A 288358-nucleotide genomic window follows, 5' to 3' on the forward strand; every position below is an offset into this window, starting at 1 on the left:
GGGGTAAGTTCTGTGAACTGTTTATTTTCTTTTTATAGTATAACTGGCAGGGTTGGCTAAATTATGCGAGAAAAGGAAAAATATGCAGGAGATGATGGTATGAGGCAAGTGTGGCAAATGTATAATTATGCGTAATATATAAAAGCAAGTTGCAAAATGTCCTGTGTTGGAGGTTTGTTTTTTCATTCTAGCTAATCAGCTCACAGTAATGCCTTTAAAAAGAATAGTGGTAAGTGGCCATAACAGAGTTCCTTCGTGTTAACAATTTATTTGCAGCTGAGTAAAAATAAAAAAAGTGTAAACCAACTGTCAAACTTTGCTTTTCCGATTTCCCTCGTGACACAACCCCCTTTAGGCTTTCTTAGCTTGCCACCAATTTATGGGGGTCTAGATGAATTTTTTTCACTTCTAGCACTGCTTCTGGAGCACCATAATTATCATGCAGAAAAACTCTAGTCGTGCTTGCCACTTTCGTAAGACAATGAGGCGTGGCACTAAGAACTCTTTCCCTAGTAAGCCTAGTAACCTTACTAAATAAAGACACGGGCTCCAAAACCAGGCGGCGTTTGGTTAGCAGCACCACGTTCTGATCTTGTGCTTCCGTGGCAGGCCCCACGAGATTAAGACACTGGAGGTGTGGTAAAAAGGCAGAGAAGATAGCCGCAGATGTCCTATATCAAGTGACATAACTGCCAGTTGTGCTGTGCACGTTAAAGGCCAAACCGTTGCGCTGGGTGAAATGTACACAACGGATAAGCTAATGCGTCTGATAGTTTCACAATAGCCTCCCCACATACACCCAGAAAAGCCCCAGTTCTTACCTTAACGCACAGAAAATACCAACACCAACAATTACAATCACCGCCTTTCTACTCCCCGGGTTTCCCAGTGTCACTAATTTAAAAAGCCCTCTGTCATTGGTTAGACGGTTCTGAGCGAACTGTTAACGCCGATTGGTTAATGCGTCACATCCAACCCTCCAGTGGATGCGTTTTCTTTGGGCAAGTAATTTGTTTCTACTGGAGTCTCTAGTTTGAAGTTTGCGATTGGACACTGCCGGCCGTATGCGTGCAGGTCACAGTGCACGAGCCACCCGACGGGAAGCAAAATAATCTTCTCGTCAGAGTTCTTCCTTTGATATATGTAGAGTGGGCATTTTGTTCATCTTGAACGTATAGAAGTGAATAGAGCTAAAAAAAAAAAAACAATTATTAGGTCTCGTGGCGTTGCACTTGTGGCTAAGAGCTGCCAGAACTCACAACAGCAATAAAGTCTGTCAGTCTCTGGTCATGTTACACATTATATTGGGGTAAGATGAGGGAGAGGTGTGAGTTACAACTGGTCCACTCCTCCAGCTCAGAATTGATACACTCATGCATACCGTCACTTGATAAAGTTCCACAAAGGCTCTGCCAGGCCATTCGTGGAGAAGTGTGGCTCACTGGTTAGAGGAGGCAGGCCTGAAAGCAGAGGTCAGCCCGGGACCAGGGTTCAATTCCCGGCTCGGCGGGGTCTTGAGTCCTAAAATGTCCATGGACTCGACAATTCTCGCTCTGGTGCCTACTCGATTCATGGGTTCACACTCTGCGACTCTGGGCAATAGCTTGCTTAATCTCCACAACGGCCCCTCGCTGCGGGATGCCTGGCTTTCACCTTGCGGATACCCTGCCGGGGTTATCTCACAGGGGAATACCAGGACGGGTTCCCTAAGCAAGCGCTTAGAAACCGGTTGGTGATTTGCGCTATATAAATTCCTGCACATTTACATTTACATTTACTTAAGGATTGTTTATTTATGTGTTGGTTTTGAAAATAGCGAACTAAATAGCTTTGTCATTTACAATGCCAATACTTTTAACTTGAGCAAATGTGACACCTTTAGCATTTGTAATGCAATATGTGTTGTATTTACGTGACTTAGATGTATTGATATTACAAATAACAATGGCTTTAAATGTTTTTAAATAATTAATACTTAAATAAAAGTTATTGTAAGTTATAATGGCAATAGCTTAAACTTTTGTAAATAACTTTTGTGAAGATAATGTTCAGTGTATTTTATTGTGACAAAAATCCAAGAACAAAAGTGAAATATTAACATCTTTTTGTGACATTTGAGTGGCGTGTAACTATGTGGCACTGAGTGGTATTTGGAGTGTATGTTGCATTGAGTGCAGTGTAATTATGTGGTGTAATTATGTGGTGTGTAATTATGTGGCACTGAGTGGTATTTGGAGTGTATGTTGCATTGAGTGCAGTGTAATTATGTGGTGTGTAATTATGTGGCATTGCGTGATATTTGGAGTGTATGTTGCATTGAGTCCAGTGTAATTATGTGGTGTGTAATTATGTGGCACTGAGTGGTATTTGGAGTGTATGCTGCGTTGAGCGCAGTGTAATTCTGTAGCATATAATTATGTGGCACTGAGTGGTATTGTTTGGAGTGTATGTTGCATTGTAATTATGTAGCATATAAATATGTGGCACTGAGTGGTATTGTGTGGAGTGTGTGTTGCATTCAATAGATTGTAATTATGTGGCGTGTAATTATGTGGCACTGAGTGGTATTTGGAGTGTATGTTGCGTTGAGCGCAGTGTAAATATGTAGCATATAATTATGTGGCACTGAGTGGTATTTGGGGTGTATGTTGTGTTGAGTGCAGTGTAATTTTGTAGCATATAATTGTGGCGTGGAGTGGTATTGTGTGGAGTGTGTGTTGCATTCAGTAGAGCGTAATTGTGTGGCGTGTAATTATGTGGCACTGAGTGGTATTTGGAGTGTATGTTGCGTTGAGTACAGTGTAATTTTGTAGCATATAATTATGCGGCACCGAGTGGTATTGTGTGGAGTGTGTGTTGCATTCAGTAGTGTAATTATGTAAAAAACACAGTTGATGGACAGAATGTAGAACAATGTCATACATTCACCCCAGTACAAGGATCTGGGCCTAAATCCATCATTTTTTTTGCACTCCACACCACCCTGGGTTAGACACTGGCTATATGCAAATCAGCTCTGACCCTGTGCCTCATGGGAACAGTCCAGTCCAAACTACCAAGCCATGTCTTTCCCAGACCGGAATCAAGCATCCAAGGACCGGTTTCTGGCTATCAGCCTTCATCAGCCTAACCCAGGGTGGTTTGGAGTGCAAAAAAACAATGGATTTAGGCCCAGATCCTTGTACTGGGGTGAATGTATGACATTGTTCTACATTCTGTCCATCAACTGTGTTTTTTGTGTAATTATGTGGCACTGAGTGGTATTTGGAGTGTATGTTGCGTTGAGCGCAGTGTAATTAGGTAGCATATAATTAGGTGGCACACTGGCACTGAGTGGTATTGTGTGGAGTGTGTGTTGCATTCAGTAGTGTAATTGTGTGGCATGTAATTATGTGGCACTGAGTGGTATTTGGAGTGTATGTATGTCAACATCCGGTGATTGTAGGCAAATCACTTAACCCCTTCACTGCTGGCCCGTTTTCGCCCCTGTGCTGTAAACAAATGAACAGGGGCGGGCCATGACGAACCCCAGCCGTCATCAGCACACGAGCACCGTAGTGCATGACGGCTGGGGTTCGTCATCAGCATGCAAGGGGTTAATCTCCCGGTGCCTACCAAACAATAAATGTATCCTTGTGTAACGTAACTAATGCTCGTGTAAAGCGCTCCCAAACTTGGGATCGAGTTCAATATATATAAAACTGCAACAAGGACTATACGTTCAAAGTGCGTGTTTATGCACCGATTGCAGGTTTTAAAAACAAATGAATAAAAGGCACTGTCATTTACAATGCCAATAGCTCAAATTTTAATAATGCGAGACCTATTGCATTGTAAATGCTTGTTATTTCGAGTAAATGACCCTAACTACTTTAAAAAGGGTGAAATTTAAGACTGCCAGGGACATAGTTAGGATCTGTGCTAATATACTAGCATTTTGTAAGACCTCCATCTACCACCCGAAACTTCAGCTGTGGGGTAACCTATGTTTTCCGGGAATCTTCAACAATGGTATGGCCCTTAGATGGTCTACTCAGGAAACTAACATTTTGGGAGATTTATATAGCGCACAAGGGTTCTTAGACTTTCATACACTTAAAATGCTATACGACTTGCCAGAAACAATGAGGTTTAAATATTTACAAATACATGATTTTTTGATACGGAAAAATCAAATCCATGAGATTTCAGACTGCGACATTTGGAATTGTTTATACACAACAAAAAATAAGTCAGTTATAAGTGAAGCCTACAGATACCTTTGTGCCTTCAAAACTGACGATTGCGGGGGCGTGGCTACCGGCCAAGTATGGCGGCAGCATAGTGTGAGAGCTCCTGAAGGCACTGCGGCCTAATCACAAATCCGCCACACTTCTCCGCTACATCACCCACCCGAAGAGGCAGCATTCGGGTCCGGACCCAGAGCGGGGCCACCGGGTCGATTTCTGGCGGGTAGCGAGGACCGGAACCCTCCAAATCACACACGGGCGCCTTGGGGCCTGTGATCAGGGCAGAAGAAGCGACCTCGAGTAGGACGCCGGCCCCAGCGGAAGTGAGACCGGACCGGCCTGGCAGAGGAGGCACCTCCCTGTGCACCGTCGGAAACACAATCGCACCCACGTCAGAAACCGGAACGACGGGAACACCCACAGCGACACGGCCAACAGCTGTATTGCCCAAATTCAGCTGCCAGCGCCTGCCGAGCGACAGCGTGAAAAGGCGCAGCAGGCTCAAAGGCGGAGGACGGAAGGAGCGGCCGGCGGAGAGCGGCGCAACGGTGAGCTCCCCCAGGGATTTACCGCTTAGCCCTAAGCATCCATATCTGGCGCCCGGCAACCACAACAAGAGAACCAGCCTCGTATGCCCCCCGGGCCGGGGCGACTGAGGAGACCGAAGCGGGTGCCGCCGGGGGACAAAAGGGAGAACATTCTCAACGTGCCTATTAAGGCCCGGAAAACCGTCAGCGCCTGGAAACACAAGGCGAGGGAGGCGATCCTAACACGCCACTAATATCACAGCCCCCAAAGTCGAAACGAATGACATCCAGGAAGGACCTCAACCGGGCATGAAATGACCCCGCTGTGAGGGTCGCCTAAGGGGTCCTGTGAGCGCCCGACACCTATCCTGCCTCGCAACGCCACGATCACCCTGACCCTACCTGAGAGGCCTACCACAACACGGGACACTAACAGTAGAGGGTCGGATCACCGCGACCAACACGACCGTTACAGGCGACGCAACCTAGAGATCCACACCTACTGGCCAGGAGTGTCCCAAACAAAGAAGGGAGCAGGAGCAGGGAGTGAAGGAGCAGGACCCCCACCTACAAGTGCACAATATCAGAGTACACGCCAGCCTGCTGCCCACTGACCTGCACGCCGGGGGGGAGTCAAACAGTCAGCGCAGGCCACGACACAGAGGGGGACGGCCCCAGGCTCCGCAAGTCTCCGCGCCATGGCGGGCAAAGGAACCAGGAGTGGATCCACACAAGCTAAGCTCGATAAGTTTGCGTACAGCCAACCCGGACACTCACATAACAGTGGGCGCAACTCCACGGGCGCTACCCCGGACACGGAGGGTGACGAAAGGATAACGCTGGAGGACATCATGAGAACCCTCACAGAGGTCAAAACGACGGTGGGTTCCATCTCCTCTGAAGTCACACTGTTGCGTGCGGACTTCCAAAAGATGACTGAAAGGGTATCCCAAGTGGAAGTAGTCACGAAATCTCTAATGGAAGACACGTCGGAACTGCAAATAGCCATGAAACACATGGAGAAAGTCGCAAAAAACCTACAGGATAAGCTGGATGACCAGGAAGGGCGTTCTCGAAGAAACAACATACGCATCCTTGGGCTTCCAGAATCGGAAGGGAAGGGGGCCATGGACCTCTACGTCGAAGATCTCATAACAAATAAACTGCAGCCCAAAGGCCTATCCCACTTCTTCTCGGTAGAAAGAGCACACAGGGTTCCGGGCGGGGCACCTAAGCCAGGAGCAGCGCCGCGACCAGTGCTAGCCAGACTCTTCAATTTTAGAGACAGGGATGCAATCCTACAAGCAGCAAGGACCTCCCCACCTGTCAAAATTCAGAACGCAACCTTGTCATTCTTCCCGGACTATACAGCGGAGGTGGCCAGACGCCGCAAATCCTTCACGGAGGTGAAAAAAGCGCTAAGAGACAGAGAATTGCCGTACTCCTTGCTATTTCCCGCTAAATTACGGATAGTGGCCGATGGAAAGACATGGTTCTTTGACACACCAGAAGCAACACGGGACTGGCTGGAGGGCTGGAGGCAAGTGGGGCAACGTCACCGTCCACACAAAGATCGGACTAATCACCGTAATGGCACGCAAACGGACAGCCAGGCGGCCCACCCGACTCATCAGGATGGCACGACAGCAACAGAATCCGACTCTACACAAGACCCGCCAGACTCTGGACGTCCGGTGCCGGTCTGAGGACAAGCTGTTTGTAGAATGACCTGGGGGTGCCGTGATGGACTTTGGACCTGGTGCGGCTGAGTAAGGTGGGCATAGCTAGTGCCGGAGGGGGACCCACCAACCCCACAAGCAAGTATGATAGTTGGGGAAGGACTAAAGCACTCTGCAATGTTGGGGACACGGGCAGGGGTTTAGTCCGTGGAGCAGGGGACCAGGGAGGGGGGATGGGAGTTTAGTTTTAGTTTTTGTTCATGGTCATCGCTCATTTCACACGTACCACTGCCACTTTAGATATCGGCATACTCCTATGCCTCGTCAAGGAAGACAACAGCTGCATAGCGCCTACCGACGCAGCACTCATGTCACGATCCCGAAGACTCTATGGCCAACCCACCACAAGCTGCACCCACTGAGGGTACCCCGGTCACAGTAAGGGTGCCCCCTTTGCGCGTATTAACATGGAACGTCAGAGGCCTAGGGGACAAGATAAAAAGAGGCCTGGTCTTGCAAGCCATCAAACGCCAGAACCCGGATGTGGTTCTGCTTCAAGAAACACACCTTACAGGGAAGGCATGCAAATCGCTTGACAGGCGCGGGTACACTATGGCGACACATGCAGACTTCACTTCTGGGTCTAGGGGGACAGGGATACTACTAAGAAAGACATCACCCTTTATAATCACACATCACACATCGCGCGACGGATGATCAGGGACGATTCGCGGCAATACATGGCCAGTGGGAAGGCAAGCCGCTTAATGTGGTATCAGTCTACATCCCCCCGGCACTTCACTCTATAGCACTACCGGCGTTGGGTAAATTCCTTATAGACCTCCCTGAAGGTGACACAATCATAGGGGGTGACCTCAATGCAATAATAGACCCTGCACTGGACACCTTTCCCATCAGAACCAACTCACGAAGGAATGCACCGCTCCCTGACTTTTTAGAAGCATTGGGCATTGTAGATGTGTAGCGACATCTACATCCAGCAGCGACTCAGTACACTTTTTACTCAGCGGTACACGACAGCCTGTCTCGCATTGACTATTTTTTGTTCCTGGGGGTGGGAATGGGATCTGTAGACAGTATTGACATCCTGCCCAGAGGTATATCTGACCACTCCCCAATACTTATCACCCTTACCACTAGAGAACGGAAATGCGCAAGGATCTACCCAGTCTACCCCAATTATTTGAAAATCCCTAAAATACGGAAGAAACTGAAACTAGCGACAACACACTATTTTGCTGAAAACACCGGGACGGTGACTTCACCGTCAATCCTCTGGGAAGCCTACAAGACCGCCCTTAGGGGGACTGCAATAGCGGCCATTACAGGACACAAACGAGACTCTCAGAAGGAACTTACTGAAATAGAATTAGCGCTCCACAACGCCAACGCGGCACATATGCTAGACCCCTCCCCAGCTGCAGCGCACGCGCTGCAGCTACGACAACAACAATACCAGGCCCACCTCAAAACGAGGTTACATTGCCAACACAGCACATAGAATTTATGATGTGGGCGACAAAGCAGGGAAAATGCTGGCATGGCTAGATAAGAGAGGGGGAGGAGCAAGAGGTATTCAGAGACTATATACTGCGGACGGCCGAGACTTAACACACCCGGAAGACATTGTGCACACATTGGCAGATCATTTTCAGAACATATACACCCCGGACCGCACCGTCACAGCACAAATGGCGGCTCTCTCACTGGCAGACGTTGCCATTCCCAGCATATTGCCAGAGAATACGCAAGACTTAGAGGCTGATCCGTCAGAGGATGAAATTCAAATAGCGATACAGTCGCTGCAATCGGGCAAGGCACTGGGTCCTAATGGACTGCCAGTGGAATGGTATAAGTCAATGGCATCGGAGCTCAGTAGGCCCCTGCTAAACATGTATCTGGAGAGTAGAGAGAGGGCAGAATTGCCGCTAGATCAACGCACGCCCACAATCGTGGCTATACCGAAGCCGGGTAAACCCCCAACCGACTGCACCTCATATCGCCCGATATCGTTACTAAATGTGGAAGCCAAGGTACTGGCTAAACTACTGGCCAACCGCCTGATGCCACACCTGGGCACCCTGATCCACCCCGACCAATCAGGCTTTATGCCACACCGCAGTACGGCGCTGAATCTCCGGAGGATACACGGGGTAATGGCTCGTTCGCACCTCCTCCCAGAGCAGGCCGTAGTACTCTCCCTCGACGCAAAAATGGCTTTTGACCTGGTTGAATGGGAATACCTCTTCGAGGTGCTGGCACGTATGGGCTTTGGGCCAAACTTTATAGCATGGATAAGACTACTGTACTCAAAACCGGTGGCGCAGGTAGTGGCTAATGGACACATCTCACCGATGTTCCCGTTGGGCAGAGGGACCAGACAGGGATGTCCTTTGTCACCCTTACTCTTTGCGTTAGTACTTGAACCCTTAGCGATCTTGATCAGGACAACGCCCTTATTCAAAGGCATTCAGTGGGAAGAGGGATGGGAAGACAAAATTTCCCTATATGCTGATGACATGCTCATATACATGGTAGACCCTGATGACGGAATCCCAGCCCTGTTGGAAATATGCAACACACATGGGCAAACATCAGGCTACACCCTGAATTGGTCAAAATCGGTGGTATATCCGCTAAAAGGTCCGGCACCGAGATTGCAAGAAGGCTGCCCCCTGGCGGCGCCGACGACCTCCTTCAAATACCTAGGCATTGTCATCGCAAATTCTGAAGCGGATTTCTTCACCAACAACCTCAAACCACCTCTGGATCGCTTACGCGCAGACGTTAAGCACTGGGCGACCTTGCCCCTCACCCTACTGGGGAGGGCGGCCTTATATAAGATGATGGCGCTTCCCAGGCTTCTATACATATTAGAAAATACCCCGTTTCCTGTCCCGCAGCGATACTTCAAACAAATTGCTGCGTTAATTTCCAACTTACTCTGGAACAATGGCCCAGCACGCATAGCATACGACAAGTTGGTGAAAAGTTGGAATGAAGGTGGGATTGCGCTTCCCAATATTCAGCTTTATTATTGGGCTGCACAACTCAAAATAATTAACCAATGGCTTCACACCCCGAGAAACGACCCAGCCTACAGGGCAGACTGGTCACAGCTGGGGACGAACTGCATGCTCTCAACGCTATATAATAAAACGCAAATCAAACATCTGCGCGGCCCGACACAACACACGGTGGCCCTCTGGCATATAGCGCAGGCAAAACTGGGCTGGAAAGGAAGAATCACCAAAATGACACCGTTGTGGGACACAAAATCACTGGGAAACCTAAGAAGGTGTGCAGGATTTACACAGTGGGACTCTGTCGGTATTTCCACGGTAGGGGACCTCTGGGACAAAGACACAGTAATACCGTTCCCACAACTCCAGCAGCAGTATGACCTTAGTCCCACGGAAACATTCAGATACATACAAATTAGGCATGCGCTGCTCCAAGCGATCCCAGCAGGTACAACACTGCCAGAATCCTCACCACTTGAAGACAGGCTATTGACAGACTTCATGCAACAGAGCGTGACTTCCCTCACATACAAAAAATTGATCAACAATTTAGAAGACCCCACGCTGAAACTTAAAGACAGGTGGGAAGAGGACATAGGGGTAACGGATGAATCGGAATGGAACGAAGCTTTGGCCTCCCCGAAAGAAGTAGGCATTTCGGCAAAGTTCAGACTGGTGCAATTAAAAATTTTGCACCGCATTTACTACACCAGGACACTACTCCACAAAATACATAGAGCGCCCCATCCCTTCTGCTTGAGAGGCTGTGGGGAGGAGGGAACACTATTTCATACACTATGGGACTGTCCCCACATACAGGACTTCTGGAGGCAAATCATGCGCACAATCTCCCAAACACTCAGGGTCTCCATTCTACCAGAACCTCGTAAATGCCTTTTGAACATCTGGGACCCAAATGACCTAGATAGATATGGGATAATTTGGACTACACTGGCCATAACAGTGGCCAAGCGTGATATCGCACAGAAATGGGGGGCTCCGGATGTACCCACTGCGAACAGATGGTCCAAGAACATGGATGTCCTGATGGTCACGGAGAGAACTGTCTATGTACTTCGGGCCTCACCCCGCAAATGGAATAAGGTGTGGTCACCATGGAATATTTATAGGGGAGAAATATGTGAGCCCTTACCGGAGGGTGACGAACTGGACTCGGAGGGGGAGGAAGAGTAGCGAGTAAAATTGGGGATGTCCGCTTACTCGTGCTGCGCGCGGCACCGTATTACATTAACTTGCCTGTGGGAAGACAATGGGGCGGGTGGGCCTGATGTTGGGAGGGGGAGTGGGAAACGTACATAGAAGTGATGACCTGAGTTTTGGGAGAGGGAGGGGGGAATGTCTCTTGGAGTTTTACGAGAGACGCCCATGTTGGGAAACACTTAAGGGGAAACACTGTTGTATTTTATTAATTTAAGTAAGGTACTACGATTGAACGAACATAGAACATAATAGAGAGGAAACAAACAAACTATGGGTTAGAAAACGTCGGTTGAGATCCCAGGACAATGTCGTACGTATACGAAAATGCCAACTTGACTGTACTGTACTAACTGAATATTGTGCCTCGATATTAATAAAGTTTAAAAAAAAAAACTGACGATTGCTTAAAATTAGCAGAGAAATGGAACAGCAAAATTGGCTCAAATATAACACCAAAACAGATAACGTGCTCTTTATCTAATATTAACAATTCAGTACGATCATCTAGTTTAAGGCTGCAACAGTTTAGAACAACTTGTATGCTATATTACACACCGGAAAAGATCTCAAAGTGGTCCCTCGATAATACTTATGGCGACTGTACTAAATGTCCCAAATGCTCAGCTTATGCAGTAGATCTGGAACATATGCTGCTCCCTTGCCCTACCCTGAGGGACTTTTGGGGGGGAGTACACAAAGTTTTGGAAATCAAAAAGCTTCATTTACCTTCTCTTACCGCTCTAACAGTATTGCTTGATGTACATCTAGTCTCCCTACCCCAGTCAGCTCTGGTGACGATCCTTTTATCTTGTGCCAAGCTAACAGTTGCTAGAGCCTGGATCTGCCCCAAACCACCTAACATCTGGGAATGGTAGTCTTTAGTAAATAAAATCTACTCCATGGAGCTAGCTCTGGCAAAACTTAGAGGAGCTCGCTCACTAAAAAAATGTGAAAAAATTTGGGGTAACTTTATTTGAAGTTTGTATATGCACTGTAACACTGCCTACCTCCCCCTTTTTTTTTTCTTCTCTTCTCTCTCTCTCTCTTTTCTTTTAGCTACCTGTCTGTAATATTTTAACTGTTTAGCCTTTTGTATGAACAAAATGAACTATGGCTTTATGTGTCCCAAGTAGGAATTGGAGAATTGAAAAATGAATTTGAAACAAGTTCTTGTTTCGGCAACAATCTATATATTTTTTCTATGTATATTGGTATGTTTTCCTCATCAGTTTGTTAAAAAAAAATTATTTAAAAAAAAAAAAAAAGGAAGAGCTGAGGAGCGACGAAGGGACGAGCTGGCTCTATGGCTCCACTGCAGTAAGCCAAAATGAAGTAGAAAGTCGCAGTTGGTCCAAGTGAAGATTTTGAGCCATGAGAGGGCTGGTAAGTTGCGGAGGTGTGATCCGAATAGAGTGAGAACAGTAATGATGCACTGGTCACAATGGTAGCGCCCTCTCAGGACGCTCTGCATTTCCATCACTGGTGCACAGGATTCATAAGGAAGCAGGAGGGAGGCACTTCTCCCTTTCCTTAGACAGAACAGGTGTGCAGAGCCAAGCGTGGGGACAAGCAGCACATCGGGACACGTACAGTGTACCGTGGCAGGCAATCCAGTAGACAGTCACGGGTAAAACCATTAATAAATTTGAGCCACATGGTTACATTTTGCATTAGCAAAACACGCAAAATGGCCGGATTAAGCAAGAGAGTCAATTGATAAGGTTTGCACATGCAAAATGTGATTGTCCTAGAAGTAGGCAATAGCTCCACCTGCTCATGGAGCTCTGCAAATTCTGCAGAGTTTTCAGGTTACTCTGTGGAATTCAGAGGAGTGAAACAAAGTAAGCTCCACCCTTGGTGGTGGTGCCTGGGGATCCTGTGATGGTGAAGTGGGCAATGGCGTGGTCTGACCCAGTAGGCTCAGTAACATGGCTGTTCTTGACTCTGTCACTGGCCGTGAAGATGGGGTTGAGCGTGTGTCCTGCGATGTGTGTAGGATTGGTGGCTAGTTAGGTGAGGCCGATGTTGTTCATGTTTTCGAGGTTGGTTGTGTTTGTGTTGTTGAAACAGTTGAGATGAAAATGTAGGTCTCCGAGGAAGCAGTAGGGTTTTGAGTCAATGGCAAGTGGTGCGATGAGTTTGGGGATGGCATCACAGAAGCTGGGGCAAGATCCTAGGGGTCTGTAGGCAAGGGTGTCTCTGTTGGTGGTTTTACCATTGGTTTGGGTTGGAAGTTGAGGTGTTCCATCATCGGGGTGGTGTCATCTGGGGTAGTAGTGTAGTGGATGGTTTCTTTGTGGAAGATGGCAATTTCACCTCTGTCTTTGTTCATGTGGTCTTGGTGTGCTATTTTGTAGCTGTTGGGCATTGCAGAGGCAATGTCGGGCATGGATGCCGGGTTGAGCCAGGTCTTGGTGAAGAAGATGAATTCGGAGGTGAGGGAGGTGCTGATTTTCCAGATCTCTGTGGTGTTATGTTTCCCAAACTAGGCCTAAGTAGCAAAGTGACCTTTGACCTTTTACCTACATTTGTCCTACCTTGCTCTCAATACGGTTCTAGCGCTGACCTTTTACCAATGATGTGCTGAATAAATGTTGATTGGTTTCCTTGAAACAAGCCTTACTTATTATGCATGAGGATTCTTAGTAAAATCCCCTGCACAACGTGCATAACGGGATTAACATACTCTCTATGAAAGTCATAGCTATCTTCATCCTAGGGCGACAGAGCTGCTTTGCATAATTTCAATTATTAATTTAGGCTCATTTACATAATCATACTCACAACATATCGATTGTGGTAGGAACCCAGAGGCTATGTTTGTGGTATCAAAGAACCGCATTTAAACTAGGTAACTAGAGAAGACAATGACACAAGGCACTGATGTCCCTGCATGCTGAAGCTTTAACTTGCAGCAGTCTGACATCCCTGGAGGGGTGTCCAACTCGTGACCAAGATGGGGTCCTTCATTCTCTCCCATCAGGTGATGGGTTTGGCTCTATCCTAGGGGATTCTTGTCTTTACACCCACAAACATGCTAGGTACACTCAGGTACACTTAGGTAGGGTCCACATCATAGGAGTACACTTGATTACTGTCATGTTTATATGCCTGCATATATTAATTGTTTTAGCACCATGGTAGACTTCTACCTTCTATTTACTCTGTTGGTGCTCGTAATATTTTACATTTTCTTCTGTCTAATGATTGTCGTAGCAAACATATTTTATACTAGAATGATGCTGGTTCAATAAATGCTTATTGGAAATGTCCCGATGTTTATTCTTTGTAGCTCTCTGAGACTAAGTGAGTACAATTGACTGAGCGAAAAGTACTGTACTGTTTCCATGATCCCTGAAGGGTCAAGGGTTGTCATGTTCAATGGTTGCCAGAAACTATTTGCTCCTAGGTAAGGCTAGGAGCTTATGGTGGCAAAGTGAGCTAGCTAGTCTATAGGCTGACATATCCTTTGGGGGTGCCTGAACCAGTCTTGGCACCAAGCCCTTAGTAAACGCGCAGATCCTATGTATTTGTAAGAACTACATGACATGGCACCCAGCGTTGGTTAGGTTATTACTTAACGGTCAAATCTGAGTAGTTCAGTTGTGCTTTCTCAGAGACTCGTACTCACATTTACCCAGAGACGTCTGGAGTGGGAAGGAAAATCCCCCGTAGCTGAAGGTTTTTCAAGCCTGAAGGATTATAGTTCACCACATTGTGCAAAATATTATCTCTTTTCCTAACTACTTCCTCACACAATGTCTGACATTGGAGACGGTGTTGCGAATGCAGGGGAAGAAGAGAATGAAGGCGCTCTTAATATTACAGAAATGCAGTTACTATAAAATTAATGTAATACAGCCTCCCGGCAATGGGTGGTAGCGTTAACTTCGTGATTGAGGCACACAAGGCATTCAGAACGGAGGTATTATATTCCTGGGAAAAATTCCCACCTGCAGATGCATGCACACATTTGTTTCATACATACACTGAAGACGAGACACCTGAAGAATACTCTCCATATATGAACGTAGAAGTCCAGTTAACATACCAAGAGCATATTAATTGGTTTAAAGGCGCCCTTCCACACACCACAACAAATGTAAGACTTGGTCTGCTCAGCAGAGAAGGAGCAACCTGGCCGATCCTAGCTACTTGCACACCACTTCCAGAGATTAGTACATTGCAAGCAGCAGAATTACATACACTTTACAGAGACAATGTAAAATGATATAGAAAACTTACACAGTTCATAATGGGAACACTTACAATTCAACCTGCATGGATTACTCAAGTTCAATAACCTCAAATGACTATGACAAATATTAGCCCACAAACGCTGATTGTGATTATGGGAAGAATTCCCACTAAACGTTAACAAATGCAGTTCTGGATAGCACAGAAAATAGCACAGCTTGAAACAGTATTTCCCCATACGGACCCGCAGAAAAAGCAAAGAATACTAACAATTTGCCAGCCAATGGGAATAGCTATCCTTATAGAGGATTGTACCATTAGGGGTACAGTTTTCGCTGCAGTTTATACCAGAACTCATGGTACCCACTCAATAGCTGTTATACCAGATGTATTGAAACAAATACAGAATGAGTAGGGGACAGAACCTGCCCTGGACTTAGGGATGAAACTGCTAGGTAATTTTGCCCAGGCATCAGCAATTATGTTAGGTAACATAGAAGGGGAAGCAGCAGCGGTAGCTATACGCCAATGCCTGAGGAAAGTCACTCCTGCACAACAGGAGCAAGAGCTACCTCAGATTATAGAAGAAACCGTTGCTTCACTGGGTAGAGAAAACTTGGGAGCTACACCTGGGAAACCACAAATAACAAGTAATTCTGAAAAAGTTAACTCAAAGCAAGCACCCAATTCTTCTAAAAGAAATGGGATAACAAACAATCAAAAAATAATAAGCAGAATACAACATGGGAGCCCTCTGAGAAAAAATACAATCTTAGGAACTGTGATAATATTAAAAAATCTGACAGGTATCAGGATACTGATACGCGTTCCTCTTGTTCCTTTCAGAGTTCATCAAAAAACTTGGAGAGGGAAGGACAGTCAAAAAACAGATCAGAAGAGTGATTCAAGCCTAAAGGCACACTTCACACTTCGGATTACATTATCAAACAAGAAGATAAACCCAAAATTAAACCTCAATTTAAAAAGAAGAAGGTAGCTGCCCTTAAAATAAGAAATGCTCAGGCTACTGAGGACTGCTTCTGAACGGGGAAGGGGCTCCGACGATGCTTGACAGCGCAGCAGAAGTAACAATAGCTCACCAGAACCTGATGGGATTTCTGGTGACAGCAGTGTTGAATGAACATATCACGGAGGAGACATCGGATACAAAGAGTCCCACATAGTTTAGACGAAAGAACGCTCCAAATGGAGGGGGACATACCCAGGAAAGGGAAAAATCTCTTTTGGTAGAACCTAACATATGGATACGACATGCTTTTGGCGGCCTAAATTCGTTATGGAAAGATGTAATTTTGTAAGCTTTCTCCGACCTCGTTCCATAGTCACTTAAACATTTATACGCACAGGAGTGGGCGTTAGCACTAGCTCCCGCACTTTACCACAATCGTGTAGGGTGGGATCATGAGTCATCTCACAATGAGATCCCAATAATATTTACTCCTACACCATAGAGGCAGTACCCAATAAAACATGATGCAAAGAAACAAGTCAGAGAGAGCTTAGAACAACTTGAGTGCCAAGGTGTGATTGAAAACTGCACCTCTTCAATGAATAATCCTTTGTTTCCCATAATGAAACACAACAATTCATACTGTCTAGTTTTAGACTACAGGCATTTGAACACAGGCACATGAACATTTACAGTACATAACGCTTAGTGCATAGTGCCGTGCATAGTGCATAGTGCCGCATTAATGAATAATATAGTGCAAAAAACAACACTAGATATCTCAAATGGTTTCTTCTGCCAAAATATAGCGCCTGGAAGCAGATATTTGACAGCATTCCCGGCCTTTGGTTCTCAATACTAATTCTGTAGACTGCACTAAGGGTATAAGAGTAGCCCCGGGTTGTTCTCAGCAAGAGTAACAGAGTTACTTCAAAATTGTAATGACGAGGCATTGTCCTACGTTGATGATATTTATCTGACGACCAATGAGTTATTGTGGGCTACAAATTTATTTGTCAATGTGGGCTACAAATTTATCTTTTAGAAAATCAAAAATTGCCCACCTTAATGTCCTATTTTTAGGATCTGAGCTATCAGGTGGAGGCAAAAGCCTGTCAGCTAATTTTTTTTGAAAAATATGCGCTGCTCCAATCACTGAAAGCTCTGATTTACAATCCATTTTAGGATTCCTAAATTTTGTCATAACATACATTTTGGATTTCGCAGAAAGGGTTAAACCTTTCTAAGACCTAATCAGACCTGCTTTTTCAGTCCAACATTGGAGACAGGAACACACGGAAATTCTCCATTCCAAACAAGCTGACATGATAGTTTCCAAACACACATATGATCCGTGTACACTTACATCACCTTAAATGAAGGCGAAACCGTACCTATAGCATACAAATTATATTTGTACACAAACGCTGAAATGGGTTTCCCATCCACGGAAAAGATACTGATAGCAGTACAAACTGCTGTAGTGAAAGAAAGAGCACTAGCACAGGGGAAACGCATAATAGTTGTGACTCCAGTACCAACCTTAGAGGTTACCAAAGCAAGTGTTGCAAACGTAAAAGCAGTGCATCTTCGATGAATACAATGGGGTAATTCTCTCACTGCAACAGATGTAGAATACAAATTTGATTAAACATTAAAGACACAGGCATTCCTGTAGTATGAACAAGAATATACTCTCATGAATGAAATAATGCCTCTAGACCAGTATGAATACATCATTTATACTTACAGATGTGCCCATCCTGCCATAGGAAGTAAACAGCAATACAGCGCAGCATGTGCAATTGTAAAGGGATTATGCAGGAAGGAAGTTTCATTCTAGCAATACACAGGCGTAGCCTCTAGGAGATTGCATGGCACAGCTGGCAGAACTGAAAGCCCTGATACTGGAACTAAAAAATATGGATCGGGGATTCCCCACACTCATTGTGTGTAATTTGTTTTATTGTATCAAGTTATACAATTAATATCTTAACTATTAGGGCCATAATGGCTTTAGAGATTCCAAAGGTTGCACAATAAAGCACAAGTTGATTTGGGAGCAGATGGCAGAGCTGGAAAAATGCTTGCCACAGGCTCATGTAATTCACACATTGAGTCATCTGCTGATGAGGGCGACAGTGCGAACTTCTACAGTTGCTGCAATCAATCACTCTGCTAGCATGAGGATAGACGGACAGGTACTGATAGCTGTAAACGCTACACACCACAGCTCAGCATTGCCAAAAGGTTTTCCACTCAAGTACTCCTACAAGTTAGATGCGCAAAACATTCCGTATGCTCAAATTCTAGGATTGGGGGATAGAGGAATACCAGACATGGATCACAGATTAGGATTAATTCTTGCTGCACATGAGGATCTGGGTTCAGCACACGCAGGTATTGCTGTGACTGTTTCACTACTAAGGCAGCGTTATTGGTGGCAAGGTCTTACTAAACAGACCAAGGGTTTTGTCCTCAAATGTGATATCTGTCAGCAGATGAAAGGTTCCATTGTAGCACGTCCACCTCAAACACCACTACTGATATCAGACAGACCTCGCATGTGTCTATTTGGACCACCACGGTCCCTATACAATCTGACGGGCCTCACAAGTACATCTTGTGGTAGTGGATTCATGCTCTAGATTCCTGTGGGTTTGGCCTCCGCGCTCGGCTGGTGCCAGAACTGTTATAAACGATTTGCGTGTCTTCATAGGGACATACGCATTTGCTACATTATATTCTGACTGTGGCCCTGCATTCAGCTCTCTTGTTTACAAAGAAGCCATGGGAATTTTGGGTGTGATCTTGCGGTACTCCTCCTTGTATCATCATGAGGGAAATTTGATTGTGGAGAGGAAAAACCGGATCTTAAAGCAATCCATAACAGAGCTAGTAATAAGCTCAGGTCGGAGTTGGGTAAATCAACTATATGGGGACCAGAGGGCACTAAACAAAATGCCAAGCCAAGAAGTTCCCTGGGGGGGGCGTACTTCATATGAACTCCTGTTTGGGATTAGGATGTGAGTACCTGACCTCGACTGTAGCAGCACAGTGGCAGATGAAAAACCATTTGGCATCAATGATTGTTTGGCTGTTTTACAGGAACTCAGTGAATTCCTGGTATTACAAAGCAACGTCCGAGTAAAACGCACTGCCACTGGAGTAGTGGAAGCTGTACCGGCCATACCTGCCTGGGTCCTGCAGATTGGGGACCTAGTCAGAGAAAAGATTGTGGACAAAAAAGAATTTGGGCCACCTAGTCTGTACCTGTCTTCTTCCACCCCTTGGCAGTTGCAAAGACAAGAGATTTTGAAACTGCGAGCCAGCACAAAACTCACACCTCACATCTTATCCCCAAATTCATCCAATCTCTAGGGTAGAAAGCAGCGTTGCGTGCCCATCCACTGCACTTGCTGTTTCAAAAGGAACGACCCCAAAGGATCAGAAAAGTTCAACATATGCATTGGAAGTGCACCGCCCAATCAGTGTTCCACAAAAGTCAGTCCAATCCTTTTTCATATGATATCCAACGTTATCTTTATTTTTCTTTGTAATGGAACAGAACAGCCAACGCGTTTCATTCACTACATGTGAACTTCATCAGGACATACATTTTGACTGAAGAAGAAAAGCGAGCTGCGGAGCATCAAGGTTGATCAAATTTCCGGTATAAAAATTGTACTTCAATTCAACAGGTCCCCATATGTTTGGGGGCGGTCATATATCACCATCAATGTTGATTAAATTGCGTGCCGTTTTCCTCAATTTGATGAACCTTGATGATCCACAGCTCGCTTTTCTTCTTCAGACAAATATTGTATAACCTTTGACATCATATGAAAGGGTTGGACTGACTTTTATGGAACACTGATTGGGCAGTGCACTTCACATACATATGTTAAAGATGAGATTTGTCTCAATTGATCTGATCAAACCACACTATGTGGTTCATACTCAAGGGTAGGCCGCGTGGGCTCCTGGGGAGCTACCGATCTCCTCTCGCTACCATACAGGAAGTTCAGATGGAAAGATTAATAATGTTTAAAGGCTTCACTTCACGAAGTTAAGGAGTTACCAACAATGGAATGCAATTTGTACCTGGTAAAACTGAACAATATCAAACTACAAATGAAACGCATATCTGAATTCGATCAAACACTGAGGTCTATGTGAATATGTCTCGGACAGAGACATCTGCCAGTTCCACAAAACCCGCAGAGTTAACAAAGATAGATTGGACTGCATCTGTCTACTTAATTGATTTTGACGACGATTTCTCATCAGATCCAAGTGAACCTGAATTACCGCCACCGCCTGTTCCCCATAAACAACAATTCACGATTTCTACCTTTGGCTGAAAAAGACTTACTTTGTTTTATCCTGGCTACAGCTCTGGATTGCAATTGGTCTACTGTTTCTGGTCCTTTGGATTGGTATAGTGACTGTCTTTTTCCTGCTCCTGAATGGACATTACCTCCTAGAACGCTCTGCAGTACAACAAGTGAACTTGGTCCTGAAACCCCATACATGATCCCACTGTGAACAGATGGACCTGTCCTAAGTGAACATTACAGCAGTTCCAATTCCTGAAGGAATAGTTTGGGATAGAGTTTTTTTTATATTGTGTATGGTCCAACTGAACTCTTTAGAATACCACATTTATTCAAAATCTCTCTTAGTGATATCATCACCTCTAGTACTCTCTCTGATGATTGGACATTTAAACTGTACATTTTATCCTATCTGATTTAGAACAATCTGCTGCATTTTCAAATGATGAATTGTATGATAGAACATCTAATATTGACGCCATGTTTTGTTACTATGGTCACGTAACGTAATGTTTTCGCTTACCATCAATGGGAACATTGTCCATCACCACCGAAAGGTAGTTCAACCACCTTTGCACAAAAGTTTGCTTATTTTACTGGATTTAACACTTCAGACCCAGACTCTTATTACAATAGGCTTGCCCCTACTCCTGGAAATATGCTCACTAACACTAAGTTGATATACTCTGCTTCCTTTATTGCCACGCTGTCTGTACATGGTTTCGACTTTTGGAAAGACACTATAGACACAAAATCTGTCTGGGGGATTAAAGATTGACAAATTCAGGGAACTGAGGCATTATTTAGAGCATCTGTAACAAATGAGTGGGACCCCTTAGATAACCAAGGGAATAGAGGTACTACTACCCAAAGGAGAGAAAGTTTCCGTTGATTGTGCGCTAATTGAATACGAAGGCCAAGGAAATGGTGCAAATATAAAGTATAAAATATTGGCCCAGGGCTTTAAAAAACAATGTGCAATTGAATTAGACAAGTTTTAAGTCTTTCATATTTTGTTGTTGTCCAGATTATGCAGTCTTAAAAAACAGGGTTCCTTCTCCTGAGTTCAAAAGATTCTAGGTGGTATTACTGTCCCCAGATAGGGGTGTTTTCCATCAATAAGAGGGATTGGAATGTTACAATGGTTACCAAATTCACAAATTAATATATCTATAAGTGGCCTACATGTATAGTTGAAAGACATGAAAGACATGAAACAATTTTGTAAAAACTTTTTTCATTCATTTATTTAAAAAGAGAAATTTTTTATACAAAAATTTTTGCTAATAGCACATTCTCGTATTTAAAATCATATACATAAACATTTATGATCAGTTTCAGAAATAAAAACATACAGTATTCTTTAAAAGTTGCTGAGCTAGCAAAGTTTCACAAAAACATTACATTAATAATATCATCATTACTCTTTAGAAAAAATTTTAAAATTAAATTTTTGGGGGAACGAAATTGTCGACGCTGCGTTTCGGTGCCTCTTTTGTATCCTGCACCTTCTTCAAGGACTCGTTCACTGGTTTAATATTATCTACAAAACATGTCACAATACATATCATTAGGCCCGAAGGTTTTTTTACATCAATTGCACTTAGATTACTTTGACATTTTAACAACTGTCCTAGTATTTGGTAACCCCGAACATTTCTACAATCCCAACACTGGTTCTTTCTCGTAGTATGTTATTACTTAATTCCCTCTTTTAGGAGGTACTCAAAGCCAAGATATAGTGGGCTGAGTGGTTCATTGTTAATATATAGTATTTTCTTATTATTTGCTAAACGAGATAGGGCTTGTTCTTTCGTAAACATTATCCCAGAAGGTGAACAGTAGGTTATACGTCATTCATTAATACACCATCCTGTTCTTCGATTTTGTTTAACTTACCCAGGTTAAGGTCTTCCCTGGTAATGATATTTTAGTCTTTGAGAGCATGTGTTGAATCCCCTCATCTATTCCCTTAATTCTTCTATTCTGAAAGGGAATATACCTCATTATAGGCTGCTATATTTCCTCTGTATGGTGTAATGCTTTTACTGATCCCTCTCCCAGATCTTTACCTTATGTTTTGGTTTTATTCAAACTTCATTCGGTTTGGGGAGAAAATGGACCAACTTCAATCCTATTGGAAGGATACATACTCATTGTTAAAATAGTATAATTATTTGTTGTTTCCATAGTTTGATCTTACCGGTTCTCTATTATCGTTGGTTTTACAAAAAAAAAGAATTTTTTATATATTAAGCCACCCCTGTTGATGGGTATTAAATAGACCAATGGCCTATTTTTGCATGTTAATAACCGCCCTTTTCTTTATTTGAGTAATTTCTATAGTGTATTATTCTCACTTGTTGCTACCCCTTGTTCCTAGTTATATTTAAAATGAGATCTTGGAAAGGCTTACCAGTCCTATCTTCTTATTTTCTTTGGTGGTTGGCGGCCGTATTGTGAATCGGGCCGGTAACGAGTAGAACAAGGAAGAGGAAGACTCATAGCCAAACGCCTTGAATATGAATAAAAAAACAACACGCTGATAATTATATTCATTCAATATAGCGTTTACACAATTTAGGAATCGTTTTTGAAGCGCCATTTATATTGTGAAAATACACTGTTTATAACCTTTGTGGCCACAATAATAACGTGCATGCAATATAAATTTCGCAAATTATTGAAACAAACGAGCGAAAAGGCCCCTCCGAGGAGGTGAAACAAAAACAGAAACACACTACAAAATGGCGACTTGTTCGCCTATTCCGGCCCCATGTTAGACAGTGAAGGGCTAAAACACAAGCACAGGTGCTAGTGATTAACTAATCAAGCATAGTATATATACTAGGTTAAGAAATGGGGTAATTCATTTCCAAACGAACCGGAAAGGAGGAGGACGCCGTGCAGCTCAGCTACCAGTCACAAGTAAGCAAGAGGGGGGCCCCCTTGACTGAAAATAGTCCCTGTGGTAGATAGGAGGCATGGTGATAGTGGCTAATAGGAGTAAAATATAAAATTCTATCCTTTCCTTTAGAGTGGAGAGCTTAATTATTTAAAAAAAAGCTCTAAGAAGTAACCCTCGTCGGTGTGAAGAAAAATAATACACCAAATGCAAAGACAATTTCTTTTAAGCACAAAGATAAGGTCCCCATGAAAATACTTACGTTTTGTGATTAAACAAATGTAAATTAACTAAACTAAGAGACACAATTGTTCCTTAGAAAAAGTGAAGAAAGAAATAATACAAGGTAGCTCCATGAGGCGTCCCCCCCAACCACCAAAGAAAATAAGAAGATAGGACTGGTAAGCCTTTCCAAGATCTCATTTTAAATATAACTAGGAACAAGGGGTAGCAACAAGTGAGAATAATACACTATAGAAATTACTCAAATAAAGAAAAGGGCGGTTATTAACATGCAAAAATAGGCCATTGGTCTATTTAATACCCATCAACAGGGGTGGCTTAATATATAAAAAATTCTTTTTTTGTAAAACCAACGATAATAGAGAACCGGTAAGATCAAACTATGGAAACAACAAATAATTATACTATTTTAACAATGAGTATGTATCCTTCCAATAGGATTGAAGTTGGTCCATTTTCTCCCCAAACCGAATGAAGTTTGAATAAAACCAAAACATAAGGTAAAGATCTGGGAGAGGGATCAGTAAAAGTATTACACCATGCAGAGGAAATATAGCAGCCTATAATGAGGTATATTCCCTTTCAGAATAGAAGAATTAAGGGAATAGATGAGCGGATTCAACACATGCTCTCAAAGACTAAAATATCATTACCAAGGAAGACCTTAACCTGGGTAAGTTAAACAAAATCGAAGAACAGGATGGTGTATTAATGAATGACGTATAACCTACTGTTCACCTTCTGGGATAATGTTTACGAAAGAACAAGCCCTATCTCGTTTAGCAAATAATAAGAAAATACTATATATTAACAATGAACCACTCAGCCCACTATATCTTGGCTTTGAGTACCTCCTAAAAGAGGGAATTAAGTAATAACATACTACGAGAAAGAACCAGTGTTGGGATTGTAGAAATGTTCGGGGTTACCAAATACTAGGACAGTTGTTAAAATGTCAAAGTAATCTAAGTGCAATTGATGTAAAAAAACCTTCGGGCCTAATGATATGTATTGTAACATGTTTTGTAGATAATATTAAACCAGTGAACGAGTCCTTGAAGAAGGTGCAGGATACAAAAGAGGCACCGAAACGCAGCGTCGACAATTTCGTTCCCCCAAAAATTTAATTTTAAAATTTTTTCTAAAGAGTAATGATGATATTATTAATGTAATGTTTTTGTGAAACTTTGCTAGATCAGCAACTTTTAAAGAATACTGTATGTTTTTATTTCTGAAACTGATCATAAATGTTGATGTATATGATTTTAAATACGAGAATGTGCTATTAGCAAAAAAAATTTTATAAAAAATTTCTCTTTTTAAATAAATGAATGAAAAAGGTTTTTACAAAATTGTTTCATGTCTTTCATGTCTTTCAACTATACATGTGGGCCACTTATAGATATATTAATTTGTGAATTTGGTAACCATTGTAACATTCCAATCCCTCTTATTGATGGAAAACACCCTTATCTGGGGACAGTAATACCACCTAGAATCTTTTGAACCCAGGAGAAGGAACCCTGTTTTTTAAGATTGTTGACTCAATCCTTTTCCTGGTAAAAAGGGCAGCTCCCTCCTTACAATTGTTGGTCCAGATTATGCAGGCCATATATTGTTCATATTGAATATGGAATTATGAATCATTGTGTGTGTTTTTAAATGGAGAATCTGTATTTTTAATATGTTTTTGATACTGTAATATGTAAATGTATTGTTCAGAATTATTTGTACTCTATGTATTGGTTTTTTAAAAAACGAAAAAATCTTTTTTTAAACAAAAAAAGCCCAAGGCTTAGAAATAAAGATATAAAGTTGCAGTAACCAAAATCATTTCTGTGTTAGAATTTTGTATAGAGTGGTGACCAATTTTTGCACAAATTATATTGGATAAGATATAACAATTGATTTAGGTTTAGCACAATCAAGGGAAACTTTCGCTTCTTATTTAGAGCATGACTCATACTGCATCAGATGATCTTCCTGAATGATACAGTGCAACAGACTCCCTGTCTTGGGCTATCCAAGATCAAGGATTTGAACACGCCTAAGATTTCCTCGCTTACACACTTTGAGGGTTGGCACAATTACACACAAAAAGAACAGTTGATGGACAGAATGCAGGAAAATGTCATACATTCACCCCAATACAGAGATGCGGGCCTAAATCCATCCTTTTTTTACTCACCATGCCATTCCAGTTTGAACCTAGCCATATGCGAATCAGTTTTGACACAGCGCCCAATGGGAGCAGTCCAGCCCGAACTGCCAGGTCAGGTCCTCCCTGGACTGGAAACAAGCATCCTAGGACCGGTTTCTGGCTTTCAGCCCCCATCAGCCAGGATAGCTTGACTCAAGTGGCATAACTGCCCCACTCGGGGTGACATACAAAAAGAACAATTGTTGGACAGAATGCAGAACAATGTCATACATTCACCCCAGTACAGAGATCTGGGCCTAAATCCGTCGTTTTTTTGCTCACCGTGCCATTCCAGTTTGAACCCAGCCATTTGAAAACCAGTCTTGACACTGCACCCAATGGGAACAGTCCCGCCGAACAATTGATGGGCGCAGGGTAGGCTCAAACTGCTCTAAAGTCCCATTTTTGCTTTTTTGACCAGTAAGGTATTCTGTTCTGTGTTGCTTAAGAGCTGCTGCATGGGACATTTTTCTGGGAAGGCCAGCCAATCAGAGCACAGTTGATTTGTGAATCCACAATGGACAATTGGAGAAAAAGGTCTCTAATCCAATGACATGCCTTTTATTTTTAATTGGATAGGGAATTCCACATGGATTTGCACACCCATGACGGATATGCAAAATAAAGGTTGGTAACACTCCTTTCTACTTACCCCCCAAAACATCTAACACAACTACACAACTACAACAAATGTACACCAAACCAAGCAAAGGAACGTCCTCAAGTAAATTTCTAATTACATGCCAAGATTGGTGTAACTCTGTTCAGCTGTGTTTTTTCTGTATCAGAGAACAAAGACTCACATGGGAGTTAAAATAGGAAATGCCACTTTTTGCTCCCACCCCCTTCCTTTTTAATTTGGTGCCTGCTGGAAAGATTTGCATGAAACTTGCAATGCCAAGCCCAAATTGAATAAACATTTGTGCAGATTCTTTGAACTGTGCCAAAGTAATTAAGAAAATAAAAATGCATTTTCAATGGAAAGCCAGACCAGCCCATAACTATACAGGTTCTATCGCCACTATTGCCTGTGTAGTACTGTTGTTTAGGATTATATGGTTCAACACTTCATAGTACAAACCTGCCTCCTTTAAGAGCTCTCTTTACAACATACTTGGCAGGATGGGCAAATAAGTCAGTATGTGGCACGTTCTTACGACAAACAAACCTTTCTAAAGGAAGGCCACCACAATAAGCCATCACAATAAGAATAGTGAGAAACATACATCCTAAAAGGAAGCTCTCCCGCCTAGGGAGAGAACCCCCCTTGTGCACAACTTAAGGAGGACCAGGAGGTCTAGTTCACTGAACGGTTAATCAATAATTTGTATTCACAACGGAAAAAGTTCAGATTTCCGGGTTTATTCAAGTTCATTGGTGAAGTATCATTGTTTGCAATGCATGTCAGCAATTGTAATCCAAATCAGGGTACATAAATTCAGGCGTGTTTTCTCATCACACAACCCAATGCATTTCGGGCGAAGCCCGTCGTCAGGGGGATTACTCTACGAACAAAAACAAAAATGCCAGCTGTAATCTCAATATCGAACGTTAACCAAGACACAATGCATAAACAAGTAACATGCGGTGTGGTGCGGAAAGACCCGCAATAATTCGGAGCAGGGATAAACAAGAGAGATGACACATCATATATGTACATGCGTTCAAAGAAAATGAAAAATAAAAAAGTCAGATCATAAATAACACAGGAATTCAATACGGTCGTTGAGCCCCAGGGGGACCATCGTGGATAAATAGCGGATCCAAAAGTTCTCCCTTTTGAGTAAATAGTTCTTATTGTTCACAGTAATAGGTACTTGTTCCAATATTTGGAATTTTAGTTAAGCCACTGAATGTCTATTTTCCAGGAAATGAGTAGCCACAGTAGATTTCAGATTCTCAGTGCGAATGTTGCTCTTATGCTCTAAGATCCTAGTGCGGATCTTCCTCTCCGTATGGCCAACATAACATTTACCACATGGGCATTTTAAGACATATATCACGTTTTTACTGTTACATGTAGCGTTCACTTTCAATTTTATAGGGTTGCCTTTCATAGGGTGATTAATTGAGTTGCCCTGGATACAGTTATTGCAGTTGCTGCAATTGTGGCAGGGTTTAAGTCCACTGTAAGTGATCTTAGTCTTAGGTCCATTGGTTTTATTCAGGATCTCCTTGAGATTCTTTCCCCTGGTGAATGCAAAGATGGGGGGTTGTGTAAACAGCCCTTTGAAGTCTGGTTCCAATGTCAGGATGGACCAATGTTTACGTATGATTTTTTGAAATTGTGTGGATGCTTTAGAGAACTTAGAAACTACCACCATGCGGTCGGAGGGTGTCTTCTGTTTGGGTTGTAGCAAAGAAGCTCTGGTGCATTTTTCACTCCTCTGGATAGCCATGTCTAGTAGAGGGGTAGGGTATCCACGTGCTCGTAAACGTTCCAGTACTGTTTTGATTTGAGTTTTGCTTTCATCAGATTTGGAAACTATTCTTTTTACCCGTAGTATCTGGGCGTACGGTAAGTTGTTCTTGAGTCCCATGCGGTGGAAACTCTGATAGTGTAGAGTTGAGTTCCTGTCAGTGGGTTTTCGAAAAATGGTGGTGGACCAATCACCCAGTTCTCTTGTTATTTTGACGTCCAAATAATGGACGCAGGATGTGCTGTAGTCCCATGTAAATTGAATCCGTTGTGTAACTTGATTCCAAGTGTTGAGGAAAGTTACTAGTGTTTCGGTGGTACCTGCCCATAAAAGAAAAATGTTGTCGATGTAGCGGAGGTATAACCGACCATGTTCTTGCCAGTTATCTTGAGATAAGATGTGAGTTTCTTCAAAAATTCGCATGAAAATATTCGCGTAGCAAGGAGCAGCCGAATTTCCCATGGCCGTGCCGTTGAGTTGTAAAAACCATTTGTCAAAGACGGTGAAGTAGCTGTGGTATAATGTGAATATGGTAAGTTCCATCAGAAATACTTTGAGGTCATGATCAATGTCTGATTGGGCCAAGGTTCTTTCAATGGCGTCAATCCCTCCGTCATGAGGGATTGAGGTGTAAAGGGAACTGACATCGACTGTACACATGATGAGATTGGAGTCTTTGAGTTGGTTCATGACTGGGTCGAGTTTCAGTAAGAAATCCGTGGTGTCTTTTACAAATGAGTCTGATGTAGTAACAAATGGTTGGAGATATTTATCCAGGAATTTTCCCACATTTTCGTGAATGCTGCTTCTTGTCGACACAATGGGCCGAAAAGGAGGATTGGTCGGGTGTTTGTGAAGTTTCGGTAACATATATAATACCGGAGGTTTAGGATTATTAGGTGTGAGGTATCTCTTCGTTCTCTCATTGATGGTGCCGTTTTCAAAGGCCCTGTTGATAATAGTGATCAAGTCATTGGTATATTCCCGGGTGGGATCCCCCGGAAGGACATCATAGGTATTGGAGTCCCCAATGTGAGCTGTGACCTTTTCTTCATAAAAGGTGGTGTCCATGATGACCAGGGCACCTCCTTTGTCAGCATTATGACAAATGATGTTGGGATTGTCCGCGATTTTTTGAAGTATGTTTCTCTCCTTGCGAGTAAGGTTCCCCCGTGTAGCTGGTTGTAGGAAAGGAAGGTTCAATAATTCTTGTTTAACCAAGTTCTCGAAGGCGTCAATAATTTTGTGGCTTTGAGGGGCCAAAAAAGTACTGTGGGGTCGTAATCCTCTAAGCATGTCTTCATCCTGGGTGGTGATAGGATTGATGTTTTGGAAGTAATGTTCCAAACGTATATTACGTATCAATTTGAACGTGCTCACTTCGAGTTCCAATGTATTGGTACTGGTGGTAGGGACAAAAGATTGCCCTTTCTGTAAGATGTGAGAACTATTTACTCAAAAGGGAGAACTTTTGGATCCGCTATTTATCCATGATGGTCCCCCTGGGGCTCAACGACCGTATTGAATTCCTGTGTTATTTATGATCTGACTTTTTTATTTTTCATTTTCTTTGAACGCATGTACATATATGATGTGTCATCTCTCTTGTTTATCCCTGCTCCGAATAATCGCGGGTCTTTCCGCACCTTTCAACATGGCACTCACACTTTCTATCTTTGGACCGTTTAGTCCTTTTCCTCTGTTTAGTCCTTTTTCTCTGTTTAATGTTCAGTATTTCCTTCCTCATTCTCCTCCCCCTGGTGGTTAACCACCTTGGAACTCCGCGGAGTCCTAGCGTAGTCATCACACTTGTGAGTACTCGGGCTTGGGACTTTGTTATTTTCTTCACCATTGGCGGTTACATTTTTCGGCGAGCACGGCGTATCCCGCTCGACTGCTTCTTATCACGCATGTTTCAGGGCTATAACGTTTCACTATCCTCACGTATTACTTTTCCTGGAACCTCTGGGCACTACGTTTATTTTAGGTTCGACAAGAGCACTTGGGACTCTAAATCTTTTCTATTACGTTTCTTTAACGTTATTTTTAAAGACACATCACCTTTATCCTCAGGATGCACACCGCATGTTACTTGTTTATGCATTGTGTCTTGGTTAACGTTCGATATTGAGATTACAGCTGGCATTTTTGTTTTTGTTCGTAGAGTAATCCCCCTGACGACGGGCTTCGCCCGCAATGCATTGGGTTGTGTGATGAGAAAACACGCCTGAATTTATGTACCCTGATTTGGATTACAATTGCTGACATGCATTGCAAACAATGATACTTCACCAATGAACTTGAATAAACCCGGAAATCTGAACTTTTTCCGTTGTGAATACAAATTATTGATTAACCGTTCAGTGAACTAGACCTCCTGGTCCTCCTTAAGTTGTGCGCAAGGGGGGTTCTCTCCCTAGGCGGGAGAGCTTCCTTTTAGTTGTTTACTCCACACTGCCTGGCCAGACAGTGTTTCCCCCAGCAGCACACAATAATTCTTTATTACTCCAACATTTGGTTCACCACAGCTGTACGAGCTCCACAATATTTGTACATTTCCTCATTGTCTGTCCACGGACCTCGGCACGCTTTTATCATGAATTTTGAATCGGTCTCTGGCATGACCGACCAAAAAGCAAGTACTTTCGCCTACACTACAGATGATGCAGATAAGATTTATGGCATGATACAGGATGACATCACCGCCACGGGCAATACCCGTAGTGTAGAGAGCAATCTCCGGCAATTACTCTACCTACTCAAAAAGCAATCGAATCAAAAACTTCACGCCAGTACCCTGATACGGTACCATCGTGTCCAACGGATCCCGCGTGGCCTATGGGTCCCTCTAAAACCACTCCTATGCAAGAACAACACCAAATTTGTTGAACGCTGGTACTCTATTCTTAATAAGTGCTCCCTCGATCTCATCTTATTGATCGTAGAGGAATTAGCCAAGACTTTGGATGAACTCACACAAGAAATCACCAGCGTTAGAAAGGAACTAGACGACGCCCTGACCGAAGAAGAGCTAAAGAAAATGCTTGAGGACATCAACACACAACTAGACAAACATATACGTGAAACCCAAGAGAGAAAATTGAGAAAATTTAAAAGGGACACTATAGACTATAAACTCGGCGAGGTGTACACCTGGGCTGAGGTATACGCCCGCCGACGTCCCAACAAACCGTACAATCCGTTCTCTGCCAATGAAACTTCTTCCTCTGAAGATGATCAAAGAGCAAGACCCACACAGGCAAGATCAGATACTGATGCCCAGATTCCGAGCACCTCAACTGACACTGCGGTTCCTTTTTTAGAGTCAGGTCCCAACCAGCAAAAAGATCCCGGGGGGAAAAACCCGCTGAGGAACCAGAAAAAACTCCGCCTACAAAAAGCAAAAAACCGAAAGGAAGACGCTGAACACTGAGGATAATCTTGTCATTAACATTTCCTCTACCACACTGTCCGATGAAGAAACTCACATCTTACAGAAAGGGCAATCTTTTGTCCCTACCACCAGTACCAATACATTGGAACTCGAAGTGAGCACGTTTAAATTGATACGTAATATACGTTTGAAACATTACTTCCAAAACATCAATCCTATCACCACCCAGGATGAAGACATGCTTAGAGGATTACGACCCCACAGTACTTTTTTGGCCCCTCAAAGCCACAAAATTATTGACGCCTTCGAGAACTTGGTTAAACAAGAATTATTGAACCTTCCTTTCCTACAACCAGCTACACGGGGGAACCTTACTCGCAAGGAGAGAAACATACTTCAAAAAATCGCGGACAATCCCAACATCATTTGTCATAATGCTGACAAAGGAGGTGCCCTGGTCATCATGGACACCACCTTTTATGAAGAAAAGGTCACAGCTCACATTGGGGACTCCAATACCTATGATGTCCTTCCGGGGGATCCCACCCGGGAATATACCAATGACTTGATCACTATTATCAACAGGGCCTTTGAAAACGGCACCATCAATGAGAGAACGAAGAGATACCTCACACCTAATAATCCTAAACCTCCGGTATTATATATGTTACCGAAACTTCACAAACACCCGACCAATCCTCCTTTTCGGCCCATTGTGTCGACAAGAAGCAGCATTCACGAAAATGTGGGAAAATTCCTGGATAAATATCTCCAACCATTTGTTACTACATCAGACTCATTTGTAAAAGACACCACGGATTTCTTACTGAAACTCGACCCAGTCATGAACCAACTCAAAGACTCCAATCTCATCATGTGTACAGTGGATGTCAGTTCCCTTTACACCTCAATCCCTCATGACGGAGGGATTGACGCCATTGAAAGAACCTTGGCCCAATCAGACATTGATCATGACCTCAAAGTATTTCTGATGGAACTTACCATATTCACATTATACCACAGCTACTTCACCGTCTTTGACAAATGGTTTTTACAACTCAACGGCACGGCCATGGGAAATTCGGCTGCTCCTTGCTACGCGAATATTTTCATGCGAATTTTTGAAGAAACTCACATGTTATCTCAAGATAACTGGCAAGAACATGGTCGGTTATACCTCCGCTACATCGACGACATTTTTCTTTTATGGGCAGGTACCACCGAAACACTAGTAACTTTCCTCAACACTTGGAATCAAGTTACACAACGGATTCAATTTACATGGGACTACAGCACATCCTGCGTCCATTATTTGGACGTCACAATAACAAGAGAACTGGGTGATTGATCCACCACCATTTTTCGAAAACCCACTGACAGGAACTCAACTCTACACTATCAGAGTTTCCACCGCATGGGACTCAAGAACAACTTACCGTACGCCCAGATACTACGGGTAAAAAGAATAGTTTCCAAATCTGATGAAAGCAAAACTCAAATCAAAACAGTACTGGAACGTTTACGAGCACGTGGATACCCTACCCCTATACTAGACATGGCTATCCAGAGGAGTGAAAAATGCACCAGAGCTTCTTTGCTACAACCCAAACAGAAGACACCCTCCGACCGCATGGTGGTAGTTTCTAAGTTCTCTAAAGCATCCACACAATTTCAAAAAATCATACGTAAACATTGGTCCATCCTGACATTGGAACCAGACTTCAAAGGGCTGTTTACACAACCCCCCATCTTTGCATTCACCAGGGGAAAGAATCTCAAGGAGATCCTGAATGAAACCAGTGGACCTAAGACTAAGATCACTTACAGTGGACTTAAAGCCTGCCACAATTGCAGCAACTGCAATAACTGTATCCAGGGCAACTCAATTAATCACCCTATGAAAGGCAACCCTATAAAATTGAAAGTGAACGCTACATGTAACAGTAAAAATGTGATATATGTCTTAAAATGCCCATGTGGTAAATGTTACGTTGGCCATACGGAGAGGAAGATCCGCACTAGGATCTTAGAGCATAAGAGCAACATTCGCACTGAGAATCTGAAATCTACTGTGGCTACTCATTTCCTGGAAAATAGACATTCAGTGGCTCAACTAAAATTCCAAATATTGGAACAAGTACCTATTACTGTGAACAATAAGAACTATTTACTCAAAAGGGAGAACTTTTGGATCCGCTATTTATCCACGATGGTCCCCCTGGGGCTCAACGACCGTATTGAATTCCTGTGTTATTTATGATCTGACTTTTTTATTTTTCATTTTCTTTGAACGCATGTACATATATGATGTGTCATCTCTCTTGTTTATCCCTGCTCCGAATAATCGTGGGTCTTTCCGCACCTTTCAACATGGCACTCACACTTTCTATCTTTGGACCGTTTAGTCCTTTTCCTCTGTTTAGTCCCTTTTCTCTGTTTAATGTTCAGTATTTCCTTCCTCATTCTCCTCCCCCTGGTGGTTAACCTCCTTGGAACTCCGCGGAGTCCTAGCGTAGTCATCACACTTGTGAGTTACCGGGCTTGGGACTTTGTTATTTTCTTCACCATTGGCGGTTACATTTTTCGGCGAGCACGGCGTATCCCGCTCGACTGCTTCTTATCACGCATGTTTCAGGGCTATAACGTTTCACTATCCTCACGTATTACTTTTCCTGGAACCTCTGGGCACTACGTTTATTTTCGGTTCGACAAGAGCACTTGGGACTCTAAATCTTTTCTATTACGTTTCTTTAACGTTATTTTTAAAGACACATCACCTTTATCCTCAGGATGCACACCGCATGTTACTTGTTTATGCATTGTGTCTTGGTTAACGTTCGATATTGAGATTACAGCTGGCATTTTTGTTTTTGTTCGTAGAGTAATCCCCCTGACGACGGGCTTCGCCCGAAATGCATTGGGTTGTGTGATGAGAAAACACGCCTGAATTTATGTACCCTGATTTGGATTACAATTGCTGACATGCATTGCAAACAATGATACTTCACCAATGAACTTGAATAAACCCGGAAATCTGAACTTTTTCCGTTGTGAATACAAATTATTGATTAACCGTTCATAGAACTAGACCTCCTGGTCCTCCTTAAGTTGTGCGCAAGGGGGGTTCTCTCCCTAGGCGGGAGAGCTTCCTTTTAGTTGTTTACTCCACACTGCCTGGCCAGACAGTGTTTCCCCCAGCAGCAACCAAGAATTCTTTATTACTCCAACATTTGGTTCACCACAGCTGTGCGAGCTCCACAATATTTAAACATACATCCTAGTCATACATTTTCTGCCTTAGGAATTTAAGTAGATATTTTTAACCATAATGTAAAATTAGAAACATGCAATGCATACATCTTGAATTAATATCAGGAATTATTTGATATTAAAAATGGAAAGAAACATCGTGGATTCGCATAGCTAGAGAATGAGAAGAAAATTCTGTAAGTCACAGAATGAGGCCATTCAAAATCAGAATTACAAAAATTAGTTTATATAATTGACATGCCGCTCTTAATCACAGTACATCGCATGCATGATATTCTCTTTTATTTGGTTATCTCTTCTATTCTTCTGTCTTGGAAGCCAGAGGAAACAGGACCAGAATATAAAGAAGGGAAAAAAGATCAAGGTTGATTGCGAGAAAAAACTGGGAGAGAAAGAAAGGCGAGCTCTAAAGATATGAGGGCAAGAAGAGACTAAAACGTTAGTGAGAGGGAGACACCAAAGATACAGAGAGGTTGATAAATACTTTTTTTTTGGTTTTGTTGTGGAGCTATTGGAGAGATGAAGATCAAATTTGATTTGGGAAAACAGTACTTTGGTAGGCTGGAATAATGACCAAGACAGCAGTTCTGAGGTTCTGGAGTGAACTCCTAATAGAGCACCAATGGAATAAGCTTGTGGATCTTTACAGTAACAGCTACAGTCAGGTAGGGAGACCAAGCAGACCACTGAGTATAAAAACATGTTTCATCATTATTCCTGTAAAAAGCAGAAGAGTGCTTGGGTTTGGATATTTGGCAGAAGTATTCATCAGTTGTTTCTCTACAGCGAAGGAACAGCCATTGCCATGTGTTTTAAGCAGGAAATGTATGCAACTATAGAAACAAAGTATTAGTTGACCTAAGATGATTACTCTAATGTTTTTTGTTTTAAATCATTCATAAAAAAATATAGACCAACAAAGAGTCCTGTAAGGCCTTTTTTTCACCACACTATATGTTTGCTATAAATGCTTAACGTTCTATAACTAGGAACAGCAGATGCAGAATCCCAAGTTCTGAGGTCAGCTCATGTATCTGCCTTGATGTAGCACAAAGACTTATTGGAATTTTATCAATCGTCTCTTCTTGAAGGCTTTGACAAAAATAATTATAGAGATGTATTTTGTTAAAATCTTTCACACTCACTTGCCCGTTTCTTTTTAAAAAGGGTGCATATTCAAGTTGTTGAAGTTATATTATTGAACAATGGCGTTGGCTTAGTTCTCAAGAATCATGCCTACATTCAAAATATTGACAGTAAGACATTTTTATACCACCGAAGGGCCTTTACAGAGACAACTGTAAGGTTCCTCTGCATGGTTCATGAAGTTCATCAGATATAAAGTAACTTTGTTGACTGGGCCAGACCTCGCAGCCCAATCGAACAGCATGCGTAATCATTTACAAGTCGATTTAACTTGTGACCATCTCCTACTTCAGAGCATAGTTATTTTCTTTATTAACAGTTCATCAAACAACAACACTTGTGTTGTGTTGACATAATATAATCATCTTGCGTTGACATGATATAAAACATTTTTCCTGTTTGTCAATTTTCTTTTAAATCTTTTTGGTACTAAGCCAATTTAGTTCCCTTTCATGAAACGTGTTTGGACCTTGCAGTCTCAATGCTTACTGTATTGCTATTTGAGTTGTTGATCCTTCCCGTTGCCCCTTCCCAGCAGCTCCCATAGACTAATTACTGGTTCAGGATACCAATGGTCTACCTGCCTCTAAAAGGTCTGCTTAGCAAGGTATTATTGAACATGTTGCAATAATCTTGTATTGGGCAGTGTTTCCTTATGCCTAGATGGTAGGTTGCTTTAGCCTATGAAGGAGGCTGGAGGAAAGAGTGCTTTGAAAATGACCTGAGGAGGGAGCTAGGAGGACTTTGACAATCACTCGAGAGTGGAATTTATCATTGAGTCCATCTACAATGATGTGAGAGGATGCAGAGCACAGCGTGCTATGAAAAAGAGGTCTTAGGAGAGGCAGATCATTGATTACTAAGATAATGAGGCAGCAGCGAAAGCAGACTGGAATGAAGTGATACATCAATGAGGTGGGAGAGGAAACAGATCATGGAAGTCGAAGAAGAGGCAGAACATAGAGTGTGGGAGAGGTGGGAGAGGAGGCAGAGTGTGGGTTGTTATTCTAATGAGGTGATTGAGGAAGTAGAGCATGGAGCGCTGGGACAGGGAGATGGGTATGGGGCTGACCATGAAATGCTATAAAAATGAGGTAGTAGAGGAGTTAGATAATGGATTGCAAACACAATGAGAAAGGAGAGAAAGCCATGAATAAAGTGATACACGGTGGAGAAAGGAGAAGTGGAACTGTGTGATGTGCTAAGACAATGGGGTGGCAAGGAAGCAAAGCATGGAGTATTATGAATAGGATGTGGAAGAGGAGACATGGCATAAAGTGCTATACCACAGAGATGGGCGAGGAGGCAGAACGTGGAGTGTTTGGACAATAGGGCAGGAGAAGCAGAATGCTATGGCAGGGATGAGTAAGAGAGGATAGATAGTGAGGTGAAATACTCAAGCAGATGGAAGGCACAAATGTGAGTTGTGCATAGGAATAGATAACTCACACCTTTATTACAGCGCACCAGGAGAAAATAGCACAGTAGTGACATAGCAGAGCGGGAACTGCAGATTTGGGGAGATGAATGTGGGATTTGCAGACAAAGCATTCAGTCATCCCAAACCTAGGAAAGAATAAAAACAGACAATCAGATCTATACATCATGTCACTCCCATCATGTGCATCACAGAGTGAAATACTGAGAGCACAGGCATCTGCTGCTTCAGGATGCAAGACAACACTATCAACCACAGCATCATTACACAACTCAGTAGATCCATTACATGGCACGCATTGTCCAAGCCAAGACATTTAACGCATAGTAGAGTTGGTTAAGCATCCCAGACTGATCATGGAGATAATTCAGGTGGAACATATCAAGGAAGGGTTGCACATACACTGCCAGTCTAGATTTAAGTAGATTAGAGATTCATCTAAACAGCATAAGTTGATGAACAACCATCCCAAAGGATGGTTAACTAATCCCAGTGGTGTAACAAAACTTCCGGGAGCCCTGCAAGGTACAGGGAGCCTCCCCCTCCAGACTCAATCAGGAGTTCGCAGACCAGAGTACTGTGTTGAGGGGGCACCCTGCAGCTCAGGGCCCTGGTCTATGTTACACAACTGACTAAGCCTAAGATAGGAGGTTTTACAAGGCATTATATGTATACTGCAAAGCCTTTGACCTTGTCTTTGGATACTGGAAGTGCCCACATCCTTCAATCAAACAGTATTCCCCTAACTGAAGAAAGCAATGCTGAGTGGTAACAATGAAAGATTACAGAGATGGTTGGCACAACAATGTAATTTATCAAAAGTCCAATTTAATGGTGACTATGGATTTTACGTAAATATACAGCATGAGTGGGTTTGAAAAATAAGTTTATCCCTGCCTGAGAGCCTAGGCATTAAATCATTCCATTTGGCCACACTGTCTCTTCCCCAGTGACTTTGAAGAAGCATGAAATACCTTTCTGCGGGAAGGAACAGAGGCATGTGCCTAGCAAAAGGGTTTATGGGAGGAATGCACAGAGTAGTTAATCACTGGTCATCTACTCCACCTATCTTGGAATGCGACAGGAAGGGGTTGAACAGGAACTGCAGAGGGACATCACACGGCTCCGATAGGAAGACCCATGATAATATAATAACACTAGCTAATGATATGTACATTGAAGCTGCCTGCTCTCGGCCTGGCTTTCTCTTTTGACTACAGAGAGATTTGGATTTGCAGCAAAACAATCTGAAGTGAAGCAACATCCTTTTAAGGATTATATTATGCATTGAAACCAATTTCTATCGTGTGACCATAGAAAGGAAAGCTTCTCAGAACACAACTGGACTTGAAGAAGAACAGAGATAAATGATCTGCTCCCCGTGTCTACCTGAGGGGAGGACTGAAGGTGGGCCTGATTGCACCTGTACCCAAGGACTGGAAGTGATTCTCAAATATCAGCGCAACGGGGCGTGGCTAGCAGCCGATCATGGCGGCAGCATAAGGGACGAGCTCCGCAGCTGAAGCGGCCTCTTCGTCAATCCGATATATAATCCGATACATTTTCTAAGCCCTACAGGAGGGTACCAGAGCCCAGGACCGGGTGGAGTAAGCAGCGACAAGCGGTGACAAGATCCGACGTCTGGTGACCGAGATACGTCAAAGCTGCGATTTGGCCTACCCCGACCTCTTAAGCCGGGGCCTCCCCTGGTTGAGTGGCCCAGCAGGAAGTACAGGCGGACCTGGGAATCCAGACTGGAAGTGCCCGCGGGCGCGGGAGACGGCAGAACGAGTGCCTCCCGGACAGTCAGACGCAGCGAAACACACAGACCACGGGGGTGTGGCGGACAACAGCACTGTCCCCGGCGTTCCGACAGTCCCAGTGGTCGACACAAGCGGCTCTGAATGTCATGGAACCGGTGACGAAGGGGACGTCCGCCATTTTCTAGATCGAGGAAGGTGCTGCGCACTTGGCAATTACCGGCGCTTCTCGCTCTACGGCTCACCCTACTAAGGCTTGAATACTGTATAATTGGTCTGGGCAGTGCGTCCACGCCACTCCGCACATCCTGGAGCGTAGGGGCACGAGGAGCACGACAATCAGCGGTATGGCGGGGAAAGGTCCCAAGGGCGGCGCCACACAGACCCGCATCGAACGGTATACCTCCGACAAGCCAACCGCCTCCCCGGCAGGGAAAGATCAGGGAGGCAAGACGACCGAAACCCCAGGGGGTAAGAAGGCGACGCTGGACGATGTCATGCATGCTCTGGCTCAGCTACAAACGACCGTGGGTACGATTTCCACGGATGTCACTTTGCTCAGAGCGGACCTCCACAAAATGTCGGAGAAAGTTAAGAACATGGAGGTGGTCACGAAATCTCTAGTGGAGGACGTCTCCGAACTCCAACGGGAGATGGGGAAGAAGGCGCAGGACAATAAAATGCTCCGGGAGAAACTGGATGAACAGGAAGGATGTTTGAGGCGGAACAACATCCGTATTATTGGAGTACCGGAGTCGGAAGGAATTAAAGCCATGGACCTCTTTGTGGAGAGCCTGATCACGGATGAACTGAAGCCAAAAGGGCTGTCCAACTTTTTCTCAGTTGAAAGGGCCCATCGGGTACCAGGAGGCCAACCAAAGCCGGGGCCGGCTCCGCGGCCCATAGTAGCCCGTTTGTTTAATTTCCGTGACCGGGACGCCATTTTGCAGGCGGCCAGAACCTCTCCTCCTCTTAAGATCCAGAACGCTACCATCGCCATTTTCCCCGACTACACAGCGGAGGTCGCCCGTCGGCGACGAACGTTCTTTGAGGTGAAAAAAGAACTGAGGTCAAGAGAACTACCGTACTCCATGCTCTTTCCTGCGAGATTGAGGGTGGTAGCAGAGAACAAAACGTGGTTCTTCGATAACCCCGAAAACGTGCAAGAATGGTTGGAAGGCTGGAGGCCGGGTCAGAATCAGAGACGGACGAATCGACCCAAGAAGGACCGAAATGGAGGTCACCGCCAGGACTCCCAGCCTTCGGGAGGGGGACCAGAAAACAGCGGCTCTTTGGGAGCAGAAGGCGGCCAAGAAGAGTTCGAGGAACAATGAGCATCAGACTCTATTTTGTTACGGACATTTAATGCTGCGTAAGCGCTTCCCGCCATTGGACACTGGGTGAAGGGCCTCCGAGGGTGTGAATGAGAGACTGCCGGCAGCGGAGAGTCCCTCACCCCAACGCGCAAGTACATTGTTTGGGGGATGGGGTATGCACTCTGCTCAGTTGGGGGGGGCGGGCAGTTTTGAGTCCGTGCAGCAGGGGGGCAGGGAGGGGGGGAGAGGGATTTGGGTGAGTTTGCACTACGGGACCCTTTGGTCCTGCGAGTTTTTGTTCTATGCACACATATGTTTACTGGTATGTTTCATTCTACTGAGAGCATCTGGTCTATTTGGGGCGATGAGGGAATGGAATGTTGGAAAGAGTCACACTTGCCCTACACCTGTCTCCGCATGCCACCTCACATACGGCGAGGGGGCTTCATAATGGTTCACCATCTTTCTCATGGCTGGAACAGATAACCACACCACACCGAACCCATTGCTCGTCATATCATGGAACGTTAGGGGTCTGGGGGATAAGATCAAGAGGGGACTGGTGCTACAGGGAATTAGAAGACAGGGGCCTGCTCTTGTTCTCCTACAGGAAACACACTTGACGGGGGCGGCCACGAAGGCCCTAGACAGGAGAGGCTATCAAATGATAGTGCATGCGGAATTCACTTCAGGGTCCCGTGGTACGGGTATTTTGCAGAAGAAATCCTCCCAATTTATTGTGAAGCCAACAGCAGTCGATGCTCATGGCCGCTTTGCGGCAGTTCATGGCCAGTGGGAGGGGAAATTGTTAAATGTAGTTTCCGTATACATACCGCCAGCGCTACACTCTGTGGCCCTGCCGGACCTTGGCAGATTCTTGTTGGACCTCCCTGATGGGGACCTACTCATAGGTGGGGACTTCAATATGACACTCACGGACACCCTCGACCGGTTTCCCTCCCGCGCACACACAGAAGGACCCAGCAGGCTCCAGACCTTTCTAGACGCACAGGGATTGGTGGACATATGGCGCACACTACACCCTGGCCAGCAGCAATATTCATATTATTCGGCCACTCATAATAGTCTCTCCAGGATAGACTACTTTCTCGTATTGGGCAACGGGCATCTTACTGTGGCCGAGACAAGTATACAGCCGAGGGGCATCTCGGACCACTCTCCGCTCACTCTGACAATCACTACCACAGACACTAAATGACAACGGTTGTTCCCGGTCTTCCCTGGATATCTTAAAGTCCCACAGATAGGTGAAGACCTGAAGAAAGCTACCTGGCTTTACTTTGAGGAGAATCGGTCCTCGGTAGACTCCCCCTCTACGTTATGGGAAGCGTATAAGACCGTGTTTAGGGGCCAAGCCATTGCCATTGTTGCGAACCACAAAAAAGCACACAGGAGGGAGGCATTAGAATTGGAATTGGGCCTCGAGAGGGCCAACACCGCCCATATGGCAAATCCTTCGGACGACACACTCCACGACCTACAGGTCCATCAACGTCGCCTCACCGACCACTTAAGGAGGGTCACGGTGTCGGATATTGCTGCGACACAACACAGGGTCTACGACATCGGGGACAAAGCTAGCAAACTCTTGGCGTGGCTAGACAAGAAGCAGGGGGGAGGGAGAAATATCCTACAGCTCACTGACTCGTGTGGCGTCGTCCACACCCGCCCTGGCGAGATAGTGGAGGTCCTTGCTGATTATTTTAGTGAAGTATACACCCCTACGACAGTGGTGGCGGAGGATGAGGCCCGTGTTGCCCTTGAGCATGTGCCCCTGCCGAAATTGACGGACGAAGCGTCGAAGGACATCGACGCGCCCTTGGCGGTGGATGAGATTCAACTAGCCATTGGCTCCCTTCATTCGGGTAAGGCCCTGGGCCCCAATGGAATTCCCATCGAGTGGTTTAAAGCCATGACAGAGTCCTTGGGTACACCCCTTATTCAAATGTACGAGGAATGTAGGTTGAAGGGGATGTTGCCGCCGGACCAGCGGATGGCGACTATTGTAGCCATTCCGAAACCGGGTAAACCCTCCAGTGAATGCTCGTCGTATAGACCCATCTCCCTTCTGAACCCAGAGGCCAAAATTATCGCTAAAGTGTTGGCGAACAGGCTCTTGCCGTGCTTAACTCAATTGATTCACCCAGACCAATCCGGCTTCATGCCACATCGAAGTACGGCCTTAAACCTCCGCAGGGTGCATGGGGTTGTGGCGAGACTCTCGCTACTGCGAGAGCCAGCTGCGATCCTCTCACTAGACGCCAAGATGGCGTTCGACATGGTGGAGTGGAACTATCTTTTTGCAGTGCTTGCACGTATGGGCTTTGGTCCGGTGTTTATCTCCTGGATCTGCATGCTCTACAAAGACCCCGTAGCCAGAGTGGTAGCTAATGGCCACATTTCTAGAACCATACATCTAGGTCGTGGCACGCGACAGGGGTGTCCGCTTTCACCCCTCCTTTTTGCCTTGGTTCTGGAACCGTTGGCGGTTACTATTCGCACCACGCAGCTCCTGAAAGGGATCCAATGGACCCCGCAATGGGAGGATAGAGTGTCCCTATACGCGGACGACATGTTGATATACCTTACTGACTTAGAGGACAGCCTTCCTAACCTCCTGGCTCTCTGTAATGCACATGGGCGAGTCTCGGGCTACACCATTAACTGGGCGAAATCGATAATTTTCGAGCTACGGGGGCCACTCCCACCACTCCCGGACTCCTGTCCGCTAGAGCTAGCGCTCACTTCTTTTAAATATTTGGGGATCCATATTACCCGAGACGAGGCAGAGTTCGCACGGCTTAATTTGCAGCCTCCCTTGCTCCGCCTCCGTAATGATGTGCAACATTGGAAAGAACTCCCATTGACACTACTGGGAAGGGCAGCGCTCTTTAAAATGATGGCCCTGCCGCGCTTCTTGTATATTCTTGAAAATGCTCCACGTTTGGTACCGGATAGCTTCCTCCAAAAGATAACGGCACAGATCACGGGCCTGCTCTGGGGGAACCGGCCAGCCCGGATCTCGCACATAAAATTGAATAGGGGTTGGTACGACGGAGGCATCGCGTTGCCCAACATACGGCTGTACTACTGGGCGGCCCAGCTTAAGATCCTTAATCAGTGGATACACGCCCCGCAAGAGGATCCAGCGTTTAAAGCAGATAGGGCACAACTGGGTACGAACAGTTTGTTGGCCCCACTGTACCACCGCGGTATTGCGGCAAAACTCATTGGCCCCACGAAACACACTGTTCGTCTATGGTATAAGGCGCAAGCAAAACTGAAATGGGATGGGACCATCACAAAACTTACGCCTCTATGGGACACGAAAGCATTGGGACATTTACGACGCACTAAGGGCTTCACGCAGTGGGATAACATCGGGATCTCAACTGTGGGGGACCTATGGACGAGGGAGGGGGTGATTCCTTTTGCGACTCTACAGGAGCAGTATGAGCTGGGGGATAATGAGCTGTACAGGTACATACAGGTTAGACACGCCCTACAAGCGGCAATTCCACCAGACACATCCCCACCAGAATCCTCCCCTCTAGAGGACCGCCTACTCACAGACTACCTACAGGAAGGGGCGACATCGATGACATACCGTAAGTTGATTAACAATATGCCTGACCCACTAGAGAAGCTGAAAGACAAATGGACGACGGATGTAGGAGATTTAGACGAAACCGACTGGAACGCAGCCATGGCGTCCCCTCGTGAGGCAGGCATATCTTCCAAATTCCGCCTGGTACAGTTAAAGATTCTGCATAGGATTTACTACACTCGCACAACACTACATAGACTGCACAGGGCGGATCATCCCTATTGTCTCAGGGGTTGCGGGGCAGAGGGCACGTTTATACACACGTTATGGGAATGTCCGTTGATTGTTAGCTATTGGCAACGGGTTCTGCGTACCATAGCCCAGGCACTAAACACCTCACTCACTTTGGACCCGCCTGTGAATGTCTGGGAGCCTACTGACCTTACCTTTTATGCAAGAGCGTGGACCACAGTGGGGCTGGTAACGGCCAAACGAGATATAGCACAGAAGTGGGGGTCGGCTGATCTCCCCACACTGGCTCAATGGATCCGAAACATGGACATGCTCATGCTGACTGAAAGAGCGGTATATAAATTACGGGATAATCCGCGTAAATGGAATGGGGTCTGGCAGCCTTGGAACTCCTATAGGGGGGACATATGTGAGCCACTGGATGAGGAAGATCTTGAGGGTTCTGAGAGTGAAGAAGAACACTGATTGGGTATGGGGTTGGTTGATGGGCAACGCATATGGGAGCGGGATGGATTTGCGCTGGGAGTTTGCTGGGGGGGGGATGGAGTGGGGCTCGGGGCATAGGAATGTCTGATTGGTCCCTGTTATGACGACTGTGATGCTAAATGCTGTTGAAGCTACTTCAATGACATGCCGATTTATGTGTGCAGTTTTTCTGGTTTATGTTCGCTGTTATTTAAAAAAACATAAAACGCAAATTGTAATTTTCACGGTGTACCTATACTCCCTTTCATCAGATCACCCTGATTAACGAATTTGTAACGCAACTGTTGGGAACTATCACAATGCTTACCGTCTCACATTTACCTTGTGTTATGAATAGGCCCTACGACTGTACGTTTCTATGTGACTGATGATGATGATACTATTTGTATTTTGCAACAAAAATAAAACATTTAAAAAAAAAATATCAGCGCAACGTGCCTCCTTTAGGCTCATGCACGAAAAAAGCAAGGCATTTTAGAAGGACCAGCTTGCTCAGCAACTGAGATGGAGTGCGTGTTTGACCCTGTCTCCCACTGTTGATGGTTGCTGGTTACCCTAGAAGTCTGGTGGCTTTATGAGTGACCAGGAAGAAGATATTCAGTAACCTAAGAGATCTGGAGCTATTTGGTTGTACCAGTGGGCACAGTAACTGGCCCTACTCTCCATCCTGGGTGAAACAGAACAGTTCTTTTTGTTGCACAAGGATGGCCTCTAGGGCCTGTTTTTGGTAATGCACATAGACTTACATTGACACTTTGCAGTTTCTTGATGGTTTTTAAAATTGAAAGAATTCATATATTTCAGTTCCATTAATCCATATTTGACTGTTTTGCATTATATTCTTATCAGGTTGTTATGCTTTTTGTATAAAACTATTGTAGAAATGTTGCTGTGTTGCTTCCAGTGTTTAATACATGTATCTTGAATAACCCATCCAAAGTGTTTATTATCCCCAAACTTGGAAAACAACCACAGTTGGAGTAGTGAGTTGCTGGAGGAGCTACCAGTGGGTTAAAAATGGTATTTCCTTCTAAAAAGACATCTGGAATGTAGAGTTCAGACCTTACGTAATGTGGAATTACTTTAAGGTCACAATAGTTCTGATGAATGCAGCTCACCTAGATAGGAATTAAATGTAGACTAAGTTTAGTGCTACACCCATACCGGGTTCTAATGGCACAGGGTCATTTTTCGAAGACAAATAATAAAAATAATTGGCCAACCACTACACAGTTTTAGAGATGGACCTAACCCCTTCCAAAACAGGAAAGAACTACCAACGTTCTTCAAATCGTTTCTTCACCTCTAGTTAAACTCTCTTTGCATGAATGAGGCGCCTGCATCCTGTTTGTAGGAATCCTTAGAAAAACAGGTTAGAACACCACTGTAGTGCTGACGACCCAGCAATAGTTAGGACTCAAAGTACACTGAGCTGGATCACATTACCTTTCTGCTTTGTGACCGTACGAACCCATGTTTCTACAGTTTCCCTACCTTATTTACACCAACCCTCATCTTTTTATTAAGCATTATCAAGTGTATTGCCTGGTTTTTGGATTGTATTTCTGTGAGACTATATATATATATATATATATATATATATATATATATATATATATATATATATATATATATATATATATATATATATATATATATATATATATATAGAGAGAGAGAGAGAGAGAGAGAGAGAGAGAGAGAGAGATCTATATGTATGTATATATATATATATATATATATATATATATATATATATATATATATATATATATATATATATATAGAGAGAGAGAGAGAGAGAGAGAGAGAGAAGGAGGTGTACATATTATGTATTGTTTCTATCACACTTGTCTCCTACTAATCTTTATATTATCGTACACCATCCTGTATATAAGCTTCTGCTATATAATACGTTTGCTTCTATTACAGTTTGAAAATTAACTTTCCTTGCTGTCAAGTGCTACATCGCCACGTTGTGGGCCTTAATCACACGGTTTTAAAAACTATTTGGGCAAAAAAGAAGTTTATGCCAACCTCGGATTTATACATTTTGCAAAACTGCCGCAATTCCAAGTAGCTATCACTAAGCTCAATTCACTGAGGAAAACTTGACTAACTTTGATTTCGAGGTATCAGAAAGAGGCAAAGCAACAGGGGATGAGGGGATGAAAACTCTGAAACTGCAATTTATGCCCCACAAAGACCTCCACTACTTTTAATGATGTGGCATTGCCACCTGGAGAACTACTGTACCCTCTGGTATATTTTAATTCCTATGTGGTATTACTGCATCATTTTCACAGCAGACTCCTATTGTGCCCTTTAAACTATGCACAACAGACACATATACAGGCAAGGAAAATTAAGCAATTGGTGAAATCCTCCGGTCACATTTTCTAATCCCGAACAGCTTAATGAACAATTGCTACCCAAGCTACAGATACACACAGTGTCCATAACATCACCATAAGACCACTCAGACTCTGGCATGAATGGAAGCCTCAGCTCTGTATGTAGACGTGTGCCAGAGCAGCTGTTCCAGGTGCAAAGCAGAACGTGTGCTACACAAACACTAGTGACACACCGTGTCATAACCTGTTTACTTGGAATAAAACTTTAAGAAACTGCTGCTCTGTAGAGACAACACATTACATCGTGTCATGGACGGCAGTGTTAGCCAAGTGACATCAGAATGTTTTTTAGGTCAATGTCTGTATTCTAGGCTTTGTATTTCGCCGTTTACCTGTAGTGCAGATGACAAACATAGGCCTCCTTTCCAAGCGCTAGGACCGTCTGTCCACACATCACACAGCTCTTGCCATTCAGGAACAGCTATAAAGGTAAAACACGCTTGGTAAAATGTCATCATAGTGCCCAACTTTAGAGGATGATTTGAGAATAAAGTCCGTAGAGAGATAAAGTTAAGAACAGAAAGAAAGAGGCGCAGATGACATAAGTGTTTGAGTGGGATGGCTTGGGAATAATAAAAGTGAAAGATGTTTAGCATGCCACTTAAGGAGCACGTAATAGGCAAACTGTGAAGTCTAGATGGAGTGAAGGCAGCAATCTAGGAGAAGAGAGTGTATTTAAATAAATGCCAGGAAAGAGAAGAGGTCATTTGAATTCTATAGCCAGAACATTTATGTTGGCTGAGGGTCTTGTAATGCGCTCACCTGTCCAAAGGCTCCTGACCGAACCGCACACATTGAGCAGATGAGGGCAGGCTGCCTCATAAACCCTTGCCTAGTGGGTTGAGTACAGCGAAGATCCTACAACGGAGAACACAATATTATCTGAGCTTGGGACAGCTACTGTCACTTGCAGCAACAACAATTTACCATGGCAGATAGCAGCTCCACCCAGTACCTAAACTTAACCCACTCCATCTGTGCCAGCACCACCTGAACTACACCACTTCATCACATGACAAACATTCTCATACACTTGCTAAACCAAAACTTCCTTAAAACTACACATAATTGACCCAGTCTATACCAGTCAAACTTGCTTCCACCAACACATGACTTATCAAGTATCCTCTCTCAAAATGTCTGTACTTAACGTATCCACACCTACTCCTGAGCCCAGCTGACCTACTCGATATCACCTGTGTTACACTTTATAGGATTGATACAGGAGACAAGTATCCCACGCTTTTATGGATGCAACATGAGCACACAGTGTGCCTCTACAAACTAAAGGAGTTATGATGTGATTATACTCCTGATGTTCCACTACCATCTGATCCACTCCCAACTGACACATCCTAACTTTAACCTTCTACAATGGAATTTCTAGTTGCAGCGGATTACTTCTGTCCAACTAACTCAATCATGACCTCTACAAGACACTTTTTTTAGCTTGTTATTCCACAGGGCACATGAGTTTCAACTATATGCTCTTTATTTTCATTCTAAGCCAATGCAGTTGAATTTTAGATATGTCAAGTGTGCAACAAGGCCCATCTTCTTCATTCTCATCCGTTCTAAATCATGCAAACCAAGCACAACACAACCTATTAGTCAGAGATACTACAATCCACAGAATTGCCGTTTATAGACAATTGGGGCTTGCGAAAAGAAACGCATGAGGGCTTGATCCGAGGTGGGTGTCTCTGCAAGGTGTTGGGAATTCAAATGAGCTGCAGATACCTTTGTCTGTGTTTTGAAACTCAATTACTTCAAAAAGTATTTTATCGTGGAGGACACGAAGCAGACATGATTGTCGTTAGTGCTTACCTTGAGATATTTGTATTTGACATTAGCAGGGAGGAATCTGGATCTCTGGTCTTTTCGCAGGAAGTTCACCAGTCTGGCATTAAAGCATCCTTCTTTTAGTAACCTCGGTACCTCCATGACTACAGTCGCCTCATCAGCACATCGGTACTCAAAATAATCTGCAAGGCTCAGGAGATAATTCTGCTGAACTTCCTTCTCCACCAGTAAGCTTTGTTTCACAGCCTAAAAGTTGAAGGAGACCAGAAAATGTTACCCCTTGCCTAAGAATATGTTAATGCAAGGAGCAGCGTTGAGAAGAACAGTGATTGAAATACAACACTGGTTTTAAGTAAGTTCATACCGTACCATAGAAAGGGGAACCAGATGTTTTTGCTCCAGATAGAACAACAAAGTAAGACAGTGATGACCACAAACAAGCGAATTAAGCGACATTTTAAAATGTTATGAACAGATCCAAAACACTACAGACAAATCCCCTTCACAAACGGGAAAGGCACTTGCAGAGTCATATCAGTGAAAAACAAAAGAAAACTAACTTTAAGCATGAACAAAATGATCCTATTGGGAAATACTTAGGATGTTACCAGATCCAGCTGCACAGAAGTCCGGATTAGAAAAACTAATAAAGTGAATCAAAAATAAAATTTAAAAAACAAGACTATTCCATAAAGGGGAGGGAGTGTCTGTATACTTGCCCGGAGAAAAGAAAAAAAAGGAAAATAAGCTGTGGGGAAAAAATAAACTACTCCCATGCCTATAAAAGTGGCCACCAGCAAAATACTAGCAAAAAAGCATAAGCAAACTCACTGTGCGCCTGAGAGTAGGAAATGGCAGTCAACCCTTGAGACACAACAAAATTAACAGAAACACTAGTATCCTAAACAGTGAGAAGTTAGGAAGGGAGCCTGCTGGTTTCTAGCACAGCAAAATTGATAAACAACAGTTCTCATAATACAAAGAATAGCATACCTATAAGGACAGTATGAGAAAAGAAATATTCGTTGCAGGCGACGCCCAATTCACAAAGCCATTTTCTGCTGTACAACTATGTTTACAACTAAAAATCACTGCATGTACACCTGTGTGGTATCAACAAATGAATACCAAGCAGGCAAACTGTTCACAATTACACAGTAATAAACCGAATACAATGAATGGTGAGGGAGTTTGGCATGTAGATATTGAACCCCAATGATGTTATTAAGTTAGAAGATTTGCCAACATCTGGTGGTGGTTGATGACTGCCTCAGGAAGCCCGCCTTCAAAAATCAGTCTTCGAGGTGGGGGGAGAATGGAACCCCTGAATTGTGAAGATGTGTTGCAACTACCACCATCACTTTCATTAACACCCAAGGAACACTGGAGAGGGCAAAAAGTAGCACTGCAAACTGAAAATGCTCCTGCCCTATTGTGAACCACAGGTAGTGGTTGTGGGCCTGCAGGTTGTCGAAATAAGCATCCTACAGGTTCAATGCTACCCTCCAGTCTCCAGGACAGTTGGCAGACAAGACCCGGGCTACGGTGAACATCTTAAAATTGTCTTTAAATTTGTTCTTTTGTGGTAAGGCTTTTAGAGGGCAAAGGTCTAAAACAGAATGAAGGCCTCCGTCCTTCTTTAGGACCAGGAGGTAGCAGAAGTAATACCAAGCTCCTACTTCCGCGTTGGAAACCTCTCTGTAGCACCTTTGGCCACAAGGGCCAGCACGTTCAACTGCAAACAGGACAGATGTTCTCCAACAGTTGCCCTGAAGGCAGTGGAAAGTGTGGCAGAGTAGAAATAAATGGAAGGCTGTAGCCGCAGTGGACAATTTGCAGCACCCGCTTGTTCAGAGTGATTGTTTGCCACCCTTAGATGCTGGATACTGTCTCCGGCAACGTATATGTGTCTGGAAGGACGCTCTAAAGCAATTTTGAGGCTGTGGCAGGTGGGGGGTGGGGACTGAGCTGCACATTGCCTATTCTGTCCTAGACATTGTCTATGGAATCCACAGCCACAAAATGGCTGGGAGGCATGCTACATTGGTGGAGTCTGCAGCAATGGATCAGTGTGTGTCAACTTCTGTTAGGATGTTGGTTTTTACCTCCATTGTTGGCAAATAGGAATCAAATACTTCAGCTACCTTTCGCATGATAACAGCGAAGAAGACATCATCTTCAGTAGCAGGACTAGGGATGAGACTAGACCAGTGTCTGGGGAAGTGTCCAAACCACTGGCATTTTGTAATTCCTCATGCCAATTGTCCTCGAAATATTGATGGATAAACTCATCCCCTTCATGATAGTTTTCGTCAGAATCTGTGCCGAAACAATTATGATTAACTTGGGCCCTGCCATAGGGAAAGGGTAAAGTGTCCGAGTTTTATGGTTTGTAGGAGAGGTGTGGTCCAGTGGGATCAGGGCTTGGCCTCGGTAAAAGTCAAGACTAGTTTGGCTTGAGGTCACAGAGCACAATAGGCTGTTCATCTTCCTCCGGCATCAATGTTGATGCATGAGGGCCTGATGCAGGTCGTTGAGCTGGGTATGAAGTCGGCACCAAAGCAGGTGCATAACTCCAAACAGATTACATGATTCCAGCTTATGCTGAGGGCAGATCAGTGAGCAGAAGTCCAGGTGCAGATCCTCCTGGCTCCTAGGGCCCAAAGGCGCACAAGAGGAGCTCATAATGTGCCAAAAAGGTGCAGCATGGCCTTGAAGAAGGCATTGCTGATGGACCCCAGATTTCTGGTATCAGGATCAGACTTTGAATTGGCTCTAAAGGAGTTTGAGATTGCAAGTGAGACCAAGAGGCACATTGAAGCCCCTGCACTTTCTCTGAGTTCAAGAGTGGCGGGAAGGGGCCAAGTCCCACTTGGCTTACTTTTGTTTCTTTTTTCACTTACTCAATGACTTTGACTGTGATTATAATCTGCAGTGGGACAACTTCAGGAGTGTCAACAGAGACTTCCTTTCAGCTTCAACCGATCATGTTGTGGAGTCTTTTCGATATTAGGTGACATAGTGTTGTCTCAAGGTCCATTTAACCTTCGTTCATCTGAGCACTGTGGTCTAGGCGTCGTAGTAGTGTTGTGGCCCCAAGCACCAAAGGTACGCCTCTTGGGGTTCCATCACAGACATCTATTTACAATAGTCCTTCCAAGTTTTGAAAAATTTGGTTTTGGGGGGTGAGATCGTTCCTTATGACCACCGGTATAGTTAGTTAATTTTGAGAGAAAGTTGTCTTGTCAGAGACGAATGAGTAGCTCTGGATCACCTCTGATGGCGCTGAAAGAAAGGAACGGACATCAGTGTGCAAGGGTGGTGCTTATATGCATTACTGCACATCACTTCTGGAGTGGAACGATGTTGGCGTGAAGCCCATAACACGGTCTGCCGCCCCACGGGAGCACTACATGATACATTTCCGGATCTTGTCTGACTCCTGGGGAAAATTCAAAAGGTGAGAAAACAGCGGTTAGAAGTATCTATCAGAAAGAATAGATTGAGGCACACAGAGTGACTTCATCCCCAGTCGTTTGGTGAATATAGACTGCAAACATTTTTTGTGCATGTGATATTTATGGGGTATTTGTAGGAGACTAAGCCTTGGGGTCTTATATTTGTATAGTTTTTCCTTTTGTGGCATTATGATCGGATAGAGGAGCTATGACGAGAAAACAGACATTCATTCCATATATTACACAGTAAGGAACCAAATGAATAGAATTCTGCAAAGTGCACAGAACAACGAGTAACTCTCTCAGCATGGGAACATGATGATCAGAATACTTTGACATGAAAATGTTCTTAGGCCAAGATATTTTCAATATTCTAGAGGACCAGATGTCAAACACTGCTGATTTCCTAAACAAGAAAGAGTGAAAACAAGGGGTGAACTCTTCAAATAAGCCCCAAAGAGCTACGCAGAAAAAAATCAGAACACAAGAGAGTGAGTTATCCACACAAACAGCCACTGTGAGCACAACTAAGAAAGAGGAGTGACATATAGGATTCCCTGAGCACAAGAGTACACGTATCTGTGAGTTTTACAGATAAAATCTATTCAAAAAATCATTGTCCATATCTGTGCATCCATATTATGAGATGTCCTTATTTTATTTTCTCAGTCCAAGATGTTCACGAAGACTTGTGGATACAGCAGTACAATCTTGATACAGTATACAACAGCCAAACGCCAACACGTGTTTCGTCAAGGGACATTACCCAATGACTTCTTCAGGGCCTAAAACTCTTCCACTTAGTGTCAAAAACAATCCGGCTCGTATCAAGGACCTTTATTGTATAATTCACATTCAAATGCTTTTTCAACTAGTTCAATAGTTACTGTCTTACTTAGTATAGTATTCTTGGTATGTAAGATCAGGCAATATCAGCCTTAGTTCTGTGGAACCATCGTAAATATCTCGGGTTCCCCCAGCAAACCGACTGTCCGATCCTATTTTCAAAACGCTGTTTTGAAAATAGGATCGGACAGTCGGTTTGCTGGGGGAACCCGAGATATTTACGATGGTTCCAGAGAACTAAGGCTGATATTGCCTGATCTTACATACCAAGAATACTATACTAAGGAAGACAGTAACTATTGAAATAGTTGAAAAACCATTTGAAGGTGAATTATACAATAAAGGTCCTTGATTACGAGCCGGATTGTTTTTGACACTAAGAGTGAGAAGAGTTTTAGGCCCTGAAGAAGTCATTGGGTAATGTCCCTTGACGAAACACGTGTTGGCGCATGGCTGTTGTATACTGTATCAAGATTGTACTGCTGTATCCACAAGTCTTTGTGAACATCTTGGACTGAGAAAATAAAATAAGGACATCTCATAATATGGATGCACAGATATGGACAATGATTTTTTGAATAGATTTTATCTGTAAAACTCACAGATACGTGTACTCTTCTGCTCAGGGAATCCTATATGTCTGTTCTATTGTGACAACAGTTACGTCGTAATTGTTGGTTTTTGACAGCGGTGGGTGGTAGCTGTCCTTGGTTCCATTGAGGCCACTTCAAAATAACCCCTCTCGTACTTATTGCTGCATGGGCTATGCGCTGGTAATACCTCACCACCTGCTTTTCTAGTTTGTAAGAAAGAGGAGTGCACGGCTCAAATGTATTGTGTAAAAGAAAACATGCAAACCTACCCTGGAATGTGTGGCAAATAAGAAACCCATCAAGGAAAACAATCCCAGAACGTGTTCTATCCAACTAAGGAAAACCAACACCGAGTTTAAACTATCGATTTTGTGCTTGTTCTACAATTGTCCCCTGTGTGGGAGTCTCCACATTAACACTCGCCCAGAAGGCCTGGTCACAGGGGGAGGGCAGACATCTGTGGATAAAAGCACAATGGAGCAGGGGCGGTGGGTGACATTTCAACGTCGTGGGGCGCAAATGATTTGCATACCGCACTGTAGCGAGCAAGCGCAGCGAGCGAGCCCGAACCCCAAAAGCAGGGTTTGGGGGGGGTTACACCCCATGAAAATTTTGAAAAAAAAGAAGAAAATCGTGCATTTTCAAGCAAATTTGAGAAAGCAGGAAGGTTAATAAAGCAATTGTGAAAGTGCAGTTATTACATTAATAGATGGCATAACATAGGTAGCTGCTTATTCAGTATAACCACAGAGCTTCATACATTCCATCCTATTACGCTCAGGTGCTGAATTCAGACTATAAGACTTTCATGAAAATCTCAGCTCTAAGAGTAGAAGAAGTTGCACAGCAGTTGGGAAACAGCCTTCACAAAGCATTAGGAAAATGAGAGGCAATTACTTGAAAGCAAACTGAAAGCAATGCATCAAGTAGTAACTAAAAGCAATGCATCCAGCAAAACAGTGCATGCAGTCAACCATACAAAAGTAAACTAAAGCAAGTGTGAACCTGTGAACCTTCACTTTGAAAGCAGGGTGCTAGTCAACAGGCCAGTCACATACATTTAAACTGAAGAAGAGTACACTTCAGCATGCAGGCACCAACATAAAAGCACCAAGCAAGTCAAACAGTTTAATGAAAGAAAAATGAAAGCAATACATCCAGCAAACTAGACAGTGACTCAAAAAGTAAACTGAAGCAAATGCACACTGAAAGGAATGCGCAGTCATAAATCAGACATTCACATAAAAGCAACTTACCAAGACACCCAATCAATTACATGGGAAACACTTGAGCCAATGCACCCAGAAAACCAGACCAGCACACCAAAGCATCCCACCCCTGATTGGATGGCAGCTGTGCTCTTAGGGTCACCCCTCAGTTTTTTGGCAGTGTTGAGCACCCCACAGTTTTATGCCCTCTGCGTCTGAAGGGGAGACAGGCAAAAGGGGTCATAATGGGACATCTGGCACAGCCACTTTGTAATCGAGGTCACCCACCCAGCTCAAGACTGAGTTACAGGCTGATCCTAAATCTTTAAACAACCACAAGGGTCTCCAACTAGTTGGTTCTTGAGCCAAAAGAGTCCTCAGCTCACTGGGAGTCTTTACATCGCGCCTGAGATGACATGACAATGTCCCTTAATCCGGAGCAACTGCGGGGACTGGTCTGGATCTGGATCTGACTTGGTACGAGCAGAATACAAAAAGTAACGGGTAGGTGGTAACCCACTTCAAGTGAAGGAGCTGTAAGGAACCTAAGCGCGCTGGTGTTGATACCACTAACAGGGCATCTCTGGCTTTCTCAGGTTGGGTGTCAGCTGTGTGATGAAACCAGCATGTGAAGCAGTTATCTCAAACAAACTAAAACCAATGCACTCATCAAGACAAGGAGTTACATCAAATCAAATAGAAAACCACCATCAAGCCAGGTAGTCACCTATAGGCAAATTGAAGTGACTGCACACTATGGGAAGCGCACTTCACCAGCCATCCTATTACACTAAAGGAAAATAAAAGCATTGCTCCCAGTAAACAAGACAACATAAATTGAAAATGTTTCCCCGCAGGACCAACAGTCACAACAAGCATTTGCAATGCAATGGTCTCGGCATCATTAAAGGTAGAGCTATTGGCATTGCTCATGACATTTCTTTTTTTTCTTTAAATCATAAATAAATGGCATTGTCATTTACATTGCCAATACACAGCACTCTGCACTCAACAGCACACACCACTCTGCACCTGCACTCACTGCTCTGCACACTCACTCTGCACTCACTACTCTGCACTCACTACTCTGCACTCACTATTCTGCATTCTGCACACTCACTCTGCACTCACTACTCTGCACTCACTACTCTGCACTCACTATTCTGCATTCTACACACTCACGCTGCACTCACTACTCTGCACTCTGCACTCACTACTCTGCACTCACTACTCTGCACTCACTACTCTGCATTCTGCACACTCACTCTGCACTCACAACTCTGCACTTTGCACTCACTACTCTGCACTCACTACTCTGCACTCTGCACTCACTACTCTGCACTCACTACTCTGCACTCTGCACTCACTACTCTGCACTCTGCACTCACTACTCTGCACTCTGCACTCACTACTCTGCACTCACTACTCTGCACTCACTACTCTGCACTCACTACTCTGCACTCTGCACTCACTACTCTGCACTCACTACTCACTACTCTGCACTCACTACTCTGCACTCACTACTCTGCACTCACTACTCTGCACTCACTACTCTGCACTCACTACTCTGCACTCACTACTCACTACTCTGCACTCACTACTCTGCACTCACTACTCTGCACTCACTACTCTGCACTCTGCACTCACTACTCTGCACTTTGCACTCACTACTCTGCACTCTGCACTCACTACTCTGCACTCTGCACTCACTATTCTGCACTTTGCACACTCACTCTGCACTCACTACTCACTACTCTGCACTCACTACTCACTACTCTGCACTCACTACTCTGCACTCACTACTCTGCACTCACTACTCACTACTCTGCACTCACTACTCTGCACTCACTACTCTGCACTCACTACTCTGCACTCACTACTCACTACTCTGCACTCACTACTCTGCACTCACTACTCACTACTCTGCACTCACTACTCTGCACTCACTACTCTGCACTCACTACTCACCACTCTGCACTGACTACTCACTACTCTGCACTCACTACTCTGCACTCACTACTCTGCACTCATTACTCACTACTCTGCACTCACTACTCAGCACTCACTACTCTGCACTCACTACTGCACTCACTACTCTGCACTCACTACTCACTACTCTGCACTCACTACTCTGCACTCACTACCTACCACTCTGCACTCACTACTCACTACTCTGCACTCACTACTCACTACTCTGCACTCACTACTCTGCACTCACTACTCACTACTCTGCACTCTGCACTCACTACTCTGCACTCACTACTCTGCACTCACTACTCACTACTCTGCACTCACTACTCACTACTCTGCACTCACTACTCTGCACTCACTACTCACCACTCTGTACTGACTACTCACTACTCTGCACTCACTACTCTGCACTCACTACTCTGCACTCACTACTCTGCACTCACTACTTACTACTCTGCACTCACTACTCACTACTCTGCACTCACTACTCTGCACTCACTACTTTGCACTCACTACTCACTACTCTGCACTCACTACTCACTACTCTGCACTCACTACTCTGCACTCACTACTCACTACTCTGCACTCACTACTCACTACTCTGCACTCACTACTCTGCACTCACTACTCACCACTCTGCACTGACTACTCACTACTCTGCACTCACTAGTCTGCACTCACTACTCTGCACTCACTACTCTGCACTCAATACTCTGCACTCACTACTCACTACTTTGCACTCACTACTCACTACTCTGCACTCACTACTCTGCACTCACTACTCACCACTCTGCACTGACTACTCACTACTCTGCACTCACTACTCTGCACTCACTACTCTGCACTCATTACTCACTACTCTGCACTCACTACTCACTACTCTGCACTCACTACTCTGCACTCACTACTGCACTCACTACTCTGCACTCACTACTCACTACTCTGCACTCACTACTCTGCACTCACTACCTACCACTCTGCACTCACTACTCACTACTCTGCACTCACTACTCACTACTCTGCACTCACTACTCTGCACTCACTACTCACTACTCTGCACTCTGCACTCACTACTCTGCACTCACTACTCTGCACTCACTACTCACTACTCTGCACTCACTACTCACTACTCTGCACTCACTACTCTGCACTCACTACTCACCACTCTGTACTGACTACTCACTACTCTGCACTCACTACTCTGCACTCACTACTCTGCACTCACTACTCTGCACTCACTACTTACTACTCTGCACTCACTACTCACTACTCTGCACTCACTACTCTGCACTCACTACTTTGCACTCACTACTCACTACTCTGCACTCACTACTCACTACTCTGCACTCACTACTCTGCACTCACTACTCACTACTCTGCACTCACTACTCACTACTCTGCACTCACTACTCTGCACTCACTACTCACCACTCTGCACTGACTACTCACTACTCTGCACTCACTAGTCTGCACTCACTACTCTGCACTCACTACTCTGCACTCAATACTCTGCACTCACTACTCACTACTCTGCACTCACTACTCACTACTCTGCACTCACTACTCTGCACTCACTACTCTGCACTCACTACTTTGCACTCACTACTCACTACTCTGCACTCACTACTCACTACTCTGCACTCACTACTCTGCACTCACTACTCACTACTCTGCACTCTGCACTCACTACTCTGCACTCACTACTCACTACTCTGCACTCACTACTCACTACTCTGCACTCACTACTCTGCACTCACTACTCACCACTCTGCACTGACTACTCACTACTCTGCACTCACTACTCTGCACTCACTACTCTGCACTCACTACTCACTACTCTGCACTCACTACTCACTACTCTGCACTCACTACTCTGAACTCACTACTCACTACTCTGCACTCATTACTCACTACTCTGCACTCACTACTCACTACTCTGCACTCACTACTCTGCACTCACTACTCTGCACTCTCTACTTTGCACTCACTACTCACTACTCTGCACTCACTACTCACTACTCTGCACTCACTACTCTGCACTCACTACTCACTACTCTGCACTCACTACTCACTACTCTGCACTCACTACTCTGAACTCACTACTCACTACTCTGCACTCACTACTCACTACTCTGCACTCACTACTCACTACTCTGCACTCACTACTCTGCACTCACTACTCTGCACTCACTACTCTGCACTCACTACTCACTACTCTGCACTCACTACTCTGCACTCACTACTCACTACTCTGCACTCACTACTCACTACTCTGCACTCACTACTCTGCACTCACTACTCACCACTCTGCACTGACTACTCACTACTCACTACTCTGCACTCACTACTCTGCACTCACTACTCTGCACTCATTACTCACTACTCTGCACTCACTACTCACTACTCTGCACTCACTACTCTGCACTCACTACTGCACTCACTACTCTGCACTCACTACTCACTACTCTGCACTCACTACTCTGCACTCACTACCTACCACTCTGCACTCACTACTCACTACTCTGCACTCACTACTCACTACTCTGCACTCACTACTCTGCACTCACTACTCTGCACTCACTACTCACTACTCTGCACTCTGCACTCACTACTCTGCACTCACTACTCTGCACTCACTACTCACTACTCTGCACTCACTACTCACTACTCTGCACTCACTACTCTGCACTCACTACTCACCACTCTGTACTGACTACTCACTACTCTGCACTCACTACTCTGCACTCACTACTCTGCACTCACTACTCTGCACTCACTACTTACTACTCTGCACTCACTACTCACTACTCTGCACTCACTACTCTGCACTCACTACTTTGCACTCACTACTCACTACTCTGCACTCACTACTCACTACTCTGCACTCACTACTCTGCACTCACTACTCACTACTCTGCACTCACTACTCACTACTCTGCACTCACTACTCTGCACTCACTACTCACCACTCTGCACTGACTACTCACTACTCTGCACTCACTAGTCTGCACTCACTACTCTGCACTCACTACTCTGCACTCAATACTCTGCACTCACTACTCACTACTCTGCACTCACTACTCACTACTCTGCACTCACTACTCTGCACTCACTACTCTGCACTCACTACTTTGCACTCACTACTCACTACTCTGCACTCACTACTCACTACTCTGCACTCACTACTCTGCACTCACTACTCACTACTCTGCACTCTGCACTCACTACTCTGCACTCACTACTCACTACTCTGCACTCACTACTCACTACTCTGCACTCACTACTCTGCACTCACTACTCACCACTCTGCACTGACTACTCACTACTCTGCACTCACTACTCTGCACTCACTACTCTGCACTCACTACTCACTACTCTGCACTCACTACTCACTACTCTGCACTCACTACTCTGAACTCACTACTCACTACTCTGCACTCATTACTCACTACTCTGCACTCACTACTCACTACTCTGCACTCACTACTCTGCACTCACTACTCTGCACTCTCTACTTTGCACTCACTACTCACTACTCTGCACTCACTACTCACTACTCTGCACTCACTACTCTGCACTCACTACTCACTACTCTGCACTCACTACTCACTACTCTGCACTCACTACTCTGCACTCACTACTCTGCATTCTCCCTTCCGTAGTGTAAATGCCCTTCACGGCCGGATGCAGTTTGTAGGTACTCTCATATATTTCTTGGCACCTACGATGTAAGACTGTGTGTTGGATCTAGGAGGACATATATAGCACAGTTTTGTTTCACTCATTGCACTAGCACTGTGCTTTTATCCTCCCTTCTCCGTTTGATTAAACACATAAGCCAGCATGTAAACATTTGTATTAATGCTTCGCACGGACTGCATCCACAGGTAAACACTTGCTTTTCATTTTTTGGCTTTCATGCACATGTTATTTTTCAGTGTTTTTTCGGTACGTTATTATTTCACACATCTGATTTAAGCTTTTCGATTTTTAGTGCTCATTACAGCTTTAGCAATCATGTTTAACTTCTTTTTATTCGTTCTGTCCACATTATTTTTACTTCCTTGAAGCATGGCACTGTATGAGCAAGTGCGTGCATGGGCGCTGGTGTGTGTCTGTGTGAATGCACGACAGCAGCTGCCCACAGCGAGCGCGATCGCGTGCGCGTGCGCGTTTCAAATCGCCCTCCAAGGCGATGCGCGCGGCCAGGAGTGTCTCCTGGGAAGCACACTCGCTAACAATCAGTTCTCGGCGACAACGCGCTTCCGCGCGTTTAGCCGAGACCTAAAAAGTAGAGAAACAGAACGAAGTCAGAGGCACTCCAGGAATCCAGGTAGTCACACAAAATCATAACTGATTGAGCAAACTGTGTACTGAAAACTATTGCAAATAAGACAATTATATCAGAACAAACTAGTCACAGGGAAACAAACGCATGCACCCATCAAGCCGTGCATCACAAGTCAGCAAATGGAATCGAATTAAACCAGCAATACTTGGTGTCACTCAAAAGCAAGTATAAAGTGCACTTCAGCAAGCAGCTCAGCCACATTAACAGGAAACTTTCGAGGATACACCCCAAAAAGTCATAGAATCAGTTGCAAAAAAAACAAATGCACTCCAGCAACATAGGAAGTCGAATGATGAACACCACTGTACATAACAGCACTGTACATAACGCACACATTACACAGAGACTAGCAATCATAGGTGTGTAAAACAGTGTATAGGACATGTTATATAAGACAAACGACAACAAGGGGTGAATTCACATGTCATCCATATTGATAGGCAGTATAGCTAAAGAGTACTTGGTCTGGAGAAGCACAAACTCTGAATTTAAAATGTAACACAATGGATTGATGCTCTCTTTAATAACAAGAACTGATTTGTACCCAAGTGAACCCTTTTCCCAACATTGGAATAATGACAGTCTGGGGGAAAAATCCATACACACTAATCTATACCTTGAAGTCTGCACGCAGTTCTTTGATGATGACAGTTAATGGTTCACTGTAAACTACAACTAACAAAAGGAAGTCTCTGACAAAAGCAGTAACCCACTGACCTGTTTACATTACATTCACTGTTATATGCAAGGTACATGTTCTTCGCAGCAAGCATATTAACCCTCTGCTCTGCACTACCTTACCATGAATTAAAACTTCGATGAGTCAAAACGTCTATTAGACAAAACTCCGATCTCGCCTGGAAGAACATTAATCACCGGAGTTTTTTTGACATTTTAATTGCTGTCTGGACATTGCTAGAGCGCGGCAGCAGGTGCATTTACGCACAATGTAAACAAGCAAACACCAAACAGGTGCCCCCGTTCTAAATCAGCACCCGGTGCGGTGGTACCGGTCGCACCACCCTAGAGCCCTGTGCATTATATAACGCAACATTATAGGGCCCCTTCTCTATCATCACCATCAATGTGATGAGGAGACCCTGAACCCAACAGCTCACAGCTTGAATAATTTAGCATATTCAGATCAATCGCCATTTCCCTGAGTGTCTAAGGGGAGCTGCATGCGGGGGGGGGGGGGGTCTAGCTGGTCTGTGAGCATCCCCGCCCAAGCCTGCAAGTCATAAGCGAGTTTATTGTCTATTCAGCATTCACCCATACAGCTTTCTCAGCCACTGCCTATTCAATCATGTCTCAAACCCACTTACACATATCTGAGGGTTAGGGAACATCCAACGAATAGCCACTCTGCCACCCCAGCAACAGGAACCTCCAACTAAGTCCCTTCTTCTTGCGTGTCGGTACCTGCCGCAACAGGAATTGTCTAGCGTCTCCAGGGACTCCCCACTCTGTGGCACATTTAACCTATCACCTATGGACTGCCACTATGCGACCCGCTCGGGGCAATGCGATAGCATATGCATAAAGTCTGCTCCGTCAACTAAACTACTGAGGGCAGGTAGGCGCCTGCCCTGGGTAGATAGCGTGCAGTGTGGCGGGAGTACTATATACCTGGTGAATAACATTATAACGTATCAATTTGAACCTCCAGTTAGCAAAGACAGTCTCTATGCTTTCCCATTGCTTGTTCAAGATCAGTTCCCTCAGTGTTTCCTGTCATCTGCCCTGAACCACAGAAAGGGATAGCCTCCCATGGTACCCTATATATAAAGGAGATTAATGTATAGCCCCCAGCCAAGGTGAGTAAGTTCACCAATGTTTGTGACTCTTCGGGGGCCTCTGGGAATGTAGGCCATATACAACAAGATGTGGTGGTTATTTTAGCAAATTGTAAGAATTGTCTAAGGCCTAAGTTAAATGTTTCAATCGGTCTGACAGGGTAATACATTTATAATTCAGATACAAATCCCGTAGAGTGTCGCAGCCTCCTGCCGGCCACCGCTATTGTTTGCCCTATTTGTGTGAAGAGGCATGGGGACCACATGGGCAAGTCTGGTGCATACAGTGCACGACGTAACACCTACTGAACCACCCTCTCCCAAACATGACATACCTGACTCACCACTTATGAAAACAAGGAGGGTGCCCCCGCCCCCAACATCAAGAGTTCAGGAAAAGGCATCTCACCACATGTGCCAAGCAGCAACCATTTGTCCAAAGTCTCCCTTCGTCCAACCAATCTACCATGTGCTAGAGCTGTGCAATAAAGATAGTAAAGCAAGCTCTTAACTAGATTGCTCCAGTCTACCATGCCACCAGGTACGTAACGTTTCAAGGCAGTGACGTAGCAACTAGCAAGGTAAGGTGGTGCCCGGTGCAGAAAATGTCTTGTCATCCCCGGCTTGACAAATGGCAAAAATATGTGTTCAAAACACCCGAGATATTTACGATGGTTCAAGAGAACTAAGGCTGATATTGCCTGATCTTACATACCAAGAATACTATACTAAGGAAGACAGTAACTATTGAAATAGTTGAAAAACCATTTGAAGGTGAATTAGACAATAAAGGTCCTTGATACGAGCAGGATTGTTTTTGACACTAAGAGTGAGAAGAGTTTTAGGCCCTGAAGAAGTCATTGGGTAATGTCCCTTGACGAAACACGTGTTGGCGTTTGGCTGTTGTTTACTGTATCAAGATTGTACTGCTGTATCCACAAGTCTTCGTGAACATCTTGGACTGAGAAAATAAAATAAGGACATCTCATAATATGGATGCACAGATATGGACAATGATTTTTTGAATAGATTTTATCTGTAAAACTCACAGATACGTGTACTCTTCTGCTCAGGGAATCCTATATGTCTGTTCTATTGTGACAACAGTTACTTCGTAATTGTTGGTTTTTGACAGCGGTGGGTGGTAGCTGTCCTTGGTTCCATTGAGGCCACTTCAAAATAACCCCTCTCGTACTTATTGCTGCATGGGCTATGCGCTGGTAATACCTCACCACCTGCTTTTCTAGTTTGTAAGAAAGAGGAGTGCACGGCTCAAATTTATTGTGTAAAAGAAAACATGCAAACCTATCACCTATGGACTGCCACTATGCGACCCGCTCGGGGCAATGCTATAGCATACGCATAAAGTCTGCTCCGTCAACGAAACTACTGAGGGCAGGTAGGCGCCTGCCCCGGGTAGATAGCGTGCAGTGTGGCGGGAGTACTATATACCTGGTGAATAACATTATAACGTATCAATTTGAACCTCCAGTTAGCAAAGACAGTCTCTATGCTTTCCCATTGCTTGTTCAAGATCAGTTCCCTCAGTGCTTCCTGTCATCTGCCCTGAACCACAGAAAGGATAGCCTCCCATGGTACCCTGTATATAAAGGAGATTAATGTATAGCCCCCAGCCAAGGTGAGTAAGTTCACCAATGTTTGTGACTCTTCGGGGGCCTCTGGGAATGTAGGCCATATACAACAAGATGTGGTGGTTATTTTAGCAAATTGTAAGAATTGTCTAAGGCCTAAGTTAAATGTTTCAATCGGTCTGACAGGGTAATACATTTATAATTTAGATACAAATCCCGTAGAGTGTCGCAGCCTCCTGCCGGCCACCAACTACCGCTATTGTTTGCCCTATTTGTGTGAAGAGGCATGGGGACCACATGGGCAAGTCTGGTGCATACAGTGCACGACGTAACACCTACTGAACCACCCTCTCCCAAACATGACATACCTGACTCACCACTTATGAAAACAAGGAGGGTGCCCCCGCCCCCAACATCAAGAGTTCGGGAAAAGGCATCTCACCACATGTGCCAAGCAGCAACCATTTGTCCAAAGTCTCCCTTCGTCCAACCAATCTACCATGTACTAGAGCTGTGCAATAAAGATAGTAAAGCAAGCTCTAAACTAGATTGCTTCAGTCTACCATGCCACCAGGTACGTAACGTTTCAAGGCAGTGACGTAGCAACTAGCAAGGTAAGGTGGTCCCCGGTGCAGAAAATGTCTTGTCATCCCCGGCTTGACAAATGGCAAAAATATGTGCTCAAAACACATATTTTTGCCATTTTGTCACCCCCCTCAGTGACCCTCTTCCGATGCCGAAAGCAGATGAACACTTATTTTATCTAACTCAATTAAATATTTTCTGGGGATGTCAAATAAAGCTACCTGAAAATCGTAAAGACAGCGGTGTAAAACATTATTGTTTTCACGAGCGCCACCTTACCCATCAGGGACAAATTGAGAGTGTTCTAAAATTTCTGCGAAGGTTTAACACCCTCCAGAACTCTACGGATTGTTCAGAGGCTCACACATCCCTACCTCTCTCGCTATTCATATCCCAAGCTATCTCATGCTGCTAGTCTCCCAAGAGAGCCCCTGCAAAGGGAGATTAGGTTGTGGAATCTTCCCTAGTGTGTGCCACCCCCACGCGCGGCATCCAATGATGGATGCTGCGTGGTGGACCAGCCAATCCTGGCGCTGCATGCAGCGCCAGGATTGGCTAGGGGGGCACATTTGCTGCTCGCCCTGTCGCCCTTTAAAAACCCGGGCTTTGGCAGGCGAACAAGTACCCCTGGGTCCCGCTGGGGAACTTACAGTGCGCATGCTTGAGATAGTTGCCAACTATCACAAGCATGCGCACAGTGCACTGTAAGTTCCCCAGCGGGACTGCGCACTACGGTCTGCTGCAGCCTGAGTGTCACTCAAGCTGCAGGCCACCCCTCCCCTGCACAATTCCCGGCGGTGGGCTGAGGCTGATTGTTTCAATGTTATAGATAGGATTGCAGCCGGCGGCCGCGATGCGGGTCCATTGTGGCTGGTGGGGCTACGCCCCTACACCCCAATAGACTCACCGCAGCTGCAATGGAGACTGTGGCTACACCAACACCATTGTAGGGAGTTTGAAACCACTGGCAAGCAAGCTCCACCGTTATAGTCTAGCTCACTAGGGTGGGGCCCGCGGCACACCCAGTCTCTCTATCTCATACACATACAGCCAGAGTCATCATACAAGAAAATAATTGCCCACCAGTGAAAGGTGTATCAAAAGGCACATCCACAGAAGAAAAATGTCTCAGCAACTCACGCAGTACAAGAAATGGCCGACTACAGCTGCACCGATAGACCATTCCTGCTCCTGATTTCCAGCCTTGCCAGGTTAGGTATTTCGAGGTATTTAGACTATGCATGAATCTTGTTCTGTTCCTCTTACTTAACATCGTCTTTATGGAGAAATGATTTGATTCTTTTTTCTCCTTGATTTGGACCCCTATTCGGCAGGCCATTATGTTGAATTCAACTACTGATCAGTGGAGTTATTGTTAGGGGTTCTCCTTTGAGTGTTACACAGACTTAAACTTGTTCCGGCTAATAATCATTCCCCAGAGGGATTTATCATCATTTCACTGACATTGCTGTTGGAGATACGTACAGAAGTGCATTATGGATTGGTGAAAATGAATTACCAAGAACATACACTCACATTGTACAAAAATTAAATTTTACTCATCATTCTGCTGGTCTGGTGTCAGCTTTATTGGCTTCACTGCTATCTGTTTTCCTATCCCTTGGGAGGATTTCTAACAGGTTGAGACATCTGAGACCTGTTGTCACTTAAGGCTGTAGAGAGCTGCCTCAGCGCTTGAGGGTACCGCTCTCTCTAGCCAACAGAGCCAGACAGTTGACAGATCTAGCTCTGAAAGGACATAAAATGCACCCAAGAAAATAACTCGTCGTAATTCAGAGAGCTTCCAGATGTAGGCCTGCAAGGAAAATAGCATACAAGAAAAACAGTGCACAGCTCCAATGCACCCTACCCAATGGAGCTAGTTGATCTGTCCACTCTACAAACAAAATTGATTCTGCCTATCCAACACTACTTAAAAATTGCTCGTACGCCTACAGTACATAGTATCAAAAAAGTAACAATGTTAAGCCACAGATTGGATATACTAATCCAACTTTATTCGATTTATACAAAATACTTTTCTTTATGCTATTATAGCCTTTTATCTATCAAATTAATTATTACACATACACATAAAAACCTTAAATTTCTCTACTTCACCAATGACTCACAAACCAACTACCCCACCTTCATCCCCCTCGAGCCCACTAGCAAAAAATTCATTAAAATCTCAATAAACTCTTCAATCTCTCTCATTTATACTACAATCATACTACAATTACTCAATACATCTCACCAAACTAAAAACCTACAATAGAGGATAAAGTTGCTGGGCCTAAAGTTGCTGGGCCTAACAAATGGTGCAATACATATATGCTCTACCTTAAATTGTTCATACATACATTTTCTTCAACATTTACATACTCTACAAATTGTCTTCTTCTCAATACTTTAGAAGACATTTTTTCTATTAATTTCCATTAAAAAAATGACGTTTCGGTGGATTTCCAGTACAGTGCCGATGAGTGTTTCGGTGTGAGATTCCTCTCCCGTCATACACCTTCCTGAGGGCACACTAAGCAAATCCCACATTCTAATAGATACAAACAGGACTTTGCAGAGGGCAGGGACAACGTACAACAATGAATGAATAATTTCTCTAATGAGAATTGAGGGTTTATACAAAAATAGGAATTTAATGAATACAGACAAAACTCTCCGCATTTTATATTGTGTGTGTACTCAATCTAAATAAATCCGAAGGTGCACTAAAAACCACCACCATGAAAACACATAATAACACCCTAGTGCCACCCATCATCAACCTCACTGAATCATAAATAAACTTATTGTTGATAAAATTGCGAAAGAAGTAGGCCAACATTTCTAATTCTTAAAGGTAATTCCATTATTGCCATCATTCAAGCAACCATGACCATAACCAGATATATTAAAGGCCAAACATTGATCCGCAAGGAGACAAACTCCACGAATATAAATATAAAGGTGTAGAATGAACTTCCAGCAAGTTACTAAGAACAAATAACAAATAAACAAAAGTCTGTCCAAAATACTGCCTGATGTATAGATAATATTCTCAGATACCCAAACCTATACCTTAATCACTGTCACATTTTTTTTTCTTGCAAAACAAAGATTCTAAATCCAGACAATATTGCCTTAATGAGAAAGATCTAATGAATTGTTTATCAGTATAGTTTTTTACAGGTCACATGTTCAAAATAGATTGGCCAATACCCTTACAACTGTCGATTCTGTATATAAAAAGACCATGACTATATCAACAAGCATTTGCAATGCAATGGGTCTCGCATTTACGCGAGTTTGAGCTATTGACATTGCAATTAACAATGCCTTTTATTTTTGTTTTTAAAACATAGATAAAAGGCATTGTCATTTACAATGCCACTAGCTTAAACTTGCGTAAATGCGAGACCTATTGCATTGAAAATGCTTGTGATGTGATCAGATGGAATCACGTGATCAAACTAGAGTGCCTGATCTATTCGATTCACTTATGCCCTGATCAAACACCCTGGATGTCATGAGCGCCCAATGTATTGAAGACTCTGAACCTGACGAGAAGATACATGAGGCACAAGAACCGGATAATGTTCAATTATTAAAGCCATTACAGCCATTGCAGCAAAGACAAGAGACTAGAGGAACTAAAGCAAGGGAAGTAAAAAATAAGGATCAAGGACAAGTTAAAGGAAAAGATAGAGAAAAGGACAATGAAAAGGAGAAGGACAGAGGAAACAAAAAGGGTCCAGAAAGAGAGAAAAATAAAGACAAAGACAAGGTCAAAGGTGTCATCCAGAGCTGCAGCCAGCAACAGGGAGATCACGAAAAATCCAAAAAGGAAAAGAAGAGTGATAAGTATGCAGTTAAAATTAATGACATAGAAACAGAGAAAAGGAAAGATAAAGTCAAGGAGAGTTACAAGGAGAAGGAGAGAGAGAAAGACATTGTAGACACGGAAGAGCTGGAACTAATGGCAAAAAAAGCAAAACGGCTACAAACTATCAAGGATTTGAAAGCAAATGCAAAAGCAACTTTGCCGGGGCAATCAACTACTTCACAGCCTAGCATATTAAACATCTTTAACCCACTGCCCAAAGCTGGGGTAAATAAAGGGCCAAGCCAAGAGCTAGTGGTCCAGGACCTAATGATAAAGAACGGGACAACTCAAAAATCTGTTCAGGGGATGAACCCTCATGCAACATCGAATACCCCAACGGACAAATTGCCTTTACCAGAAACGGATTCACATTCAGACGAATCTGAAGCAGATATATACGAAACTGGCATATCAACTTCTAGTGAGGCTAGCGATGTAAATAAAGAAAAAGACCAAGAAGTATCAACCCAGGAAATATCCGGTTGTTCAGCCACAAGAAACATAAGCAATCTTGGGCAAGGGAACACACCAAGGAAAAAACTAGAGAAAAGAAGAATAAGGAATAAAAGATTAAATAAAAGTACCTATGAAGAAACAACCGATCAAGGAAGTAACCCAGAATCCATCAATCTCTGAAAAAACTCAAAATCCAAAAATAAATTAAAGGGGGAAAAGATACTGGCTCAAGAAAGCGAGGAGGATCCAACTAGGGACATCTCTCAATTCGATGAAGAAATAGGAGAAGCGGCTGAGCCGTCACTGAAAGATATATTAAGCTCAATAAAAAAACTCCATAAAGATGTTAAAATGGAAACCCAAAAACATCATTCAGCCATCCAACAACTGCAAGGCGCTGTAAATAAAGTGGGAAGTACATGTATAGAGATCTCCAAAAGAATGGTGTCAGTCGAATCACGAACCGCCCATCTTGAGAACGAGGTTACCTACCTTCATAGGAAGGAAAAAAAAAGAAGGAATCATACAGGATCTATTGATAAAGGTCGAGGAACAAGAGAATAGATCAAGACGAAACAATCTGCGCTTCCTGGGGCTCGCAGAAGGCGTCGAGGAAAACGACCCCAGGGGGTTTGTAATTAGACTTCTGAAATCAGCCCTCCCTGAACTTCAAACCTGGGATTTAGAGAGAGAAGTTCAACGCGCCCATCGGTTCCCCCTCACCCAGTCTAAGAAACCACAGATTCAACCTACATTTCCAAGGGCAATACTGGTGTTTTTTGGAAACTTTCTACTTCGTGATACTATCTACAACTTAGCGCGTCCCACAAGCAAGAGAGAATACAACAGCTCCACATTTTTTGTGAGACCAGATTTTGCCCACGCCACCGTTGAAAGGAGGTGGAGGCTGAGACAGCTATTTTCTCCTTTTGAGCAAATTGGCGCTAAAGTGTTTTTACAGAACCCAGCTCGACTGAAAGTAATTTTTAGGGGAGCAACTCGCAGTTTCATCAGCGAAATACAGGCTGAAAATTACCTTAAAGAGATCTCAGAGACTGCAAAAGACAATACCGGAAAATGATTAAGAACTACATTTTCTCTTAAGATGTGGATTGGATAATAAGTTTCAATTTTTTATATATTTATATCAATTTCGTTTGTCATAGACTTTCTCCCACTTTAATTATTATAATCACGTGGGGCTAAGGGGGGGGGGGTGCACTGAGGCGTACTGCTCAACGGACGCCCACACCTGGATCCGGCTGGACCCAGGATGCCTCAAGGGGGGGAGGGGAAAGGGGCACAGGACAGAATATAGGGAAAAGGACTGGGACATATCAAAACAAGGAAATTACACAAAAGGAACTCAAGTTACATGGAAGGGAAACAAGGGCTGCATTCACGTTTAAAGCATTAATCTTGGTTAGACTAAACAGCTGGATCTGGCAAAAACTAGACAAAAACTTAAAGGCAACGATAATGGTACTAGTAGCAAGGGTGGTAATGAGGGTAGAAAAGACATTTTATCTCTTCAGTCTAAAAGGCTCAGGAATAATAAAGAGTAAGGATGAGCTCAAAAGTTAAGGTGTTAACAATGAATGTATGTGGGCTGAACGATAGGCTGAAAAGACAAAAGGTAGCTTTATTAATCAAAAACACCCAGGTAGAATTTATATGTTTATAAGAGACACACATAGAAGGTAACAAGTCTTTCTTGTTGGAACAATTGGGGCTGCACGTGCTGGCATATTCAAAACATGGGGCAAAGGTCAGGGGAGTGGCCATTCTAACTAAATTACCTAATGTTAACACTAGGAAGAAATTAGAAGATCCCTGGGGCAGGTGGGCCCTGATTGAGTGTCTGATCGGAGAAGTCTGGATTACTTTGGGGTCCGTCTATGGGTCAACGGGTGATGACCCTGAAGTATTCGAGTTCCTGGATATAGAACTGGCTACCTGGGCACCAAGAATGATCCTAGCAGGAGATTTCGACATTGACGGGGCGTCAGGTTTGGGACTGAATAATAGGGGCCTATACCAAGGAAGGAAAAAGAGGGTGTGCAGAGCAATCCGAAGTATGGCCAGTAACAATGCCTTTATGGATGTCTGGGAAGAGCTTAAAGTGGGCGAGGACGGCTTTACTTACTACTCGGCCCCCCATAGGAAGTGCGTTCGTCTGGATTACTTCTTCACCTCCGGATTACCTTCAAACACCCTCACGATAGCGAGGCTACCCTGTATTCTGTCTGATCATAACCCCCTATTATTGACAATAACGGGTAGTGGGCTTAAAAGACAGGCTAAATCATGGACATTTGAAAGGGAACTCTGACGGATATAGACTATATTACACACATGCACGCTTGGATAAAGGGCTTCTGGGATATAAAAAAGAGGGAGTACTAATCCAGGAAATGATTGGGATACCTTTAAAGCAGGGGTGCGAGGTGAAACACTGAGTTTCAGCCTGGCCAAACAGAAAAAGGAGAAAGCCAAGGTAGATCAAGTAAACAGCGATCTGTTGAGAGCAGAGCAGAGACTGGAACAGGCTATTACTGAGGGGTGGGAGCTGGAACAGTATTTAATGGAGACCATGATGGCTAAAGCGGAAGCAGAAGAGAGTATAGCAATAAAATCAGCTAAGATTTACAATGCTAAGAGAGAGCAATGCTATGAATAAAGCGAAAGGGTATGGCGAACACTTGCAACACGCACGAGACAGAGGATGGCAAAAGGTGAAATTAAAGAGATAAGAGACAGCGGGGGCAATATGGTTTCAGATAGGGAAGGCATCCTCGAGGTCTTTATGGAGTTCTATAGCAAGCTTTATGAGGAGGAGCAGGACAGGGATCCTGCCGATATTCAGAGGTACCTACAAGACCTACCAATTAAAACCCTACAGGAGATAGATTGGGACTCTCTTGAGACCTGCTTAGAAGCAGAAGAGATTAAGGAGGCTATGCTCAGCCTACCCTCCGGTAAGGCTGCTGGGCTGGATTTGATACCCGGGGAATTTTACAAAGTGTTTTCTGCATCAATTATCTCAGAGCTAGTCAGGACACTTAGGGAGGCACAGGCGGGGCATTCTATACCAGCCAGCTGGGCAGGGGCAGATATTGTTGTAATCCTTAAAAAAGGGAGCAGAGCCCGATCATACCGCCCAATTACACTGATTAAGGCTGACCTAAAAATCTTCTCTAAAACATTAGCGAACAGACTTGCTAAGGTAATAGAGAAACTAGTAAGTATTAATAAGCATGGCTTTATTCCACACAGAGGAACTACACTCCATGTTAGAAAAATGATCACGCTATTTGATGTAAAAGGGGCAGGAGGAGAAACCTATGGCAGCTATTTTACTAGATGCCGAAAAGGCCTTCGATCGTGTGGCGTGGGAATTCCTGTGGGCAGCGTTAAGGAAAGGGAGAATCGGAGAAGGATTCATAAAATCGATACAATCATTGTATGTAGGACCAACGGCGTGTGTAAGGGTGAATGCAAGCAGCACTACCCCATTTAGAATTACACGGGGCACACGACAGGGGTGCCCGTGCTCACCCCTGCTCTTTGCACTTTACATAGACCCATTAAGAAATTGGAGCTAAATGATGGAATTAGGCCGCTAGACACTAAGATGGGGCTGATTAAGGTACTAGCATACGCAGATGATACTGCGATTATCACACCCTCACCATCAGAGGCCGTCAGTAAAATAGAACAGAAGGCGGAGCAATTTGGGCGGGTCGCGGGGTACGCATTAAATAAAACTAAGACACAAATCATAAAGAACATATATGCAACATGCACGGATTCACGGGTGGTGGCTGAGGGGGTTTATCTAGGAATAACAATCACGGCTGACCTGGGCAATCTAGTGGACTTAAACACTTCTCCTATCATCGCGAAAGCGAAAAAGGATTTGGATAGGGTACATAATCTGCACATGTCTATAGTTGGCAGGGTAAATTATATTAAAATGAATCTCCTCCCGAAATTTCCATATATATTTAGAACTATACCTCTATTTTTTAGCCCACTTTTGTTTGGTAGAATAGAGCTCATAATAAATCGGTTTATTTGGTCACAGGGCAAAACAAGAAGGGCACTAAAATATATGGCATTACCAAGAGAGAGAGGGGGGTGGGCACTACCCGATCTGAGACTCTATTACTGGGCAGCAGTGTTGCAGCAAATAACGGGCCTTATTGGCGGGGCCGAGATGGAAGACCGGCTCGTTAGAGATCTTCGGTTTGATTTTAGGCGAGGAGGCACAGAATGTGTTCCTGAGATATACTGAACCGAGTTACTTCAAGAGAACCAGATTCAAGACCCTGGAGGCAGCCTATAAGGTGTGGAAGGCGTTTAAAAAGAGCTTTGGACTGGGTAAATATCATGCATACACTAGGTTAGGGAATGACCCCACATTACCCCCAGAGATCTTTGCTGATACTGTTTTCAAGGAATGGGGACGGTTAGGAGTGAAAAGAATGGGGGATTTGATAGGCCCGCTAGGAGAGCGCCAATTCTCAGAGATACAGAGAAAGTTTGAGGTCAGTACAAGGACGTTTTTTAATTATTTGCAGACAAGAAGCTTATTGGCTGGAAAGAGAGGAGGACCTCCAGGATTTGGAGACAATACAATATTACAAATAATAGAAGGGGGACACAGCTGCACGATAAAAAGTTTCTATGCCGAACTTATAGCACACAGGGGAGATGACTTGGGTAAATTTGAAGCAAAATGGATGGATGCGCTAGGGATTCGGGAGGGGATCTTTGAGAAGTCATTGAGGATGGGACAGGAGGTTCTCCGCTTTTCTTCATTGCAAACCCAGCACTATAAGACCTTGTACAAGCTATACTACACCCCAGCCAGAATTGCACAGTGGGGGGGGCACACAAGGCATAACATGCCCAAGATGCGACAGCCAGGAGGCAGACATAGCTGACATGTTTGGCAAATGCCCCAACCTAGTTCCTCTGATAAAAGAAATCGAAGGGTTTTTAGATAGATCACTGAATTGTAAGTTAACGATGACACCCAAAGTAATATTAATGGGATTGGACGGGACTGGAGAGCAACCACAGTTGGAGAACTTTCTGTTCGTAGCTATGGCAGTATTTCGTCTATGCATAGCTTCAGCATGGCGAGACAAGCTCCTCCCCACTATGCAGCAATGGTTGGCCAGGCTTTTGTATATATACAACATGGAAAAAGTGCTATACGCCAGAAAACGGAAGAATGGCAGATCCCTAGGTCTGCAGATCTGGAAACCAATAACAGATTGGAAGAATAGGGTGGCAGGAAACATAGAACTTCCATAGAGTCTCAGGGTGGGTGTATAATGCAATCAGGAATATTATTCTAGCAGTATGCATGGGGTTATGTTTGGATGTTCGCCCTTCAAGGGGTTTCTACCAGTTGTTTTTAATAATGCTCTAGCTTACCCAGTATAATTTGCCAGTCTGAATTATTGTAAATTGTAACTTGAGATATAGTAATGTCATGGAAAAAAACGAAACTTGATTGTTTTCTTTTGCTATTTTTCATGTCCTGTGCAGGGGGGAGGAGTTAGGGGAATAAACGTTGTAAAAAAATTTAAAAAAGAAAATGCTTGTTTTTTTATAATCGACGAGGATCCTTTCAAAGATGAGGTTTCTTCCAGAAGTGAACCCTTTCATTATCATCAAAATGACCGACTTTCACTAACCTGTCTCACTCACAGGCTACCACAAGGACTAAGGAAAGAGCAAAGAAAACTCTCGGAACCGTGTGAAACGGGTGCAGTATTTCAGAAACGCTAGCAGGTCCTACAAGTGTCAGGAATGCACTTTACAATTGAGTGTAACATGTCATAACCTAATCAACAAAAATAACACACCCAGTTCACAACAATAATGATGAAACCAATGTTATGTTTTATTATCTTATGTTATTGATTATGTGGAAGAGCTCACTTTAGCGTGTTTAGGTGCCCTCCCTGCATTCTCTCCTTCAACCAATAGGTGGCAGCATAAATTATAGTTCAAGAGTATTAGCTTGTGGGAGTTCATATGTCCTGCCGCCTCTGCTTCCACCATCAAGAGTCACCATACAGTATAGTAAAGTCAAAGCCTCAGGGATTCTGTGCTTCTGCAGCTGTGGCGTTTTCTGCATAATTATGAATTTGAAGCATTTGCAACATAATTCATCATCTGCTGCACAATCTATAGATTTCAACAAAAAAAGTTTTTTAGCTCAAACAGATCAAAATCTACTGAAAAATGAAGCAGCACAATTTGCTGAGGAGTGAAAAGCCCTGCACAAAGGATGGTGCAGTTGCTTATCGCTGTATTTGGGTGTTAAACTGGTACTGATGAGGTTAAACCTTTGCCCACACGATGTTAACATCTGTACAAATGACAAAATAATTAAGTAAAGCTATTAAAAATGTGTTGCATTACGCTGCATAATTAGATTTTCTTACTGCATAGTTTAGTCAATGGTGCCACTACTTTTGAATATCCTATGTGCATGGACCCAGTTCTACCTGAGTAATGCGCACAAGGACTAGCTGTGGTTGCTCCCATGTCCTGCAGTCTCAGCTTCCCTCAGTGGTAGGCATACCATGGTTTGGTGCTTGAATGCAAGGGTTCATGTCTCCAACAGTCTCTGTTTCCAAGCAGCAGGCTCTGTAGGTAATTGTGCCAGTGTCTCTCTATAGAGAATCCACAAGATTTGCAATGACTGCTTCTCACAGTAGAAGGCACTGTAAGTGATTGTGTAGTGAGTGATAGCATGCCCTGTAGCCTTTGCTTTTCTTAATAGCAGTCATCATATGGAATGGTGCACGTGTGCCATGAGTCTGACTCTGTTTTGCTCCTTAGGTAATGGCGCATAACTGCTTTCTGTGGATAGTTCACAAGTTTTGCAGTGTCTGCTTTTCACAGTAGGAGGCCGACTGATGTATGATCAGGCCCACTACAATCGTGATCGCATAATTACTGATTTGCCGCAATTGACACATAATCCATTAGCTGCTGAATATTTTTTTTATTTTTTGTAAAAAAAAAATCTGCTCCAACTGCGAAAAAGTCACTCAAAACGCAGCAACACTTTGTGTCGCACAGTGGAAGGCCCTTTGCTAAGTATGACTCGTAAACATTCTGCTGTTTATAGCTCTTTTGGAGTGTCAACTAGTACTAATGAGTTGAAACCTTTGCCCAGATCGTGTTAAAATGGGCTAAAACGATAAAATAATTAGATAATACTAGCCCAAATTGTGGCGCATTATGGCACACAATTTGACTTTTCTTGCTGAATAGTTTACTCAACAGTGCCATATAATTTGGTCCTTCTTTGACGCATAATTTCAGTTGCCCATGTATGGAGAACAAGCAATAGCATCTCCAGCCACCACTGTTTCCTCCAGCGGAAGGCACCATATGCTGTGGTATTTATGGATTAAATGCCGTGAGAGTGCACATGTCCAGCAATTTTTGCAGTTGCCATTGTGAGCCATGGCAATCCAGTAATCTGCGCATCACTGCTAGCAGCGAAGAGCTTGTGTCCTTCATTCTGGGCTTCTCTGCGTGGGAGGCACCATATGGTGAGGTCACGTGCGGGAAGTTCAAATTCTCCGCTTTTCACAGAGAAAGACAAAATGAACCCAGTTATGATGCATTAGCCCTAGCTGTGGTGAGTACGATTTAAATTAGCTAGCTTTCGTATTTCGCAAAACTGCCACTGGTGTGAAATTTTAGTACCACAACTGTCTGGAGCGGATAGAGGCGTGACTGCATTTTTGGTTGGGTGGTGCAAGGTTGGATGCAGTGTGCCCTCTGTGAGTTGGGTGGGGTGCGTGAGCCCCTGACACTTGAAATCATGACCTAAGGTCTCTACTTCCTCCACTGGGTGGCACCTTCATGTAGTGCATCAGGACCAACTGCAGTGAGTGTGTGAATGTGCCAAACAGCCTATGCTTTACAATTTGGGAGACATAATAATGACAGAGGATTGCTTTGGTCATGGAGCGCTTTACATGATGGGCACCAGTTACGTTGCACAAGGACATATTATTATTACTTTTTTTTGGTAGGCAAGGGGAGATTACATGGTTTTACGAGAATCACAGGATGTGGAGTCAACCCCGAGGCTCGAACCTTGGTTTCCCAGCTCCACTATCAGCCGTCTAGCCGTGAGAAGCCAGTGGGAGACACTGTGCTATACTGTTTCTAAGCGCTAAATGAGGCGAGGTAATGTGCTTAACCCCTTCGAATCTCATGACGAGCTCAGCTCGTCATGAGCCACGGTGCTGGTTTGCTCATGACGAGTTGAGCTCGTCATGACCTTTAGAACGCTCGCACGCTGGGCTAATTTCCATGCTGTGCGAACGTTCTAAAGAAACGGGTGTGGTCATGACGAGCTCAGCTCGTCATGAGCACAAGACCACCGTGGCTCATGACGAGCTGACCTCGTCATGAGCACAGGGGCGCTGTGCGCGCCCCCCCCCACCCCCCAGCACAGCATGGGAATTTGTTAACAGTCTAGGCTTTTCAGTGGGAGACAACGAAGGCCAACAGCATTGGGTGCAGTGTGGTATTCTATGTAGGGTATGTGTACTCGAGGCTCCGCTTCCCCTAGTAGGGGGCGCTGTCAGGGATGATACTTGAGAGCTGGACTGGTGAAAGTCATGCACTGTAGCGGTTGCTTTGTGAGCTGGGAATGGCTCACTGCTCGGTTCTATAATACCCTATAATCGCTGCAGTATTTAATCAGAGAATGTCACGAGAGACGTTATGAAGCAGCCACAAGCAGGTCTGAACGTTACCGCATAATGAGGTATTGTGAATCCTGTTTGCACCCCGCCTCTCCAAGTTTTCATCATAATGCGCCCTTTGAAGGCAGGCAAATAAAATCTTTATGACAGCAAAGGGGAGGACGGAGCTGAGAAAACATTGGTGCTTCAAGTGAGGCGCTGCCGCAGGTTTCCACGTTGGAGGACACTCGCGCATTGTGGCAGGTGAGGCCGTCCCCCTGGGATGAAAGGGCACTGAGGGGACGAAAGGGACTAAAAAAGGCGTCTGTCTCTCTCAGAGGGTGAGGGGCAGACAGGATGCCTCGGTAAACAGGTTTTCCTCACCCGTGGAGTCTCTCAATCGCCATTCACCTAGTGACTTCCTTCGAATATGGCGAACAGCCTCTCTCTCTTCCTAACACAGCCTGCCCCTCTCTATTTGGCTCACTGTAGTTCTCATGGTCACACTTCTTAAACAAGCATTGGCAACGCCAATTGGTCAGAAAAAGGAGACCTGTCATGGCTTTGTCAATATTTTTTTCAGTAATGCTAGCATCGCAACTGAACAAGCATCAATCTCGTAGCTTTATGGAGCCATGTGTTTCTAATAAGAAACACATAGCCCCATAAAGATAAGAAAGTGCTTTGCGACAGCAGCAAAGCAGGCAACCCAGTAGGATCGGAGGAGAAAGGGTGTCAACCAAATACCCTCATTTCCAATGGCAGGCCACCGTTGCCAGCCAATGGAAAAGAGGGGTGGGGCTTCAAGCCCCTGATGGAGCGGACTTTCAGATTTATTTCTGAAAAGTTTGTGACAAATGAAACTCTCGTGATTTTTATTTTTACTAATGTGTGTTGCATGATTTGCACGTTTACTGACTCAACCTAGAGTAATATACACCATCATGAACACGTAGGTATAACCATTTGTGCTCTTGTTATGTTTGTTGTTTTGCTTTGAATAATATATTTACTTTGTTTCTTGTTTGTTATTTATTAACTGCAGCTGTTTTGAAAATAATAGCATGTGCATTCTTTTAAATGTGCTTTTGCTTACGTATTGTCGTCTCATGTGTATGTGTTTGTTTATTTGTTTGTATGCAAAACTAGGTAACATAGCTAATGGGTTAATTTTAGTAGAGGGGGTGGGTAACAGAATAATTATCATTTCTTGAATGAACTATCGTGTTGTGTTTCCTTGCACACTAGACTCACCCTCATGCAATAAGGCTTGTGGCCTACTTCTAAAATGGATGTCTGAAAGCTAAGCCAGAGTGGGCCTTGCACAGCAGCTGCGCTGGAATGTGAAAATGTTTTTCTACAATAATTCTTGGAGAAAGGCTTGCAAACAAAGGCTATGTGGAAGCTTAGGACATTTGGTTCAGATTGCTTCATGGTCAAGGCCGTACTTGTCGTTCGACAACGGAAAAGTGTGAGCGGACGAAGGAAGTTTTGCTTTTTGCTAAATGTTACTTTCTTCGGAAGCTGCCGGTGTCATACTAATAGACAATGGCACTTTGAAAACGTGACTCTGGCTATGTGAGAAACGGATGATGACTGCATCGAAAGACATTCGTCAGCCAATGAAATCCTGTTCTGCTCGAATATTTGTATTCTTTTAGTTAGTTTTAGATAGGAAAATACTATAAGAATTGCCCCCTTGCTAAGAGCACTGTTTGATCGATCCTGTGCTCCAGAGACGCTGCCAGATTTCCCTTTCACGTAAGACTTTGTAATTTTTATTTACTTACAGGTACTTTAGCTAAGTTAGGGAAATAGGTTATGGAGAAATAAAAATAACTGTTTGCGATTTCCTCATGCTGATGTTGGTTCGAATTTGCTAATCTTTTGTGCCTTTAATTAATTATTTTGCTTAAAATAAAAATGCTAATAAAGAGAAATGCTTCAGTTTTGAAATAAAATATATTTTGAAATGACAAGCTGGTCTTGATTGTTTCTTTGCGTTACCATTAGTTAATCCATTGCCTATTATATGTGACTTAATTAAAGTGTTTGCTAGATTTGATTTAATCAGGTCATATGATTCAGTAGGTCAAAATATAAGTCTCAGACAAGAATGGGCCTAGTGATAATTTTATAAATAATGGTGAGTATTTTGGTGTAGAGTTTACATATATGAGACTGAATTTCTTTAGACCCGCTGGATCAAATTCCTGGTAGCAGAGTTCAGTTACTATGGTAACATACATGTTACATGGTAATTACATAGGATACATGTTTAACACATGTTAAGTTTTGTTTAAACGTTATATGTTTGTTGTTAGGTCTTTCCAGCAGTGTGAAAAACCTATGTGCCGGCCGGCAGGTGAAGTTACACAGTTCATTTGTTCCATTTCAAAATAGTGGTATAGAAAATATCACTAAGTGTTGTGGTCGTACAACACAAGTTTAGGGATTTAGGTATGATAGATCGCATGAATAGTGAGGATTGACTATGAAATCGTAACATTGAGTATAGGGACTTGGAGCCCGTTTTAAAACTCGTTGTGAAAAGAGTATTAGGATTTTTCCGAACTTGTGTGAAGGGTAAGATAGTTTTTTCTTACTGGCGTAAGCAGCGATTCTATTGGTTGGTTAAAGTCCGACTGAAGAATTTATGTATGTATGGATAGGTCTCTCTTTGTATGAATGCTGAAAAATTGTTTTTATGAAAATAGCGTCGTCTATTTCATGCGAGTGAAATTTCTGAATGTTTGGCAAAACTATTACTTTCTTAGCGAATTGGACAAATGGTTTGTTTTATGTAGTTATTTACTGAAACTCTTCAAAAAGAATTGTTTAAAATGGAGCTGTGAAAATATTTTGTACGGGAGGGGTGAATTTACAGAGTGACACTGGCACGCGCAGCTTCGCTACAGCGGCAGTGTACTTCACAGAGTTCGCGCTGTGATTGGCTGACATACGTCACAGCAAGTGCACTGATTGGCTCACGTGATCAAATCGAGCTGTTAGCTGATTGGTCGTTTTCTGAAAACTGGTTTCCCATTGGTTGAGCAAGGTGGTGACATAGCTTAACCTGATTGGCTTGTTGGTGAGTTTCGCGCACGGATTGGTCAGAATAGCGGAACAATAGAAGAATTATTTACAATCTTTTCTAAGCTTTACGAATTCATTTTAAAACATGAGTTATTGGTATAAAGAGAAAAAGCCTTCATGGGTTTAGAAAATTAAAAATGTATTTAATCCTGACAAGAAAATTAAAGCGCGCGGTGGAAAATTGCTTCATAAGTATAAAACACCCGCAGCATATATGGAAGGAGAATACGGATATCATACCGTTCTCTGGTTTGAAAATTGGATGCAATATACTAGGGGAGATGGTGTTTTAGCCTGGCTGGAGGATGGGTCATTTAATGTTAAAGTTTTAAGAAATTTGAGAGATAAAATGATGGCTCTTTCACCAAGACCCAGACCCACTCAATTTGAAGCCTTAGTTGAATGGGAAATTGAAATGATGGAGCTTGAGCGAGAAAATTGGGGAACACCAAGGAGTTTATATAAAGAAACTCATCAGGAAAAAGTACGCCGTTGGAGGAAAGGAGATATGCAGGAAGGATTATATCCAGTATTGGAAATGGTTTTAGAATCAGGTCAAAAGAATTCTCAAGAGAAAGGTAAATTAGATCAAGAATTTGATGAAGTTTTAGAGGATATGTTAAACAGTCCTCCGCCGTATCAACAACCAGGTTGTTCACATTTTACTCCAAGAAATTTTTCAGGTGTTTCTCCTTCTGCACCTAGGGAGGAAGTTGAGGAGTCACCCAGATTTATGAGATTACCTGATAGAGAAAGGTCAAGGAGTAAAACAGGATCTCCGAGAGAAAATTCGAATTCTAGAAATAATATTCTGAAAAATGATAAAAAGATCTGCCTGATATTCCAAATATAACAGATTATCTGAAAGCAAAGGGAGAATTAATTCAACAATTGACAAAAGGCATGGAAGCAGTGACAGTACCAGTTACAATTGGTCCTGTTGTACCAGTTTTTGATCAAAATGAGAGCAGGCAATCGCTAATAGCAAATCCCTTGAATGCAGAGTTTCAGAAGGTGGCTGAAAAATTTTATTCTGAGTTAACAGAGATTCATAAAGATAAAACAATGCCAAATTTAACTTTAAATCAAGGTTTGTCAAATGTCACACCATCGGTTGTGGAATCAGATTCTGGCTCTGTAAATAGAACAGAGTTAACACAAATTCCTGAATCAAGACAGCTTGATGTTGCTAAATTAAAAGCAGATTTAGAGGAATTGATTATTGGCACAATTGGTACTGATTGTTTGAAACAATATCAGGATGATGAATTGCTTTTTATATGTAAAAGTATACAATGGAAAACTAAGAATAAATATGAACAGTTTGAAGAGGTGGCTGCTGAATTGGAAATAGATTTAACTCGTCAAAAACAATTACAAAAGCATTACAGAGTGGATTTTTCTGAACGGGACATAGAAAATCTTAATACTACAGGCAGAATAACTCATATAAAAGAATTAATTGTGTTCCTGAAAAGATTAGGTGATTTAAGCAAATGGAGAGTTAAATGGACAAAAAAGAGAGAAGAAGAAAAGAGGGACAGGGGAGAAGTTTTGGGTGAATTTCTAATGAGAGAAATAGCTGGTGGAGGTTATGTTCTTGTTCCATGGACAAGACAGGATATATTATTATTTACGAATGATTTTCCTAGACTCAGAGAAAAGCCAGTGGAATGGTATCGTCAGGTAGACAGGTTTATTAAAGTTTCCAAAGTTCTGTGGATTGATCTAGATGGTTTCTTTGGCATTGTTGTCCCGTCAGATCTTTGGACAGAATGCAAAATTTCTGTGGGTTGGCCGAAGGAGGAACCACAAAGGCATAGAGTAACAGGTGCTCCTTCAGACACTGTCATGGATTTCTATGACAAAGTATTTGTCTGGTTAAAAGACAAAATTCCTTTAAAAGAAGTAGATTGGGTTAAAATTGCAGAACAAATCAGGAACCAAAAGAATCAGTTCATTCTTACTACGAAAGATTGCTTCTGGTATTTAAACAATACAGTGGCTATGAGAAGTTAAGTGAAAGTGACATGAGCCACTTCATTTATAGATGTGTTTATGGCCTGAGACCTGAAATAGGGGACATGATTAGGACAGGAATTGTAGGCTGGCAAGCACTTTCGGTTGATGACATCCTGAGAAAGGCAAAATATTGCAGTGACGAGATAGATGCTAAACAAAAGAAACTCAAGGAAAAGGCAATGTGGGCGCAAGTGAAGGTAGCTGAGCAACAGATAACAGCTTTAGAAAATAAACATTTTCAGCAGAATCAGAATCCTGGCAAGTTTAAAGGAAATTTTACAAATAAGCCAAAATTTAATATAAACATTGAAGAGTTGAAACAAAAGCTACCCTGTTTTAATTGCGGGGAAATTGGACACTGGAAGCGAGAGTGTAAAAATCCGCCCAGAAATTTAAAGAGTTCATCATTAAATCCACAGATGCAGAATGAGATAAATCAGCAGCAACAGCAACAGCTTCAGCGACAGTTAAATGAAATAAGTCAGTAGCAACAGCTACAGTGACAGTTAGTGAATCAGCAGCAGAATCAATTCATTCAGCAAGGCCAAATTCCACAGCCACCTTTGCCAAATTGCAGCAATGCACAGAGATATAATCCAGAAACAGGTTTCTGCGGAGCTGAACAGGTAAAAAGATTACAAAATGTGTCAAATGTTTCTCAACAATTTTGGTTTAAAGAAAATGAGAGCAGTGATTCGGAGGATTACTCATGACGGTGCCTGAGAGGGGAAGAAGAGTGTGTACTTGGAGCCACTCATGAGGTAGATCAGTCAGGTCCATTTGTAAATGGTAAAGTGAATGATAAAGATATCACTTTTCTTGTGGACACTGGTGCTACCCGTTCTACTGTTAGATCAGTGGAAATTGAAAATCTTCCTCTCTCGGGTGATACAATCCAGGTTGTTGGTGTAGCTAACCAGCATATTAAAACTAGTCTGACAAATCCTGTAGATGTAGAAATAGGAAACTACAAAGACAAACATAGATTTATCGTCTGTAACAGCAGTCCTGTTAACCTATTAGGTCGGGATCTGTTGTGTAAGATGAATTGTAACATATACTGTTCACCTGAAGGTATTGAGCTTCAAACCTTAGAAGAAGATGGGTTGTACAAATTAACATTGTTAATGGTTGATGAAGAAAATAAAATGTTTCCTGATTTTGATAAAAATAATTTACCAGAAGAACTGAAAGAAACAGTGAATCCAAAAATTTGGGATTTGACAGGGGATGAAATGGGTTTAATGAAACATGTAGACCCAGTTAAAATTACTGTAAGGCAGGGAATAGATTGTCCAAATGTTCCTCAGTACAAAATGAAACCTGAAACAATTGAAGGTGTAATTCCTGTTATTGAGAAATTCATTAAGCAAGGAGCTTTAAAAGAAATTGAGAGCAGCCCATGTAATTCACCGATTATGGGGATTAAAAAGCCAAATGGAACGCACAGAATAGTTAAGGACCTGAGAAGAATTAATAAAATAGTTGTTCCTTGCTGTCCAGTTGTACCAAATCCAGCAGTAATTCTATATCAGATTCCACATGATGTGGAATGGTACAAGGTCATTGACCTGTGCAATGCCTTCTTTACAGTTACTTTACATCCAGATAGCCAGCAAATTTTTGCATTTCGGTTCCAGGATCGAATATTAGCATGGTGTCGTATCCCTCAAGGGTATACAGAGAGTCCATCTATTTTTAATCAGTTGTTAAAAAAGTCCCTGGAAGATCTAAAATTGCCTGGAGAGTCAACATTAGTTCAGTATATTGATGACCTTCTTGTCGCAGGAAAAACAAGAGAAAATTGTGTGACTGACACCATTACACTTCTGAATAGTTTGGCAGATGAAGGGCATAAAGTGTCGCCTGCAAAACTACAGTTTTGCAAGCAAGAGGTTAAATACCTAGGTCACAGGATTGCAAAGGGAATTAGACAGGTGACGATTGAGAGAATAAAAATGATTCGAGCAATACAGCCACCAACAACACAGAGACAAATAAGAATGTTTCTAGGAATGGTTGGTTATTTTCGCCAATGGATTTGTGGGTTTTCAGTTATTGCAAAACCATTACAAAGATTAACAAAAGCAGATATTAAAGATCCAATTGTTTTGACAAAAACAGAATTAGAGGCTTTTGAAAAGCTAAAGAAAAGTCTTTGTGAAGCACCTGCTCTGTGTATGCCAGATTATGACAAAGAATTTGAACTGTATTGCAGTGAAAGAGAAGGTTGTGCTTTGTCAGTTCTAATTCAGAAACATGGAAACATGAGAAAACCTATAGCTTACTTTTCAGCTGTCCTTGATCCTGTTGCAAAAGCTTTGCCAGGTTACTTGAAAGGCAGTGGCTGCAACAAGTGCGAGTCTTGAGCAAAGTGAAGGAATTATAATGGGGTTTCCTGTAAAAGTATATGTACCTCATTCAGTTGAAACACTTCTTACTAGAAGTAAAACACAACACCTGTCTAGCAATAGATTAACTAAATATGAAAACGTTATTCTGGGATCAGATAATGTATCTATTGCGAGATGTCTGAATCTCAATCCAGCCACACTTTTACCAGATGTGACTCCTGATGATGATGATGATGATGTAGAACATGAGTGTCTGGATGTTCTAGAATACTGCACAAAACCCAGAAAGGACATTAAAGATGTACCTTTACCAGAGTCAGATATTGTTTACTTTGTGGATGGCTCTTGTTTAAGAACAGATGAAGGCATCCTAAGAGCAGCATATGCAATCTGTACAGTTTCTGAAATAGTTGAGGGTTCAACTCTTGAAGGAATTCGTTCAGCACAAATAGCAGAATTGGTTGCTTTAATTCGTGCCTGCGAAAGAGCTAAAGGAAAAAAAGTTACCATAGTGACTGATAGTCAATATGGTTATGGAGTGGTCCATGATTATGGGCAGCTATGGTCTCAAAGAGGTTATTTAACCTCTGCAGGGACTCCAATTAGAAATGCAAAATTGATTAAAAGACTAAATGATGGCATTCAATTACCAGAGAAAATAGCAGTAGCTAAATGTGGTGCACATAAAAAGGGTCAGGATTACATTACGAAAGGAAATGCTTTCGCAGATGAGACTGCACGTTACTGTGCAAAGAACAATCTTTCACTTAATCGGGAAAAGAATAATGAACATGTAATGAATTCTCTCATGCTAATATCTGTGGTAGAAACATGAAAGGGAGTAAAAGATTTACAAGATGAGGATGAAGAGAAAAATACTTGGCTCAAGGAAGATTGCAGACAGCGAGAGGAAGATGGAATTTGGGTTTACAAAGATGGAAGACCTGTTATGCCTAATTGTATGATTGCTGACATGGCACGGATGTACCATGGACCAGGTCACTTAGGAAGAGACACAATCATCAGACAGTTCAGAGAGACTTGGTATAATCCAAAATTTAGGGTCATTGCAGAGTCACTTTGCCAGTGTTGTTTGATCTGTCAGCAGATCAATCCAAACAGAAAAACAGTGGTGAGCATGGGAACCATAGGTCGGGAGGGTGGTCCTTTTACCAGGTTGCAAATGGATTTCATTGACATGCCTTAACACAATAAGCTCAGGTATGTGCTTGTAATTGTCTGTTTGTTTTCAAGATGGGTTGAAGCTTTCCCAACTCGACACAATAATTCAATCACTGTGGCAAAATTGCTTTTGAGGGAGATCATACCTAGATATGGTTTTCCAGTAACTATTGAAAGTGATCGCGGAAGACATTTTGAAAACAGACTAATTGAATTAATTTGTGAAGCATTTGGCATCAAACAAAAACTGCACTGTGCATACAGACCAGAGGCATCAGGTGTTATAGAGCAGATAAATGGAACAATTAAAAACAGAATTTCAAAAATGTGTCTAGCTACAGGGATCAAGTGGACAGATGCTCTTCCACTTGTTTTGATGTCATTGAGAAGTACTCCAGACAAGAAAACAGGTCTTAGCCCTCATGACATACTTATGGGAAGAGTAATGAGACAGGCTTATGTTCCAATTGGAAAGTTGCTAGCAATAAATGACAGTGCAATTTTAGACTACTGTAAGCAACTCTCTGACGTGGTAACTTCTGTATTCCATCAGGTGGGAACAGATGTGATTTCAAAAGAAAAGGAGCAAGCTCATGATCTTTTGCCAGGAGACTGGGTCAGAACAAAAGTTCATCGAAGAAGGAACTGTTTGGCACCCAGGTGGCAGAAAGCAAGGCAAGTAATTTTAGTGACAACCAATGCTGTCAAGTGTAAGGGCTTGAAAAGGTAGGTGCATGCTAGTCATACTCTTCGTGTACCTGCACCAGATAATCCTGAGGAAGACAGTGACGAAACTACATCAGATTCAGATTCTGAAGAAGAAGAGAATCCTGAAAATCCAGATTCTGAAGATCGACAATGAAGTCGCCATCTGGAGAGATCAGAAGCAAGACAAGCATCAAATGAAAAAGAACTAGACATCGTTGTTGTTGATTCAGATAATGATGAAGAGGTTCTAGAAAAAAGAACTGAAAAGGAAACTCTGTCAGAAGAGATTCAAGATCAGGAGAGTATTGAAAAGCAGATTGAAAGCTCTGAAAGCAGGAACGGAAATTCTGAAACTGGGAAGTTAGAAGTAATTCAAGAAGAAGAAGAAGATGAATTGCCAAGTACCAGCTACAGAGATGTTGTTCCTAACGAAGTGAAACTGCAGAGTAAAGAAGTTCCTAGATATAGTATTGAAATCTCTGAAACTGATTCAGAAGACAGTGATGAAGAATCAGAAATAAGAAAATTCAGAAAAAGAGCTAGGAAAGCTGAAAGTAATGAAGTAGAGCCGAAAAAGAAGCTCTTAAGAAAAGGCGATATTTGGTCTAAAGAAGACTTAAAATTCAAATTGGTCAACAAATTGAAAGAACAAGTAAATGAAATAACGAGTCAGAAAGGTGAAACAGACAAAAAGGGTCAAGTTGCAAAGAAAATTGAAGTTATAAGCAGAAAAAGTAAGAGACCATTGAAGCCTAATCAAAAGTATAAATCTCCAGAGTGGGCTTACCTGATTATTCCACCAATAGTTGAAGTGATCAGCAGTAGCCAGGAAGATTTGGAAGAAAATAGTGACAATGATTGAGGTTTAATTACAGTTAGGGTTAGGTTGATTTTCTTTTTGGCATAAGGCTGAAGAAATTGTGTTAGCTGAATACTTTTATGGACGCAAGGTGGAAGAAAAGCTGTTAGAGGGTTACTAAAAAAAAAAAAAATTCAAGGGGAGGGTGTGTGTTTTATTCAGTGTGTGTTATTCAGTTATACATAAAAAAAATTAATTTTTGTTTTTGTTTTATTGAGCAAAATGCCTAACGCTGATAATTCTAGGTGTGCAATTCTTAGAAGATGTTGCAAAATGTCTTCTATTTGTGTTATTATGATTATTTTAGTTTGGTTAATTTTAGCAGTCATTTTCCCTTTTGGAATTGACAAAGAGCATTTAAGAGTAAATATAATAAACAAAGCTGAATCAAAACAAGTTGATCATGTTGTTGCAGGCAAAACTAACAGAATCATTGAGCATAAACCAGATGTCCATCAGGACAGATCAGTTGGAGATTTTTCTACTAATTCATTTTCTAGACTCCTTTCAGAATATGTTAGAGTCATGGATGTTAAAGATTGTTACGTATGTGTCAAGCTTCCTACTTCTGTTTCTGAAGGGGTTAAGTACAATATGCTTCCCCTTACTTATGGAATTACCTGTAGTGTTATATCGAGCTTGTTCTATCAAACTGGTCGTCTGGAATATTATTATTCAGATTATGATGAGATTTTCGCTAATTTGAAGGTTGTGAACAGTCTGAACAAAGTTAAGCCTGCCAAACAAATGAGGGAATTTTTTCTGGTAACTAATGAATTAACATATGAATATGCGTCTAACTTGAAAAATGAGGGATGAAGAAAAATCTTTCCTTGATTAGGTTGAGGAGAGAAGAGCAATTTATAAGAGGAATAAAATGCTGAAACAGACTAAGTCAAAGTTTTGGCAGATAGAGGATGAAAAACTTAATGGTGAAAACAGATTTGCTGCCATCCATATTGATGAACCAGTTAGTGGAAAGCTTTGTATCAGAAGAGATAATACGCTTTATGATAACTATTTTGTTGGTGCTAGTCAATGTGAAGACACTTATCGAATTATTGGGGGTTGGGGATTTAAGGGTGGCAAAGACCCAATTTTCCCAGGGATTTATTTTGTCTGTGGTAATAAAGCATATTTCAGTCTTCCTGACCATTGGTATGGCACATGTTACCTTGGTCTCGTTTTTCCTAAAATTTTCCATGTTGACAGAAACAATGAAGGATCATTTGAAATTGGCAAACACCTGAATAGGATGAAAAGGGAACGTTTTTCAGAAATCATGGGGGATATATTTGGCGCAATAATTCCTATGGTGGGAATCACCCTGAATGCAATAAAGATCAGAAAAGTTTCCACAATTGTTGATAGATTGTCCACTGATACTGCAAGTGGTTTTCAGTTGGTCAATACAGAGCTTATTGCTACCAGACGCATGGTTATGCAAAACCGGCTTGCCCTTGATATCCTTTTAGAAAAAGAGGGAGGAGTCAGTGGGATTTTGCATGTTCAGCACTGCTGCACATATATCCCAGATAAAAGCCAGAATATTGAATCATTAATTAAGAATATTGCAGAATTTCACACTGAAATAGAACCTAGGAAGATGACAGTTTTTCTGAACGTTTGGCAAAAAGATTTGGAGCAATCAAGGAATGGTTTGCTGACATTGGCAGTTCAATCATTGGCAAAGTACTCTATCCTGTTATAGTTATTGTTATAGTGACACTTCTGTTAAAAATCAGTTGCATGATTCACAAAAGAAAGAAGCATGTGAGGGATAAGAAGAGGATTTATAAGCTCAAAAAGGCTCAAGAGAAGGAGATTGAGATGGATGAGTTCCGTAGGACTCAAAATGATAGACCCAGACAAAGACAGACTGATGAGACAGGAGTTTAGAGTTACTAATACTGAGAGAACTCATTATATGACATTTATAAAAGTAAAAATTTTGTATACATTTTTGAGGTTTTGGTTGGTGATTTTAAAATCACCAGAGGAGGGAGTTGATGGAGCGGACTTTCAGATTTATTTCTGAAAAGTTTGTGACAAATGAAACTCTCGTAATTTTTATTTTTACTAATGTGTGTTGCATGATTTGCACGTTTACTGACTCAACCTAGAGTAATATACACCATCATGAACATGTGGGTATAACCATTTGTGCTCTTGTTATGTTTGTTGTTTTGCTTTGAATAATATATTTACTTTGTTTCTTGTTTGTTATTTATTAACTGCAGCTGTTTTGAAAATAATAGCATGTGCATTCTTTTAAATGTGCTTTTGTTTACGTATTGTCGTCTCATGTGTATGCGTTTGTTTATTTGTTTGTATGCAAAACTTGGTAACATAGCTAATGGGTTAATTTTAGTAGAGGGGGTGGGTAACAGAATAATTATCATTTCTTGAATTAATTATTGTCTTGTGTTTCCTTGCATACTAGACTCACCCTCATGCAATAAGGCTTGTGGCCTACTTTTAAAATGGATGTCTGAAAGCTAAGCCAGAGTGGGCCTTGCACAGCAGCTGCGCTGGAATGTGAAAATGTTTTTCTAGATTAACTCTTGGAGAAAGGCTTGCAAACAAAGGCTATGTGGAAGCTTAGGACATTTGGATCAGATTGCTTCATGGTCAAGGCCGTACTTGTCGTTCGACAGCGGAAAAGTGTGAGCGGACGAAGGAAGTTTTGCTTTTTGCTAAATGTTACTTTCTTCGGAAGCTGCCGGTGTCATACTAATAGACAATGGCACTTTGAAAACGTGACTCTGGCTATGTGAGAAACGGAAGATGACTGCATCGAAAGACATTCGTCAGCCAATGAAATCCTGTTCTGCTCGAATATTTGTATTCTTTTAGTTAGTTTTAGATAGGAAAATACTATAAGAATTGCCCCCTTGCTAGGAGCACTGTTCGATCGATCCTGTGCTCCACAGAGGCTGCCAGATTTCCCTTTCACGTAAGACTTTGTAATTTTTCTTTACTTACAGGTACTTTAGCTACGTTAGGGAAATAGGTTATGGAGAAATAAGAATAACTGTTTGAGATTTCCTCATGCTGATGTTGGTTCGAATTTGCTAATCTTTTGTGCCTTTAATTAATTATTTTGCTTGAAATAAAAATGCTAATAAAGAGAAATGCTTCAGTTTTTAAATAAAATTAATAAAATAGATTTCGAAATGACAAGCTGGTCTTGATCGTTTCTTTGCGTTACCATTAGTTAATCCATTGCCTATTATATGTGACTTAATTAAAGTGTTTGCTAGATTTGATTTAATTAGGTCATATGATTCAGTAGGTCAAAATATAAGTCTCAGACAATAATGGGCCTAGTGATAATTTTCATAAATAATGGTGAGTATTTTGGTGTAGAGTTTACATATATGAGACTGAATTTCTTTAGACCCACTGGATCACCCCCTTCTGAAATCCCTCTCTCACAAAATCTCTCGCCAAGGCGAGCAGCGGTTTGCGCTGTAAAGCCACGCGAGACCTAAAAATGGATAGTATTACATCAATCACAAGTCTAGCTATAAGGGATATCACTAGCAAAAAAATCCATGTGAAGTGGCCAAGATCAGAGGCAAAAAGGGAATCAAAACCGATTCTCAAAGAACTATCCTATAGTCAACTCAAACCTCATTTCATACTAACGTAACAATCACAGAATGGCACCCTCGGGGTTGTGAAATCAAATACGAGCACCGCCAAATAAACACCAATACTGGAGCCTTTTACAGATCAAACAAAGCTATTACCTCTCAGTAATTCCTGGGAGTTCCACATGCCACAGTTTCCATGCTGTTTGTGAGAAGGAACAGGAGACACTATTGCTCTCCATTATCCCTCTCGATCACTGGCGGCTCCTCCGCAATGGCAGAGGAGCTTTGCCCCGCTCACTGCAGAGAAAATAAAAGTATCATAAAATTAATTTATTATCGTTTTATCTTTCTCTGACTTCAAATGCTGCCAAGTCAAGGGCAAGGTGGCCCGGGCATCCTGAGTGACAGCCAGCAGGGGGAGGAGGAGTTGCTGGGCACTGGAAGTGCGCATGATGGTTTTGCCGGCTGTCTTAGCACCATCATGAGCACTTTGATTCTCCAACCCAGCTGTATTGTACAGATGGGTGGAGAAACGGTAAATGCTACCAGTCACTTACTGAGCACCTGACCAGGCTGCTTAGACCTAGCACTCCAACCCAGCTGTATTGTACAGCTGGGTGGAAAACTTTTAAGGATGCAAGTCACTTACTGAGTGCCTAGTCAGGCCAGTCAGACCAATACTGGTGCTTCTCTCATGCTGAGAGCAGCATCTGGATTGGGTGGGAGTAGACCATCGATTTCCTCATACATACCAAGGTGGCTGGCAGCAGGAGCAGCAGCATGAGGTAAGTGTTTTATTATTATTATTTGTCTCCCCGCACGCTGCCCAACCAGTTAATTTTGGCAGCAGCCGCCTTGGTCTCGATGCCAGCCACATGATGCTATGGGTCATCGCACATACACTATGCTAGTCTCCTAAATCACCTTTTCTCCCCAATCACCATCCTAGAGTGGCTCCCTAGTGTTAATTCCCCACAGTTGCATACCATAAAATGGGCTTTGATCCATCCAATAGCTCCATAATGTTCAAATGAAGGAACGGGAAGCACCAATGTCTTCCAATATATTTAACTCCAACTATAGACATGGGAAGAGCCGAAGTTCTCAAATATATTTAACTCGATGCTGGTCATGTGATACTCTCCGTCTTAATGCATGCACTACACAGGTATTGCAAACCACCTGTTCATCTAGAACATCATCTTGAAATGGCTTCCTAATATTAATTAATCACAATAATAGAATATGGATTGGGCTGTGCTCTTTTACAATAGCTCTAGATAAACCCCCAAAATGATTTCAACCTACCTGTAGCCTGGAACGCCACAATAAAAAGAATGTCTTCAATATCAATTCACCAAAGTGGCATGCTCCGTGTCCCAATCATATCAAATTGCTCACAAGAATCTCAAAGAGATAAGCTCCCAACTGAACATAATAGCTTCTCACACTATATAGAACAGTAGAGGCATATATTACACTATTAAAGGGCTTCTCTTGCCCCCTACACTGGAACAAATTAACAAACATAATCAATGCAGAGAATAGCAAAATCCTAGCCAGAGGCAAACTACCCCCAATATACCCAAAATACCCTTAAAATACCCGTAAGAACAAAATATTTTTTTTTATTTTCCAGTACTTACGGGTGGCATTTTCCAAAGAAATTACATCATGAAGGCCTTCTTCATAAGTTCCAAGGTAAACATCCAAAACACTTTGCTTTTCCTATGATAGCTGCTATCATCGCTCCCTCTGACTGGATACATTCCACTCCAAGTTCACCCATTTAAGGCTGCTTCCAGAATATCCAAATTCTGTCCAAGGTTGTAATAAGGGAGCCGAAGTTTTATTATTATGACTAGCTGATTTATGCACACTACATCTTACATGAAATTCACGCCCCGTCTAAGCCACATGGACAAACAATCAAGTACATCACATTAGATGTGCAGGAGTTAGTAATTTGCTTATAGATAATCCGTATTCCTTTATAATAAATCTTGAGGTATCCTATGGCTCAGTAACAGACACGGCAGCGACCACATTTATGATTGCCACACACTATATTTTGGCCAGTGATAGACTTTTGACAATAATCACCCCCACTTTCAATTCTCGATTGTACCAGAATACTTCTAAAATTACAATTCCTACAGAAGGTGAATACAGGTTCAGGTAATTTGGTTTCATTCTCATTGATATTCACTAAGTGCCATTGAGAAATTTGTCTAACCTTTTAGTCCAAATTAGAATGCTGTGTAGCACATACAAAATGATCATTCTGTTTTTTAGGTCTTTCTTGGAACATAGCATCTCTATTATAATATTTAACTCTAGTAAATTAATCACGGACCACTCGTTTACGATATCCTCTCCTCATCAACTTTTCCCTTAATACCTCCACATTTCTTACAAAATCCTGCATGTTGGAACAGTTTGATCTAATGCAAAGGGATTGGCTAAAAGGTATTCCTTGTTTTTGGCCCAAAAGATGAAAACTTGAAAGTGCAGTAGAGTGTTGCTAGCCAGGGGCTTCGTATACAATGAAACCACAACCTGCTGTATCCAAATTTTCAAGGAACTCCACCTTATCCCTGCTGGCATTAGGTGAGAATTTCTTATTATCATCACAAAGATTAATCCAAGAACAGAACTCTAGGAGCTGTTCTTCTTCATTGTGCCAGACGTAAAAGATGCCATCAATGAAGCGTTACCAGTGTTCTATATTTTTTAACCATATAGGTGTTGGCTACACTGGGGGCACATGCTTCTCCCATACAGACTCCTTTTACTTGTTTTTACAAATCATTAACAAATTAAAAATTATTATTTCTCAGTACAATTTGAAGACATTGTAGATGTTCCAATATATTACTGACTGCTTCTAAAGCCTCCATTTTGCAGGTACTTCTGTATATAGGGCCAATATTTCTCTGTCCAGATGAAACTCAACCCCTTCAAGTCTACAAATTGTGTGCCCAGTGTCTTTAACATAAGAGGCTAAACAGTAAACAAAGGTCTTTAAAAATGTATCAATACATGTGGATAGCGGTTCTATAGCTGCTTCAATAGTGGATACAATAGGACAAAAAGGGGGAATTTATGATGTTCTTGAGTACGTCATACATAACTGGTATACGAGTATTGGACTGATTCAAATACTCAAACTCTTTTTTACACAAGGTACCAGCTTCGAGAGCCTCTTTACTTATTTTTCTGATTTTACTAATAACTCTCTTTTGCGGATCACCTTTGGTTTTCTGATAATGTTCTGGCACAGTCAACATGGTCTTCATCTTTTATTTGTTTTGGTCAATGTCAAAAAAGGACAATGTTAATGTTATGTGGTATTTATAAAGCTCGAAACTGTTGCTCCGAAAGGAGCATCCTCGCGCTATGGAAAGGTAGAGAAGAACTGTGAGGAGACACTAGATGATGTTCAGCACATAGGTGTCTGTCAGATTGTATAGCCAAGTTTTAAGCCTTTTCCTGAAAGCGGCCTCCGTAGGTTGCATTCTAAGATCATTTGGCATCAAATTCCTGGCCTAGGAGGCCAAAACACCTAGTGTTTTGCCTCCTTTCGTTTTGCGAAGAAATCTCGGGATGTTAGCAAGATTATGCCCTGCTGACCTCAAAGCTCTGGTGGGATTATCGCGGATAAACCTATTTATTAGATACCTTGGTCCGATATCATTTAGAGATCTAAAAATGGTCAGTAGAATCTTAAAAAGAATTCTTTTGTGGATCGGCAACCAATGCAGAGTTCTAAGAGCTGCAGACGCTTAAGATTTTCTAGGAAGTTTAAGCACCAGCCGCGCTGCTGCATGCTGGACGCTCTGTAACTTCTTTAGCGTTTGTTTCTTTACCACTGCCATCAGCCCGTTACAATAATCGAGGCGAGAGAGTATAAGAGAGACTGCAACAGACTTTCTAGCTTCGATAGGAACAAAAACCAAAAAATGTCTTCAAGGATATTATGATATTGAAGCAGCAGCCTGCCATATTTCTTACATGGAGGTCAAAAGAAAGTGAGGAATCATAGAAAATACCCAGATTCCGTGCCGACTCCACCGAGACATTTGCGGGGGCAGAACTCAATGGTTTTTCCAATAGGCAAGATTTCCGTTTTGCTAGAATTAAATTTTAGATGATTATTTTCCATCCACTGGAAAATCTCCATCAAGCAAATTTGGAAATTTTGTTCAGCTTTAGTTGAATTTTTTTCAAGGGAAACAATCACTTGCGTGTCATCTGCATATGAAGTGACACATATACCATGTGATTCAATGAGGGTAATGAGAGGCGACATATATATGTTAAAAAGCAGGGGACTCAAAATAGAGCCCTGAGGGACTCCTGCAGTAATTTGTTTCTCCTTTGAGGAAAAAGATCCTAATGATATAATTTGGGTTCTCTCCAAGAGGAAAGAGCCGATCCAATCAAGAGCTCTGTCGGTTATACCATTTCCTCTCAATCTGTCAATGAGTATGTCGTGGGAGATGGTATCGAACACCGCCGATAAGTCAAGCAGTATCAAGAGGGCGTTCTTTCCCTCATCTTGAATTAATTTTATGGAATCGGTTAATTCCATGAGAGCAGTTTCCGTGGAATGCTTAGGCCGGAAGCCAGATTGTTGATGATGAAGGATGTTATGAGTTTCCATGAAATTTGAAAGTTCTTGATGCACCATGGCTTCAGTTACCTTACCAAGTATTGGCAGGAGGGAGATGGGACGTAAATTGGAGAGCTCTGTCGGGTTTTTATTTGGTTTTTTCATTAAAGGTTTAACTGTAGCTTTTTTCTAATCTCTGGGTACAGTACCTGAACTCAATGAATCGTTAAGTATTCTATTGATGTAAGGATTTACTATGTCCACAATTTGATGGAGAATAAATGGAGGACAGGCGTCTGAAGGTGATCCAGATTTACAGGATATGATGGCATTCCTTGTAAGGGCAAGAGTGGCTGGCCTAAAGATCCTCAGGGGTTCATATGTCATGGCCGGGGTGTCTTTAATTTCATTTAAATTAGACAAGGTTATTTGAGGAAAGTCCTTCTGGATGATACTTATTTTCTCCTCAAAGTAATCCGCGATCTGGTCGCAGAGAACCTGAGAGGGAGGAATTTCTGTTTGAAGCACTTTTGGATGGGTAAAAGATTTCACTATAGCGAATAAGTTTTTTTGTTTTTGTTGGGCCTCAGAAATCATTTTGATGTAGTAATTTTTCTTGGTCGTTTTTATATGTGCAAAATATTCATTCCTTTTTTTTATAAAAAGATCTTTTGCTGTAGGGTCATAGTCCTTTCTCCATTTCCGTTCGCTTTTTCTACACTGGAGACGAATTTCCGAAAGGGCCTGCGAGTACCATGGTGCGCTTATCTTCTTAGGTTTATCATTTTTCCTAAGGCGCTTTGGCGGTACCAGATCGTATGTTGCAGGCTGTATCCAGGTGTGAAAACTTTTGGAGTCTTGCTCAACGCGCTGGTCATATTAGGGGCTTGTGGCTGAGCTGATTGCTTAAGTCTAGTACTTTTGGCAATAGCTGTCCAATTTTGCGAAGTGGTGATAAGTTGTCGGATTGGTTTTTTTCCGACTTTAGGTGGACGGTAGACATTAATGCTAAAAGGAATAAAGCAATGATCCGACCATATTTGGGGTATAGGATGATGATCTACTAGTGCTGGGAAGTTGGAACATATACCATTCAAAGAGTGACCAGCTGAATGCATTGCATTTACTATTCTTTGAGAAAGTCCAACAAGTTCAAGGGTGTGTAGAAAATGTTCAACTTGGGGATCAGTCTTCGATTCCAGATGCAAGTTGAAATCTCCTAGGAGAGAAAATGAGGGTAACAAAGAAGCTGCTGACCTAAGAATTCGCCCAGAGATTCCATAAATCCAGAGGCGCTGCCCGGGGGACGATATATCAATCCTCCTGTGAAAGACAACAAGGCATGGAGGGAGATGGAAAAGCCAATGCTTTCAGCCCCTTTAATATGATCAAGGCAGAATGTGTGACACAATCCCCCCACCATTACCACAATGTTTAACAGTGATCTGCTTATTCTGTTGGAGTTTCTTCAAGGTTAGATTCTCTTCATAGGGAAGGTTTTGTAAACGTTTCCGAATATACGATAGCATATGATTTGCTATATTTTTGATAGAACAGATTTTTCAAAAATATCAACTTCTGGCCCTAAGTGGTCCAGTTTGGGAATAAAGGTAGACAGTAAATTCATACCTGTTGTTCTCCTCAATATTATCTTTACTCTTGAAAGCTTTCTTGGCATTATCCTGTGAAAAAAAGCATGAAGATGCCGGGCCAGTTCAAACTTGTCTGCACATTTGCTTAGTACAAATGCCAGTCCCTTAGAAAGTAAACTCTCAGTAGTTTCATCCTTTTCCATAGTAGAGAGCAGGAATATGGGAATGTTATCATATTCAACCAATACTGTTGGCTCCATGTTTGTAAATAGTGGTGAGACAAGTCTGCCTTCCGGTATCTGTCTCTTGTTCGATTGATGATGATGGATTCAACCCAGATCTGTGACTTGGGGTGAGTGTCTGAAATGTTTCAACGCTCCATCCATTATCTCCTTGTGTTTGCTTTGTTCGCCCTACGTTGGCAGGTTATGCCCAGACGTGGGTCCCTTGCTCATGTTGCCACTGGATTCAAGTTAGCATGGATTATGAGGGGTATTACCCTGAAACCGGTCCCAGGATTCTCTTTTCCAGTTCAGGGAAAACCTGGCTTGGCAGTTCGGGCTGGACTGTTCCCATGAGGCACAGGGTCAAGACTGATTTGCATATAGCTGGGTCTGAACTGAGGTGGCGAAGTGAGTTAAAGAATGATGATGGATTAACCCCAGATCTGTGACGGGGGTGAGTGTCTGAAAAGTTTCAGCACTCTGTCCATTGTCTCCTTGTGTGTGCTTTGTTTGCCCTAAGTTGGCAGGGTATGCACAGACGTGGGTCCCTTTGCTCTCTTTGCCACTGGATTCAAGCTAGCCTGGCTGATGAGGGGTGTTGAAATGAAACCAGTCCCAGGATGCTTGTTTCCGGTTTAGGGCAGACATGGCTTGGTAGTTCGGGCTAGACTGTTCCCATGAGGCACATTGTCAAGACACATTTGCATATAGCTGGGTCTAAACTGAGGTGGCGAAGTGAGCTAAAGAATGATGATGCATTCAACCCAGATCTGTGACTGGGGGTGTGTCTGAAAAGTTTCAGCGCTCCGTCCGCTATCTCCTTGTGTTTGTCCTGTTTGATTTTGAACTTGTCCACTGAAGTTCCACCTTCTGAGTTCTAAAAAAGCGATATTGGGGTTTTGACTATCAAAATGTGCACGTCTATCTCCATATTTATCCAACTGCTTTGAACTATCCTCGTCCTCTCATTCAGATGTATCTGAAAACGTTATTACTTTCCAGTTATTCCAACCTTGATTCCCTGATCAGCTGGTTTGGTCATTGGGAATATTGTAATAGTTATCCAAGAGGTTAGGGTTAACCCGTCCCTGAGAACAATATTTAATACCTTTCTTTCAGTTATCTGTCTTCTTCCTGAAATAATTACCAAAGGAATCTAGGCCTGTATTGATCTCTTCAGGTTTCTTCCTTGCTTCATCTATCATGTTGACTCTATTAAGTTTCCCCTCCAATTCTTCAATCTCCTTATTGAGGATTACCACCACCTCCCTAGCTGTCTTGATAAAGAGAATCATCCAATCGGGTGAACAGCAATTTGAAATCAGCGACCATTTTTCTAAGAACCTCTGCATTATCGCAGATAATCCCGGAACATTTCTCACCCTCAAACCCATCGGAATTATACCCACTTTCAAGTAGTCTAACCTGAAATTATCATGTGATTGAATAATTTGGCCATTAGTATGGGTTTATCTCCTATGGTCACTTGGCCTATCAGCTTGGAAAAATCTTTATCGCTAACTCCAACTGTTTTTAAACTCTCCATGTCAAGATAAATCTTCCTTGTAGTTGTACTTAAACACAATCATCAATGTGTTCAAAGAAAAAAAAAACATTGCTAACCCAAGTGAATACACCTATAATTGGTACTCAAATGAATATCAATACAAAATCGCCCTCACAGCGAAATGCTGTAAAGTACACATTCTAAAAGAAGAAAAAGAGTTGATCCATCTCAAAAACACTATCAAACAACAAGTAAAGGTAACAAAGAGTTTAAATGCATCATGCCTAGGGAGCTGACAGATCTACCTCTGGAAAGGCATTGGCAACAAAGAACACAACTACGAAAAAGCTGCACAGAGCTTTCCAGGAAGCTGGTAGATACGGCTTTGGAAGAACACAGCAAGGCAAAAAACAACTATAGAAATGATGTGCCAGGTTCAAATGCATCACATTTTGGGTAGCTGGCAGATCTAGCTCCAGATTGGCACTAGCAAACAATAATATTTAGGGAAGGCAGTGTAGGGCTCAAATGCACCACACCCCTGGTAGCTGGCAGAGCTAGCTGAGGAAGGACGGTAGTAAGAAGAAAACTACAGAATTTCAGCGGATAGCTCAAATGCTCGTACCCAATGAAGCTGGAAGACATCTAGTGAAGGACACGTGAAATCTTAGGGAAATGGTGATGTCATACATAGCTCAGGAACGATAATGGCAAACAAGTAATGATCACAAACAAATCGTAACCCTGAATGGTAAGCAACCCCGGCCTGCTTGGCATGGCCGGGAAAGAGATGAAAAACTATGCTGTATCTGGTGAATTGTTAGGACTAAGCAGAGGCATTTACAGTGGATGCACTACATAAGGTGCATACATAAAACAACTCTGAAGACTAACGTTCAAGCAAACACTCCTAATTCCATAGTCACTAGGGTAGCATTTGAAAAAATAAGCTGGGAAACAAACTGAGTCATAGTAGCCTAATAGGTTGATGTTTTGAAAGATAGCTTTAGGAGCAAACGCTTTGCTTCCCTGTGAGTGGGGCCTAACTGTGTCAATGCCGAGCAATAAATCGTGGACCATAAACTGATTCAATCTAGTATTAGTAGCTCCTACCATTCCTTGCTTTTGATCGACCCTTTTCACCCCCATTGCATGATAGTCACTCCTGCTGTAGCCTTCCATTCTCTCTCTTGTTCAGTAAACAGAGCCACAAAGAGCAGTTAGATGAGCCAACAAGGTGAAAATGCACAATTCGTCATATTTTTAAGAATATGCATAAAGTGAGATGGTTGGGTAGATGTCTTGTCTTCCTCCACTCCCTATAACAAGTACTGTGAGGTGCGCCTTTTCTATTACCAACCACTCCAAGCCTCTCACCAAATCCTACTATTCTCTATTGAACTTAGCAATTACATTTCTCTCTGTAATTGACGACTTGAATCCCACTGCACTACTGTTCACACACATGAAGTATTCCTCCCCTCTGCATCTTCTTCCATCTGCTCTGCATGTGTCTGCAGTACAGATTTCTCTCAGTTGTTCTCTTGATACTTAGTACACAATATCCCTTCTGCATTATTTGGACTAAAGTGCCTATTTGAACTATGCATGTTGCTTGGTAATTCCCTTTTCCATGGTTCCCTCCATCCATGTTTATTCTTTTCTTTAGCCCCTTTAATTGGTCTGCAATTACTCTGACAGCAGCTTTCATTTGTCTGTTTTTACTGAGTTACACCACCAATTTTGCCAAAGTATCAGGAAAATGTCTTCTAAGGAAAGCATCATTTAATATTAGGGTTAAAAAAATTAATCACACAAATATTACTGATTCATTTTTATTAATAAACGTTTGATTTACTTGGGAGTAGAGTCAGAATTGCTTCAATTAATTAGTTAATATTATTTAAATTAAAATAAATCAATAACATTTTCAAATGTATGGTTAACGTTAGTATTAAAATAATTTAATTATATTAAAGTTAAAGGTATTTAACAAAATACATTAGTTTAAATTAGGGTTAGTGTAAGAATGAATTTACAACAATGAAAGGTAATTTAAACGGATTTAAATTATTTACATGGATTTAATTAGAGTTAGTGTTTTGATTACAATTAAGGTCAAATCAGTTTCATTTACTTTAATTTGAAAAGAGAGTTAGGATTAGAATGACATCTAATGTTTTTAAATATAAAGTCTTTTATATTGCGTTACTTTAGGTTTAGAATGGAAACTTAGCATTAGAATATGAAGTTAGCATTAGAATAGGTTAACATTACTTTAAATAAAAAATGTAATTTAAACCAGTTTAAGGTTAAATTAGAGGTCATTTTTGATAACATTTCATGTAATTAAATCAAGAATAAGATTATGGTCTTAGTTAGCTTTACTGGAAGATTTAACATTAGGAATAGGAATAGAAGTTACTGTAAAAAGAAATAAGCGGGAGAAGCAAATATTATTTCAATCTTAAGGATAGGTGGGAGAAATAAAGGTGGGAGAAATAAAGGTAGGTTGAGGAAAAGACCCAAAAGAAAGGTATGGCGAAGAAAATATTAAGGTAAAGGCAATATCTCCATTGATGTTTGATCACTCTGCCTTCTCCTTGCTCACCTGGGAATTCTTCCCTCAAGACTCTGCATAAATGGCGGATAGCTCTCCTGGTTGATCTCTCCATTTACTGATCTTGTATTCTAATTGCCTATGCTCCTCATGATTTGATAATATTTGTTTTGCCAGCTCCTCACTGGAAATTATCTGATATTTAAACTGACTTTTTTTCCCCAACACTTGAGTTTCAATATTCTTGCTATCTTGCTGAAGAGCCTCTTCACGCCTGTCTGAGACAGGTCCAAGCCAGGATGGAATTACCTCTGTGACGCAGGAATGGAAGAATGCAAGAGTGTCCATCCCTTTGGCATTTCGGCCAAATCGCAGGAGAGATTTTACAGCCCTGCGCACCTCGGCCCAGTGCATCATGGGTAAGTGTTCTGAACCACTCCTTTGGGCCATTACTTGCTGAACGTCCTTCTCAAGAACTCCACTGAAGCAAAAGCAGAGAAGACACAGAAGCTGGAACAAATGAGAGTAAAATGTTACACCTTGACTTACTTTGACATTTACATTTGCAATAACTGGGATAGTTTGTACAAACAAATGATTTTGCAGTGTGGGGGTGTAAAAATAATAATAATAATAATACAGAAACAAGAGACCTATTGGGAGAGTCGGGAAATGACAAAGACAGTGGAAGCACACAAAGGAAGGTCCAGCAATATGAATTGTTATTAAAAAGTGAGGAAAAGGATGACGAAATTCAAATTAGTAAAATTAGGTATTTATGCAAGGTGAAGATTTTGGTTCTGTATATTTTGGAATTTATGTTTATGTAAACTGATCTTTTGGAGTCCAAATTTTCACTAGGAGCCTAGCGCTGGCCTACTGTAAATTGACTCAACATCCATGCATGGATAACAAAAAATGTGAACATGTTCTTTTGGCCACGGTTGACGACGTGGGCTGAACTCTTTATCCCACGCTAAGACCCTCAATTGCCTCCTTCTGCTGCCAGGGGCTTGGGATAGGGCCAAGATAGGAAACTACTGTAAGTTAAACAATGCTACAAGATTACACGTTTGCTTTCTCCCCCAACTTCTGGCTACGTGGCCCATAGGACCATGAGTAGCAAGGACGGTGCCAGAGCCCTGACAGAGCAAGCTAGCCAAGTGCCATCCTTGGCTGTAGTGTAGGTGATGAGTCGTGTGGCTCTACTGCCTGGAAATACGTAAAGAACGTCTACTCTTCTGACTCGGCTATTAAACTGCATCACAATTCTGTTTTACTTTTAACAAAATGGCCTTACCTCTTTCACCAGCGGCGTGTTCTCTCTCACCAGTCTGTTCACGATATTACCCAGCATTCCTTGCAGGCCGTCGGGAAACCCCTCGATGAGCTGAGTCACCCTCTCGAACACTCCAAAGACCCTCAGCTCCTCGCACGCCAGCGTCAGCCACAGGGGATTCTGGGAGGAGCTCTTCAGCATCAAAAACTGCAGCTGGTCGGGACTCAGACGCTGATAGAGGGGGTGGTATAGACAGACAGAAGCCAACTGTCAACTTAAACCCCTTGATGTATGACGCACGGGGCTTCTGCCCTTGCACCTTCTGCTTCACACAACATTGTCTCTCCCTTCATCCTCATGCTCAAACATCACATCACATCACACCGTGCCCTCCTTCATTGCACACTGTGTCTCACAATACACTACCCACAGGTCACAGTAGTCCTGCTATATGCTAAGTTAATTGCAATTGTATGGTGCCAAAATTAATTCTCTTGGCTTCGAAACTCATTCTCTGTCTGGGTAGCGCCAACCACAACTGTTGTGGCACTGTAGCACATTTACTATGTGACCTACATGTCTACATACTCTGTGTATGGGACAGTTGCTCCATTTGTGGCTCACTGGTTAGAGCGGCAGACTCTGAAGCAGAGATAAGGCCCGAGACCAGGGTTCAAGTCCCGACGCGGCAGGGTCTTGGGCTCAATGTCCGCAGACTCGATAATTCTCGCCTCAGCGCCTACTCTAATCATGGGTCCCACGCTGCAACTCTGGGCAATAGCTTGCTTAATCTCCACAACGGCCCCTACAACACTGGGATGCCTGGCTTCACCCGGGGGGTGCCCAGGAGGGGCATCTCACAGGGAGAGCCAGGAAGGGTTCCACAGCGTTATACAGCGACGGGACGCCCTGTTGGGGCAGCTCTGCGCTTTACAAAATACACTACATTTATATTTACTACTAATACCGGACATCAAAATACACTGACTTTGCTCCATCTCATACCAATGGACACCAAATAAATCACAGTACACTATCAACACATCACAAAATAATTCACACATTTTAATGCAATATCTATATACAACATGCAATACATTCTACATCGAGGCACCTTTCGTGGCTTCTCGTGATCTAAATACCTGCGGGGGGTTAAATTAAACCTAACGTCTAACTTTCCATTGGTTGAAAGATATTTTTCATTCCCATAGCCACAAATGTCCATGTTACCCTTGTAATACATTTTTTAGGCCCGAGTCACCAATATTAGCTGTGACCTGCTCTTGTAGTGTCTATTTGTTCAAGCTTATTCTCGAATTCCATGAGTAAGTTATGTGTACTCCACGAATTCAGGAGTAAGATAGGAGTCCATAATAGACACGAAAATGCATTTCACAATTCACACTACAACAGAGCACTAAATGCCTAATTCATGTTATGAATAGTTATAAATGGGGGGCGTGGCTTGGCGCCCGGCGAGGTCGGCAGCGTAAATGTAAGCGCTCCCGGTCGATAAGGAATTTCGCCGCTTTTATAATCATACCTGCACCTGCAAGGCTGGCCTTCCGCGACCGGAGACTGCAGCGGACAAAGGGCTCTTACTTACGGTCCCTTTCGAGCGACGGAATGGCCGCTCTTGCTAATTTCGCAGCGGACGCGGCTGAGTGAAAGTCGCGCCCGCCATCTTGTGTTCTCTTAGCGCGGACTGCGGCGCTCTCGCTCTACAATAATGCGAGTTTTCCACGAAGCCCTGCACAACGCTAAATCTTCATGGTGAGGTGTTTTTTTTGGCATATATGCTTCACTGCTGCCTGTGTGTGCCATATGCTGCCTCTAAACGGATTTTGGCAAGCTTAATTCACGCTTTTTTCTCTCAGGCGGCCATTTTCAGCAAAGGAACTTTTATCTCCTCAGGTACCCTGCAGGTACATTCGGACTGATTTCCTTCCATGCCAAATACGCTGCTTTTTCTCATGTTCATATGGTTGACGCTATTTACAATTTGGGGCAGTTTTGAGCACGGTTTTTTATACGTTCTCCTTTACTTGCTCCCATTGCATTCCTGATGTCTTCTTCTTGACGGACCTCCTTTGCTCCACAAGGTACCATTTCTCTATCTTTCGTCACCAGGATGGCTCTCTACTTTTGTCACCACTGTCTTAACTCCTTCAATTAGAGACTTGGTTGTTGTACCACCTATTTTCCTCACTTCATGGCATATTTGCATCCTGCGCAGTTCTTCAGATAGGAGCTCCAAAGCATACTCTTCCCTGTCTCTGAACTAGTAGTGGATAATACTGTTCTTCCTCTTCATGGAAAAGAAGGCATCCTCGCGCACCTCCAAACCTCCGCGTCGTGTCTTCATTAAAAATTCCAAAGTCTTTTCTGCACTGGCACACCTCGAGGCTTCTCAAGGACTTATCACTCAAATGTCGCAGTCTAACACGGAGCGGCCCATCCAACCTCCAGGGAAGGTCACGACGAAACGCCCCAAAAAAGATCCTCCATCGCCAACGGGGTCCACATCAGCTGTTTCCATGGAGCTGCTGTTGGAAGAAATACGCGCCCTCAGACCCTTTATGGAAGAAACGAACTCTAAATTGCAGGTTCTTACTGACAACTGGTCTCAGATGGATGCCAGAGTGACTACAGTAGAACATTCCCTAACTGCTCTACAGGAGTCATCCTCCAAAGTAACACATATGCAGTCTCAAATTTCTTCTCTTCAAAAGCAGGTTGAAGAGTTGGAGAACCGTAACAGGCGCAACAATCTTCGTCTCTACGGCCTGGCGGAGAATTGTGAGGGGACGGATCCTATTGCCTTCTTCAAATCGTTTCTGCCCAAGCTTCTTCATCTACCTGAGGATACCACGCTTAACATCCAGCGTGCACACCGGTTGGGCCGCCCCCCTTCTACTTCATCTCCTTCCTCACGACCAAGAGGTGTCATCATGTACTTCCTAGAATATACTGACCTCCTCAAAGTGATCTCAGCGGCTCGTGCCTCACCTCATTTGCAATGGTCAGGCTCCAATCTTTTCTTTGCACAGGATTATGCAAAAGCCACAGCTACTCGCCGCAAGGCCTTTTTGGACATGCGACCAGAACTTCGTGCCATTGGAGCCAGATACGGCCTTTTCCACCCTTGCCTATTCAGAGTGACCTACAACAACAAAACTACGACATATGAAGACCCTGTTCGCCTTCGAAGCTTTTTGAATGCAACTCAGACCTCTGATATGGATTTCTCCAGCTCCTCATCAGCTTTCCCGCCATGATTTCTGCGGGATAAAGCATTGAAGTTTGAATTAATCTGCATGCTTGTCGTGCATTGTTGAATGTATTCTTGTTTGTTGTTGCCACGTTTTTCCGGCGGCTTCTGTTCTTCTGTTCTCCTGCTCTTCCCCTCCATCCTCATCGTTTTTTTTTCCTATCCTTGTTCGTCAATTAGTATTGCTTACTGCCGCCTATTTACGTACCTTTCTGACACTCATTATTGTCTTGTTCTCACCTTCTCTCATTCGTCTCATTCATTATTGTTTTTCCTCCCTTTTCCTTGCAGGTTTTACATTATGTATGGCGTCATTCCCCCGACCTGTTGGTTCGTTTGCATTGGACGCTTGCTTCCTTTGCCTGGCGCTCCCCCCTAATCCATCCATCTCCTTGCGTATCCTTTCCCTGGTGATCAACCCTCCCCATCTCTACCCTTCGTAAGTATGTTTTCCCTTTCCTTCCGATTGTTCACTTTCCTCCTTGTATCTTTTTCATTTTTGAGTCCCTCAATTTTCTCTGTTTCACAGGTGTCTCTCTTTCTTGGCTTTCGAATACTCTTTTATTTCTGTCTTCTACCTATCATTCTAACTATTTCCTTTTCCCCATCCTATTTTCTCTTTCCTCTTATTACTCCACTTATTTCTACCTTACTCCTCCCGGATTTTCTACATCTGCCACTTCTATCTTTTTCTTCCTCATGCTTTTCCCACCTTCCTCATCTTCTTGCTCATTATTATCATGTACTGACGTTCATTGACCTTTTCGCTCTCCTTGCTTTTCTTACTCCTCTGGGTCCCTCTCGAATTTTCTCATCTTCTTATGCTTTTCTTTTTTTCCTCTTCTTTGATATGATATGTCTCTTAAAATAATTACTTGGAATGTTAAGGGCATCAACTCACCTATCAAACGACAAAGAATCTTATCTCATCTTTCGCGTTTAAATGTGGACATTGCTTTTTTGCAAGAAACTCATTTGTCTGCTGAAGCATCTGTTAAGTTGAAAAGAAGCTGGGTGGGTGATGTCTATTTTTCCCCTGGGGATGGTAAACGTAATGGAGTTGCTATTCTATGTCACAAAGCTCTTCCTCCTTCTATGATTACTCAAGAGTCAGATACTGAGGGCCGTTGGACTTATGTTAAACTTTCTATTAAGAATGTTCCAATTTCTCTTCTAAATGTTTATGCCCCTACCACTGGGGATCCCACTTTCTGGCATTCATTTTCCCAGCACGTCACCAGATTCATTGATGATAATTTCATTTTAGCGGGTGACTGCAATCAGCCCTTAGATCCCTTTTTAGACAGGAACTCCAAAGCACATTTCATTCCTAACAAACCTCACAAATCCTTCTCCTAAACCATCTCCCAACATAAACTCACTGATGCTTGGCGTCTTTGTAATCCAAATCTCCAAGAATTTACTTTCTACTCCCCATGTCATCATTCCCAATCTCAAATCGATTACATTTTTGTTACCCACAATATTGCCCAAACTCTCTCTTATGCAGAAATAGGTCCAATCTTACTCTCTGACCATGCCCCTACATTAGTTCAATTGGATCTCTTACCCAAATCAATAGGCCCCAAACGTTGGCGTTTCAACAATTCTCTTCTACTAGACCCCAAATTTACTACCGCCTTCGCCTCTTTCTCCCATGAATTCTTTGCCCTAAACGATGACTCCCCTGTTCCTAAACATACTATTTGGGATGCTTTTAAAGCGGCGGCGAGGGACTTTATCATTGGCTTTGTTGCTAAAAAACGTAGAGCTGCTCGAGAAGCTACTAAAAACATCCTTCTAGATATTAAGAAATTGGAGCATTCTTATTTTACCTCCCGCTCACAGCAAACTCTAACCACCCTTATCAGCGCTAAGATGAAATGTAACAAAAAATCTACAGATGATGCATCATTATATTTATTAAAATCTAGTGCCAAGTTCTATGGGGGCAAAAATAAGGCTGGCAAGATCCTGGCTAATTATCTGAAGGTGAAACACAACAAACTAAACATTGAATCTATCTACGACACTGACTTGAACCTTAAACGCACAGACGCAGACATTCTCACTACATTCTCTACTTTCTATAAGACCTTATATTCTTCTGAAACTCAACCATCTTCCCATTCACTGGACACATTTTTCTCCACCATACAAAAACCATCACATTTTCCACTTGACCTTTCTCAATTAGAACACGATATATCCCAACAAGAATTACTCAAAGCACTTCAAACCCTCCAAAAAGATAAAGCCCCTGGGCCCGACGGCTTCACAGTAGAATTCTTTCTCCACTTTTCAAAGCTTCTTATACCCAGACTCCATTCCCTTATTGGCACCTTCCTTTCCTTGGGTTCTTCCTCCGGCTCCTTTTCAGACGCTCATATCTGCCTCATACCCAAGGAGGGGAAGGATCCTCAATATTGCAAAATTACAGGCCGATTTCTCTGGTCAATATTGATTACAAAATTTTCGCAAAATCCCTTGCAGCTCGACTCGACTTTCTCCTTCCAGACTTATTGGGTGAAGAACAGTCCGGCTTTGTCAAAGGCCGATTTATCACTGACAACACCAGACTCCTATTTAACATTCTGTCTAAATCCCGCCCTTTACCTCACCCTCTTGCGGCCATTGCTTTGGACGCTGAAAAAGCATTTGATAGGGTTGAGTGGACTTATTTGTTTCATACCCTCCAATGGTTCGGTTTTGGTCCTGTCTTTATGTCTTTAATTTCACTGCTTTATTCTAACCCTCGCGCAGCGGTTTGTGCCAATGGTCAAATTTCTTCATTTTTTGATCTAAAAAGAGGTGTTCGTCAAGGATGTCCTCTATCCCCCTTTCTTTTTAACTTGGCTTTAGAACCCTTCCTCTCCAAGCTTCGTCAAAACCCATCCATCCATGGTTACCAACTATCAGATTCCCACATCAAACTAGCTGCTTATGCGGATGACATTCTGTTATTTGTCTCCAACCCCTCTCTCTCCATTCCTGCTTTTCTTACCGAAGTCCATGCTTACTCCCAAATCTCTGGTTATAAACTTAATAATGACAAATGCGAGATCCTTCCTTTAACCAAATTTACATTCAAGCCAGATTTTGCTGCCTCCAACTTCACATGGAAACCTTCCCATATCAAGTACCTTGGAATGCATGTTGCCCCCGCCATTCCGGACACCGTTACCCTGTGTATGTCCAAGTGTATTAAAAAATTGACAGATCTCACGTCTAAATGGCATCCTCTTTACCTCTCCTGGTGGGGCCGCCTAGACACTATAAAAATGATGCTATCCCCTATTGTTTTATACACGCTCTCTAATATTCCGGTCCCTATCCCATCCAAATTTTTCAAACAGATCAACTCCATTCTAATCTCCTTTGTCTGGAACAAAAAGAAACCACGAATGTCCTTGGCGCGCTTGATTCGTCCTAAATCAGAGGGTGGGGTTAACTTCCCTGATTTCCCAGCCTATCACAAGGCGTTCCAATTGAGACAAGCCTCTTTTTGGCTCCAAGATCCTGATACTCCATGTCCATTATGGGCCAAACTCGAACGCCTTCTTCTATCTCCCTTCTCTTTTTCCGAATACCTCTCCTTCTCTCGCAAACCCGCATCTGTTTCTACTCCGATTCATAAGTTTACCACAAAAATACTCCTCTCTTCCTCTCATTCACCCCCTACCACTATTGCCGATTTCCTATCCTCCCCCATATGGCATAACACCTCCTTACTCATCCGGGACAGACCCTTTTTCTGGAAATCTTGGCATACTCGAGGTCTGCAATGGATTTCCCAACTTTTTTCCAACTCCTCTTTTTTATCTTTTCATGAACTTCGCATCCTTTATGACTTACCCACCTCCTTTGCACGTAAATATCAATCCCTTAAAAATGCAGTTTTATTGAAATACGATCTCCTCACTCAACCCAACCCTCCTTCTCCCCCATCCACTCTCACTTCCTCACTCCACTCCTTCTTACGCACTGCACCAAAAGCTACTGCTATTTATAAATACCTTCACGCTAGTGAGACTCCAAGACCTAAATCCAAAGTCGAGGAGTCCTGGGAGCATGACTTGTCTGTCTCTTGGTCAGTTCCCTTCTGGGACAAAATATGGACCAAACTCCGCAAATCTTCAAGAGCAGCAACACTCACTCAGACTTTATTTTTTATTTATAACAGACTCCTCTTTACACCCTCTGACTTGCACAAGCGCTTTCCTAACACTCCTCACACATGCTGGTCTTGCTCATCTCCACAAGCTGACTTATTCCACATGTTATTTTTATGTACTCATGTTCGTAGTTTTTGGTTACAGGTTTGGGCTCAAGTTAATGTGATTTTCCATACTTCTATCCCTTTCTCCCACACACATATTTTTATGGGTAGCCTTTCCCCTTGCTGGGATTATGTTGACTTGAAACCCCAAATTGTTGACCTTTTACTTGCTGCTGCTTTCCAACAAGTAACAGTTAACTGGAAGGATTTCTCCAAAATCTCTTTCAAAGCATGGTGGTTTAATGTCTGCCATAACCACAGGCTCGATACCACTCATGTTTTCCCGGCATGTTTGGCTGTCAAACGCATGGACTTATGGACTCCAGTTACACTCTATTTGGACTCTTGCAGTAAACGTTTGTTTCATCCTCTGCCTCCACAACAAGAAGTTCCCAAACCCCCTTAATCGCCCGATACATTCCATTTATCCTTCACTGTATCATTCTCTCCAATTTTCCCAATGTTTTTACGATTGCCATATTTTATGCTCATGTATTTTTCCTATATCTCTTCCTTATTTTTCAATCTGTACCCAGATTTATCTCTTATTGCAAATGCATTTGTATACTTATGTTCTTTTTTTTTATTGCTTAAGAGTCTTTAACTTTGTATTCCATTGTATTTTGTTTTGACACCTGATTTTCTCTTTTTATTACTATCAAATAAAATTCTTTTGAACTTAAAATGAATAGTTATAAATAATATTGCTTCATTTTCCAGAATGTGTGGGTAATTATGAGAAAGCAGATTACGAGAATTTCCACATCACTGCAATGCCATCTGGCATGGTAATCAGAGTTTGCTTCTAATGAACTAACTAGACCAACAAACTTGAAAGAAATAATTTGTAGGTAAAAGTTACGGAATCAAAACACTTAACGCTGTGCCTGATGACCAGCGCTTTAAATGGGCTAGTACTGTCCGGTACAGAGTAACAGCACTTTTATATTTTGAGAGGGAGAGTACCAGCACGTCTCAAGAGAGGCGTAATACTTTTAATTGAAGAGTACCAGCACTTCTCAGAACTTCTATTTTTCCATTTCAAGCCCTGCTGATGAGCTGGAGTGTGGTGGTCAAATATCACCAACAAAGCCTGTGTCTAACACCTTTTTGCTATACTATACATGGTCTATGCTATTCCCATGATAAAAAGTATCCTTAGGTAAGTATTTCTATCAGAACTGGGAGCCCTGTCTTGCTGTCTATAAGTGAATGAAGAAACAACACTTGATAAAAATCAAGTAATAGGAAGTTTGAAGATGTGCACAAGATGTTTACCTTGTTGAAGCGTGCAAGGTAAGTGGTGGCCAGGTTTTGAGCAGACTCTGCAGAAAGAGGCTCCAACCGCTGGATGAAGGGCGACACCACAGTGAGATCAGTTGTGCTAACAATACACCTACAGGTGGGTGGAAGAAAGTCCTCCTCCGAAAGCCATTCCAGGACCTCTGTTGCATCTGAAGGCATTGAGAGCTGTTGAAAGAACCATCATAAATTAACTTAACCCTGTAGTTACATTTCACCAAAGAGGGTGCAGGGCTATATCCTGGTATCATAAACCGGCCCCACAAGATGTTGACCCACCCTTCGAACAGGAGAGACAACATTTTCACTAAACACATGTACAACACACATCACCATTGCATAACACTGTCTATTCTTCTGCCAGGCATTGCAACAGGAACTTGGCGCTGTCTTTGCACAGACGTAAATCTGAGATGCCAATGCTAACTCATGATGCACCCATCACAAGGCACATTTAGGCAGACTTGTTCACAGTACACAGCAGGTCCCCTATACAAGCTTATCATTCTGGAGTTTAAATCAGCCCATTACTTCGTTCCCTACCTTGACTGAGCATGTCTCTCTGAATTTAGTCTCTCCACTGTTGAGTCACAAATCCAAACCTGTTTCACTGCCCTGAATTTACCGGCTAGTCCTCAACAGTCTGTTATTTTTCTTCTGGGTTTTTTCTCTTGAACACTCTTCAATTCAACTGGAGGTCTTTTTTCTGCTTGTCCATACTCTACAAGACCATCATAAATCTCCTGTAGCAACTCAAGGAGTTTCCTCGACCACACTAGTGCCAGGGTCAATATCACATGATATCAGTGATTTATGATCACTCCCTGAACTCAAATGTGTAGTGTTCAATGTAACTCCTATTATCATCTTGCAATTGTCACTCATCAAACTCAATCCTAAATATTGGTGCCTGTCGCCATCCACCACTGCGTTTGCATCTCCTCCTTATTGTAACTTCTGGACAGGATTTGTTTTTCAGACTCTTAGAACCTAACTAAATAAAGGTATGAACTTCATCCCCAAATATCATTCATCGTATCATTTGGCACCAACAAACAGTCTTCCTGTCCCTCCACACATGCAGGATATCACTGAAGATGTCTGTCAGACCAGGCACCTGGGTCACCTACTTGAAGTGCAGAGACCCTCTGGTGTTTCTTCAGGTATAGTCACATGCAAACCTGCCCAGCCTGGAACCCATTCTCTGCCTGTCTCCTTGTTGGAAAACAAACGTACCTGACAGCAACGTGGGACAACAGACGACTTCTAAGACAGACAATTGTTTGAAAGGGGGAAAGACGACCCAAGTGTTAATCTGCCTTTTTACTTCTGACAGTTTAAAAGGCGACCAGAAAAAACAAGCTATTGGTCTGTCGCTAGTTTCGTTTTTTTCCAGCAAAGTTTTCAACATGGATAATAAAATAATTGAATAAATGGGTGGAGTCAGTGTTTAATTTCTAAAAGAATAAGTGCTGGGGCCTAAAATCTTGTTCAGAAGACTGTAGCTGGTGCTATTGAAGGTCGGGGTTGCCGACTGCCCAGGATGTGTAGTTTTGGTTCCACATTCACTCTTGCAGGTTCTTTTTCATCTTTTCGTAGCCCCCCTGTCTTTCTCTTTTCCTTGCCATCACCCTTCTGTGTTTTTCTTTCAAAGCCCTGGATCAGAGCCTGTTGAGCAAAGTTAAGGGCGGTCCCCACCAATAAGTGCTGGATAGAGAGAAAAAAGATCTCCATATATACATGCTGGCTTTCCGAAATGCCACTGTAAAACTGACTTATCTTTGTACTAAACTAAGTAAAGGAAAGATATTTTAAGAACTAAAAAAGGTGGAATCTGTTTCCTGGTTCTTTGCCAGCCCCGCAAGTCTCATATGTAAAGATGGCTCTTTACAAAGGGACCTTAGAGGACCCTATGGGGACTGTCTTAGCTGTGGCATCTCTCTCAAGGAGGACTAAACTGTAATCACAGCGCTACAGGAAGGTTGGCTGGGCTTGGTCTGCAGCCCTACCATGGAATGGGGATCTCTCCAACCCCCAGTCACTGCAGGAATTAGAGGGGCTGAGGAGCCTGTCAAATGTACAAGGAAAGGATCCATTCACCACGGTCCAGCTCCAGACCCAATCCACAAAGACCGGAGCACAACCATGTGCAAGAAAACTAGCTGGATGGCCTGCAGGCGGACTCTGTTCTTTGCGACCTGTAGGACTCAAGGGCCATTAGGTAATCTTGTCTTAAGAATTATTGTTGCCCCTGGAACTAAATGAGCCAGATACTACAGCAAACACAGTGCATTGCCAATGTCCTCTTTGGGCTTTGACTTTCAGGGGGTAGCAAGCTTGAAGAGTCAAGGCTTACTCCAGGAGGGCAAGACAAGACATTATTAAAATGCATTATTTCCAATTAATAATATATTCAGGTTCTTCAGGAAGTTTTCTGGCACACAGATTTTACTATGGGAAGAATTGTGGTTACTCTTTATGTGTCGCAAGGGTGTCCGCAGCTTATATTTTCAATTTATTTTTGGGCATTTTATTACATATTTATCCAGTAAGACATTAGCTCCAGCTTACTGTGCCACTGCATTCAAGCTAGCCTGGCTGATGAGGGGTGATACCCTAAAACCGGTCCTAGTATGCTTGTTTCTGGTCCACACAGGACCTGGCTTGGCAATTTGGACTAGACTGTTCCCATGAATAGCAGGGTCAAGACTGATTTGCATATGGCTGGGTCTAAACTGGGGTGGCATGGTGAGCAAAAGATCGATATGACGGGGGGTGAATGTTTGATTTGTTCCGCAATCCATCCATCATTTGTGTGTCTTTTGCATACTTCTGTAACAAGCATCTCTTCCTCTCATACCCTGTTTTTTTTTTTTGCAAATGACTTCCATCTCACTTTCCCTGATAAAATGCTCTTACCTGGTTTATGGCATCAATGAAAATCACCGGGAAGGTGCTTCGGCTCTGGACATCTTTCAGTTGTTCCCTTAGGATCTCCCGCAGGAGTTCTTTGCTCGCAGCCTCTTTCAACTTTTCGAGGACATCTTCTCTGGCTAACAATGGAGAAAGTTTAAGGGATGTAGAAGTAACTAACAAGGAGTTCATTTGTTAAACTGAAGCCAAGAGAATGGGGGATCGTTGTAAGTGGGTGAGCGGTCACTGAGATCAACACAGGCAGACTGAGAACTTCATTCGTAGGAGTAAGTATGAGAGGGGGTCAGCAATATTTAAAAAGAAAGATGGGTAACCCTACAGTACACTTAGGGTGGCCATCTTGAGTAATAGCTAAATGTAGGGAAGTTCCAGCAGGCTAATGGTTCAATTCCCTCAGCATAGAGACCTTGTGATGAACCTTCTCTGGCTAATGCCGGTCCCTCCCCTTGAGGTCACGGTGCCATCGGGGGACATTACCTTGCTTGTCCAGGATCAGATGACAGCAGAGTCTCTGCGCCAGGTTTAGAAGCTCCACGGATGAAGGACTGCACCCAACAAAATGGAAGAACACAGAGAAGTTTGGCAGCTGAAATAGAGAAAGGAAGTTACAGGCAGAATGTGATGGAGTAGGCACGCCCTGGCATTGAGACCCCAGAATGCTGCTAGCACTACCACACCGTCCCTACAATCATTTCCAAAAAAGCAAAATAAGGCTGTTTTCACTCACCTTTAGAGCTTCTTTGATGCACATTGCCATCAGTGCAGACTTCCCCATTCCTGGCTGCGCAGTGATCATAAATGGAAAGATGCGCTGCACAGCGGGGAGCTCAGCCCCGCCATTTTCTTTCTGCATGCTGCTGCTCAGATAGTCCTGAGTTTTCTCAGATTCCTCTGGTCTCCCGGCCTCACTGTACCTTGAACCTACTTGTTCGCTGTAATGCTCTTCCACTTGCGCGTCACCGCTGGATGACCTAGGTACTTCCCCAATACCATCTTGAACTGGTGTCTTGTTGATACCCGGTACTTTCCTGGTTTCGCCTTTCACCTGTTCTTTGCTGCTGTGTGAGTCTGGTGATTCAGTGGTGTAAGTGTCCTTCTGTCTCTCAATGCCCTCAGAATGTAGGGGTGCTGTTCTGTCGTCTTGTTCATGTTCCTGCTTGCCTTTGATGGAGTCTCTCCAGCTTTTCTGCCTGTCCTGCAAATCCTCCGTGGATGCCTGAAGGTACGCCAGCACAGCATCTACCTCTCGCTGCCGCCCGAGAACCAGTTGGCACTTCTGTTGAAGATACAGTCTATGCTGAGCCTCTTCCACCTGCTGCCTGTGGAATGAAGGTGGATACACCATGTACAAGGCAAATATTCAGCATCATGAAACAGGAAGAGAACAGCTGATGTAAAGCAAACTCAGGGACAACCTCCCTTCCATAGCTCACGGTATGTCAGTAGAGAGCCAGTGGTCAGAGCCAGGAATTTTCAACTCTAAACCCCGTACGATGGTCATCATTAGAGTAGAAAATACCTCCTTATAAGGAGGATGAAGCAATAGGTATATCACCTGTCTCTTAAAAATCACACTACCACTTCAAACTACGTGGGTGCAAGGCATTGCCGGGTGGGCTCGGAATGGGTAGTAAGGGTGACAGTGACATCCTGCAGCTCAGTACAGGATCTGAGTATATAAGGCTGAGAATAGCTACTATGACATGACAGAGCCCTTTCCACCTTCACTGTGCTTTACAGCGCAGGATCCTACTTGGCGCTTCAGTTGCATTAGATTATGGGCCAGTAATCCACTTCTCTAACTCAAGCTCTGGTGCCTGGCCAAAGGAGGCCTTTTATATCAAATATAATGCTGAGACACCCAGTGCTGTCTATACTTCTACTTGATATTAATCATTTTAAAATGAAGATGGCCTAAAACGCAGCCACTTCTTTGTGCTAGCGTCCTCGTCCTCCTCGCCCTCATTTCCTTTGTCTTTCTCATTCCGCTCACTGCCCTCTGGGCGATGGGTCATTTCAGTGATGTGGGTAATTCCAATATTAATGGAGGGAATACAATGACTTCTGCTTATTTTGAAATCCCCTTTTGAGTCATTGAAGTCTGCTAAATGGGCAGAATGGTGCAGGAGCATCAGCACAGACGCTGGTCCGCCCTCTAGTGCTTTACTCTTACTTCATGTCCAAAGGAATCAGCCTTAAGAAGATGCACGTGTGCGCTTTTACAAGAGACTGTGTCAAGCAGCAAGGCATGATGGGAATGTTTAAATGCCTGCTTCGAGTGTAAACAATAGTGACACATGACCAGCCCATGATCATCTGCCCTAATCGGAAGCACATCTAAGCTCTACCAGCTTCTAATCAAAATAACAGTTTGTGACAAAGAACAGATTGAGTGACCTATTAGACACTACAGTTACAACGCCCTATTCCGTCTTTTTTAATTACCTAGGCCTGAATACTGATTATCACCTTTAATTGATTCAGGTATAAGACTCAGGCCCATGCCTCTGGTTCACTGGTTCATGCAGACTTACCAGTCCATGCATGTTTTCTCGATATTTGGCCCGATATTATATTAGCATGGTATTCCATGCTTGGTATTCCTGACCCACATCAGACCTAAAACTTAGGTTAGAGTTATTGGACTTAGGAAGGTTAGCATTCGTGGCCTCTGTTCCCTGCGTGTACTGCTAACTCTCAGGCCCACACTACCCCAGACCAGAGTTATTTTTTTCCTCTTTCACTGTTGGGATATAAGGTTTTCATTTTCAGTCAATAGTGTTAATCTGGAAGGAAGCTGCCAATACCAGTGCTGATGCCAGGAGCAGAAGTGATGTATTAGAAAAGATTGTAGCTCATGTGAAAAGAGTAAAGAGCCAGACAGCACATCGATGGCCAGTTATTATCATGAGTATGTATAATCCAGGGCTGGGATGAAAAAACTGGGGGTCTCTCAAAGGGGCGTGGCCGATTTAATTAATGGTGTGGCTTTAACCCCTTAGCTGCGGCAGCTATTCCGCCGCAGTGCTAAGGGGGAGGGGGGCCGCGCGGCGCTCCCGTACTCGTGATGGAACCGCTCCGTAACGAGCCTCGGTGGGCTGTGCTTGTGACGGAACGGTTCCGTCACAGCCCCGCCCGCTCAATAGAACGCTCAGCGCAGGCGCGGAATTCGCTCCGCGCAGGTGCGGCGAGCGGGCCGTGACGGAACCGTTCCGTCACCAGCACAGCCCAACCGAGGCTTGTGACGGAACGGTTCCGTCACGAGCACGCAAGGAGTTAAAACACTAACGATAAAAATCTGTGTTTAGCATAGTGTGCCGCCAGACTAGTATTTTGCTGTTTCAGTCATTGCATCCAGATATGTGATACAAGTAATATCCTACCAATAACAATTAAGGACTATTGGCTTTGTCAATGGTTGCATAAGATAAATAAGCTGCAACTATGGCTGTTACATAAACTATTGAAAAAGCTTCCAATTAAAGCCCTGGTGACACCACGACAATGTTGCTGCTCTTGCGTTTCAGAAAGATAAGGGAAACCCAGAGAGAAAATGACTCTCTTTAAGGATTTCCCTTCTCCTACAAAGCTCACCTGGCATGACGTCATGCCGTATCTTCTCCACTAGTGAGAAGAGAGCTCTGTTTTGCGCCCTGGCACTTTTTTCAGGACTGCAGTGACAGCAAACTGCTGTCACTGCAGTCCGGAAAAAAATGGACCGCCTGTGCCAGGACTCAAAACAGAGCCCGATAGAGACCCGTTTCGAGGCCCTCTTTAAAAAACTGCCGGTGCTCAGACCCCTTGAGACCCTGCCCACTTAAAGCCCTGGTTGAATCCTGAAGTCCTTCTAAGAAGACATAAGGGTCCACCACACTCACAGTTTTAAGCTGTAAAGTAACGTTATTTTAAGTTACAACTTAGATTTTGACACGGATGTGAATTGCCACAAATAATAGGAAAGTCCATGCAATTCTGTTTAATGTCATTTGAGTATTTTAGTATTGTCTATCCTACAGAAATCAATAAAAACATATTACATTTAAAACCAAGTTTAAATACAGTGTGACAGGGGCGTAGCTAGAGCTTGTGGCGCCCGGGGCTATCCCTCAGATTGCCGCCCCTTGGGGGGAGTGGGGGGGGGGGGGGGGGGGGGGGTGCTGGGGAAAAAGGACGGCTAGCACTTGATAGTTTTGGTGCTAATAGTTTACCTCGATCATGCAAGTTACATGCACATACATGACACGGTCAAAGGCTACACAGTTGAATACATCGGTGACTGGCAGTACAAAGAGAACACATAGACTGCATGATCTATCTGGGGACTTAGAAAAAACACATGTGACATCCAATCAATCAGATACACTTATAAAGCGCGCTACATACCCGTAGGGTCTCAAGGCGCTGGGGGCGGGGGGGGTGCCGCTACTGCTCGAACAGCCAGGTCTTCAGCTTCTTCCTGAAGGAGAGGTGGTCTTGGGTCAGGCGCAGGTCGGACGGGAGGGAGTTCCAGGTCTTGGCGGCCAGGTAGGAGAAGGACCTTCCTCCTGTAGTCGCTCTTCGGATGCGGGGGACGGCGGCGAGGGCGTGGTTGGCTGATCGGAGGTGGCGTTTGGGAGCGTAGAAGTTGACTCGGCTGTTGAGGTAGCTCGGGCCTTGGTCGTGTAGGGCTTTGTGTGCGTGGGTGAGGAGGCGGAAGGTGATTCTTTTGTTGACGGGGAGCCAGTGAAGGTCTCTCAGATGTCCGGAGATGTGGCTGGAACGTGGGATGTCGAGGATGAGTCTGGCTGAGGCGTTTTGGATCCGCTGGAGTCTCTTCTGGAGCTTGACGGTGGTCCCGGCGTAGAGGGCGTTGCCGTAGTCCAGTCGGCTGGTGACGAGGGCCTGGGTGACGGTCTTCCTGGTCTCTGTGGGGATCCACCAGAAGATCTTCCGTAGCATGCGTAGGATGTTGAAGCACGCCGAGGAGACGCTGTTGACTTGCCTGGTCATGGAGAGGGAGGAGTCCAGGGTGAAGCCCAGGTTTCGTGCATGGTCTGTCGGTTTGGGTGCGGTGCCCAGGGCGGGAGGCCACCAGGAGTCGTCCCAGGCGGAGGGTGAGGAGCCCAGGATGAGGACCTCCGTCTTGTCCGAGTTCAGTTTCAGGCGGCTGGTCGTCATCCACTCGGCTACCTCTTTCATCCCTTCGTGCAGGTTGGCTCTGGCGGCGGCGGGGTTGTTGGTCAGGGAGAGGATCAGCTGGGTGTCGTCGGCGTAGGAGATTATGCTGAGGTGGTGTTTGCGTACGATGGCCGCGAGGGGGCTTATGTAGACGTTGAAGAGGGTGGGGCTCAGGGATGATCCTTGGGGGACGCCGCAGATGACTTTGGAGGCTTCTGACTTGTACGGTGGTAGGCGGACTCTCTGTGTTCTTCCGTCCAGGAAGGAGATGATCCATTCCAGCGCCTTGTCCTGGATTCCGACATCCATAAGAGAGCTGTGTGAACAATTACACCTCAGCACAATGCAAACATGCACATACATGACACTGTTCAGGGATCCATCACCTACAGCTGACATTAAATGACTACAGTCTCTTCTAAGAGCACAAAAATGTACCAGGATGGAGGAGTTATTTAGATCCATTTCCAGTGCAATAAATATGTTCATTTTAAATTATGACTGTACATGGGATGATAATTCAGATACTAACAATTTCCTTTCTCCTTCTTACTCCAACAACTGGCTAATATCTTGACTTTCAAACTGGTAGTGGGTCCAGTTACCTTAACAGAAGGGGACAACCCAGAACGTTTTAGCCCTCTCACAGAAAAAGTGTCCTTGGTTAGTAGTGTGCAAAGCTGCAAGAATTTAGAGAAAACTTAGTCTTCTGTGAAGCCAAGTCTTACATTTAGAGTGAGATCTTGCAACCTGCCTTTTCAGATGCTGAGCCCGTGCTCCGACACTACTGAAAATTGCTGAAACTTGTTTTGGCTGCCTAGGAGAAGACCATCTCAGGCCCAGGGGTCCACAGACAAATTGTCAGATGCTATTGGCCAGACCCAGGTGCGTCAGAATTGTTGCCCGTGGTTCAGCCTTTGTCCTCAAAACTGAGACTGAATACCTCCCCTAGAGAGTCAAAACTATTGGATGCCAAGGGCCATTAAGTTTTCACTTAAGACAGTGACTTTTTTGATTGTATCCCCTTTCAAGCCAATGTCCAGGGGTCCACTTCGACCTCTTATAGACAGTGTTGTTAGTAACAATAACTTCAGCTCGTTGGAGTACTTTTGGACCACATGGTTCGTCTCCCTTTCACAGTTCTCTACCAAAACAAGTTGGCCCTATGCTTTCTTGCCCAAGGTGGTGTCAGTGGTACAGACTATCACCCTCAATATTTGCTCTATTCTTCTCATCCACCAGGCAGGAGGAGCGGCTGCATTGACTGAACCCCATATGTGGGCCTCATGCTGATACTACATCAACCAGATTGAGTGAATGACCAGCTCTTTGTGAGCTATGCTAGAGCCAAGAAAGACAAGCTTATTGAAAGTCATCCACATCACAAATATTTATTTAACTTATCATGCAACCAATGTAAGTACAGCAGGCAGAATGTAAGGAAATCTGAATAGGACTGTAAACAGTGTATACTTGTTAATTCTTTAACCAATAAATCATTCACTGAATTATAAAGATTATATCACTAATCCAATTTGATCTGTGGAAATTAAGTAACGAAGGTAATACGATCATCCCATGCTTCAACAATTGCTACACGATGTCCAAGAAAGACCCTCAGAGAGGATTCGTGCACACTTCACTATAACACAAGGCTGCTTCCATGACTTCTAGGTTCGATTCCACACTGCTGGCTAGGATGCAAAATAAGTATCAGGAACTAACATGAGCATGGAGGCTGGTGCCTAATGTACATCACTGTCATCTTGGCCAGCGAATGGACGGAGTCACAGTTGCAGCCACATGGAGCCACCTTATAGTGCTGAACTGATGGGAAAAGGTACCTCAGGGCAGTCTGACACAGGGAGGGAGGGTTATTTCTTAGGTAAGGAATCTACCGGAATGTCATGTTACTGAAGGAAAGTAAAATGTTTTTTCCATTACAGGAGCACAGCCTTTGTAGAAGCAAGAAGACTATGCAAAAGGCTAGGGGGAGTGTAAATGAATAACAAAAAATTCCCATGCATTTTAGAGTTTATCTCAATAATGATTTGGCTCGTGCTCAATGGGAAAAGTTTAACATGACCCATCTTGTTTAAATGTATGCTCCCGGACAAGTCAACGTATCTGTTTGCAGTTAACCCCGACCCTGAATAATAACGCGGACCTCATTATCCTTGGACACCTGTTTACTAATGAGTACTGCTACTAGTCTCGGTTAATATACTGACCCTCCGCTAAGAAGTCCCGACAGTCTCCCTTTCTAAAAGTAGTGCACTAAGTGCAGGTACCGTTTTCAGCAGCACCTGACAGTACTTGCCCAGCCCCAGTTAAGTCACCCCGTCAAACGACTCCTATAATTCCCTGAAGAAAATACCAACACAGGCAGCAGTAGCACATCTGTCGTACGCTCCTCATATACGTGCTCTGTTTGTGACCTTTGCAATGCTTAGTCGATCTAGTCCCTAGATTTGTTTCCTCGTATCATAACTGTCCACACAAATTTTCAAAATATCCTGGATAGGCGTTGACAGTAATGCCAGGTCTATAAAAGCCAAGGAGGGACAAATTATTTTCAGGACATGTTTTCTCAATTGGGACTGGTACTGTGTGCTTGTAGGTTCACTTTAAATTACACTAATGCAGAAATGTTAACACATTTCTTATGAAATTGGTGTTCTCACTGAAGGCAGGGATTTATGTACTCTTGTCTCTATGAGAGTGTGGGCTGAAACCAATATGGACTTGTCCAGAAAACTAGTTACTATTTTAGTCAAATATGTGGAGAAGGACCGCTTGAAACTACAGGAAGATATTGATATCATGAACTCTGAATTAGCTGAAATGGGGCAAACTGATGAACTACGGAACTTGAAGAGGAAATGATTGAAAGGTTGAAAAAAGAGGAAGACATCATACATGAAAGGAAGGCATTTAAATTTCATAGGGACTGGATGGACTATGAGTGTGGCCGCATCTTTACATTTGCAAGGAAATTTAATTCTATTAAGGCCTCCAAATATGGCGTACCTCAGAGATCAAAAACAAATCTAACAAGAGGGGTAGCATGAACAAATGGGGCATCTACATTGGATCTCAGCTCCGCAATGGAAAGTGTGATGGAGCAAGATCAGCGAAGTCTGGCAGCACAACAAATACCAATCAAAATTTCATTGGTAGAAAAAGCTGATTTTTTATGTTGGGAGCGCAGGCAAACCCTGCGCACAAGGAATCAAACCAAACCACAAGCAACAACAAATAAACCAACCCAGAAACGCTGGATTTACCTGACCTTTTGTTTTTAAAGTTGATGGGGCACTGTTTGTTTTGAATGGCTGTGACGAACCAGAGTGCGGGGGAAACGTGCTGCAGCAATAAAATGTATTTTACTCTTGTCTAGGTGAACGCCGCCCAAAATCGAGGAGAAACTACAATCCCCCACCCACTCCTCCTCTGACCTCTGTGCACACCGATAATGGCAGCCAGCCTCGGGCCGGAAGGCCGATGATGATTTTCATGATGGGAACAACAATAATGAGCTTGCCGAATAGACGAAAATGAGCTCTCACTCACCTCTTGAATTAGTAGTGTCACTGTCTCTATCTCTGAAAGGTGCCTCTGCCGCCTGAAATAATAAAGCACTGCCCAATGCCCGCTGGTGCCCCCAGGCCAGAATTAAGTAAAGCCCGAAACCGTCACGCCACAGGGCCGTCATTGGACTTCTCTGAGCGAGGCTGGGCGGGGAGCAACAACGGTCGGAGGAGGACGAGGCAGCCTAGTAGGCAGGAAGGACGTCACTGACGCGGCGGCGGGACTTAGCTATGCCCGTATGCCGCGCTGCACTACTGCAGCCTGCATTGAGTCCTTTGTGACAGTTTTAAAACTATCTGCAGCGCAGCAGGCAGGCACAGTGCAAACGCGGAACTTTTATTGCCAAAAGTAAGTCCCGCGCCGTGTTAGTGCACTGTGCATGCAGCAGTCTGAGTGCAGTTACGAAGCAGGTGATGACACTAGTAGACAGTCACGAGGGGCGTGTAGGCTGGAGCGCGCGGGCGCGGCTTTACATTATTTTGCACTGCCACGACTTGACTGTCACAGACAGACTCTGGGCGGCGGGGGCCGCGACTTCTGGAAGCCCGTTGCGGCCGCGGCCGCCTGAATAATGTATTTTATTTGAAAATTGGAATTACACTGAAATCGTCAACGTTCCCATTTCTCAAATTATAAAGGCTGCCGCTGCCGCCTCAAAAATGGTGCCGCCTGGGGCGGACCGCCCCCCTCGCCCCCCCCTAGCTACGCCGGTGCAGTGTGATATTGTACAATGGCATGGCTGATAAGTCCCTTAGCATCTCAACATGCCACAAAACCAAGAACTCTCTGGAACCCTGAAAGTGAGGTAAGGTGGCACGTAGATTGTCAATAGTAGCATGAAGGGCGGCGCATTGCATCAGAGCCTCTAGCCTTCATCTTACTTGGTGGATTGGTAATAGGTAATGCAGAGTGACAGTATCTATTTGTAGGAAAGTAGGATCTGCTTGTATTGTTGCCCCCAGGTTTTGCCTGGTGCTAAGCTGTATTTGACTAGTCTGACTGGGATCCTGCTAATCATTACCCTACTCTATCTGCTTTCTCCCTAATAGTTATATTCAGTACTTAGGTACACCCCAGATTGGTTACTGGGGCCCCAGTATTATGTAACACAATGAATTGTATAGTGCATGAAAGGTTTTATAAGTATTAATATTAACAATTATTTTAAATTTTAATAAATGTAATTTATCATGTTGGACGAGGGGCACATTTGGTGTCCCCGTGCATAGTCCAGTTCAAACCAGTCCTGGGAGCCATTGGATCCAGCTCTTGCGGGAAACTGGACAAACGACAGGGGAGTAACCTCCCTCCTGTCCAGACCCTCCCCTGGGAGGGTCCCCTGAATCGTCCCAACCCTTTCCTTAGGGTTCTTAAGGGCTTACCTGGGTGTAGGTCCCTAGATTCGTTGTGGGACAAGATTCAGATCAGACACCACTTCTTCTTTTTCAGTCTGGGCACTCTGGATTTCTCTGGACTTCGTTTGGACTAGTCTTTGTCTCCCCTTCAGTCTGCTGCATCATCTGTGTCTGTGCACCATACACAAACTTTCCAAGGCCTGTGGGAATCAAAGAAACCTGAAGGAATCTCCCTTGGAGTGAAGGAGTCCCTCCCCTGCATTCACAGGCACCGCAACTAAGTCAACCAGTCTGCTGAAACTGAGCTCCTCCAGACTCCATAAGGTTCTGCAACACAGGAGGTGGTTCTTCATAACTCAAGAGGCCTGTCCTACCCTCTCACCAAGTTTGAGGCCAGTATCCCTCGTGAGGGTTGCAATAACCGAATCCTTGTGCACAGCGTCAACTTGCAGTTGCAAAAGCTTGTTGGCTTCCTTCCAAGAAGATCTTCGGGCGCCAAGTAACTCCAACCTCAAGCCCCTCCAATGACCAAAGTCTTTGTCTACATCGCATAGTGTAAACAGTGTCCAACATCTTTTGGTGAGCTGCTCGAGGTCCTCTCGCGACTCCAGTGCCTCTGGCTTGTGGGTCCAGTTGAGAGTCACACTTGTTTCTTTTGGGCTCCCCCAATTGCTCGGGCGTGCCCTGACTCCCCTGCTTGTGGTGAGTCCCCTGGACCTTGCTAGTCCTGACGTTGTTCCTTCTTCAACTCTTGCATTGGTTGCATTTGCCAAGGTTTGTTGGTGCTCCCGCCAGACATCGACCCCGTCAGCACTCAACATCCTTTCGTGGGACAGCTCATACATGGCTCATGGTATTCCTCAGCATCGCCTGGTCCTCACAGCTGCAGAGTCAAGGTCACCGTCAACACTCCTGCAGCTCCCGACATTGGTGGGCATTCGTCTTCCAGATCTCCTGGTCACTCATGAGTGAGATAGACTTTGTCCCATCTGCATACAGGTAACCTCTCAACTAGAATCTATCTTCGGATTCCACCGGACACTTTCTCCTTCTCCAGCAGCGGCACTTCAATGAAATCCATCCATTGGATTTGACGTCGGTTTCTGACACCACTTCACACGTATGCACCCAACTTCCCTGGTGTAGGTAACGTGGGTACTAGGGTATCCACGGGTGGGGTGGCTCTCGAACCTTCTGTTTTCCACAGGGCTTCTTCAGGATCCACTGGGAAGGGTCCTTAATCTTTAAAAATCCAACTGTGACGTACCTGTAGAGTTGTACGGAGCACGCAGTCGTGTTTCCACACTGCACACACTCTCCATGGGGTTCTTTAGTCACTCACCATGGGTGGTTCCTTGGGTCCCCAACTCTTCTAAGTCCTCTCAACATTGTCTTGACCCGAGTCGTGGTTCTTATACCACTTTCTTAGTAAATCGTTTGGTCCCCCCCTGGGGTCTACTGTGTATTTCGTGCTATTTACTGTATTTCTATGCAAATTATTGTGTGAATTGTGTTTATCTCCATGTAGGAGATATCTAAACATATTAGAGAGTATTATATAATAAATACATATTTTTATAAATACCATGTGTGGTTCTTTTCACTTAATCTATACTATAAGATTGCATTCTGGTAAAAGAAGCTACTTTACACTCCTTCTGTACTAAGCCTGAAGGCTGTTCTCCACAGCTACCACTTAGAGAGCTTTCTAAGGTTGTCTAAGACCTCTTAAATTACCATAAGGGCTGACTGGTGCAAGGCGCCCACTTACATAAGTGGACATCATACGCCAGGCCAGCTTCTCACACAATTCCAATACTGGATCTTACCAAGAGGGCTGGGATTGACCAGCTCGTTGAGCCAGAACTTGCTGATATCCTGGGAAGGTCTCGGAAATTCTCTTCTCCAAGAACTGGAGCACTGAGGAGGAAAAATGTTCCAAACCATCGAGCTGTACCTGCAGGAGAGAGCATGTGTAAGTAAGGGCAAGAGCATCCAGAGGAAACAGCTTACCTAAGACATGATTTTGCAAGCATGTGAGTACCATGAATATGCAGCACTTTTTACTGTGGGGCAGATCAGTCCCTTTTGAGATACTTAGGAGGTTCCATGAAATGTATGTAGATCTCTACATCACTGGATTGGGAGAGGATGAGGACTCAGTTGTCAAGACTCCTTCCAGGAGTGTCCGCCCTCCTCAGCAGGGCTTTTGTTGTGTGTTACCCCCTAAAATTGGCCTGGATACTCTTTAGCACTCCATCCGTGAGGGCTTCCTCTGGCAGTGTCCATTCTACACTTTAGGATTCCTGCAGTGTGACTTTCCCCAAACCTTGGCCTGTGTACTCTGTAGCTCTCCATCAGTGAGGGCTTCCTCTGGCAGTGTCCACTCTACACGCTAGGATTTTTGCGGTGTGAGTTTCCCCAAACATTGGCCTGTGTACCCCGTATAACTCCAGCAGTGAGGGCATCCTCCAGCAGTGTCCACCCTACTTTGTAGGACCTCAGCATGCCTTTACCCCTAACATTGGCCTGTGTGCCATGTAGATTGACAATGAGGGGTTCCTCTGGCAGTGTAAAGGCTGGTCCCCGGGATTTCTGTGGTTAGCTCCCCTTAACAATAGCCAGTGTACTGTAAGCACTCCACATGTGATGGTCTCCTCCCCTAGTGCCCACTCTGTCTGTAGGACTTCAACAATGTGGGACGTTCCCCATTGATGCCATTCTTATGTGGATGGGCACCAGCAAGCTCAGTCCTACCTCACCGCCCCCCCTCTACATCCCTAGGACCTTATGTATTCTCCATCAATATTAGCTTCCTCCTAGCAGTGCCGGGAATGCCTCCTTCTACATGTGCTTCATAGAATGTGTAGATTGCTTGAGACAATCTAAATCATGGTAACTAATCATGCTCATATGTTTTGTTGAATCACAGGTTTCAATCTAATCCCCTACTCACCTTTTGCATTCCTGAGCTTTCGTCCTTCACGTGGCACTGATAAAGTAGTGTTTGTTCCTTGGGGAACCGGCAGCACACCTTTTCCTTCAGAGCATGCAGAAATTCCTGGCTCCTTGTGCTGCTATCTTGAAACCGCGTCAGCATGTCTGCTGGCAGCTCCTCGATAAACGAGGGGTCACGGAAGCAGAAGAGCGCGTTGGGGTTGCGGCTGCGGTAGGCTCCATGCACGATCTCCATGCCAGTGACAGACATCCCTGTTACCCACTGGTACTGTTCACGGATCTCCATCGAAACATCCTCAGCTGTTGGGACCCAGCCCACCCTAAAGGGGTCAATGGGAAGAGTTATTTAGATTAATGCTATATCGTGATACATGGACATAGCTCACTAGTAGGCACCATAGACATGAGAAATGTGAAAAGGACTCTCTGCCGCTCACAGGTACCGTAAAGAGGAGACCTATATAACCTCAAAACAACTTACACTGATGCCACACTGCCCTTAAATGGGCACCCTGTGCGTGAGGTGCTTGAAATGGCAATGCCTCTCATTCTGATGCCATGTGACTTCCTTTCCACCAGGCGAGCTACAGGTGGGACACATAAAATGTCAATAACTTACACAATGTACTGCCACACTCCAATCAAAGGCATCCTAGACGTGTGACCCTTGACATTGCGCATGAAATCTCAAGGCTTCTCAGACTTGTGCTACGTCAGACTGTAGTCACTATCAAACCAGGGGTACAATACAAGGAATATCCAGGTACCATATACAATCTCCTGGCCACACCCCACTCAATGGCACCTTTCCTTTATGAGACACACAAAAACTCAATGCTTCTCATCCCAATGACCTGCCATGCAATGTCACTTTCACAAACACCCTGGTGATGGGAACGCGGAAGTCCTAAGGCCCTACAATATGCTGTCCTGGCAGACTCTATTCACGGCCCTCCCCCCCACCCCACCCGAAGCGTTAAGTACATGGCATCTCACAGTCAAACAACTTGATTTTTTGCCACAGTCTACTCACAAGCAGCCAACCAGGCCTGAAAGCATCCTAGGGGACAGTCTCATTGGCACACAGATACTGCTGGGTATTCTGTCAGACACTAAAACCTGACATCCTGCCTAATGAAAGGCCTGAACGACCAGGATGGCAGGATGCCCCTTGGACCTCAGAGCGAACTCCCTAGAATGGGGGTCTGCGTTCTGGGCTCTCCTGACCCTTGCAGGCCACCATCATTTAATCATGAGAGTGAGTGGCCTGGAGGGCAGGGTCTAAGCCCTAAAAGTGGACCTCATATATTTCAGAGGGAGTGAGAGTCTTGTAGTCTGTTGTCTCTCATCCTTGAGAAGAGACAGACAGCTTAAAAGACTACTTAAGAAAGAAGATGAGGGGGCAGACACAAAGAGCTTACTGCCTTTTGCATCTTCCAATTCCTATGGTCACATACCGGCTTCCAACCATGACCAGCATTAGTGGGTTTCCATGTGTGTCCTGCTGACAGCGGTCTAGTTCTTCCAGGCATGTTGCTATGATGGTGGTGGAAGAGGAATCCTTGGGCACGCCCCAGCGGAGGTCACATTCCACGAGAGACAGCCCCCGCGCCTCACACCACTCCCTCAGCTCTGGAAACACCTAAAGAGAAGATAGCAGTTAAACCCGACCACCATTGATCTGCCAAAAGTAACAAACACACCAAGGACTTCCAGGTTACTGTACGTCCCTTGTATTTGCCATCTTAAACTCACACAGAAGATTTTTCTACTTCCAGGTTAAGATTTCAAAGTTCTTGGTTTACAAAACAGATTATTGAGCTGGACTTGTACAATCTGATGAATTTGCCACAAGTTTAAGTCCCATTGCGGACCTACAGTCACATTTATGCTTGGGACTGTCAGTCTTTGAATACTGCTGCCTTGGCAGAATGAATGGCGAGAACTCTGTTAATGAATTAAAGTTCCATAGAGACTGTGATTTCTCTTTCTTCACTCCATTATTATAGTCAATAAATGACCCTCTTAGCTTTAACTTCCCAGCTAGCAATGTCCCAGCAGTATTTCACTTCAGGTGGGAGATAAAATTAAGTGAAACAACTGCACCATGAAGATTTAAACACAGTTCATGCGAACATGAATGGTCAATGAGAGACAAATCAATGAGCAGCCATCGAGATTCTGTCATGGATGGGTTTCAAGATGCAACAGACCCCAGTCAGGAGGAAACTCCATAGAGATGGATGGATGGATGGATGGATGGATGGATGGATAGAGAGAGAGAGTGTGTTTGTGTGTGCGCGTGCGCTGGTACAGCAGAAACAGAGCAGTAAACATCTGGTATGAGACCAAGGTACATCTCAAGATTGTATCCAATAGGAACGAGGGTCGAGGTTACTATCATGAGGGGTGCTAGTGCACTGTATGAACTATGATCAATCAATCAATCAATGACATTTATAGAGCGCACTACATACCCGTAGGGTCTCAAGGCGCTGGGGGAGGGGGGGAGCCGCTACTGCTCGAACAGCCAGGTCTTCTGCTTCTTCCTGAAGGAGAGGTGGTCTTGGGTCAGGCGCAGGTCGGTCGGGAGGGAGTTCCAGGTCTTGGCGGCCAGGTAGGAGAAGGACCTTCCTCCTGTAGTCGCTCTTCGGATGCGGGGGAAGGCGGCGAGGGCGTGGTTGGCTGATCGGAGGTTGCGTTTGGGAGCGTAGAAGTTGATTCGGCTGTTGAGGTAGCTCGGGCCTTGGTCGTGTAGGGCTTTGTGTGCGTGGGTGAGGAGGCGGAAGGTGATTCTTTTGTTGACGGGGAGCCAGTGGAGGTCTCTCAGATGTCCGGAGATGTGGCTGGTTCGTGGGATGTCGAGGATGAGTCTGGCAGAGGCGTTCTGGATCCGCTGGAGTCTCTTCTGGAGCTTGGCGGGGGTACCGGCGTAGAGGGCGTTGCCGTAGTCCAGTCGGCTAGTGACGAGGGCCTGGGTGACAGTCTTCCTGGTCTCGGTGGGGATCCACCAGAAGATCTTCCGTAGCATGCGTAGGATGTTGAAGCACGCCGAGGAGACGTTGTTGACTTGCCTGGTCATGGAGAGGGAGGAGTCCAGGATGAAGCCCAGGTTGCGTGCATGGTCTGTTGGTTTGGGTGCGGTGCCCAGGGCGGGAGGCCACCAGGAGTCGTCCCAGGCGGAGGGTGAAGAGCCCAGGATGAGGACCTCCGTCTTGTCCGAGTTCAGTTTCAAGCGGCTGGTCGTCATCCACTCGGCTACCTCTTTCATCCCTTCGTGCACGTTGGCTCTGGCGGCGGCGGGGTCGTTGGTCAGGGAGAGGATCAGCTGGGTGTCGTCGGCGTAGGAGATTATGCTGAGGTTGTGTTGGCGTGCGATGGCCGCGAGGGGGCTCATGTAGACGTTGAAGAGGGTGGGGCTCAGAGAGGATCCTTGAGGGACGCCGCAGATGGCTTCGGAGGCCTCTGGCTTGTACGGTGGTAGGCGGACTCTCTGTGTTCTTCCGTCGAGGAAGGAGATGATCCATTCCAGCGCCTTGTCCTGGATTCCGACGTTGCTGAGGCGCTGTACTAGGGTGCGGTGGCAGACAGTGTCGAATGCCGCGGAGAGGTCTAGGAGGATGAGGGCCGCTGTTTCTCCGTTGTCCATCAGGGCTCGGATGTCATCGGTGGCGGCGATGAGGGCGGTCTCGGTGCTGTGATTGGCTCGGAAGCCGGACTGTGAGGGGTCGAGGGATCCATTCGTCTCGAGGAAGGCGGCCATCTGCTTGTTGACGGTCTTCTCGATGACTTTGGCTGGAAACGGGAGGAGCGAGATGGGGCGGTAATTCTTGAGTTCGGTGGGGTCCGCTGAGGGTTTCTTGAGTAGAGCGCTGAGTTCGGCGTGCTTCCAGCTCTCAGGGAAGGTGGCGGTGTCGAAGGATGTGTTGATGATGTCTCGCAGGTGGGGTGCGATGACAGCGTCAGCCTTGTTGAAGACGTGGTGAGGGCAGGGGTCGGTCGGTGATCCGGAGTGGATGGAGTTCATCGTGCGGATGGTGTCTTCGGTGCTGATCGGGGTCCAGGCGTGGAGGGTGGTGGTGGGGGGTGGTTGTTCGGTCTTGGTGTGCGTTGGTTGGTTGTTGAAGCTGTTGTGTATGTCTGCGATCTTGTTGTGGAAGTATGAAGCGAGGGAGTTGCAGAGGTCTTGCGATGGGGTGATGTCGTTGTTTCCTGCGCTGGGGTTGGATAGCTCTTTCACGATGTTGAAGAGTTCCTTGCAGTTGTGTGCGTTGTTGTCCAGCCGGTCCTTGAATGCAGTTTTCTTGGCGGCGCGAATCAGCTGGTGGTGCTTCCGGGTGGCCAGCTTGAAGGTGGTCCTGTTGTCCGGTGTAGGTTCCCTTCTCCAGACTTTCTCGAGGGCTCGGCAGTTCTTCTTGGAGCTCTTGAGTTCGTCGGTGAACCACGGGGCTTTCTTGCTGCCGGGTCTGCTGGGCGGGGTCCTCAGCGGGGCGAGCTCGTCCGCGCAGATGCTGATCCACTTCGTGAGGTTGTCGGCCGCCTGGCTGGGGTTCGCTGAGCTGGCAGGAGGGTGCTGGCTCAGGGAGGTGGCGAGCTGGTCTGCTGTGATCTTGTTCCAGCTTCTGCGGGCGGCCTGTTGCTGGTGGTGGTGGGTCGTCGTTCTATTGAAGGTGAAATGGACGCAGCTGTGGTCCGTCCATTGAAGCTCTGTGGCGTGGCTGAAGTCGATGTCTGTGCTGGAAGAGAAGACTGCGTCGAGTGTGTGTCCGGCGAGGTGGGTGGGGGTGGACACCAGCTGTTTGAGTCCAAGATTGGCGAGGTTGTCGAGCAGGGAGCTGGTGTTGCGGTCGTTGTTGTTCTCCAGGTGGAAGTTGAGGTGATGATAAATATCCTTAACTGCTATGCATATGTGAGATGATTGGAACTTAAACTGGGATGCATTTTTTGCTCCTTTGCACAGAAATGAGTAGACTTCTTTGGAAGTTGTTTCGGCCCCGGTTTAAGGTCTTTAGTGTCACAGGTTTCAAGGATGTCTTGTCATTGTGCTTCACGACTGATCTTCCATCTGTATATAGTCGTGTAGTAACATATATTTAGTCAACATGACAACTAAGAAGGAAAATGCAGTCATGAGTCACTCTTTTGTAAGTAAATAAGGCTTTATTTCAATATAAAAAATATCTTAAAAGCACCAACATTAAAATTTTACAATTAAAACACAGTAAAAGCACAGCTTAGGGCTCTTGAACTCCACTGAATTACAACAAGGTTTCGCAATTTACTCTAAAAGACAAATTTACACATTGCGGTACATTATTAGATCCCGAGAACAGTTATACATTAAAAGCTTTAAAATAAGGATTAAACATTTTTTTTCAGCCTTTTCGCTCTAATCGTCCACGCCCAGCTTAAGTATTTAGCCAGGCCAGTGCCACACAAAAGACTAGAGTTCGATGAGAGGATACGTAGAGCTACAACATAGTCTCTAGTACCCAGTGCTTTGCACAACGGTTTGAGCCAGTAACCCCTTGGAACTCTGAAGGCCGGACAAGCAAACAAGAAATGCGCCATAGACTCTACTCCTAGTGTACAACAAGGGCAGGCAGATGACGTTTGGAATTGGGTTTTCCACCGTGCAGTAAATTCCCTTATGGGTAGGGTACCGATCCTAAATTTAAAATACAGTGCCCCGTCTAGGGGTTTATATATGATATCTAAATATGGCTCGGTAGACATAACGTCCTTTATCATTAGGAACCTATTAGTAACGCTTCCCATCTTTGGGTCACAATTGCGCTTTCTTGAAACCCGATTCCAAAAAAGGTTCTTTATTACTGATTTTGGTGGGGCTGATCTATTCTCCCATGATTCACTAAGACCTAGGTCAAATATTAGGGACTTAACGTCTTGGAGCCATTTGATTTTTTGCCAGCCCATAGTAGACATCACCTCTGCCAAGCCTTCTGCATATTTGGCCAGCTCTGGGACCCGCCACAGCCGCGCCCACAATAGAAGTGGGCGAAGTTTTGCCAGGTCACTAATGGCATGGCACCCAAGATCCAGCAATAGAGGCACCATGGGCGTGCTCTCTGGGAGTGCCATTAATTCCCTTAGGAATCTGTTTTCAGATTTGGCCAGATGCTCCGTGTTGCTGGAGCCCCAGAGTTCTGCTCCATAAAGGGCCGCGCTTACCCCCCTGGCCCTGTATATGTCGATTACTGGACCAATAGGTCTAATAGACGTAGGGCGCTGTTCTTTTAACAAGGCCCCCGTAACCCTCTTGTGGCCCAATAGCATCTTCTGCACGTGAGGGTTCCACTTCATGGAATCCGAAAGTCGAATGCAAGTATCAATTTACAATTTACAATGCCAAGATAGTCGAATTCCATGACCCTCTTGAGAGGCTCAAGATTTAAGACAGGGGGCTTACCCAGCTTTCTTGGCGGGTTCAAAACCAGATATTTAGTCTTGCTGGTGTTTATCACAAGCCCCCTCGATGCGCAAAAGATCTGGAAGCTATCAAGGAAGTTCTGGAGCCCAACTGGGGATTTAGAAAAGAGAAGAGTATTGTCACTCTTTTGTATTAATCCTTAAGGTCTGAATAAGGCCCAGGAATGTTTATAAACTAAACAAGTAATAACTGTTTTAACATAATGTCACTAGTTAGGTATGTTTTTATGTTTTCTCGTGTTTTATTTGAATGCGTTTATCTAGTATGGCTTTTTATCTAAAGCAATTAACTGTATAAGGAATTCCCGCTGTAAGGACAGTACATACGTTCTGGCCAAGGCACTGGGCTCAACCATCTCGGAGGCCATTTGACAATGGGCGATAAAAAAACAAGCATGGGCCATAGGGGAATGTCCCTAGGTTGGATGCTCTGAAATTACCCCAACTTTGCAGTGAGAGCACAACTCGTCACCAGAAAGAGAAAGAAAATAGTACTTTTTTTAAAAATTAGTCATCTATTGAATGGGTAACAAGTGCTTTGTCATTCGACTAACACTTAATGGGGTGAAGTCGAACTGCACAAACTTTTCAGCAAACCCTCAGCAATCCCTACTGTTCCACCAACAATTTCATTTTCTGTTTCCTCCGCCACCAGTAAATCCACCAGATGACAAACAGGAAATATTGTACATTGCCTATACAATCAGAGTAAGATCCCCCTAGATATTTTCTTTGTGCTAAAGGTTCTCCAATGAGAGGTAGACTTCAATGCAGACATGGCTTGGTCGACATTACTTTTACTCAAACGCTAGACGAACACATTATCTGTGAGTTCTGATAAGCATGAACTAACACATCAATTGAACCATATGCTCCCAGAACACCTAGAAGGCTTCGAGGGGCTAGAAGACTTTCAACCATTGGTAAAGTATTTATGCTTACTATCAAGCAAGGGTGGGAAACTAATGCAAAAGTTGCGAACAAAGGGCCAGTTTGACATGGTCTCCAGTTATAAACTTAAAACTGTTTACTTTACACATACTTGTAGTTTACTACTTATGGTATTCACATCTCTTCCTATGCAATTCATTCCGAAGTATTCACGTTACATATATTTGTACGGAATGTATACGAATTTGTGACATACCACTGCTTCGATAACCCTGCTCTGGGGTACTGCATACAGTGCTTGCAATTCACAAGTGTATGATTGTTAAAAGTTTTGAATTATTTTTGTTTTTATGCACTGTTATTTAAAATAATGTATTTGTGTATACTCGTAGCTCAGTAATGTCAACAAGAAAATGTCCTTTGGACTAAACACTGAAAATATAACCAACAAGACTTGGTTAAATCACTCCAATAGTCACACAGACTCACCAATCTTGAAACGGTCCTGACATCCACTCAAACCACTCACACGCCACCTATTTTGTCCATGCAGTGCGAATAGAAAGCTAAACCCAAACTAGAAAAACACAAGTTTGTTTAAAAAGACAATGTATCATTTTATTTAGAAATGCGTATTAAAAAACAAAGACAAAATTAATTGAATAAAAACAATCTAAAATCAATCATGTATGGTGAGAAAAAGTAAAACACAAACTATACAAAGAGAGTACACATAAAAGAAGACAACAGACTTTGTCATAACATCCACAACCGTGGTGAAACAATAAACGTCGACTAGAACCCGATATTCTAATTGATTAATAATCTGTGGTTACAGCAAGTCCACGGATTGTGTAAGAAAGCTTTGACGCATTTTGATGGAAAAGGATTATTGCACCATCTTTATCAAGACTGTATTTTGCGACTCTCCTGATTTACAAACACCTAGAGACTTATCAAAGCAATCCCTTCTTAGTTTGGGTTTAGTTTTCTATTCGCACTGCATGAACAAAATAGTTGGCGTGTGAGTGGTTTGAGTGGATGTCAGGACCATTTCCAGATTGGTGAGTCTGTGTGACTATGGGAGTGATTTAACCCATGCATACTGACATGCGTGTGGAGAGAGCAACCCACACTGACACACATGCAGATATCCATGCACACACAGAAGCACAGATACATGTGTATGTGTACACTGATCAACTAACAATCAGTGTACAAAAAGCTAGACTGAATGTGATGAGCAATGCACATACGGGCAGACTGACTGAGGCCGCTAGATGGACGCCTGAAAATCCTACATTATGTGCTTATGATGTTTACAATTTGCCCTATTTATCTTTAGCAGCATTTAATAGATATAATGTGTTAATCAGTTTTAGAGGTAGTTAGCTTGTATTTTAATAACACTACGAACTACAGGTAAATATTTTCGTGTTTCTCAATCTCTCTTCTGTGGTGAGAAATGGTAGTAGCAAAAAATATACTAATCATTGGTATAGGAGAGGATCGATAACAGACAGGTTTAAAAGGCAATGATTTAATTGTGCTGCAACGAACCCCCATTTCAGGAAACATTTGCTGTGCTTTCGGAAAAGAAACACGCCCCTCCCTTCTTTCAGTCAGTCGGGCATGCTGTAAAATGTTTGTAAGCAATTACTGCACGTGCCTGCCCCCTTGTGGTCACTGTGAGAGCACAGCAACTTATTTTATTTTTTCAAAATTGCCCTGATACAATCTTGCATTCCTCTCAAGCTAAACACTAATCACAGTCTGCGCTTCTGGGAGTTGTTCCAACCCCAGAATCCCTTGTAATTATACTTTTAAATCATTTGACATGAACGGAAAAAAACTTTTAAAGCCAACACTAAAAATCCTTCTTTAGAAACTTTATTATTTAAAACAAGTAAAACCAAATGCAAGTCCTGAACAAACCAGAGGCACTGAAACCTCTCGTGGTGCTGAGCAGGTTGTTAGAGATTTTGTTACTCCTGTGTAAGTAAATTAATTTGTCACATATGGACATAGCCAATATGGTGTATATGGAGAATGTGTGGGCCTAAGTAGAAGCCCTGCTAATGAGGAAGGCTGGAAAGAGGATTTTTAGGTTGAAGCCTACCTAACAGCGCAGCTGTCTGGCTGCAAATACATATTGGGGACATGCCAAAAGCTTCCCTAGGAATGTATTCCGCCCGTTGCTTACCGTTTGCTTTGTGTTTTGAAACTCAAATGTGCTTACCTTCTATTGGCTGCCTTGATTTGTTTTAGGGTGTCTAGCATGTCTAGCATGTCTTTGTCCCTCCTGTGGAACATAGCTTGTTTACCACCCTTCTGACTGGCTCCTTGTATTCTTCCACCAGAGCTTGGTCTTTTATTCTTTTTCAAGCACTCCAAGAGAGTACTATATATGCTAGTTCAAGAAGCAGTAAGCGTGCTTTATTTCTTTGAATAGGTTTCCTGCCTCCTATCTTGCTGCTTGGCTGATTTTGCTTATCTGTGCCTGTACATCAATATGTCATGCCTATGAGGAACTATGTTCTGTCTATGAACTTGTTTATTCTGGTCAAAGCTCTTTACTAATAGCATAATGTAGACATTCCTCCTCTTTAATTTCACGCCCATGACACAGGCGCTGGAAATAGGAGATTGGGGGTTCTGAAGCACCCCCAAAATAACCATGCTGGTGTTCAGAAGTGAATGAGCAAATAACAGGCCTATACATTTTTATTTTTGCTTGCCACATTTACTGTGTTTTTAAAGACAGATTTCAAATGTTAGGCTTTGTCTTCTGAGGAAGGTTGGTGTTTACTTTTCTTTCTCTGATTGCAAATTCAGAGGATTTATGTGACAATCTTGCCTGGTACCCGGCAGTGAGAAAGACTGTAGGATGTTATTTTTTTCTAGCACACAAAATGTAAATACCAGTAATGAATTGTATAAATATTTCAGAATATATATATATCAGAATTAGACAGTCGCAGCCGGCATGACTCGTGGGTGGGAAATCGAGATGGGGTTAAGCTGGGAGGGTGGGGGATTACGCTGGGGTTAATTTAAACAAAGGAAACATTAAACTTACCTTGAGGCTGGGGCTACATCTTCTAGGCTCCTGCTCCCCTGCCTCCAACAGGAACAGGAAGCAGGCAGCCAGGCTCCCTCCCCTAAGCAAATCACAACGATGTATGCAGTGTTGTATTTGGTCGGGATGGCGCCCAGCCAGGGGCTTACGGGGTGGGCATGTAGAGAAGGGCATAGTGCGCATGACTTGTTTGGGCAGCCCGAGAGGGCCGACCAAACAGTCTTTGCGCACTCAGGAGTGGGCTCAACAGTCCTCCCATGCCCGGCTCAGAGAGCAGAGCAGCCCCGCATGCCCGACCGCAACGCAAACATAAATTTGTAATAACTAAAAGTTATTACAATTTTATGTTGCTGCTTCTCGTACTGCAAGAAAGCAATGAGGCAGCCGCCCCTGGAATTAGGAAAGCACAAATGAAGCATTTTTTGCAATTTGATGTGTGGGGGAAACAAATATTTTAATACGATCATAACAAATCAAATAGGTGATGCCGATATCCACGCATTATCGTTTGTGTGCTGTATAGTTTTATTAGTAAAAAAGTAAACTATAAAACTGTATGTCCGTACAAATGTAATAGTAATTTCAACTGAAAATGTGTTATTTGTAATGGCAGTGTGCTACTACACCATGCACACTTCACTCTACACCACTCCAGTCTACTCTACTCCCCTCTATGTCCTTCCACTCTACGCCACTCGACTTTATGACACAATACACCACTCTAAGCTATTCCACTCCATGCCACTCCACAACACTTTACTCCACTCTACGACACCAGGCCACTCTACGACATGTCAATCTACGACAAGCCTCACTACAACACCCCACTCTATGGCATGCCGCTCTATGACACGCCACACTCCATGACGTGCCACTCCACTGCACAACAATCCACTCCACTCTATGCCACTTTACTTCTCTTCTACTCTTCTCACGCGTTATGTCCCTACAAGAGGCCTTCGCTCTGCGGGACTCTGCCAACTTGTTGTGCCCCGTTTCAAACTTGCTAGATGGGGAGCCAGAGCTTTCTCCGTGGTTGCCCCTCAGCTTTGGAATTCCATCCCAATTGAAATAAAAACTCTTCCTTCAATAGAGTCATTTAAAAAGGCTCTTAAAACTTGCTTCTTTAAGAGGGCCTACCAATGAGAGAATGCTGCAGAGGGGGGGGGTCTTAGCTTCTACATTTGATTTAGGCGCCTTGACGCCCATTGGGCTAAGTTTGCGCAATATAAGAACCGTTTCATTCATTTCATTCATTCATTCACTTCACTCCATGCCACTTTACGACACAGATTATTCCACTCACTCCATGCCACTCTACTCCAAGCCACTCCTCTTTACACCACTCCATGTCACTACTCCACTATATGGCACTTCACTCTACACCACTCCACAACAATCTACACCACTCCACTGTACTTCACTTTGTGTCACTCCATTTTACTCCACAACACTATACAACACTCTACATCAGTTTACAACACTATTCAACACTCCACTCTATGCCACTCTACTCCATTCCAGTCTGACAGTCTAATCCACTCTATGCCACTCCACACCACTCTATGGTCCTGATTCACAAAAGTAAACTTACACATTTTAGTAAGTTTATGACTTTTTGCAATTCACAAAGCACTTTTACCAACAGTATCTTTATAACTGTATATCTTTTTATGTGCAGAGTCTCCACCACAGGTGCGGAGACTCTGCAGTTGTAAAGGTACTGCTCATAAAATTCCTTTGTGAATTGCAAGAATTCTCAAATTGACACAAGAGTGTAAGTTTAACTTTGTGACTCAGGCCTTATCACACTCTCCTCAAATCTACACCAATCTACTCCATTCTTCGCCACACCACTCCACTCTATGCCTCACTACTCCTGTTCACTCTACACCACTCAACTCTATGATACTCCATGACACTTTCCCCAAAAACACTAACTATTAGCCTTGCTGAACAGCGGCCACACTGGTGTACAACATGGCTAAAATACATTGACAAAGCCAATAGCTTTGGCACAGGCAAAACTTATTGTATTTGCCAATGCTTGTTTTACATTGTGAAACGTTTCACTATGTAAAAACTGAGGCTGATCTGGTCAGTGCCACCTACCGAAGGCCCAAGGTCAGATATCTGAGTAACATTCTCGTGCCCTGTGCCATGCCTTAAAATAAAGTTATGTACTCCACATCAGTCTCACGCAAAGATGACCCCGGATTGATGTTGTTTGTACTTTCTCCTCTGCTGCTTGATTCTCATAGATTGTGGAGCATGCAGATCCCAATGGCTGCCACTCTGGCACCTGATCTTCTCCACACTCACTTTATACTCGACTCAGTCTACAGTCGAGAACAAATGCACGACCTGCTCTCTGGACATGAGTTGTTTGCAGGCAGTGTGTTTCAGTCCCATCATCCCTGCGTTTAGATCCAGGGTGATAGGTGAACGTGGAAGGGAGGTACATTGGTAGGGGAGGTATGATATACATAGCTACGGTATTTTTATGACATCTAGGTTTCATCCCAAGAGAACCCAGAGTCTGCCTTTGACCCCCACACACTTAGCTGCAGCAGCCATTTGTATGGCCAGAACCCAGCTGGAAATTGGCCCAAACCTGGCGATTGTGGGTTCAGGCAGCTGGCTGAAGCTTAGGCAGGGGAAAACACTCAACAGATGTCCAGTCTCACTGCTCTACACGGACACATCCTGAACATGCTCACTCACAGAGCTGCTGCCAGGACTGTTTTTAAAAAAAAACATAAATCGGCAACATACATGCCAACATTTTGCAACAGGGACGTGGAAGATTTAAAATAAAAAATCGAGAGAATGAAAATTCCCCATTGACTTTTATTATGAAAAATGCAATTTCAGGCAGGAGACCGCTTAAAGAAAGCCATTTTTGGCTTGAAAATCGGAAGTCTCCCGCCTGGATCGGGTCTGTTGGGATTCTCCTAGACATGTATGCCGACTTCTGTTGTCTATGAACTGGGAACCATTTAGCACAGCGGTCGGAGAGGCGAAGCCGGACCGTTGAGGGGCCGCGACAAACCCCTGTGGCGGGGGGGGGGGGGGTGCGAAGGAGAAGCCCATCAACAAGAAACAGCCAAGCAAGGGAAATCACTGGGTACGGATTGGGCGGCGCGTTTTAAAGTGCCCAATAGGCGGGGTCTACCTGGGTGTGCACCAGGATTTATGGGCGTGGCCCCATCCCCCCAGAACATGTGCCTTCGCCGTTGACCCACCCACCCACACCTGTAATGCGGGAGTCGCAGCCGTAGACAACGGAGGGGCTCAGGCAATTTTTTCTTTTTTTTTAATTTAATGAGATTTTATATAGCGCAAACTTTACCCGAAGGTGTCAGCGCGCTTTACATAAGAACCAGTTGCAAAACATAAGGACTTAGGATTACATGTGTTACATAGAAGATACAAACAGAAAAAAATTGCAAATGTATAAGATGTAAAGTCACACAAGGAAGAGATACAAACAGAAAGAAAAATTACAAATGTACAAATAGTAAAGTCACTCAAGGAAGAGATACTTTAAGAGTCACATAGGAATGGTAGAGAGTACAAAGGTCCACTGCATATACTAGTGATTAGAGTTATAACTATATACATAAGGAAGGGATATGAATGGATATACTCTAAGAGTCACATAGGAATGGTAGAGAGTACAAAGGTCTACTGCATAAACTAGTGATTAGAGTTATCTCTATATACATAAGGCAGGGATACGAATGGATATACTTTAAGAGTCACATTGGAATAGTAGAGTACAAAGGTCTACTGCATATACTAGTGATTAGAGTTATCTCTATATACATAAGGAAGGGATATGACTGGATATACTCTAAGGGTCATATAGGAATTGTAGAGAGCACAGCGGTCTACTGCATATTCTAGTGATTAGAGTTATCTCTATATACATAAGGAAGGGATACAAATGGATATACTCTAAGAGTCACATAGGAATGGTAGAGAGTACAAAGGTCTACTGCATATACTAGTGATTAGAGTTATCTCTATATACATAAGGAAGGGATATGACTGGATATACTCTAAGAGTCACATAGGAATGGTAGAGAGTACAGAGGTCTACTGAATATCACTCAGTGAGGCATAGCAGTCTGTTGGCCATCAACTGAAGTGTTATGGAAGCTCTAAGAGCCAGAGTTACTAACTTTTGTGGCAGATCCATGAAGCAAAATACTGATAGATATTTACAAAGCCACACAAGGTATTTCCTTGTAACTCAGACACCCTACACAGTGGTGCAGGGGTGCCTGCTTTGGAGCTAGGCTGCCTGAAGTGTATCAGTGCAATGAGAGATCAGAAGTGCACCATATCTTGATAGATATGGTGCATTTCTGCTCTCTCATTTTCACACAACGCAGCTACTCTCTCATAAAGTTAGTAACTCTGGCTCTTAGAGCTTCAATAACACTTCAGTTCATGGCCAATAGACTGCTATGCCTCACTGAGTGACGCTAAAAGACCTTCAGAGCACCTTGGTGATGAAGTGATGACCAAGGGAGCATTAGACCACTCAATTAAGGGGGGGGGAGAGTATTGGGGCTTTAGAACACCTTAGTGATGGAAAAGATAGCATTACACATCAATGGGTGACGACAAGAAGCTGAGAGCTTCACACAAAACACAATGATGGCGTGATGGCCAAGATGGAATTTAGTTGTCACTGACGAATGAGAATTATCCAGGAGCTTCACAGCACTCAATCAAATAATAGCCACAGAATGACAACGAGAACATATCGGTGCTTCACAATACATCCAAGCCATGGTCACAGTTATAAAAGAAACAGGTAGACATCTATGGGTGCATCACACCTTGCTGAGTAATAGTAAGACCTTAGCAAGAGATGGAGACACACCATTATACGTTCTTTAACGCAGTCAACATTTGGGATTAGTAGTCTGTGAGAGAAAACATTGCAATCAAATCCCCTTACCTTTTTCACCAAAACTTCTCGTTCCGAGTAGAAATCATCAAAGGTGGAAGACACAAAGACTCGGACAGTCTTCCATTCTCCAGGGAGTGATGTATCGGGATGTTGGCGTGACGGGTGATCTAGGGGAAAGGTGTCCACCATCTTCCACATGTGATCAACATCTGGAGTGAAACCCTGAGACACAAATCATTGGGTATCATCAGTAGGAAGCTCGGAGTAAACATTCCAGATAGAAAGATACCTGAAAAATACAGTACCATTACAGTGTGAGAGCAGGCTGGACAGTGAAGGAACAGAGTGGGACAGAGAAAAATTAAGTCTATGCGATGCTTAGGGATATGGCTTGCCTAACACATTTGCTGTATGCCCATCAGTGTGGCCCATCAAACTTTGTTTCTAGAAAGAGCTGAGATACAGGCCCTAGACTCTCTTAAGTATAGGCCATATGGTTTTAGGTCATAGGGTTCCCAGCCCCCAAAATACCAGCCTTGGCACCCACTCCAAGATTATTTACCTGTCCACTGCAGCCTGATTTTCCATCTTTTCTGGTTCTTTCGTTTACAGGCTGGGCAAGGCCGCTCACCTGGGCAGCTCTGACAAGCCGAGAAGTCATGAACCCCATGGTAGAGAGGGAGGATTAAACAGTCAAAGAAAATGGCCAATAGCAGTTCGGAGAGTTTTTACTCCAATTAGAGAAAAGACTAGTGGCAATATAGTAAGACTGTGTGGGAAGCACTGAGTTCTATGTAACAACGTAACATGTGGCTGTGGGGATGGACCGACAGCGGTGCGACTGGTGAGGAAGTGCATGGAAGTAAGACGTCAAAAGTGAACAGCCTGCATTGCAGGAGTCAAATCATTCCAGGCGGGCAGTAACTGAGAAGAGACTGTAAACGGAGTAGACTGTTCTGGGGAAAGACAGACTCCATGTTCCTTAGCGGGAAAGTGAGGAAGGACAGACTGAGGGCTTTTCCGTCTGAACAGAGGAAAGACAGGCGATAAAGGCTTATATACAGTTACTTTGTTCCTCTAAGTGTTCAGACAAAACCACGGAAGTATGAGGGGAAACAGCCGTTGTCAACGTCACGTGCACAGTGAGCACAGGCTGCGTGGAGGTGCCAGAGAGAGGACGCATGTGGAAAGAAGCTGGATAGACTGTCAGCTGCGAGGGGGGACGGTCTGCAGTGAAAGGAAGAGTTCGGCCAGCAGCATGGGCTGGGCAACTACACAGGTTCCCATAGAGACGGAGCGATACCGGTTATGCCAAACCCGGAAGAGAAATTTGAGAGCAGGTGCGTCAGTGTTTGGAGAGCCCGCAGCTATCAGACATTGCCAGCCGTGTCCCCATCACAGCGCCCACCAGCACGCGACTATGATTGTACTCAAACATTCCAACGAAAAGCCCACCACTAAGAGGAGATACACTTTATGTTAATCATATTTTTACCACCTTCCTCCAATAATATCCATTACTACACAACACAAGTCAATGGACAGAGTAACACTTTTTCCTCTGTCAGCAGTAATATACACTCGCCCCCAGTGCCCACCAGCGGTCACAATACTGCTATCAGCACTTCCTGGTTCTACCCACTGCAAACACTGGGCAGGGCTGCCGGCCATCAAACTATCTACTTGTAGGCATCATTACTGTCCACCGGTAGACATTCCTACAAACCAATAATTAAGCCAAGCAACGGGCGTAGAGGCCACACTCCGCATCTGCACACATACAGATTCTGTGCAAAGTGTGCATCACACCTCCAGTGTCCAACCAGCATCATCGACGTTCAGATGCGTAATACAGTCCTCTGCAACCTCTGAGGCGGGGGAGCAGGCAACCGTAGAGGGGGGGGGGGCTAATATTTCGCTTTCTCGTTAACCTACTGTCCACACAACCTACCAGCAGCCATTGGCCAGTACTACAGGCCTGTATTGCCTGCTAGGTTGCACTACACCATGTTGCCAAAATCATCCCTACTGCCCAGCAAATATGATGGTGCTTATCAGCAGCCACTCCCATTTGGCCCACTGGAACATTTTGCCATATGGCTCACCAGCAGTCCCCCATTCCTTCCCATCAATACCAGACCCTGTATTGACAGCCCCCCCCCCCAATGACAACCTTCCTAGCTACCACACTACCCACCCTTTAGTCCTAATCACACTCCCTCCTTCCAGCTTGCACATGGGCACACTATGACGAGGCATTGTTTTGGTATCTTTGGGCAATCAGAGGCTACTGAGCAGTATCTTGTGGGGGTGCTGTATTTCACTTAAGATGTCCCAAGACCACAATCATATTGAACTACAACTGGATCACCAAGTTACTTCATCAATGAACAAATAAATGGATGAGAAAGTCAAAGATTTATAAACCACAGGCCTACAAAGGGGAGTCCAGGCGCTCAAGGTAGTAAAAGTGAGCAATTATTCCGGGAGGTAAAAGGGGGAGAAATACAGATATAATATTGCATAGTAAATAATACCCATCAATAACTTCAGTGTGCAGCCAGGTAATGTAGTATGAGACAAGAACAATTTTTATTAACCAGTAGATCTAAGTAAAGCAAAATGGAAACAATAAAAGCAAAATGTGCTTGCGCCTAACTAGACCGTGATACAACCCCAAATGTTATTGTAGTTTCATTACGCACTAGATTTTCTGCAACACTGGCTGATGAGCTCTTCTCCTACAAGCGATTTGTGTTTGTGCAAGGGATACAGAAGCAGGGACTTAGGGCCAAATTTGGTATTTGTCCAACCTTGGGTACTACACTGGATAGCTCAGTGGGCTGATGCCTGTAGCTGCCACGTGTTTAATAATGAAGATGAAAATAAAGGGTGACCCACAAAAAATCCTATGTTGAGAATCAACAACCTGGTGGCGGTGGGACGGGGGTATTACTTACGCTCCTCTGGTGGCAAAGTTAGGCCACCAGAGCCAAACAGAGCATCGTCTTTATTCCAATATTTCAATCACTCTTCCAAGTGTTCTTGACCAGCTTTTGCTTTCACTGGAGCCAGGTGCACAGATTAGACGAGTTTAAAAGTTTCATGTGATTTGTACATTTTCCCTGCTGAGCCCACCACTGGCAGAGGGAAACTTGTCAATTGACAGGGCTCCAAAGCATGGTTTAGCCCAAGTGCGTGAGGGCATGTTGAAGAGCAGGAGAGGTTTGGTTGACCAGGCTGAAGAACCTCCATAAGTTCATTTCTTTTCAGCTCTCTAGAAGGAAGGTGGAGATTAAGGACCTCACCAAAGCTCCTAATCACAGTAGTCAAAGGCATACTTTCCTCCTTTGCTGGTCCAGGGGCGACCAATCCAGTTTAAGGCGAGATGTCCAACCTGCTGGCATCTTGTAGGTCCATGTACAGACTGTCCTCATCATAAGGTGGGGCAAACTTTTCCACACCCCCACCACTGTCGTATCCATATGGCTGACTCTGCGCTGCTGCAAATCAGTGGAATAGTATTCGAGATCTGATTAAGTGAGTATTGGCTGTGCCACATCAAGATCCTGGTGTGGCTGTGGTCGAGACATAATCAGCAACCACTATGGGTTGAGGCTCCGCCTGTGCCACCAGCAGTGTTGGTGCAGGTGTCTGTGTTTGAGGGACTGGCACGCTGGAACTGAAGTCAGCACTGATGCCAGTGCAAAACCCAAAGCATGTTTAAGGGGCACAGATGGTTGCGAGGATGGATCTACCAACGGTAAACCGATTGAAGCCCCCTGCGAATCCTTACTGCCCGCAGGTGCACCAGTGAGAGCAAGAAGCATGTCAAAGATGAGTAGGTTGGCCTTTCAAAAGATTCGACCTGCTGTAATGTCCCTGGAAACTCTGGATGCATAAGACTAAGGACGGAACTAGCTCCTCAGTGTATTGAGACCAAGACATTGAGACATGATGATGCCCTTGCACCTTCTCTGAAGAGGAACAGTAGCAGAACGGGGCCAAGTCCTGCTTGGACTTATGTTTCTTCTTGTACGTGCAACCAAAATTCACACAGCCATGTGGGGAGAGGAGAGAGAAATGTCCATGTGGGGAAATGCAGGATACCATCTCCCTATCTAGAATTCCCTTGACAACAGGTATCCTACTTATAATAGTTTATTGTAAATTTTCCCTCCTGATCAGAAAAAATATAATTATTCTTTTGTTTTGCACCCTCATGCCTTCTTGGTGTTATGGTTCATCATTGGGTTGCACCCTGGTCCCTAAAACCTAGGGAGGGGTCAACCATGGTCCAGGGAGCACTTTGATGTCGTAATCTTGCGGAGGAATATAAATATTAAAAAATACCTAGTGGTCTCCCCTATTTTCTATTATTTTGGGTGCTACTGGTATGGTTAAAATATGAATAAATTGCTCAGGTGAATTAAGGGAAGGGTTACTACCTGATACCCTCATACTATGTCAATATGTATCAGCCCTTCCTCATGGCCCCAGGCTTTCATTGGGGCGGATTGTTGATCCTCGTTTCCTATTGCATGTAAATGGCACTATTTAATCAGTGGTGTCAGGTCTGTCACTCGTCATTTGTCACAAAACAGGACATAAAACAAACATCAAGAGGTGGAGTCGGCCTACTTGCATGTGCCCCTGAAGGAGAAGCATATACTGGTGCCTCTTTTCATCCAAATCATACAGGTGCAAGAAGTCAAAGGAACAATAAAAGAAATAAAACAGAAATTCATTAATATAAACTGTTCCTAATGAGTGTAAAAAGATTGGGTGTATGTAGCACCTCTTTTTGCCATTGTTATCTGTTTTTCTGTTAGATTATATGCCGAAAAGAGTGACTTACTGTTGATAAACCACCAAGGAACATAACCAGAGCACAATGATTGCAGCGTCCAGCTTAATAGCATAATAGAACGTAATTGCAATTGTTAGTGCTGTAGTATGGACAAGTCTTCTAGTATATCTATGGAAGAAGATACAATGTTGCCCAGAGTATAAATCCTGGATGTTATTGTAGTCAGACCGTTATCAAATACTGCTAATACCATATCTAGGTTAATCTTATCTATTTCACAAAGTCTCTCTGCAGCTGCTTGTTGAGTGATTTTCCAGATTTCTTTATAAACAACATAATAGTAATGTTTCTGACGTGACTTTTGGAACCCAATAAAAAATCACTTAGATCCACCTCATCTGAGAGTAAGGATAAATGCTGTTTCACCTGGGACAGTGTTAATGTTTTTATCCAATCAAGGTACAACTTCCCAACAGTGTATGATGTCACTATCCCCAAAGGTTCTCTTTGTACATATTGTGGGTCTGGCCTATGGATACTAAACCCTTCGGTTGTACCCTTGAATCTTGATTGACATTTGTTTGTGTTTGTGAGCTAAACTAACCATCCCTTCCAATGGGGTCTGAAGTATGGTACTGCATGATGTCATCTATTGTTTACTCTCCGCGTGATGTAAAATTGTTGTGTGAAAGTGTAGGAACACGAGGCGTGTTCAAATGCTTGTTTTTGGCTAGTCCAAGGAAGTCTGTGCATAGTTTCATTCAGAAATATTATTTGATGAGGAATAAGGCTAAATAGTGCTTCTGTCTCCTGAACTTGACATTCTTTAGAACCCCAGGCTGATTTTGTGTCTATAGGGCCCTTCCATAAGTCGAAACCCTGTACAGACAGTTGGGAAGTAAAGGTTGAAGAAAAAATCTGTTTGGTGTTACTTAGCATATTTTCTGTGCACGTGTAGGTGCAACCTTATAATAATATGAGGCCGGGTCAGAAGTGTTAAACCCTGAAAAATATGAGAATTTCTGTGAAAATATCTTCGAACGAACTTTTGGTCGTGTTGGGCAATGTTCCCATTGGTGGTATGTGAAAACATTACGTGGGATACTGGATTTGTGTAAAAAGTGATGACCATAATGATGGTATCAGTACAAGCTATCAAAGTCAGATGCATCCTCTAACATTTCATTGTTTGAAAATGCAGCGGATTTTTCCAAATCAGACAACATATTATTTACAGTTTCAAAATCCCAATCATCAGAAAATGCACTGGAGGTAATGATATCATTTACAATCATTTTAAATCAATGTGGTATTTTCAAAAGTTCAGTGGGGCCAAATACATCACAATCAACATGGTCCCAAACTATACCATCAGGAATTGGAACAGATGTAATGTTTATGGAAAACAAGTCTCTTTGTTCAGGATGAAATGATGTATGAGGTTTTAGGACCAAGTTCACATTTGGTAATGCAGAGCGTTCTAGGAGATATTATTTTCCATTTATTAGCAGGCAAAAGAGTCACTAGGCCAATCAAGAACAGAAAAAACAACATTGCGGATATTATCCAGAGCTGGAGACAAAGTAATTCTTTTTCAGAAAGATGTAGAATTCACTAATTGCTTGCTTATGGGAAACTGGAGCTGGCGTAGTCTCGGGTTCACTGGGATCAAGAGAGAAGGTATCAAAATCGATGAAGTAGCCAGATGCAGTTCGATCAATCTTTGGTAGCTCTGCAGGTTGTGTAGAGTTGGCAGGTGTCCCTTGTTGAGGTATATTGATGTAGACATCGGAGGTAGGTCGAATTGAAATTTGTCTTTCATTTGTAGTTTGAGGTTCTGTTTCCAGAGGAAAAAGTTATTGTTGGAAATTCCATCATTTCGTATTAGTAACTCTTTGAATGTTATAAGTCTTTCTGTCTGAACTTCATGTATGGTAGCGAGAGGAGAGCCTCGGCTACCCAGGAGCCCACGAGACCTACTATTCAGTATCGGCCACATAGTGTGGTTTGATCAGCTCAATGGAGACAAATCTTGCCTTTTTTTCCGGCAAGAGGCGGACAAAAGTACTGTTTTTGTTGCTTCGAGAGCCAGGACAGGTACAGGCTTTCTCTATGATGACCCATATTATTTTTTGTCCTCGATCTTTTCTCTGACTAGATCCCCGACTTTAGGGATCCAGACAGTTCTTGCTGTGACTGATTTGACTTCCCCAGTGGCGGTGTGTTTGACCAGCACAATGCCTAGTAGTGCCCAGGACTCATTTGGATCCTGTAAAACAGCCAAACGTATATTGATATCAAATGGTTTTTCATCTGCCACATTGCTTTCATAATCAAAATCAGGTACCCACATTCACTCGTAAGGAGTGACACCCCCTAAAGAACATCTTGGCAATTTACTAAGGGCTCGCTGCACCCCATATAAGTGATTGATCTAACTACCACCAAACCTAATACTCTAACTCTTAAAGATTGTTTTAAGTCCCAGTTTTCCTCTCCACAACCGAATTTCCCTCAGGATGGTACGGAGAGGAGTACCCCAATGCTACACCCAAACCTTCCATGGCTTTCTTGTAAGCCCTAGAGCTAAACGCGGGGCCACAGTCAGAATGTAATGTGCCAATAGGGAATGTCCCTATAAAGACCTGCAAATCTTTTATAACAGTTCGAGCGTCAGCTGAGCGCTAAGGTGATACCCATAGGAATCTCGAGCATGAATCCACTGCCACCATGATATACTTGTAAGCCCCATCTGATTATAGGGGGCTGCAGTGATCCAAATAGACACATGCAAGTGGTCTGTCTGATATCAGTAGCGGTGTCTGCGCTGGACGCACAACAGTGGAACCCTTCATCTACTGGCAGATGTCGCGATTTAAGACAAAATTCTTTGTCTGTTTAGTTAAACCGGGCCACCAATAGCGTTGTTTCACTAATGAAATCCCTGCATGTGCAGAACCTAGAACCTTGTGTGCCGCTAGTATTAAGTCTAATCTGCGATCCATGTTTGGTATTACTCTATCCCCCACTCCTGAGCATACTTGTTGTTTGCATCTAACTTGTAGGAGTACTTGAGTGGAAAACCTTTCGGTAAGGCTGGACTGTTTTTGCGTGAAGCAATGACAGCTACCATTATCTGTCCGTCTAGTCTTGTTTTCGAACAAGTTATTGCAGCTACGGCAGCAGTACGTACTGCCCCCTTTGCGGCTTCATCGGCCAATGAATTTCCTTCAACGTGAACGCCATCACGTGATGACTCAGCGTGTATATCATGTGAGCTCTTGGCAGTTCGTTTTTCAACTCGGCTACCTCTTCCCATAGAATTTTATGCTTAATTGTGCCACCTATTGAGTCTTTAAAACGATTCTGAACCAAGCAATGGAGATATTCGTTGTATGACTGGACACAGTCAAAAGTATCGCACACGTTCAGTGTGGGGAATTCCCGATCTGTATTTACAAGTGCCAATAAGAGGGCTTTAATTTCTGCCAGCTGAGCCTTGCAGTCTCCTAGAGACTGTGTCTTCCTATTGCTGGGAAGGAACTTACCATCCTGTATACTACCCTTTACAATAACACATGCAGCACTGTATTGCTGTTTACTTCCTATGGCAGGCTGAGCAGATCCATCAGTGTTAATAATGTATTCATACTGATCTAGAGGCATAATTTTTATTTGGTAGAGGATAGTCTTGTTCATATTGCAGTAATGCTTGTGTTTTCAGCCTTGGGTCATATCTGTATTCTACATCCATTGCAGTGAGAGAATTAGCCCATTGCATCCATCTGGGATGTACGGCTTTAGCATTAGGAACGCTTGCATTTGTAGCTGCCTCTAAGTCTGGGACCGGAGTTACGAGAATTTTTTTGTTTCTCCTGAGCCAGTTGAAGGACTGGGTTCTTTGGACCCAGCGGTGCCAGGGCACAACACCTGAAACCTTCGTGGGTAACCTGCTCCGGCGTACAAATCACAGAGACACGGGACACTTCCTTCGGCGTCAAAGAGTCAAGGTTTATTTACTGCAGGGAACACAGAAGTCACAAGAAGTACATCGAGTGTAGTTCGGGGAGACTGCTTCAAATTGTATTTGTGGATCGCTCCTTTTATACAGTTTCTACCCATAGGATAACATGATACACAATAGTTTACAACCCGGTTCCCACAAGTCGCTCTCAGAGGGGTCGCTTAGATCACTTTGAAACACACAAGATCCGGAACATAAGTGCGGAAACATTTGGCGGTTCCCAACTGTAAAAACCCATCTTCCCACCATTAGCAAATTCCAATCAGCAGTAAAGTAGATCGAAACAGGAACGAAGACAGGTGCAGAGGAAGACGGAGACAGTGGGGAGATCGGAAAGGGTGTAAAAGGGGAGTGTCGAGAAGCACGAGATACAGGCATCAAAGGGACGTGCCTAATGAGATGCACGGCTGAGACAATAAGCCCGTGCGGCAAGATGAGCCTCGAGCGGCGCCATCTGCCTTACAGTAGCATCCCCCTCGTCATAAAGACACTTTCAAAGAACATGTGTCTTCCGCAAATATCTTGGGAGTCCCAGGGTCGCGAAGCGGACAGCGTCCGTTCGCTGGCTACTTGAGGGCAAGAGACAAAATGGATGCCGTATCTAAGATGGAACCCGTGGGTACAGATGACAAACCCACATAACAAACGAACGGTTTAAGTTAGCACAGCGAAACTGCGCACACTTGCTAAACTCGTCATTTGCGGTTCATAGATACTAGACTCGACCATATTCGTGCGAGTTAAAAACACCACTTACAATTGTCACGGAACCTCAGACGCTCCTTTTGCCCTCATGTAGGCAAGCACTAGTCGGAATCATACTCGATATTCATCAGACCATCAAGATGTCGTTGTAGCATAGCTCTGTCCAACCGAGTCCCCTTGGTAACAGATGGTTGCCTCATACACGTTGTAGCACAGAGGCCACATAAGGCAGGACCACACTGCACACAAAGGCAACACGTGAACAGGAACACTACCACAACCCCGATGATCGTCAGAATCTTCCAACCCCAAGTCGACACCAGGCCCCAAAACCAACCAAGTAGCGTCCAATCCCCTACATCCACGTGTATGGATTCGGAGATCTTGTGCAACTTCGAGATGGCTTGATAGACAGTAGGAGCATTATCTGGAATGAAAATGCAACAGCTCGAATGGATCACTTTACATACCCCACCGCGATCTGCTAAGACAACATCTAAAACCATACGGTTTTGTAATGTCATAAGTCTCTCCGCCTGAAGTTCTGTGGTGATATTACCAAGGGCACTGGCAGTAATGTTAGCTGTCGATTCTACCACTCGAGTCAAATGTCTCAGGTTCCTACTATTAACCATAGGTCCCCAAAACGGGAGGAAACCCTTGAAAAAGTCTCCTGCCTCTTGACCGGCAGTATCCTCTTCACTAATTACGCCTCGTACAACTCTAGTCTTATGATAATCGGCATCTACAGTAAACGTCGGAGGCAACAGATTTGCAACAAAACATGAGCCCATGAAGTCTGCGGGCAACCATGTGTATGCACGATCATGACAGATGAAGTACGTACCCTTGGCAGCCAGAAGCACAGGGATCGGGGACATTGACAGAACGTAACTTTCAGTGCAAGCACTTACTCCAAGTGAGGCTTGCGAGCCACGACCCACAAGACAAAGATTACCAGTGTGGGGTACGACCCATATTGGAGACGAGCTTTTAAGCTGCTTTTCATTAGTGAACGTACTATATTCCCCTTTATTCGGTGCCCTATAGGCTTGTACCTCTGCCTTAGGGATGAGATAAGCATCATGGATCTCATCTTCCAAATCCTGTATTATCATCGATACCACCCACTGCCATGAGGTAGGACCCGGTTTGGGGGAACGTTCTGGAGAGGGGTGGAAACCTAGTGCGCTTCGAAGCATTGTTTGGTATGCTCGAGCTGACCCTTGGGAACTATACGGTAACACCAGATATGGAATTCCCTTACCCGTAGTATGTGGCATCAACCCACACACCCAACAATTAGTAGTGTTAACCACTAACTGATGCTGATGGAGGAGCTGGATAAAGGAATTGTTGCGGAATTCTACACGTCTAGCCTGTTCGTGTTCTGGTAACATATGAAAGGAATGAGGAGAAGCAGTAGAAGTAATGTTAGGGTAAGGAGTAGGAGTAGGGGTAGGAAGTAAGAAGTAAGACATAGTGTAATACACCCCACCCGCCAAAAATGCGGAAGCAGTTAAAAACAATACAAACAATTGGAATACAAAACATTTCGTACGACTAAGTTTCTGCAGTTTGACTCTATACGCCTGCGTTCCTTCCAAATCGTTCAGCTTTGAAAATGCCATTTCCCTATGACCGTCCGCAACGTTTCTTGACGCACTTCGTTCTGTGCAGCAATAGTCAATTCCCAGGAGTTCCTAGGAACCGACGGCCTTTAACCTAGCGTCAAGACCTACTGTCCAGAAGGAAGTACGCGCGCGGCCCTACGGCCCTCAATACACAATATGTATTTATTTAGCACAAATAATTCAGCTGTGGAAGGAAAAAGATACAAGAAAAAATCTTGATATATGTACAAAACAATTTTCAGTGATACGAATGTTCAAAGTTGATCATGGGAAACGAAGATATTGCAGTTATCAGTTTCAGCAAAGCAAGAAAAAAATTTATTTGTCCTTAGTATGAGAACGCAAAGAATATCGATGTTTCCCGGGACGTGTCTGCACGTCGAACAAAGGATCTGTCGAAGAGACAGCGTCCTGTTGATCAGTTTGCTGATTTGGTCTTGAGTCTTTTGCTGACAATGTTCCAACAATGGCTTTCTGCTGCACTGAGTGTTCACCAACAAGTTGTGCGTCACTGAAAGGTACAAACGCCGGCAATGTCGCTGCTTCTGTTGACGCAATGCCTTTCCTCACCCACGGGTCTGCCGGCAAAGGAATAGGGACTCGCTTACAATGGGTAGCATGTACCCAGTTCTTCCGTCCCTCAAGACGAACGGCAGTCCTCGTGGCCAAAAGCACCTGGTGAGGTCCAACAAAGCGGGGGTCCAGATTCTTCTTGCGCGAAAAATTTCGGGTGACAACCCAATCACCAGGCTGGAGCTGGTGGCCTGGACCCTCCGTCTGCGTCGGCAAGGCGTCGTAAACCTGTTGATGAATTAACCTCAGTTTAGCAGTCAAGTCATGTAAGTAGTCAATCAACATCGGGTACTCAAGATCAACAAACATACCTGGCCTAGGAACCCCCCACACATTCGCAGGACGGCCGAACACTATTTCATAGGGACTAAGCCCTATTCGGGAGTGTACAGTCGCCCTAGTTGACAGTAATGCTAGAGGCAAAGCGTCAGGCCACGAAAGTCCAGTCGTAGCCTGGATCTTCGCTAATTTTAGTTTAAGGGTGCCATTGTACCCTTCAACCAATCCAGCTGACTGGGGATGATTGGCGCTATGGAATTTCTGATTAATTCCAAGGCCCTTACACACACTCCTCATCACACTTCCAACAAACTCACTTCCGTTATCTGACCACACGACTCTAGGCATTCCATACCGAGGAAAGTATTCCTTCAGTAGGATTTTCGCAGTAGACAAAGCAGTATTATCTTTGAGGGGATAGGCCTCGATCCATCGGGAGAATGCGCAAACCACAACCAAAACGTATTTCAGGTTATTGCATCGCTCCATATGGATGAAGTCCAATTGGATCACCTCAAAGGGATACGAAGGAGGAGCAAAACTGCCAGGGGGAGTTGGGGTTCCTTTGCCAGGATTGTACATTATACACACCATACAATTCTTCACCAAACGTTCAGCACACTTAGTAATTCCATCATTCTTCCACACATCAGCCAACAACTTGCAAATACCTTTCGCGCTAATATGTGCTAACCCATGTGCCATTTGCACAACGGCCAGTACATACGCATCAGGCAACATCCATCTTTTCTGATCTGACAAATCAATCCAGCAACCATTCACATCCAACCTTCCCGTACTTTCTTTCCACTTCATCTTTTCAGTGTCGGTGGCCTCATTCTGAATTGCTTTCACACTCTCTATAGTATTCTCACACATACTTGATTCTGTAGGCCACCTAACCGAATTCGTCACATACATTCGAGTGCTAAGGTTCCGGGCAGTCTCCTTAGCAATCTCATCTGCAAACGCATTACCACGACCAACATCATCCGTCACCTTACGATGCGCACTACATTTAACAATTGCAACTTGAGCAGGCAAAGTCAATGCATCCAAAAGATCGTTCACAAGCTGGCCATGCTGTATTTTCGTGCCATGTGACGTCAAGAAACCACGTTCTCGCCACAATCGTCCGAAACTATGCGCTACACCGAAAGCATACTGACTATCGGTGTACACATTCACACGTTTACCTTTTGCTAATACACATGCTCTAGTAAGAGCGATCAGCTCTGCAGCTTGGGCAGAATTCTGATTCAATCTCGCAGTCTCAACAATAGTATTCAATGTCACCACAGCATAAGCAGTAGTCACATCACCATTCGGCAATTTAAAACATGACCCATCCACATACAGGATGCCATCCGGGTCTTCCAATGGGGTGTTTTTAAGGTCCACACGACCTTTTGTTTCCTCCTCTGTCCGCAAGTAACAGTCATGTTCTGTTACTGCATCTGACTCTGCACTAATTGGTAACAAAGTTGCCGGATTTAGGACATTACAACGTTTTATCTGAATGTGGCTTGCCAAGAGCGTCAATTCGTACCCAGATAACCTCGCACTCGTCAAGTGCTGAGTTTTCGTACGGTTCAAAAGAGTATCGACTGCATGCGGAACCATCACCGTAAGCATATTATCCATGACCAATCCTGCTGATTGTCGGATGGAGACCGCAGCTGCCGCAGTTGCTCTCAAACAACTCGGCAATGCTCTAGCTACTGGGTCTAAGGTCGAGGAAAAATATGCACATGGACGTTGCTTACCACCAAAAGGTTGCGTTAAGACGCTTAAAGCACAACCTTCCCTCTCGTGAACATATAACGTGAACGGCTTGCTGTAATCAGGGGTACCTAACACAGGGGCCGAACACAATGAATCACGTAATTCAGAAAAACGTTTCTGACATTCTTCCGTCCATGGTAAAGGAGTCGAAACATCCTTGCACGTAAGAGCCACCAATGGTTTCGCTAGCAATGAAAAATTAGGAATCCACTGCCTGCAGTACGATGTGATACCTAGAAAGGCACGCACATCTCTTTGGGTTTGTGGCACAGCCATGCGCGCAATCGCTGCAATTCTCTCTGGGGTCAATCTCCTTCCCTCCTTTGACAATAAGTGACCTAGATAGGTTACTTCTTGACAACAATATTGGAGTTTAGAAGGTGACACCTTGTGATTTAACTCACAGAGATGTTGCAGCAACGACACTGTAGCAATTTTGCAAATGTCCTGAGTATCAGCAGCCACCAATAAGTCGTCGACGTATTGGATTAAAGCCGCACCAACCGGCAACCTAAACGCATCTAGTTGACCCTTCAAAGCTTGACTGTAAATCGATGGACTTTCACAGTAGCCCTGAGGAGCGCGTTTGAACCGGAAGCTACGTCCACCAAGAGAGAAACCGAAAAGGTCCCTGCTCTCTTCGGCAATCGGGATGCTGAAAAACGCATTTTTCAAATCAATCACCGAAAACCATGAAGCTGTAGCTGGAATCAGAGTCAGTAGCGCCGTAATGTCAGGCACAACAGGGAATTGAGGAACCACAATTTTATTCACCTCCCGTAAATCAATAACAAAACGATAAACAGGCGGTTTGGTAGGATCAGTACGTTTAAGAATGGGCAGTACAGGACTATTGCACACGTTTCCCCGAGTTTCTTCAATGACATCTTTCTCGATCAAATCGTAGATGATCGCTAACAAAGCTCGTTCACCATCCAGGGAGATACGATATTGGGGAATACGTGGCAATCGCACATTCAATTTCAACTGAACAACATAAGGGGAGATATCAAGTAGGCCCACGTCGTTTGGACCCGTCGCCCACAAAGATGCAGGAAGAGAACTCAATTCCGGTGGAAGCTTATCGAGGGACAAGTACATGGGAGAGACTACCCTCTCTCCTAACGTAAGCTTTATACCCGCAGGAGAACAATACAAAGTCGCATACAAGCGTTTAAGCAAATCCAGACCCAAAAGATTTTCACCACAACCAGTGGTTAAAATCAACGGAGCTTCGAGCTCACGAGGCCCAATTTTAAGGGGCAAAGGGCGCGAAACTGGATTGCTAACGGGGGCGCCAGAGAATCCAACAGATACATTTGTTAAGCCAGACAAAGGTGCGCCAGGGAGTTTCGAATGCATGATAGAACTTTTCGCTGCACCAGTGTCCAACAGAAAAGGCTCAACGACGCCCGATGTAGCAACTGCGACGTAAGGCCCTCTCTGATCAACCGGAACTGATACCACTCCCTCTCCTTGTCTTTGGCTGTCCTAGTAATTACTATCGTCAGTTCCCTGATCGACGTAATAATCGTCTACATTGTACTGCGCAGATCGTCCTTGCGATGATCCACGTTGGTCGAAACAATTATTAGAATTTGACGAGTTATCAGAACAGTCGTTCTGAGCACCACGACCTCTACCACGTGATGCGTGCTGTGCACCACCACGACCTCCTCTAGACGAATTACCACCACTACGGTCATTTAAAGCAGGACAATTGAATTTAATGTGTCCCTCCTGTCTACAATAAGCACATTGGTTGTACCCCAACGAAGATCTCTGAAAAGATGAATCATTACGCGGCTGCGATCGATTCGATTGCGACTGCGATCTATTCTGCTGAGGCGCATTCTGATTAGAACGCGGCGGATATGCTTGTTGTAACAACACTTTAGTTTTCAGCTCTTTCGTCTTTTTATCGGCACGGTCATTTTCCTCTTTTTCTCTATTTTCGTAATATTGTGCCGTAGCCAATATCTGAGCTGAGGTAGAAACGGCCCACGCACTTTCTGAATTCTTCAATTTATTGCACAAGTCGGGCAATAAGTTCGATACAAATTTATCCACAAACAACCTTTGTCCACCCTCAGTACCCATATCCTGCCCACTATGATCGACGAATGTTTCCTCGAACCTCGTAAAGAAGTCTGAAACACTCTCATCTTTCTTCTGCTTACAGGCTGACAACTTGTCCCAATTTACCCTCATAGCTGGCATAAGCGTTTTCATTAACGTAATGATTCGCTGGGGAAGAAGTTCAATCAACTGATCGGGTTTAGTAGCAGCCACTTGTCCAGCGTCTGCCGCTGTAATGGCAGCCCAATCACCACCTAATTCATTCGCATGATCTTGGTGACGAATCTTGGCCCATACCGGTTGCGGTACGACATTGCCAAACAACATGTCGATATCGGCCAGATTCATTATCGTAGCGTCTACGAGCTGCGATAATTCTTTGTAATACCCCGCAGGATTTTTGCGAGGATCAGGCAAAGTTTGTTTCACCTGAAGCACTTCCGATCGTTTCCAAGGGAGGTGTATCCACACTCTCTGGAAATGTGCTGGTATTGGAGCATTAGCATTAGTATTATCAGCGGGTACCCAAACTGGCGGAACTTCTCGCATAGGATATTGGCCAGACCCATCTCGTTGTTCAATGTCCTCAACGAACAATGCATGAGGAATAGGAGCGGGACGAAGAGATAGCAACCGTTCAATAGCACGTCGGACATTAGTATCGACTATCAGTCCAGTTGCGAACTGAAGCCGAAGATTAGACAGGGCGGTCAGCACCTCGTCAGGCGCAACAGCCGCTATCTGATCATGTAAGAACTTGCACATTTCATCAAACACATATCTCTGGGTAGGTATGTTGAATTGATCAAACGTTTCGAGGACAACACGAGGTGGATTTCTAACAGGGTTTATCATCCAACCCATCGCCATATTGTATAGCGCAACACGTTCTCTATTACCAGGAAGCTGGCTACGTCTCTGTGGACCATCAGAACCTGCAGACCCAAAAACAGGTCCGAGCGACTGAAAGAAGCTAGCCGCAATGGGAGAACTACGGTTACAAGTAGAGGGACAGGAGTAAGACACAGGACTAACAAGAGAAGGAGTAGAGACATTAGCAACGACAGGGGTTAACAACACAGGAGCAGTAGTGTGAGTAGGAGTATGTGGAAGCGGAGGAGCAGTAGGAATAGACAGAGGCACAGGAGCAGGAACAGTCGGAAGAGCGGGTGCAGATTGAGGAATAGGCGGAACAGGTACGGCAGGGACCACAGGAGCTGCGGTACCCTGTACGTACGGAGGTGGCGACTTCATAAGATAGGACATTAAAGAATCCTCAACTGCCTCTTCCTTCTTATCCGACTCCGTAGACAAAACAGGATAGCATTTGTCTATGGACATACGCTGTAATCTCTCAAACACTTCCTTATCCTTATCCTCCTTATCACGCTGAAACTGCTCAGCTTTCTTCACTATAGTAGCAACAGTATCTCGCTGACTACGTTTATTTTGTCTGATCTCTTTCTGTCGGGCTTCTTTGCGCCAGAACCGAAAGGCATCAAACATGGCCGGCCTTGATTTACGTTCGAACAACTTTATTTCCAAATTATCTAAGATCGACGCTTCGAAGCTACCGTGAGGTGGCCAACGAAGATCGCCGTCTTTCTTTGTATATTTGATCCAATAATCGTTAAAAGCAATCGGGCCTAGCCCATGTTTGCTATATAAGTCATATGTAGGAGTTCCAACCGGAGGTATCGGACACGAGTCCTCCAGCAGGGAATCCGCACCACAAGGTCTAAAGCAACTGAACAAAGTACTGCGACCAGGCATCTTGCACACTAGCCGAGTTTCACAAACTTCAAGGGTTACGGGATTTACCAAGTCCCAGCAAGAACAAAACCCTCGGTCTTTGGCGGCTGCAGTCGTCAAACAAATACAACAACAACAAAGTACGCTAGCAAAGTGTCACCGACAAAAACACTCACACAGCGTGTACAACAAAGACACCCGCTAAAGTGTCTACAACAAAGAACTCTGGGAGCGACCCACAAATACTTAACTCAAAGATCAATGGCGTCCTCAGGAAGGCCCGTCAATCGTCTCGCTATACCAAGGTCTACGCCAGGCGCCAAAACAGGTCTACAGTCAGGGCAGCAGTCCGTCGCAGCCGTTAGGAGGCGGGAATCTTCGCGGGAAAAGTCTTCGGGCCACTTATTTCGACAACAGGATCGATGAAGCGGGGTGCACCTTCCCTCGGAGATTTCACACGAAGTTCCTCACGATCGTCAGGCTTGGACCGGTACCACTGATGCAGCCCCACGTTGGGCGCCAACTGAAGGACTGGGTTCTTTGGACCCAGCGGTGCCAGGGCACAACACCTGAAACCTTCGTGGGTAACCTGCTCCGGCGTACAAATCACAGAGACACGGGACACTTCCTTCGGCGTCAAAGAGTCAAGGTTTATTTACTGCAGGGAACACAGAAGTCACAAGAAGTACATCGAGTGTAGTTCGGGGAGACTGCTTCAAATTGTATTTGTGGATCGCTCCTTTTATACAGTTTCTACCCATAGGATAACATGATACACAATAGTTTACAACCCGGTTCCCACAAGTCGCTCTCAGAGGGGTCGCTTAGATCACTTTGAAACACACAAGATCCGGAACATAAGTGCGGAAACATTTGGCGGTTCCCAACTGTAAAAACCCATCTTCCCACCATTAGCAAATTCCAATCAGCAGTAAAGTAGATCGAAACAGGAACGAAGACAGGTGCAGAGGAAGACGGAGACAGTGGGGAGATCGGAAAGGGTGTAAAAGGGGAGTGTCGAGAAGCACGAGATACAGGCATCAAAGGGACGTGCCTAATGAGATGCACGGCTGAGACAATAAGCCCGTGCGGCAAGATGAGCCTCGAGCGGCGCCATCTGCCTTACAGTAGCATCCCCCTCGTCATAAAGACACTTTCAAAGAACATGTGTCTTCCGCAAATATCTTGGGAGTCCCAGGGTCGCGAAGCGGACAGCGTCCGTTCGCTGGCTACTTGAGGGCAAGAGACAAAATGGATGCCGTATCTAAGATGGAACCCGTGGGTACAGATGACAAACCCACATAACAAACGAACGGTTTAAGTTAGCACAGCGAAACTGCGCACACTTGCTAAACTCGTCATTTGCGGTTCATAGATACTAGACTCGACCATATTCGTGCGAGTTAAAAACACCACTTACAATTGTCACGGAACCTCACAGTGCTCTTTCTCTTACTACAGCGGTCTATACTGCTGTCAGTAGTTTTTCTGTAGAAGCAAAATGCATTTCAGCATTTGTGTACAAATGTGATTTGTATGCTATGGGTACCGTTTCACCTTCATTGAAGGTTAGGTAAGTGTACCCAGATTGACCTGCTATAACACGGATCACGTACGTTAATGCATGTCTGCAAGTGTTTTGAAGCTATCATGTCAGCTTGTAGGGAACAAAGGACATCTGTGTGTTCCTGTGTCCAATGCCTAACTGAGAAATCAGGTCTGATTAAGTTGTAGAAAGGTTTTGCATCTTTCTGCGTAATCTAAAATGGATTGTAAGTCCTTCAAAGATTTGGGAGTTTGGAGCAGTGCCCACTTTCCTAAAAAGTTAGCTGCCAGGCTTTTTCCTTCACTTGATCACTTGTATACTAAAAATAGCACATTGAAGTGGGCTATTTTAGATTTTTTTAAATTTGAATTTGTAGCCCTCAGAGGCGAACCACAAAATGATGGTGCTCACCCTGGTCAAGTGATCCTGTAAATCATCATCCGTCAGATAAATATCATCTACAAAGGACAATGCTTCTTCATCCAAATTTGATGCATATTGATGTAGACATTGGTGGTAGGCTGAATTGAAATTTGTCTTTCATTTGTAGTTCTGTTTCCAGAGAAACGAGTTCCATTTCATTGTTGGAAATTCTATCATTTGGTATTGGTGACTCTTCTAATGTTATGAGTCTTTCTGTCTGAACTTCCTGTATGGTAGCGAGAGGAGAGTGTTGGCTACCCAGGAGCCCACGAGGCCTGCTATTCATTATCGGCCACATAGTGTTGTTTGATCAGATCAATGGAAAGAAATCCCCTTCTTTTTTTCAATCAAGATGCGGAAGAAGTACTGTTCTTGTTCCTTCGACAGACAGGACAGGTACAGGCTTTCTGTATGATGGCCCAAATTCTTTCTTGTCCTCGATCTTTCCTCTGACCAGATCCCAGACTTTTGGGATCCAGGCAGGTCTTGCCGTGACTGATTTGACTTCCCAAGTGGCGTGCGTTGACCTGCACTTGGCTTAGAAGTGCCCGGGATTAATTTAGAGCCTGTAAAAAACAGCCAAACGTTTATTGATGTCAAATGGTTTTTTATCCACCACTGTGCTTTCATAATCGAGATCAAGTACCCACATTCTCGCCCCAAATAGGACCTCATAAGGAGTGACACCCACTAAAGGACTTCTTGGGGAATTATTAAGGGCTTGCTGCACCCCATATGAGTGATTGACCCAATTACCACCTGAACCTAATACTCTAGCTGTTAAAGATTGCTTTAAGTCTGGGTTTTTTCACTCCACAACCAAATCTCTCTTGGGATGTCCAGGACTCTCCACTCTTGGGAAAGGCACATAACCATACCATATTCAGAATGTTCGGATGAACCGGAGCATCTGTAAAGGAGTGAGGTGTGACTTGGGCAGGTTGATAGTGAATTTTAGCGATGTTAGAAGACTCACTGTCATCTGGAAGAAGTTGACGACTGCCTGGGGCAAACTCGCCATCAACAGCCAGTCGTCAAATTAGTGAAAACTGCGACCACCGCCTTCACTTTTATGAACACAAAAGGGGCACTGGTGAGGCTAAAAGGGAGCACTGCAAACTGAACATTTCTCTGGACCCACTGTGAACCTCACATAGCGCCAGTGGGCCTGCAGGATGAGGATATGGAAATAAATGTCCTGCACGTCAAACACCACCATCCAGTCTCTGGGGTCTAAGGCAGATAAGACCTGGGCTAGCATGAGCATCTTGAATTTGTCCTTCCACATGAAGGCTGTGAGATGGTGAAGATCTAAAATAGCACAAAGGCCTCTGTCCTTCAGCACAATGAAGTAGCAGGAATTAACATCAAGGGGTCCATTATGATGGCGGGCGGATTGCCCCCGCCAGGCTGGCAGTGGCCACCGCCAGCCTGGCAGGGGCAATCCACTTGCCATCATTCCTCGTTTCCCCCCCCCTGCCATATTAGTATGGCGGGGAGGACCTCGGCGGACGGAAAGACCGTCCGCCACTTTTCCGCCCTGGTCGCCTTGCGGCCGGGGCGGAAAAGGAATAATATGGTGGCGGTGTCTATCAGACACCGCCAGCCATATTATCATGGGCATTTTACAATGCCTTTCCATGGCGGCAATGCCGCCACGTAAAGGCAGGCGGACTTCACTCTGGGGGCCCCCTGCGGGCCCCCAGAGTGAAGCACAGTAGGGGGGTGCACACGGGGGGTACCTATGGTACCCCCCTGCATTTGAATAATGAAAGCGGCAGGCACCGCACGGTGCCTGCCGCTTTCATTATGTAAATGCTGCAATGCATTTTTAGCATTGGGGCGGGCGGTGCAGAGAGCACCACCCGCCACAATGCTAAAAGTACAGGATGTGCCCGCCACTGTGGCGGGCACATCCTAATACCACCCCCGGGACCCCCGCCCTTAAGGCGGATGGTCCCGTTTACCGCGAATGAGGCCCCAAGTTTCTACTTCCAGGGTGTAAACCCTGGAAGTAGCCAAATGGGCCAGCACTGCTGCTGCAAAAGGGAAAGGCGTTCCTCTGTCATCCACCATGATGGTGGTGGAAAGGATGAAGGGATGGAAAGAAATACCAGATGCAAACACAAGGAGATGATGGATGGAGTGCTGAAACTTTTCAAACACTCACCCCCAGTCACAGATCTGGGTTGAATCCATTATCATTCTTTAGCTCACTTTGCCACCCCAGTTCTGACATAGCTATATGCAAATCAGTCTTGACCCTGTGCCTCATGGGAACAGTCCAGACCGAACTGCCAAGCCATGGCTTTCCTGGACCGGAACCAAGCATCCTGGAACCGGTTTCGGGCTAACAGCCCTCATAAGTCAGGCTAGCTTGAATCCAGTGGCAAAGTGAGCAAGGGATCCACGTATGGGCATACCAACTTAGGGCGAACAAAGCAAACACAAGGAGATGATGAATGGAGTGCTGAAACTTTTCAAAAACTCACCCTCAGTCACAGATCTGGGTTGAATCCATCATCATTCCTTGTGTTTGATAAGAAATACCAGATGACCAGCATTGGGCTTGTAGGAACCGTCACTTTGACATTTATCACATCTTGTGGTCCCAATGGAATGCTCCAACCCTACTGGACATCCCTGTGGGCAATCTAAGCCAATACAGCTCTCTGGCACTTTTTCCATTGTCCCATCTAACACTCCTTCACAACACATCTGTGGTCTGTGACTGACTCACACAGTAACCGCTCAGTGGTGTAACTAAAGTTGAAGGGGCCCCCCTGCAAGGTACACTGAGGGGCCCCCCAGATTTTATCCGTAACTCTCAGGCTGGAGTACAGTGCTGAGGGGGGCCCTGAAGCTGGGGGCTTTGGGGGCCTGTGTTGCGCCCCTGTAACCACAGCTAGCTAATCATTTGTCCAAGGCCAGGATGTACATTTTTGTGATTGGCCCCTACTCACCACTGCCATAAGTCAAGAGTGGTTACTAGAATTGCATAGGGTAGCACTTCACAAACACACTATGTATGGGTTCAATGACAAGCTAGAGACATACAAGAGGGTGTGGGGGCTTTTATCTACTCCTTTGAATAGTATATTTCATCATTTCCTGATGCCTCAGGGTTTTTATCTCCTTTCCTTATTATCTTGTCTGACTTCCCTCAATGGGGACAGTTATGAAAGCGTTGTTATCATTTTACTCTACTAGCCTCTCTTGTGGCCTTTGTGGATCTCCCATGTTGGAAAAGTTGCACAGCTAACGCTTTCAGCCATATTGTCCCATTCAGGTATATTGGAAGGCGTTACCCCGATGTACAGTTTGGAAGACCCACTTGTCTGAAGTGATGGCTTACTGCCCATGGAGGATATATCAGATCCTGCCTCCAACAGGATGGTTGTGTGCTGCTAAGGCCATTCTAAAACAGTTTGTGGCTGAGGATGCTAGAGGGGCAAGGGCCAGAGGTGCATGTTGCCCCTGCTGCCCTGGACATCTTTCTGAAGTGCAGACCTCGGCCATGAAAAGGCTGAAAGGCCTGCTGGGCTGGCAGAGGGGACTAATGCTGGCAAAACTGAAAACCCCTGCCATAGCTACCGAGAGGGTAAAATTGTTGGAACTGTTTAGTGGTTGCAAAAAGATCCAAGTAATGTGCTATGACCCTGCAATTCTTAAAGCATAACAGGGTCAAATCTGCCTTGTCCTAAAAACGGTGTGAGGCATTGAGCGGCATGTTACTCAAAGATGCCTGACATCTCCAAAAAAAGCCCATGCACCTCATCTAGGCATATGCAAAGTCTGGGCCCTACCAGGTGGTATGGGCAAGGTATCCGAATCAGGGGGGTTGCCAGCTAACTATGCTACAGTGGAAACCTGCCATGGCCTCGGCTGAGGGAGAGGTAGATTCTGCTCAAAGTCAGAAAACACAATGGGCTGCAAATTTTCCTCTGGTGTTGGTTCCAGCATCAATGCAAGGGGAAGCGGAACAGTGGTTGGTGCCTAAGCCAAAGTCGGGTTTGAGGGGCACAGGCAGTACAGAGGGCAGACCAAACGGCGGAAACCCAACTGTAGACCTCTGTGGAACTGTCGAGCCTGAAGGCACGCCAGAGGGAACTGGTAAAGTGCCCAAAATGTACACCTCTATAAAAGACTCCACTTGCTGCGACTTTGCCAATAGACCTAGAAGTTCAGGGTGCATCAGGACTAGACTCTGAATAGCCTCCAATGGAGAGTGGGAGCACGATCAGGAGGCACTTTATGCCTTCCATGGAGTACAAGCGTGGAAACAAAGGGCCAATTCCTGCTTTGACTTCTTATGCTTCTTTTTGGACTTACCTGTAGACATTCACCACAAAGATAATCTGTCGCACAGCAAGTTCTGGAGTAGGATCAGGACATTAATTTCTACTTCAACTGTGACATACAGCTTCACCTTGAGGTCATATATAGCTTCAGACTCATTCGCCTGCATTTGTCGCAGACCCCAGAATCGTGCTACGACCCGAGGCACCATAAACATTCATCGGTTAGCAACAGCCCCAACTCAGCTTGAACCCTGTTTTGGGGGTGACATTTTCCATTGCATATTGCGTGACATTTAAAAAAAAAGTGTCTGGAAAGACTGAGGAGTAGCTCGCGATCCGCATTTGAAGGACGTAAAGAAAGGAACTGACATCAGAGCGTATGGGTGCGCTTATATGTGGCTATGCTTGTTTCTTCCGGAGAAGAAGGTCAGCACAAAGTCACACAACCCACTTACAGGCACGCAAGAGTACTGCCTTAAAGTTTTCATATCCTGTCTGATGCCTGGGTAATATTCACAAGGTAAGGAATCTGTAGTTAGAAATATCCATCAGAAGATGGAATCTCTATTCCTCTTTTAAGGGGTAAGGTGGAGAAAAGAATATCGGAAAAGTGATGAACTGCCCGAAGTGAAAAAAGGTCAGAACCATCGGAAGAAAAGACCCATTTTTCCTCGTCCCAAGCTTTCTTGGAAAGAAGGTGATAAAGGGCAGCTGGACTGAGAGCTTGAAGCTCGCTCACACGACGTGAAGATGTTATACCGATGAGGAAAACCATCTTCAGTGTCAGCAGACAAAGGAGACAGCTTTGTAAAGGCACTAAGAGTTCGCGTAAGAAAAGTAATGACCAAGTTAAGATCCCACTGCAGCATCCTAAAAGGTTTTGAGGGAAACCTGTGCACCAAACCTTTAGAAGAAACATCACAACAGGTGATTTTAACAAGGACGATTAGTCCAGTAAATGCAAACAGGCCTGAAAAGTAACCTTTATGTCCTTGGTGGGCCAAAGTCAGAACAAACAGCAATACATCCAACAGTTTGGCTTTGCAATGGGTCTGTATTGTTGGTACCAAACTAAGTCACAAACGTGTCCCAGTATCCAGTATAAATAGATTTCGTAGAAGGCCACAAGGATGACGCCAGCTACTTTGGAAGATATATCAAACACAGTCAATTGGCACCACTCATGGAGATGTAGTTTGCGCAGGCCCATGGTTCAAGGCCTGCCCTGCTGCTGCGACAGAAGATCCTCCCATAGTAGCATCCTGATTCAAGCACAGATGTCATGCCCAGAAGTTTCAGGAAGCAAAGTATCTAGGGACAATCCAGGGCCACTAAGATGACTTGGGCATGGTTATCCTTAATGATCCTCGAACTCAACGCAGGAAAGGTAGTGGCATAAAGGCATACACTTTAAGCGGAATGCAGAGAGAGCCTTCCTGCGAACTCCAACACTCAAGTGTTGACACTGCACGGTCTCAAATATGGCAAACTTATTGTGCACAGCTCTGGGTACAGTTGCCCTTCATGATCCACGAGAGGTAGTCGGTTGAGGTTGGCCATCCAGGCTTTTAAAGACCGAGCTAGGTGCTTTGAATTCGAATTTTGAATTTGAATGGGGATTTGTAAAGCGCGTAGCTACCCTAGGGAGTTCCAGCGCTGAATTGACCTATAGTTTCAGAGGGGGAGTAGAAGAAGTGAAAGATTATGGGAAGAGCCAAGTTTTTAGTTGCCTACGAAAGGCCAAAAGATTGTGTTCTCTCTGCATGGCAAGTGGGAGAGCGTTCCACAGTTTTGGGGCGTTGTAGGAGAACAAGCTCCCCCAGGATCGTGACTTTTTTATTCTAGGAAAGCTGGCCAGGGAGAGGGAATCTGATCTAAGTTGTTTGTTAGAGTGATGGGGTTTGACGAAGGATCTCAGAATCGGAGGGCCTCTGCCTTGCATTATTTTGTGTGAAATGCCTTAAGGTCTTAAAGGTGATCCTTTCTTTAACTGGAAGCCAGTGCAGGCTTTTGAGTGCTGCTTTAGCAGAGCATCTCGATTTGGTTCCGGTTAAGAGTCTGGCAGCAGCGTTCTGAGCGCATTGCAGTCTGTAAATAACTGATGCCGGTGCCCCCAGGTACAGGACGTTGCCATATTCCAGTCTGGAGTTCACCAACCCCTGCAACAGCAGTTTCCTTGATTGGAAGGGGATCAGATGGAGGATTTTTCGCGCCATTCGAATGAGGCCAAAGCAAGTGCCCGTGGTTTTTCTAGCCTGAGTTTTGAAGTTGAGGTCTTGATCCAACCAGATGCCAAGACTTTTGACTTCGGGGTTGGGGGTAGGAGGTGTTCCCATGTATGGCGGCCAAGAAAGGGATGGAGGGAGTTTGCGAGGATTTCCCAGGAGAAGTATCTCAGATTTTTCTCCGTTTAGTTTTAATCGAGATTCACACATCCAGTGGAAGACGCTCTCGAGACACCTTGCCAGATTGTCTAGGCTTTTGCTCAGCTGGTTTATGGAGACCACCAGCTGGGTGTCATCAGCATACATGACTGTTTTTATGCGGAATGGAGAAATAATGTCCTCTAAAGGGGACATGTAGACGTTAAAAAGTGTGGGGCCCAGGAAGGAGCCCTGGGGGACCCCACACTGTAGTGGCAGGGCTTTGGACACGGCTGTGCCATCCGACACTTGGAAGGTTCTTCCTTCCAGAAAGGATTTGATCCAGGACAGGGCGGAGCCAGAGACTCCTATCAAACTTAGCCGGTGGATGAGGATGGCATGATTCACTGTGTCGAAGGCGGCACTCAGGTCGAGGAGGATCACTGCCACTGATCCTCCTGCGTCTATGATGGTTCTTGCCTCTTCGACCACGGCTAGCAGAGGGGTGTCAGTTCCCTGTCCAGGTCTAAACCCTGTCTGAGATTGGCGCAGGAGTTTATTGGATTCTAGGAAATTGGAAAGTTTATGATCAGGGATACAGCCTGATTCAGCCAGGTCCAGAGATGCAGGGCTTCTTAGCACAGCATCGAGGACCCCATTCCGTTCTACTTGCAGCAATGCCACCTGGCAGTGGTGTTGTCCGTGAGGATCTGACCATAATTGATTGCAGTAGGGCTTACAATACCAAGCAAATAGTTGCAACTTCAGCAGGTTGATGTGAAGGAGAGCCGCCGCTGGAGACCACAGTCAACTTAAATTCATCTCTCACAGAGGACCTCCCCAAACCAACAGAGACACATCCATCAACACAATCAGCTCTGGGTGCGGCAGGGAGAGTGGTCTGCCTCTAGTCCAAACGCGCTTGAGCAGCCTGGACTGCAGATCTTTTGGAGTTTCCTCTGAAACCTGGATAGAGTACAACAGGTTACCTTGGTGTTGGGCCCACTAAGACTTTAGATTCTACTGCACAGCTTGTATATGCTACCTGGCATGATCAACAAGCATGATATGTGAAAGCAATAGTCCCAGAAGCCTCAAGTAAACCCAGGACTGAGACTGAGGATGAAACATTGGGATCATAGCCATAATGTCCTGGACTTGTTGTTACGGAGGGCAGGCTCGAAAATGCACCATACCCAGGATGGCTCAAATGAAAGGGAGCCTCTGCGAAGGAGTCAGGTGTGAGTTCAGCACGTTGATCAAGAACCCCAAGAATGAAATGAGGTGTACCTACCAGCATCTATGATTGACTGTGTAGGGTTCGTCTTTAACAGCCTATTATCGAGGTAGGAGATGACTGGTACCTCCAACCTCTGAAGATGAACTCCAACCACAGCCATACCCTTTGTAAAAACCCAAGGGGCACTGATAAGGCTGAAAGGGAGCACTGTAAACTGAAAATGCTATGGCCCACCTTGAACTGCAGGCAGAGTCTATAGGCCTGCAGGGTGGTGATATAGAAATAGGCATCCTACAGGTACAACACTACCATCCAGTCTCCTTGATGCAAGGTAGAGAGAAACCAAGACAGTGTTAACATCTTAAATGTGATTTTCCACAGGAAGAAGCTGAGGAGTTGAAAATCTAAAGTAGAGCAAAGGCCTCCAACCTCCTTTGGCACTAGTGGATGTACATCTAGTTTAGATTTCTGAGGCCAGAACCCTCTTCTGCAGTAAAATGGACAAATAATCCACCAAAAGCCACTCTGATGTAGGGAGAACAGGTGGCAGGAAAGGAATGGCAACACATAGTCCCTTTCAACTATCGGCAGGACTCACTTATTGAATGTTATTGCTTGCCACCTGTGGAGAAAATGAGTGATCATGCCTCCTACAGGTTGATTGTGTGTTGTTAAAGGTAAACTAAAGTGGTTCGGAAGCTGCTGCTAAAGGAGGTTGGTTGTCCCTGTTGGCCTGAGAGTTGCCCGCTAGAACCCCCACCATGACCTCGAAATAACTGAGGTACCTGCTTTAGGTGGTGGACCTTTACGTTGCTTGATAACGTAGCCCCATGCAAAGTCTTGAAAGGGGCGAAATTGTTGGGAATAATGCTTTGCCGGTGTGGAAAGACCGAGGGTGTGTGCAGTGGCTCTGCTTTCGTTAAAGCACTTAATGGTGGAGATGACCTTCTCGCCAAAGAGGCGAGACCCTTTGCATGGCATATCCATGAGTGACGCTTGAACGCCACCCGAAAACTCTGTAAATCTCATCAAAAAAGTCAGTGAATCTCTTCCACAGGTGGCACCTGAGCACCATGCTAGCGCTGACCATTCTCCCAGTCTCATGTCCAGTCCGGAGTGGAAGAGGTACACGACGCATCCTGACTATCCTGAGTGGTTTGTGCCAAATTGGCTCTGAATTCTTTTGGGACTGCAAGTAAAAGTTCAGCAACTAAGTCCCATAATGTGTGGGAGTATTGTCGCAGCAAGCAGCTGGTGTTGACCGATCTCAGGGCGAGCTTAGCTAGGGAAAACCTCCTCTTCCAAGACGCCTCCATTCACTTTGATTCCATGTCCAGCTGGGTAACAGGGAAGGAATTGGGGTTAAATATGCTGGTGGAGCTCTGTCACACCAGGCTCTCCAAAGTAGGATACTGCATGATAAAGGTAGGATCATCAGGAGCTGACCTAGGGGGGTTAGCCAGTTGTCTATTCACTGGTGGACAAGAACAAGGTTTGGAGCAAGTGCCCATTAGTCTTGTTATAGCTCTGGTAAACGGCGGCAGAGGTTCTGATGAGGATTGTCCTGATTGGAAAACCTCTATTAGGACATTAGTATATACATCAACTGAAGGCAGTTGTAAATCCAGGGCTTCAGCTGCCCTTTTTATCAACATGGTTAAGGAAGCAGACTCTTTTCTAGAAGGACCAGGGAGCAAAACTAACCCCTTCAAAGAAGGGGAATTATCTTCCAGTACACTGGCCTGCAGTAGGTCCATTTAAAATGTGTCCTCATCATACTGTGGGACAAACTTTTGTCTACCATTACTATAATTTCCAAAACCTGTTTGGCTTGGGTCAGAGTCTGACCAAAAGAGATCTTGGAAAACGGCTTCAAGCTAAAGGTACTGTCTTGTTGGAGTCAGAATGAATGGGCTTCGGGAGGGTGGGAAAAGAACTTGCAGGCGGCTTCAGCCAAGATTGAGACTGATCCTGATCAGAGCCAGACAGAACTATGCACTTGATGTTCTCCTCTACATTGGCGGCATCAGTGCCAACATAAACATGGCAGGGACCGGGCATGTATTATGGAGGTGGCTCCAGGGTCAAAGCTGAACCCGAAGTGGGCTAAGGAGTCACAGCCTGTGCCAGTGGTGGAGCCATGGATGGTAACCTGGTTGGAGGTATTCTCGTATTCATGGGACCCGAGAGTGTATCAGAGGGAACCGGTAAGGTGCGAAAAAGCAAAGCATGGCCTCCTTAAATGCTTCAGGTTGTTGTAATGTTGCTGATAGACTCAAGAACTCAGGGTGCATCGGAATCAGCTACTGTGTAAGAAACCAGAAATTATATCCCGGGGAACCTGGACGTGCTCACTTCTTAGATGAAGAGTGGCGAAGCTAGGGCAAGGCCCGTTTAGACTTCTTGTGTTTCTTCGGCTTACCTAAAGACTTGGGATGCAATGATGACCTGTTGAGAGGCTGGCTCTGAGAGCTGGAACAGGTCAATCTAGGACTTCGAGCTGAAACAACATTTACACATCTTCCTCTCTGTGATGGACAGCTTGGCTTTGTGGTCCCGGATAATCATCAGGACAGACTTGGAGTCGTGGCCTGACCCTAAATAGTAGAGGCGTACTGTGTGAAGATCCCTCAAAGATGTTTGTTAACAATCCCTACAAGGTTTAAACGATGGCGTTTTAAGGTGAGAAATTTTCCCTTGCACACTGGAAAAATATTTGGAGAAAATAGCTAGTCAACTGATGAGAAAAAGTAGGGACTAGCTCCAGATCAGTTTACGAAGGGATGTAAAGAAAGGAATTGGCATCAGCATGCTTGGGTGGTGCCTATATATGGCTCCAGTTAACACTTCTGAGGCAGAGCTGCAGGATCGGGTTGAGTCCCACTTCACTTTCTTGTGCTTGTGTTTAGATTTTGACTTACCAGAAAATCTTGACCAGAAAGTGTACTGCATGGCAGGGGAAAGAGTTTGGGGCATCGACTTGTTACCTGGGCTTCAACCACACATCATCTTATGTTCAGCAACAGAGTTTCACTACACAGTTCAAAATCACCTTTGAGTGCATAAAGGTACAATTATTAAATGACTTTAAATCTTGACCAGAGTCCAAGCACCACAAGCGTACCTCATGCAAGTATGTGGCTAACATTTGCTTACTTTATTCTTGCCACAGCTTGAATACTGACATTGTTCTCCAACAAACTTTGAAAAGTATTAGAAAACCGATGAAGTTGGGAGCAGAGCTCCAGAAAAGCGTGGACAGGCACAAAATAAAAAGAACTGATGTGAGTGCACAGTGGTGGGGGTAGGGAGTCATTGAAGAGCCACATTGCACCACCTCCTAACTCGGGGTGCACCGATGAAGAATTCTCTAGGCCTAGGTGGTAAATTCTGTTCCGCTCGCGGAATTTGGGTAATTTTTCATTCCGCGGAGAATGCGAAATTGCCCAAAATTCTGCGTTCCGCGACTTAGCGAAATTTTTTGCTTGTTCGCGTTCTAAAAATGCCTTTTCTCGCGAGATATTTCCCCCCGAGCATGCAAACAGCGATTGTGAACAGGAAAAAAGGATATTCACCTGTTACAACGCATTTTTTACAACGCACTACCACTACAACGCAGGCATTACAAAGCATACCATTACAACGCATAGCGCTGGGGGGCGCTCTAGGATAAGAGGTAAGTTTAATTTACTATCCAACACCTTCCCTAGGGTCCACGGGGACTGGAGTTAGAATAGTAAATTATACTTACCACTATCCAGCACCCCAAAGCGCTATGCGTTGTAGTGGTATGCGTTGTGAATACCGCGTTGTAATGGTATGCGGAGTAAAAGTATGCGTTGTAACGTCATACATCCGGAAAAAAGCATTACGAACAAGCAATTCCGCGTGTTTGCGGAATTTCTGCGTGTTCGCTGAGATTTTTTTAGTTTTGCGGAGATTTGTGTAGCGCAATTACGCAAATTCCACCCACCCCTAGAATTCTCCAGATGGGTCGGTCATCAGCGAATATGCTAAAGGTGAGGAGTCTGCGGATGTATCCCGCAGAAATTCATTTTTTGGATTGCTAATCATTTTTTTATCGATTGAGAAATATGTATGTTTTAAGTTTCCACATGCTAATTGTCATGTCGATGTAGGCATGGATAAAAAATGTAATTGTGTCGCCACTGTGGCTAAAACCCCTGACAGGTGTTACATCCATCGTAATATAAAAGTAGAGCTTGAATCGGCATGATTTTTTGCAGTTCGGTGTAAATCCATTCAGTTGTTTTTGAGAAAGTAGCATTTGAAAATACATTGAAGATTTAGAGGGCGCTTGACGGTTTAAACGTTTTATTTTTAAAATGTACCTATAACTTTAGCACCGTTTGACAAATTGGTACGACATTTGGCCGATGTTTAGCATACCTAGCTTCCTCGTGGGTTTTTAAATGTGTATAGTTCTATCAAAGGGGCAGTATACCTAAAAGGGGGAGGGGTCAAAAATAATGTGTTTGCCAATATCCGTGGCACCCTTTGCCAAATTAACATGAACTTTGTCAGTAATTTAAGATTGTTTTCTTTTGATATGTTATTTTGGAGCAGATCTATCAAGGGGGACAAAGTTAAGGAGGGGCAGAAATGGTTTCATCTACTAATGACCTTGGCACTGGTTAAATCGGGAGGCTGTTAGGAGGTTATACCTCATGCAAGTATCTCAGGCTTCCTCCATATCTGATAAGGTGACGGAAAATGTAAAAGGAAGAGCAAACAAAAATCTTCGATTTACTATCAGGTTTATAGAGCTAGCCAAAACATAGGAGACACTTCGCATGTTTACCTTACTCTTCAAATGTTGAATTACATGCACATTTGTCACAGGTGGGACAGTTACAGTGGTACAGAGGGAGATTAAAAAAATATTCTTTACTAATAAATTTGACAGAAAATAAAGCAGGAATTGATGTTGTATGATGTCAAGTTAGGCCCAGTTCACGGACCACAGGTTTTATGGAGATCTGACAAAGTTAGCACCCTTTGCCAATTTAACATGAACTTTGTCCGTAATTTAAGGTCGTTGTCTTTTGATATGTTATTTTTGGAGCAGATCTATCAAGGGGGACAAAGTTAAGGAGGGGCAGAAATATTTTCATGTACTAATGACTTTGGCACTGGTTAAATCGGGAGGCTGTCAGGAGGTTATACCTCATGCAAGTATCTCAGGTTTCATCCATATCTGATATGGTGACGGAAAATGTAAAAGGCAGAGGCGTACAAAAATCTTTGATTTACAAAAAGGTTTATAGAGCTAGCCAAAACATAGAAGATACTTGGCATGTTTACCTTACTCTTAAAATGTTGATTTACATGCACATATGTCACAGGTGGGGAAGTTAAAGTGGCACAGGGGGAGATTAAAAAATATTCTTTACCAATACATTTGACAGAAAGGAATTGATGCTGTATGTTGTCAAGTTAAGCCCAGTTCACGGACCACAGGTTTTATGAAGATCTGACAAAGTTGGCAATGAAAGAAGAGCATTGTTTAAACATTTTTTTTTTTTTTAAAAAGCTTTATTTTTTTAATAATTTTGGTACCAATGGCATTTGAGTCAATGGGACCTCTCCTCCTACTTAGAAGGGTGAAGCTGCGTAAAAATGTCGGTAGAGTGTTGGACCGACCATCATGAAAATGAGTCTCAAATTTGGACAAGAAGGCTGCCCAGATGTGTAGCACCAATTTGTCCAGGAGGAATGGCTGTAGGGCAGGTGTACCAGGAGAGCCTGTCGTTCACTCACAGGGCGCACAGATGTGATGTTACTCAGGAAACCATTTTAAGCACTGTTGAAGTGAGCAGCTCTACATTAGCTCAAAAGGCGTACACAAAAGAAGTGTCAACACTAAGAACAAGTACATTTGGGGCATGACGAATGGCTTAGGGCGATACACTCAAGTCAGACCTTTGATAATACATATTCCAACCGGTGTATTAAATAGAGATGGTTGACCAGGTAAATACAGAAAGGGCCGACAGAGATACTTTAACTGTACCACTGCAAGACTTTGCTGAGCCAACAATAGACCATTCAAACGTTTGGCCTGCAGAATGTCGGTATGATAAGCCCCACAACTGAAAATGAATTTCTTCCAGAATAGACTAACTTTACCGAAGGGCATTGTGAAGCAAGGAAGACAGACTGCAGTGACTAGCAGAGCAATCCCATCTAACTGCTGTAGCTCGAGCACCACGCTGGAGATGTACATTGAAGGGAATCGGGTGCAGAACCTTACCCTGTTGTTGAGGCAAAAGGTTCTCAAAATTAGAAGCAAGATCGGAGGGTAAATGCTCTTGCACAGGAGCTCTGGGCACTCTCTTGACAGTCTGGGGATATTATGAATTAGGTTGTCTGTCTGAACTTTCCTCAGAACTCCAGGCAGAAGGAGCAGTGATGAAAAGGCATACAGAAGGTCAGTGTCCCATCGTAGTCAAAATGCAAATGCATCTCAGAGTAATTTTCCAAAACGCATGAGTGAGCTGTGGGGAACAGATCTAATCGTGACATGCCCCTCTGATCAAAGATGTCCATTGCCACCTGGGGCTGGAGATGCCAAGCATGATCAGTCAGTTGAAGTCTGTTCAGCTCATCTGCTTTGGCATTCAGAGATTTTCATAGATGGTTGACAATCAGAAAGATGTGCAGCTGGTCCAGCCACCTCTACAGACATAGGGCTGCTTTGCTTGGCATATGATCCAGAACCCCTGTCTACCCAGCTTGTTGCTGGATGACATGGTGTTCGGGTTGTCCATGAAGAACTGCACCACCCTCCAATTGATGGTTGGCAGGAAGGTTTTCAGGGCCAGGCGGATCACCTGAAGATCCAGAAAACTGATTTGGAGATAGCACTCCACTAATCTGCACCACACCCAAGTAATTCGCTGAATCCATCAATGATGCATTTGTTACACCTGTGAAGTCTGGCTGGGGAAGGCAGACTGGCATGATGCACGTTAGGTCGGCATTAGCCTGCCACCACAAAAGTTCCTAAGCAGTCCTTTGCAATATCTGGATGAATTCTTGGATGTAACACTCATTCTGGGGAAAAGTAACATCTCAGGTTCTACTCCAGGACCTGTATATGTCATCTGGCAATCAGGATTAGGTTTCATGAAGCTAAAATTCCAAGGAACCTCAGAACTCATCACACAGATCTAGGATTGATCCAGAAACTAACAAGTTACTTAACTTAAGTACCAATCTTTCAGGTGGATACTCTATCCAGATCTCGCATGAGCCTGCTCAGGATCTTCTGTGGAGGCAGGCAAGTGCCAACCTAACATTCGCACATCCTGAATAGCCTGAGAAAGGGTCACTCGAAGGTCACCCTAAACAGCCAGCAAAAAATGGTGTCACAGTATTCCCAAAGAAAACAAAACGATGGGTAGGAATGCTACCCCAAGTGATTGCCAGTGATTAGACATATTGAAAGCATTCCTCCCATCACCTTTTGTGTGTTTCATGTAATGCCAAGGACATGCCCAAATGCGAGTCCCTTGGTCACACAGACAGTGGAATTGAGCTACACCCGAGTGAAGAGACAAATCCGGCTGAATTCGGTCTGGGAAGCTTGTGTTCCAGTTCGGAGAGGACCTAGTTGGTCCGTTTATGCTAGACGGTTTCTATTGGAGCAGGACCAAAACTGACTTGCATATGTCTGGGTCTAATCTGAGGTGGCATGGTTGACAAAAGAACAATGGGGTGGCATGCCACCCCGAATATTTGCCAGTGGTTAGACTTATTGCAAGCACCCAACCCCCAAATCACTGTTTCTGTGTTTTATGTGGAATGAGCTCTCAGACTTTCTGGAGGCTGCTTCTTGGCCAGTGTGGATCAATTTTTAATGCGGGGTATTATAACTGTGGCAGACTCCTGTCATGCACCATTCATCAACCCATAGAACCCCACAAAGATCTAATTGTCTACCTGATGACCTTTGATTCAATTAATGTAGAAGATTTTGGGTTCAACTGATTGAGTTGCTCCTTTTCTTTTGAGAGGTGAGGCAGGGTAAAGAAAGGTTGGGAGGGTGATGTATTTCCCAACTTGAAACAGCATCAGGACTTTTGGCAAAAGGTTTGGTCTTATCCGCCACATCAGTTGGTCTAGGAAAAAGGTGGTCTAGGGTGACTGCACTGAGAGAGCCTGCAGCTCCCTTATGCGACAAGATGAAGTGATCGCAAGAAGAAAGGCAGTTCTGAGAGTCAGAAGCCGCAGTGAACATCAGTGCATGCACTTAAATGAAGTGCACAAGGCATGTGGGTACCAAATAAAGGTCCCACTGTGACATCACAAATGGTATGGGAAGGAACATGTGTGTCAAGCCTATCGTGAAACGTTTTACAAAAGGTGATTTAAAGATCGATAGTTGGGTTAGAGACCAAACAAACAGTAAAATATCCAACAGTAAGGTTTGTAAGAGGTCTCGTTTGCAGACCCCACATCATTTTATTTTATTTAATAGGCGCACTAATCATCCTAGAAGGGATCTCTCGGCACCCCAGCAGTGGCAGGCAGATCGAAGTACGCGGTTAGAGATTTTACAGCCAAGTTTACAAAAGATTTTGAAAGAGCAAAATCATGGCAGAATAGACATGGGCAGACAGTTCCAATGATACGGCGCCAGAAAAAGGAGCTCCTTCCAAATCTAGTCGTACTGATATGTTTGGGGTGTAGCAGTAGTAGATCACTGGATCTATGCTGGCGAGCTGAGATGTACGGCTGTAGTTTGTTTTCTAGCTAACAAGATCGTTTTCCGTGCAGAGTTTTACAGACTAGACAGAGCAGTTTGAAGAGTGCCCGTTTTTAGATCTGTAACCAAGTGAGCGCAGAAGGGGTTCCGATGGGGAGCGTGGTGGAAGAATATGAATGAGTTGTGCATCTGTGTTTTGTACCACCTGGAGCCTAGCTAAAAGGCTTTCATGTATTCCAACCATTAAGGCCTTTCCGTAGTCGAGGCGACTTACTATCAGTGCCTGGACTAAGGTTTTTCTGGCCTGTAGAGGTATCCACTGGAAAACTTGCTTCAGCATGCGCATGAGACCGAAACAGGTTCCAGAGATGTTTTTGATGTGCTCATTAAGGCTACAAACTTGTCTCAGCATACAGTGTAACTGTAGATGGACTTTGAAGAAGGACGCCTGGGTGTAAGGATCACATTCACAACTTCCAGTGCTAGATCGAACATACTGAACTGCTGCAGATCAAACTACATGCATGAAAGTGTGGATTGTCGTGGTTCAGGTGGAAAATCCTGGCCTGCTGCCGAGACAGGTCTTCCCCAGTGGTATCCTGATTGGAGGACAAATGCTTATGTGAACAAGTTCTGCGTACCACACTCTCCTGGTTAAATCTGTTGCCACTAGAATGGCTTTGGCCTAGTCGTTCCTCATCTCCTCCAGACATTAGGGCAGGAGACGTAGGAAAGACATAGAGGAGTCCAATTCTCCAATTTAGCCTGAATTAGTCTCCAAAAGAGAGCATTTTTGGAAACTCGTGAAAAAGTTGTGACACTGAGCATTTTTTATGGCAAATCTATCTAGGCACGGATGTCCACACTGTTGGAAGATGCCCAGTGTCACCTTCAAGTGTAACCAACATTCACGACCCCCGGCTGTGTTTATCTGCCCTGACATTTAAAGATTCCACCAGGTGGTCCACAATCAGAGAAATACCAGCATTCTCCAGCCACACCCATAGGCATAGTGCCTCTTGGTACATGACCCAGGACCCCAAAACGCCTTGCTTGTTACAATGCTGCATGGGGGTGGTATTGTCCATTAGACCCAGCATAATGCTTCTGTTGATGGATGGCAGGAAAGCCTTTAACACCAAGCAGATGGTCCGTAGTCCCAACAAATTTAGGTGGTCGGCTTACTGGCAGAGACCTCTGATCTCCTCTTCTTCGGTCTGCCGCTGGGCAGACTGCAGTCAAGCAGTCACCAATTCAGATCTTACAGTTGCCTATGAAACATGGATGACATCATAAATGTTTCCTTTGTGCGGGACCCGCTGACACTTCAATTACCACTGCAGAGCCCACAAATAAGACCTGGCAAAGTGGGTCTGCAGTCTTCAGGAGGCCACAAGAACAAGAAGTCTCAGAGTCTTTCTCACTGAGATCCAGGACTGAGCCTGAAATATCAGAATAATAGACTGAATGTCCTGGATTTATTGCTGTGGAGGAAAGGCCCTGAAAAGCACTGTATCCAGAATAGCCCCAACAAAGGGGAGTCTCTGTAAAGAAGTCTGATGCGACTATGGCTTGTTAATTGAGATCCCTGCAAAGTAAGGAGGTTTGCTGTTGTCTGGATGTGGTCCCTGACTGACAGGTGAGCCTGCCTTCACCATTCAGTATCCGAGGTAGGGGAAAACTGGCATCCCCATCTCTAAAGGTGCACCGTGACTGCCATCACTTTGGTGAACACCTGCGAGGTGCTGGTAAAGCTGAAGGGAAGCACGAAAAACTGAAAATGCTCCTGGTCTACACTGAACCACAGGTAGCGTCTGTGGGACTACAGTATGGGTACACAAAAATATGAATCATGTCAAACGCAACCATCCAGTCGGCTGGATCCACGGCAGAAAGAACTTGAGCCAAAGTGAGCATTTTGAATTTGTCCTTCTAGAAGAAATCATTCAGAGGACAAAGATCTAAAATAGGCAAAGGTCCCTGTCCTCCTTCGGCAACAGAAAACAGCAGGACTAGCAACTCTACTCTGATTCTGCGGCCAGCCACCCTCTCAATGGACTGTTAGGCCAATAGATCATACACATCTTGCAGCTACATGGAAAGGTGCTTACCTAAAGCCACTATGATGTGGAAGAATTTGAAAGGTTGGAAAGTAATGGTAGAGCACAGACCTTTTGGACAATCTGAAAGAGCCACCCGTCAGATGTGCTGGCCTGACAACCATGGAAGAAAATGTCTGATTCTGTCTCCCACAGGGTGGCTGTGTGCTACTAAAGGTAAACTAAGGTGGTTTGGAGGCTGATAGGGCAGGGGACTGACTGGAAAGGTACCCCTGGTGACCTGCACGGTGCCTGTTTGATTCCCATATACGGCCAGGAAAGGCCTGGGATGACCAGCCTGCGGTGGTCCATTCCCCACTAGGCTCTGAATGGTCTGGAGAATGTCAGAACTGTTGAGGAAACTGGCGGGCAGGGGTTGAGAGGATCAAGGAATAAGGTGCGGATCTGCTTTCCTTAAAGCGTTTATGGGCAAAATTAGCCTTATTGCCAAAAAAACGGAGCATCGGAAGGTATATCCATTAGGGACACCCGGTGTCCCCAGACAAGCCAGTGTATCTCAAACACAAGTGGAGACTTAGCACCAATCTAGTGCCCACTGCACACCCCAAGCAGTCAGTAAGTTACCAGTCCAGATGACATATTTAGCTGTGCCCTGCCTGTCCTGAATGGTTAGAACCAAAGAAGATTGGAACTCCTCTGTAACGGACATCAAGATTTTGATGGGCATATCTCAAAGGGCGTGCAGATGATGGCCTAATTGGCAGACGGAATTGACTAAATGCAAAAACAAGCTGGCAGAGGAGAACATCAGTTTTATTAACACCGTAGTCCTTTTCAACTCCATGTCCAGAGCGGTCGTAGGAAACGCAGTAGGTTTAACCTTACAGGTGGAAGCTTGAACAACCGAACTCTCAGGATTTGGATGCAGAGTAAGGAAGTACAGGTCATCTGGGGCCACCCTATGGCGTCTTGCCACCGGTCTGTTTACTGGCAGGCAAGAGATTACATCTGTGTCACTAAAACCTTAGAATCAGCCTCTTTTGTGTTTGGAATAAATGTGGAAAATGTATGTATGTGGTAGTGTGACTGTTGGTTGATGTGTGAATGGCAGGGTTGTATTGTTTTTGCTTTATATTAAGGATTGAAATTCTAATAACACTGTGACGATCAAGGCACTTTGCACTTTGTTTTTTAATTGAACTGAATTTAAAATGATATTTATAAACTTGATGTATATACAAGAAATGATTTTAAAAAAAGTAAACAAAAAATATATATCTTTTGATACACTTCAAAAAAAGAAAATAAACAAAATATATAAAATGAAATTCTTGTTGTTGTCTCACCTATGCTACTAAGAAGGTAAATAAACTTGCTTGAAGTAACTAGTTATGCAAGTAGGAACTGGCCGAGGGGGGATTTCTGTATGTTTATATTGCTTTTTTCCTCTCTTTCCCCTGGTCATTAATCTAAATATAGAGAGGGTCCCATTTCTCATGTTACTGCATTCACGGTTCTTTAACTGTGGGATTTTGGTTAAATATTTGTTGTATAATTAGGTTAGATTTCTTAATTGTGTTTACGTGGCTGTGAAATATCTGTGCATCGGGTAGGTCTGTCTGTGGTTTGTTGACCCCTCTAACTCAGTGTCCGATCCAAGACTTGTGCTCTCCAAATAACCACATCCTGCAGAAATCTTAATATCATGGATAAACTTGAAACATTTGGGTTCTCCGATGAGGAGTTTTCCTCCCTATTGGGTCTGGTAACTGATGGGAATAACACTGCCCCAACTACATTGGGAGATAATAGTGAGTGGCAAAATCTACTAAACTTAAAGAAAAAAATGAAGCGTATAGAGTCACATGCATTTTACATGCTTGCATATCTTAAATAGGGAGTTATACCATCTGGCCTTAGGGTTCGTAATGCCCCCGCTCTATTTATTGAGGTTCGCAAGTTTCTGGAGCGGTGGTCACTGATTTCAAACCACTGCTCCAGAGACTGGATGATGTTAATCATAGAGACTGCGAAAGACTTAATAGCCCCCAGTAAAGAAATTCAAGAGTTAGAAGATAAACTACAGACATCTAGTGCTGTAGATGATGCCAAAAACAAACTTGAAAAGATACAATCGGAAATGAAAGATTTTGATACCTATCTAACCAATAAGAAAACTGAAAAACTGAAAAAAGATGTACGCTGGTTTACAAAAGAAAAAATCTACCCCTATCTGAACCCCAACTACTACCAAGGGGGTAATCAGGCAGGTTATAATCCCAACTTTGACAACGCTTATAGAAGAAACTATACAAATTTCTCAGACACTGGTTCCTCTGACTCTGAGAATGATAATTACCAAGACTCAGGGAGGGGACGCTACAACACCAGACCTTCTTATAGAGGTAGACAAGGATTCCATAACACTCAGACCCGGGGTTTTTTATCGAGAGGCCCATACAGGGGGAAAAATGTGCACTGGCAACAAGACAGGGGAGGACACCAAATGATGAGCCCTCAACCTCAGCAACAATATGTAAAGACACGAAATCAGCAATACTGGTGGTAGCCCCAACTGACATGACGAATGCAGATAAATTAATGAACACAATACCTATATACAACTTATCGTCTGTCCATCTCAATAATGAAGAAACAACACTTCTTAGTAGAGGGCTGTCTTTCGTACCCTGCACCCCCCTTAATAAGTTCAAACTCCATGAGGACTTGTTTGCATTTTTCAGAAAGGTTAGACTCAAGAAATACTTTGAGGGTAAAGTAGAAGAAGAAGAAAATCTCAATCTATCGGGTTGTAAACCACCCTCTATTTTTACACCCACCCTTGACATGGTAGGACCCGAAGTGCAAATTTTTGAGCGTAAGGTACTACAAGACATTACAAATCTCCTAACAGGTGTGAACAAATCTAGCTTTAACTTATCTAAACAGGAAAGCCTAGCCCTCAAAAACATCGAGAGAAATACAAATTTGATAATAAAACCATGTGACAAGGGCGGAGGTATCACCATTTTTGATAAAGAGGAATACAATAAAAAAATGCTAGATATGCTGATGGTTGAGGAGCATTACAGGTTGGCCCATCCTAGGGAGTTACAACGGCTCAGTGCTACGATAAAAGAAATTACCCAGACTGCCTTTGTGGATGGATTCATCTGTGAAGATGAATTAACCTTCCTTAATAAAACTTGTCCGGTAATCCCAGCACTGTATGGTCTACCTAAGACCCATAAAAATGAAATCAGTCCACCCATGCGACCAATTATCTCTACTATTGGGTCCAACACAGAACCACTATCCAAATACGTGGACAAGTTCTTGTGCCCTTTAACACAAAAATATGAATCATTCATCCGTGACACAGGAGATATGATCACCAAGATAGAGGGGATGGCCTTTGACACTGCTACAGACATCCTAGTGACGCTTGACATTGAGGCATTGTATACCAACATTCCTCAATGTCAAGCGTTACAGGCAGTGTCATCCTTGTTGCGTAGGTATCCTGGAAATAGACCAGATGGGTTCATCTTGCAGTGCCTGGAAATTGTATTGTTAAATAACTTTTTTGACTATGATGGTGCCCTTTACAAACAAGTGAAGGGCACCAGCATGGGAGCTTCTTGCGCTCCCAGCATAGCGAATGCCTACATGGGCGAATGGGAAATAAGAAATATATACAATGAAGTCGCCCCCTTTATTGAAAATGTCCATCTATGGCGTCGATTTATTGACGATATTTTCTTTGTTTGGCATGGGACGGAGGTCCTATTGCAGGAATATATAAGATGGTTAAATTCAAGTGACCCAAATCTGAGATTTACTTCTAACTACCACGTAGATAAAGTAGAATTCTTAGATATAGAGATTAAGGCAAACAATGGAGCACTGGAGGTAAGCCTTTTTCGAAAACCAACTGCAAAAAATACAATCCTCCAATTCGGCAGTTTCCACCCACACTGCCAGAAGGATTCAATACCATTCGGCGAATTCCTACGAATACGCCGTAACTGCACGAATTTAATGGAATATCATCGTCATGGAGAAGCATTAAAATCTAGACTAATCAGCAGAGGTTACCCCCATCGACTGGTCAGGCAAGCTTTTAAAAGAGCGAAATACTAAGACCGTGATTCTTTACTGAGTGGTACCAAACGGAAACCCACAGAGAGATTAACTTGTGTCATCAATCACTCATCACTAAACTACAAGATCAAAAATAGAATCAATAGAAATTGGGGCATACTGGAAACAGAAGAGAATGAGACCTTTACCTCGAAACCACTAGTGGCTTACAGAAGAAACAAAAACCTAAAGGACCACTTAGTCCATACTAGGAACAAACAGAGGATGGGCAACACACAGACATCTTTAACAGGACAAAATCCGATATTGGGTAATCACAGATGCGGATCGTGCCATGCCTGTGATGCCGCAATCACAACTGACTCCATAAATTACAACAACTATAAAGTAACTCTAGGATCACTGACAAATTGCAGGAGCAGTAATGTAATTTACGCTATCCTGTGCCCATGTGATCTTGCCTATATTGGTGAGACTGGGAGAGAATTCCGTATTAGATTCAGTGAGCATAAGTCAGCAGTAAGACTGAAGAAAATTTCGGCACCTTTAGTGCAACACTGCATAGACCTGAATCATAACGAGACAGAATTGCGGTGGTGTATCTTAGAAAAGGTACAACATAAAACAGGTCAGTCTATGGAATATACCCGCAGGAAACGGGAGAGTTTTTGGATATTCCAATTTGATAGTGTACGTCGAGGACTCAATGAGAATATAGCGTGGTTTGTGACAAAACGCTCATAAATTGGTTAAATTCAGCTAGACAACATCAAGGAATCTGTTCTACTACACAGACACGTAAATCTTCAATTATCTGTGTCCTCCTTGACAAGATTTTGCTTTCCCTAGAAAATACTTCCTTATTGGATGATACACGCTGACTCAAATAAATCCAGTTTCCCCCTTATCTTGTTCCTTAATTAGTGACTCTTCAGGTAATAACAGAATCGGACTCCATTTACAAATGGCGTCTGTATACAAATATACTAGTAGTGTGGGAGTCTGTGGTCTAATATGAAGATACATACGTGTCAGACCTGAAACTCATATACAAGCAAATTAATAGATTACAATACAATGAACAACATGCGCTGACTTAAGACAATATTTGTTATATCTCCCTTCTAATAACATTTCCATCTCTGTCAGTAAAAACATACTTGCTATGTGGGAATACTAAGACGTTCCCGTTCAAAGATGGCGACCGCACTTCGGGACCGATAGTGCATTGTTGCTGATCGCGTTACAGAACGCCGGACTTACAAATTTAGCGCGTATCTATGCCTATTTAATGCATAGGCTGTAGGTACCCTGGTCTGCATCGGTTTGTGCGAGCGGCATGAGGCAAGACGACCTAATGAAGCAGGAATGACCACACGGCAAGGTACGTTGAACGACCAGCGAACATCGTAGGAGGCAAGCGCTGCCCTTTTAAAGTAACTGTATCTCTCGGGCGCAGCACTGTTAGCAAGCAGTTAAAACCATTTCATAGAATGATTTAGTATTAGTGGGGAACTGCAGAGTGTTTAACTTAGAGTTGGTTTTCATTGGGTAGGATGCGTATCTGTGACCACCTCTGGCTGGCACTGGGTCCGGGGCATTTAATAAATGCTTAATGTGGTAAACTGGGCAAAGTGTGCTCACCGGCTTGGGATTCACTACAATATACGCATATTTTGAATGATGACCACCATGTAAACGTCCTTATATACATACATGTCAGTCAATATGGCCAGAACTGGAGACAGAGGACTCTTAGGAACAGGGATTGTAGATAGGGGACCGTTAAATAACTAGCCAGGTAAAACATAAGACGACTGATCATCGACTCATAGTTTTTCTATATATAGATTGCTGCTATTAAAGAAGAAAGGAACTAAATCAGCTGGAATAAAGCATCATCTATATTAAAAAGGACTGAGAAGCACGTCTTCCTGTTTTTAAATATCAGGTTAGTTTACAGATGTAATTACAGGCAGTATATATGAAACAACAGGTATACAGGACAATATGACTTAGTCTGATTTTATACTATTTAGGAGGTCTCTTCAAAACAGCTATATCATGAAATGTTCACCTCCCCTCCACAATTGAGAATAAGGAATTTCCCGGAGTGAGGTACTCATTATATAACTCAGGGGTAAGAATGCTTTCCATGTTATTACTTGAGCCCATTAACTGAATGAAGTCATATATAGAGGCTTCAACTCTTATAATTTCCTTCTCCCTTTTAGGTTTTGTCTTCTCATGGAATTGATTATGAAGATAAGCCTAAACTTATTTACATAAGAACCCAGATAGTTCAGGCTACCATCTTAATTCAAGGTGAGATTAGAACTGTAAATAACCTGTATATTGTGTGATATGCCCGCAGTCACTCTTATAGAATTAATGCCCTGCCCCTCGATAACTAGTGTCCCCTACTGCAGATAACTAAGTCTAAGTACCTGGTCCACCTTTGTTTAAATTCACCAGGAGCCTTATAAACCTGGATTACAACTTTCCACACTCAGCCACCCATGGTGCAATGTGGTGTTTCACAGCCTATGTAATATTGTAAAGATTGTATCAAGTGTTGGTGATTAAATCATATGTCCTTCTTGTCTAGTGTAAGGCATGGGTATATTATATTTTGTTTGTAATTTCAGGTACCCTGCACACACTTACGGAAAAGAGAGTAGATACTCCTTCTTGACTGGTCCTGAGGAAGGTGGTTTTAACCCACTGAAACGCGCGTAGACCTGGCGTGGACAAGACACAAATTACATCTGTGTCACTAAAACCTTAGAATCAGCCTCTTTTGTGTTTGGAATAAATGTGGAAAATGTATGTATGTGGTAGTGTGACTGTTGGTTGATGTGTGAATGGCAGGGTTGTATTGTTTTTGCTTTATATTAAGGATTGAAATTCTAATAACACTGTGACGATCAAGGCACTTTGCACTTTGTTTTTTAATTGAACTGAATTTAAAATGATATTTATAAACTTGATGTATATACAAGAAATGATTTTAAAAAAGTAAACAAAAAATATATATCTTTTGATACACTTCAAAAAAAGAAAATAAACAAAATATATAAAATGAAATTCTTGTTGTTGTCTCACCTATGCTACTAAGAAGGTAAATAAACTTGCTTGAAGTAACTAGTTATGTAAGTAGGAACTGGCCGAGGGGGGATTTCTGTATGTTTATATTGCTTTTTTCCTCTCTTTCCCCTGGTCATTAATCTAAATATAGAGAGGGTCCCATTTCTCATGTTACTGCATTCACGGTTCTTTAACTGTGGGATTTTCGTTAAATATTTGTTGTATAATTAGGTTAGATTTCTTAATTGTGTTTACGTGGCTGTGAAATATCTGTGCATCGGGTAGGTCTGTCTGTGGTTTGTTAACCCCTCTAACTCAGTGTCCGATCCAAGACTTGTGCTCTCCAAATAACCACATCCTGCAGAAATCTTAATATCATGGATAAACTTGAAACATTTGGGTTCTCCGATGAGGAGTTTTCCTCCCTATTGGGTCTGGTAACTGATGGGAATAACACTGCCCCAACTACATTGGGAGATAATAGTGAGTGGCAAAATCTACTAAACTTAAAGAAAAAAATGAAGCGTATAGAGTCACATGCATTTTACATGCTTGCATATCTTAAAGAGGGAGTTATACCATCTGGCCTTAGGGTTCGTAATGCCCCCGCTCTATTTATTGAGGTTCGCAAGTTTCTGGAGCGGTGGTCACTGATTTCAAACCGCTGCTCCAGAGACTGGATGATGTTAATCATAGAGACTGCGAAAGACTTATTAATAGCCCTCAGTAAAGAAATTCAAGAGTTAGAAGATAAACTACAGACATCTAGTGCTGTAGATGATGCCAAAAACAAACTTGAAAAGATACAATCGGAAATGAAAGATTTTGATACCTATCTAACCAATAAGAAAACTGAAAAACTGAAAAAAGATGTACGCTGGTTTACAAAAGAAAAAATCTACCCCTATCTGAACCCCAACTACTACCAAGGGGGTAATCAGGCAGGTTATAATCCCAACTTTGACAACGCTTATAGAAGAAACTATACAAATTTCTCAGACACTGGTTCCTCTGACTCTGAGAATGATAATTACCAAGACTCAGGGAGGGGACGCTACAACACCAGACCTTCTTATAGAGGTAGACAAGGATTCCAAAACACTCAGACCCGGGGTTTTTTATCGAGAGGCCCATACAGGGGGAAAAATGTGCACTGGCAACAAGACAGGGGAGGACACCAAATGATGAGCCCTCAACCTCAGCAACAATACGTAAAGACACGAAATCAGCAATACTGGTGGTAGCCCCAACTGACATGACGAATGCAGATAAATTAATGAACACAATACCTATATACAACTTATCGTCTGTCCATCTCAATAATGAAGAAACAACACTTCTTAGTAGGGGGCTGTCTTTCGTACCCTGCACCCCCCTTAATAAGTTCAAACTCCATGAGGACTTGTTTGCATTTTTCAGAAAGGTTAGACTCAAGAAATACTTTGAGGGTAGAGTAGAAGAAGAAGAAAATCTCAATCTATCGGGTTGTAAACCACCCTCTATTTTTACACCCACCCTTGACATGGTAGGACCCGAAGTGCAAATTTTTGAGCGTAAGGTACTACAAGACATTACACGTCTCCTAACAGGTGTGAACAAATCTAGCTTTAACTTATCTAAACAGGAAAGCCTAGCCCTCAAAAACATCGAGAGAAATACAAATTTGATAATAAAACCATGTGACAAGGGCGGAGGTATCACCATTTTTGATAAAGAGGAATACAATAAAAAAATGCTAGATATGCTGATGGTTGAGGAGCATTACAGGTTGGCCCATCCTAGGGAGTTACAACGGCTCAGTGCTACGATAAAAGAAATTACCCAGACTGCCTTTGTGGATGGATTCATCTGTGAAGATGAATTAACCTTCCTTAATAAAACTTGTCCGGTAATCCCAGCACTGTATGGTCTACCTAAGACCCATAAAAATGAAATCAGTCCACCCATGCGACCAATTATCTCTACTATTGGGTCCAACACAGAACCACTATCCAAATACGTGGACAAGTTCTTGTGCCCTTTAACACAAAAATATGAATCATTCATCCGTGACACAGGAGATATGATCACCAAGATAGAGGGGATGGCCTTTGACACTGCTACAGACATCCTAGTGACGCTTGACATTGAGGCATTGTATACCAACATTCCTCAATGTCAAGCGTTACAGGCAGTGTCATCCTTGTTGCGTAGGTATCCTGGAAATAGACCAGATGGGTTCATCTTGCAGTGCCTGGAAATTGTATTGTTAAATAACTTTTTTGACTATGATGGTGCCCTTTACAAACAAGTGAAGGGCACCAGCATGGGAGCTTCTTGCGCTCCCAGCATAGCGAATGCCTACATGGGCGAATGGGAAATAAGAAATATATACAATGAAGTCGCCCCCTTTTTTGAAAATGTCCATCTATGGCGTCGATTTATTGACGATATTTTCTTTGTTTGGCATGGGACGGAGGTCCTATTGCAGGAATATATAAGATGGTTAAATTCAAGTGACCCAAATCTGAGATTTACTTCTAACTACCACGTAGATAAAGTAGAATTCTTAGATATAGAGATTAAGGCAAACAATGGAGCACTGGAGGTAAGCCTTTTTCGAAAACCAACTGCAAAAAATACAATCCTCCAATTCAGCAGTTTCCACCCACACTGCCAGAAGGATTCAATACCATTCGGCGAATTCCTACGAATACGCCGTAACTGCACGAATTTAATGGAATATCATCGTCATGGAGAAGCATTAAAATCTAGACTAATCAGCAGAGGTTACCCCCATCGACTGGTCAGGCAAGCTTTTAAAAGAGCGAAATACTACGACCGTGATTCTTTACTGAGTGGTACCAAACGGAAACCCACAGAGAGATTAACTTGTGTCATCAATCACTCATCACTAAACTACAAGATCAAAAATATAATCAATAGAAATTGGGGCATACTGGAAACAGAAGAGAATGAGACCTTTACCTCGAAACCACTAGTGGCTTACAGAAGAAACAAAAACCTAAAGGACCACTTAGTCCATACTAGGAACAAACAGAGGATGGGCAACACACAGACATCTTTAACAGGACAAAATCCGATATTGGGTAATCACAGATGCGGATCGTGCCATGCCTGTGATGCCGCAATCACAACTGACTCCATAAATTACAACAACTATAAAGTAACTCTAGGATCACTGACAAATTGCAGGAGCAGTAATGTAATTTACGCTATCCTGTGCCCATGTGATCTTGCCTATATTGGTGAGACTGGGAGAGAATTCCGTATTAGATTCAGTGAGCATAAGTCAGCAGTAAGACTGAAGAAAATTTCGGCACCTTTAGTGCAACACTGCATAGACCTGAATCATAACGAGACAGAATTGCGGTGGTGTATCTTAGAAAAGGTACAACATAAAACAGGTCAGTCTATGGAATATACCCGCAGGAAACGGGAGAGTTTTTGGATATTCCAATTTGATAGTGTACGTCGAGGACTCAATGAGAATATAGCGTGGTTTGTGACAAAACGCTCATAAATTGGTTAAATTCAGCTAGACAACATCAAGGAATCTGTTCTACTACACAGACACGTAAATCTTCAATTATCTGTGTCCTCCTTGACAAGATTTTGCTTTCCCTAGAAAATACTTCCTTATTGGATGATACACGCTGACTCAAATAAATCCAGTTTCCCCCTTATCTTGTTCCTTAATTAGTGACTCTTCAGGTAATAACAGAATCGGACTCCATTTACAAATGGCGTCTGTATACAAATATACTAGTAGTGTGGGAGTCTGTGGTCTAATATGAAGATACATACGTGTCAGACCTGAAACTCATATACAGGCAAATTAATAGATTACAATACAATGAACAACATGCGCTGACTTAAGACAATATTTGTTATATCTCCCTTCTAATAACATTTCCATCTCCGTCAGTAAAAACATACTTGCTATGTGGGAATACTAAGACGTTCCCGTTCAAAGATGGCGACCGCACTTCGGGACCGATAGTGCATTGTTGCTGATCGCCTCAATCACTTCCGGGTTACAGAACGCCGGACTTACAAATTTAGCGCGTATCTATGCCTATTTAATGCATAGGCTGTAGGTACCCTGGTCTGCATCGGTTTGTGCGAGCGGCATGAGGCAAGACGACCTAATGAAGCAGGAATGACCACACGGCAAGGTACGTTGAACGACCAGCGAACATCGTAGGAGGCAAGCGCTGCCCTTTTAAAGTAACTGTATCTCTCGGGCGCAGCACTGTTAGCAAGCAGTTAAAACCATTTCATAGAATGATTTAGTATTAGTGGGGAACTGCAGAGTGTTTAACTTAGAGTTGGTTTTCATTGGGTAGGATGCGTATCTGTGACCACCTCTGGCTGGCACTGGGTCCGGGGCATTTAATAAATGCTTAATGTGGTAAACTGGGCAAAGTGTGCTCACCGGCTTGGGATTCACTACAATATACGCATATTTTGAATGATGACCACCATGTAAACGTCCTTATATATATACATGTCAGTCAATATGGCCAGAACTGGAGACAGAGGACTCTTAGGAACAGGGATTGTAGATAGGGGACCGTTAAATAACTAGCCAGGTAAAACATAAGACGACTGATCATTGACTCATAGTTTTTCTATATATAGATTGCTGCTATTAAAGAAGAAAGGAACTAAATCAGCTGGAATAAAGCATCATCTATATTAAAAAGGACTGAGAAGCACGTCTTCCTGTTTTTAAATATCAGGTTAGTTTACAGATGTAATTACAGGCAGTATATATGAAACAACAGGTATACAGGACAATATGACTTAGTCTGATTTTATACTATTTAGGAGGTCTCTTCAAAACAGCTATATCATGAAATGTTCGCCTCCCCTCCACAATTGAGAATAAGGAATTTCCCGGAGTGAGGTACTCATTATATAACTCGGGGGTAAGAATGCTTTCCATGTTATTACTTACGCCCATTAACTGAATGAAGTCATATATAGAGGCTTCAACTCTTATAATTTCCTTCTCCCTTTTAGGTTTTGTCTTCTCATGGAATTGATTATGAAGATAAGCCTAAACTTATTTACATAAGAACCCAGATAGTTCAGGCTACCATCTTAATTCAAGGTGAGATTAGAACTGTAAATAACCTGTATATTGTGTGATATGCCCGCAGTCACTCTTATAGAATTAATGCCCTGCCCCTCGATAACTAGTGTCCCCTACTGCAGATAACTAAGTCTAAGTACCTGGTCCACCTTTGTATACATTCACCAGGAGCCTTATAAACCTGGATTACAACTTTCCACACTCAGCCACCCATGGTGCAATGTGGTGTTTCACAGCCTATGTAATATTGTAAAGATTGTATCAAGTGTTGGTGATTAAATCATATGTCCTTCTTGTCTAGTGTAAGGCATGGGTATATTATATTTTGTTTGTAATTTCAGGTACCCTGCACACACTTACGGAAAAGAGAGTAGATACTCTTTCTTGACTGGTCCTGAGGAAGGTGGTTTTAACCCACTGAAACGCGCGTAGACCTGGCGTGGACAAGACACAAATTACATCTGTGTCACTAAAACCTTAGAATCAGCCTCTTTTGTGTTTGGAATAAATGTGGAAAATGTATGTATGTGGTAGTGTGACTGTTGGTTGATGTGTGAATGGCAGGGTTGTATTGTTTTTGCTTTATATTAAGGATTGAAATTCTAATAACACTGTGACGATCAAGGCACTTTGCACTTTGTTTTTTAATTGAACTGAATTTAAAATGATATTTATAAACTTGATGTATATACAAGAAATGATTTAAAAAAAAAGTAAACAAAAAATATATATCTTTTGATACACTTCAAAAAAAGAAAATAAACAAAATATATAAAATGAAATTCTTGTTGTTGTCTCACCTATGCTACTAAGAAGGTAAATAAACTTGCTTGAAGTAACTAGTTATGTAAGTAGGAACTGGCCGAGGGGGATTTCTGTATGTTTATATTGCTTTTTTCCTCTCTTTCCCCTGGTCATTAATCTAAATATAGAGAGGGTCCCATTTCTCATGTAAGAGCAGGCCTTTGCCCATATATCCATAAATCATTAAATGAGAGTGAGGGCTCAGATAAAGCAGCCCCAAGTGACAGCACATTGACTTTTACTTCCACTTAGGGGAGCTGTAGGTCCAGGACTTCATCTGTATGTTTAATCACCACAGAAAACAAGCATTTACAATGCAATGGTTTCGCCTTTGGAAAAGTTAGAGCTATTAGCATTGTAAATGACAAAATATGTGTTGGTTTTGAAAACAGATTAATAAAAGGCATTGTCATTTACATTGCCATTAGCTTAATCTCTCGCAAATGTGAGACCTATTGTAACCTACAGACGAGCTCAGCAGACAGCAATTACTACCACACACACACCCAGAGCCACACACCCAGGGCCAGCCACACACACACACCCAGAGCCAGCCACACACACACCCAGAGCCAGCCACACACACACCCAGAGCCAGCCACACACACACACACACACACAGCCACACACACACACACACCCAGAGCCCCACACACACACACACACCCAGAGCCACACACACACCCAGAGCCACAGACGTCTTTTTTAGCATCGGCACAACTGAAATCACAAGGGTGCACTGTATTCTTGTGAATATGATGTGTCCCTGCTTTTTTTAAATGATGCATCACAGCGCTGCTAAATTGCTTGCAGCGCCTAGCTGCGTCATTTCTTTGTGAATATGCCCCTATATTTTACATCACAAAAAAGCAGCACAAAAAACACAACAGCACACATTATCACAAGACGCCACACAACAAATATGCACAAACACTGTAAAACACAACACCTTCAGAATCCTATTTTCATAATATGGTGGGGAAAGGGAAATAAATCTCGACGCGCGTTTCGGCTCCGAAACGCGCGTCGAGATTTATTTCCCTTTGCCACTTTATACTGGTTTTTACAACTATTAATTGTGTTTAAGAACTATTTTCTTTTCTTTTATTGTATTTCCAATTGTTGTCTCTTTGGTATTTGGAATATGACTTGTAATTTTCTTTTTAAATGAATTTGGATATGTGATTTTAATAACTGTTAATAACTATTGAATATGGACCTTTTGTAACCTCTCTTTGTGGATAATATTAATTTTGACAAGTGCCTAGGTTGCAGACGGACATATTCATTTCTAGGCGCTGGAAGATTAAATGATTTGGTCAGATCAAAGAATATTTGAGCTTCCCTGCCTCGGCTCGACCCCGGTGCCCAAGCTGCATGGTCGGCCGCTCTAGCCGTTATGCCACATCCTCTAACAAGACAGCCCCTTTCAACTCACCTCCCATTTGGCAGGTGTCCAGTGTTGGTCTGGCCATTCGACCAGTCTATCACTGCCTGATGGGCCATTTTGAAAGAGCCAGTGTGTGAGCTGTGCACCACAGCTGAATAGGGAAATGGGAATCTCCTGCGGCTGGAGTGGTTTCATACTCACCCTCCAAGCAGAGCTCTAGTTTCCCATAACAATGCGTCATTCACCCAGTCCTCGGGTTGTACTTTGCATTATGGGACCTGTAGTCCTGATTTTCTATTGAGATTAAACACGTCTACATGTACCGAAGGTAAAGCAAAATCCTGGTGTGACATTTACAGGTGGGAATGGGAAATGTGTGAGCTTGCTTTCAGGGGGCACCCAGATTAATTAATTCAGCAGATGTATCTGTGGCAAATTTGAGGGGCGGTGGGGGCTTTCCATGAATTGTGGAAAACCAGTCACAACCCTAGCGCCCCCGCCGAGGAGCTGGGCATGCGGAGGCCGTGGAGAACCGGCTCGGGGCTGTCAGACAGACAGACAGATACCTTCAGTGTGCTACCGTAGATGGGGGAGGGAAGAAACGGCACGAGACAGGGAGAGGAAGCCATGGAGGGAGGAGGAGTCAAGGAGGGGGAGGGCTGTGGGAGACTGTCATAAAGCAAGGAAATGAAAGGTGGGCGAAGCAAGGAATGGAAGATCAAGTGAGGGAGCCTAGATAGATAACATAGAGGAGGAGGATAGAAAGTGAGAGGAAGAGAGAAGAGCAGACTGAAAAAGGGAGAGAGCGAGATGACAAGGGATAGGCCGGATGAGGCAGAGAACAAATAGCTGGGTAAAAGGCAAAAGGTGAGGGGAGAGAGATAATAAACAGAGTGAAATGCAAGTGCAAAAGCATAAGGTAGCAGCGGAGAGAAACATTGTCATCAGTTTAATGATCAGTAACAGCAACGAAGGTTTAGATAGTCCCTCTGTTCACACTCTAAATAAATGATTAAGAGGGTCAACGCATGGGTTCAGGACTAACTGAGTCTTTATAAGACCTTGCGAGTCTTCATAAGATTGAGTCCAAAGGCATATCAAATAGCTTACACTAGGCCGGATTCCAGGTCAAACTTTGTGGGTTTATTCAAATTCAAAATTACTACAGAAGGCAAAGGGTAGTTAGTTAGGGAATTAGCAACTAATCTCTTAATAGTAAATCAAAATAATGCCAGAGGATCAACATAAGTTAAACCCCAAAACATAAATATACAGTCCAAACCAAATCTAGTTAAACATGATGACGGGCAGGGTCTGCCTCCAAAGAGTGATGATCATCGTCAATTGTATATATACCTTGAATCAGCAGTTCCAGAGTAATGCAAATGTTTTAAGGGCCCAGCTATGCCATTAAATTTCAGAAATCTGATTAATTTCTGAAATTAATTGCGGGGCACAGATTAAAATATTCTGTCCTGCTCGTAAAAAAGTGCCACTCAGAGTATCATACATACGGAAACAAAAGTCACACCTAAGCAAACATGGAAATGTCACACAAGTCAACAGAAAACACTGCTACACTTGAGCACATAAGTGCATGGCATTGGACCTGCAGGTAGTCACTTCACACGGTGTGTTACCGACACCGTCCTGAGCCCCTCCCCTTGCGCCCGCTCAACCGACTCGCTCTTCAGTCCACCCGCCTCTGTGACGTGGCAGCGGCGAAGCCCGCCAAGAAGAGGCATCCATCCCCTCCTGCCAAGAAGTGCGCTCAACCTTCCACGCCATGCAAGGCTAGACGTCTGCATTTCACCTATGCGACGGTAACCGGATCGGGTCATCTCCTATGTAACAGGCACATGGAAACGGTGCGAGTTTAATGTGCGTGAAAAGAAAACCCCGGAGGCACAGTAAGCTTGTCAAGTTACCGCAAACGGATTGTCTCGTTTTCCTACACAAGTCATCGTGTTTTAGGGGCTGGCGTCACGCAATTGGATCATTGTTGCTAATTCGGCATAACAATCGTGTTAAATGTCAGAGGGAAAACTGTAGTTCAGTTGCCTAATAAAGGATTTCTCTCACACCCCACTAACGTTTCAGACCCCGTTTGTCGACTTGACGCTTGAAAAGCACAGACGGGGGGGGGGGGCGGGAACGGGCACTCACCTGGACTTCTTCCGGCGGCAGTCGGCCTGGAATGAAGGAACAAACCTAAAAAAAATAAAAAAAATAACCCGCCCACCGCCGAGATGACGCTCACAGAGGAGCGGAGAGGGAAGAAATCGCAGGAACGCCCACGAATCTGGTCCGGCCATGACGGACAGATCTCTGTTCCAATGGCTAGCCTCCATTTATGGAGCTAGCCGATGGAACAGAGGGGCGGATTCCCAAGCCACACTGTTCTAACATTAGATTTCGCCTGCGGCGAAAAGCTGCGCAGTGCGCAGCTCTCGACGAGGCGAAACCTAAAAAAGGGACTTTCTTCAGTAAAGGGTTCAAAGTGGCGGGGCACCAACCAGAATTCAGGGGAAGCAGCCAGCCGAGAGGACACTTGCAAGTCCATATACATTTCATTTTAATCAGCCTACTAATCAGTGAGGGAGTAGATCACCACCATCAATCCGACCCTAAAGAGTGATGAAGCCTCCGACGTCAGCTTCACCAGAGTTTTGTCTGAATCAGAGTGTACTGAGACCAAGTGGGCTACAGTTGAATCAAGCACGACCTCATTGGGGTTTAAGTGGACTCAGCTCTAGGTCAAAATCAGAGTCAGCAGGCTTCATCCTCCAGCCCCAGCAACATCAGGACAAGCATTGATGGAGAAAGAACCAGTGTGGATCTTGGAGCAGGAGTTTGAGTCGGCACCAGAGTTGTTAGGGAACCTAGAGCATGTTCGATAGGCTCAGAACATGGCGTAGGCGAATGCTCAGGTGGGAATACCACTGGAGGCCCCTGCATATCCTGGGGTCACAAAGTCATGCTAGTTGGAGCCAGAAGAGTCCCAGAAATATGCGGCATGGTCTCCTTGAAAGCCTCTACTTATTGCCCTGTCGGTGATGACCTGGGAAAGTTGAGGTGCAACGGGATCAGTTGAGGAATCATTGCAGCAACAGGGCATCAAAAGCAAGATCGGTTGGAACCTTGATGTTCTCCAGACTTCTCTTTGGACAGAGTGGTAGGAAGGGGTTGAGTTCTGCTTCGACTTCTTGCATTTCTTCTATGATTCTGACTTACCATATGACCTAAACTGCAAATATGATCTGTCGCTGTAGTCAAGTCAAGTCAAGTCAGAATTTATATAGCGCACTACATACCCAGAGGGTTTCAAGGCGCTTAGGAAGGGGAGGAGGATTACTTGTCAAATATCCACGTTTTAAGTTGCTTTCTGAATGCTAGGTGGTTCTGGGTAAGGCGAAGGTAAGCGGGGAGTGAGTTCCATGTTTTAGCAGCCAGGTATGAGAAGGATCTACCTCCCATGGTGGTCTTGTTGATGCGAGGTACAGTGGCGAGGGCTTGGCTGGAAGAACGTAGTTGGCGGGAGGGGGTGTAGAAGGACAGTCGTGAGTTGAGGCATTCTGGTCCGATGTCGTAGAGTGATTTGTGAGCGTGGGTAAGCAGTCGGAAAGTGATCCTCTTATTGACGGGTAGCCAGTGGAGGTCTTTAAGGTGACCAGAGATGTGTTCGTTGCGTGGGATGTCTAATATGATCCTGGCTGAGGCGTTTTGGATTCGTTGGAGTTTCTTCTGGAGTTTAGCGGTAGTGCCTGCGTAGAGGGTGTTTCCGTAGTCCAGTCGGCTCGTGACCAGAGCGTGGGTGACTGTTTTCCTTGTTTCGGAGGGGATCCAGCGAAATGTTTTTCTGAGCATGCGAAGAATGTTGAAGCAGGAAGAGGATACGGCGCTGACTTGTCTGTTCATTGAGAGTGAAGAATCCAGGATGACGCCTAGGTTCCGTGCGTGGTCTGTCGGGATGGGTGCTTTTCCGAGGGCTTCCGGCCACCAGGAGTCATCCCATGCAGAGGGGGATGTACCTAAGATGAGGACTTCTGTTTTGTCTGAGTTCAGTTTCAGACGGCTTTGTTTCATCCATTCGGCAACTTCTTTCATTCCTTCGTGTAGGTTAGTTTTGGCGGTGCTGGGGTCATTGGTGAGAGAAAGGATTAGTTGAGTGTCATCCGCGTAGGAGATGATGTTGAGGTTGTGTTGGCGGGCGATGGCCGCGAGGGGGCTCATGTATACGTTGAAGAGGGTGGGGCTGAGTGAGGATCCTTGTGGTACGCCACAGATGACTTCGGTGGCCTCGGACTTGAATGGTGGGAGGCGGACTCTCTGGGTTCTTCCGGTGAGGAACGAGGTGATCCAATCAAGTGCTTTTCCTTGGATACCGATGTTATTGAGGCGTTGTAAAAGGGTGCTGTGGCAGACTGTGTCGAATGCTGCAGAGAGGTCGAGGAGGATGAGGGCGACTGTGTCTCCATTGTCCAGTAGAGTTCGAATGTCGTCTGTTGCTGCGATGAGGGCGGTCTCAGTGCTGTGTTTTGCTCGGAAGCCAGATTGTGAGGGGTCGAGGGATTTGTTGGCTTCGAGGAAGGCGGCGAGCTGGTTGTTGACAGCTTTCTCGATGACTTTGGCCGGGAATGGAAGAAGCGAGATGGGGCGGTAATTTTTGAGTTCGGTGGGGTCCGCTGTGGGTTTTTTCAGAAGGGCGGTGAGTTCAGCGTGTTTCCAGCTTTCCGGGAAGGTGGCGGAGTTGAAGGAGCAGTTGATGACGTCTCGGAGGTGCGGTGCTATGACGGAGTCTGCGTTGTTGAAGATGTGGTGAGGACATGGGTCTGTGGGGGATCCTGAGTGGATGGAGTTCATCAGGCGGATGGTGTCCTCAGTGGAGATTGGGTTCCAGTCGTTAAGGGTGTTCACGGGGGGAGGGTGTTCAGCAAATGGTAGGGTGGGTTGGTTTCCGGGTTGGTTGTCAAAGCTGTTGTGGATGTCTGCACTCTTGTTGTGGAAAAATGAGGCTAGGGAGTCGCAGAGGGCTTGAGAGGGGGTGATGTCGTTGGAGTTGGCCGAGGGATTGGAAAATTCCTTGACGATGTTGAAAAGTTCCTTGCTGTTGTGGGCGTTGTTGTCGAGTCGATCCTTGAATGCTGTTTTCTTGGCTTTTCGGATTAGTTGGTGGTGAGTGCGGGTGGCGTTTTTGAAGGCGTCCTTGGTGCTAGTGGTTGGGTCTTTTTTCCAGGCCTTTTCAAGGGAGCGGCAGAGTTTCTTGGACTTCTTAAGATCATCGTTGAACCATGAAGCCTTCTTGCTGCCAGGTTTGCTTTGACGTTTTTTCAGTGGTGCTAAGGTGTCGGCGGTGTTGGATAACCATAGGGTGAGGTTGGCGGCGGCTTCGTTAGCGTTAGAAGAGAGGGCTGGGGTGTTTCGAAGGAGCGATGCGGAGATCTGGTCCGTGGTGATTTTGTTCCAGTTTCTTTGCAGGGTAGGATGGAGGTGGATGGTGGGTTTTGGTTTGTTGTAGGTGAAGTGAACGCAGCTGTGGTCAGTCCAGAGGAGATCCGTAGTGTGGCTGAAGGAGACATGATTGCTGGATGTGAAGATGGGGTCGAGTGTGTGACCTGCGATGTGGGTGGGGGAAGTGACTAGTTGTTTAAGTCCGAGGTTGGCGAGGTTGTCTAAGAGGGTGGCGGTGTTGCGGTCATTGATCTTTTCAAGGTGAAAGTTGAGGTCTCCCAGAAGGATGTAGTCTTTGGAGGGGAGCACGTGTGGGGTGATGAAGTCCGTGATGTCTTCACTGAATTTTGCGCGGGGTCCTGGTGGTCTGTAGAGGAGGGTGCCTCTGAGTGTTGTTTTGGGGTCGATGTGGATCTGGAAGTGAAGGTGTTCGGAGTTAGCGAGGTTGGCGTCAGAGCTGGTTGAGATGCGGATTGATTTCTTATGGACGATGGCGATGCCTCCTCCTGTGTGGCTGGTGCGGTCTTTGCGAGTGATCTTATAGTCTTCAGGGATGGCAATGGTGATGTCTGGTGCGGAGGAAGCATTCATCCATGTTTCTGTTAGGAAGGCGATGTCTGGAGAAATGGTGTCTAGTAGATTCCATAGGTCAATGGCGTGCCTGTGGACTGATCGGGTGTTGAGAAGGATGCATTGTAGGTGGTTGGGGTCGGGAGTCAGTGGTGTGGTCGTAGCGGAGATGTTGTCGGTGCCGCTGAATTTGCAGGAGTAGCAAGAGAAAGGTCCATGGGTGTGTCCGGGAGCGGCTTGGATGCAGTTGGGGGCGCGACCGGGGTTAAGGGCTAGGAGGGTGGCAGCATCGTAGGTAATGCGGCATCGTAGGTAGCATCCTCGAGAGCAGGAACGAGTACGGTCCCTCCACTTGGAGTGAGACTTAAGCAAAGATCTGAGACTTTTTCGCATTCGGCGACATGCAGCTACGCTTTACAGTCCCAGGTTGCTTTTGAGTGCATAAGGGCACCTTTTCTACACGTCTTAGAGTTGTATCACAAGCTCAAGCACAAGAGACTGGCATCATGGGGGTCCAACACTGAGATCTATTTACGACAATCACAACACTGTTTAAACAGTGGAGAGCAAAAAAACGATGGATTTAGGCCCAGATATTTGTACTGGGGTGAATGTAAGATATTGTTCTGCATTCTATCCATCAACTGTGTTTTTTGCAATTTTCACCCCGAGTGGGCTGGGTATGCTCAGACGTGAGTCCCAGGCTCTCCACATCACTGGAGTCAAGCTATCCAGGCTGAAGAAGGCTGATAGCCAGAAACCGGTCCTTGGATGCTTGATTCCGGTCTAGGAAAGACATGGCTTGGTAGTTCGGGCTGGACTGTTCCCATAAGGCACAGGGTCAAGGCTGATTTGCATATTGCCAGTGTCTGACCTAGGGTGGTGTGGAGAGCAAAAAAACGATGGATTTAGGCCCAGATCTTTGTACTGGGTGAATGTAAGACATTGTTCTGCATTCTATCCATCAACTGTTTTTTGCAATTTTCACCCGAGTGGGCTGGGTGTGCTCAGACGTGAGTCCCAGGCTCTCCACATCACTGGAGTCAAGCTATCCAGGCTGAAGAAGGCTGATAGCCAGAAACTGGTCCTTGGATGCTTGATTCCGGTCTAGGAAAGACATGGCTTGGTAGTTCGGGCTGGAATGTTCCCATAAGGCACAGGGTCAAGGCTGATTTGCATATAGCCAGTGTCTGACCTAGGGTGGTGTGGAGAGCAAAAAAACGATGGATTTAGGCCCAGATCTTTGTACTGGGGTGAATGTAAGACATTGTTCTGCATTCTATCCATCAACTGTGTTTTTTGCAATTTTGGGTGCATAAGGGCACATTTTCTACACGTCTTAGAGTTGTATCACAAGCTCAAGCACAAGAGACTGGCATCATGGGGGTCAAACACTGAGATCTATTTACGACAATCACAACACTGTTTAAACAGTACAATCTTCACTAGGGACATTGTTCTCTTGCAAACTGTGAATTGTTGAAAGCATTAATCAACCAACAAAAGGTAGCAGAACTACTGATCAACGTATGACAGTGAGAAAAGAAAGGAACTGACATGGCTTATTGCTTTAATGCGACTTGGCTCCGTCACATCAAGGGCGGAACAAAGTTAATGCGGAGCTCCAAGGCGCCACCTAGAAACACGTAGGAGGACTGCTATGAAAATGTCTGAGTTCAGTATGGTACCTGTGGAATATTCTAAAGGTGAGGAAACTGTTGTTAGGAGTATCAATCAGAAATGTTCTATTTTGCCTCAGCAAGATGAGTATGGGTCAGTTATGGCAAAAAATATTTATCTGACTGCCACAGAAACAGGCAGGAAGAGCTATAGGAGAGCTTTCCTGCAGGTGTTATCAGCCTTGAGCACCACCACAGCCTATTGTGGAAAAGAATGGTGTCATACGTTGCACCACAGTGTATAAGTTCTAGCATTATCTGTAAGCCAGCCCCTCGGAATAGCCGCTAAACTTCCTGAACTGTTGGTGGAAATGTTTGGTGGACATAAGAGTCCCAAGGACTATGCTGTGGCTAGGCTGCATTTAAATCACTTGATTGCCTAATCAATCTTCTCTCCAAAGCATTCAAAAGCAATCTAAGAAAATGTTGATAAGGGATGCTTGGCCATCCCCTGAAAAAACAGTAGATCGCATGCAGACACGCCTTTTAAGCACAATGCCAACAGCTCTACCAACATATTGGGTGTCCAAGCCTGCCTGGACGACATATTTTGCTACATACTCACCATCATGCATTGTTTGAGGCAGAGAGGCCCTGAGATCTTCCAGGACAGCCATTAAGATCTCGATGGTCCTTTCCCATAAAGCATGGGTGGTACTTGCTGAGGAGGCACACTGCATTCAGCATCTTAGAGCTTAACATGCCAAAGAGAATAGTCTCTCCCTGAAGGCGTCAATATGTTTCTACTGTATTTTGAGGGCTGGTCAGAAAGGCACTATTAGAGATTTTACTCATCAATGCCTCTACCACCAGGCTCCCAGGCATAGTATACCTTGTCAGAAAATCTGAATCACTGGGGGCTGGTGAGAGCCCAAGCATGGTTTAGACCAAGGGCCACGAGAGCTTCTGTATGAGCCTTTGTTCAATGGTAATAGTGGCTCTGAAGAGGATGGACTTGGTTGAAGTATCTCAGTTAAAAAAAACTTGTTCAATTCAACACCAGGTAAGTTTAGTACTTCTGAGGCACTTTGCACTACTACTATGAAAGAGGCAGTCTTCCATTGGTGACGAATCTACCTCAGTCTCTGGAGATGTAAACAGCTTACAGGCATGCTATAATTCCAGTGCATCATCAGTCTAGTGAGGGGAAAATAAGTTGTTAGTCTCCACCTCATCATCATCCGTGTAATAGGGAAAAGTTTGCATATCCTGAACTGCGTCAAAGTGAGATCCAAATAAGGTCTTTAACAGTTTCTAGTATGCTGCTAGGCAGAGGCACAGGAAAATGATTTAGAGCCTGGTAGCAAACTAACTGGTTGTGTATTGTAATCTCGTAGAGCAACACAGTCCTAACGCAAGCGGACAACAGCTTGGGGTCAGAGAATGGCACTGGAAGAGGGAATCAGAGCTGGCCAGGTACTTTAGGGACGGGGGTGGATCCGTGAACCGGTATCAGAATGGACCCCAGAAACAGGCCCCAGGGAGTCAGATGGCAGCAAGAGAGGGCATGCTGGCCGATGTCCAACTGGAGCCCCACGTTGCTTTGTGGGCCTCAATGCAGACAAGAGAGAGCCAGGAGCATCAGAAAGCTGCAGCACGGCCTCTTTGAAAGCCACTATTTGCAGGCAGGTCAACAACGGGTCAACAACGGCTCGGGAAACTCTGGGGTGCCAGGACCAGTGGAAGGAAAGGTCTGAGTTAGAAGACACTTGAGGTGTTTGATCTTGAGATTGACGTTCTCGTGCCTTGGCACCCGATTTAACTGGCAGGAATGGATAGAGTCTGGCTTCGCCTTCAGAAGACTAGAAGACCTTATGCAGGTCCAGCTCCTTAAACTGGCTTGAGCGCGGTCTTGAGGGGGAATGATCACAAGACTACATTGTATCTCAAGGCTAAGCACCAAAGACAAACTGTGTCCAGCCTTGTACCAGACATCTGCTTCCAGCAGTAAGGGCATGGCATGGATCCTGTTATTTTGGATGCAAAAGCATCCTTGGCACACTGAGGTAAATCGATGACACTTAAACATGGCTCTGCTCTGTCATGTCTAGGGCGGTATGGAGTCATCACAGATTCAAACAGTGGCACCTACTAGCGCATGACAACATTGATGAAGGAATTCTCCAGATCCAGTCTGGAGGCCTGGGGATATTCTAAAGGTTAGGAACCCACGGTTAGAAGTATCCATTAGAAATACAAAAGTGTCAACCATTTTATGCCCACCCAGCACCTCTTTTAAACACCTCTCCAAGGCTACTAAACAGATTTACATCAAACCTAAAAAAGCACGTTTTAAGTTGAGCGTTATTTTCATGCCCAATTGTGCTGTAAATTCCTTTCAGTAGTTTTTGCTTTAGCTGGGTAGAAAATGTCTTACTGTAGCTCAAAGGGAAAGAAATTCCTTTTCACCTCCCCATAACTTTCTTTTGTCCCTGCAAGAAACAACAAGAAAACCTGCATGCCAGACCTTAGCTGACTACACTAGGCAACTGGGAAATTTGGGGCACATACCGCCATAGAGGCCAATTCTAGGCAAATCAAGAAATGTCTTTTAAAAGGAGAGTGTTGCTGAACTACACAGTGGTGAGTACTTATCTACACTCTTGTGTGAGGGGAGAAAATCAGAAATGCATGCAATGTAATATTTAGTACAATTTATTAGAAAACACTTTATTGCACATTGGATTACCAGACACAAAGTGATGTAAATACTATACAGAAAAACACTACCCAAGTATCCAGACTGGACTATGAACAGAACTGTGCAATATATACATAGTAACGTGAAAAGTGCATCTTTTCCTTGTATGTTCCAAATGGAAGACTATACAATATGAATGACCCATAGGACATAAAAGACCACACTTGTCCAGTTTGCACACTGCAAGACAAATCTTGTCCTATCTTCGCAAGGCTTTCAGAATAAAATAATAAAAAAAAAAAAACGTTGCCGCCATGTCAGAATTTAAGCGTGGAGTGCCCATCACAATCTTTGACGTTTCCAGATTTTGTTTTTATTTTCTAGTCTTTCTTCCTTATTTTTTCCATGCGATTTCTAGTCCACAAGCCGTGCTTTATCCCTGCCCGCTGTTACTGCTGCATAGCAAAAATGAATGTAGCACATTTCATATGATAATCTGACAGCAAAATCGTACTTATTCATAGAGCCAAGATGTGAACATGTTGCCATCTATTTGTTCTTGGTACACGACTTGCAGCTTTCCGTGCTTGGAGGAAAGTGTCTTAGAAGAGAATCTTCTGCTGTGCCAGGGATTGTTGGCCCAAGCTCATCCTATCGCTTAATATGGGGGTTCCTTTGCAGCAGCCATTCAATCGTCTCAAGTAGAAAAGGCATGTTGTAATGTTGAGCGATGTTTTTAAATACATCGATTTGTTCCACAAAGACCTGCGTAATGAAAACAGGGAAATCAGCCACTACAAGAGCATCATAATTTCACTGTAAAGCATTGACAGAAAGAAGTCAGGGACTGCAAACCGCTAGAAAGGAGCAAGAAGTGTAGAATAAAATGAAAGGGTGTAGAAGTCACCATTCAAGCAAACTTAATGTACGCAAATATTCAATGGGCACTCTTGTATCTAAAACAGAAATGTTCTATAGGCAGTCGATATTCATCACCCATCTCATTTAAAAGGTCTGTCTTTCCCCCTTTGTCATTGTGACATAATCCAAGCTTGGTTTTTCCCCAAATTGCTGTATAATTTGCAATTGTATTACAGAAAGCATAATTCACATTAACAATCAACCACATATATACAGGAAACCCGGTGTTTAATCTGTATACAACTGTTCAGAGAATCCCAAAATAGTTCATGCCAATTCCAAAACAACTGCCCTAGTACAACAGCTTTTATCTGTATCAAACCCCTGACACAAACCAAATCTACATTAAGAAATTAAGTTGCTATCAGTAGAGAACTGCAAACAATGTTTACTCTAAGGAGAGAGTTTATTCTATACCACACAGTTCCCAAACCGTGAAACTCTTCTAAGGAATACACCATAGAGTATTGAAAATATACTACAAATAGTGAACATTCTAAGCCACAGATGTCAAAGAAGTCACTATTTCCTTATAATAATGATCTGAAGGTGCTACTGATCATACTACCTATACTGTTCATACTGTGGTGAAACAGTTTCAGATATTCTGAAGCAAAACAAGCACATGTATAAAGTTTAGTACCTGGTGCACACACTCTTCTATGTAATGTACACATTTTCATGCTGATATGATTATATTAATAATTGAAGGCAACCTCTAACTCCGCTCCCAGTAAGCAGGATCTGTCAAACTGATCCCGCTTGCTGGGAGCTGAGTTTTTGTCTGTTTCCCTGCCTACTGTCATGCAAAACGATTGCTCGCACACAGAGGGATCTGCATGTTTAGAAGCTCCCTGTGTGTGAGAGGAATGCCAACTCATGCTGGAGGCAGGGCTGGGCACCAGGGTATGAGGTCCCCGGGGCTGTAATCGGCCCCGGGGACCTCACACCCTGTATTAGTTAGTAGTATGCAAATGTTTTCCCACCTTTTTCCACATCAATGGACAGCTTAACGAAAAGCCCCCAAGCGCGTTTCTAGCTGATTTGGTGACGCATATTAAAGCAGAGGGATACAAGGACATCTCCACCAAACAAATAAGCACTTACTTCATCTACTCAAGAGGAAGTACCCCTATTAGGTGATGAAGCTTTTCTTTGTATTCTCATCCTCTTCTCTGGACGAGGATTCATGTTATCACAGATTTGTGGATGAACACGCTTGATGAACAATCATACTGCCGAAATTACATGCACACAATGTCACTGGAAATATTGACTCCTGGTCCTTTAAGCAGTTGTAATGCAGAATATGTACAAGGCATTTACCAAACGAGGAAGCACTTACTAATTAACCAGATGAAAGTACTCCCCAAATTGGGGACTCATCTGTGAAAAAATGAGGTTCCATTCTGGCCCTGGTGAGCACTTCACAGAAATTAAACCTCATTAGGAAGCACTTAAAAATATATACATAGAAGGTACCTCAGATGAAGCTACACTTCAGAAAAGCACAAACATTCATAACTTATTGGGCTTAATGAAGGCAAATTAAATGTGTTTTCTTTCGTATTTCACATTGAAAAACAATTTAATGGAGGCGAATGCATTGTTGCTATAATGGCGCATAAGCCAATCTTTAGTGACTGCTCTCACCAGGAGACAACAAGAAAGAAACCACTTGTCACAGAGTCCATGGTTCCCCCTTTTAAATACACTAAGTATGCAAATGCCCAAAATCTATAGCCCGACACACACACGCACTCACAGACACACATACAGACACTCACCATCCCAGCACACCCACTCACAGACCCACAGCGCCATTCACAAACCCGCTCACAGGCCCACACGGGCACTCACACACACACTCACTCAGACCCACAGACACTTGCCCGCCCACTCACACACCCACTCACGGGCCCACAAAGGCACTCACACACCCATAGCACCACTTACAGACCAAGTCAGAGACTCACACACCCACTCACAGACCCAGCCACAACACACAAAGGCACTCATGCTCCCACTCACAGGCCTATACACCCACTCGCAAAGTTTGCAATTAGGAAATAATTTTGAAATAGTAGAAATTCACTAAAAAACAAGGGTTACTGGGACCTTATAGTTAGGAAATAGAATTAAAAATACCCTAGAAATTCACAGAAAAAAAAGACTACAGGGACGTTATAATAGAAACTTTTAAAAACATAGCAATTTACGGAAAAACCTAAAGGGTACAGGGATGTTATAGTTAGGAAATAGAATTTAAAAAGTTTGGCTCTGAATTCACTTGGACAAAACCATGCAACTTCAGCAGCATAGTTACCCGAGCTAACTACAACTTACACCCTTGCAATGCACTGCTTATGGCCTCACATATTACATGACTTATGACATGGCCAACAACATCACTGATGACATCTCAAATGACATCACTGATGATATCATCCACAGAACCATTCACATACCCACTCACACACCATAGAAAATCTCAAACAACCAAGCCCACTCCCACACAACCACTCATACACCCACTTACTGATCCAAAGATCCACTCACACATACACATACACCTACACACAACCACTAACACACCCACTCACTCACCTATACAGCCTCTAACACAGTCACCAATACTACTACTCACACACCTACTCAGTCACCAATACAGTCACTCACACAGCTACTCAGTCATACAGGTACTCACACACCCACTCACTCACACCTATACTAACATGTACTCACACATCTATACAGTCACTAACACAAGCACACACTCACCCATAGAGCCACTCACACATTTACTCACTCAGCTATACAACACTTATGCACTCACACACCCTATACAGCCTCTCACATACCCACTCAATCACCCATTCACAATCGACACACCCACTTACTCACCCACAGACACTCACTCGCCCATAAAGCAACTCGCACACCCACTCACAAACCAATACAGCCACTCACTCACCTATACCACTCACACACCCATAAAGCAACTCAGTCATTCTCAATCGGTATTACAAATAGTATCACTTAGCAGTACACAAAGTTAACCAATTTAACATTTGTAGTATCTTACTTTTTTCTTTAAAGCTCAGAAACTTTTAGAAAACACTCACTGGATATCATCAGTAATGTCATTTGAGAGGTCATCAGTGATGTCACTGACCATGTCATGAGTGATGTAACATGTGGAGTCATAGGCAGTGCATTGCAGGGGAGTCAGTTATAGTTAGTTTAGGCAACTTTGGATAATTGGCACCAGAAAGGAAGATAGGAATGTAGTAAAACTAACAGGTAAATGCGTAAGACCACTCTTCTAGAGATGTTACATATAGTATTAAATAGTAAGGAAATCATTGTGACTACAGAAACACTGAAAGTCTATAGACACGTGTTTTGTGTTGGCCCATCTTCGCTGGCATAAGATTTATTTCCATACTTGGATTACAAAAAGAATACCATACTTATTTTCGTTTTAATAACTAAATATACTAACTTAAAAAACTGAGTATTATCCCTAATCAAGTTTCTTTTCTGAAATTGAAAACACCACAGCTGTCACTGTATATTTTCAGTGGACTCTACAATGTCCACTGAATTTGAAATAAAGTGGTTGCAAAAACACCATTTTAAAAAATTAATAATTAATTCACTACTATGTGTTAATAAAACAGAAAACCTGGAGCAACAGTGTGTTTTGGGGAATTCTGGTTTCAATCACAACTCTTTACTACTGCTGTTCTCTGTAGCTTATTACAGAACGTGATGAAAGGTGTGATACATTAATGTACTTAGCCTTATGTTGTTATTGCAACATAGACTGCAACCAAATCCTCATGCTACTAATGAGAACTATTCGGCTGTACACCTTACACAAATTAAATGTAGCCAGTCTTTCCTAAAAATCTGATTTGTTGCAAAAAGCAGAAATCACGAAGTCAGAAGTAGATTTTCCTAATTATGCAGAAAATAAAGTCACAGGCCAGCCAGTGTCCCAAGTCCACTTCGATAGCATTTTGAGCAACTCATTCTTTTAGCATGGCATAACATGACTTGAGGCCTTCAGAATTGCTTACGGGTCAACACTCCTTTAGCAAAAAAACGCATTATAAAGTCACTTTCTTCAGACTGTATCATTACCGAGGCAATGGGCAAGGAGGTCAACCAGATCATATTATATTTTGTGTCCAAAAGGGAGTAATCCTATTTTTACATAAGACGTCTATTAGCTTAGTGAGGTAAATAGTTTTTTCTCAGTACGAGTATACATATTGTAACCATACACTGCGGTTGGCCGTGTGCACCCATGTTAGGAATCACACCCACCATCCTTCCCAAACATTATAGCAAGGAATGCATAGAGTTTTACTCTAGCAACACACAGGTCTATACCTCAATCCCTCTCTTTCACTAAGGTTACTGATTGTAGCAACTAGGTAGTGTCTTGCAAACGTCACCAAATTGTAAATTGCTAACAAACACAAAAGAGGGAAAATACAAACAAGCTATTTACATAGAACAACAATACTTGTGCACAATTTCCTTAAAGTACACGATTTGACTTGTGGATCTCATAGTGTCGTCTTTGGAAGTGTTAGGCCTGGCCGTTTAAGAGAAATAGCAGATTTGGTGCAAAGGTCAGCCATGGAAATCGGCACTTTCACACTAAAATGCTAAAAGAAATACTAACATTTTTGGGACCTCTCAAAATACACTAAGTACATTTAACTCATGGAGGACTCTGGAAATCAAAGACCAAAGTATGCTGGTTGGACACTGGGATGTGAGGGGTGGATTAGCAGATATGTTACATGGCAGCAAACAAGCAGAGTAGAGGCAAGTAGAGAAAACGGATATGGGATGTAGTAATTAATTTGAATTTTCGAGCTATGAGTCTTAGGAAGGAGCAAATAAGGGAAAAAAGCCAGTAATTATGACACTCTGATCCTCAAAAAGTTGCCATACAAGGGGAGGAACAGGAGTGCCAATACATTGGACATGGAGCAAAATTCCAAGGACAAGGTTTACATACCTTAAGGGAAATGGTAAGGTCAAAGTCCCCAGCACAAACGCAGTATAGAGGCATGTTTGCTTCTTTCACTCCCTTGCACTTCATACAGGCCTAAAACAGAAGGGGAGTAAAAAGACAGGTAAGATTCCAGACATATGGGAAACAAGAAACTAGAAATTAAGGGCTATTGAAGTCCATAACCCTACCCACCACCTCAAAGACACAACAAAGGTGTCCATGTAGCCATCACTCTTCCGTGTAGGCATCCACTGAACAGCCCTATCCTTCTGAATATTATTGCCTTGGGGCAACTTATTGTAAGACGAAAACGTTCCACCCCACCAAATTGACTAGCAAAAGAAATGTATTGGTATGCAGCACTGCTACCACTGATGGCTCTGTAGTGATGGCTAATACATGCCCCAATTAGGTTCAAGCCAGCCAGAGCGTGTGTAAATGGCTGCATTGCACAGAATGGTGCAAGCTGGACTTCCGTACCAGGAATCCTTGACTTGCAGGTTTGACTTTACACTTTAGTAGAAGGATTTCTGTTCAGTGTGAGGAAGTGAGAACTGCCATAATGTATCTCTGTACACAAGTGGGCTCATGCCATAAGTAGAAGTGTGGAGAATAGGGTAGCGCACTTTGGGCTAATCAAACAAATTACTTACCTTTGGTAACTTTTTCTGGCGCTTACTCCAACCCAGTTTTATCACCTTTTGAATTCCCATGATTCCCCCACAAGCAACAGAGTAAATCTGGAAATTTTTCCTGCAACAGTGCCTGTATACTGGTAGGTGGCGCCACTAGATTCCACATCAGCCTCCTCCCGCGATTCCACATCAGCCGCCTCCGAAAATGAAAACAGCAGTATACAGCCTATAGCCATGCGCATCAACATCAGTTTAGAAAGGCAACTTCCTCACCTTTAGATGCAGTGACTCTCTCTAAGGTGGTGGGTCTGAGGTGTGGAGTTTATACCATGAACTCCTGCAGGACCAAACAGTCACAATGGCCCTACCTGTGGATGTGGGCAGATGTCCACATAGCCTGGAAGATGTCCAGCAAGGACACACCCAAAGCTAAAGCTGCATGGGTGGCTTTAGCTCTGGCGTAATGAGCCCAAAGGCCCTCAGCAAACTCCCTCTTGACGGAGGCATAGTATGTCTTCATAGACAGGATGATCCATCTTGAAAGAGTCTGTTTTCTTACAGTCCTTCCTGCTTATAAGGATAAGGTGGAGAGAAGAAATCAGGGAGCAGAATGGACTACCCCACATGGAATGGCAACACCACTTTCAGAAGAGAGGTTGCCCAAGGTCGTAGTACCAACTTGTCAGAGAAGAACGTAAGAAGGAAAGTAAGCTGTGACTACAATGCCTAGCGCTCATTGAGGTGACTTGACAAGGTGACTGCAAAGAGGAAAACGGTCTTAATGGTCAGCAACCTCAGAGAAGAATTGTGCGTAAATTCAAATATGAACATTAAGAGCCAAGTTAAAGTCCCACTGCAGCATAATGAAAGGCACACTAGGAAACTTAGAACTAAGCCCTTTAAGTGAAAAAGCATAACGAGTCATTTGAGCAAAGATGGCTGATCAGGCAAAGATACAAAGGCTGAAAGGGCCGATAAGTAACCCTTAATGTTGTCCAGAGCAAAGCCTTGCTGGGGCAAAAACAGAACAAATGTAAATACGTCACTAAGCTTAGCATGAGTCTGATCGACCAAATGATCCTCTCGCCAGGCCACAACCTTTGTGTAGTGGCCAGAATAGATGGACATGGTGAGATGCTGTCAAGCAGTCAAGCAGTCAAAATCACATCCACAAATTCTACAGTCATGTCAAAGACACTCCAATGATTCCACACAACTCTATGCATGGAGGTGCAAGTTGTGGAGGTTCTAATGTAGAACACTGCCCCGCTATCAGGACAGGAGGCCCCCCAAAGAGGTAGGGAATGAGAGCAAAGAATGTTCAGATTTAGCAGATGGGGATATCAAACTGCCAAGCCCTATCTAAGGCGATCAGGATGAGCTGAACCTCCTATCCTCCTTCAGAACTAGAGGAAGCAGCAGCAGAGTGAGAAATGCATTAAGGCAACTGGAAATAAAAACATGTCGCCCAGGGAGCTCAGAGAAAAAAACTTCATGGAGCAAAAGGTGCAATACTGAGCTCATGGCAGAAGTGAAGAGATCTACCCAAGCACGCCTGCCTTGAACTACCACCGGCTTCTGATACCACACATGGGAAGTTAAATGGGTGCTGCTGAGTTTTTCCACCCTGTCTTTAAAGGAGCCTGCCAGAGGGATGACAGCCAGAGAAATGCCTGTAAAAGTTCAGCCAGTGTTACAGTCTCAGCGCCTCCTGGCACAGCACATATGACCTCACACTGCCCTGCTTCTGGCAGTCTAGATAGCGGTTGTGTTGTTCGTCGGAACCTGAACAGGACTGCCCACGATGAAATGCTGAAGGTATTGGTAGCCAGCCGGATTGCCCACATCTCCAGTAGATTGATCTGCCGCGTCTGCTTTTTCGGAGACTAAAGTAGGGGGCAAGGGAGGAGGGATTTTTAATTTCTGATAGACTGAAATCCAGTGTCCAGAATAACTCCTATAAAGGGAATCCTCAATCCTGGCGAAGGGGCATGGGGGTTTTGGGAGGGGGGGGGGGTATTTTTGACAGGCTGTGAAATTTGAAGTGTTCAGAATAACCCCAATGAAGTGAATCCTCTGCCCTGGCTGAAGGTGGTTTGTTGATGAAGAATCCCAGGGAAGACAAAAGAACAGTCAGCTGCAAGTGGTTCGTAACAGACTGTGGCAAGCCAGACAGTCCTCAAGTACAGGAATATCTGAACTCTCGACTTGTGAAAATTAGCAGAGACCACTGCCATCATCTTCACGAACACCCGTCAGGGACAAGGTGAGACCAATTGGCAGAACAGTGAAACTGGAACTGCTAGTACCCCCACAGTGAAGTTGAGGAAACACCCATGAGACTGAAGGCCAGGTACATTGATATACACATTGTGCAAGTCCAATAACATCATCTAAACACTGTGGTCTACTGCAGAAAGGACATGGATATTTTGAATTTTTGCCTCCAAAGGAAGGCATTCACACACCGAAGATCAATGATTGGATTCAGACTGCTGTCCCTTTTGAGAACCAGGACCTGCCTGGAGTAGTATCCCATGTCCCTCTATGCCTCAACAACTCTCTATTGGCCCTTTGGTAAGCAGTGACTGTCCTTATGCGAGAATGGTGGAATTATCCGCTTAAGTCAGATAAAAAAGAAACAGGCATGGGTGTAGACAGAAATGGGAGGGCAGAACCATTGTGAACAACCCCTAAAGCAGACCAGTCTGAGGTAACGGAGCGCCAGCCAGTCAAAAAATGTTCCAATTCCCCGCCACCCCCGACACCCGCAGGCGGCCACTGGAGGGGGTTCAGAGGAATATGGCGGTTGCTGCTGCTGATGATTAGCAATACTGCTGCCCTGTCTGATGGCTCCTGCCTCTACCACCAAGGCTGAGCAATTGATGGGACAGATTTGCGAGGATTGCCTCTGGCAATAGGCAAGACTCCTCAAATAGTCCCAGAATTTCCAGTACTTTCGCTGAAATCGACAAGTCGGAGATAACAGACTCAAAACTCAAGCCGTCGCTCATCTTCCAAAGAAATGTTCCAAAGCAAAGTCCACCTTTTTGCTGAAAAGCCTGATGCGATCAATAGGCACATCCATTGGTGACGCCTTAACATCACCTGGGAAAACGGATAAAACTGTGGCAGGCATCCAGGCATGACGCCATACCACCACACTGGTGTCAATCAACCGAGTCCATGGTGCCCAGACCAGCCCGCAAGAGGTACCTGGCTGCATTCTGTACATTGTGAGCTTTCTGAACTAACAATTTTCAGAATTCTTCTGGTTTAGGTGGTCAAAATATCTCACACAAGATTCTGGAGGACGTGTACCACCCATCTTGCTGTGGAGAATACTCTTCACCGGTGCATCACTGTGCTTTCCCTGTCTGACAGTGCTTTAGGAAAGGCATTCAGATTTACATTATTGGCAGATGCCTGTACAACAATAATTTCTGGTGTCATAAGTTGTTGTGTCAAGGAGACCGGGTCCCCCGATAGACTTATGGCAATTACCAATTCATAAGTTGACCTGCAGCAATGAGCAATGCTTGAACCAGGCCGCCATCAAGAGCTCAGTCAGGGTCTCTTTGCAGAGTAGCACTGGATCAGAGATAGAAGGACCTAGCTACAGATTTTGTGCGAAAATTTGCTGTAGTTTCCACAGCAGGTAAATGCAACTGTACCACTTCTGTAGCTCTGTGAACTACCTCCGCGAAAAAAATATGCTTTCTCTAGTAGGTGCACCAAATGCAACGACCAACATTGTTTTTTAGAGTAGATTCAAGGCCAATAGCGTTGTGCAAATCTAAGTATAGACTGGATCAGTGTATGGGATGTGAGGAGAAATACTGTGCGCCTCCTGGACATCCGAAACATGACGAGTGTACTGTAAAGCGTCAGTAAAAAGAGCAAAAAATATCCCCCATCATCTGGAATACTGGCCTCGAAACTGTCTAGAACCAGCATGACCCTAAGGAAAGAAAGTGTGAATGCACAGCCTGGCACCAGCAAGACCCTGGGTGCAGGCCTAATGGGGGCAGAAGACCTGAAATGGCAGAGTAGGTTGCATCAGCAAGGACTGGTGTCTGGACCCAACCCACAGGCATATGTAATCGAAGCAGTGTTGATAAAACAAGGCACTGAAGACAGCTGGGGTGATCCTATTGAAGGCATCAGAGGTGCCTTAAGGCTGTTTCTGATTTCTTTCTGCTCAAATAGAGTGAGTATGCATGTTCAAAGCGACCAATGCAGTGAAGCATATTCCTTGAATGAAACATTAGTTCAATTAATGTTTTGAATGAAAATTGGGAAAATGTTCAGAAAGGAGAAAAAACTTGGAATTCCCGACCTGATGTAATATATGTAAAGGAGTAAGGAACTTTTGACTACGATGGTAGCACCTTGTGATAGGTGTTAAGACACATAGGGTCACTGCATTCAATGTTGCAGAAAAGCACTCAATCTAAAACAGGTCAATAGAGAAGGAATGCAGTTTTTCTACAGTGTGTTCCTGATGCAAGTGCATTTAAATGAAGGAACTTCAAGGCAGAGTTTTGCATGACATTCATGCCTCCTTTACACCCATCTTGCAATGACGACAGTTAAAGATGGATCGGATTGGTTTCCATGTGGTTTAGGGAATCAGATTTCTCTCTGCCACTTTCCCTAGCAGGGTAGTCACCTAGACTAGACTAGGCTAGACCTAGACTTCCATCCCCAGCCCTCAGCAGTAGTGCCTCACCAGATCCTGCAGCATGAACGCCATCAGTTTCTTCTGCAGAGCTTCCACCAAGGCCATCTCAATGAAGTCAGACTCGTACTCCGCTTGGCAGTTTGTGCAGATCCACTTGGGTAAGATTGACCCGTCCTGCATAGAAAACGCATATATTATGAGGCAGGGGTGGGTGTCAATCGTAGCAATATCCTACAGTCAAAAATTAGAAGTTAGGCAATAAAGGGGTGTTTGGTGTCAGGTGGGAGGTATGGTGGATAGAGAAAGGAGGCAACAGGTATTAGTGGAGAAACAAGCAAAGGGGGGTGAGAGGCTTGTGAGGGATAAGCAATGTAGGGGCAGTGAAGAGAGGACAGAGCAGCAAGGGGGCCAAGGAGGGAGTTGCAAGAGGCAGCAGAGGAGGAAGCAGCACAGGTGAAAGAGGAGGGACCGGCACGGGTGAAAGAGGAGGGACCGGCACGGGTGAAAGAGGAGGGACCGGCACGGGTGAAAGAGGAGGGACCGGCACGGGTGAAAGAGGAGGGACCGGCACCGATGAAAGAGGAGGGACCGGCACCGATGAAAGAGGAGGGACCGGCACGGGTGAAAGAGGAGGGACCGGCACGGGTGAAAGAGGAGGGACCGGCACGGGTGAAAGAGGAGGGACCAGCACGGGTGAAAGAGGAGGGACCAGCACGGGTGAAAGAGGAGGGACCAGCACGGGTGAAAGAGGAGGGACTGGCAAGGGTGAAAGAGGAGGGACCGGCACAGGAGAAAGAGGAGGGACCAAGAGGAGGGACCGGCACGGGTGAAAGAGGAGGGACCGGCACCAGTGAAAGAGGAGGGACCGGCACCAGTGAAAGAGGAGGGACCGGCACCGGTGAAAGAGGAGGGACCGGCACCGGTGAAAGAGGAGGGACCGGCACGGGTGAAAGAGGAGGGACCGGCACGGGTGAAAGAGGAGGGAGCACCAAGGAGGTCAGTAACGGGAACGGGGGATACCCAGAGCCGGCCTGGGCAAAAAGTAAATGCGGTCCCATTGCTGCTACTAGTGAATAAAATGAAGCAGCAGGGAGCCCCTTTTGAGTTCACCAGCCAGTACCTGGCTGAGCAGTGACTGGCCTCCAAGCACAAACATCTCAGGATCGCCCACAACTCTCCAAGGTGGACAGAGGAGAAAGCAACAATTAAACACAGAAGAAATTAACAGTGAAACAGAGGAGAACACCATGGCGATAGCTCAGGAGTTGCAGAAGAAGGAAGTAAGATGGCACAACAAGCGGACAGAGTCACACAAGGTAGTAGGAAAAGAATGTGAAATAAGGAAAAACTGAAAATGAGGCAGGCGAAAGGATGACACCCATGCACTGCATTTTTAATCCTAACACTAGGAAGATCACGGGCCCACACACCTCAGGTCACCAGAACAAAGGACACTTCTCAGAGTTTCACCTCACCTGAGCAAGCGTTGGGTCTTTGCACAAGTCCAGATCGCGACAGAAATTGCAGTTCCTGCAAATGAGTTCAGGCAGGATGTAAGAGCGACACGGATCCTTAAACTGGGCATCCTCAGAGAACTCGCCCACATCTATCAAGCGCAGCAGGTCTCGCTTCAGCTTGTTCACCTGATTTGTGATGTTGGCATCCAGCGACAGCACCTACAAGTCACCAGGTCAAATAAACATAAAAAACACATCTAACCATGTCTAAATATGTGAATACAGTCCAAAATATTCTTTCCATCAGACAACTCAACTATAGAGTGGATTTGGAGTGTTCTGAGCACTAATTGTCAAAAACAAAATATTTCCAAAATTAAAAACACACAAAATAAATATTGTAAGTACTATCCAATGTGATTTTCACTTCATAATTTTAATCCAGCAAGTGTTTTTGAAAGTAACAGCATGACCTTTTCCTTTCATTACTTATGTCTAAAGGTTTCTTCCTATATAAAGACCAACATAACGGTGTGAATGACATTCCTTAAGTGTGACTCCAAGGGTTGATGTTTGCAGTCCAAGAGCAAACAAATGACACTGTTAACAAACACGCATCCTTTTTGTAATTCTTTTTTTTTTAGTCAAATCCTGTTACAACATAACACATTCCGGAGAGGATCTTGGAAGAGAGACTTAGGCACTTTGCAGCTAGTCTCTTTAAGACAAACAAAAAACACTTTGACATTAACCGCTTAACAGCATCACATGTATAATAACTACAGTCCTGTTCCTCCCTGCCAAAGTTGCACCGTGTCTATGTCTCAAAACTGGATAGCTCAATTTTGTTGTTTCCCTACATACCATTCTTTTGAGATTTTTTTTTCTAAACTTTCACAACCCTATCCAATACAATTTTCAGCTTGGCTCCTAATCAAAGACTTAGCACACATGATAGTGAACATAGTATCAAGTGCTATCAGCTCACGATACTCCCACTGTTAAATACAGCTGTGAGATTGGAGTATTCTCCCTGCCCATAATGCAGCCTACTTTTAGTATCAAATTGCACGAGCTCTTATCCAGAAAACAGTGATTCTGAAAATATACATTTTATATTAAAACTGTGATTACCTACATTAATTCAGGAATGCCGCTGTACAAGGTAATGTTTATAATGTATTTTTTTAATCTGCAAAATTTATGATCACAATCTAGATCCTAATGACGCAAAGGCTTTTTACAAACGTTGGCTATGTACTCTCTTTATATGTCGGCTGTGATGGGAATGTCCCCTTCATGGCAAACCGACGTGTACCCTTGCCCTGAGTGCCCGACTGCATGTGAACTGGGATCATGATGAACAGGTTACTTACTTTCGGTAACACCCTCTCTGGAGATTCCTCACTGCCATCCCTCTTCCCTATTCTGTGGCGTGTACTCCGATTAAAAACACCAGGACAAGGAAATAACATTCCTAGAGAAGAACAGAAAACCTCTTGCAGCATAACTACTTGCTGCTTTGCAATTGCTAAGAAACAAGTAGCCAGAGGGGAAGCCCTCCCGGGGACTTAAGAATTGGGGAGAAGACTGTCCCTTGCTGTCCATCATGCCATGTACTGGCAGTCGCTGGAGACCAACAGTTCTTTTGACACAATAAACTCAGGCTTATTTCCAAGGAGGATAATCGTTACTAACTTTTATTTAATGCGAGGAGTAGGCAGGGTGATTTATTATATCAACGAAGATACTTACCATTTAACAGTGAAGGATCTTTATTGACAGCCAGATCACATAGAACAAAATAGACAACGTATCCCTCAAAGCATAAGGAAAACACATACCTGGTAGACTCAACTAAGCTCTAAGCAACTTCAATACAAAAGTTACGCAAAAAGGTTGTTAATTGCAGTCTGGCCTACCCCTGCGCCGGGGCTGGCATCTGCATTCAAAAAAGTGCAGAGTTTTCCAAGTTGCAGATTTAAAAATCTCCTAAAACAGGACGCTACTTAATCAAGTGGACTTTGCTACTTTTCCCCTTGTCAAATGAGCTTTAGGCTTTCCTGGCAAGGGTCTGCTAGTTAGTAACAGATGCAAGAAATAATCTACCTCAATATTAACTGATAAGAGGTGGGATAACCTGATCTTAACAAACCATAGTCGAAGAATAGCTGACAAGTCTTCCTGAACTCCTTAGTTTTCTCCAAGTAGACAGACTGATTTCAATGAAATTCCAGCACCATCCAGGTAAGAAACAATTCATTACCTTTGGCTGTAAATTCAGACACATAAGACCAATATTAATCGTGTTGCAGGGATCTACTAATATAATATTTTTTGAGATACCCTTTAGACACTTTTATTTATATTCCTCACTGCACGCATTATCACACAACCTGCTCCGCAGTCTTCTGGCGTCGTAGCACACCGAGGAGGCACTCGGCCTCCGTGGTGGGGCCCTATGATGAAGCATGACACTGACTAGGTCGGTGTGTGAGGGCTTTCCTATCCACCCAAATTGGGTTGGTAAACTTGCTCTTTACAGGACTACGTCTCTGTGGCTTTTGAGACACATGTAACCTCTCTTTTGTTGTTATGTATCTGATGTAGAGCCAGCAACATCCAAAACGTATTTTCTTATCCACCTGCTGTTCCTTATCAGGTTCAGATTGGGTTTGTACACGTTTTGGGGCATTTCTTTTGAATAAGAAAATAAATAAAGTACATGCCCTCTCTTTAAGATGTAAGGACTGGTTTTATGACCCTCTCTGGCAGTAAAATCTGCCTTTCCTCTTTCAGTCCATTGAGCTCAGCTACGAAATCTGGTGTCTTCAGCTGTAATGAAGAACGGGGTGTGTTGAATCAAAGAGAATAATGATGTTGCACAATATTCAGCACCCACTTGTCTCTAGTTATGCTTTGCCACTTTTTGAGATGGTATGTAATACTCCCCTATCTGCTCCAAAGCCCTACAGAATGACATACAGTGGAAATATTGCATGCAAGCCATTGCCAAATGTTTTAAGATTCACAGACAGATTCCAGCAGATGTTGTGTGCTACAACCCCTTCTGGACTTTCTATGGCGATACTGATGCCTCTTTTGGTGTGGTTGGTTTTGCTGCTGGTTTCGGAGTTGCCAGAAATGGGCCTCAATACTGAAGAAGGTATGAGTGACACACTCCCGTGCTTGCACAGAGATCTGTAAAATATCTTTATATCCGTCTTCCAGACGAACAGCCTTTAAGATCCCAGTCTTCATCCTTTGTATTTCTTCATCTATGTGTGTTCCGAAAAGAAGAGATCCATAGAATGATCAGTTCAACATATTTTGTTGCTCATCATTCTTCAATGATGTGAGAAGCAGCCACGAGAATCTATAGAACGTAAGACCATGGCAGTATTTAATGGAGACAATAGTTGTGGAGTCAAAAGATGCACTCATTATTTGGTTATATGACAGAAAACCTGCAGCAAGAGTTTTCAGGACGCTTTTCGTCTTAGCCCTTGGAAGGTCATCCACATACGTTTTCATGGACTTCCATATAGTTTTATCAGAGCAACCTAGTAAAGCTGCAGCACTTGTTATAAGCCCATGCCAGCCTCAACGCACATTTTTCTGCTCAATGCACCCAGTCTCCCCCTACCCACCAGCAATGCTGTTTTCTGGGCTGAAACTTGATGCTTCCTCATAGCAAACGAACAGTCTGGTTTGGAGTTGAATCTTAAAAACACAGACTCTTGTCTGGGAGGCTTGTACTTTAATAGCCTTGTAGCAGTTTAGATGTTGCTTAAGACAAGAACCTTTCATTTGCAATCTCTAAAAGGTCAGAAAGAAATGGAAGAAACAGCCTTGAAGGAGGCCTGTATTGCAGAGATTCAACAATCTCAAAACTCATATTGGACAGGTGTCCATAGGGATGTTTAGTTTAACAGTCACTCTAAACAATACCTCTCGTAAGGTGGAAATATCAACTGCTGGCAAGACTCCTGAGAGTAAGATGTTGGATCTGTGCCTGAAAAAGAGTCGAAGTGAGCTGAAGGGGATTATGCCAGAGGTCTTTCATTTAGGACACTGCATCAGCTGGTTTGAAGAAGGCAGAGGTGGTAGGGTATCCCCAGCTGAGTCAACAGAAGCCTGGGCAAAAGAAGAAACTCATTTAGGTTCCTTAACAGTCTCTGAAGACTGTTTCGCTTTAAGCAAAGTTTTTGGCAAAATTATCATCTTCCAAGTCGTTCTTCGAAATAAAGGTTTCGGTGGAGTTTGCAACTGACCTTCGAGAGGAATTATAATCACTTGAAGCAGATATTTCTGAGGAGATTCTGACAAAAAAAACAGTCTCCTAGATGCCTTTTCTTTACACATCAATTTGTGGGTAAACTGAGTGCCACAACGTTGATGAGTGTCTTGAGGCTCTTGATGATTAAGTCTTGATGACAAGTGTCTTGACTTTGAATGTACTGACGAACCATGTGTTGTCCTACATAGTCTCCTCGACAACAAATCTGCACCAGTTTGGGGATTCAGTGTTGAGCTGGTCTTTGACAGTAAGCAGTATTGTAGACGTCAGAATCTTCATCATCATACGAGCCCAATGCCTTTGTTGGGACTGGCAGTGCCACCAATGCCCACTTCTTCCCCTGGATCTTCCCCCTTGGTGTATTCCTTCTGTCAGAATATTAACGCACAGTAGAAGCCCCTTCGTTGGCTGCTTCAAGGTGCTCCTGCGCATCGTGTTCAGACTCAAATCTACCTCTGAGGGGAATGCCCACCCCAGCATGGGAGTTTGGGAGACAGGTAACACATAGGGCTTGTATGTCAGTACTTTTTTGCTTTCATCTCATGGGCATTTTCGTGTAAAAAAAAAAAAAAAAGTGGAGTTGAGAAACAAACATCTTGTCTGGAACACTTCAATCATAAAAAGTAGGCAAGTAAAACTTCACAGGAGTAGAAAATATAATTTTCAGAAGAACAGTCAGGGTTTAGAAAACCACAGAAGTGCTCTGGGATCTTCTCAGCATGAGTCGGATAAAAGGACTAGGGTTCCAGCAACAGCCAATGAGAGGCATGATGGGGAAGGGATGATTGCAGGATTCTGTACGGGGGCCATATTGTTAAGTCTTCAGGACAGTTGGCTGTTGGGCAGCATTTCCCTGGCTTTCTACATGTTTGTCAGCTATTGCAGAGCAGCAAAGGGGTTTTCTGTTTTTTTCTATGAGTTTTCTCACATTGTTCCAGTCCTTAAATTATATTCCAAACATTTAGAATAGGATGAATTGGACAGTGTTTCTATGTTACTGATAGCATAGAGAGCTTTTAAACTCACCATTAATTGGTGTGTGTGTTAGTTAGTTAGTTGTTTATATTAGTGTGTATAGAATCTAGGACGGGGACATTCTAATGTTTATGACTTCAACAAAGATTCTATGATGCACACAAAACACTGCAGTCTGCACTCAACGTCCCCTTTACCTTCCAGGATCATGCTGTAAGCACATACACTACCATCCACATATAAACACAAAACAGGTCATCTCACCTTGCACACATATTTAATGAATTCTAACGCAGGATTGTTGAGAGGAAGGTAGGATCCAGGTAACACTGGGAACATTTCAGAGGGCTCTGTAACATTTCGGGTTCCTGTTACTTTCTTTTGGATTTTCTGGGTGATGGTAAAGAAGTTCTGTGTAAGCTCGTTCGCAACATAATCTTGGGAGAAGGAGATCATACCTGGAAAAGAAAGAAAGTATTGAGGGGGACAAAAGTGTTGAGAAAAAAAAGACAACATGAGAAATATTTATAACTATAATAAAATAGAAGCGGAAACAGACAACCAGATCGGGATGACGGCAACAAATGTACAGCAAGTACGCACCAGGCATAGCACCTGCTTCTCCTTCAACCTCCTGCGATATCTGGCTGTTCTGCCTTCGCTTGATAGGCGTGCTTCCAGGGGCATTACGTCTCATCTCTTCTCGCATGCTATGATACACGGCTACTATATATGCTATAAAGAAAAGAGATTAAGTGAGAATGGTTTTGATGACAGGCTCATTTGTGTACTAGAGACTGGGTATAATACTCTATGAATCGATCAATGAAAGATAAACAACAGTAGATGTGCAACCTAGAACACGAAATGGCTGAAAAAGAATAGGCAAATGGACAGACTGAGGCAGGCAAAACTATGGAGGCCCTAGATAAAGAACCAGTAAAAGCGCAGGCTGGAAACTGATAGTAACAGCTGAGGCTAGAAACCACTGTAGAACCATTGACTGGAGGGAATGGAAAGGATGAACATTGGTCATCAATGAATCTTCTCCCTCCTAGAGCCTGAAAATACATTGGTTCTTCTAACCTCAACTATTCGGGCCAGGAATTGTATGTTCCACCCTCACTATTCCAGCCTTAGGAAAGCCTTTCTTCACAACCTTGTAAAGACTGTTTCTCGCTTTCCCCTTTTTATATCTTCGGTTTAGGGCTCAGACTTTGGATGTACAAGTGAAGAAGAGGCTGCACTGGCACAGGGGTAGGATGTTTGGGGAGGACAGATGTTAGCAGAGGCAAGGAGAAATGCATACTTTAAAATATCGGGAAGTCCAACAGGGATGTTTTGGAGCAGATGGCACTAATTCAAATTTCAAATTCAAATTGACTTTATTTCGGATATATTGCAATCCATAAAAGTACAAGACATTATACATTTCATTTTAAAAACATCACAAAATTACAAAGTCAATATTAAATACATACAACATATAAGTTTCTTAACAAAGTGAGTAGACAAGATCAGTACAGGAAAAGTGCAAGTAGTGCCCATGTACGGAAAAAGTGCAAAAGTGCTTCGGGCTGTAATTCATAATTACTCATCTAGGCATTTTCTCATTCTCACAGTCAGTTTTAAAAATTCTAACACCTGGAGGACAGTCAGAATGCAACAGCTGTAAATATACAAGGGCGGGTCTAATTTGTTTAAAATTTTATTTCCTTAAAAGAGTGACAAGATACCGCCTACGGGGGTACTCATAAAATGTATATAAAAATATCAAATGCAGCATATCCTGTGGAGACTTCCCGTCGCAGCCACAGGGAGCTGCTGGTTTTCTAAAAATGTCCGACTTTGGTCTGATTAAAATATGATGAAAGATGTTGAACCTGAACCGGGTCAGCAAAAATGTATCATGAGAGGAAAAGGAGCATGGTAGGTACATTTCCATAGTAACACAAGTTCTTAACATGATATGCTTTCTAACATTAGGTTTCAAAAGCTCAGCTTCTTCTCTTAGGGCACTACGATCCATATAAAAGGCCCTCTTAATTGCTGCAATGTCACCCTTCACTATATCCCTCGGGTTTCAAATACGTTCAAGCGACCAAGCTTCAAAAATTGGGACTTCAAATATTTGAGCCAGGGTACACACATAGCATAATCAAGTGATTCAAGATCTTCCACTATCTGGTGGGTTAAGGGAATTTCCTGATTTAACCATAATTTTACCCAGCATAACAGTGGTTTCAGTCCAACAATGTCGGTTATGTACTGACAGCCAAGCTCTTCATGTACAGCTAAATTCGATGTACTTCCTGGGACACACAACAAACGCTTTAAGAAGTTATTTTCAACTATTTGTAGTTGTTCGCCATTTGTATAGCCCCATATCTCGCTACCGTAGACTGCGGTGGCTATGGATTTGGCATTATATAGTTTCATCATGGCCACAGTCGGCATTTTCCCCAGTTTACTGGCAAAATTAAAGATGGAAGCATTTACTCTGGTCATTTCACCCTTCTTCCTGGCCATATGTGGAGCCCAACTAAGCTTCGTATCAAATAAGACTCCCAAATATGAGAACGTGTGGGTGACAGGGATCAAGACATCATTTAATTTAAAAACGAACTTCTTTTTTGGTTGACGGCCAACATGCATTATGTAGGATTTAGAATTGTTGACCATAAGGTCCCTATCAGACATGAAGTTATTAAAAGCATTCAAAAGTGCTTGGAGACCCTTTTCTGTTCGTGAAATTAAAACCTCATCGTCTGCGTATAAAAGTAAAGGAATACCCCTCGCACCAGCTCTAGGGCAATCTGATTTTACCTCTTGCAATTCAGCCTCTAAATCATTTACATAAAAATTAAAAAGAAATGGGGCCAGGATACACCCCTGACGTACTCCTTTATTGATACTGAAATTACCTGTGGTTTCCCCCATTCGATGAGAACCTCACATTGGCTCTTGTGTCATTATGTAAGTCCGCAAGGAAATCCACAATCCCCCTATCAACACTTTTATTCCTCATGGTCTGCCACAGCCTCCCCCTGTTAACACAGTCGAAGGCTGAGGACAGGTCCATGAAGGCAAGGTGAATTACTCCTTTCTGTACGACAGTATATTTATTCAGAATAAGAAACAGGTTAAGGCACTGGGTTATGGTAGAGCGGCCTTCACAAAAGCCGTATTGGGAAGTCGACATGATATTATTTTCAATCGACCAGCTTACTAAGCGTTGATTTAACCATTGAGTCAATTAGGGATATTGGTCGATAACAAAGAGCACTTCCCCTATCTCCCTTCTTGAAGACAGGGACTATGGTTGATAATCCCCACGTTCCCGGACAACCAACTCTGGCCGCAGCATTAAATACAGCAACCAGAATTGGAGCCCAGAAAGCTGGATCAGATTTATAAAGATCCGGTGGTATTCCGTCAGGACCAGGTGCTTTATTTGCGGTAAGACCCATAATGGCAACCAGGACCTCGCTTTTATCAAATATTATAGTGCTGCTCCTAACATGAGGAGCGGCAGCCCTAGTTCCAACAACCTCCGAATAGTACAGGCTTTGAAATGACTTTCCCATTCCTCTTTCGTTATGCAGCAAACAAGTCCATCTCCTGGGTCCTCGGTCAAAAAAGGCTTTTAACCAGTGCCCAGAGCTTGGTGCTGCTGTTCAGGGTGGAAGGATCGAGTAGTTCCTCCCAGGCCTCCTTCCTTAGGAGCTCCTTGCGGGCGACAGTAACAGCCTTATATTCCTTTCTACATACTTTTACGTCCTCCTGATTCCTTGGTGAAGCTGACAATGCAAGCCTCAGTTTGCGAACAGCTTTGGTGCAATCATGACTAAACCATCTCGGGCCTATTTTAGCCTGGTTTTTATTGGGGACAGAAAGAAGCGCTGACACCTTCTCCGACACATTTTGATAGGCCTCTAACACTAGCCTGAGGTCCCCCCCCTCATTCGTACAAACTTTAATGTCATCTGCACACCTTTCAGCAATATTTTTATAAAGGATATCCGCAGACACCATTGACCATTTTAACCTCCTCCTCCCGTCTGTTGTTCCCAAACTGCCTTGACTAATGATCTTGTTTCCCTTTTTTACCCAGGGACATTTTAAGCAGATTGTTAGAGGATTATGGTCACTGTATTCACTCGAGACAATGCAAAAAGAGTCTAAAAAAGTTTGCATCGTCCGAGAGACCAGTATATGGTCTATAAAGGTACCCCTTCCATGTCCTTTAAAGGTGGGGGTATCAAAGCAATATAAGGGGTCCTTAAGAGACATAGCCAGTGAGAGGTCAAAGTCATCCAATAAATCATTGCACATTTCCCCCTCCTTAGTGTGCTCCATGTGGAGATAGCCTGCACGTTCACAAGACATTTCTGGTAAGCGCTTATGTAATGGGTCTATACAAGGATGCAAATTAAAATCCCCCATAATCATCAGGTCATGGCCCAGATCTTTCATATAACTAGAGACAAAAGAGTTTAGTATAAAAATGTCATTTCTGCCTGCACTATCATAAGTAGCATTATAAAAATTCACCAAGCCCACAAGGACATTTCCTCCAGATAAAGCTAAGCCCATTACACCTGTATGCTGTGCTTCAATTCTACGTACTGCACATGGTATTAGTATGGAGACAAAAATTACAAGACCCCCCTTCGGTCTGCCCCTTAATGATGGCAAAGCTGGCACATAAAAGGCCTTGTAGCCTTCCAGAAAAAGGTTACAACCCACCTCCCAAGTTTCTTGTAAACAGATGATCGGGAATTGCTTAATGTAGGTCACCAAATTTACATCACACATTTTGGCCGCAAGACCAGCAATATTCCAAGAAACAGCATGACATCCTGGCTTAATGGCCACCGGGTTATCTGAATTTGTATTTGTAAGTTCACCTGTAGCCACAGTGCCCTGAACCGCAGGTGCCACCCGTCAATCACACAGCTCAAGCCCGGATAACGCTTCATACCTGTTCTGTGTGATTTAATTCCAGCCATGTCGATAATGCCCAACACTGGTACTCCTGTTATAAACATCATTGGGTCCACCTGACCCACAAGGATTAGTGAGGTTATAGAAAAGTTGGGTGTCTTGAACGGGAGTATATGGTTCAAACACCTGCCTGGTTAAGCTCTGTTGTGGTGTAGGTTTACACAGATGTGCATAGAAATAACCCAGGGGGCGTACACAAATACTATCCACATTATATACCAGTGAAGAAGCTCTCAAAAGAACGGTTGCCACATGCTGAGGGTGTTTGAAATTGATAACTATACAGTCTCCAGAACCAGACTTTTTAGAAGGTCCCACCCAGTTTACGCGTCTTACTGCCATTATCTGGTCAGAGTATGAGATGGGAAACCACAATTTTTATTAAGCCATGCCACTGTCTTATTTTTCAGGGAAGTGTGGGATTCATCATAAGGAGATGCAGGATGGGTGCCGCAGGGAGGAACATTAGTCAGTACTGCCACAAATGGAGCACAATCAGGTGGTAAATTTAAATAACGGTTATACCTCGGGGGTCTAGGGACTCTACTGCTTTGGGGGATTATAGATGGTTGTGACTGCGGGGCAGTTGCCACAGGGGCATCCAATGTGTTAGGTCTTTCAGGCCCTGTGGGCGCTGGTACAACAGTATTCCCCCTCCCCTTATTCCGTGTGTCATTAACTTCAACAGTTTCTCTCCCCTTTCCCCCACAGTGAACAGTCCGACCAGATGTTGCTAACTTCTGTGACGATAACAGACCACCCAGCCTTGTTACTTCCTTTGCTAAATTATCAATCTTGTTGGTTAAAGGTTTAATAAGCTCTTCTTTTTTTTGCTGTTAAAGAAACTTCAAGATTTTTTATAAGTGAAGCAAGTAAATCAGAGTTTAAATTAACCCCATTACCATTAGTGCCTGTAAATACAAAGGGGGTTATTACAGCAGGACTATTAGTTGCTTTACCATCCATTTTTTTAGCCTTAGAGTTATTGTGTTTTCCATTATCTTTTTGAGATACTGTTCTACAAGTTCTCAGGGGCCTAGTTTCAGGTTGGGTCTCATTCAGTACACCAGTATCATCGTTTAGCTACACCAGTGGGTCAGAATAAACCTCAACACTCACTGTGATGGGCACTAGAGGGTCACTAGAGATAGCATCACTCGTATTAACTTCGGTATCTTGGGATGGAGTAATAGGGGATTTTTCTAATAAATCCCCTGTCACAGGACCCTTCCCTAAGGATGCACGTCTATCATTATTAATCTGGTTCACTTTCCTAACCAGGAAATTGTCCAGAGAAGCGGGGCCTACCATCACCTTATCAGTTTTGGATTTAGACATCATGAGCAATAGTGCTATAAACTTACACACAAGTACCCTCAAGTCTACACACTCACAAGAAAACAAATCAATAAAAATAAAAGGGTCTTACGTGCACTCAGCACGTTAATAGTCCGAATGAGGCGATGCAAAGTCCCTGGCCCAGTCCAGTCTCCTCAGGCCTCTGAGGGCCACAGAGGGCCCGCCCTTGTCCCGGGCTTCTCCCGGGCGCGCCCGCGCGCGTCCCGCGGGCCGAGGGGGCGTACTCTCCTTTATGCGCCTCCGGGCGCTTCCGTACTGCGAGTGCGGCGGCGGCGTCCTTACCGCAAAGGGGCTGCTGAGGGATGTAGTTTCTAGTGCCCCCCGGCGGAGCCAAGCCCGGCCAGGAGCACCCACAGCAAGAGACCAAATGGCGGAGCCAAGCCCGGCCAAAAACAAACAACGGAGCAGAGCCCGGCCGTGGGTAGCAACAGGTAATCAGTTACGCCTCCCACCGGACTTCAGAGGCGTACTCTCCTTTATGCGCCTCCGGGCGCTTCCGTACTGAGAGTGCGGCGGCGGCGTCCTTGCCGCAAAGGGGCTGCTGGGGGATGTAGTTTCTAGTGCCCCCCAGCGGAGCCAAGCCCGGCCAGGAGCACCCACAGCAAGAGTCCTGCAATGGCGGAGCCAAGCCCGGCCAGGAGCACCCACAGCAAGAGACCAAATGGCGGAGCCAAGCCCGGCCAAAAACAAACAACGGAGCAGAGCCCAGCCGTGGGCAGCAACAGGTAATCAGTTACGCCTCCCACCGGACTTCAGAGGCGTACTCTCCTTTATGCGCCTCCGGGCACTTCCGTACTGCGAGTGCGGCGCCGGCATCCTTGTGCAAAGGGGCTGCTGGGGGATGTAGTTTCTAGTGCCCCCCGGCGGAGCCAAGCCCGGCCAGGAGCACCCACAGCAAGAGTCCTGCAATGGCGGAGCCAAGCCCGGCCAGGAGCACCCACAGCAAGAGACCAAATGGCGGAGCCAAGCCCGGCCAAAAACAAACAACGGAGCAGAGCCCGGCCGTGGGCAGCAACAGGTAATCAGTTACGCCTTCCACCGGACTTCAGAGGCGTACTCTCCTTTATGCGCCTCCGGGCGCTTCCGTACTGCGAGTGCGGCGGCGGCATCCTTGCCGCAAAGGGGCTGCTGGGGGATGTAGTTTCTAGTGCCCCCCGGCGGAGCCAAGCCCGGCCAGGAGCACCCACAGCAAGAGTCCTGCAATGGCGGAGCCAAGCCCGGCCAGGAGCACCCACAGCAAGAGACCAAATGGCGGAGCCAAGCCCGGCCAAAAACAAACAACGGAGCAGAGCCCGGCCGTGGGCAGCAACAGGTAATCAGTTACGCCACGCAGATGGCACTAGTTTCACTGCCCCAATAAAGTGCAGGATGAAAGCGGGCATTAGGAGTAGTAAAGTAGGACAATATCCGATTCAGGGCCCAAAGTTGGGCCTGGTGTTACCTGGAGGGGCAGGAGGATTTATATGCAAGGGTATGGGAGAGGCGTGTTGAACTGGTCCATGCACATCAATCACAGTGGTACTCCTCTAAGGAGGAGCTTTGCAAGGTTAGCACTGGGACATCTAGAGCAACTAAGATCTTGCCTACCAATTTGCTCTGTTGACCCATGAAAGCCCTCTTTCAGGTGCTAAAAACTTAGATTCAGAAGTCTAGAGATACAATAGTAAATTACAATCAGCCGTCCTCAAGGAAGGATTGTCAAAACGAATACATCTTTAACAAAAACACTCTTCATTAACATTGGTTCTTGGTTGCACTGTTAAACCATTGTTTTCTCTTCTAGTTGTCACACTATTTTCCTTACTGCCACCACCATGGCTGGTGATGGAGGTAGTTTACAAGTTATTGGGCACTCCTTTATATGACCCCTACATTCCGGTGCCTTCGGGCAGATATTCAATGTGGATTTTTAAGAAACATGGGGAGAAGCATTTCCACATCTCATATCTTGTTTATTTTTAGAGAGCAACAGAAGCACAAGCCGAGATAAGAGATTCAGCCTCCAGTGTGTGTAGTTGTTCACAATGATGTCATTCTTATGAAGATCAAACTGGTCCAATTTTCGTGATAGCTGCTGTGCATGCATGCATGGCCATTTTGGAAAATGCTGTGTGCACACATGGGCAGCCATCTAGGAATGATTCTAATGTATTAAAAAACGATAAGCTACTGACAGTAGCATCTGGCACACACAGTTAGGGAGCTTGAGGAGGGGCAAAGTGGTGCCTGGATGGTATTTAAATAAAAACTGTAGGAGCAGAAGAGGCAGACGAAGGGGTAGAAAAAAGGAAACTGAGGGAAAGAAAATATTCCCACTTATGCAATAATGCACGCCCTTGACGTCAGCAGTGGGAGGATGCTTCGGAAGTTCTTCCCGCTACTCTCTGAGGAACATAGGAGAACGACAGTTCAGGCCCTTATTGGATCCAGATTAGATTACTCGAACATCTTATATCTTGGTCTCCCGGAGTACCTTTTACAACGCCTGCAGGTGGCCCAGAATGCTGCCGCGCGAGCCATCTTTGGCCTCCACAGGCGGGCCAGTGCCTCTAGCCTATTGCAAGCTTTACATTGGCTTCCTATCCGGAAACGGATAGTATTCAAGGCTATGACGTTGGCCCACAAAGCTCTGCATGCCGGGGGAGCTCAATACTTGCAAAGGAGGCTGGCTTTTTACCACCCGGCACGATCCTTGAGATCGGAGTCTCTTTTCTTTGCTGTGGTGCCCCGAATAAAAATAGCCTGTATTGGTGGACGTTCGTTCAGGCTGTTAGCTCGGCAGCTGTGGAACTCCCTTCCTTTGACCCTGCGCTCTACTCCTAATCTGCTTGCGTTCAGGAAAGGCTTAAAGACTTGGCTCTTTACTTGTTAGAGACTTCCTGCTCTGTTCGAATCTTGTACTTTTGTTTCTTTTCTTCACTGTTATGTTTTGCTTGTCCCTTCTTAGGTCATGTAGTGCAAAGCGCCGGGACACTCCTCGGAGTAGCCGTGCGCTATAAAAGACCTATTTAACATTTAACATAACATAACAGGATACAATTCATTAAATCGAAATACAATCCGACCAAAATGCTCTTTCGGCAATACAAACACAAAAGGGAGAAAAACTATGGAATCAGGAGAAGTGAAACTAAGACACCGTCACAAATTCAAGCATAAATACACAGCTATTCCCCTTGGACTGTTGCATCGAATTATAAGAAAGGGGCACACCCATAGCCCACTGCAAGTCTATGTTGGATGCAACAGTTGCCTATGAGGAAGACCTAAATAGCATGTAGCAGTTTAGATAGGCTTTGAAAAATCTTAAAAATATGGCTCAGACGCTGAAAAACAGTAAGTTTCGTAACACTAACAATCCATTTAATAATCCAAAAAAGTGTAGTCTTTAATGCATGTTGTATATCGATCTTGGTCTATAAATATCCTTTAAAAGAAATAGATTTAATAGCAATTGACGCAGTGTTCTATTTTGATGATCAAAAGGTAGTACATGTATAACAAATTAAGTGCCTTCTACCTAGTGAAGCAGGCCCAGCAGAGCACCATATTGTGCACTTGTGATAACTTGGACTGTGTTGCCATGAGAACCATTTATTTCTCCATGGATGGGCAAGTCCAGGGGTGAAATGAAAAGGGTGAGGGATGGGGGGACATCACCTGAGATGATCATCAGGAAGTAGCTCTGGCAGGAGGCCGCCTGCGGCAGGTACTGTACAATGTTCCAGTTGTTCTCCAATGAATCTTCAACCTCATCTCCAGTTTCTTCCCCATCCGAAGCAACAGCCTCCTCTTCATCTTCGCTGCCTTCATCCTCCCCCTGAACCTTTGCAGGTCCTTTCTGTTGTAAGTAAACAAAACAGCTTACAGTATCAAACTAAGAACCATCCTATCAATTGGCTATTCCTCAGCCTGCCTTATCCTTCCCTACCGCTCCTGCCCTAAACAGGCAGTTCAAACTTTCAAAGCACTATTCAGTTTCACATCAACATTCAAAATCTTGATATTTACTAACCTTCACAATAGACCACAATATACAAACCACTACCTTGGAACTGAGCTAAGAGTCCTCTTTCCTAGGATACTCAATAAAAAGTTTGACCTTGCTCATGGTATCTTTATCTAATTGGGATTCAAAGTTTTCCCAGAGTCACCCTCTCCAATTTGAGACTAAATATACACCTACTCCAAGTCTCAACTGCAGCCCCATTGTAGATAGTCGCATCTCTAACAGTGTGAATGAAGCACAGCATGGATTATCACCTTTCCCAAGTGAGCTTTCACCTCACCATAATCCTGTTCAGCCAATCCCAGTCCCAAACATCCACCTGTACCACTTAGTCACTCTTGCTCCCAAATGAATCAAATAACCCACTTTACAAACCAGAGTCCTAATACACAATGTAGTAATTACGCTATCTCATCCTGACTGAATAAGTCATACCATGATATACCTTAACTAAAATCCTCAAGTCCATTCTGCCAACCACTTGCGCGTGGCCCGAACTACGCCTGTCACTATGCCTCTCTGTAGTGATCTCTCTCCAACCACAACCATATGGGCACTTTTCCATTTTCGTGTTGCTTCATTGGTAGTACCACCCTCCATTCATAGGATGGAGGGTGAGGCGCCACGGCCAGGGTGACTGACTCCGGAATCTGGGGATCACGGTTCGATCCCCGGGGCCGGCAGCAGATTAGCCCAGCACCATGTGACTCTTGGCAATAGCTTGCTTAATCTTCCCGACGGCCCCCAGCGCCTAGAGACCCTAACGGGTGATGGTTTGCGCTTTACAAATGTGGATTATTATTATTATTCGTAGTGCTACATCCTCAGCATATATTGCTATAGTTCAGTTCTATGTGGACTCCTACAACTTCGTGTGATTTCTTACTGTGTTATGCTAAACTTTAGGGAACTCAGTTTGGTGTATCGCTCAAGATGTCTGTCCAAGGAGGCAACTTTTAAGGGAATCAAAAACAAAAAAAATGTAGTGGCCGAAAGGAGTAGGAGCCTTTGATGTTCCATACATCAGGTTAAATTATTTGGTCTCGGCTGGCCAGGACCTTCTCCCCTAGAAGGATGGCCTCCATTCATTCTTTCATAGCTTTACACACGCCGCATGCCCACAACAGCATACTTTATCTTTCATCTCTATGGAGCCTTTTATTGTTGCACTTTTATCCACACTCTGCCATTTAGCTAGTCTCTCACCTCTCCATAGAGGACGTCTGAGGGGATCTTTCCTTTAATTCCCCCATAGTTCGCTGGGTCCATCCAAAGCAAGAATTCCCAGCACCGTGAGAGGGAGATAGTAAGCGAGTGGAATATCTCTCGGGAGTGAATACTGGGAACAATGGAAAACACAACCATAATTAGTGACTCAAGAAATACACTTTGCTCATGTAAAGCAGACAAGCACAGGTGTGCTCACCCCAGACTCCACTAACCTCTTTGTGATGTACTCCACGTAGGCTATGGCATCTTCAATTCTTCGCTTTTTCGTACAAAGGATGATCCTGTTAAAGTTAGCGTATATTACAGAGGAACCAAGACGCTTAAACTCTGCCACCAGCCTAAAGGAGAACAAACATAAAAGAAAAGAGTAAGTGAGCAGGACAAGAAAAGATAGAACAACTGAGATGAGAGTACAAAAAAACAAGCAACAGCAATTCGGTAGGTGTGGCTTATGACAAAAGTGCTTCTTCAGTCACTTGTGACTACATCTAAACGTGGCAGCCATCTAGGAAGAGTAAAATAATGGTACACTGGGGGCAATACTATTGAACACCGCTTTATAAGCAGTAACCATATGGGATGTGGTATGCTGTAGATGAAATGTAAAATGAGAAGCCTGGTAGCACTGTCTGAGGAGCTTCAAGGCGTGACAAAAAATATTAAACATAAACAAGGAAAGAACTTAAAGGGGTGCTATAAACAGGGCCGGACTGGCCGTTGTGGGCACCGGGCATTTCCCCGGTTGTCCGCCAGGGTGGGGGCTGGTTTTGGGCCTCTGGGGGGACGTTTTTGTTACAGGACCATTTTTGCAATATCGGCCCCTGTAACAATCGGCCGAAAACGGCCCTGGAAAACAGCTCGGCCGCACCCCCAACCCCCTAGGGGGGCCAGCCGAATACTTTTCCAGGGCCGGTTTTGGTTTCCAGTCCGGCCCTGGCTACAAAAGGAGAACATGGAAAAATCAAAGGACCTGCCAGCCAATGCTTAACTTCAGACAGCTCTGCCCATGTGTAAGGCACAGAGCTGGCACTCACAGGACTATAGAGCCAATGGCGGAAATGGGTTAACTCACTGCACGTACAATAAATAGTCATGGGTGGAAAATGAAAGTGTATGACAAATGGTTAAAGTTGGTGATCCATAGCATTCTATGTAAGGATATGTACTATACAGTATAACCTTAGGGGAAGCGAACTGGCTTCTACCGTTCCTCTCTCTTCATCTTGATTTTGATCATATGTATTATACAGACAATTACAAAAATTATACAAAATTATAGCTGGCAACACAATACACAAACCCTCCTAAGAGAATCTAGAAAAGATTATGATGGTACAAATCATCAGGGTTGATAGAAGGGGGTAACCAACACCAAAATCTATCTACCACAGTTATCTGTGTTATCCCAAGTCAGGGCTCAAAAAAAATCAAAAAATTGTTACTACACCTGCAGGTCTAGTAACTTTAAAAAATCTACTCGACCTAACTGTAATGCACTTGACCTATGCGAGCAAATGTGGCAAGTTAACAAGAATTAAATGCATTTTTATTGTGCATTCACTTTGTGAGGAATAAAGATACATTTAAATCTTGCTATCTTGTCACATTTTCTCTGCTTTCAGAAAAAGAGGTCAACAGTCAGTTTGTGCTTCTATTCGCCAGAAAGGCTGAGTAGGACCTAAGAATAGCTCGCGCTAATTAAATCTGGCTTGCACATGCGAGCGGGTGAGTGGATTTTTTGAGCCCTGCATGTAACAAAATACGCGTCTGCAACCTTTAACACTGCTTTACTATGGTTGTAACAATAAAGCAAGGCCTACAGTCTGTCTCGTAACTTTTCTTAACACATCAGACTTATGATAGTGGATATAAAATTTCTTGCTGAACCGAAAAATCAGCCTTATAGCCTTTTTCATTGGCTTATCACCATAAATAATTCAGACCAAAAAACTACCATCAGCCATACAGTCTAAAATAATCAGGGCTCGATAAATCCACTCGCCCGCTCACATTTGCAAGGGAGAATTGATAAGGACGAGCTATTTTTAGGTCCTACTCGCCCTTTCTAGCGAGTAGTAAGACAAGCCAACTTTTGTCCTCTGTCTTTGAAAACGAAGTAAAAGTGACAAGATAACAAGATTTAAATGCATTTTTATTGCTTACAAAGGGAATGAGCAATAAAGATGCCTTTAAATCTTGTAATCTTGTCACTTTTGCTCCGTTTTCAGAGACGGAGGTCAACAAGTTTGCAATTAGGTCGAGGGGATTTTCCAAGTTACTAGACCTGCAGGACTAGTACCATTTTTCAGATTTTTCGAGCCCTGATAATGCATTATAAATAATGCTGGCATGAAATTATTCTGTGCCAGAACGCAACGTGGGGTCCCTTTAGGGATTATTTATTGCTCCAACCCCCCTCAACATTTAAATGGAATCGTTTGGTTTAATAATGGGAATCTCTGGCATAATTCTACAAATACAGTACAATCTAATAACCTGATGATAAATGACTGTACCTAAACACATCAAACAGTCACGCCATCACCTTAAGAACCTAACTCTAACAACTTCAAGACTGGAGGAAAGAACTTTCTGCTCTTCAACTAAAAAAAAAACCAATCCTAATTTCCATCTCTTCTGCAAAAATGGTGGATCTGTCTCTTTTGAACCTACCCAACCTCAATGGCTTCTCCGCTGCTATTAGTCAAATTACTGAGATTAACCACGGACCCTACTCTTCAATTTATCCAACAGATTAACAAAACAAGACAGCAGTGCAGGTGCATGTCATACCCAGATTAGACTTCAGGGACACCATACTAGGTCTTACCACAACCACAGACTATCATTGGCACTTTATGTCACTATTTTTACTTAAACCTTTAAAAATTCAGATTGCCATTTCCCTTAATAAATTTTTGTGATTTGAATGTCCTTTTTTGAAATTTTACTCTATTTTCCTAATTTGGTTTGAGATTTCTATTGTTTTGGATTTTTTTTTAATTACAGTTTGGTACTACATAAATAGCTTTACACATTCCTCTAAGTTAAGCCTGCCTGCTCTGTGCCATAGCTACCAGGGGATTGAGCTCAGGTTAATTTACTGACTATTAAGGCTCACCCTGACAAGGGTTGCAATTCTTTGAAGCAGGCAGTTGCCAACCCTAAATAACTATATAGATATAGATATCAAAATGATAATATTTTAAAATTGAGGACTTCAGCAACTGAGTAGATGGGTAGGCTAAGTAAACAGGCGAGTAAAGGGGATGCTGTACTTATGCAGACAACTCCATTTTTAAGCCGTTTAAAAAATATCTTATGCATCAAATTACTAAAAACCTATAAACCCTCTCACATTTTTAGCCTTCTGGTTTCATATCTGCATTAACATCTCAATGCTTGTTTAATTGTGTCTTTTAAGGAAAAGCTTTAAATTCAATAGCTCCTAATCCATCAACATAGCATTCAGGTGTGCCACCCTTTTGTCAAACAAGGGATGTAAGCGCTCTACTTGCTCATTAGAACTCAGTGGTGAAGCTGCATTTGCTCGCTAGGGAGTAAACTTGACCGGCAGCTGTAGATGTTGAAGGTACATGTTTCAGTCCACATGTCATATCTTTCTTATCTAAGTTAGTAAAACATTCTTTCAGGACTCATAGAAATGGAGTTAAAGAAATGTCAAAGTAAAGATGTAAAAAATTAATTTCCAGCTTTTCTCCTGATTTAACGGGGAGGAGGGAAGAACTAGATTACAAGTCATGGGAGCATCTTTGATAATCATCAACATTAGAATTAAAAAAAGAAAGCTCATCCTAACTGTGAGACTTGGCCCTTTCTCCAAAAAATTTCGCCTTTTTATTTCCCTTTTAAATCAGAATGCCCTCATGGTAACAACAATGTATAGGCCTTGTGTAGTGAGGAAAGCCCTGTGTACTGTGAAACTGATGTTAAGATGCAGGTGTCTTATACCCCTAACATGGCTGCCACTGACCGCTGCTGCTGCAGCGGGGTTTAGTGGGCACATTCTAGTGGCTAGGGCCTGGCTGGAACCCTCCATACAATGTATCACCTTAGCCTGCCAGCCTGCCCACAGGTAGAATGGTGGAACCTCCTGGAAGCCTCTGGAACCTTCTGGAAGAGGTGAGGTGACACCAACTGCCACTACCAACTGTCAACTGGCAGTATATAAGGAAAGGGAGGGAGACTTTCCTGGCAGAGTGACTGAGGGGAGACCTGGGGGAGGAACCTACGCAGGAGTTTAGGCAGAGGGGCCTAGTCAGGGACTATGATACTGGAAGTGACAGGGCTTAGAGTGCTGCCTTACAAGTATTGAGGACTCCTGTAAATCCCCCCCTGACCTAGCCCAGCGGAAGGGAACCCCCAGGGACCACTTGAAGGGATTGGCTGAGGAGAATTTTATAGACAGCCAGCAACTTAAGGGGACGTTGCGGGACACTACCACATTTACTGGGAGGATGGACTCCTCTACAGTGAACCCACGGTACCCTTACCTGGTTCATCAAGGGCCTTGGTAGTCCCGCAACGGTACCGAGCCTTTCTGCTGGAATTGGCTCATGCAATACCCTTGGCAGGACACTTAGGCCAGGACAAGACCTTTGCACGGCTTGTCCCCCACTTTTACTGGCCTCAGATGAAAGTGGCGTCTAACACCTACTGTTGAACATGTGTATCCTGCCAAGCCAGTGGGAAGACAGGGGTGAAGCTGAAAGCTCCCCTGGAACCACTTCCTGTCGTTAGCACCCCCTTTGAAAGGGTGGGCATCAACATTGTAGGGCCATTGGATCCACCAACAACAGCTGGTCACAGGTTTATCCTGGTTCTGGTGTATCATGCCACACGGTACCCAGAGGCAATTCCTCCGAGGACCGCTACTGCACCTGTAGTGGCTAGGGCCCTAATGGGGATCTTTACCCGAGTGGGTTTCCCCAAAGAAGTTGTGTCCGACAGGGGGACCAACTTTATGTCAGCATATATGCGGGCAATGTGGAAGGAGTGTGGAGTGACCTACCGGTTCACCACTCCCTATCACCCCCAGTCCAATGGACTGGTAGAAAGGTTCAACAAGACCTTGAAGGGCATGATCAGAAGTCTGCCTGAAAGCCTGCGGAGGAAGTGGGACGTCCTCCTACCCTGTTTGCTATTTTCCTACAGGGAAGTGCCACAGAAGGGAGTGGGCTTCAGCCCCTTTGAGCTTCTGTATGGGCACCCTGTACGCGGTCCTCTCAGCCTGGTGAAGGATGGATGGGAAAAGTCTCCCAGGAAACCCTCCCAGGATGTGGTGAGCTATATGCTGGCCTTCCGGAGCCAAATGGCGAAGTTGTGGAAGCAAGCTTCTGACAACTTGGAGGCCAGCCAGGCAGTAATGAAGGAGTGGTATGACCACAACGCTCACCCGGTGGAGTTGGAGCCTGGCCAGAAAGTGTGGGTGATGGAGCCTGGAGAGCTAAGTGGCCTCCAGGATCGCTGGTGGAGAAGAACCTACCTGGTGGACCTTAAAACCCCACGACAGCCCCTACGGGTGCTTCATGCCAACCGACAAACCCCACCATGAGAGGCCCGAGGTCATCTTAATGATGGTGACTGATGGAGGAGAGGAAGCGGAAAGCGAACCTCTCCCAGACTTGTTCTCGTCTCAAGAAAAGGATGGGTCAGTGGAGGGAGTAATTCTCTCTCCAACCCTAACTCCTGACCAGCGGGAGGACTGTCGCCAGATACTGGAGCAGTATTCCACGTTGTTCTCCCTTGTCCCGGGAAGGACTCACCAGTGTACCCATGATGTGGACACAGGGGACAGCCCACCAGTGAAGTCAAATACCTACCGGCTGTCCGACAAGGTGAAGGCTAGCATCCATGGTGAGGTTGCCAAGATGCTAGAGCTAGGAGTTATAGAACCTTCCAACAGCCCCTGGTCCAGTCTGGTGGTTCTAGTGCCAAAAGCCGCTCCACCAGGCACCACTCCAGAACTGAGGTTCTGTGTGGATTACCGGGGACTGAATTCAGTCACAAAAACTGATGCTCATCCGATCCCTAGGGCGGATGAATTAATTGACCGGCTGGGAGCTGCTCAATATCTAAGTACCTTTGACCTCACTTCGGGGTACTGGCAGATCTCCCTGACAGATGGAGCAAAGGAAAGGTCAGCCTTCTCCACGCCTGAGGGACACTTCCAATTTTGCGTGATGCCCTTTGGGCTCAAGAATGCCCCTGCCACTTTTCAGCGGCTGGTGAATCAGGTCCTCTCCGGAATGGAGGGTTTCTCTGCTGCTTATCTGGATTACATTGCTGTCTTCAGTAGCAGTTGGGAGGACCATTTGCAATATTTGCAAGCAGTTCTCCAGGCCCTGAAGCAAGCTGGATTGACAATCAAGGCCAGCAAATGTCAGATTGGGCAGGGGTCGGTTATGTACCTTGGACACTTGGTGGGTAGGGGAACAGTGCAGCCCCTTCAGGCAAAGATTGAGGCAATCATGGCCTGGGAACCCCCCAAGACTCAGACTGAGGTCCGAGCTTTCCTGGGCCTCACAGGCTACTACAGTCGCTTTGTGAAGGGGTATGGCACTATTTTAGCGCCTCTCACAGAGCTCACCTCAAAAGAAACAACCTCGACGGGTAGTTTGGACGGAGGCTTGTCAGCAAGCCTTTGACAAGTTGAAGCAGGCAATGTGTGCAGCACCGGTCCTGAGGGCCCCAGACTTCTCCAAGGAGTTCATTGTCCAGACAGATGCATCAGAACATGGCATTGTGGCAGTGTTATCGCAACTGAATGAAGAGGGCCTGGATCAGCCTGTAGTTTTTCTAGCCAGGAGACTGCTTCCCCGGGAACAGAAGTGGAGTGCAATTGAGAGGGAAGCTTTTGCGGTGGTGTGGGCTCTGAAGAAGCTGCGGCCATACCTGTTTGGCTCGCACTTCCTGGTTCAGACTGACCACCGCCCCCTTCGTTGGCTGATGCAGATGAAGGGGGAGAATCCCAAGTTGCTGAGATGGTCCATCTCCCTACAGGGAATGGACTTCCGGGTGGAACACCGGCCTGGAGTGGACCACGCCAACGCAGACGGTCTCTCTAGGTATTTCCGCCTTAGTGATGAGGACTCCCAAGGGGTTGGGTAGCTCTCCCCACTTTCAGCTGTGGGTGGGGGGGTTTTGGGGGGGGGGGACGCGTGTTAGACCTGTCTGGCCTTGTGCGTAGCCCTCCTATTATTTATTTATTTTGTCCCCTTTTTTTTGACACTCATACCCTTCTCATCTTTTTGTGTCCACTAGATTTTTATGGTGATGGCCTGGGGGATAGATGCTCTTTTACCCTCATAGTTCTTCACCTTAGGCCTAGGCGCCTTTCCTGACAGGAATTCACCTAGATATACAAAATGGTGGTTTTCAACTGTCACAACTGTCACACCTGGGAACTGTCCCATAGGATAGAATAGGGCATTCCAGAACCTTCTGGTCCCTTCTGGACCTCTGAGGGTCAGCCTATATAAGGCGGAATGCTGGACAGCCATTTTGTCTTGCAGTGTAGGCTGGCTGGAGTTAAGGCTGAAGCATAAGGCGGGGGTAGGATCATCAGAGGGTTGACCTCCCATTGCAGGGACGCTCCTTACTGGTTCACCACCCTTCTCCCCTTGTAGTTGCTGACCTGACCCTGCCTGAGGAAATCCTGAAGACCCTGGGCACCTATTCTCATCCGGTCCCAGAGGAAAGAGTGGGTGAGAGAGGTTGCACTGGAGTGAAGCTCCTTCCACTGCCCAGTGAGGAAAAGGGGTCCTGGTGCAGATTAAGAGAGAGGGATTCCTGTGTGCCTTTATCAGAAACCACAAGAACAGAGTGAAAAGGAGGACTCATCAGGCATCCAACCGAGCCCCCCCTCCCCCTTTCTGTTGTTACCTGGGGTGTTGATTCGCCTCATCAAGGGATTATCCTGGTTGGGGCTAGAACCGAGTGCCTGGCGCAGTGTCGCCGAGTGAACTGGCCGCATAGTGAAGGCTGCCCCCATCTCCCTGTGTCTGCTGACTAAAGCGGTAGGATTGCGTGTGGAATTTCACCATTCCCCCCTTCCCGCACTGCGCAGGCCCTGCTGACTGAACGCGAGTCCGAGAGCGTGGGCGGAACCAGAGGAGGAGGTCCCGCGAAGCCGAGCAGACTCCGGCCTCGAGCCACTACTCCCCCACGCATGCCCGGTCGAGCCGCTTCCCTCAAGGAAGGCGGAGATACCACCGGAGGAGGAAGCGGGCAGAAGGCGAGCATCGGCTCTTCTCCGCTTGTGTGCCCTTCTTTCCCGCTCTAACTCCAACACGGAGGAGCTGGTTTTAGCGGGAGGGGAGGAGAGTCGAGGGGCCAACAGGCCGTGCTGAGTTCCATAGTGTGGTCTTGTTCCTTTCTTCTTCTTCCCCCCCCCCCCTGACGATCGGAGACACAGGCCCGGCGGGCTCACCACAAAGAAGTAAGGAGTGAATGAGAGGGGGAAGTTGGAGACAGTAGATTGACAAATAATGAGGGCAGAGGAGCAAAGTCTATCGATTGGTCAAACGAGGATTGAGCTAAACTGAGCAGAACCCTTCAAGGCTTACACAAGGGTCTTCGTAGATCGGTTGTTTAATGCTGACTATGTAAATTTTGATTTATTACCCTGAGACAGTTCTAAAGGAGAGCAAGTGCAGGAATAAGTGGAGTGGAAAGTTCTAGCCACCTCTTCTTAGTGCCATGGATGGGGGGAAAATGATATTAACCTCTATTAGAGGTCTGAGTCTAGCTGAACTGGTAGAGGTGTAGATACTACCCCCTGAGAACCAATGTAATGTCCTTTTATGCTGAAAACGTTAAATTGTGAGATTTCTTTGCAGCTTGCAGGAAGTGACAACTTTTCTGTTCGAATGTGTTGTACTGAACTGTGCTAACTAAAGATAAATGATAGAGAAGAGACCAGAGTAATATTTTCATAAAGCACACGTATTTTCATACAAAAGTTGGTGTAGTGTTTCTTTTTGAGTGGAATTGCTATGAGTTACTGCTGGGTGGTATGCAACCTTTACACATGAGCTTCTGGAATTGACTGTCTTACCCTAGGCCAGGCTACCCTAGGTGACCTGACATTTCTAGGTCCAACACCCCCCTTCAAGGAACCAAGAAACTAAGCCTCTATTTACAAGGGCGCAAGAAACCTAAAGCGCTAAGAAGAAATTAAATCATCACAGGACTTTTGAAGAAGCAATCAGGTATTGGCGCTGTACTGACCCTGCGTTTCCTGATGTCACCTGGGGTCTCCTTTGCTAACCTGCTACTGGGGTGTCACTTGTCCTGTATATCTAGCGCTGCCCTTGCTGACCCTGTGAAGAGCGCTGAAGTAATGGAGGGGGTTGCTGCCTACTGAAGCGCTATATTTGCCTGACCTGCAGCACCCTGAACTGAATGTTATTAGACCTGCTGGTCTTGCCCCCACCTCGTGTAGGCCAAAGCGCTATAGCCCTGCACCCCGCTGTCTGTGAAGCGCTAGAATCCTGGGCGTGATTCCTGCCTGAAGCGCTATATTCGGTGGTGCCCTTCAGCAGCGCTACCTGGAATGAACTGTCTGCCGAGCGCTACCTCTGCTGTGAATTGCCTGCTATATCGTAGCGCTGTGAATCCTGAAAAGCGCTATCCCCCTGAAGCGCTGTGTCACCAAGAACTACTGTGGCTCTAGAAGTTGCTGCCTTCTGAAGCGCTAACTCCCTGCTCCCCCAACGCTCCCTTGCTGTCCCTGTGAAGAGCGCTGGGGTACTGAAGGGGGTTGCTGCCTTGTGAAGTGCTGTACCTGCAGGGTGCTATTATTTAAACCTGATTGCCTGCTGAAGCGCTGTCCCCAGCATTGCCTGTGGCCAAGCGCGGTCATGTGAGGGGGAGGAGGGCTGTCTGAGTGCCCCGACGCCGCCGTGGAGCGGACCCGATCGCGTGCAGTGGCTGCAGCGGACCCCTGAGTCTTGGGGAGGCCGCTCCGATTGCCTGGGAGCCTCCTGCCCGTTTGGAAATCTGTTGCGGCGGCCCCCGGTGTGAGGAGAGGGCCGCCGGAGTTCACGTCAGGCCGCGCTGGGCCTGTCAGGTCTTGAAGCCTGCATCCCCAATCACGTGACGGGGGCTTGCTTTAGTTGCAGCCCCCGCCGCGCACTCATTGGCCCGTGGGAGGCGAGCCCCGCAAGCCGCGCTGCTACGGGCGCACCTCCTCTATTCTGCTGCCTGATTGGTCCTGGCCCGGGGAAGCCTTGGGAGGCCCGGGACCAGGAGAAGAGCCGGAGCTGCAGGGAGGCCCCAGAAGAGCGCCGGAGCGGCGCAGGCCTCCCCTGTCTAGCCCCCTGCACATCGGAGGGGCGGGAAGGAGTACGAGCCTCCTCCAGGACAGCCGAAATCTCCGCAAGGGCCTTGAAAGGGGCCGAAGATAAAAGGTAATCCCCCAGGGGAGGAGGGCGGAAGGCCGGGTATGGCCCCGTGTTCGCCCCTCCCCGGGGGAAGATGTCACTGGGCCCCGTTGGCCCCCATTGTGCCCCGAGTGACTGGGGGGCCCCTCAAAGTGCATTTAAGCGGCCCTGGGCCGAACAAGGGGAAATGCTTGGTTGCCTGATAAGGCTTGTTAATTCAGCCTATCGTTCTGTTCCCCTACACCAGAGAGTTGTTAGCCCGGCCCCATAAGTTGTTTTAAATGAATTGTCGAATGAAATGCCCGCTCTTGTTAATTGCAGGGCCTTAATTAAAAGCTTCCATGAAATAGTTTTTATGCAACATTTTGACGCCAGGTTGTAATGCAAGGTTTTAATGCCCTGTTTTCAATTAAAGTGCTTTATTCCATGCACAGCGAAATGCTCATTTAGAGTGCTTCATAAAATGCATAATGAAATGCTTATAGGAGCCTAGTGAGATACTTGGGGGGCTGAGTACTGGAATGAGGGTAATCTCCCAATAAAAAGCTGATTCCTAAACAAGGTACTGGTTATTGTTACCTAAAGGAAATGGGTACCCTTGCCTAGTGAATTGGGGCCCGAGCTCTAATTAGATGTTTTGCCTTTATAAGGGGTACTACCCTGATGGAATGCTTGGTTGATTGCAGATGTTACTCCGGTTCCTTCCCTGTAATGTTTACTCCTGATTAGGGGGATGTTACCTATGCTTGGGGAAGAGTTTTGAGGTGGTTATTCCTGCTTGAAGCCAGGATTAATCTGAACTATAGAAGTTTTATTACACCCCTGCCCCAGTGTACTAACCTCTACTTATTTACAGGGTTACTCTTGGGTGCTGAAAGGGTTATGCCTGCTTAACGTAGGTATTAGAATGTTGATTCTGACCTGGGAGGTGGAAACGCCAACAGCTGCATAATGAACTGTGTCTGCTGACTAATGAAACATTTATTCATGTTGGTTGAAAGGTGGAGTACATGCCCACAGTTATGGAGTGAGGTGCTCCTTGCTTTAAAGAAATGTTTTCATTTACTAAAAGGTTTTACATGCATAAGCCAAGTCCACTAAACTCAGACTGGTTTGCTAAAATGCTTAATGTTGTGCAAGGGGATGTTTACTCATAATGAAATGTTTGATCCACACTTAATGCCCGGTTTATTCCTGCACAAGGAGATGTTATTGTTTTGGAACTGTGTAGCCCTGATCTAGGGAATGTCTACTCCTACTGGGAGAGATGCATAAATTGGTCATTCCTAATTAAGGGGATGGATATACTTGCACTAGGAGATGTTTATTCTAATGACATGTTTTCTCCAATTCAGTGCTATATTTACTGAAACCTACAGTTATTTATTCACCTATTTATGGTTGGTGAAACATGGGTGAAATACCTGCAGGAACAAATGCCATGTTATTTGGTTGTCTCCTTAATGCATTTTTACAGGTGCTGTCAAGTAGCAAGGCGAAGGACAGGCCTGTGTTTTACTAAAAATGTATTTATCTAACTAATATTTATTGATCCAATATTTAATATCTATTGATTATTTAATATCTATTCATCCAATATTGATTGCAAGAGACATATGTATTTTAAATGAACTTGTGATTTCCCTGATCCTGCTCTATCTATCTGATTATTTATCTTAATACAAATCACTGGTTTTTATACAAGCTCTGGAGTGGAGTCATTTATTGCGTGCCCAGGTTTCTGTCTCAGTGTGAGTGTGTGCTGCATGATCGCTTAACTCATGTGCTTTTGGATGCCTACCCGCTAGTGCCATGCTACCCTAGGGGACTGGTGACCCCAGTTCCAACACTAACGGAAAGTAAACGATGAGCATAGGGGAAGAATGAACAGTGAGAAATTAGTAACATGAAAACATTACAAACAGACGACTATAATCGCAGGGTATTGATTTCATGTCATAATCTAGTAATAATGTTTGACAAGGTGTAATAGTTCTACAGTGACTGCGTTACAAATTTCAATGATAGGGACATTCCTCATAAGATCAGCAGTTGCTGCCATACCCCTAGTAGAATGAGAAATGGGTTTAGCAGACCGTGGTCTATTAAGTTTCTGATATATTGTTATATACATTCATTTCAAAAAGACAAAACCATAGAAATAGTTCTGAAAATAACTGATGAGGCAGGTTTGTCAATGTAAACTTGTAATGTGAACGTCTGAGAGATTCATAGTGAGATACGTTGTCAAGTTAACATACCTTTGGTAACGCTCTTTCAGGTGGATACTCTAACTGTAGATTCCTTACCTTAGAATACTCCCCATATGCCCATCTGGACCCAGAAACCCTTTTACGCAGCGGTGCTCGTGTGCACTGCTAGATGGAGCTGTGTGGCTTTGAGATGACTATGAACTACAGAAGGGAATATCTGGGTCATAAAACAAACAGGTGTGTCCTGAGACAGAGTTATAGGCAAACTGCGAGACTAATAGCTAACCAAGGAGAATAATCGGAGGCTGAGAATTTATCATCAGACCACCCAAGTGGCGGAGTGTCTTCATATGATATTAGATTGTGGATCCAACCAACGCCCAGACCATCATGTGAGGGTATAGTTGTGGATACCAATTGTTATCTCCAGCCAGAGGTTATTTCAGTTGGTTGCTGATGAGGTGCAGTGCGTGAAAGTGAGTGAAATTTAAAATTGATTACCAGAACAAAAATTATGTTTAATAGGTATTGTTCTGGTATCAAACATAAAAACCACACCTGGTAGTCTGACAATATGACTACCCAGTGAAGCTGTGCAAGACGGTCGACATGTTTCAGCCAGGAGGAAGTATTATCCGGCTTTCTTCAGGACCAAATCAAAATATAATGCTACTGCACAAAACAATTTTTTTAACAACAAGTGAGTGTAAGTGTGACTATATAAAGTTGAAATCATCCTACCAGGACCTTGGAGCCCCAATGTGCCCTGGGATGTTGAATAATGTGATCTTTACCCAACTTTGTGTGGGTGGTAGACCTCACCTCACCCGGCATCCGCTCGGGAAAACTGAGGCACTGCTCTGTCCGTCGGTACCCCTCTCTAGCATCCGAGAGGAAGTGAAGCTTTGAGATGACTCCACACCGTACAGGAAAGGATGGAGTGGGGCCGCATATAAACGGCACCCCTGAGGGCTGAAGTCTGTTTTTTCTTTCTTCCTATCTTTTCTGTGTCCTCAGACGCAAAGCGTGAACATTTTTATATCAATGTACTAAATAACAAATTTTGACCTTTTTACTGTCAAAAAGAGGCCACACCACAGAACGGGGAATAGGGAGGTCAATGAGGAGTCTGCAGTTACACAGAGAATCCATCAGAAAGAGCATTACCAAATGTAAGTGTTCTTCTGATGAAAACTTTTAAACCTAGATTCCTCATGTAGAGTAGATACCAAAGCAGAATCTCTCCAGGTTCACCTGTAGAGCGGACTTAGGACAAAACACCTTGCAGGACGGAGGAGTCGAAATGTCTTTACGGCTGGAACAAGGTGTCTTGGCAGTTGTACTTCCTGAACAATCATTTAAGTCTGTCAGATATGAAGGACAGGTATTCTATAAGCGAATGCAGTGGTAGCAGATTTAGCCCTGATGGAAAAGGCACTCAGACCTTAAGGGAGCTCGTATTTTGGCTAGTGCGTAGCAGATCTTATTCCTCGACAGGGTCCTCTTCTGCACAATCTTCCCTTTCTTTGCTCTGAGAACCCCACAACTTCTTTATTGTCCACTCAGTGGTCCTTGCTGCTATCAATGTAAACGCTTACAGATGTTTTTGAGTCCAGTCAATGAAGTTTCTCCTCCTCTTTTGGAGGAGGAGAGAGAGCAAATAAAGCAGGCACAGTAATGGATTGCCCAATGTGGAAGGACGTCACCACTTTTAGCAAAAATGCCACCCTAATCCCCAGCACATACTTGTAAGGGCAAAAGATGGTATAGACCAGTTGCATTGAAAGTACTTGAAGTTTACTCATGTGACCAGCTGACAATCGCAATACGGAAAAAAGTCTTCAAAGTCAGGAAACTCAGTGAGCAGCTGTACATCGGCTCGAATGGTGTACACATGCAAACACCACACTAGGCCACAAAGATTTCCCAGCAACCCGCATAAATACATTTTGTAGAAGGGCACCTTGCAGCAAGGATGACATCCATCACTTCAGACAGCAGATCAAATGCAGTCAGTTGCCGATGCTCAATCTCCACATATATAGGTGTAGATTGTGCAGAATTAGGTGGCAAACCCTGCTCTTCTTCTGAGACAGGAGGTCCTTGCCAAGAAGTGGCCTGACTGGAAGTCACATTCTCATGCGCAGAAGTGCCATGTACGACACTCTCCCGTCTCAATCTGGAGCAACTAGGCCCTAGTGGCTCCTGTCCTGTTTTAGAACCTGGGGCAAGAGAGGCAAGGCATACAAGAGTCTCGCATTACATTCCAGATGGAATTGGCTGTTGAGTCAGACACCAGATCTACCAGGTCTGGCTTATGACTGGGTGACTAACCGGGGAAGCAGAGCTCGGCTTCATCCTGGATACCATTAGGGTCTCACTGAACAGCAGTAAAGGCTGAGTCGTAGCAGGCAGAGGATGCAAGATCTCAGTATTTTGGTCTCTATAATAATTTGTAGCTGCAGATCAGTACTCCTGCCAGACTACAGATTAGTAAGGCACAGAAGGCACTCTCATCAATGGGATCCAAGCAGGGATTTCAGTTCTATTTCAAAAGAGCTATATAGCCCTCTGGCATTCTTAATGTATGGATATAGTCCAGCATCAATATTGATTCTGGACTATATCGATACATGAGTGGGGCAAGTTATTCACCTTATCATGTAGGCCTTGAACAGTGGCTAAATCCAAATCAAACAAGGACTGCAGCCTGCAATGTCAAAGCAGGTTGCCCATAAAACCAGTCTTGGTAATCACAAGACCAGCCGCAGCACCCACATCAGTTGACAGCCTATTTGTTTCTTTCCATACACGGGATCATTAGCATTGCCCCATTATAAAAAAAAAAAAAAAACACCTGTGCCAGAATGCACAGAAAAACTTCTGAAATTTGACATTTTGTGAGGACAAACCATGTCAGCCGTTCTTTAGAATGCATTTGAATACATATTTTAGAGGAGCAAAAACCCACGTGAGGGTAGATACTTTATGTAAATAGTGTATTTTGTACCGGAACACAAGCCTGATAGCATACTCTGCAAGAAACACCAAGTCATATATGAAACTTTTAGTCACTACTGAGTTTAAAGACATCTGGTTCTGTCATGCTGAGATTTCTTTTAGTAAAAAAGCAAGAGTTGACTGACGATGTGGCCATGTAGCAGCTACACACATGAAGGAATGGATGGATACTAAATTTAAAAAAAATACATGTTCCCACTATATATACTTTTGATTTATTTTTTATTATTTCTTTAATATGTCTGTTTTTGCATCTTAGGTAACAACTTTGCTTATTTTCTACCATCCTGCTTCTCTAGAACATTTTCATATGCAGTGTTTGCTTTGCTATTCCATCACTAAGTATCCCACACAATGGGATTTACCAAAGACCTCCTGAACCTTGCAGGGAATAACTGCATTTCTTTCTCATGGTGCCCCACTTAAAACATAATCAATAGCAAAACTATCAATCTTACTGATCACATCACAGCCCATGCTACCATAGCTGAACTCCGACAAGACGGAGGTCCTCATTCTCGGACCCATCCCATCAGCCTGGGACGACTCTTGGTGGCCAACATCGCTAGGCACAGCCCCGTAATCCACAGACCACGCACGCAACCTGGGGGTCATCCTCGACTCCACCCTCTCCATGACCAGGCAAGTCAACGCCGTCTCTGCGTCCTGCTTCAACACCCTCCGCATGCTCCGCAGGATCTTCAAGTGGATCCCACCCGACACGAGGAAGACCGTCACCCAGGCCCTCATCACCAGCAGACTCGACTACGGGAACGCCCTCTACTCAGGAACAACAACCAAGCTCCTTAAACTACTACAACGAATCCAGAACACCTCGGCACAACCGATCCTCAACGTCCCCAGACGCAGCCACATCACACCCCACCTGAGAGGCCTCCACTGGCTCCCCGTCAACAAGAGGATCACCTTCAAACTCCTCTTCCACGCACACAAAGCCCTTCACAACACCGGACCTACATACCTCAACAACCGACTCAGCTTCAACACCCGCACCCGAAGACTCCGCTCAGCCAACCTCGTCCTCGCCACAGTTCCTCGTATCCGGAAAACCACCGCCGGGGCAGATCCTTCTCCTACCTCGCCGCCAAAACTTGGAACGCCCTCCCCACCAGCCTACGACAGACTCAGGACCTGCTGGCTTTCAGAAAACTCCTCAAGACCTGGCTCTTCGATCAGTAGTGCCCCCCCTCCCCCCAGCGCCCTGAGACCCTCACGGGTATGTAGTGCGCTTTACAAATGGATTGATTGATCAGTAGGTTTCACAAATGAATGTTGCAATCAACAGCCAAATCTGAAAAGTAATTGTATATGTAGCAATGTCTTACTGCACTAGTGAAGGAAATAACCTTCTTTGAAAATCATTTTTGCAATCAATGTGTTCAGGATACTTTATGGAGCACAAAAAACTGCCATAACTTAACTGCAGTTTAAGACAGTGGCGGAGTCTTAAAGGGACAGTATAAAATTTCTCTTGTTGGAGCAATGCCTATCTGTGTTGATTCTAGGCCTATTTCACCCTTTTAAAAAAAACATTTAAAACAGCATTGTTAACAAAATCCTGTTTGTATATGTATGTGTTCTCTTTACATTACTTGAACAACTTTCTCATTGTGTACTTGTTTGCAGAAACCAAACAGAGACAGACGTCTAATATTTAGGAATATTGACTATACCCATAAACGAACAGATGTTACTTGGAGCAAAATTGTTAGCACTAATTTTACACACCAGAGAGACAGCAGGCAGGTTTGTACACTGATCCCCAGAAACTTGGAAGAAGCAGATTTAAATATCATATTAATTTAAATAAACCACAACAAGAGATAAAGGGTATTTTGAGCTCTTGCTTATTCAAACAAGTTTCAACTTATTATGTTGAGCTCGTATTACTCGGTGGAACAATACACCTTTGGTTGAATCGAGCTATGGGTGTTCCCCAGCACGAGAAGGTCGCAGAAGAGCATTCCAAAAGCTGGAGCACCACGAAAAGGCCAAATGTTTAGTTCCAAGTAGCATTAGAGTGTTCCCACATTCTGTGAACTTACACAACAACCCCACTATCATCCACATATCTTACTCACTGAAGAAAGAGTTTCTTCATCATGTTGTGCAGTGTGCGGTGCAGCGCCGGGTCGTACAGCAAAGAAGAAGGTGATCTGAGCCAGCGGTAGAAATGCATCACCTGATTATCAGCGTAGATGTTGTGATACTGAGTGATTTCCTTCACCCAGCCTACTACCATGCTTTTCAGAATCCTGAAAGAGAGAGAATCCATATCAGTCAACAATCAGTGGGGTTCTTATAACTCACAAAATTACACAAAACCAGTGAAAGTCACATGCACCTTATCAGTTTCAATAAGCAGTACTAATTTACACATTTACAGAAATTCTTGCACCAATCAATAAATAGAAGAGGGGTAACGCCCTTGGTCTTGACAGAGTACCAGATTAGTTATATAAAGATGATCTTATTGTACGGGGGTGAGCCCATTACTTTCATCAGCATAGGCTATAGGCGGACTCAAGATTAGAAAGCAAACAATTCAAGGTCAGTAGGAGCCGTGAGAAAGCCACGCAGATCGGTTGGTGCATAAGATGCTCAATTGCAAATACACCTAATAAGCTCCATCAGTGCCTCATTGCATGGCAGTAAACGTTCTGAATAGAAAGGGTCAGTGACGAGACTTTCAGGCAAGAAGCTGGTTTTAACCTCTACCATGACGTCAGTAAAATCCAAACCTTCACAGCCTTATGCAGAGTCTCATGAATTAAAGAAATGCCATCTGAAGGACCAAATGAAGCCAGGCCAGAATCAACCCCTTGCTTCAATTCCCAGCCAATGGAATAATAAAAGATTCCATAAAAACCTCCCTGTGACTCCCAAGAGGAGACGGCACAGAAAGCCTTCCAGAAATAAGTCGCAACATCACACGCTTTCCTTGAAGCCATAAAGGAGGAAGCTGAAGACACACAAGAAACTCAAATGTCCAGAACTCCTAGGTCGAGAATGTGTGGCACAAGGAGAAAACTCCAGCGACAGTTCAAAAGCTCCGACTCTTGACAGAGTAGATGAATACCTTACAGGCAGGACACTGGCTTTGCACCAGCTATGGCAGCAATGATAAAAAAAATGGGAACCTTTGGTTCCAGAGTGGAATGCTTCTGGTCAGGACTGGAGCCGACCATCTGATTGTAGATGACCATGCCAGGGCAAAAGACACCAGCAGAGGTGCAACCTATAGGCTGAAAACTCCTTTATGCCCAGTGCATACCAGAGGGAGGGGTAGAGCCTTGAAAGCAGAGCCAGGGTGAACTGCATCACCTGAGCAAGGTCAGCACTAGGTGCTGAAATACCCAGGAGTGGATCCGGTAGCACCAATCAGGGCACTGGAACAGAGCCATTAACTAGCACCACGCCTCAGTCCAACTGGGCACAGTAAAGATCACGGTAGAGGGACAGTCAAGAACGGATGACCTGCCCAGCAGCACAGAGCAGTTACAAACAGGAATAAATCAAAAGGCCCTAATAACGTCGCCGGGAATTAGGTCTCCCTCCCAGCAAGCAACAACCAATGGACGAAGTTAGAACATATTCATAAATTAATTTTGATCAAAATTTATTTGAAAATACAATTGGTTAATGTTCATTAATGTAATATCACAAAAAGAGAAAATTGAAAAAAGATACACATCCCCACAACACAATCATTCAAACATTCAACACAGCACATGCTCCTCATACACTCAATCTCATTCGTCCAGATCCTAAGGGATTCAAGCAAAGTTTAAAACTATTCTGAAAAAGGAAGAAACCACAATAATAGATGGCAGACGTGAAAAACGAATAGAATTCCTACATGTATATCATTCAATCAAAACATTTACAGAAAATCAATTTTCAAGGACATGGCTAGGGTTCATTCAATAGAACTTATAAGATCCAAATGTCTGACCAAGTTTTGGGATAATGTACAGACAAAAGCTAGTGATACAAGATATAGCAATATGTGGTCACTCCGCAGGTTTTCTTTTGTAGTGATGCTGACGTACGTTTCGGCGTATGACCTATTATAGGTCTCACCTTCCTCAGGACACGTGTCTCCGTGGAGACAGATGTGGGGGTACCTTTAGAACAAGTACAGATAACAAAAGATTGTAGGTACAAGACAATACGCTTTCAATATAATAAATCGCTGAAAGACTATCAAGGAACTGCAAAAGAGGGACACAAGATGACGGGAAAGTCAAAAGCAGTCGGGCACAAGATGTATAGATTACAAAAGAGGCAAAATAGCAGGAGGGATCCCAGTGGATGATGAAGAGGTGTCACCTCTAGGGTGAAATTACACTATGGGGTTGGCCACAAGGGCTGGATGGGAGCCGGAATGGGTCTTTAAGATGGGTGAGAGTAGCTATGAAACCTGTACAAAAAAAATTGTTGAGAAAGGGACCGGAGGCTCTTACAGAATACTCGGGTCCCGGGTGCTCAAGGTCATCCAATCAAATGAGGAAAGGTTTCGGCGTGTGCGGGTGTCAGAGGTCCAAGAACAAGATGCAGCTATGGAAGGAGTGTATGACAGAGCAGACGAGTCTTAAAAGTTATCTTATGCCTCCAACGTGAGATCAAGCCCAACAGTGCCCATGCTAACCTCGTTGATCTATTTGAGGAACACCTACATCTACTGACGTCAGTAAAGACAAAAGCATGAGCCAACAGGGTTGGGAGTGAAGCAAGGCATTGGAGGCAGACACTGGGATGAAGACTAACAAGGACACCTCCAACAGGATCCACTGCACTGAAACGCTTGAAAGGCAGAAAACAACTTAAGATAAGAACCCACTGGATCCAAGATGAAGTGTAGAGAAAAAGGAAACAGAATTCAGAGCAGTGGGTGGTTTCTTGCATCGTTCCAGGACGTCATATCGGATGAGGTGCCAGAGTCGAATGGAGCCATGGCACCACCAACTTGCGCAGGAGAACTATTGCAAAATTTCCAGATGCAGTCTAGTGCCTGAAGGAAATGAGCAGCAAAATCAGAAGGCAGAAGTAGTCATTAGAAAAGACATCACAGAAACTTCTACAGTCAGTTCTACCTATTACGGCCTACAGGTGAGGGACATAACCCACACTCGCTGTTTTCAGCTAAGGGCGTACTTGCGGAATCCTATCATGAAACCTCTCTGTTGACATTATTCTTCAGTCATTTAATAAAATTAAAATAAAGAACAAGTTACTTACCTTAGGTAACACTCTTTTTGGTGATAACTGCAGCCACAGAATCCTCACCTTGTGAATTTCCTGCTGGAGCCAGACTGATCTGGAAATCTCAATTGCAGTGCTCATGTTTGCCAGTAGGTGGTACCGTGCAACTCCATGACAACGTCATTGCTCTCCAGAAGTGACTAATGGAGCTACATATAAGCACCACCCTTGCACGCTAACATCAGTTTCTTTTGTGAACTCTTCCAAACCCTCAATTGCAGGGCCCATCAGCAAATGGAATGAACTAGTTTGCAGATTCCTAGATTAGGATCTCTGGAGATAGAACAGCTCATACCACGGAACTTGGATGTGGGAGGATGGTGAGGAATTAGCAGTTAGAGCCATCAGAAAGAGTGTTACTGAAGGCAACTTGTTCTTCTGATAGATACTTTTAACCACAGATTTCTCACCTTGTCAACAGCTACCAAAACAGTACTTTCAAAAGTGTGGAGCCAGTGGAATGGCGCAAACTAAAAATTCCAGCAGAACAGAGGAGGCGAAATGTCAATTTTGAAGGACCTGAATGTTGAGGCTCTAATGCTTTGTCAACATGTGCACTGATGCCCGTGTAGCTGACTGAGAATGCAGTGCAGGCACTTTGCATGACAATGCAGTGTTGGCAGCCTTGGCCTTGATGGAGTAGATTCTAAGGCATTTTGGATGCTGCTTCTTAGCCAATGGACCACAGATCTTAACGAAAAAGACTGTCCATTGAGAGATGGGCCGTTTCTGTGCCGCCTTGCTCTTCTTCACCCTAGATAAACTCATAACCCCCTTTTCCGGTCTCCCGAATGCCGAGGGAGACCAGAGATACCCAGAGAAGCCCCGGGTCCCAGGAGGGGGCCCGGGGGAAGGGGGACGACAGCAGATGCCAGCGCGGGGCTCCCGTGAGGAGAGGGAAGCCCCGTGCCTAAAGTGTCCCTGCCCGTGTACGGGGGCTCTCCTAGTGAGTAGAGAGCCCCGTGGACCCTGGCATCAGGGAGCAAGCCCTGGGTCCCACGAGGGGGCCCGGGTGAACACCCGCCGACTGCAGCGCGGGGCTCCCAGGAGCGCCCCGCAGGAGAAGCGCTGCCACACCACGGGAGGAGGAGCCCCCGCACACTCAACAGCCCGGAGTGGCGAGCCGGGGACGATGTTGCGGCCCTCTTCGGTCAGGCAGAGGTACAGCTGCGGATTCCCAGAGGTGCGTGAGAGGAGAGATGCGGGCCCGGGTGTGAGCCGCTACTTCCAAGTAAGCGCTGCAGCGTGTGTGGATTTTGGCCTGCATCCTAGAGCGAGCAAATTGCCGGAGTCCGTGAGCTACGTCCTGCCTGACCTTAACATCGCGGCTCGGCTGTGACTGTCCCTGCAGGAGAATTACCGCCTCCATTTGCCGTCCTCCAGACACTACACGAGCCGGTGGGGAGCGAGGCTCTGAGACAAACATTGTGCCCCGTCTCCCACCCTGGATGTCTTGTTGGCCGTGATCGCAAAACCGCGAAGCTCACTCTACTACACAGCAGAACTGGCGCTATTAAGAACGTGGCGGATCAGGTGACTGTTTATGGCGGGACCAGGCTGGTAGGTGCTGCCGCGCATGAACCAACAAACTGCTCCCCAGGACAACGCAGCGCGGGCACCGCTCCTCTCTTGTACTGGGCACTTTGATAACCTTCACTGTGGTGACATCTGCATGATCAGGCCCGGCCTGGGAGCCACACCTTTCATTTCTCTCAGCCTTGTCTCCCGCTTTGAACTGCTACGTTGTGACTCTAGCACTCCCAGGGTCATGGGTGAGGGGCGGGGGGGATGGGGGGGGGGGGGGGGACCTTTCTCCTACCCGGTAGTGAAGTCAGCACAACGAGAAGCCTGGATTTGGTACCGGAGGGCTCTAAGAGCGACACACGAGTCCCACGCAATGTCTGACAATAGGATAGCAGCTAGCACATACACACGATAAGGTGGGGGTGGCTCTCCCCCACCTCTGCACCCTTGCACAGCCGAAGTAATCAAGGAGGCTATTTCACAGCCGGTTCCTGAGCTACACAACACACCACCTCAGGGTTTACCTCCTGCTGGGACCATATACCAATGCAAAAACACCCTGCAAAAACGGGCAGACATCTTCAAATGGCACATTAATCATTAGCAACCCTTCAAATTCGGAAACAGACACCTGGAAACTTTGGGAACAAGCTAGTTAACAAGAAATACTCCATATTCCCCACAACTCTAAATTAGCACTAATCAGAATTATTTGCAAAAATTGTACTTGTCCCCGGACATTATTTGGATTTTTCTTGTCCCCGGACATCGAATGGTCGGGAGCGTCTGACGCTGTGGCCGCCGTTCCTACCGGTCATAGCAACACAAGACATTTGGCGTAATTCTCACCCGGCGTTTTAACCTCAAGATGGCACCTGTGAAAAAACGGACCTGCTTTTTGAATGCCTCACAGCAGATCCATGGGAACTTTTACCGAACTACCTACCCCCTACCCCTCCCCGCTCTACTCCTCTGCTCTTTCCTGCTACTAACTTTTGCCCTCACCTGTCCTTGCCTTAGTCCCCACCCTGTTTACCTGTGAATTTCCAGCGTCATTTGAGAGCTAGCTATTTTGTCTGATGCCCGATGGAGCTACTTGGTTTAGCTATAGGGGAGACAGGTCGGGGATTCATTCCTTGGACGTCACCTACCCAGTCGGCCTTTAGCCAGACTTTCTTTCTTCTCTCCTGTCATCTCTTCCCGCTTCCTCCCTCTATTTCTCTCTCTCCATCTCTCCTCTCTCAATGCACTGAGACTGAAATATTTTGTCTGATGCCCGATGGAGCTACCTGGTTTAGCTATAGGGGAGATGGGCCATGGAATCCTTCCTTGGTCGTCACCTACCCAGTCGGCCTTTAGGAAGATTTCATTTAGTCTCTCCTTGTTGTCTCTTCCCCTATCCTCCCTTTCTCACCTTCCCTGTTCCCTCCCCTCTACGCTCCATTTATTTTGCTCTCCATGCTATTTAAATGTTTCCCATTGAGTGAGACCTAGCTATATGGCCAAAGCTCGGTGGAGCTACCTGATAACTATAGAGGAGATAGGTTTTGGGACTTCCCCCAACCCCCCCCCCCCCACCCCACCGACCGTCACCTACCTAGCCGGTCTTTGGGCAGACTTTCCTTCATCTTTCTGACGTATCGAACCTCCCATCCCGTTTTTCTGCGAACCTCTTCCCTCGACACTTGAGACCGAACTACTTTGTCTGATGCCCGATGGAGCTACCTGGTTTAGCTATAGGGGAGATGGGCCGTGGATTCCCTCCTTGGTTGTCACCTACCCAGTCTGTCTTTAGACAGACTTCCTCTCGTCTCTACGGTTGTCTTTTCCCTTATCCTCACTTTCTCAGCTCCCCTAGCCCCCACTTCTTTTCTCTCTGCTTTCTCTCCTCTCCTAAGTATTGCTGATAGTTTGATGTAATGTGTAATTGTTGATCTTTTTCTGTTATACTGTTAAACCACATTGTTGCTCTTCTTTTCGTCCCTCCCACATCCTCCCTCTATTTATGTCTCTTCTTCTCCCCTCTCTCAATGTATTGAGACTGAACTTTTTTGTCTGAGGCCCGATGAGCTACCTGGTTTATCTATAGGGGAGATGGGCCGTGGATTCCCTCCTTGGTCATCACCTACCCAGTCAGTCTTTAGACAGACTTCTTTTCGTCTCTCCGTATTGTCTCTTCCCTTATCCTCCCTTTCTCACCTCCCCTGCCCCCTCCACTACTTTTCTCTCTCCTTTCTCTCCTCTCCTAATTGTATTGCCTATTGTTTTGGGATTTATTGTTGATTTTCTGTTATATTGTTGATTCCCATGTAAAGCGCTCCAATACCTCCGGGTCTAGCCAGCGCTATATAAAGCCCTTTAAATAAATAAATAAACAAAGAGCTGATTGCCCAACCGATGTTCTCTGGTATGATCTAAGTAAAAACTTCGTGCCCTCTTAGGGTCCAAACGATTATGAAGTCCCTCTTCGAGAGAAAAGATGGAGCAAAGAAGTCAGAAGCCTATGATGGCTTTTTCAACATGAATACTTTTGTATTATAGAACTGTATGGTAGAAATAGAACTTGACTCCTTAACACCGGTCTGTAAGAGGAAAAAAAGGTGTTATAGGGGCTGGACCGAAAGGAACCTGCAATTTACTCACCCATTATACATATGTTATTGCAACCAGGAAGCCATTTTGAGGATGAGTAGACGCAATGGACAACTGCACATCAGTTCAAAAGGGGTCCCTCGACTTAACCAGGTCTTTTTATCTTTTTTTCTATGGATTAAATAGTTAGCTTGACTTCCAGCCCCATTCCAGCATACTGTGTATGAGCTGGATTTTGCCATTGGTTAAAGTTAACATTCTAATACAGATGCTCACTTTTGGTTTTGAAAACAATTGTGAAGCTATTAATTACTTTATCAAGCAATTAAAATGCTTAGTGCTGATTATATATTTGCCCTCATTGACCGATAATTGTTATCCTGTTACAAGGTTCCCTTGAAGATGTCCATCTTGAGAACAAAAAGTATGCAGTTAAAAAAATCTGAGACCAACAAAGAGATAGATAAAAGAAGGTGTTGGTTTCAAACAAAGTAGAAAACATGACCTCCCTGGCTACTTAACCTGAGGGTCTTTGTGCTCATCAAAGCCTTAACATTTTTAATAACAGAGCAAGTGGTCCCCATATCAGTGTGACCCATTGTCAGCCAGTACTCCCGCTAAAAGTCAAGTAAGTACAAAAAAAAGGAATAGTCAACATTCAGAATTACTAAATCATTTAGAATTACGAATTTTCCATTCCAAACAAAACCTATCTGCCTCAACCGAATAAGGGCAAACAGAAAAAGGAGGAGCTAGAAGAGTGTCCCACCATTGTCGCAAAAGGTGACAGAAGAACATTTGGAAAATATAAATATTTAAGAAAAATTTTAAATTTGGGTAAAGAGGTATTGGAATTAATATATAGAGTAAAAATGGTAATTTACTAGGAAAATCCAAATATACCCCCACAGGTGGAACTCCGCTTCAATGTGAGGGTGGAGTGCCCACGCTTCAAATCTTACATTCAGCAGGTGCTAAGTATCAGCTATCCCTCCAACACAGGCGTAGAAGATTACCAGTTTATTAGATGGACCCATGAGGAACACAAGATGCTGATAACACAACACTGATTCATGAGGTATTTGGCCTAGCCTCCTAGGTCTACAGTCAGCACTATTTATAACTGAGGGCACACTGAGAGCTAAGTTGGGGAGGTAGAGGTATCGCAGCCGCAAAACATTCCTGGCCACCTCAAAATGACATAGGGCTGTGGGATTCTAATAGGATACTCATGGTAAACAGACATTTCAGCTCCACAAGTTGTTCAGTTTAATCAATGATCAGTGTATAAGGGCATTGAACAAACTATTAAAGACTCTAAATTTGCTCATTTACATCCATTACTCACGGCAAACCCATCCCTACACAACCTGGAGTTGCTAGATAAATATGCAGTTTAAAAGCAGTTTAAGTAAATAGACTCCACCAAGAATTACCAGCAGTGTGGTTAACATAATACCTGAATGTGTTGGAGCAAAGAGCAGTTTCATCGTAACTCGCTAGGGAGTTGACCGCTTGGTTTCCAGTAACCATGTCCTCCAGAGATGCTTGCTGAATAACATCAAAGCTAACCCCGATGCTGGATGCTCCTTCCATGTCATTGATGTGATGTGACTGCAGTATAGTGTTCACTGCCAGGCTCTGGATGTCCAACTCCACACAGACTAAAACATATCAAATTCATATTAAAGACAGACTACTGGCACGCTGGAGAACAAGTGTCATTAATTACTATCTACTAATCTATTGGTGTTTTACTCTTATTATTCAACCCTTCAATGCTCTCCTGCTGGGCAAAGTTTAGATACTCTGCTTCCATCTGTATGCCAGCAGGTAAACACTATCTCATACACCTGGAGAGCTCATGGGCTGCCTACATACCCGTTGAGAAACAGCCAGGATTGTTAATTTCCACTGATGCGCGCTCATCAAATTCCATCACCAGGCGGTTATCATCGGCCTCTTTACCACCAAGATCTGGGCGGGATGTCGGCGACTGCCACAAAAGGTGATTGTGTCGTCGAAGGTGGCGAGAGAAGAACAGATCAGAGCCAAAGGTAGAAATGTCATCTGGAAGGTTTCCCACCGGAATATGATAATATCTATCCAAAGAAAAGAGGAGTTTTTAACACAGAATTATCAAGACTAAAATAAAAAAGCATAACATAAGCGAAAAGAACTAAAAATACAAGAAAGTAAGACTTCAACGCAGATTACCAGGGCAAACTATAATACAGAGTATTATGGGTAAGACTGAAAGATTATTAGGGACTCCGCAATGGACTACCAGAACTAAAGAAGAAAGAATGTGGAATCAACAAGAACATTTACCTTTGTGATGATAACCAGGATCAAACCTGAAACAATAACTCTAAGAAAGGGGTCTAAGCAGGTGATGAGCCATACCTCTTATTTCAATCATAACATTGTGCCAACTAAATATCTTGTATAAAGTGCCTACATTTGTCTGAGCCTTAGACATGGGCTACAGCCAGAGAGCAATTATTCATCGCCCAAGGTCACTACACATGGTGAAGACCAATTATAAGGTCAACATACCTGGCCATCTCGAAGGCCTGCGACAGGTAGCTGTCCAGGTTGAGGTAGTGTTTGATCATCCGTCGGGCACCGTGCCGCTGCCAGTCCAATACACTGTAGCTGATGTCATCCGTCACACGGACAGGAACCAATGGAAACTCTTCAAAGATTGGTATTCCGATGGTCAGACGCTTCCTATCCCAGTTCGACTGCACAGCTATCAGGGATGGGCCTCGTCGTTCATCCTTCAAATAGTGAATAAAGACAGAGAAAAAAATGTGGAGCAAACAAAGAAGGGAGGTAAAGGAGGTAAAAGAGGACAGCGTAAGTTGAATGGAAAACTGAGTAGTGAATGGGCTTTTTGCAGAATATGGGGGCAAGGCTGGGAGAGCAGCTAAGGCTGGCTTAAGGCCACTGACTTTTACAGTTGTGTATGCATACATTTACAGCCCTTTAGGACGTTTCAGGGTTAAATAAAAGTAGAGAAGTACATGTAATCATATGAAAAATGGTTCTTTATTGTAAAGTTAGATGACACAGTCATTAAGCGCCCCAAAAAAACAGAAAGTAAACTTTCCCTATGTTTCTAGACATTTATGAAATCCACAATTCGAGAGAGCACAAAGTGAAAAGTTAGAATGCGAAAAAACAGTTTCTCCTGCTCAGGAGCCTTTGATACACTGTGAGATTGCACTAACATCGACAATATGAAGGCTTCCAACTCCAGACTCCTTGCAAATCTCAAGCTGCTTTCTAGCAGATACAATCCACATTGGCTAATACCTTAAAGGGAAAGCCTGAATGTAACTGAGAATCACCAACTAACATGCTAGTGTCTGCAGAGTACCTCAAGCAAATTACCATTTACTAATGGGGTTCCATAGAGATTGGTTTAACTTAGATTGCTGGCTGATACTCCACAAAGCTGTCTGGATTTAATAAAATCTGGGATGCCATCCATGCCTTCAAACAGAGGTCTTGCTTACTAGTGTAGGGTCTGGAATCAAAAGCAGGATGGGCAATTTTCTGAGTCATCAACATCTGCCGCAACTTTGTGGAAACTAAGATATGTTCTAAATATGATATGATGTCTGTTGATGCTAGTCAAACAACATTTTAGAAGCTTTTCAAGTAGAAATCAAGCTCGCAAGGAAAGCTAATTTACAGAGAAGAAATGTATTTTCCACTTGGAACTAACTGAGAGACTTTTGACTGATAATGTTTGTACAATGCGCAATATAACCAGAAAAATATACAAAGTAGTTTCGCTAATATGTGGTTGGGGTAAGGTGCTGGATGTACCATGGGTGGTAAAAGTGCTTGATTACTCTGGGCGGAGGTGGAACTTGAACTTACACAAACCCTAGGGTGGGAGGTTCCCCACGACACGCTACGCCTGATCATGGGGGTGTTCGATGACATCGATGGATGCCGGGCTGATAAGTGCTTCCTGGGAATGACAGTGGCGAAGAGCGATATTGCGGGGCTCTGGTCCACCCACCATGCGGAAATGGAGGCGGGGTGTGGATTGGTGTGGTACCCAAGAGTAACCCCTCTTCGAGGTCCGGGGCTGCCCTGAACTCTTTGGCAGAATATGGGGCAAATGATTTACCTGGTCTTCTTTTAAATGTACTGTATCTGAATAACGTGTCTGATTGCTACCAATGTATTTTTTGTTCTTTGAAAAATCTAATAAACTTGATAAAAAAAAGTGCTCGATTCTGAACAAATTTTGACTTTTTTTCTGCAGATGGCAATTACATAGATGCATCATTGGAGCATCATGGGGGAGAGGTGTGGAGCAGCGGCAAGAGAGGCAAACCACGAAGTGGCTCAAGGTACGATACCCGGTGCCAGCTCAGCATCACGTGACTGTGGGCAGTAGCTCACTTAATCTCCCCGAAGGACGCCTCAGTGCCGGGATACCATTTTGTGGGTGATAAATTTGCGCTTTAGAAATGTGGAATTATTAGGACTATATAAATATGTTGCAAACTTGGCTGCAAAGTAAAGAAGTCCAGAATGTAGTGCAGAATCACATTTTTTAAATGTATCAGTTTAGTTAATGCAGAAGATACAGTGCTTAAGATTAAGAGTAGTATCTTTCATGTGTGCAAACTGTGTCGACAACTTCCATGAAACCTGTAAGAATGTCTAAAGAATGCCTTTTATGACTAAACGTGCTGCATTCCAAAACAAAGCTATAGAGATCATTAGTGCCAATTTGGTCCAAGTACCACATTTTTAACTTGTTTCCTGAAAGGGCAGGGATTCCTTCTAATGGATCTATCCAGAGGACATTGTTACCTACAGCAAAGTAGAGGATCAAGTGGTGCAGTAGTTGGTTACTCACCCATGCCCATCCTCACCTTATAGCTCAGGAGGAGTCTCTGGATAGCTCTGTAGACTGTTTTGAGGTCGGTTTCGGCCCGCACCTCAAAGGTGTGCTTCTCTGGAGGGAGAAGCTCTTGGTCCAACTTCTCCAGCATAGCTGTATGCTCAGTAGAATACATGTTGTTTAAATTCGGCATCTGGTTACTCCTCACCTACATCAAAGAAAACGAAATCAAATCTTTGGTATCAGGAGCACAAACAATGATTTATGAAGGTGCAGGAAAGAGAAGCAGAGGCTGAATATTTTTTATTTACAGACAAATGCAGAAAGCATAGTTTGACATTCATCTGCCAAAACATGAGACAAAAAACCATCATATCTTCACCACCACCTCCTCCCGATCGCTGCCTCCCAAATAGGTGCCACAATTGTTTCTTACCGTATCCACCACAAACACTGCTGCTTTGCGCTGGGATGGTATGAAGAGGCCAAAAAGGGCTTTGTTTCCCTGGGAATTGTGGTAAAGATAAATGTGGCGAATGCTCCCTGTGAGACAAAAAAAAGGTGCTGTGTATTATTTCCATCATTGCAACACTCACCTCAAACAGCACCATGAACAACAAAGAACTCAACAAACATTCTACATCCCTACTGAAAGTGCCACATCCAAGAGAAAACAAGAGCATAAACTGGCACTTGTTCAGTGACACTTTATGTAATCCCGCCTGAAACGACAGCAGAGAACATGCAAAGGAAGTAAACTGAGCCATGCACAAGACTTTGTATGAATGAATACGAACAGAGAGACGAAAGGAGGGAAGCGGAGGGAAAGACAGGAAGAAACTGCTGGTGTGCCATAAAGTGCATTGTACTCCTAACCACACATCCACCGAGAGTGAGAATTTGTTTACAAGACTTGTATCTAAGTGCAACCCAAACAATGAGGTGGAAAAGCAATATGCATAGAGCAAAGTACGAACTGCAGTCACTTTTCTTAGTCCTTGCCCCCCACCCCCCCCCCCTCCAACCCCAAATACTATTTCTCAACTCTTATGGCAGACTGGTACTGTAAGGTCCAGGAGTCGATGTGCATTTTGAGTAAAGATTGAAGCCAGTTGGCCTGCTCACATGCGCCACACATCACAATGTGAAGGTCTACAATCTACTAATTTAACTTGCCAGGTAAACCACAAATAAACAGAGCAGGGCTGATTGAGGAGTCCTTGGGAGAAAGCTTAAGATAACAAATGATACTAATGCAAGTAAGAAAATGTTTCTTACATGTAAACAACTGTTTGGGGCATGGGTACTCATTTAATTCCGGGGGCCAAACATTATGATCCGAGGACTGACCAAGGGCTGCCCTAATCCCTGAAGGTTCAGAGTCAGGGGTGGTGCAAGGTGGGTGCAGGGAAAGCAAAGAATATACATGGTGTGGACAGGGAGTTATTTTAAGGCTCAAATCCTATACTTGGGCCCCTTAATTGCCATCATAGGCTAGAAGTGGGTGAGCCACAGAAGCCTCAAGCCAGATGCCTGGTCCGAATCAGTGCAAGTTTCCTTGAGCCCAAAAAGAACCAAGCCTTCATGTGGCTTCTGCTACAGCCCATGCTCTAACATCATGCACCACGAATTAAAGACGAAGCATTAACTTTTGATGCAACAAGCGAGAGGGAAATCAATACCCGTCTGGTGGCTTAATTGTACAATATGGTCAAGTAGGGAAGCTGAGATTGATCCCAAGATTTCTAGTTTCAAATTTTGCGATTCTAGGCAATAGTTTTATTTCACTTTCTCAGGGTTTTCTTAGTGATCATATAAAAGGGCACCTTGAAAGACAGGCCTTCAAGATGTGAGCTGCACAAAATCTTCCTTTGGTTTGATTTAATGAACTAAAATGTTGCTCTGTTGGACACCCAGAGAAGGACTTGCCCCTTGATTCACTAATGGCACTGTTGTCAGGGCAAGGGAGGCATGAATGTTTCTAAGCTCATGTTTGAAAACTATAACTCTAATAGTGACTTAATACAGCGATATAACCTGAGGTACTAAGGTGAAACTTTTTGGCATGTTAATCAAATACACTCTTCAAAATAAGAAAAATTAAGTGTATTGCATTTTTACGTTTGTTGCACAATGTCTTTAAAAATGAAGGTGTTCCTAAAGTGGTGCAGGGCACCATCTTTGCTTCTTGTCCTTTACTATAGTTAACGTGTAAATACAAGCCAATTTAACAGTTTTCTCAATATTAGTGCTGTCAAGTAAACAGTAGCCAGTGCTGCCAATCACGGAGGCGAGGGGAGGGAGGGGGAGGGGTGTTGGGGGGCGCATGTCAAGGTCAGGAGAGCCGCAAGTGGGCCTCAGCCCGTACCCCTGCTTTGGAGATGATCATGCAGTAGATTCACCTACTTTTCACGTTCCTGCCATCTAGTGTTGGGTTTCGAATATTACAACTTGTTTTCTTGAACCAAATTTCCATATGGAGAATGATTTGTGGTCAGGTAGATCAAACCCGCAATGCATCAGCACGCAGACTACATCTCAGATTATTATATTCCCCCATAAGAACAGATGTGACTGCTTGTATATAAAAAGGTAGGTAATGACTAATGCATCCCAATAGGTGCACATGCATCTACAACACATGCAACAGACAGGAGTTGGCCTAATGGCTAGGGTGGTCGACCTCGAATCTGGGGAACTGGGTTCGAGTCTATGCAATGAATTCTGGGCAAATCACTTAATCTCCCTGTGCCTAACAAAAACAAGCATTGGCATAGCCAATAGGTCTTGCCTTTGGGACCTTATAAGTGCTTAGCCATGCAACAGTTGATGTTGTTGATCCACGGATATTGTGCTGCATAACTAAACACTTACAAGGTCCCAAAGGCGAGACCTACTGCGGTGGGGGTGTGGGGTGTTCAAATCATAAATATCTGCATTCCGAGAAATAATATTTTTTGGTTAAGCTATGCAAACTCTGAGAAACAAAAACAGTTTAATTCAGCAATTTACCAAACAAAAATCCTATGCAAATAAGAAGTCACTGTATTCAAAATTCTAACTGGCCATAACAGCTCTGTTGAATAAGACTCTAACGATAAGAGTAAACCACTTCAGATTACAACATCTTTGTGCAATATGATTGAAGCAGTCAAAAGGCAATTTCTGGACACGACAGTGACTAATAGTTAAATGCAAAGATAACTCCATACTTAAAAGCTAAGGACCAAACCTGTCAATATAAGGTCATAAAAGGGACCAATCAGATCTTTGACCTGTCACCAGCGAGAACACAAAGATGGTTGATGCAAGACTATACACGACAGATATGAAAAATGCATTGATAATTTGAGCTATCAATGTTCCGCCTCCTCCATCACACGTTTCTTAATCCCCCTGAAATTAATACTTATTCTGTGAACAACATTTTTGATAGTAAGTAGTACGATTGTAATGTAAATGCCCTAGTCTCTACGACTATCATAAACTTCAAATCCTAGGAACTATGTTGCTTCTAGTAAAGTTTAATTTCAGAAGCTACAGGAGTTGTTACTGTAGTTGCAGAAAAGCATACAGCTACTTCATCCAGACCGTAATCTCGTAAACACGAGAACCATATTTGCTTGTGTTTGACGCAGAGATTGCAAGGAATGCTATTTATAAATGTATCCTTGCTTTGTTTATAAAAACAATCCACAACTCACCCCTTCAAAATATTTTGAAGTAAGTTACAGACATACGAATACTGAATCTAAGATGCCCTTTGTTCTCTAGTGTAATATTTCGGAGATCCCTAGTCAAATAAAGATGCTCTGAAGATGAAGCTTTAGAGAATGCAGACGGTTAGTTTACCACAAACTTAATTAAGATGATAAAAAGTGAGCATGAGACCGACAGGCACCACAGATGGCAAGTAGTTCTATCACGCGTGACACAGTATTTTGGTCATCAGCACTAGTAGCGGCATAGTGGAACGTACAGTCAATAGCTGCAACAGAAACTAAGAAGATAACGTCATACGATCCAAGGTACTGGTGCATAAAGCAACAGCCCTGGTCAACAGAGTCGTACGTGAGAAGGGACAACTTGGCAGAGCAAAGTAGTGAAGGCACAGTGATATTATAGCATCCTGGTAACTGCAGAAGGGGAAAACTGAACAGCTGAACATTTCAATCATCCAAGAAACATGACAAACCGCACATGCACGGTGGAAATATAGATATCATATATATCACCGTAACTGATTGAAATAACAACTGTTGCTACAAAGACAACAGGGCGTCAGACTCTTGGAATGTCCTGCCTGCATGCCAACCTCATCCCTCCAGTACCTGCTACGGGAGCCAGCGGGGTGGCATCTTCAGGTGGGACATGCTGCTGAAGCGGAGCTCATTGCCACTTTGTGCCAATAGCTCGGTCTCCCCTCTAAGAGTGTATGTCAGTTCTTGTGCCTCTGCTAGTATGCGTTGTCTTGTGCCTTAGCTAAGGCCCCTCTGTCAGTGTGCACCAGTCAGACTCGCAGTTTTCGCTTCATTCACAGTGGGACTCAGATCCTGCCACAAAAACAAACCCGCCAAACTCCCAGCGTGCACCGCGGCCGGCGACAGCTTTCAGCTCCAGAGCTGCAGCTTCCGGGCAGTAGTTGTAGTCTCAGGCAGCTGAAGGAAGGGTGAGACAGGCGCTGAAAGCACGTCCCTACAGCACTGTCTAGCTCATGTGCGCGGATACCCAGACCCCGCTGCAGGGACTGCTCTACTGATTCGTTCTTATCCTCGGCCACTTCAAATAATGCTCTTCAAATTTGACAAGGTTACAGCGAGCCGTTTAAAGAATAATAAAACAACATGCAAATGTCAACATGGATTTTTGCAGAATACGTTCTTTGTTTCCAGAGAGACCAATTTCAACTGATGGAATGAGCTTAGCTAAAAAAAAAAACAAGTGCGCGCCTCGCGCTGAAGGTAAAAAAAAAAAAAGACGCAGAGAGGAGGAAGCAGCAGGGGGAGGGGAGAGAGGTGGGGGCCTGCACCTGTTTCCCTTGCGGGAGCGAGCAGGAACCATCTGTTTGCAAGTTAATTACAAACTGATTATTTGAAAGCTCGCTCCTGCAATGGAATCGCCAAACGAGCACGCATTGCCATTCAAAGCAATGCAATGCAATGCAGACACGTTTTTGGCAGCAAAACGGAATCGATTTCTAAAGGTCTTTTCCTATGCAGCGCATGCGTGCTACATAGGCAAGACCTAATGAATGTGTCCTCATGTAACACAACTGGTGCTCTGTAAAGCGCTCGGATACCCCATACCTTCGGGTCAAGTTCGCGATATATAAAACTCTGTAAAAAAAACCACCAAAAAAAACCACAGGTGCTTAAAGGTATGTAACAGTTTCCATTTGCAGCAAATGTTGCAGACCACACGCTTTGCATGGATTATAACGCAGAGCATCCCCCCAGTTCATCAAGGTTGCAGTGGAAGTAAAGCAGAAATACTAGTCGCAAATATTGCTTTTTTAAAACCAGTTCAGCAAGTTAGGCAGTAATTATTGGTATACGCAGCAGCTTTGTAAATATTCGCAATCTGGATATTTACATGGAAAGCCACAGGTCCACCTTTTTAGGCAAAGGCAGGGCTTGTGGAGTAACAATGAGTAGCCTATGTGCAAATGTATAGCATACTTGAATGCAATTAACTATCCATTTTGCTCTTTCACTCTTGTAAATGATTTGCCCGAGGTTTGGAGGAGCAAAAGGAAACAAACAAATTCTTTGACATGGCTCAGTTCTGCCGCTATAATGTAAGAGCAAACATTTGCTATCTAGTGAATACACTGCCTTGTCTGCTATGCACATGAGCTTTGGGAGTTCAATGGTTTGAAGAGGAGAGACCACCTTTGGTAGAAATTGTGGGTTGGTACGTAACACTACTGTGTCTTTGTGAATTGGAATAAAGGACTCTTCCAAAGTTTGAACCTAAAGTTCACTTATTCTGTGCAAGGATGTCCATTCCATAGGAATGGTGGTCTGGCCGGCAAATCTGATCTGGTGGCATTGTTAAACGCTTCGGACAAACTCTTAGTCTACACTGCATCTGAATGGACATTTCCAACAGCTGGGAGTACGAAATCTGTCTGGCCCACGTTGGTGCTTTGGGAGGAAGGAACCCAAATAGCCACCTTTAAAGACACTCTCTATTTTCAGTTGTTAACCTTATGCGGGATAGGCATCTTTCAGTGTACAAGGAACTGGGATTCTATACTGGCTTCAGTATGGTCCCAGGAATGGGTCCCAAGAGGGCAGTCGTCACCAGGGAAGGGCCCATTGTAGTAGGCCCCCATTGAGCCCCTCTTGGTCTGTGGGGCCCAACAGAGCACCAGATGGAGTTGAGAGTGCATGGAAAAGTTGCAAAAGGGTCTCATTGAAGGCTGCTCTCTGCTGCTGGGTTGAGGACAACAATGGGAATCTGGGGAGAGACAAGACCGAAGGCAGGACTGGCTCTGACTCGGAAGACACAGAACCTATTGAGTGACAGCCTTGTAGCTTCTCACCAGGCTAAATGCCTTCTTTACGCTTATGGGGAGTTTGCAACTGACTTCCGAAGCATTGAGCAGGAACGGGACTTTGCTGAGGACTCCTCAATGGAGAATGGACCCAAGACTTCCAGCAGGACTGCTGTTTGAACATGACCTCGTATGCATGGTGACCTAAAGCACCTCCAACTAGCAGATTTCCTTTGAGGGGCACTGACTTATGGCATGATTGAGTTGTGCCCGGAGGCCAGGCACCATGAGCTCATCATGCAGTTCCCTAACCAACATCAGTTTCCTGCAGCAGTGGCATGACTTAAATTCTGTCATTTTCGAGGGACATCTCCCCTAGCACGCGGTCTTTGAGACCAGGTTTTGAATTATCAGAAAACCGACCAAGGTGGAGCTCCGGATCTGCCTCAAATTGCGCACAAAGGAACTGACGTCAGCCAAAAGGAGTGGCACACATACGTGGCTCTGCCCCATCACATGCATGGCTGTAAGAAGTCCTTGTATTTCCAACCAGTCGATTGCCTACCAGTAGCTCGAAGACCTTCAAAGTTGCTCCAGGTCTGGAGTTCATTTTTAACTAAGAACTAAAATAAATGTTCAAATTAAGGAAAGGCTGTGTTTATTTTAAATTATTATCAGGCTGCAGAGAGCAGAGCCTAATAATGAGAAGTGCTCCACTCAGGTTTATGACCCATGTGGGTCACAGAGGTTCAGAACTGAAGCACTGAGGTATTTAACTCTTAAATAAACGTTGTTCTCAACTGAATATTGGAGCATAATAACAGAATGGGTCTGGTCTGGTCCTTATCCGGGTGCTCCCGGATAAGGACCAGAAGAAGGGAGATAAAGGGCATAGACGTGCGGTTCACCTCCCTCCAGAGGCTAGCTCATTGGTAGTAGTCATGACCGGGGTTCCAGAGGTAGCTGATCACATCACTGAAACTAGTTGGTCTTTAAAAAATAAAGTACAACATTGGCTTAATGTCAACCGACCACTACCTTTACACTACACTAGTAGGATTCTAACTGTCCAAAGAGTACCCTGGATAGGAAAAGAGCGCAAGACTATCCAGGGTGACTGTGTTATAATTAACTTTGAGGATCCTCGTACTGTAGACTATATATGCTCTTGGAACACACAAGGTTCATATAATGCAAATGCTACTTACCAGTATGCATCTGTTCTTGGCATGTAGGGCTGCTGACATTCATATCTGTGCATAGATCGCCGCCTAGTGTTGGGTCCGGATGATTGCACATTGTTGTCCTGGAAGAGTCTTCGAAGTATCACGAGATAGGTGGCTCCTCCCCTGGACTACAGTGCGCATGGGCATCCTCTCCATCCTCAGATTGTTTTTAGCCATTGGCAGAGATGGAGTAAGTATGTGAGTGATGCGCATGCTAAGAGTATATATATATGTAAATGAATACTGCAGCTGCTACAGGCGCCGGGGAGGAGGGTGGGCGATATGAATGTCAGCAGCCCTACATGCCAAGAACAGATGCATACTGGTAAGTAGCATTTGCAGTTCGAGGCATGTGGGCTGCTGAATTCATATCTGTGCATAGAATACATAGCAGTCCCTCCATTAGCGGCGGCCGCCCGTGCCAGCTGCAGCAGTTTGAAAAAGTGTTTTGAGAACAGCCTGACCAACAGCTGCCTGCTGTTTGGAATGCACGTCTACACCGTAATGTTTAGTGAAAGTATGCGTGGTAGACCATGTGGCTGCTCTACAAATATCTTCTAAGGGAATGTTACCTAGGAAAGCCATAGAGGCCCCCAACTTTCTAGTGGAGTGGGCTCTTGGTGGAATTGTGAGAGTGCGTTTAGCCTTAGCGTAACAGATTTGAATGCATTTCACGATCCACCTAGCGATCCCAGCTTTGGAGATAGCGTTTCCCTTGTGGTGTGAGGCAAATGCAACGAAAAGTTGCTTGGTCTTACGAAAATCTTTTGTCCTGTCAATGTAGTACATTAAGGCTCTTTTAACATCAAGGGTGTGGAGCATCCGCTCCGCCAGTGACTCTGGGTTTTGAAAAAACACTGGCAACTCAATTGTCTGGTTCATGTGGAATTGAGATACAACCTTGGGTAAGAATTTAGGGTTAGTGCGGAGCACCACCCTGTTAGCGTGCACTTGGAAGAAAGGTTCTTGGATGGTGAGCGCCTGCAACTCACTAACCCTCCGTAGCGATGTAATCGCTACTAAGAAGGCAACCTTCCAAGTCAGAAACTGAAGCTCACAAGAGTGCAGTGGCTCAAAGGGAGGACCCATCAGCCTTGTAAGAACCACATTGAGGTTCCATTCCGGAGCTGGTGGTGTCCGTGGTGGAATGACTCTTTTGAGTCCCTCCAGAAAAGCCTTGATAGCAGGGACCTTAAAAAGTGATAGGTGTTGCCTATTCTGGAGGTATGCTGCCATTGCAGACAAGTGAATGCGGATGGAAGAATACGCCAAATTGCATTGGTACAGGTGGAACAGGTAACAAATGATGTTTTGAATGGAAGCATCTAGCGGGTCAATATCGTGGTTTACACAGTAAATGACAAACCGCTTCCATTTAGCCGCATAACAAGCTCGAGAAGTGGGCTTCCTTGCCTCCCGAATGATGTCCATGCAATCGGGGGGAAGATTGAGGTAGCCAAACTCTAGGACTTCAGGAGCCAGATCGCCAGGTTGAGCTGTTGCGGATCTGGGTGCTGAATGTCGCCATGGCTCTGCGTCAGAAGGCTGGGGGTGAGATGAAGCCTTTGATGCGGTACCACGGAGAGTTCCAGAAACGTGGTGTACCATGGTTGGCGAGCCCACGTTGGAGCAACCAGGATGAGAGTCATCGAGTGCTGCCTGAGTTTGCGTGCCACCAGCGGTATCAGAGGTGCTGGGGGAAAAGCGTACGCAAATCTGCCTGACCAGTTCATCCACATCGCATTGCCCTGTGATTGCGGGTGTGGGAACCTGGCGGCGAAGCTTTGGCATTTTGCGTTCTCCTTTGTGGCGAACAGGTCTATCTCTGGATGACCCCACTTTTGGAAGTACGGTTGGAGTACTGATGGATGTATCTCCCACTCGTGCATTTGGTGGCTGTGCCTGCTGAGCAGGTCCGCCATCTGGTTGTCTTTGCCCGGGAGATGATCCGCCATGAGGAAGATGTTCCTCTGAATGGCCCACTTCCACATGCTCTGAGCCAGATGAGACAGCTGCGGAGAGTGTGTGCCCCCCTGCTTTTGAATGTAGTACATGGCCGTCATGTTGTCCGTCCGGATCAACACGACCTTGTTGCACAGATGTACTTTGAATGCCTTCAAGGCCATGAAGATTGCCATCAGTTCCAAAACGTTGATGTGCATCTTCCTTTGCTGTAGCGTCCATAGTCCCTGCACTGTGTAGTGGAGTACATGCGCTCCCCATCCTTGGAGAGAAGCGTCCATTGTCAGGATAATCTGTGGCACAGGCTCCTGGAACGGTCGGCCCTTGCAAAGGTTTTGTGGATTCCACCAATGCAGAGAGTTGTATGCCCGACCGCTCACCAACACTAGGTCTGTCAGTTGCCCATGAGCCTGAGTCCACTGACGTGCTAGGCACTCCTGAAGCGGACGCACATGTAGTCTCGCGTGCGGGACTATGGAGATGCAGGAGGCCATCATGCCTATCAACTGCATGAACACCTTCGCTGGAAGCGAGTGCTGAGGTCTGAATCGTTGGATCAGCGTTTGGATACTGGCGATTCTCACTGAATTTGGCTGCGCAGTGGCTGCCAGAGTGTCTATTGTCGCACCCAGATACTGCCGTATATGGGCAGGTTGGAGATGGGATTTCGGGTAATTCAGAGAGAATCCCAGATCGTGCAGGAGATGAATGGTGCGGGACACGTGGTCGGCGCACTGCTGTTCTGTTTTTGCCTGAATGAGCCAGTCGTCTAGATAAGGATAGACGTGGACGTTCTGGCGTCGTAGATGCGCCGCCACAGTCGCCAGGCACTTTGTAAAGACTCTTGGCGCTGTGGTGACCCCGAACGGCAGAACCCTGAACTGGTAGTGCTGGTCTTGAATCGTGAATCTGAGATACTTCCTGTGGGAAGGATGCAGGGGGATATGAAAGTATGCATCCTTTAGATCCAACGTAGCCAGGAAGTCCCCCTGTTGAAGCAGAGGGAGAACCTGCTGCAACGTGAGCATATGGAAGTGCTCCGAGAGAATATACCAGTTGAGGGGCCTGAGGTCCAGGATGGGCCTGAGGGATCCGTCCTTTTTGGGGATTAGAAAATACAGGGAGTAAACCCCTGTTCCCCTTTCTTGCAGTGGGACGAGCTCTATTGCCCCTTTTTGCAGCATGACTTGAACTTCCTGCTGCAACAAGTGCAAGTGCTCGCCGGACATAGGACGGTTTCTTGGAGGTATGTTTGGTGGAGTGGAAGTAAGTTCCAGACAGTAACCGTACTGGATAAGAGATTTGACCCACCTGTCCGTGGTGATGGATTTCCACGCGGGCAGGAACTGCTGGAGTCTCCCCCCGACCGGTGTTGTGTGGTCGGGGGGCAGTGACAAGACGTCACTGCTTGTTGGCGATGGTGGACCTGGAGCTGTTGTTTCCACGTCCCCTGCCCTTGACGTTGTTGCCTCTGTAGCCACCTCTACCCTTGTTGGTGTATGAGGTTTGGGTATTGCTCTTATAGTACTGTGTGGATTGCGATGCCTGACCCCTTGAGGTGCCTCTGGTAGTGGAGCGGCGAAAGGAACCACCCCGAAACTGCTGAGATTGGAGGGCCCCCATAGACTTAGCAGTGTCTGTGTCTTTTTTCATTTTTTCAAGTGTCGCATCCACCTCGGGGCCAAACAGGTGGTCAGGATTAACTGTTTGGTTCAGGATGGTTGTTTGTATATCTGGTTTAAAGCCTGATATCCTAAGCCATGCATGTCTTCTTAGCCACATCCAGCGCACATTTGATGGAAGCGTTCGTGATTAGCTTTCCCTCCTGAATTAACATCTCCCCAGCCTCCTTGTACTGGTCAGGTAAGTGCTGCAACAGTGTTTCTAGGGTGTCGTAATGAGCCCTATCGTAGCGTGCAAGTAGGGCCTGCGTGTTTGAAATGCGCCAAATATTGGCTGCCTGCGCAGCAATCCGTTTTCCTGAGGCCTCAAATATTTTCGACTCTTTGTCTGGGGGAGGAGCGTCACCAGTGGTCTGTGAATTCGCCCTCTTGCGTGCGTTGGATACAACCAAAGAGTCCAGTGGCAAGTGTCCCTTGATGTATGTTGGATCCGAGGGCGCTGCCTTATATTTTTTGTCAATTCGAGGATTGATAACACGTGCCCGAGTGGGCTCCTTGAAGACCTCCGGCACGTGCTTTAGCACTCCCTTGAGCATTGGCAATGTCTTGAATGACTTTTCGGCCACCGAGAAAGTGTCAAACAAAAAATCCACATCCACAGGATCTGAATGTAGCTCAACATCATGATTAGCTGCAGCCCTCTCAATCAAAGCGTTGAAGGCTGCAGAGTCCTCCGTCGGTGAGGTTTTAGCCGCAAAGAGCTGCGGTTCCTGACCCGACTGCGGGTCCTCTGGGTCGCCTCCGGCCGACCAAGGTTCATGTTCTTCCTCCGGATCCGAGTACGCCGGATAGTTGTACTCGACCCCCTCCTCATCGTCACCATCCCCCGCGTTGGTGAACGTTCTAAGTCTTTGGGAGACGAAGGCTCCATAGGGGCCGAAGTACCCGCAGAGTCCTTCTTGTTTTTGAGAGGAATCCGAAAATGTTCCAACACCGGCTCCGTGGTGATTTTCCTCTTGAGGAGAGACAGTTTCCCAGTATTGGCGTCGATGATGACCTCTCGACGCTCTTCCTCCGCGAGTGGCTGGAGCCGAGGCTTCGACACCACCAATGACGCTTTGGGCGTCGACACCCCCTTCAAGGGCACGTCCGCCCCCTGCTTCGGAGCGAAAGCCTTCGGCGTCGACTTTGGCGGCAGGGTGAAGCGGATAGGCGTTTGCGCCTTTGCCGGCTTCGATGCGGGCTTCGGCACCACGACCTCCTGTTCGGGAACCACAGCGTCCTTCCGAATCCGTTGCAGGGACTCCGCGACCTTCTTCGTTAAGGCTGGAGAGGGCTTGACCGGCTCGAGCGATTTCCCCGAGTCGGGAATCGGGTCGGCTAGAGGCACCGTTTTCGGAGCCGACACAGTGCCATCCTTGGCCCCGACGGCCGGAGCCGGCGCAGCCAGAGCTTTGGAATCGCCTTGACGCTTCTTCGAAGCTTTCTTCGGGTCATCGACCTCGACCATCTTCGGCGCCGACGCGGCCGCGTCGGTCGACTTTGCCTTCGGCGTCGACCCCGAGGCCCTCGGGTCGGCCATCTTGGCGCGGCTCTTCAAGTCGGCCATTTTTAATTTTTTAGACGTTGACTCCTCTAGAGCCTTCTGTCCCACCAGTGGAGCTTTCACTTTCGGTTTCGAAACCGTTGGTGTGGATCCCGATGGCTTCACTTTCGTTTTCTTCAACGGGAGTGGCGCATCAGAAATGTCCGTGGCCGGGCCGCCAGGAGGCGGGGCTACTGGACTAGTAACGAGGTCTTGGGTAAGGCCCGAAGGCGATCCCTCGACCTGTGCCGTATGTTGGGGGTTGACCCCTGAGTCAGTTTGAGGATGCTCTTCCTCTGAGCTATCCCCCACGGTGGCAATGGCCCCATCGTCGTCCCCTACCTGTCGCCGGCTTCATCAAACTCTTCGTCTCCCGCGTCGTAGTCATCTCCCTCCGACGCAGCCCGAAACCTGAAAGACATCGTCGTCTTCAACAAATTCTTCGAAGATGTTGTCCGGCGGGGGCGCCGGGGGTGCCGACAACTGGGCCTGGAGTCGAGCGGCCCGACGAAGCTTGAGAGTCTTCTTACACCGGAACTTTGAGCAGGCCATACACCTGGCCTCATCATGGTCCGGTGACAAACATTTGTTGCACACAGGGTGCACGTCAAGGTGTGAATACTTAGAGGTGCACACCGGGCTCCTCTTGAACGGAGTTCGTTCCATGTTCAGTAGTCTGGAGCGTCGAGTAGGCCCGTCCGCGCCGACAGCACGCGGAGGGGCAGGAAGCGTTCGGAGCTGAGAAAAAAGACAAACCCGAACGAGAACGATACCGACGCCAAGCCTAAAGACCTTTTGGTCTCAAGTTAGAAAGTTAAACAACTATCGATTCCGACAGAGGGAACCGAAACACATCCGAACCCAATGGCGGAAAAAAACAATCTGGGGATGGAGGCGATGCCCATGCGCACTGTAGTCCAGGGGAGGAGCCACCTATCTCGTGATACTTCGAAGACTCTTCCAGGACAACAATGTGCAATCATCCGGACCCAACACTAGGCGGCGATCTATGCACAGATATGAATTCAGCAGCCCACATGCCTCGAACACACATAGAAACAAAAAGACTCCTTTTTCTATCCTCCCAGGAGTCGTGTCTGGCCAGGCCATGATAGGAATTGGAGCAGATCAGGCTACCAAGATTGGGGTGAAGAATGGGGAAGTTGGGGAGGGAACATAGGTAACTGGGGAGGAAACATGGGAAGAGATGTAGGCCCCATGGACAATTTCATGGGGCTTCCGATCTATAATAGATTTAGCTGTTTAGAGATGGTCGACCGACTGATACCAACCATCAACCCACATAAAGAACAGGGTGGTTACAGCAAGTATAATAGTAGAAATAATCAGGATCCCCATGTTAATCAGGCTCCCAACCCCTCACCCATGAGGATTAATAATGATAAACAGAAAATAACACAAGCATTGGAAATGCAATAGGGCTCGCATAAGGAAAGTTTGAGCTATTGGTCTTATAAATGAATTTTTTTTAATTTATGTGTTTTTTTGGAAATCGCTAAATTAATAGCTTTGTCATTTACAATGCCAATAGTTATAACTTTCGCAAATGTGAAACCTATAGCATTTGTAATGCAACATGTTTTGTATTTACGTGACTTAGATGTATTGATATTACAAATAACAATGGCTTTTAATTTTTAAAAATAATTAATACTTAAATAATTTAATTTGTAATGGCAATAGCTTAAACTTTTGTAAATAACTTTTGTGAAGATTATGTTCAGTGTTTTTTATTGTGACGAAAATTCAAGAACAGAAGTGAAATATTAACATCTTTTTGTGATTTGTAATAAAGCGTGAAAGCTTGAAAACAGCTTGAAACATTGAAAGAACATATTTGAACCAGTGATGCTGTGGTTCCGCTGAGTGATGCTGTGGTTGCACTGAGTGGTGTGTGCATCGGTGGAGCTTAGTGGGTGCATTGGTGGAGCTGTTTGGGGGGTGCATTGGTGGAGCTTAGTTGGAGCATCGGCGGAGCTGTGTGGTGGGTGCCTCGGTGGAGCTGTGTGGTGGGTGCCTCGGTGGAGCTGTGTGGTGGGTGCCTCGGTGGAGCTGTGTGGTGGTTGCATCAGTGGAGCTGTGTGGTGGGTGCATCGGTGGAGCTGTGTTGGTGGAGCTGTGTGGTGGTTGCATCAGTGGAGCTGTGTGGTAGGTGCATCGGTGGAGCTGTGTCGGTGGAGCTGGGTGGTGGGTGCATCGGTGGAGCTGGGAGGTGGGTGCATCAGTGGAGTTGTGTGGTGGGTGCATCGGTGGAGTTGTGTGGTGGGTGCATCGGTGGAGTTGTGTGGTGGGTGCATCGGTGGAGCTGGGTGGTGGGTGCATCGGTGGAGCTGGGTGGTGGGTGCATCGGTGGAGCTGGGTGGTGGGTGCATCGGTGGAGCTGGGTGGTGGGTGCATCGGTGGAGCTGGGTGGTGGGTGCATCGGTGGAGCTGGGTGGTGGGTGCATCTGTGGAGCTGTGTGGTGGGTGCATCTGTGGAGCTGTGTGGTGGGTGCATCTGTGGAGCTGTGTGGTGGGTGCACGGTGGAGCTGTGTGGTGGGTGCTTCGGTGGAGCTGTGTGGTGGGTGCTTCGGTGGAGCTGTGTGGTGGGTGCCTCGGTGGAGCTGTGTGGTGGTTGCATCAGTGGAGCTGTGTGGTGGGTGCATCGGTGGAGCTGTGTCGGTGGAGCTGTGTGGTGGTTGCATCGGTGGAGCTGTGTCGGTGGAGCTGGGTGGTGGGTGCATCAGTGGAGCTGGGTGGTGGGTGCATCAGTGGAGTTGTGTGGTGGGTGCATCGGTGGAGCTGGGTGGTGGGTGCATCAGTGGAGCTGTGTGGTGGGTGCATCTGTGGAGCTGTGTGGTGGGTGCATCTGTGGAGCTGTGTGGTGGGTGCATCTGTGGAGGTGGGTGGTGGGTGCATCGGTGGAGCTGTGTGGTGGGTGCCTCTGTGGAGCTGTGTGGTGGCTGCATCGCTGGAGCTGTGTGGTTGGTGCCTCGGTGGAGCTGTGTGGTTGGTGCCTCGGTGGAGCTGTGTGGTTGGTGCCTCGGTGGAGCTGTGTGGTGGGTGCATCGGTGGAGCTGTGTGGTGGGTGCATCGGTGGAGCTGTGTGGTGGGTGCATCGGTGGAGCTGTGTCGGTGGAGCTGTGTGGTGGCTGCATCGCTGGAGCTGTGTGGTGGGTGCATGGGTGAAGCTGTGTGGTGGGTGCATCGGTGGAGCTGTGTGGTTGGTGCCTCGGTGGAGCTGTGTGGTGGGTGCGTCGGTGGAGCTGTGTGGTGGGTGCATCGGTGGAGCTGTGTGGTGGGGGTATCTGTGGAGCTGTGTGGTGGGGGTATCTGTGGAGCTCTGTGGTGGGTGCATCGCTGGAGCTGTGTCGGTGGAGCTGTGTGGTGGTTGCATCAGTGGAGCTGTGTGGTGGGTGCCTCGGTGGAGCTGTGTGGTGGGTGTATCGGTGGAGCTGTGTGGTGGGTGCATGGGTGAAGCTGTGTGGTGGGTGCATCGGTGGAGCTGTGTGGTGGGTGCATCGGTGGAGCTGTGTGGTAGGTGGCTCTGTGGAGCTGTGTGGTATGTGCCTCGGTGGAGCTGTGTGGTAGGTGCCTCGGTGGAGCTGTGTGGTGGGTGCCTCGGTGGAGCTGTGTCTTGGGTGCCTCGGTGGAGCTGTGTCTTGGGTGCCTCGGTGAAGCTGTGTCTTGGGTGCATCAGTGGAGCTGTGTCTTGGGTGCATCAGTGGAGCTGTGTGGTGGGGTCATCTGTGGAGCTGTGTGGTGGGTGCATCTGTGGAGCTGTGTGGTGGGTGCATCGGTGGAGCTGTGTGGTGGGTGCATCGGTGGAGCTGTGTGGTGGGTGCATCTGTGGAGCTGTGTGGTGGGTGCATCTGTGGAGCTCTGTGGTGGGTGCCTCGGTGGAGCTGTGTGGTGGGTGCATAGGTGGAGCTGTGTGGTGGGTGCATCTGTGGAGCTGTGTGGTGGGTGCATCGGTGGAGCTGTGTGGTGGGTGCATGGGTGAAGCTGTGTGGTGGGTGCATGGGTGAAGCTGTGTGGTGGGTGCATCGGTGGAGCTGTGTGGTGGGTGCATCGGTGGAGCTGTGTGGTGGGTGGCTCTGTGGAGCTGTGTGGTAGGTGCCTCGGTGGAGCTGTGTGGTAGGTGCCTCGGTGGAGCTGTGTGGTGGGTGCCTCGGTGGAGCTGTGTCTTGGGTGCCTCGGTGAAGCTGTGTCTTGGGTGCATCAGTGGAGCTGTGTCTTGGGTGCATCAGTGGAGCTGTGTGGTGGGGTCATCTGTGGAGCTGTGTGGTGGGTGCATCTGTGGAGCTGTGTGGTGGGTGCCTCTGTGGAGCTGTGTGGTGGGTGCATCTGTGGAGCTGTGTGGTGGGTGCCTCGGTGGAGCTGTGTGGTGGGTGCATTGGTGGAGCTGTGTGGTGGGTGCATCGGTGGAGCTGTGTGGTAGGTGCCTCGGTGGAGCTGTGTGGTGGGTGTGTCGGTGGAGCTGTGTGGTGGGTGCCTCGGTGGAGCTGTGTGGTGGGTGCATCGGTGGAGCTGTGTGGTGGGGGCATCTGTGGAGCTCTGTGGTGGGTGCATCGGTGGAGCTGTGTCGGTGGAGCTGTGTGGTGGTTGCATCAGTGGAGCTGTGTGGTGGGTGCCTCGGTGGAGCTGTGTGGTGGGTGCATCGGTCGAGCTGTGTGGTGGGTGCCTCGGTGGAGCTGTGTGGTGGGTGCATTGGTGGAGCTGTGTCGGTGGAGCTGTGTGGTGGCTGCATCGCTGGAGCTCTGTGGTGGGTGCATGGGTGGAGCTCTGTGGTGGGTGCATGGGTGAAGCTGTGTGGTTGGTGCCTCGGTGGAGCTGTGTGGTGGGTGCATCGGTGGAGCTGGGTGGTGGGTGCATCGGTGGAGCTGTGTGGTGGGTGCATCGGTGGAGCTGTGTGGTGGGTGCATCGGTGGAGCTGTGTGGTGGGTGGGTGCCTCGGTGGAGCTGTGTGGTGGGTGCATCAGTGGAGCTGTGTGGTGGGTGCATCGGTGGAGCTGTGTGGTAGGTGCCTCGGTGGAGCTGTGTGGTAGGTGCCTCGGTGGAGCTGTGTGGTAGGTGCCTCGGTGGAGCTGTGTTTTGGGTGCATCAGTGGAGCTGTGTGGTGGGGTCATCTGTGGAGCTCTGTGGTGGGTGCATCGGTGGAGCTGTGTCGGTGGAGCTGTGTGGTGGTTGCATCAGTGGAGCTGTGTGGTGGGTGCCTCGGTGGAGCTGTGTGGTGGGTGCCTCTGTGGAGCTGTGTGGTGGGTGCCTCTGTGGAGCTGTGTGGTGGGTGCATTGGTGGAGCTGTGTGGTGGCTGCATCGCTGGAGCTGTGTGGTGGCTGCATCGCTGGAGCTGTGTGGTGGCTGCATCGCTGGAGCTGTGTGGTGGCTGCATCGCTGGAGCTGTGTGGTGGCTGCATCGCTGGAGCTGTGTGGTGGGTGCATGGGTGAAGCTGTGTGGTGGGTGCATCGGTGGAGCTGTGTGGTTGGTGCCTCGGTGGAGCTGTGTGGTGGGTGCATCGGTGGAGCTGTGTGGTGGGTGGCTCTGTGGAGCTGTGTGGTGGGTGGCTCTGTGGAGCTGTGTGGTGGGTGGCTCTGTGGAGCTGTGTGGTGGGTGCCTCGGTGGAGCTGTGTGGTGGGTGCATCGGTGGAGCTGTGTGGTAGGTGCCTCGGTGGAGCTGTGTGGTGGGTGCCTCGGTGGAGCTGTGTCTTGGGTGCATCAGTGGAGCTGTGTGGTGGGGTCATCTGTGGCGCTCTGTGGTGGGTGCATCGGTGGAGCTGTGTCGGTGGAGCTGTGTGGTGGTTGCATCAGTGGAGCTGTGTGGTGGGTGCATCGGTGGAGCTGTGTCGGTGGAGCTGTGTGGTGGTTGCATCAGTGGAGCTGTGTGGTGGGTGCATCGGTGGAGCTGTGTCGGTGGAGCTGTGTGGTGGGTGCATCGGTGGAGGTGGGTGCATCAGTGGAGCTGTGTGGTGGGTGCATCGGTGGAGCTGTGTGGTGGGTGCCTCGGTGGAGCTGTGTGGTGGGTGCCTCGGTGGAGCTGTGTGGTGGGTCCATCGGTGGAGCTGTGTGGGTGGAGCTGTGTGGTGGGTGCATCTGTGGAGCTGTATGGTGGGTGCATCTGTGGAGCTGTGTGGTGGGTGCCTCGGTGGAACTGTGTGGTGGGTGCATCGGTGGAGCTGTGTGGTGGGTGCATCGGTGGAGCTGTGTAGGTGGAGCTGTGTGGTGGGTGGCACTTTTTATAAATCATTAGTAAAAGAGATCAATGAAATTCAACTAAAACCCATATATAGCAGAAGAGGAGAAAGCTCTAGTAACGGGATTCAGGATGAATGTATATCTTTGAAACAAATCGCCAGCATGTGAAAGGTGTAAAATAGCAATCAGCATAAAACGAAAATGCCAGCAAAAGACTTTATAAAATTCTGTGTGGCCCTGATAAAATAATTAGAGCGTTTAATTATATCATGACCAACAATGGTTATTGTTTCCAGAGCAGCTTGCGAGATGGTTAGACTGCAATATAAACAAGCCCTCGGCATTGCTGTGGTGGGAAGGAAGGGGGAAGCTTGAGATGCCTGAGGCTGGTGGCTTTGATGTGCACGCGCTCTCTCTCGGGCACTGCAAGAAATCGCCGAGTTGGTTTAATTCTGTTTAAACTGCAATATAGCTCGCCAGCTATGCGCAAGCGCATCAGCAGCGAGCCCTAAAAAACAATAACAAGTAGCATCCAGGGCATAGACAGCTTGTTATCCACAAGGAAAATCGCGCCAGAAAGGATTGTAATCGCTGAAAGCACGATAGATGTCAGCACTAACATACTTAACATACCAACTAAGTCTAATTCTGATCTTTCGGTCCTTAGTTGGAATGTGGCTGGCCTGGAGCCAAGATTGTCTGACCTCAATTGGTTAGAGACCATTTCCAATATAGACATAATTATGTTCCAGGAAACATGGGCCACCAGTAACCTGCACATTGAGGGCTTCCACTGTAACAGTGTAGTTGCGGGCAAACCTGACTTTGGCAGACCGATGGGCGGATTGCTAATTGCATCAGGGTTACTGCAGGCGGCAATATTAAGGTAATACCAACCAAAAGCCCTAATATTCAGATTATTGAAAATAAAAGAAAGGTCCCCTTTTACATTATTATTTTTTCTAATAATGATTTCCATTCAATCCCAAATATGAACTTTATTGAACTATCGAAAATTTTGAGTAATATGACTGAACCCCTAGAAAATACTACAAGTAAAGGAATTATTCTAGATGGGGATTTTAACGCAAAAATTTTTTATTCAGATCGACCAGGGGCAAATATCTGTAACGACCGAGTAGACAAAAGGGGGCAAGAATTGGACTTGCTTATCCGTGATCATATGTTAACTAATATCATGGATGAAAGCCCAACTCCTAAAGATAATTATGTCCCCACATTCAGAGGTAGAGATCATTCCTCAACTATAGATTATATTTTTATGTCACCCGAACTTATTGACAGTCTTACGATGGCCAAGGTCATTGAGACTGCATTCAGGGATCATAACGCACTGGTTGCGAGTATTATACTGGGGGCCCCGCCAGTATTTAAAACTACTATGGGGGCAAGAGATATAACCCCCGTCACAAATAATCGAAGATTGAAATGGAGGAAGGTGGATAGTGGTAGTATAACTAACCAACTCACTACCAAACATCAAAATGTAATAGATTCTTGCACAACAGTCGATGGGAATCACCAAAGGGTGATCTCATATTTTACTAATCTGTGCTTAGTTATAAAAACTATTTTAACCGTCCCTAATCGTAAAATCAATACGGACCCTAAGTGGTTCGACAACAACTGCTCAGTCGCAAATAGGGCCTTACGTAATGCACTGAATGCTAAGAATAGATGTCAAATCAAGGTCAGGGAGGCAAGAAAGAGGTGTAATGCTGAAATAGGGAAACGCAAGGCAATCATTTTGTCAGAACGCTGGGATGAGCTATCAGACTCAGCCTCTGGGAAAAAAGGCACAATTTTCTGGGCTGCTGTAAAAAACTTGCGCAATATGGGTACACAAACGTCAGCAATAAGCTGTACCATTTCCAGCCATCAATGGGAAAACCATTTCTCTAAAGTGTATGCAACACCACCAAATGTTAATAATGATTTTGTCTTAGGTGACTTGCGTTCCTTAGAGATTAGCCTGGGAGAGGTCATCGCCGGCATTAAACAAAGCCTCAGCAATAAAGCCCCAGGGCTAGATGGCCTCCCAATTGACATTGTTAAATGGAAACCAGAACTTTGGGCACCCATTCTGACAAATGCATTTAACAGCCTACCTTTAGTGCCTATACCCGACACATGGTCTACCAGCATAATAGTAATAAAAAAGGAGAGAGAACAGACCCAATGAACTACAGACCCATCTCGCTCCTAGATAATACTCTCAAAATTCTGGGAAGAGAATTATATAATAGAATTAATGAATGGGTAGATGATACAGGGATTTTAGACTCCTGCCAAATGGGGTTTAGGAGTGGGGTTGAAACAAACGAGCAGTGCCTAAATTTAAACCTAGTAATCGGCAAATATACTATTGCTCGGTCTGCACCAATCTATCTAGTATTTATGGACTTATCATCCGCATTCGACCTAGTAAATAGGTCTAAATTGTGGGTGATTCTCTTAGAATATGGTCTGGATGAATCGCTTGTTTATTTTCTTGCG

General features: G+C 44.7%; 2 protein-coding genes across 3 annotated transcripts in view; both read right to left on the reverse strand.

The window, feature by feature from the left end:
• Nucleotides 1-34842: 34842 nt before the first annotated feature.
• Nucleotides 34843-145207, reverse strand: LOC147679617 (telomerase protein component 1-like). Of its 2 annotated transcripts, none has more exons than XM_086943187.1 (15): nt 144650-145207; nt 144136-144309; nt 130198-130382; nt 128739-129060; nt 127612-127739; nt 116407-116998; nt 116157-116265; nt 115665-115798; nt 112722-112913; nt 103915-104124; nt 102924-103124; nt 48844-49065; nt 47779-47874; nt 47349-47437; nt 34843-37348 (listed from the first exon to the last, which is right to left on the reverse strand). In XM_086943187.1, exons 1-15 carry the CDS (start codon nt 144755-144757, stop codon nt 37228-37230), a joined length of 2883 nt encoding a protein of 960 aa, XP_086799313.1. In that variant the 5' UTR covers nt 144758-145207; the 3' UTR covers nt 34843-37227. The 2 variants fall into 2 exon arrangements, with proteins under 2 accessions (XP_086799313.1, XP_086799314.1); XM_086943188.1 differs by having other exon boundaries at nt 144136-144376; nt 144650-144738.
• Nucleotides 145208-207215: 62008 nt separating this feature from the next.
• POLE (DNA polymerase epsilon, catalytic subunit) overlaps nt 207216-288358 on the reverse strand; it is a 300678-nt gene continuing 219535 nt past the window's right edge. The window contains exons 35-49 of the mRNA XM_086943189.1: nt 267189-267295; nt 266784-266960; nt 264436-264659; nt 263758-263978; nt 263336-263540; nt 254577-254750; nt 237047-237172; nt 236811-236943; nt 235256-235436; nt 225833-225964; nt 225494-225687; nt 219973-220173; nt 218546-218671; nt 213182-213271; nt 207216-207984 (exon numbers count right to left, since the gene is read on the reverse strand). Of these exons, the coding sequence (XP_086799315.1) occupies nt 207871-207984; nt 213182-213271; nt 218546-218671; nt 219973-220173; nt 225494-225687; nt 225833-225964; nt 235256-235436; nt 236811-236943; nt 237047-237172; nt 254577-254750; nt 263336-263540; nt 263758-263978; nt 264436-264659; nt 266784-266960; nt 267189-267295 (2405 nt within the window). The 3' untranslated portion in view covers nt 207216-207870. The remainder of the gene's footprint in view (nt 207985-213181; nt 213272-218545; nt 218672-219972; nt 220174-225493; nt 225688-225832; nt 225965-235255; nt 235437-236810; nt 236944-237046; nt 237173-254576; nt 254751-263335; nt 263541-263757; nt 263979-264435; nt 264660-266783; nt 266961-267188; nt 267296-288358) is intronic.

This window comes from Lissotriton vulgaris, chromosome 11, assembly GCF_964263255.1.
Source record: "Lissotriton vulgaris chromosome 11, aLisVul1.2, whole genome shotgun sequence".
NCBI classification, from domain to species: Eukaryota; Metazoa; Chordata; class Amphibia; order Caudata; family Salamandridae; genus Lissotriton; species Lissotriton vulgaris.

Coding starts and splice junctions, on each gene's coding strand:
- LOC147679617 (XM_086943187.1), bottom strand. CDS start 144,757: ATGGGGTTCATGACTTCTCGGCTTGTCAGAGCTGCCCAGGTGAGCGGC. Junction 115,799..116,156: donor TCTGATCCTGGACAAGCAAG/GTAATGTCCCCC, acceptor CTCCATTGTTAG/CCAGAGAAGATGTCCTCGAA. Junction 104,125..112,721: donor ACCTTGCACGCTTCAACAAG/GTAAACATCTTG, acceptor CCCCTCTATCAG/CGTCTGAGTCCCGACCAGCT.